The 243,793-nt window shown below is 36.7% G+C and overlaps 5 protein-coding genes, 1 non-coding gene and 1 pseudogene across 16 annotated transcripts; 1 reads left to right on the top strand and 6 right to left on the bottom strand.

The window, feature by feature from the left end:
• Positions 1–8,238: 8,238 nt before the first annotated feature.
• Positions 8,239–107,958, bottom strand: ABHD18 (abhydrolase domain containing 18). 7 transcript variants are annotated; one of them, XM_037830629.1, is made up of 15 exons: positions 107,687–107,956; positions 102,954–103,052; positions 102,712–102,788; positions 85,632–85,740; positions 79,228–79,312; positions 74,255–74,355; positions 50,664–50,742; positions 50,472–50,556; positions 48,883–48,910; positions 41,699–41,837; positions 39,229–39,318; positions 38,468–38,569; positions 32,226–32,604; positions 31,615–31,777; positions 8,239–10,639 (listed from the first exon to the last, which is right to left on the bottom strand). In XM_037830629.1, exons 4-15 carry the CDS (start codon positions 85,721–85,723, stop codon positions 10,588–10,590), a joined length of 1,395 nt encoding a protein of 464 aa, XP_037686557.1. In that variant the 5' UTR covers positions 85,724–85,740; positions 102,712–102,788; positions 102,954–103,052; positions 107,687–107,956; the 3' UTR covers positions 8,239–10,587. The 7 variants fall into 7 exon arrangements, with proteins under 7 accessions (XP_037686557.1, XP_037686561.1, XP_037686559.1 ...); XM_037830633.1 differs by lacking the exons at positions 102,712–102,788; positions 102,954–103,052 and adding an exon at positions 106,876–107,013 and having other exon boundaries at positions 107,687–107,957; XM_037830631.1 differs by lacking the exon at positions 102,712–102,788 and having other exon boundaries at positions 107,687–107,957.
• On the bottom strand, positions 19,980–31,153 carry LOC119529086 (annotated as a pseudogene).
• On the top strand, positions 107,800–186,562 carry MFSD8 (major facilitator superfamily domain containing 8). 2 transcript variants are annotated; one of them, XM_037830625.1, is made up of 12 exons: positions 107,800–108,223; positions 144,213–144,304; positions 146,313–146,356; positions 153,752–153,992; positions 154,845–154,958; positions 157,667–157,811; positions 158,838–158,893; positions 166,804–166,912; positions 169,186–169,320; positions 177,224–177,327; positions 177,416–177,663; positions 184,694–186,562. In XM_037830625.1, exons 1-12 carry the CDS (start codon positions 108,159–108,161, stop codon positions 184,904–184,906), a joined length of 1,566 nt encoding a protein of 521 aa, XP_037686553.1. In that variant the 5' UTR covers positions 107,800–108,158; the 3' UTR covers positions 184,907–186,562. The 2 variants fall into 2 exon arrangements, with proteins under 2 accessions (XP_037686553.1, XP_037686554.1); XM_037830626.1 differs by lacking the exon at positions 177,416–177,663.
• On the bottom strand, positions 133,909–134,187 carry LOC119529846 (small integral membrane protein 15-like). Its single transcript, XM_037830637.1, has one exon. It carries the CDS (start codon positions 134,185–134,187, stop codon positions 133,963–133,965), a length of 225 nt encoding a protein of 74 aa, XP_037686565.1. The 3' UTR covers positions 133,909–133,962.
• Positions 172,356–172,844, bottom strand: LOC119529845 (S-phase kinase-associated protein 1-like). The gene has a single exon (XM_037830635.1). The coding sequence runs from the start codon at positions 172,842–172,844 to the stop codon at positions 172,356–172,358; it is 489 nt and encodes a 162-aa protein (XP_037686563.1).
• Positions 186,563–194,134: 7,572 nt separating the features above from the next.
• PLK4 (polo like kinase 4) lies at positions 194,135–213,858 on the bottom strand. 4 transcript variants are annotated; one of them, XM_037829066.1, is made up of 17 exons: positions 213,636–213,858; positions 212,871–212,966; positions 211,596–211,691; positions 211,399–211,513; positions 205,894–205,947; positions 204,921–205,272; positions 204,083–204,183; positions 201,424–201,794; positions 200,487–200,591; positions 200,053–200,155; positions 198,951–199,100; positions 198,133–198,266; positions 197,946–198,037; positions 197,637–197,781; positions 197,098–197,238; positions 195,871–195,977; positions 194,135–194,652 (listed from the first exon to the last, which is right to left on the bottom strand). In XM_037829066.1, the coding sequence occupies exons 1-17, from the start codon at positions 213,663–213,665 to the stop codon at positions 194,550–194,552; spliced, it is 2,295 nt and encodes a 764-aa protein (XP_037684994.1). In that variant the 5' UTR covers positions 213,666–213,858; the 3' UTR covers positions 194,135–194,549. The 4 variants fall into 4 exon arrangements, with proteins under 4 accessions (XP_037684994.1, XP_037684991.1, XP_037684993.1 ...); XM_037829064.1 differs by having other exon boundaries at positions 194,139–194,193; positions 194,530–194,652; positions 204,921–205,947; XM_037829063.1 differs by having other exon boundaries at positions 204,921–205,947.
• Positions 213,859–234,805: 20,947 nt separating this feature from the next.
• On the bottom strand, positions 234,806–234,969 carry LOC119530724. The gene has a single exon (XR_005216111.1). It is a non-coding gene; the product is annotated as a U1 spliceosomal RNA (small nuclear RNA).
• Positions 234,970–243,793: the final 8,824 nt, after the last annotated feature.

Here is a 243,793-nt window from a genome sequence, read left to right as displayed (position 1 = left end):
GGATTGGTTTGCTGTTCATTTTCTAGCTTCTTCAGTTGATCCATTAGTTCTTTTATTTTGGCTCTTTCTTCCTTTTTAATATATGCGTTTAGTGCTATAAATTTCCCCCTTAGCACTGCTTTTGCTGCATCCCATAGGTTTTGGTATGTTGTGTTCTCATTTTCATTCGTCTCTATATATTTAGCAATTTCTCTTGCTATTTCTTCTTTAACCCACTGATTGTTTAGGAGTGTGTTGTTTAACCTCCAGGTATTTGTGAATTTTCTAAGTCTCTGATGGTTATTGACTTCTAATTGTATTCCATTGTGGTCAGAGAATGTGCTTTGAATAATTTCAATCTTTTTAAATTTATTGAGGCTTGTTTTATGTCCCAGCATATGATCTATTCTGGAGAAAGTTCCATGAGCACTAGAAAAGTATGTGTATCCTGGTGATTTGGGCTGTAATGTCCTGCATATGTCTGTTAAATCTAATTCATTTATCAGATTGTTTAGGTTTTCAATTTCCTTATTGGTCTTCTGTCTGGTTGATCTATCTATAGGAGAGAGTGATGTGTTGAAGTCTCCCACAATTATTGTGGAAACATCAATTGCTTCCTTTACTTTTGCCAGTGTTTCTCTCATGTATTTTGTGGCACCTTGATTGGGTGCATAGACATTTACGATTGTTATTTCTTCTTGATGAATTGCCCCTTTTATTAGTATGTAGTGGCCTTCTTTGTCTCTCAAAACATCCCTGCATTTGAAGTCTATTTTATCTGAGATTAATATTGCTACATCTGCTTTCTTTTGGCTGTAGCTTGCATGAAATATTTTTTTCCATCCTTTCACTTTCAGTTTCTTTGTGTCCCTGTGTCTAAGATGAGTCTCTTGTATGCAACATATTGATGGTTCATTATTTTTTATCCATTCTGTGAATCTATATCTTTTAATTGGGGAGTTTAATCCATTTACATTCAACGTTAAAACCGTGAAGGCATTTCTTGAATCGGCCATCTTATCCTTTGGTTTATGTTTGCCATATTTTTCCCTCTCTCTATTAATATCCTTTATTGTACCCATACCGAATCTCTTTAGTACTGAACCTTTCTCCAAGTCTCTCTGTCCTGTCTTTGTTTCTCTGTCTGTAGGGCTCCCTTTAGTATCTCCAGTAGGGCAGGTCTCTTGTTAGCAAATTCTCTCAGCATTTGTTTGTCTGTGAAAAATTTAAGCTCTCCCTCAAATTTGAAGGAGAGCTTTGCTGGATAAAGTATTCTTGGCTGGAAATTTTTCTCACTCAGAATTTTAAATATATCGTGCCACTGCCTTCTTGCCTCCATGGTGGCTGCTGAGTAGTCACTACTTAGTCTTATGCTGTTTCCTTTGTATGTGGTGAATTGCTTTTCTCTTGCTGCTTTCAGAACTTGCTCCTTCTCTTCTGTGTTTGACAGTGTGATCAGTATATGTCTCGGAGTGGGTTTATTTGGATTTATTCTATTTGGAGTTCGCTGAGCATTTATGATTTGTGTATTTATGTTGTTTAGAAGATTTGGGAAGTTTTCCCCAACAATTTCTTTGAATACTCTTCCTAGACCTTTACCCTTTTCTTCCCCTTCTGGGACACCAATGAGTCTTATATTTGGACGTTTCATATTATCTATCATATCCCTGAGGTCCATTTCGATTTTTTCAATTTTTTCCCCATTCTTTCTTTTCTGCTTTCATTTTCCATTCTGTCATCTTCCAGGTCACTGATTCATTGTTCAACTTCCTCTAGTCTTGTACTATGAGTGTCCAGAGTCTTTTTAATTTGGTCAACAGTTTCTTTAATTTCCATAAGATCATCCATTTTTTTATTTAGTCTTGCAATGTCTTCTTTATGCTTTTCTAGAGTCTTCTTGATTTCCTTCATATCCCGTACTATGGTTTCATTGTTCATCTTTAGTTCTTTGAGTAGCTGCTCTAGGTGCTGTGTGTCTTCTGGTCTTTTGATTTGGGTGCTTGGGCTTGGGTTATCCATATCGTCTGTTTTTTTCATATGCTTCACAATTTTCTGTTGTTTTTGGCCTCGTGGCATTTGCTGAACTTGATAGGGTTCTTTTAGGGTTTGTAGACCTATTGAAGTCCTTATCTCTAATTTATCAGATCTACAGCTTTGTGGAGTACACTTTCTCTAACTAACCAGCAGGTGGCGTCCACGAGCCACCTGTTCTCCACAAGCCAGTTCTCCCCTGTTTAGCCTTTTTGGTGAGTGGGGGAGTGAGCCTTGTGGGGTCCAATTGGTGTACCAAGCTTGCGTGTGTAGTTGTTGTTGCCTGCCCTGTATGTGGGGTGTGTTTCTGGGCAGTCGGGGAGGGGGGGTGGCCCTAACAATCAAATCTCCCTGATGATCCTAGAGTTTTAAAGCTGCTGCAATAGTCTAATCCTTCAGTTCAGTCCTGCCACAGTTTGTCTCTGCCACTGACCCACAAGTCTTTGGTTTTGGCGTATGGCTCCTGAGACTTGCAAGTGGGCCCCTCTTCCAGGCTGTGCACCCCGGGTCCTCTGTTGAGGGATGACTGTGCTATGTCACAGGTGAGTGCCATCCCCCCAGGGCAGTTCTGGGCTGCTGGGCTGTGTAGGGAGGCTCCCAGTCTGCTCAAATGATGGCTGAATGGGGCTTTGTTAATTCACACTGCTCCACCTTCCCAGCTCTGGGACAATCAGCTGAGGTTGCAGGGAAGGCTAATGTCCACGCCCAGTTTTGTGGTGTGTGCCTATTATTTGAAGCACTTCCGTCACACTGGGTTTTCTGGGGCAGCTCTGGGCTATGGGGCTGGCGATGGGCAGGAGTGTTTCCTGTCCACCAGGATGGTGGCTGTGAGCGGACACCCCCCTTTTCTTGGGAAGTTGTGGTGTTTAGTGAATTTTCCCAGCCACTGGATTATTGCCTTTTGTCTCAGAGCTCTCTTAGTTCTGCTCTTGACTTGACGTGCCCAAATTGCAATTCTTTGAAGCTTTCTGTATTGGGCTTCTTAGAGTAATTGTTTTAGAAAAAGAAAAAAGGATTAAAAAAAAAAAAAAAAAAGGGCCCTCCTCAGAGATCTAATGGGTTATTGAAATGCTAATATACAAAGCAACCAGGGCCATTAAGGAAAGGTCCACAGGGCAGAGAGATCAGCTTTTCTTCGGGATTTGCATATGCGCCTCAAGGCCTGAGCTCCGCCCTTCCCCTTTCTGTGTTCACCAGAACTCCAAAAATCCTCTGCTTTTATTTTGGAGTTTTTCGTGTTATTTTTTTTTCTATGCCTGTCTCCTCTCTGCTGGGCTGGCAGCTCTCAGATTCTCTGGTATCTGGTCTCAGTCTATCTATGGTTGGAGTATGGATCAGTAGAATGAGTTTCCGAGAAGGGCTACCACTGCAGTTCTCCCTTCTCCTTCCCGGAGCTGACAGCCCCTCCTCCCACGGGACTGAGCCTGGCAGGGAGGGGCGCGGGTCCCCTGGCCGCAAAAACTTACAGATTTCGCTGATCTCAGCAGTTCGACATTTTCATGAGTGTTGTATGAAGTATGCCCAAAGACAGATTGCTCTGTGGTGTCCAGTCCACGCAGTTCCTGGCTTTTTACCTACTTTCCTGGAGGAGTAACTAAAACTTACAGCTCAACAGTCTGCCATCTTGCCCCGCCTCACCAGTGATTCTTATATTTGTGCACTGCATGTTGTCCATCATATCCCTGAGATCTATTTCAAATTTTCTAATTTTTTCTTCATTTGTTCTTTTGCACTTTCACTCTCCAAAACATTTTTTTCCAGTTCGCTTACTCATTCTTTGAATTCATCTAATCTTCTGCTATGAGTTTCGAGGATCTTTTTAATTTGACCAAGTTTCTTTTATTTCCATAGGCTCATCTGTTGTTTTTATTTACTCTTGTAAATTGTTCTTCATGCTCTTCTAGGGTCTTCTTGATGTCCTTTATATCCTGAGCCATGATCTTGTTGTGATTACTTCTTTGATTAATTGCTCCAAGTTCTGCATCTACTTTGGTTTTTTAATTTGGGTGCTTGGGTTATCCATGTATTCTGGTTTCTTCATGTGCTTTAAAAGTTTCTGTTTTTGGCCTCTTGGCATTTGCTTATCTTGATAGGGTTCTTTTAGGACATGCAGGCTTATTTTAACAATCATCTTTAATTTGAAAAACCTACAGGTTGGTGGAGCACTTTCCCTGACCTACCAGCAGATGGTGCCCCCCGGCTACCTATTATCCTCAAGCCAGTTCTTCCCAACTTTGTGCAGCAACTGATGGTCCAAACCTTTTGGAAGTCCAATTAATGCACCAATTTTCCCTTTACTGTTGATACTGCCAGCCCTGAGGGTAGGGGGTGTGCCATGAGCAGTTAGGCAGGGAAGACAGCTTTAAGACCCAGAACTCCCAGCCATAACTGGGGCTGCAACTGAATAGCCTGGGGTTGTTGCATGAGTCCAACCCTTCAGCTCAGATTCCCCACAATCCCTCTCTGCCATGGGCCAAGTCCCTGGGATTGGTGTAGGGCTCTTCGCACTCTCCTTCAGGACCCCACTTCTAAGCTGTGCACTCCGCAGCCTCTGTGGAGAAAGACTGCACATCACAGGTGAACAGAATCCCCAAGGGGAGGTCTTGGCTGAGGTGCTGCAGAGTGCCTCGCAGCTGGCTGAAAAAATGGCTGTATGGGGTGTGGTAACTTCCCACTTCTGTGGTCCTCTGCCTGCTACAGCGGCCTGTTCCTGGATCCAGGATAATTAGCTGCAAATGTCCGAAAGGCTATCACCCATGTCAGATCCTGAAGCAGGTGCACAGGGCGTGGAAGACACTCCCCACCACGTTCAACTGTGGGACTCCCACTGCTGGATCCAAAGCTGTCCTCAAAGTAACCTGCCTCCAAACACCGACCCCAGGTTTCTCCCCACTGCAGTTGCCAAGTGCCGTTTCCCCAGCAGCTCAAAACACTCAATTTTGAACACAGTCTCTCAGTTTCACCAAGCACACAGTTATTGTGGATGTAGCGGACTGTGCCCAGCCTGTAGAAACCTGGAACTGCTATTCTGGAGCACTTTCTTTCATCTAATGCTTTTCATGTAAGAGTATTTTATTTTACTTCATCTCTCATAATCCGCCATCTTGGGCCCCCCTTCTGTTTTTCAATTACCTCTTTCTAATTTCAGCATTTGCTTGGTTGCTGTAAACCTTTGACTATTTTCCAGAGTCCCAACAGGGTTGATTTGAACAGTGTTTGCCAGATTTCTTTCAACAGTTTTGGAGGAGGGATAGGCCCTCAGAGTCCTCTACTCCACCATCTTCACTGACATCTATTTCTATTTTCAAATTTCCTCTTTTAACCATGAATTTTTAGAAATGTTTTTAAGTATCCAAACATATAGGCATTAATTTATCTTTATAAAAATTGCTTTCTACTTAAAAGTGATTATATACTATATGCTTGTGAGTCTCTGAAATTTGTGGGCATCACTTTACGGCCTAGTACTTGCTCAATTTTTGTAATGGATGTATGAAAAAAAATGTGTTCATTAAATCATAATTATTAATTCTATTGTCTAAAACTATCTTTAAACATGCTTAGTATGTTTTAATTTTTACTATAATTTTAACCAGGTATTGACAGGTGAGGCAAAATATTTCAATGGACATACCAAAAGCTTAGGAGGAATATCTGGGGAGTAAGATACTCTGGTGAATAAGGCTTTTGCAAAGCTCCTGTGTATACCAGGCAATATACAGAGTAATACTGGATTAGGGGCTCATCCTACTCCAGTATGATGTCATCTTAACTAATTCCATATGCAATGACACTGTTTCTAATAAGGTCATATTTTCATTTATTGAGGATTAAGACTTCAATATAACTTTTTTTGGGAGAAGTGACAGACACAGTTCAATCCATAAGAAGCATTTATGAAAAATCCACAGATAACATTATACTCAATGGTGAAAGACTGAAAGCTTCCCCCTAATATTGGTAATAAGACAAGCATGTCCACTTTCACCACTACTATTCACAATTGTCCTGGAAGTTCTAGAAAGATCAACTAAGCATGAAAAATAAATAAAAGGCATCCAGATTGGAGAGTAAGAAGTAAAACTATCTTTATACACAGATGACATGATCCTATATATAAGAAATCTCAAAGAATCCACAAGAAACCTATTAGAGCTAATAAACCAATTGATCAAATATGCAGGGTAAAAGGTTAACATGCAAAAATAAGTTGTTTTATACACCAGCAATGAACAATCTGAAAAAGAAACCGAGAAAACAATTCCATTTACAATAATATCTAAAGGAATAAAATACCTAGGGATAAATTTAAGCAAGAAGGTAGAAGAGCTATACATTAAAAAATAGCAAACATTGGTGAAAGAAATTAATGAGGATCTAATAAGTGGACATTCCACATTCATGGATTAAAATTTGTCATATTAAGATATCAGTACTACCCAAAGTGATTCAGCATAATATCTGTCAGATTCAGCACAACATCTATCAAAATTCCCTGAGGCTTTTTTGCATAAATGGAAAAATCAAACCTCAAATTCATATCATGGGATCCCAAATAGCCAAAACACTCTTGATTAAAAAAGTGGATACCCACATGCAACAGAATAAAATTGTATCCCTATCTCACACCATATACAAAAAGTAACTCAAAATGGATCAAGAACCTAAATGTAAGAGTGAAAACATAAAACACTTTGAATACAATATATAAGAAAACTCTCAGGATCTTGTATTAGGCAACAGATTCTTAGATATTACACCCAAAGCACAAGCAACAAAAAATTTACATAAATGGGATTTCCTCAAAGTTAAAACTTTGTGCAAAGAACATTACAAAGATTCCCCCAAAGAATCTTTGAACAAAGAGCAAAACTGGCAGAGCCATCTTCCTCAAAACAAGAGAAAACAATTAAAGGATTGCAGTAACAGGGCAAGGGTTGAATCAAGAAAACACAGCTTTACAAATGGTAGAAGCTTGTGGTGCCCTTACTGGCTTCCCTGCCCCCTGAGGGAACCAGTCAACACTCCCATTGTGGATCCCTGGTCCTATTCCAGAGAAAGCAGAGTAACCACTACACATATACTTGGCTAACTGTATGTCAGTGCCAATCTATCAGGTTGGAACTGAACTGGGAAACTCTCTAGAGCTCATCCTTCCAGAACTTGTCCTGCAGGCAGAAGCAGTTTGCTGATAGCTAAAGCAATTAGCCAAAGAAACAATTAAATCAGTCACTTGCGGCAATAGATTTCCTGCTTTAAGTCATAAAATACATCACTAGGGAAGGAGAGAAAGTCTGTTTCATAGGGTATGGAGGTGTCATTAGAATTCCTATATATGGGGGAATTCTTAAAGCCACACACAAGCACAAACCCAGGACAAGACTCAGGCTTATAGAAGACAAAGAGGACTAAGCATTTCACATTTGCTGTGAGTTAATCTTGACAGGAGAGCTAAATTCTGGAGAGCACCAGCCAACATAGACAAGACTCAGGCTTATAGAAGACAAAGAGGACTAAGCATTTCACATTTGCTGTGAGTTAATCTTGACAGGAGAGCTAAATTCTGGAGAGCACCAGCCAACATAGAATCAATCTGAAAAAGTCGAAAGGTTTTTTTTTTTTCTTTTTTGCATTGCTTTTGTAAGCTTCTGGCACTCAAATCCCTATCCTATTAGTAGCTAGATACAAATTTAAGGAACAGACAGCAGCTCAAGGACTAAATCTCAGAGTTAACACTTTTAAAGTATTAAAATCTACAGCATGGAACAAAGATTACAAAACAAAGTGACAGGAACTGATGGCCAATACAAAGGAACAAGATAAAAATCCAGAAACCATCAATAAAGAAGACTAGACTTTGGACATACTGGACAAAGACTTTTAAAAAATGATCCTCAATATGTAGAAAAGAAAAAAGGAATAGAGAGATCCAAAGGATATCAGGAAAACAATGAATGACCAATATGACACTCTCAATAAAAAGATAGAAATTTTGAAAAAGAACTGAAAAGAAATATGGAATTGAAGATGAAAATAACTGAAATGAGAAATTCTGTAGAATGTTTCAAGAAAGTGGCTATTAATATCTGAAACCAAAAAGCCAAAGCTGTGAAGTACAAATTGGAGCTGGCAGAAGGAAAAAAAATCAGTGATTTCAAAGACAAGACAATTGAAATGACCCAAGCTGAGGAACATTTATAATTATACACCTTTTAAAAAAGCAAATAATTAACACTTTAAATAACTTTTTTATTTTGTAGTATAAGATTTTTAGAAGTGGATTTTAAAATTTCATTTACATTGTTAAGAATTCAAAACTGTTAGAAAGCACCATACCAAAAAAAATTATTCATAAGAAAAAATGTAAAATGCATATGATAAAATTATTTAATAGTAATTACAATATAAGCAAATCATGAAATTCGGAAACTTCTAACCACCCATCCAAATCAGGGGTCTCAAAATCAAATGTCTTCACAGGCTGGATAGGAAATAAAAAGTAGTGAAATAGTCTGATATAAGAAAAAAAGGGAGTCCATTGAACTGTGCAAACTGTGAATGAATGCCCAGTCTAAAGGCTTTTCAAGTTCAAAAAGTTTTGAACTATTATGCCTACCATATAAAACACAACTGTAGGCCAAACTGGCTTGAGTGGACTATTTGCAACTCTAGTCTAAATGAATTTCTAGCAGTGTATGTACTTTATCCTGAAAATGGCAGGCAAACCAGCACTTATTTAACAAATAAATACATACACATAAGTCATAAAGCTTAACCCAATATTGGGGGTGGATTTTAAAAAAACTTTTAATGTATTTTGTACTTTGAATTTATCAATTTAGGTAGCTATGTGGATAAATTCTTAAAACATCTGGTTAAAAGATGACATTTTAGTTGACACATACCCTTTTCACATTTATTTGAGAAAATGTTATGCCTCAGTTAATTAAAACTAAATGAAATTTTGTTCTTTTGTTAAGAGAAATTCACACACTATAATACCTTTTTGCTTACTAAGAAATGTTTTTGTGAAAAATAAAGTTTTGGTTTTATTAAAACCATTGTTCATTTCACCTCAATATATACATGACATAAGAAAATACTGTAACTTATTTGACAATAAACTTTAATATATTTAAAGAATATTTTGTGGATGAACTTTAGTAGATTTTATACTTTCAGTTAAAACTAAACATTCTGGTATGAATACATAAATTTCCACCAACAGGTCACATAGCTGTACTGTGGTTGGTTTGTTATGCTAAAGAACAGGTATAAAGAAGTTACTACTTTGTATGCCATCAAAGACTTCATATTAATTTTTAGATAGTGTTAAAAATTAAGATGATGGAGTCATTAGAGTGAAAAATAAAATCTCCTTTAAAAGGCTGCAAAAAGGCACATTATAATTCATGTATATGTATCTTCACCACACTAAGACATACGTAAAAGTCATTCATAGGTAACAGATTAAAAAACAAAACAAAACAAACAAACAAAAAAACAAACTTAAAACACATTTACTCCAAATCTTCACATAATACCCAAATATATTTTCTAGTTTCTTTTTTTTAACATTTTAGCCTCAGGCTTAGAATTTTAATATAAAAAGAAAGCACCAAATCTTGTCATCTACTCCCAATTCTCAATAGCTTACATTATTGTATAAAACTTGAAGTCTTTCTTGTGAGACAGTTAGTATGGGACAAATCAATTAAATATGTGGCTATTAATATCTGAAACCAAAAAGCCAAAGCTGTGAAGTACTTGGCCTAAATAAAGTTAGATGTTTAAGCATACCCAGTTGGTACCCAGTAGAGTAGGGATGCAAGAAAATGCTAGACACAGTATCCATCAATTTACACATTAAGTATTTTCTTATTTCCATTTTGTGTGAATTGAAACTTTTCAAGTAGGGGAAATATGTTTAATTTTTTTAGCCTAATATTTGACAGAGTTTTAAAATCTAGCTAAATCTTATGTATCTTCTCTGCACTTCAGTACCCATTTTAATTATTAAAAGCACTTACAAAACAATCAGGTTTTTTTTGGAATTCAGTTAAAACTGATTTTACACATCATAACTACTTCCGTGGCAGAAATTAACTAAAGTTGAAAACAAGATTATAAGTTTACCCTGGCTCCAAAAAAGAAATGCACACATTTCTCAAATCAATTCAATAGAAAACATTTCATAGAACAGGATACAATAAAGACTGAAGAATTACAAAGTTAGTTTAACTTAGCAGTTCCATTAGAAATCAGTAGACTTTCTATAAGTTTATTAAAAATTAATTGTTTACAATAACAATTTTAAATTTGAATAAATAGTAACAAATAGACCAGATACTGTGTGTATGGTACCCCACCAACAATAAGAAAATACTTAAACATTATTTAATCCAAATATTGGTTTAAAATGATTCAAATATATTTCAAGTTTATGGTTGACTGATCTATAATACTGAATTCCACGCTACATTGGTAGCAAATTAGATATACAGTGCTGTCTGCTTGTTCTTCACATCATCATACGATGAAAATTCCTCGTCAAAAACATGCTTGCATGTGATCCAATCAGTTAGCGTATTTATGCAGAAAACGCTCAAACGCATCATAGATAGCTTGTCTAAAATTAAATATGAAAGAAAAACTATAAATAATCAGCATAAAAGAGCACAAACAATGTCTTTACTATAAATTATTTCCAAAATTACCTTCGACTTGCAGACTTACCTCCTCTTCAAACGGCTAGGAAAGGGTCAGATATCTGACAACTTTACCACTTTAATAGAAATCCTCAAATATATTTCCAAGGGATGATAGATCCAGAACTATTATCTTTTTCTATGAAGCACTTTTTTGTGCTTTAGAAATTTAGAAAAACTTCAGTATATAAATGTTAATAAAGGAAAGGAACCAGCTCCTGTTTATGGATTTTTTTAATCACTGTTGAAAATTAAATGGCTGTTACTTTTCAGAATGAGATATTCAATCTATTTCATAGATTGTGATGTAGAAGCTTTTTGTTTACTAAAACACGTTCTTGGCAACAGAACTTGAAACCAAAAGCCTTAAATTCCTACATTAACTTCACTATGTCTTCTGATATTTTAATTGGAAAATTGATCTGACCCATGTCCATAAGACAATTTTTAATAGCTTATTTTGGTTTTTCCTATTTACAGTATATATTCATTGTAGAATATACAAAACATAAAAAAAAAAAAGAAGAAAAATCATATTGCTATCACTGTAAGGCATCTATTGTTAATCTTTTAATATTGTTCCTTCCAGGCTCTTTTTTTAAAATGCATACGTCTGTCGATAGTCTCACCCAGTTTAAATAGTAAGTTTGAGATTCTATTAATTTTGTATGCTACTTGGTTGACTAAGCATTTCCTCACATCCTTAACAAGGTATTAAGATTGTATTTAAGATGGCAGCCTAATAGATTATGATTTCTAAAATGTTGGAAAGATATAGCTTTCTATCACACTGGTATTTCTTTGACTTAAGATTTTGTCCCTTTAAAATTCATCAAACAGTGAGAAAGGAAACAAATTAAACCTGGACATATGCATGTTGGTGTAAACACAGAAAGAGACTTTGTTTTGAAGGCAGGTGTGAAAGCAATATTGGCTGCTGGTGAGAGGAAGGAGGGACCTGAGTTGTTTGCCTACTAGAGAAGATTTTTTTCCATTTGGCCGAGGACACTGGATCCAGTAGAATGAATCTGAGTTTGCTTTTCTTTCTGATGCCTAAAGTTGCAATTTGGGCTCGTGTTCACAGTATGAGGATGGTTAGGAAAGGTTTACATATGCCTTTTTAACCCTTTGGAATAGTTTCATTCACTTGTATTATATAAATCAGCTCTAAAAACACTTAACACAAAATACCAATAAGCATAAAGGAGTGGCCTGTTTTACATCTGTTCAGGGAAACAGGAGAATTCTTTTAAACTCTATTCCAGTATTACTTTGAGAGGGTAAGGAGACAGAAGAAAGGGTGGAATAAAAAACTGGTTTTAGATACGCTAAATTTAGGGGAAATTCCAGGACTTTAAAGAAAAAATGTCCATCAATCAGCTAGAAGCCCACAGATTTTATGAGGTCAGGACTAGAATCTTTATTTCAGAGGTGGTAAAATGTACATTAGGGTGTGGATAAACATTCCTGGGGACAAAGTAATTAACATGGTGAAAACCTGAATAGCATTTCCTCAACAACTTAAATGCAGAATTACTGTATAACTTGGTAATTCCACTCCTAGGTATAAACCCAAGGGGATAGAAAACAGGAACTTGTAGGCCAATGTTCATAGCAGCATTGTTCACAATAGCCAAAAGGTGGAAACAACCCAAGTGTCCATTAAGAAATAATGGATAAGCAAAATATGGTATATACATAATGGAATTTTTTTTTAATTTAATAAATTTTATTTTGAAATAAAACCAATCTTACAGGAACAGTTGCAATAACAGTACAAACCCCATACATAGAACTCCATCATACCCTGACCCCCTTCCCCTGATCCACCACCTTTAACATCCTGTCACACCACCGTTTCTTTCTTTCCCTCCCTCTCTCCCTCCCTCCCTCCCTCCCTCCCTATCTATCATCCATCATCTATTGCTCTGTCCTCTGAACATATGAGAGCAAGCTGCACATATCTTTGAACAAACAATATAATTCACATATATCTTTCCCATGGTCAAGAACATTCTTTTATGCAATCTCATTAAGTGCAGCTAAGAAGTTCAAGAAATTCAACATTGATATAAAGCTTACATTCTATATTTCTTTTTTTTTCCTTGTGTCCCATCTGTGTCCCTTTGAGCCTCCTCTCCTCCATCCTCAGATCCCATCCAGGATAATCCTTGGCATTTAATTGTCATGTATTTAGACTTTTTTATTTTTCAATTGTGGAAACATATATATAGCCTAAATCTTCCCATTCCACCTCCTCCCTAGCATTCCATTAGTGGGAATAATCACATTTAGAATGTTGCAATGCTATCACCTTCCCACCATCCATTTCTAGAAGTTTCCCTTCACCCCAAACAGAAACCCTACACTCATTTCTTAACTCCCCATTGCCCCTTCCCCCACTTCTCAGAACCCTACTCTACTTTTCATCTCTATAGTCATATTCTCTGATACTTTCGTTGTGTTTACCATGGGGCTTAAATTTAACATCTTATATCTATAACAATCTTGTTTTTCTTTGATACCAACTTAACTTCAATAGGACACATAAACTATGTTCCTATACTCTATCATTCCTCCACCTTTATGTAGTTCTTGTCAAAAATTACATATTTTACATTGAGTCCAAAACCACTGATTCATCATTATAGTTTATGTATTTTAGATCCTGTAGGAAGTAAATAGTGGCATTACAACTCAAAAATACAGTAGTATTGGTATTTATATTTACCATGCGATCTTTACTGGAAATCTTTATTTCTTCATATAGTTTCAGTCAATTGTTTAGTGTCTCTTCCTTTCAGCCTGCTCAACTCCCTTTAGCATTTCTTATAGGACTGATTACTGGTGATGAAGTCCCTTAGCTTTTGATTATCTGTGAATGTTTTCATCTCCCCCACATTTTTATCCTCCAGGTGTTTGTGAATTCTCCAAGTCTCTGATGGTTATTGACTTCTATTTGTATTCCATTGTGGTCAGAGAATGTGCTTTCAACAAATTCATTCTTTTTCTTTTTTTTTTTTTTAATTTTATTGAGGCTTGTTTTTATGTGCCAGCATGCGGTCCATTCTGGAGAAAGATCCATGATCAATAGAGAAGAATGTGTGTCCCGGTGACCTGGGATGTAATATTCTATATATGTCTGTTAAAATTCTATCTCTCCCTCCTTTCTTTGTTCTCTGTTGGTAGGGCTCCCTTTAGTATCTGAAGTAGGGCAAGTCTTTTATTAGCAAAATCTCTCAGCATTTGTTTGTCTGTGAAAAATTTAAGCTCTCCCTCAAATCTGAAGGAGAGTTTTGCTAGACAAAGTATTCTTGGTTGGAAATTTTTCTCTCTCAGAATTTTAAATACATCATACCACTGCCTTCTCGCCTCCATGGTGGCCGCTGAGTAGTCACTACTTAGTCTTATGTTGTTTCCTTTGTATGTGGTGAATTGCTTTTCTCTTGCTGCTTTCAGAACTTGCTCCTTCTCTTCAGTATTTGACAGTCTGATCAGAATATGTCTCAGAGTGGGTTTATTTAGATTTATTCTATTTGGAATTCGCTGGGCATTTATGCTTTGTGTATTTACATTGTGTAGAAGGTTTTGGAAGTTTTCCCCAACAATTTCTTTGAATAGTCTTTCTAGACCTTTACCCTTCTCTTCCCCTTCTGGGACACCAGTGAGTCTTATATTTTGACATTTTATTTTATCTATCATATCCCTGAGATGCATTTCGATTTTTTTCTATTTTTTTCCCCATTCTATCTTTTGTTCTTTCATTTTCTGTTCTGTGGTCCTCAAGGAAGCTGAGTTGTTATTCAACTTCCTCTAATCTTGTATTATGAGTATCCAGAGTCTTTTCAATTTGGCCTACAGCTTCTTTAATTTCCATAAGATCTGTCTTTTTATTTACTCTTGCAATTTCTTCTTTATGCTCTTCTAGGGTCTTCTTTATGTCTTTTATATCCTGTAGCATGCTCTTCATGTCGTTTCTATCCTGTGCCATGCTCTCATTGCTTGTCTGTAGTTTTTTGATTAATTGTGCCAAGTACTGTGTGTCTTCTGATCTTTTGATTTGGGTGTTTGGGTTTGGGTTCTCCATATCGTATGGTTTTTTCATATGCTTTAAGATTTTCTGTTGTTTTTGGCCTCTTGGCATTTGCTTTACTTGACCTTTAATTTGTCAGACTTGCAGCTTGGTGGTGTACAGTTTCTCTAACTAACCAGCAGATGGCACCCGTGAGTCATCTATTCCCCTCAAGTCAGTTCTCCCCAACTTTGTCTTTGTGGTGTGTGGGGAACTGATTCTTGTGGAGTCCAATTGGTGCACTTAATTTGTCACTGCTGTCCACCCTGAATGAGGGGCGTGTGTCTGAGTGGTTAGGGAGGAAGGGCAGCTTTAATAATCAAACCTCCCAGGTGTTCCTGGAGATTTAAGGCTGTTCTCTGCTGCTGACCCAAAAGTCCTTGGTATTGGCATAGGTTCCCTGGGATTTCCGAGTGGTTCCCCCTTCCCTACTATGCTCTTCCAGGGACTCTGCTGAGGAAGGGAGGGCCATGCCACGTCACAAGTGCATGCCGGCCCGCCAAGGAAGCCCTAGGACACCGGGCCGTGCGGGGGCATTCCCAGCCCGCTTCAAAGATGGCTGAATGGGACATGTTAACTTCCCCCTTTGTACACAGCTCCGCCTTTGCAGCTCTGGAAAAATCAGCCGTGGGTGTATTAAAGGCCACTGTCCACGGTGGATACTGTGGCGTGTGTGCGGTGCTGCGGGAAAGACTCCCTGTCACACTGGGTTTCTTTGCACGGCTCTGTGCTGTGGATTCAGCCCCGGGCAGGAGTACCCCCACTTGCCAGGGAGATGGCTGCAAGTCGTGTATTTTTTTCTCCTTTTGGCTCCCCTTTGCAACCCTGATACCGAGACAATCAGCAGTGAGTGTGGGAAGGGGTATCCTCCAAGCCAGACACTGAGGCATTACCCCAGCCTGCTCCCGTCATATCTGCAGCTGCTCCTGGGCTTTTTTTTTTTTTTTAAAAAGAACTAGTCCATCTCCAAATGCTAACCCACCGTTTCCCCACACCGAAGTGTGGCCGAGGAACTTTCAGCCAACTCACTCACTCATTTCAGAATGCAGTTCACCAGTTTCACCAAATGCACAGTCCCTGTAGATGTAGCAGACATTGGCTGGCTGGTGCTACACTGGAAGTGGTGTTCTGGGTCACTTTCTGGTTTTTATCTAGTGTTTTTCACGGAGGTGTTTTTTTGCCCTGTCTCACCTAGCTGCCATCTTAGGTTCTCCTCACAATGGACTATTATTTGGCTATAAAAAGGAACAAAGTTTTGATACATAGTACATGTGTGAATCCCGAAAACATTATGCTAAGACGGAGAAGCCAGACACAAAAGGACAAATCTTGTATAAATCCATTTTTATGAAATTAGCTAGAATAGACAAATTGATAAAGGCAGAAAGTAGATTAGAGGTTACTAGGTGCTGCAGAAAGAAGGGAATGGAGTTATTGCTTAATAGGTATAGAGTTTCTGTTTGGGTGATGAAGAAGGTTTTGTAATGGATGGCGGTTATGGATGTACAACATTGTGAATATATTTGATGCCATTATATGGACACTTAAAATTGTTAAAATGGCTAATTTTGTTATATATATATATGTTACCACAATAAAAATTTAAAAACCAAACCCCCTCCAAAAAACTAAATAGAGACTCTCCGTGTTAGAAAAGATCAAAATAAGAGTTATGAAAGTGAGATCTATATAGATAGTCCCCAGAAGAGTGCCAGATATATAGTTGGTACTCAATAAGTATTAGTGAACTAAGAGAATAAACAAAAGAATAAACATAAAAAATGAACCAAAATAGTTTCTTTGAAAAGATCAATAAAATTGACAAAACTTGAGCTAGACTGACAAAGAAAAAAAGAGGTTGCAAATAAAACCAGAAATGAGAGAGGGGACATTACTACTGACCGCACAGGAAATAAATGGTGATAAGAAGCTACTATGAACAAATATATTAGACAAGCTAGATGAAATGGACAATTTCCTGGGAACACACAAATCACCTATACTGACAACTGAAGAAATAGAAGATCTCACAGGCCAATTACAAACAGAGATTAAATCAGTAAAATCCAAGGACCAGATGGTTTCACAAGTAAATTCTACCAAACGTTCCAATAATTAACATTAATCTTGCTCAAACTCATCCAAAAAACTGAGGGAACACTACTTATTCTATGAGGCCAAGGTCATCCTAATACAAAAGCCAGAGAAAGATACTATGAGAAAAGAAAATTACAGACCAATTTCTCTTATGAATATAGATGCAAAAATACTAGCAAACTGAATCAAACAGAAATTAGAAGAATTATATACAATGATAAAGTGGGATTTATCCCAAGTAGGCAAGGGTGGTTCATAAGAAAATCAATTAATGTAATATAGCACATTAACACAAGGAAGGGGAAAAAAAACAAAAAAAAAAACAAAAAACACTTGCTCACCCTAATTGATGCAGAAACGGCATTTGACAAATTCCAGCATCCTTTCTTAATAAAAACACTTAGAAAAACAGGAGTAGAAGGTAACTTCCTCTACACAATAAAGGGCATATATGAAAATGCACAATTAGCATCATACTAAATGGGGAAAGACTGAAAGCTTTCCCTCAGATCTGGAACAAGACAAGGATACCTACCATCACTGCTGTTATTCAACATTGTACTAGAAGTTCTAGCAAGAGCAATTAGGCAAGAAAAAGAAATAAAAGGCATCCAAACTGGAAAGGAAGAAGTAAAACTTTCACTATTTGCAGATGACATGATACTATATATAGAAAGTCCTGAAAAATCTAAAACAAAGCTACTAGAGTCAATAAATGAATTCAGCAAAGTGGCAAGATACAAGATCAACACACAAACTCCAGGAATATTTCTATACTAGTAATGAGCAACCTGAGAAGGAAATCAAGAAAAATATTCCATTTACAATAGTAACTAAAAGAATCAAATATCTAGCAATAAATTTAACCAACTATGTAAAGGACTTTACCAGAAAACTATGAAACTTTGCTAAAAGCAATCAAAAAAGACCTAAATAAATGGAAGGACATTCTATGTTCATGGATCAGAAGACTAAATGTTGGGATGTCAATTCTACCCAAAGCAATTTACAGATTTAATGCAGTCCCAATAAAAATTCTAACAGTTTTCTTTGGAGAAATGGAAAAGCCAATCATCAAATTTATTTGGAAGGGCATGGGGCCCCAAACAGTCAAAACCATCTTGAAAAAGAACAAAGTTGGAGGACTCACACCTCCTGACTTTCAAGCTTATTACAAAGCTATAGCGATCAAAACAGTACAGTACTGACATGATAGATATATAGACTAACGGAATCAATTGAGAGTTCAGAAATAGATCCTCACATCTATGGCCAATTGATGTTTGACAAGACTGCCAAGTCCACTCAATGGGGAAAGAATAGTCTTTACAACAAATGGTGCTGGGAGAACTGGATATCTATATGCAAAAGGATGAAGAGAAACCTCTATCTCATACCATACACAAAAATTAACTCAAAATGGAACAAAGATCTAAATATAAGAACCAGGACTATAAAACCCCTAGAAAAAAACACATGGAAGCATTTTGTATTAGGCACTGAAAAGTCCCCAAAGCACAAGCAACAAAAGAAAAATGAATCAGATAAATGGGACCTCATCAAAATTAAAAAGTTTTGTGTATCAAAGAACTTTATCATGAAAGTAAAAAGACAACCTATACAATGGGAGAAAATATTTGGAAACCACATATCCAATAATGGTTTAATATCCAGAATATATAAAGAAATCCTACATTTCAACAATAAAAAGACAAACAACCTAACTAAAAAATGGGGACAAGAGTTGATAGACATTTCTCCAGAGCGTATACAAATGGCCAAAAGGATATGAAAAGATGCTCAACATCACTGGCTATTAGGGAACTGAAAATCAAAACCACGAGATACCATTTCACACACCCCTAGAATGTCTAGTATTAAATAAATAGAAAATTACAGGTGTTGGAGAAGATGTGGAGGAACAGGAACACTGTATCATTCATTGCTGGTGGGAATGTAAAATGGTGCAGCCACTGTGGAAGACAGTTTGGTAGTTCCTCAGGGAGTTAAGTATAGAATTGCCATTAAGTATAACAATCCCACGTCTATGTATATTCCCAAAACAACTGAAAGCAGGCACGTAATACTTGCACACCAGTGTTCATAGCAGCATTATTCACAAAAAGGTCATTTACTTTTTCCAACCTTATTTACTTAACAGATAAACTACTGTTGGGTACAAAAGACCAAATACTGCAATATTTAACTTATCTTGGTTTCACTGGTTCAAACTAAACACATTACTAACTATCTTAAATACAAACTAATCATTGTAAACTATATTTTAGCATTGTTTGCCTCAAATAGTAATGTATTTTTCTGCATGTACTTGGATATATTTAGAATTACTTTTTTCCTACTGTCTCACAGACAGAAGAGGTATATCCTGATTTGTACAGAAATTTGACAAAGAACTCTGATATAATTTCCGTGACTGCTGCCTTCACATTTCATTTTGAATTCAAACTTCTAATATTGCTGTATATATGAACTGCATTTTCAAAAGGAGATTTAGAAGAAGTAAACTATAAATAATGATTAAAAAATTATTGATGAAAACTCAGGAAGTAAATACTTGGACTGATACACTGTCCATTATGGGGAAAATTTTTCTTCAATTTAAAAATGTCTCTCTTCTCATCTCTAAAAGAAATAATTTTAAAGTGCTAATTTTATATAAAGCAGGCAAAGTCTTCAAGTAATTTGCTACTAAATATGCCAATTTTTGTAGAGTTACAAAAAAAACTAAGAATAAACTAAAGTAAAACAGGAAAATAAAAATAGTGAAAAAACTGACAAATTGTTGCTGGACAAAGCATTGCTATTATACCATCTTAACTTTCTTATTTCAATTAAATGTATAAATGTACAGATCTAGGTTTCTGCTGGTTTAGTCCACTAATTCTCTTAGATTTGCTAACTTCTACGACAAACAGTATACAAAAAGATATAAGGAAAACAAGTGCCACTGAAATAGCAACATGACACTAATTAAAGCAATCTTAAAAATAAAAGGTTGTCTACTACTGTAAATGAATATAAAATGTAACAGATAGTACAAAGTAAGAACTGTGGCCTTGTCCAAAGCTTAATTACTCTTGCCCTTTAGCTGCTTTTTCAAGGAAATATACATTAACCAAATGGCAGAGGAGGTGTTTGCTGTAAATCTTTTTCCTTTCTAAAAGAATGATCACAAAAAATACAAACAAAACCTCCTTCAGCCACTATGACTGCCAAGGATTTTTTGCATTTTTTCTACTAGTTTCCTGTGGAACTGGCCAAGTGCCATTCAATCCAGAATCATCACTACCCTCTGACATGTTGTCACTTAGGTCACTTCCATCGTGACTGCGGATGCCTTCATTTTCAATTTCCTAAGACTCATTCACTGCTGTGGGAACAGAAGGTGATGCCAGAGAGTTTAGGACACTGCTTCAACTTTTTCTATTGGTGGGGGAAGAAGCAGTGGGGAAGTTGGTTCTCCTACTGTTAAGTTTTTATTAGCAAGATTCTCTGTTGTGTTGTTTACCATCTAAAATTTCACACTCTGGCATATTCTTCAAGTTTTGTTTACAGTATGAAATACTAGATTTCTCAGTACTAGCTTCAAGACCAGCTATACTCTCATCTGCCTCTTCTACTTTCTAAAGGGCTTCTTTAATTCCTTCCCCTTCAGAGCGTAATTTTTGGTCTTTTGATTCCTTTTAAGTTTTCCTTTGGCAGTGGTGGTGATGGTGGTAGGAGATCCTTTGCACATGTACTTTCCTTTAGAACCTGTCCAACTTTGTTAAAAGGCACCAAGCCAACTTCAATAAATACTTGCTCCTTCTGCACGATTTCACTCTGCCTGCCAGAACTTTTCATTTTATTATCTTTTGGTTGAGATCTTCTGGGGATCGGCTTCACCTGAGGAGGAAGCTCCACGGGAGCAGACTTCATGGGAGGAGGCTCCACTGGAGCTGGTTCTATCTGAACAGACTACATGTGAAGGGGCTTCATTTGAGCAGGAGCTATCTGAAGCCTGCTGCTTTTTCTACTTGATTTATTCTTCAGAGTTTTCTTCTTATACTCTTTTTCATACAGGTGTTTTGCTTTTGATTCTTCTCCACTTTGCTGTTGCCCTTTGGTACTTCCTGGAAGTTTCTGGATGTGCTTTCTACCTTCCTTTTCTTTTCTATTTTTTTTTATTTTTATTTTTTGTAATTCATTGTTATTGACATATAATCACATACCATGAAGTCATACAAAGTGTACAATCAATTGTTCACAGTACCATCATACAGTTGTGCATCCATCACCAAAATCAATGTTTGAACCTTTTCATTACCACACACAAAAATGTAATAAGAATAAAAATTAAAGTGAAAAAGAACACTGGGTGCCTTTTTTTTTTTTTTGCTCCCATTTTTCTACTCATCCATCCATACCCTGGACAAAGGGGAGTGTGATCCACATGGCTTTCCCAATCACACTGTCACCCCTCATAAGCTACATTGCTATACAATCATCTTCAAGATTCAAGGGTCCTGGGTTGCAATTTGATAGTTTCAGATATTAACTGCTAGCCATTCCAAGTCATTAGAACCTAAAAAGGGTTGTCTAAATTGTGTGTAAGAGTGCCCACCAGAGTGACCTCTTGGCTCCCCTTGGAATTTCTCAGCCACTGAAACTTATTTCATTTCACTTCACATCCCCGTTTTGGTCAAGAAGTTGCGATCCATCCCACGATGCTGGGTCCAGATTCCTCCCCAGGAGTCATATTCCACATTGCCATGGGGATTCATACCCCTGGGTGTCAGAACCTATGTAGCGGGGGGGGGGGGGGAGTGATTTCACCCACCAAATTGGCCTAGCCAGAGAGAGACAGCCACATCTGAGCAACAAAGAGGCACAAAGGTAGAGAAACTTAGGCACAATTATAAGCAGGTATAACCTTTCCTTTGCAGCAACAGTCTTCTCAAAGGCAAGTCCTGTGATTGAGGGCCCAGCCCATCAAACCACCAGTCCTCAATGTCTGTGAGCACATCAGCAACCACTGAGGTGGGGAAGTCCAACACCCCCAACACATTCTCCCCCAGCAATGTTCACATTAGTGGTAGCATTTAATATTTCTCTTTTTGTGCCTGGCTTATTTCATCCAGCATTACATCTACAAGGTTCATCCAAGCTATCATATGTTTCACATCGTTCCTTTTTACAGCCACTTAGTATTCCATCGCTGTGCATATACCACATTTTATTTATCCACTCATCTGTTGAAGGACATTTGGGTTGTTTCCATCTCTTGGCAATTGTGATAATGCTGCTAAGAACATTGGCGTGCAGGTATCTGTTCGTGTCGCTGCTTTCAGATCTTCTGGGTATATACCAAGAAGTGCAATTGCTGGATTGAAGGGTAACTATATCTAGTTTTCTAAGGAACTGCCAGACTGTCTTCCAGAGTGGCTGAAGCATTATACAGTCCAGTCCCACCAACAATGAATAAGAGTTCCAATTTCTCCACATCCTCTCCAGCATTTGTAATTTCCTGTTTGTTTAATGGCAGCCATTCTAATGGGTGTGAGATGGTATCTCATTGTGGTCTTAATTTGCGTCTCTCTAATAGCTAGTGAAGATGAACATTTTTAAATTTATTTCTTGGCCATTTGCATTTCCCCTTCAGAGAACTGTCTCTTCGTATCTTTTGCCCATTTTATAATTGGGCTGTCTGTACTATTGTCATTGAGTTGTAGGATTTCTCTATATATGCAAGATGTAAGTCTTTTGTCAGATACATGTTTTCCAAAATTTTTTTCCCATTGAGTTGGCTGCCTCTTCACTTTTTTGACAAACTCATTTGAGGTACAGAAACTTCTAAGTTTCAGGAGTTCCCATTTATCTATTTTTTCTTTTGTTGCTTGTGCTTTGGGTGTAAGTGGCCTCCTAATACAAGGTCTTGAAGATGTCTCCCTACATTATCTTTTATGAATTTTATGGTACTGTCTTTTATATTCAGGTCTTTGATCCACTTTGAATTAATTTTTGTGTAGGGTGTGAGGCTGGAGTCCTCTTTCATTCTTTTGGATATGGATACCCAACTCTCCCAGCCCCATTTGTTGGAAAGACTGCTAAGTCTCAGTTCAGTGGTTTTGGGGGCTTTATCAAAGATCAGTCGGCCGTAGATCTGGGGGTCTATTTCTGAATTCCTGATTCAATTCCATTGATCAATATATCTATCTTTGTGCCACTACCATGTTGTTTTGACTACTGTGGCTTCATAATAAGCTTCAAAGTGAGGGAGTGTAAGTCCTCCCAGTTCATTTTTCTTTTTTAGAGTGTTTTTAGCAATTCGAGGCATCTTCCCTTTCCAAATAAACTTGGCAACTAGCTTTCCCAAGTCTGCAAAGTGGGTTGTTGGAATTTTGATTGGGATTGCATTGAATCTGTAGATGAGTTTGGGTAGTATTGACATCTTAATGAAGTTTAGCCTTCCTGTAGGAAAACATGGAATATTTTTACATTTTTTAAAGGTTCCTTTCTATTTCTTTTAGTAGAGTTATGTAGTTTTCTTTGTATAGGTCTTGGTTAAGTTTATTCCTAGGTACTTGATTTTTTTTGTTGCTATTGAAAATGGTATCTTTTTCCTCAGTGTCTCTTCACTTCATTAATTTCTAGCATATAGAAACATCACTGACTTATATGCATTAATCTTATATCCTACTACTTTGCTAAATTTATTAGCTCTAGTAGCTGTATCATCGATTTCTTAGGGTCTTCCAGATACAAGATCATATCATCTGCAAATAATGACAGTTTTACTTCTTCCTCTCCAATTTGGATGCCTTTTATTTGTCTTGCTGGATTGCCCTGGCGAGCACTTCTAGCACAATGTTGAATAACACTGGTGACAGCAGGCATCCTTGTCTTGTTCCTGATCTTAGAGGGAAGGCTTTCAGTCTCTCTCATTGAGTACTATGCTGGCTGTAGGTTTTTCATATATGCTCTTTATCATACTGAGGAAGTTTCCTTCAATTCCTACCTTTTGAAGTGTTTTTATCAAAAAGGGATTTTGGGTATGGTGTGCAAATGTATTTCAATAAAACTGAATTTAATTAAAAAAAAAAGGGATGTTGGATTTTGTCAAATGCTTTTTCAGCATCTATTGAGATGATCATTTAATTTTTCCCTTTTGATTTGTTAATGGGTTGTAATACATTGATTGATTTTCTTATGTTGAATCATCCTTCCATGCCTGGAATGAACCCCACTTGGTCATGGGGTATGATTTTTTTAAAGTGTCTTTGGATTCAATTTCCAAGTATTTTTTTGAGAATTTTTACTTCTATATTCATTAGGGAGATTGGCCTGAAGTTTTCCTTTTTTGTGGCATCTTTGCCTGGTTTTGGTATTAGATTGACATTAGCTTCATAAAATGTGTTAAGTAGTGTTCCATTTTCTTCGATGTTTTGAAAGAGTTTAAGCAAGAATGGTGTCAGTTCTTTTTGGAAAGTTTGGTAGAATTCCCCTGTGAAGCCATCTGGCCCTGGACATTTATTTGTGGGAAGTTTTTTGATGACTGATTGGATCTCTTTGCTTGTGATGGGTTGGTTGAGGTCTTCTGTTTCTTCTTAGGTCAGTGTAGGTTGTTCATATGTTTCCAGGATATTGTCCATTTCCTCCTCTACATTATCCAGTTTGTTGGCATACAGTTGTTGATAGTATCCTCTTATAATTTTTTGAATTTCTTTGGGATCCGCAGTAATGTCACCTTTCTCATTCATTATTTTGTTTATATGGGTCTTCTCTCTTTTTGTCAGTCTAGCTAGGGGCTTGTCAATCTTGTTGATCTTCTCAAAGAACCAACTCTTGGTGTTATTTATTCTCTCTATTGCTTTTTTGTTCTCTATGTCATTTATTTCTGCTTTAATCCCTGTTATTTCTTTTCTTCTACTTGGTTTTGGATAGTTTGCTGTTCATTTTCCAGCTTCTTCAGATGCTCCATTAGTTCTTTGATTTTCGCTCTTTCTTCCTTTTCAGTATATGTGTTTAGTGCTATAAATTTCCCCCTCAGTACCACTTTTGCTGCATCCCATAGGTTTTGATATGTTCTTATTTTCATTCGTTTTTATATATTTAGCAATTTCTCTTGCTATTTCTTCTTTAACCCATTGATTGTTCAGAAGTGTGTTGTTTAACCTCCAAGTATTTGTGAATTTTTGAAGTCTCTGATGGTTATTGACTTCTAATTGTATTCCATTGTGGTCAGAGAATGTGCCTTGAATAATTTCAGTGTTTTTAAATTTATTGAGGCTTGTTTTATGTCCCAGCATATGCTCTATTCTGGAGAAAGTTCCTTGAGCACTAGAGAATAATGTGTATCCTGATGATTTGAGATATAATGTTCTATATAAGTCTGTTAAATCCAATTCATTTATCAGATTGTATCAGATCAATTTCCTTATTGATCATCTGTCTGGTTGATCTATCTATAGGGGAGAGTGATGTATTCAAATCTCACACATCAATTGCTATAATAGATTAAACTCCTCAATTAAAAGATACAGATTGGCAGAATGGATCAAAAAATATGCAAAGAAATTGAAATTTAGTTTTGCCAGTGTTTGTCTCATGTATTTTGGAGCAACTTGATTGGGAGCATAAACATTTATGATTGTAATTTCTTCTTGTTGAATTGCCCCTTTTATTAGTATGTAGTGGCCTTCTTTGTCTCTCATAACATCCTTGCATTTAAAGTCTATTTAATCTGAGATTAATATTGCTACTCCTGCTTTCTTTTGACTGTAGCTTGCATGAAATATTTTTTCCCAACCTTTCACTTTCAATTTCTTTGCGTCCCTGTGTGTAAGATGAGTCTCTTGTATGCAACATCCCGATGGTTTGTATTTTTTGATCCATTCTACCAATCTATATCTTTTAATTGAGGAGTTTAATCTATTTACATTCCATGCTATTACTGTGAAGGCATTTCTTGAATCACGCATCCTATCCTTTGGTTTATGTTTGTCAGATATATTTTTCCCTCTCTCTCTTATTGTTCTTTAATGAACCAATACTGAATCTCTTTAGTACCGAACCTTTCTGCATCACTCTCTCTCTCCTTTCTTTGTGTCTCTGTCGGTAGGGCTCCCTTTAGTATCTGAAGTAGGGCAGGTCTCCTGTTAGCAAAATCTCTGAGCATTTGTTTGTCTGTGAAGAATTTAAGCTCTCCCTCAAATTTGAAGGAGAGCTTTGCTAGATAAAGAATTCTTGGTTGGAAATTTTTCTCTCAGAATTTTAAATATGTCATGCCACTGCCTTTTTGCCTCCATGGTGGCTGCTGAGTAGTCACTACTTAGTCTTAAGCTGTTTCCTTTGTATGTGGTGACTCGCTTTTCTCTTGCTGCTTTCAGAACTTGCTCCTTCTCTTCAGTATTTGACAGTCTGATCAGAATATGTCTCCAAGTAGGTTTATTTGGATTAATTCTATTTGGAGTTTGCTGGGCATTTATGCTTTGTGTATTTATGTTGTGTAGAACGTTTGGGAAGTTTTCCCCAACAATTTCTTTGAAAGCTCTTCCTAGACCTTTACCCTTCTCTTCCCCTTCTGGGACACCAATGAGTCTTATATTTGGACATTTTATATTATCTATCCTATCCCTGAGGTCCATTTCAATTTTTTTGATTTTTTCCCCATTCTTTCTTTTGTTCTTTCATTTTCCGTTCTGTGGCCCTTGAGATCGCTGAGTCATTGTTCTGCTTTCTCTAGGCTTGTACTATGAGTATCCAGAATCTTTTTAATTTGGTCAACAGTTTCTTTAATTTCCATAAGATCATCTATTTTTTTTATTTACTCTTGCAATTTATTCTTTATGCTCTTCTAGGGTCTTCTTCATGTCCTTTGTATCCTGTGCCATGCTCTCATTGTCTTTAGTTCTTTGATTAATTGCTCCAAATACTATGTCTCCTCTGAACTTTTGATGTGGGTGTTTGGGTTTGGGTTATCCATATTGTACAGTTTTTCATATGTTTTAAAATTTTCTGTTGTTTTTGGCCTCTTGGCATTTGCTTTACTTGATAGGGTTCTTTTAGGATATGTAGACTAATTCAAAGACTTATCTCTAATTTGTCAGATGTACAGTTTGGCAGAGCACACTTTGTCTAACTAACCCGCATGTGGCGTCCGCGAGCCACCTATTCCCCTCAAGCCAGTTCTCCCCAACTGTGTCTTTGTGGTGTGTGGGGTCTGATTCTTGTGGGAGTCCAATCAGTGCACCAAGTTTGGGTGTGTAGTTGGTGCTGTCGTCCCTGAATGTGGGGTGTGTGTCTGAGCGGTTAGGGAGGGAGGGTGGCTTTAATAATGAAACCTCCCAGGTGTTTCTGGAGATTTAAGGCCATTGCAAGACTCTAAACCTTCAGTTCAGTCTCGCGACAGTTTGTCTCTGCCGCTGACCCACAAGTCCTTGGTATTGGCGTATCGTCCCTGGGACTTTCAAGTGGGTCCCTCTTCCAAGCTCTGCCCTCCTAGGGCCTCTGCCGAGGGAAGGCTGTGCTATGTCACAACCTTCTTTTTTCTTTTTGTCACAGTTTCTTCATCATGCACAGGATCATTAAAGGAATGGGCTTCAGCTTCCATCTTCATTTTGCTTTTCTTGGTTTTACGGAATTTATTTCCTGTATGCACATCCATCTCTTCAGGCTCGGGTGCAGATTTGAGAGTTCTATAGTCACTTGAACTACTGAGGCATTACTACAAGGCTTTTTCTCTTTTGAAACATTTATCTTTTTTTCTCCACATTTACAGGCATCTTTTTTTTTTTTTCCAGCTACATTTCCCTTTATTTTGACTGCTGTTTTCATTTTATCATTGGTAATACTGTTATTAGGCAAGTCGGCCTCCCACTTATTGGTGTTTTTAAGTTTCACTTATGAAACATCCATTGTTTTATTAGGACAGATAGGATCCTGTTCCGGTTTGCTAAAGCTGGTGAAATGCAAAATACCAGAAATGGATTGGCTTTTACAATGGGCGTTTATTAGTTCACAAATTTATAGTTCTAAGGCCATGAAAATGTCCAAATTAAGGCATCAAGAGGTAGATACCTTCTCTGAGGAAAAGGCCAATGGTGTTGGGAACACTTCTGTTGGCTAGGAAGGCATGTGGCTGGTGTCTGCTGGTCCTTTGCTCCCACGTTCCATTGCTTTCAGCTTCTGATTCCTGTGGCTTCCTTCATAAGCATCTGTTCTTTCTCACTTAGTTTCTCCGGGACAAACTCTTAGCTTAGCATCTCCAAATGTCTTTCTGTTTGAATCTCCAAGTGTCTGAATCTGTGTTGGCCCTTGAACTCTCTTAAGGACTCAAGTAAACTTATCAAGACTCATGTTGAAGGCATGGGGTCATACCACCATGGAAATAATCTAATCAAAAGGTCTCACCCACAGTTGGGTGGGTCACATCTCCATGGAAACAACCTAATCAAAAGATCCCTCCCACAGTAAGTCTGCACCCATAAGACTGGATTAAAAGAACATGGCTTTTGTGGGAGACATAATAGATTCAAACCAGCACAGATGCTTAGATTTGAAATGATACTGCAGATTACACTTCTTCAAAGCTGCACAGTCACAAACAGGGCAAGTAAACTGCCATGAGTTAATAGGCAGCTCTATGTGTTTTTTGAAGATACTTCTATCTGTTGGTTTATAGTCACAGTGTGGGCAGTTAAGAAGTTGAGGTCCATTGTGGTCCTGTCTTACATGGTGGGTTACTTCATGTTTATTAGAGGCAACATAACTGCACTGATCAAATTTAAGTGGCTTCTCACCTGAATGAGTATGCATATGTCTAGTTAGATGAGTCTTCTGAGAACTTGAGTAAGGTCCAAGTTCACATTTTATGGGCATCGTCCTGTGTGAGTTCGAATATGCTGAACATAACTGCTTTTTTATGTCTGTAAAATAGTTACATTTCCCAGTTAAACTTCCCCAGGAAAATGGTTTTCTCAAGTGTTTCCGCGAGTAATACTCGCTTACTATGTTGTACATGGCAATTAAAGCACTTGTAGATTCACTCATTATCCCCAGCTCTGCTGTGGGAGATTGGAAAAGATGCACTGTATACTGTTAGGCAAAACTCCCCACCCCCAACACATACACAACACACCCCTAGCAAATATTCCAGAAAGCTCTCCCACAAAGGATGTGACTGTTTATATAAAACCCACTCTTAGCTAACGTAACAGTATGAGCAAGGACAAAAACAAAAATTTTCCATAACATAAAATCTTCGCTGACATCAACTCCTTATGTTACCCTGATGTCAACTCCTTATCTTACCTTGAACACCCCTGATGTCAACTGCTTATCTCACCCTGACATCAACTCCTTATTCTACCCTGAGCAAACCAATCCCGACTCAACTCCTTAGTTCTCTATCTTACCCACCAACAATTTTTCCCCCATCCCCCTCCTAGAAAGCTATAAAACTGTACTCCCACCTTTGTTTGGGGCTGTTGACACTCTTAGGCTTAAGCCTGCCTGCGCATGGCTACAACAAAACTTTCTCCAATTGAGTTTTGTTCTCTTCTCTTCCCGGTCAAAAACCCTAACATACAGTAATCGTATCAGTTGGTATTATAGTCACAGCAGTCACAGTGAATGGGGCATTTGGAGAAATCTCCCTCTTCTGCAGTGGAAGAACCAGATTCCCTTGCTTTTGTTTGCTTCTCTGTACTTTTTTTGACAAAAAACTTCTTGGCACTGTGAACTCTAATATGCACAAATTGTTCTTCAGATTCTGCTTCATACAAGCATGGCTTACAGCAAAAGGGTTTTGTCTTCAAGTTCTTGCATCTGTCCTGTTTCAGGTGTTTCAGTAGGAAGATCTTTATTTGAGTTATAAATTTCTGGGGCAGCAGATACCTCAAATTCAGGTTGTGGTTCTGTTAACACTGAGTTCCAAACTTCCCAGTTGCATGTTTTCCATTCCATTAGGTATACCTTTTACTTTTCAACTTCTTCTCCATCACTTTCTGAAAAGTTATTATCCCCAATAGGTGTTAATCCTGCCCTCTTCTCAGTCATTACCAACTAGGTAATCACAGCAACTGCCATTTAATTCCCCAATCAAGGCCACATTTGCCAACATGGGTTTGGAGAGGTCATGCAAGTCATAGATGTCATTACGTAAGGCCATGCTAATGTTGGCACTGCTGGTGAACAGCCCTCCTCCTCCAGAAGACTGTCCCATTACCTGGGTGGCCAGATCTGTATTCAGCTTTTCTCCCTGAAGAGGGGCCGGCTACCCAGCATTGCTGCTCCTTCCCCTAGACTATTTTTCTTTGTTGCTGGATGTGCCAGTTTGGATATATTATGTCCCCCAGAAATGCAATGTTCTTTAATGCAATCTTGTAGGGGCAGACTTATTTGTTTTTTGATAAGGGTGGAAACATTTGATTGTTTCCATGGAGATGTGACTCATCCAACTGTAGGCAAAACCTTTTGATTAGATTATTACCATGGAGGTGTTACCCCTCCCATTCAGGGTGAGTTCTTGATTAGATCACTGGAATCTTTTAAAAGGAGAAGCTGTGAGAGACATTTTGGAGAGAGAAACTAGGATGCGTGGTCCAGAGTTTGCCCCTGGGAGAAGCTAAGAGCTGACAATACCCTGATCCTTGGAGATGCAGACAGAAAGACATATGAAGATGCCAAGCTAAGACATGAAGCCCAGAGTTTGCCCTGGAAAAGCTAAGAGAGGACTCCCAGATGCTTAGAGAGAAACGCCCCAGGAGAACCAAGCAGAGTGCTGAGAGAAGCTAAGAGAGACAGAAGACCAGAGACATTTTGGAGAAAGCCACTGAAATGCAACCTGGGGGCAAAGGACAAGCAGACACCAGCCACGTGCCTTTCCAGCTGAAGGAGGTGTTCCAGACACCACTGGCCTGTCTTCAGTGAAGGTATCCTCTTGTTGATGCCTTAGCTTGGACACTTTTATGGCCTTAGAACTATAAATCTGTAAACTTATAAATCCTTTTTATAAAAGCCAATCCATTGCTGGTATTTTGCTTAATGGCTCCATTAACAAACTGGAACACTGGAGTTTCAGGGCAGGGAAGGGAAGAGGATTGGAAAAGTGAGGCACTGCAGTCATTGAGGTCCATGAAGGCCCAGGAATTGAACTGCAGAAAATGATCAGGCCACTTGGCCTTGCCCCACTGTCGCTGTTGCCACCAGGGTCTGGGGCCTGGGACCTGGGGCCAAAGCAGTGCTTGCTCTGTTGCTGTGCCATGAGCTCATAGGAGCCACAAATATAAGGTTTTAAACATTAAAAACAGTATTACACTTCTCATTTAAAGTTGCTAATGGAAAAACATGGCTAGATCATTTCACAGATGTTCAAGACATTCTGAGATAAGAACATCAGAGTGGAAGAAAAAACTATTGATGCCTCAAATCATGTTTTTCAAACCCTTATGTTCCTCCTCATGTCCTAAAACACCTGGCTACTAATATCTGAATAATATAAAACCACACAATAAAGCATGCCTATTTATGATGTCACTTTCCCAGTTCTTTAAAAGAAAGAGAAAGTACGTGGATAAGACTCCTGAGGTGAAGAACCATGATGGAGATTTGAAGAGCAGAGAGGAAATAAGTGGACCAAAACTACAATAAAAATACCTAAACTTTTAATATTTGTTGAATAAAAAAAACCAAAACATTCAAAAACAAATACCTGTTTAGGCTTACCTGAAGAGTCCTTGTTTAAAAAGATAAGCACTAATATGACCCCCTTCTAGATATCGGATTTCACAACCAGGCCAGATTTCTTGTAGACTTCGGACTCCAGTTCGTGGAATATAGGCATCTTCTTTGGCTTGAACCACTATAATTAGGCTTGGATCAACTGGAACTAGGTATAGGATTTTTAAAAAATGCAGAATGTATACTTTTTTAAGAGCTCTATGATTTTAATATAAATTAATCATATGAGAAAATAAAATACATTATACAGTGCAGTGAGTGAAACATTTGTCAAACAATCTTTTTTGATGATTAAGTTAAAAATTATAATATACTATAATAGGATGATAATCATCTCTAATATGATGCATGAGATGAATAGTCTAAAGAAGATACAAAAACAATGTCCTTTTTTACATAAACTAGTAAAACAGTCTTAGATTTTCATGAATAAAATAAAATACATTTAAATGAACAAATTACCTTGGAGAACACATTCCAGAGCCTACCATAAAATAAATATACTCTTTAAAATATGAAATTATCTTATGAAGAAATGTATTTCACAAATATTTAAACATCAGCAAATATTCTGAATTTCATATAAAAATTAGTACCTGAGAAATTTGCCACATGAGTACATTCATCCATGACTCCTTTCATAAATATTAAAGATTCTTTCTGAAGATTTTTTCTTCTTTGTTCTTTACTGAGTAGGTGGTATGATTGACTACTGCAACTCCTATAACTACTTTTGTTGGTTGAAAGTGTTTGGTTGAAGCACTCCATCTTAGAGGTATCTTGCAATAGGAGTCCTTCTGATGTGGCGCTAACAGATGTTTTACTAGAATTATGGCACTTAGCAGGTTTTTGGGACACAACTTGGTCCATCATATCTAACTTTAAAGTTCTAGAAGCTAGAGTAAGGTTAATTAGCTTGCCTGAACTGCTAGTAAAATGTTTCACGAACTCTTGTCCCATTTTGAAAGAATCTGTCTGAAAATATGAAAAAAAAAAAAAAGAAAATACCATTTAATATAAAATAGGCTTTTATTTTACAACCAAATAAAAAAAAAGAGAATATGTCAAAATTTAACTGAGGTCTAAGAGAAATGATTTATGCCTTATTGCTAAATATTTCTTAGTAAACAATAAAGGGTATAATTTAGTCTGTATCATGTTTTCATTGCCAAAGTTTTTAAATCCATGTTCTGCCTTAACCTTAGAACTTCCAGAAGTCTTATGAGAGTTTATCCTGGCAGCAGTGTAATTCCAAGCACAAGAGAACATACAGTTCCTCAGGTTGAATTAAGAATTGACAATTATCAAGGAAAAACTATTGCATATTAAAGTCTAAAAAGTATGTTCTAAATTTATGGACTTGTAAAAACAACATAATTTAAACAAAAATGAACTCTGTAAAATACTAAAAGCAAAGCCAAAAGAAAAATGGCTTCCTGGGTAAATATATTTGAAATTCACACAATAAAAGGCTAATCACTTTAATTTATAGAGAGCTAGAAGTGAATAATCTTAAAAAAAAAAACAACAGCAGCACAACAGAAAAACAAGTAAAGGATATGCACATAAGGTTTACAGAAAATGAAATACAGTCACTCTTAAACTTATGAAAAGATGCTCAAGTTCATTAAGTTAAAAAAAAAAAACTAGACCATTTTTCACTATCAGGTTTAAAAAAACTTATAAGCTTGACAACACACTAAATTGGTGAACTTAAGGGGTAAGAGTAATTTATTCCTACTGATAGTGTAAACAAACACAACTAGAATTAGAAAAAGTCTATGCACATTACCAATGAAGGTACCGAGCTAGGTTTGACCCAGCAATAGCATTTCTAGGAATTTACGTTTGTAAAATGAGGTATGTACGAAGTTACTCATTGCAGCAGTGTGTTAATAGTGAAACCCAAGAAACAACGTAAGTGCCTACCAACAGGGTAATGGTTAATAAACTATGGTACATCCCTATATATAATAAACTACTATGCAGCAGGAAAAAGGATAAGGAAACTTTTGTTTTAGTCCGTAACAATTTTAAGAAAAGGGAAGAGAAAAAAAAAGTACACATTTTTACTGGTTTGTTTATGGACCAGAAAAAACCCTGAAATATTAAACAATAATGTAGTGGATTATCTGTTGAGGGGGATAGAAGCTAGGCAAATAAGGAACACGGATAGGAATCTCTTCACTACATATCTTTTTTTTTTTTTAATTGAGATTGTTCACATACCATACAATTATCCAAAGATCCAAAGTGTACAATCAATTGCCCCTGGTACCATCATACAGCTGTGCATCCATCACAGCAATTAATTTTTTTCAATTATTAGATTTTCATTACTCCAGAAAAGAAATAAAGACAAAAAAAGGAAACTCAAATCCTCCCATACCCCTAACCATCACCCCTCCATTATTGACTCATAGTATTGGTATAGTACATTTGTTACTGTTGATGGAAAGAACATTAAAATACTAGCAACTGTAGTATATAGTTTGCAATAGGTATATTTTTTCCCTATATGCCCCTCTATTGTTAACTTCTGGTTATAGTGTTATACATTTGTTCTGGTTCATGAAAGAAATTCCAAATATTTGTACAGTTAATTCGGACACTGTCCACCACAAGATTCACTGTTTTATACATTCCCATCTTTTAACCTCCAACTTTCCTTCTGGTGACATAAGTGACTCTGAGTTTCCCCTTTCCACCACATTCACTCACCTTTCAGCATGCTTAGTTATTCTCACAACGTGCTACCCTCACCTCTATTTATTTCCAAACATATAAGTTCAACCTAGTTGAACATTCTGCTCATAATAAGCAACCACTCTCCATTCTTTAGCTTCACTCTAGATCCTGGTAACTTATATACTGCCAAGAATTCCATACCCGTCGCTTATGCTACCCTCTTATATTCATTTAGCTTTGGTATATTGCCTCTGTTATATTAAAGAAAGCATAATACAGTGTTTCTATTAATTATAGTTCCTAGTTTACATTGATTGTATTTTTCCCCCAATACCTCCCTATTTTTAACACTTTGCAAGGTTGACACTCATTTGTTCTCCCCCATGAAAAACCGTATTTGTACATTTTATCACAATTGTTGAGCATTCTAGGTTTCACTAAGTTATACAGTCCCAGTCTTTATCTTTCCTCTTTCCTTCTGGTGTCCCACATGCTCCTAACCTTCCTCTTTCAACGATATTCACAGTCATCTTTGTTCAGTGTACTTACATTACTGTGCTACCATCACCCAAAGTTGTGTTCCAAACCTCTCACTCCTATCTTTTCCTATCTGTCTGTAGTGCTCCCTCCAGTACTTCCTGTAGAGCAGATATTTTGTTCACAAACTCTGTCATTGTCTATTTGTCAGAAAATATTTTGAACTCTCCCTCATATCTGAAGGATACTTTTGCTGGGCATAGGATTCTTGGTTGGCAGTTTTTCTCTTTCGGTATCTTAAATATTTATCACACCACTTCCTTCTTGTCCCCATGGTTTCTGCTGAGAAATCTGCACATAGTCTTATCAAGCTTTCTTTGTGTGTGATAGATCACTTTTCTCTTGCTGCTTTCAGGATTTTCTTTGTCTTTGACGTTTGATAATCTGATTATTAAATGTCTTGGTGTAGGCCTATTCAGATCTATTCTGTTTGGGGTACGCTGTACTTCTTGGATCTGTAATTTTATGTCTTTCATAAGAGATGGGAAATTTTCATTGATTATTTCCTCTATTATTGCTTCTGCCCCCTTTCCCTTCTCTTCTCCTTCTGGGACACCCATGACACAAAAATTCATGTGTTTCATGTTGCCATTAAATTCCCTGAGACACTGCTCATATTTTTCCATTCTTTTCCCTATCTGTTCTTTTGTGTGTAGGCTTTCAGGTCTCTTGTTCTCCAGTTCATGGATGTTTTCTTCTGCCTCTTGAGATCTGCTGTTGTATATCTCCATCGTATCTTTCATGTCTTGTGTTGTACCTTTCATTTTCATAGATTCTGCCAGTTTTTTTTTTCAAACTTTCGATTTCTACCTTATGTACACCCAGTGTTTTCTTTACAGACTTCATCTCTTTTGCCATATCTTCCCTAAACTTTTTTAATTGATTTAGCATTAGTTGTTTCAATTCCTGTATCTCAATTGTAAGTTTGTTCCTTTGGGTTATAACTTCGTTTTTCTTAGTGTAGGCTGTAGTTTTCTGTTGTCTAGGCATCTGGTTTCCTTGGTTATCCCAATCAGGTTTTCCCAGACCAGAAAAGGCTCAGGTCCCAGAAGGAGGAAATATTCAGTATCCGGTTTCCCTAAGGGGTGCGTCTTAGAAGACTGACAGACCCATTGAGGCCTCAAGCTGCTATGCTCTTCCTAGCCTGCTGTGCAGGCGGCGCCTGTCAGTCTCTAGCTCCTGACAGGTGTAAGAGGTGTGGCCCGCGGTTGTTTTCTCCAGGCTCTGGGATCTGGTTCTGAATGGTAGGTGGGTAGTAGAGCTCGGCACTACCTTTTTGCTCTTATGGAAGACACACCCCCTAGGAAGTTTTCATTTCCATTTAAATAGTTTCTTTGTCTCTCTGACTATGCTATCTCCACCCTTATCTGGGTCAGAGCAGTATGAGCTGAAAATGGCTGAGGCTTTCTCCACTGAACCACTCATGTTGACAGAGAGAAAAAGGGACAGAAATACCCCTTTCAAGGTCAGTTCATGGCCCCCAGTTTCACCCATTGGCCAGAGATAGCACCCAGTTCTCTGGGCTCCCAGTCCCAAGACAGAGAAGTCCTGTCTCTTCAAGGTTAGTCACCACTAAAAACCTCTTGTCTGCTTGTTGGGGATTTGCAGCTTGCATTGAGCAGTCCACATTTGCCAATTAAAACCCCAGCTGGAGCTGGACTGAGGTATGTTCACTTGTTCAGAGAGTGCTGCTACCACAGCAAGTCTTTGCCATTTGGGCTGTCATGGGGGAAGGGGGCTCGCAGCTTGGATCCACAGTTGCTACTCACAGATTCCATGCTGCGATCTCAGGCATTCTTTCCAATCCAGGTTGGTGCACGATGTGTGGACAGTCACAGTTGTCCCCCAGCAGTTATTCTAGATCATTTACTAGTTGTTCCTGGTTGTTTATTAGTGGCTCCAGGGGGACTAACTAACTTCCACTCCCCCTCTATGCCTCCATCTTCTTCCTTCTCCACTACGTATCTTTTTATACTTTTTGACATTTAAACTATATGACCACGGTATCTAAATTAAAATCAAAGAATTAAAAATAGATTGAAGGAAAAATAAAAAGCACAACAGTTTGGTTACCAGAACAAATCACTAGCGCCATCCAGACCACAGAAATATAAAAGAGAAAGTAGTTTAGGAACATTTAGAAATGCAAGATAAATGAATCCTAGAATTACTCAGAGTGGTACACCAACAAATTTAACTTCTTTTTATTGGGATAATACAGTTTCTAAAACAAACAAAAAAAAAAGGGAAACAACCTTGACATTTATTGAATATTCATTACTGTGAAATGGTTCTAATTGAGACAAAAAGATCCTGTACACAACTACCAAGAGTCAGAGGCACAGTATAGGGAGTGCCATGTAAGACTATATCACCATTTCGGATAACCAAAATTTATGAATATCCTTTAAAGTTTTCTCATAAGATTTCAAATATAGGTACCTTCCTGTTTGTATGCATATTGGAAAACACGGGGAAGTCATGACCTTGCAGGTAAAGCTATTTTGTAATAAAGTTCTTAGGCAAATAATTAACAACCCTTTGAGTTTATGCAAGATAGTCTTTTTTTCACAAAAGTGAGGTTCACAGTGATGAAATTACAAAGAAAAAATCCTCACTGATAGAAATATTCCTTTTGTTTCTGAGACTTCTCAAGATTCTCAGTAACTTTCAACACTGAAAGTAAAAAATTTTCAAAGTGACAATTTTATAATGTTATTTTCAAAAGAACTAGTCTTCTTTGGAAAGTAATAGGGAACCAATTCATTATCTTGAAAACTGGTAAATTAAGGGAAAGAATCAAGCATTTAGCCATATATGTTTCTTGTATGAACCGAACCACTAGGTAATGAAATAAATGATGAAGAAAATGCCTGTTTATAAAAGTATTAAAACTAATGAATGAAAAAGAAATGATAGAATTAGATTATCCACAGTTTGCAACCCACAATGAATTAATAGATATAGACATTAAGCATCAATGGAGGCTTAAATCACAAAAAAGAGACAAACAGATACTATATGTTTTCTATAGTCTTGCAAAGAAATCAAAACTGAGTCTAATCAAGCCTCTAGATCCAGTTGGCAATTTGAAGGCAATATGCAGGATGGAGAAACATGCTAAACTATTCCATGAGAATGCAATCAGCAAAACCTAGACTGTGAGAAACTTTACAGGTCAAATATCCTAAATTCTTTAACAGATGAGGAAAAGAAAGGGATGGAAAGGGAACCTGTGGATAATAAAATTATTTTAAAAAACCACAAGGAAGTAATTACTGTAAAAATCAGGATAATGATTACTAATGAAGGTGGAGGAGGAACTTTTGATTAGAACACATGGAAGGGATTTCTGAGCTGGGTGGTCAAGTTCTAATTTTTTGACTTAGGTGGTAATTACAAGTGTTCTTGCCTTTTAATAAATGAATTAAGCCATACATTTGCTTTGCCTGATTTTCTACATCTGCATCTATATTTATTTTATTTGTATCTGTGTTTATTTTAAAATGAAGATCTTTAAAAAAAACAGTGTGAACAGCTGCTCTTTAAAAATCTGAACCTTTAAACACAATAAACTTTCCCCCCATATTATGCAGAAATTAAAAATACTTACTCCACAATATTCAAGCATGTGAATAATTTCTTCTTCATAAACTGTCTGTGTATAATACTGTTTTTCCAGCTCCCTCCAATTAATTGATTTACTCAGTACACCCTGAAATAATTAAGATCAAATCACATCATGAAATATTTTGTCAAATTTTTTTAATCGTGATTACTGTGCAGAAAAAAGTTAATATAGAAGGCATGAGGCTGATTATCCTTAGGAAGGTGTTAGAGACCTTGACAGGTAAATAATTCCTTACACTGATAGAAAATTTTCCTAAATAATTTTGAGTGGCTCACAAAGCCTAAATTATTTGTACAAACAATGTGGTCTCTGACCACCTGCTTTGCATCTGGAAGTCTAGAAGTTTGCCACATATTATGCAAAAGGTGCCTACGTGACCAAACCCTGATAAAAACCCTGCACTCCCAGGCTCAGGTGAGCTTCCCTGGTAGACAGCACTTTGCATGTGCTGTCACAATTTGTTACTGGAAGAATTAAGCACGTCATGTATGACTCAATTGGGAGAGGACTCTTGGAAGCTTGTGCCTGATTTCCTCTGGATTTTGCCTCATATGCCCTTTCCTTTTGTTGATTTTGTTTTGTATCCTTTTGCTGTAATAAATCTTAGCTGTGAGTACAACTATTTGCTGAGTCATGTCATTCCTTCTACCAAATTACCAAACCTGGGAGTGGTTTTGGAGACCCCCAAAACAATTACCTTTAATTATATACAGCTGCCTAAATATTAACTGCAAGTATATTACCGTAGTGAAGACCCCAGATGCCGTGGACCAAGACAGACATGGAATCAATGGCATGGGCTTAGGCCAGTTGGATACTGCTAAGGAAGCCATCTGCAATATAATAACAAAGTCAGTTTAGAGAGCTTCTATTTAAAGTCCATAGTCATTAAAATTGAAAAAAATTTAATACCAGTATTAAGAAATACTGTGTTGGGGCTGGTGCAATAAGACATAAAATGCAAAGTTTCTAAACACACCCGAGACGATCTAGCAGCTTCCCCAAACTCCCAAAATCATAAATTCAGCATGACATATAATTTTCCCCTTAGAAAGCAATAAAGAATGGAAAATATTAAAGTGATCCCTCAGCACCTTTCACTGAGAGCTACTTTCTATTGGGTAAGTACAGAGCAAATGAGCTCAGATATAGATGCTGGGCAGCAGGCTAAACATACTTATTACCTAAGTGACTTGCTTAGGTACAGGAAAACAACAACGATAATACCTTAAACTTCTGAAGTTGACTGGTGGATGCGAAGAATTTGGAGAACTACAGAGAATATTATATAATTGATATAAAAAGTAATGTATTGTGTAACTTTAGAGGAGGAAAGTTAATTTTGGCTGGAGGAATCAGAGAAGGCATCATAAAATGGCTTAGTCTTTTAGGGGGAATGAAAGATGGGAGCTTTGTCTTACATCTAAAGATGATCGTATGATCAAAGGCAAGATGGCAGAAAGCAGAGGGTCAGGTAGAGAAATAGCCAGTATACTTCAGTTTGGTCAACAGGGCATATGTGGTCAATGAAGGCGGGAGAAGATAGGTAGGGCTGGAAAGATTGATTAGGATCAAATTACAGACCCCTTAGTTCTAAAGATAATGGGGAATTAATAAAGAGGTCTTAACAAAGGAGTGGCATGACCAAAAAAGTGATTTACGGAAGTTAAAAAGATAAATGTACAGGATTGATGAAGAGAGGGTGAAATTGGAAGTAAAGAGAGTAGTCCAGGTGGAAATTATAAAGAACTGACATAGGTCATTACAGTGTCATGTTGAATTATGTACCCAGAAAACAACATGTTTTTAATCTTAATCCATTCATGTGGGTGTGAACTCATTGTAAATAGGAACTTCAGATGATGTTATTTTTAGTTAAGGTGTGGCCCAACTGAATAAGGTTGGGTCTAAATCCTATTACTGGAGACTTTATGAAGAGAAAGCCACATGGAGAAACAGAAGCTGGAAGTCAATGGAACCTCAAAGACAAAAGAGAGGACATCATCATGTGACAGGAAAGCCAAGGAACCCAAGGATTCTTGTCCAGCCAGAATGCTACTGACCCCAGCAGGAAGCAAGCCTTCTAGCCTCCAAAACTGTGAGCCAATAAATTGCTAGCTATCTTGATCAATTTAATAGCAAAATAAGGCATTTATATTAGAGACTTAAGAAGTTAAGTTTTACTAAGCTTTTAGAATATTAAATCCAATATGAAGTATAACTATAAATAACAATTTCTCTGTATATCATATAAAACACTAGTATCATTACTTAATAAATGGAAATTTAGAATGTTTCTGCTCCCTACTTTCCTACTTTCACTAATACTAAAAAATAACTCTATACCTGTACTGGTTTGAATCAATTATGTCTCCCACAAAAGACATGTTCTTTAATATGAGCTTGTGGAGGCAGACTTACCAGTCTTTTGATTAGAGTGGGATGTTTGATTAGATTGTTTCCATGGAGATGTGACCTTCCCAACTGTAGGTGAGACCATTTGATTATTATTTCCATGGAGATATGACCCTGCCTATTATGGGTGAGTCTTAATTAGATCACCAGAGCCCTTTAAGAGAGCTTACAGAGAGAAGGAACTCAGAGAAGCTGAGAGAGATATTTTGCAGAGAAGCTAAGATATGTAATCCAAACTTTGACCCTGAAAGAAGGTTAAGGGCCGACACAGACCCAGACTCTCAGAGACACTGGGAGATGCAGACAGAAGGATGTTTGTAAATGCTAAGCTAAGAGATGTAGCCCAGAGTTTGTCCCAGAGAAGCTAAGAAAGGATTCCAAGATGCTTAGAGAGAAATGCCCTAGGAGAACAAGCAGAGAGCTGAGAGAAGCTAAGAGAGACAGAAGCCCAGAGACATTTTGGAGAAAGCCATTTTTAAACACCATCCAGGAGCAAAGGATCAGCAGATGCCAGCCATGTGCCTTCCCAGCTGACAGGTGTTCCGGACACCATTGGCTTTACTTCATTGAAGGTATCCTCTTGTTTATGCCTTAGTTTGGACACTTTTATGGCCTTTGCACTGTAAATTTGTAACCTAATAAATCCCCTTTATAAAAGCCAATCCATTTCTGGTATTTTGCATAACAGCAGCTTTAGGACACTGGAACAATACCTAAGGTGAATTTTACAATAATCAGATTTTCTATATCTTATCAATATAATCACAGTTAAATTTAAGTTTAAATGAAAAGGCTTACGTGTCCTCCCATGGATATTCCTGTCATTCCTAGAGGTCCATAACCTTCCCTTTCTAGCCAATGCAAGAGCGCTGCGGATTCTAAAACAAGTGCTCCTCCCATCACAAAAAGGTCAGACACATTTTTTAAGCTGGACCTTCTAGCCTCAAAAAACAAAATAGAGAACAACTTATTTTACATATTACATTAAAATTTTTTTTTAAATCAAATGCTTTATTTCCACATAGCAAATGCAAAAAACTCTCAAACACTTAGCAATACAATTAACACAGTTATGAAGTCAATTACACACTACTCAAAGCCCCAAAAGGTCAGTCAGCTTAATGTTCCAAACATTTCCAGACAGTTTTTCAAAACTACCTTTGGTTTTTGGACAAATCAGTATGGAAGTCAATATACATTGAACACATTGAACAATATTTGCTTGTATTAAAGGTGTCCAACAATTTTAACATACACTGGCAAGCTGGAGTATGATGATTTGAAGTCATACACTGAAATATATACATAGGTTTTGCCCCGAGCTCCTGCACTGAGGAGCCAGGGCCATGAAAGGGGAAAAAAAGGCCAGTCCAGGTTGTGGCATTTCTTATTTTGTAACAGAGGTATGAGTTTAACATTAATACTGTCAAGTCATTAAGCTTCATGTTCCAAGTAGTCTCTTGCTGAGGCTTGAGATGGGCACAAATGGTGAGTAAGATGAAGTCAAAGAAGAATTCTGAGCAAAAAAGATCCTAAAGACGCTCAAAGAGGGTAGGAAAGAGCAAGCTATAGTTTCCCAGTACATAATACATTTGAATACATGCAATTTTTTTTTTTTTTTAGAATTTTGAGGTAGAGTTTTTAACCTCATAATTATTAGCAAGTACATTGAGAAAAACTTTGATTTCATTGCCTACAACTCATTACAAAATTCTGCATTCAGCACTCCCAGATCACTTCACAATCCTACATTTCAATTTAGTTTTCATTTATAAGTTAGGCAAAACTCTGAAATCATGGTTGAATTCTGTGAAGCATTCTTGTTAGATGTTTTCCCCAGTCTAATATTCCTGAGGTGAACTCCAGCTGAATACATTTTGATTTGATTTTAGGGTAGACATTTCCTCAGTATGGGAAATTAAGCATTGATGAATAAATTGAAAGCTACCAAAGACTTTTCTTCAATCCATATATATACAGAGAATAATGTATAAAATGTGAAACTATATGTATATTCACACATGGCTCTGTAATTTAAGGATTTCACACATTTCTTCATTCAGTAATAATTACTTCAATATAATACATGCAAATTTAAAATAGGCAGCCAGACTTCATGCTTTTCTTCTAAGGACCAGACCACGTAAAATAATGGAACAAACTGATGTAGGGTGATGAGAACATTGTTCTATATATTTAATCACCTAAAATTTTTTTTTTAAATGTGTATCTGTTCAATAACATAATCTTTGTTGAATTTCAACCATTTAAATATCTATTTTGAAGTCGGAAAAAGAAAGAATATCTTATTTATTTGATATCGTATAAAAACTGTTAAAACATTTAAGGGAAAATAATATTTCTATTCTGCTAGCTTTTAGTGAAATTATCACTATTGATAAAAGGAAAAACAAATCTATAGATCTCCTCCTTAGGAATCACTGCAATAGAACTCAAAGCATAAAATTAAAAGAATAAAAGCAATGTAAAATAGTTTATTTAACATAATAGGCTCATGTATTACTGAAATCTTAAAGATGATTGCTTAGTTTCACAAAATAAGCCAATTTACAAATGTAGTAAAATATTTGAAAAATAAGTTTTTATATAAGTACATGTTTTAATTATTTTAAATAAAGGCCAATTCAACTGGAGTTTCTTTTAGAACTAATTTATTTTACATAAAAGTACATTTTCTTGTAAGAAGTAAACATATCTTTTTAGATCCCAGAATTATCCTTATTTAGTGATAAAAAAAATGAGTTTATTACTTAGTGAAAAAATACTGACCAAACTCAAATCTATTTTTCAAAATTTAATTCATTTAAAGACATACAAACATAACCAGCTACCAGATGAAACCCTGTTCAAGTGTTCAACAATGGATTTTATTATCGATTACTAGCTACATATAACAACTATTATGGGTAAAGAACCAGGTGCCATAAGGAATGCCTAGTTGTGAAAAACAGAATCCTGACCCCCAAGAAGCTTATGTCCACTGTCCTGCCAAGTTCTTCTCAGAACTACAAGTCCAGGACGCATGGTTATGGTACTGTTAACCTTGATCAAACAGATCACACTCACACTTGATCAGAAAACTGCCCATTTTTCCTTATCTTTGTTTTCTATCCTCAAGCCAGTTTTCTATTTGTGACTACATATTCCCCTGACTATATATTTGGCCTGGTATGGAAGTCTAGAAATCTCCGATCCATCCCAGTTTGCTCTTCTACAGAGAACATTACTGATGTGAGGCTCTTGGACAGTAGATATTTATGCTAGATCCAGTCTTAAATTGTTTAACCACTTTTGATGAAAAGAAACAAAAAGTGGCTTAAAAAAAAAAGAGAGAGAGAGAGAGAGAAATAGTATATGGTTTAAATTGCAAGCCATTTGTTACTTATGATGAATTATTGGGAAAAAAAGCAAACAAATGCACTGGAACATTATATTTCTTAAGTACATAGTATATAGGATATTTTATAAATGTTATCTATAATTCCCTCAACAATTCTGCACAGAAGAAATTATACAGTATTCCCATTTCAAAAATGAGGTAACTGATACTCAGAGAAGCCAAGGCTATACAATTAATACATGACAAGTTAAAATTCCAAGTATATCTGTATAACTCCGAAGTCAGTCTTTCTATTCAACTCATGTTGCCTCTCACTACAACTCAGCAAACTCTTTTTGGCTTTTAAGTATCTATGGATAGGGTAAAAATTGACACACCTAGTTCTGAATTCAGGGCTGGGTTCCAGAATGAGAATTCTTTTACTCAATGCATGGATTTTAATATGTCACAAGGTTTCACAAAGTTCATTCTCAACTATACAGGTTCATTCTAGACTGTTTTCCATAGCATATAGGTTAGCCTCCACTTCACCCCACTACATTTATACCTCTTTCATGTTATGCCCATGTAGAACATGTGACTTCCAAATTTACATCTTCAGCACTTTCCAGCTCCCCACTGGGACTTCTCCACTTGTAAGTCTAACAAACATCACCAAATTAACATGTCCAAAACTTCTGATTTTCTACCCACAATATACCATTTGTGAACAAGTCTTAACATTTCAATTCCAAAGTATATCCCAAATCTGTTAGAAATTCTCCCCATCTCCACTGGTACCAGACCCTCATTAAAGTCATCATTATCTTATTCCTTTATTATGCAATGGCTTTCTATCTGGTTTCTTCACGGTTATTCTTGCCCAGGGAAGCCAAAACATGCTTTTAAAAATATAAATCAGATCACTCCCTTTCTTAAAATCCTCCAGAGAGGCGGGGCAAGATGGCGGACTGGTGAGCTGTATGTTTTAGTTACTCCTCCAGGAAAGTAGGTAGAAAGCCAGGAACTGTGTGGACTGGACACCACAGAGCAATCTGACTTTGGGCATACTTCATACAACACTCATGAAAACGTGGAACTGCTGAGATCAGCGAAATCTGTAAGTTTTTGCGGCCAGGGGACCCGCGCCCCTCCCTGCCAGGCTCAGTCCCGGGGGAGGAGGGGCTGTCAGCTCCGGGAAGGAGAAGGGAGAACTGCAGTGGCAGCCCTTATCGGAAACTCATTCTACTGATCCAAACTCCAACCATAGATAGACTGAGACCAGACACCAGAGAATCTGAGAGCAGCCAGCCCAGCAGAGAGGAGACAGGCATAGAAAAAAAACAACACGAAAAACTCCAAAATAAAAGCGGAGGATTTTTGGAGTTCTGGTGAACATAGAAAGGGGAAGGGCAGAGCTCAGGCCCTGAGGCGCATATGCAAATCCCGAAGAAAAGCTGATCTCTCTGCCCTGTGGACCTTTCCTTAATGGCCCTGATTGCTTTGTCTCTTAGCATTTCAATAACCCATTAGATCTCTGAGGAAGGCCCTTTTTTTTTTTTTAATCCTTTTTTCTTTTTCTAAAACAATTACTCTAAGAAGCCCAATACAGAAAGCTTCAAAGATTTGCAATTTGGGCAGGTCAAGTCAAGAGCAGAACTAAGAGAGCTCTGAGACAAAACGCAATAATCCAGGGGCTGAGAAAATTCACTAAACACCACAACTTCCCAAGAAAAGGGGGGTGTCCGCTCACAGCCATCATCCTGGTGGACAGGAAACACTCCTGCCCATCGCCAGTCCCATAGCCCAGAGCTGCCCCAGACAACCCAGTGTGACGGAAGTGCTTCAAATAACAGGCACACACCACAAAACTGGGCGTGGACATTAGCCTTCCCTGCAACCTCAGCTGATTGTCCCAGAGTTGGGAAGGTGGAGCAGTGTGAATTAACAAAGCCCCATTCAGTCATCATTTGAGCAGACTGGGAGCCTCCCTACACAGCCCAGCAGCCCAGAACTGCCCTGGGGGGATGGCACTCACCTGTGACATAGCACAGTCATCCCTCAACAGACGACCCGGGGAGCACAGCCTGGAAGAGGGGCCCACTTGCAAGTCTCAGGAGCCATACGCCAATACCAAGGACTTGTGGGTCAGTGGCAGAGACAAACTGTGGCAGGACTGAACTGAAGGATTAGACTATTGCAGCAGCTTTAAAACTCTAGGATCACCAGGGAGATTTGATTGTTAGAGCCACCCCCCTTCCCTGACTGCCCAGAAACACGCCCCATATACAGGGCAGGCAACATCAACTACACACGCAAGCTTGGTACACCAATTGGACCCCACAAGACTCACTCCCCCACTCACCAAAAAGGCTAAACAGGGGAGAACTGGCTTGTGGAGAACAGGTGGCTCGTGGACGCCACCTGCTGGTTAGTTAGAGAAAGTGTACTCCACGAAGCTGTAGATCTGATAAATTAGAGATAAGGACTTCAATTGGTCTACAAATCCTAAAAGAACCCTATCAAGTTCAGCAAATGCCACGAGGCCAAAAACAACAGAAAATTATAAAGCATATGAAAAAAACAGACGATATGGATAACCCAAGCCCAAGCACCCAAATCAAAAGACCAGAAGAGACACAGCACCTAGAGCAGCTACTCAAAGAACTAAAGATGAACAATGAGACCATAGTACGGGATACAAAGGAAATCAAGAAGACCCTAGAAGAGCATAAAGAAGACATTGCAAGACTAAATAAAAAAATGGATGATCTTATGGAAATTAAAGAAACTGTTGACCAAATTAAAAAGATTCTGGGCACTCATAGTACAAGACTAGAGGAAGCTGAACAACGAATCAGTGACCTGGAAGATGACAGAATGGAAAATGAAAGCATAAAAGAAAGAATGGGGAAAAAAATTGAAAAAATCGAAATGGACCTCAGGGATATGATAGATAATATGAAACGTCCAAATATAAGACTCATTGGTGTCCCAGAAGGGGAAGAAAAGGGTAAAGGTCTAGGAAGAGTATTCAAAGAAATTTCTGGGGAAAACTTCCCAAATCTAAACAACATAAATACACAAATCATAAATGCTCAGCGAACTCCAAATAGAATAAATCCAAATAAACCCACTCCGAGACATATACTGATCACACTGTCAAACACAGAAGAGAAGGAGCAAGTTCTGAAAGCAGCAAGAGAAAAACAATTCACCACATACAAAGGAAACAGCATAAGACTAAGTAGTGACTACTCAGCAGCCACCATGGAGGCAAGAAGGCAGTGGCACGATATATTTAAAATTCTGAGTGAGAAAAATTTCCAGCCAAGAATATTTTATCCAGCAAAGCTCTCCTTCAAATTTGAGGGAGAGCTTAAATTTTTCACAGACAAATGCTGAGAGAATTTGCTAACAAGAGACCTGCCCTACTGGAGATACTAAAGGGAGCCCTACAGACAGAGAAACAAAGACAGGACAGAGAGACGTGGAGAAAGGTTCAGTACTAAAGAGATTCGGTCTGGGTACAATACAGGATATTAATAGACAGAGGGGAAAAATATGACAAACATAAACCAAAGGATAAGATGGCTGATTCAAGAAATGCCTTCATGGTTATAACGCTGAATGTAAATGGATTAAACTCCCCAATTAAAAGATATAGATTCGCAGAATGGATCAAAAAAAATGAACCATCAATATGTTGCATACAAGAGACTCATCTTAGACACAGGGACACAAAGAAAATCCTCCAGAGACCTCCCACTGCACCTACAGTAAAATCCAAAGAATGGTGGCCTTTCATAATCTGGTCCTTGGCTGCTGCCTCTCTAACTTCATCTTGTATTACTTTCTCCCCCTGGTGTTTATGTCAGCTTTTCGTTTGCTGTTCCTTCTCTGTGACTGATCTTCATCCAGGTCTTCACCTGCAATGGCTCTTCCTAATCACATCATGTCCTCATGTCTAGTACTGCTGCTGCCCCACATCCACATTACTCTCTATCCCATTTCCTTGCTTTGTTTTCTTCACAGCATTGAGAATTATCTGAAATTATGTTTTATATATATATATATTTTTTACTTTTTATTTTTAAAATTTATATCTATTTCCCATACTACAATATAAGCTCTGTGAGAGAGAAGACCTTGTCTTATTTGTTGCTCTATTCCTAGTGTCTGGAATATTCAAATTTTATTGAATGAACCCAAACTAAACATAACATAGAGCTTGTGGAAATGCAAAAAACCTGCCTTCAAATTTCATAAAGAAAACTATGTGTTCAGATTTTCTATACCATGCATTGCAAGAATAAAAATACTAAAGTATTCAACTTTACAAAGCAAGTAAAATGTACTTTTTAAAAAGAAAAGCTTTTATCATTTCTTGAAGTTTCACAAATGAAGTATATCTAAGTCAGTCCATTAAAATTTATTACTGCGTCTCCTTGTCAGACATTAAAATGCAAAGATATTAAAATAAAAACTTAAGCCAACATTTTTACTAGTTTTATGAGTGTTTTTTTCCCCAACAACACTTAGATATTAAACTTAAAATGCATAACTGAAGGATACCAAAAATTTTACTGTTGCTGAAAATTCAATATAAGGACTACAAAAATGAAGGTGATACTATACTTACACTTGATCTTTGGGTTTCCTGCAGCCATGTAAGAATATGGGTCAAAGAGAAAGTTTTAAAAAATTAAATATATTCTGTGTCTTAAAAAAACGTTCTTTAGCAAAGTAGCTAAATTTGAAGACTCAGTTTAAATACTGAAATAACTACTTTCTAGTTATCTCAACTAGGTTGTTTAGAAATTCTCAGTTTTCTCAACTTATTCTTTTTTACAAGAGTTTTATTGAGATATAATCACATGCCATATAATTTAAAGTGCACAATTAAGTAATGTTTAAAGAGAACAATTAAATGTTTTTAGTATATTCACAGGGTTGTGCAACCTTCAATTTCATTTTTAGATTGAGTTTATTGGTTTGCTTTCATAATTTACATAATAATGTTTATTATAGAAAATCTGGAAAAAACAGAAAAGCAGATAGAAACAAAATCACTTAATCTACAGACAACTATATTAACATTTTGGTGTATTACTTTCAGTATTTTTTCTTAAGCACAGTTTTTATTTAGATCTTTTGTTTTTAGGTTTTGTTTTGTTTTTTTTTTTTTGCATACCAGTTATACCATAATTTTTATCCCATTTTCCACCATAAATACTTTTTATATATTGTTATAAACTTTTAAATAGTAACTAACAGTTAAAACATATTGAATGCTTACCAGTCACTAGTCTAAGCAGTTTTACGTATATAATCCTCTAAGCAACAACTTAACATGCTATTCCCAATTACCAATGAAAAAACTGAGGTGCAGAAAGATTAGGTCACATGTCCAAAAAGATCAGAGAAGTATCAAGTGGTAGGGCAATAAACACAATGCAAGTGATTGCAAAATATTCCAATATTGTGAACTACAGTTTACTTAACCATTTCTTTAACAATAGACAGTTAAGCAATTTCTAAAAAGCTATCTAAATATCCCTAAGTTTTCTTTTTTAGTATTTTATCGTAGAATAAATTTCCCAAAATCAAAATCACTCTGACAAAGGATATGAGACTTTTCCTAGGCTCTTGATGCATGTGGTAAAAATGCTTTTCCAAAGGTTGAACTGATTTTCACAGTCAGTAGTAAGAGTGCCCATTTCACAATAGCTTCATCAATGCTGTTTTATTTTTTTTTAATCTTTGCTGATTGTTACTTTAACTTTACATTTCTGTTATTACCAGCAAAGCTGAACATTTCTTTATCTGTGCATCAGTTTTGTTTCCTCTTCTGTGAATAGTCTGATGTCATCTTGAAAATTAAGTTAAGAACTGTTCTAAACCTCAACTGACACTGTAAAATGAATTTAAAACATGAGGGTTTCCTTAAAAATCAAATATTTGACTGATTAATATCAAAATCCAGCATAACTCTCACCAGAAATAGAAATACAATTTTTTTATGTACAGTACTTAGATTGTTTTTTAAAAAGGCATGAAACAATTTTTACTTCTCTCTGTTCTTGCTTCCTTGTGTATTTTTTTTGAAACTGATCACTAAATTCCTCGGTTTAGAAAACTTGGTTATTATCTATCCTTCCTTTTGATGACTAAATAAATAAATTAATTAATTAACATGAGAAAAGTTTTTTAGGTATCACAAAAGGATATAATAAGGATTTTCTAATAATAAAGAAGCCATTCGGGCTTCTTTAATCATAGGACGGGCCATTAGTGTCCGTCGCCTCCAGTAGTGCTAAAGAAACAAAAGATGACATACTTAAAGAATGTAACAACCACATCTTTTAATGAAACTATGTTAACAAATTATTTAGGGATTAAGGTGTTATAATAAAGTCTTACATGATCTCCTGTTCCAGCAAGATGAATACACACAGGCCTATATTTGCTGTTCCATTCTTTAGGTACAATAAATTGGAACCTATTTAAATAAAACACAGCAGTTAAATTCTCTTTAAACAGCTTTCAACACAATTTTTTAAAGTTTGTAATTAAATTATTTGGGAGAAAAGATCATTCAGAATTTGGACATTCATTTTATAACTGATTAAACTACTGTCTTCCCAGAGGCTACAAACATACTGCAAATTTGTTTTGCGTTAGAATATTAAAACATTCAACACAATATAATCATAGGATTTATTGTAATTACTCTTTACCTAATTCAACACCACAAATTTATAACTGCAAAATGAAATTTTCTTATTTTGTGGAGACATTAATGTATAAGATTACATTTAGGAAAAAAACAACTGTTTAGACTCTTCTTTTTATCTTTGCAGGAAAAATGTGGCTGTACATGACGTGGATGCATGAGTAAAATAGCTTATGCTTTCTTGTGTTTTGTTTTATTTTTAACTTGGGATTAGATGACAGGCTCTAAATTATTAAAATTTTGATACTGGAGGTTATGGTAGGTTGAATTATGTACCCAAGGGGAGGGGGGGAGGATATGTTCTTAATCTTAATCCGCACCTGTGAGTGTGAGCCCATTAGAAATAGGAATTTTTGATGTTGTATTTTTAGTTAAGGTGTGGCCCAACTGAATGAGGTTGGCTCCTAATCCTATTACTGGAGGCCTTTGAAGGAAAATCTACTTGGAGGAGCAGAAGCTGGAAGTCAATGGAACCCTGGAGAGAAAGGAGAAGCTGCTGCCATATACACTGCCGTATGATGGAAAAGCCAAGAACTCAAGAATTGCTAGCAGCCAGCCTCAATACCATGAACCAATAAATTCCCACTGTTTATCCAACCCATTGAATGGCATTTGTTTTAGCAGCTAGAAAAAAAGCCAAGGCCAACCCATGCCAGAAAAAATAAACAAGATAATTTTCTATCTTTTTCTTGTTGTAGTATCTTGGCTCTGTAATGTTTTTTTCTGTATGACACTTCTTTTAAATTTCCTTAGCAGTAGACATTTTAGAATTACTATAGCAGAATAGGGCTAAACAGCATTTTTAGGCAACATAAAACCTAAATTCTGAGCTCACTTTGCTTGGGCAGAGGAGACCATATCACTAGTTATCTTCTCTCAATAAACTGTTGAATAGAACATAGACATGTACATTTAGGATGGTCCTATAACTATTTCTGTTTTGTGCTCATGGGAACTAACTCAATTTACAATCTCTTAATCAGAACTAGCAATGTTAATACCTATTCTACATTTTGGATTCTCAACACTGTCCTCTTTCCTGACATCTTAAAGATTGGGGAGAAATGAAAACATTAAATTTTTTTTTCAATGGAAAGCTCGATATCTCTGCTATTACAGTAGCATTTTATTATGGTACTAACTGATCATTCATCTGTAGCAGTTCATTAATCCATCTGTCTGCCCAAATTATGCTATCTTCTCATAGAGTCTATTTCAATATCTCCAGTTGAATGGGTGGAGGCCATATGAATTCTGGGTCAGCTGATTGGGCCAAGGATAGACCAAAGAAGGGCAATGAGATTTGCTCTTTTTGTAATTTGGATTTGGGACAGACTCTAGTTAGATTCTGCTGAGCTTTTAGACACAGAGGATTTATGGAGGTGTGGTACTCACTTTTTGTCAACTGCATGAGAAACATAGAAAGCTAGTCTACCTACAGAGAAAATGACACAGACATAGGTCAGAAAGCAGTTAAGAGCACACAGGAAAGTGAGGTAGGGGAAGTAATTGCCATGGCTCTTAATGACTTCCCATTTCCAGCTTCCAAAATCTCTTGAAGTTCAGAAAGCACACAAGTTGACTGTTCACTTTTCCTTTTGCATATCTTTGGAGTGGTAAAAAAACAACAGCATTTAAAGGAGAAAAAAATCTAGATCACCTGTAAAAACCTATGTCAATTCCACATGTTTATGATTCTAAACAGTAAGAAATTGGCTGATAATAGTATAAATAGGATAGGAAACAACAAATGGATTTTAACTACATATTTTCAATGTGTTTTGGACAAAAGTGTTCATTTTTAATAACATAAGCAGCTATACATAAATTTACTGAATAAACATAAAATTTACTATGGTGGGTTTAAACACTCCCAGTTCAAGATCCACAGGAGTGTTTTAGCAGCTAGAAACGTCAGATATAGGACAAGGCTGCAGCAGAGGCAGCAGCTATTCCACTTCTTGGCATAGCCACAAGAGACTCCAAACTGAGAGTTTGGAGTGGAAGGTGAGGCAGAAATCAAGCCAACTAAATGAAGGGCTTATTTGCATTTGTCATGGTGTTATCCTCAGGATAAAACCAGAGGACTGTTCTCTAGAGAAAATGAACAAACTGCTTAGGCAAAGCTGGGGTTCCTAGCATGGGCATTTGTGTACTGAAATAAAATTCTCTTTATTCCAGTACTGGGCTAAAGGGGAGGATCCTTCCTGTTTGCTCTTCATCTATACACACTACAAGTGAAATCTGCCAGTTGTCACATGCCTGCTAGGTACTAAAAACCCAGAATCAGCATTGGCATTTGGGGGAAATAAAACTTCACCACATACCAAGGAAAACCAAGTCAACCATCCATATTAAGCAATCAAACTCCCCATTCATAAATATGAATGAGCAGTTAGGCCTTCCACATTTAAAGAAATCAGCAACAAAAAAGGGGAGGTGGTGGAGTTGGCAAGCATTAACAACTGCCTTGGAGGAAACACAGGTAAATCAGGAAAAAAAAAAAGAATTAAAAAAAAAAAAGTACTAAGCAGAAAGGCTAGAAGAAAAAGGTAAAAGAACTCACCCAGAGTGTTCAAAAAAACATCAGAGACAGAAATAGTAAGGAAAAAGGGAAAAGAGAATTAATCCAGAAGTTCCAACATCTAACAGGATCCCAGAATAAAACAACAGAGACAAGAGAAGGGAAGAAATAATCACAGAAATAATAAATGAAAATTTATCTGAACTGAAGACATCAGCCTACAAACTGAAAGCACCTTCTAAGTGCTAAGCACAAAGAATTAAAAAAAAAAAAAGTCAGCAATATTAAGCTGGAAGGATATACAAAAGATCACAGAAGTTTCTAGAGAGAAACAAGAAGTTATCTATAAAGATGCAAGAACCATACTGGCATCAAACATTTCCTCGGTAACAATGGATAATGGAAGAAAATTCACCAAGGCCTTCTAAATTCTGAAAGGATTTTAAATTATGCATCCTATAACTAACGATTAATTCAGTTTGAAAGAAAACAAAGTCATTTTAGACTCGTAAGAACTCTGAAAGTTTACTATCTACAGAACCTCACTGAAGGAATTAATTGTGGAGACTTCCGGGAAGATGACAGAGTAGGCGAGGTGAAAAAAACTAGAGGCTGGAGGACACCCAGGACTGCAGTTAACGGCCACAGAGGGTCCCCCACAGTATGTGGAGGGGACACAGACAAAAATGAAAGAGACAGAGACTGGAGAGACAGGGTTTTTTTTTTTGTTCTTTTTTTTGTTTTGGGCCAGGACTGCCTCTTGGTGATGGCAGCAGTGAGATGACCTCTGGGCAAGGGAGTGAGCAGCGGTTCTCATTTCTGTGCACCTACCTCGGCAGTTAGCTGGGGTGGTAATCCTCCAAAGCCAGATGGCCAGGAGCTCCCGTGAGGGAACCCTGGAGGCAACATTTGCTGTCACCCCACAGAACTTTGAGAGTGTACCCATGAGAGGCGGAGAAAGGAGAAGGTGCCATACCAGCGCCTCAGGAGCCCCTCCTACACTCCAGAAGCATGTAGGTGCATGGCAGGCAGGGAGCTGGGCACGTTTATCTACAGGGTGCCCTTCAGCAGACTCTGTGCCTAACTGCCAAGGGCCCACATGGCAGCCCAGGGCAGGCAGGCCACAGTGCACACGGAGAACCAGTGCACTGATTGGTCCCCAACCCATTTTGGACATCACCCAGCACACAGAAGTTCAGGGAAGACTGGCTTGAGAATGCCACCTGCTGGTAGGATTGGGAAACTGCACTCCAGCAAACTGTAGCTCTTTCAAATTATATATAAATGCTCAAATAATGCTGCATTTTCCAAAATAACCTTATCAAGACAAGCAAATGCCCTGAAGCCAAAAAAATCACAAAGCACTTGAAGAATCCAGAAGATATGAACAAGTGAAATGAACAAATTAAAAAGCTGGAAGAGACACAAAATTTGGGGCAGTTAATTAAAGAAATACAAACAAATCTCCAAAACAACTTCAATGAGATGCGTAAAGACATAAAGGAAATCAGGAAGACTCTAGAAGAGCAAAAAGAAGAATTTGAAAAAGTAAATTAAAAAAAAAATTGCAGATTCATGGAAATAAAGCACACTGTGAATAAAATTTAAAACAAACTAGAGATAAACAACAGCAGATTTGAAAAGGCAGAAGAAAGAATAGGTGAAATAGAAGACAGGCCAATAGAATATGAATGCACAAAAGAACAAATGGTGAAAAAAATCGAAAAATTTGAAACGGAGCTCAGAGAAATGATGGACAACATGAAGTGAACAAATGTAAGAATCACTGGTGTCCCTGAAGAGGAGAAGCGTAAAGAGCCAGGAAGAGTGTTTCAAGACATAGTTGGGGAAAACTTCTCAACCCTTCTAAACAACATAAATATGCAAATCAAAGATGCCCAGTGAACTCCAAATAGAATAAATCCAAATAAACCTACTCCGAGACATATACTGATTATATTCTCAAATACTGATGAGAAGGAGAAACTTCTGAAAGCGGGAAGAGACAGGTGATTTTCCACATACAAGAGAAACAAAATAAGACTAAGGAATGACTATTCAGCAGGCACCCTAGAGGTGATAAGGCAGTGTTTTGACAGGTTTAAGATTTTGAAAGAGAAAAATTGCAAGCCAAGAATTCTGTATCCAACAAAGCTCTCCTTCAAAATTGAGGGAGAGCTTAAAATTTTCACAGACAAACAAACGCTGAGAGAATTTGTTAACAAGAGACCTGCCCTGCAAGAAATACTAAAGAGAGCTCTACCAGCTGAGAAAAAAAGGAGACAGAAGCCCAGAGAAGGGCACAGAACTAAAGAATATTAGTAAGTGCAATTTAAAGGGGAAAAAAAAGGGAGCGAGGGAAAAAATAGATCTAACAACTAAAAAGCAAGGATATAAGATGGCTGGTTCAAGAACTCCCTTCACAGTAATAACTTTGAATGTGAATAGATTAAACTCTCCAATTAAAGATACAGACTGGTAGAATGGATTACAAAGTATTACCCATCAATATGCTGTTTACAAGAGACTCATCTTAGATCATGTGACACAAACAGACTGAAAGTGAAAGGATGGAAAAAATATTCTACACAAGCTGCAACAAAAAGAAAGCTGGTGTAGCAATACTGGTATTGGACAAAATAGACTTTAAATGCAAAGATGTCACAAGAGACAAAGAAGGACACTATATATCAATAAAAGGGACAATTCACCAAGAAGAAATAACAATCATAAATGTTTATACACCCCATCAAAGAGCTCCAAAATACATGAGACAAGCATTGGCTAAACTGAAGGGAGCAATAGGCATGTATACAATAATAGTGGGAGATTTCAATACATCACTCTTTTCTATACATAGAACAACCAGACAGAGGACAATAAGGAAACTGAGAAACTAAACAATATGATAAATGAATTAGACTTAACAGACTTATATAGATTGCTACATCCCAAAGTACCAGGATATACATTCTTCTCTAGTGCCCATGAATGCTCTCCAGGATAGATCATATGCTGGGGCACAAAACAAGTCTTAATAAATTTAAAAGACTGAAATTATTCAAAGCACAAGCTCTGACCATAATGTAATACAACTAGAAATCAATAACCACCAAAGAACCAGATCATTCACAAATATATGGAAGTTAAACAACACACTCCTAAATGACCAGTGGGTCAAAGAAGAAATTGCAAGAGAAATAGTTAACTATCTAGAGACGAATGAAAACAGGAACACAACATACCAAAACCTGTGGGATACAGCGAAGGTGGTGCTGAGAGGGAAATTTATAGCTCTAAATGCATACATCAAAAAGCAAAAATGAGCTAAAACCAAAGACCTAGCTGAACAACTGAAAAGGCTATAGAATGACCAGCAAACTAACCCTAAAGCAAGTAGAAGAAAAGAAGCAACAAAGATTAAAGCAGAAATAAATGAGCTGGAGAACAAAACAACAAAAAAGTAGGATAAATAAGACCAAATTTGGTTCTTTGAGAAAAACAACAAGACAGACCCTTAGCTAGACTGACAAAGTAAAAAAGAGATAAGACTCATATAAACAGAATGAAAAATAAGAAGGGGATAATTACTATGGATCCCAATAATAAAAAAGTCATAAGAGGATACTATGAACAACTGTATGCCAATAAGCTAGACAAATTAGAGGAAATGGACAATCTCCTGGAAACACATGAACAACTGAGACTGACACAAGATGAAAAAAACAAGACCTCAACAAACCAATCACAAGCAGAGATTCAGTCAGTCATCAAAAATCTACCTACAAAAAAAAAAAAAAAAAAAAGCCCAGGGTCAGATGGCTTTCCAGGGGAATTTTCCCAAACTTTCCAAGAAGAATTGACACTATTCCTGCTCAAACTCTTTAAAAAAAACTGGAGAAAAAGGAACACTACATAACTAATTTTATGAAGCTAATATAACTCTGATCCCAAAACCAGACAAAGATACTACAAAAAAAACAAACAAACAAACAAACAAAAAAACCTACGGGCCAATCTCTCTAATGAATATAGATGCAAAAATCCTAAACAACATACTTGCAAATCGAATCCAAAGGCACACTGAAAGAATTATATACCATGACCAAGTGGGGTTCATTTAAGGCATGAAAGGGTGGTTCAACATAAGAAAATCAATTATTGTAATACACCACTTTAACAAATCAAAAAGGAAAAATCAAATGATCATCTCGCTGAAAAAGCATTTGATGAAATTCAACATCCTTTTTTGATAAAAACACTTTAAAAGGTAGGAATTGAGGGAACCTTCATCAATATGATAAAGGGTATATATGAAAAACCCACAGCCAGCATAGTACTCAAGGGTGAGAGGCTGAAAGTCTTCCCCTTAAGACTGGGAACAAGACAATGATAGCCACTGTCACCTCTATTATTCAACATTGTTCCAGAAGTTCTAGCCAGAGTAATTCACCAAGATAAAGAAATAAAAGGTATCCAAATCGGAAAGGAAGAAGTAAAACTGTCATTATTTGCAGATGATATGATCTTATACTTAGAAAATCCCAAGAATTCAGCAACAAAGCTACTTCAGCTAGTAAAAAAATTCAGCAGAGTGGCAGGACGTAAGATCAATGCACATAACTCTGTGATGTTCCTATACACTAGTAATGATGTAAGTGAAGAGGCAATAAAAAAAAAAAATTCCATTCACAATAGCAACTAAAAAAATCAAGTACCTAGGAATAAACTTGATAAAGGATGTAAAAGACCTCTACAAAGAAAATTACATAACTTTACTAAAAGAAATTAAAAAGGACCAATATAGGTGGAAAAATATACCTTGCTCACAGATAGAAGACTAAACATCGTTAAGATGTCAATTTTACCCAAACTGATCTACAGATTCAATGCAATTCCAATCAAAATTCCAACAACCTACTTTGCAGACTTGGAAAACTAGTTATCAAATTTATTTGGAAGGGAAAGATGCCTTGAATTGCTAAAAACATTCTAAAAAAGAAAAATGAAGCGGGAGAAGTTACAGTTCCTGACTTTGAAGCTTACTATAAAGCCACAGTAGTCAAAACAGCATGGTATTGAGACAAAGATGGACATATTGATCAATGGAATTGAATTGAGAATTCGGAAATAGTCCCCCAGATCTACGGGCAACTGATCTTTGATAGGGGCCACAAACTCACTGAACTGGGACAGAACAATCTCTTCAACAAATGGGGCTGGGAGAGCTGGATATCCACATCCAAAAGAATGAAAGAAGACTCCTACTTCACACCCTATACAAAAATTAACTCCAAGTAGATCAAAGACCGCAATATAAGAGACAGAACCATAAAAGTCCTAGAAGATAATGTAGGGAAACATCTTCAAGACCTAGTATTAGGAGGTAACTTCGTACACCTCATACCCAAAGTTTAAGCAATGAAAGAAAAGTATACAAATGGGAACTTCTCAAAATCCAAAGCTTCTGTACCTCAAAGGAATTTGTCAAAAAGGGGAAGAGGGAGCCAACTCAATGGGAGAAAATGTTTGGAAACCATGTATCTGATAGGAGACCAATAATTTCATATATAAAGAAATCCCACAACTCAACGATAATAGTACACACAGCCCAATTATAAAATGGGCAAGAGATATGAAAAGACATTTCTCCAAAGAGGAAATACAAATGGCTGAAAAACACAAGAAAAAATGTTCATTTTCACTAGCTATTAGGGAAATGCAAATCAAGACCACAGTGAGATATCTTACATCAATACGAATGGCTGCCATTAAACAGGAAACTACAAATGTTGGACAGGATGTGGAGAAATTGGAACTCTTATTCATTGCTGGTTTGACTGTATAATGCTACAGCCACTCTGGAAGACAGTTTGGTGGTTCCTCAGAAACCTAGGTATCAAGGTACCCTACGATCTAGCAATTTCACTTCTCAGTATATACCCAGAAGATCTGAAAGCAGTGACATAAACAGATATTTGCACACTGAGGTTCATAGCAGCATTGTTCACAACTGCCAAGAGATGGAAACAATTCAAATGTCCTTCAACAGATGAGTGGATAAACAAAATGTGGTATATACATACGATGGAATATACACAGCAATAAGAAGGAACGAGGTCGCAAATCACATGACCACGTGAATGAACCTTGAAGACAATGCTGAGGGAAATAAAAACCAGATGCAAAAGGAGAGATATTGCATGTTACCAGTAATGTGAACTCTGTGAAAAATGTAAAATAAGTGTCTTATAATGTAGAATATAGGAGACTGGAGATAGATAGAAGCTAGTGAAGAGGGAAGAATAATCTAATATGTACAGCTATGATAATGAGGGTGAACTTAATGGTATGGAAATAGTCAGGTGTGACTATGATTCGTTAATGGGATTTTAAGTATCAATGACATACTGAAGGCGAACATGTTCGTAAATGGTTATTTAAAGGCATGTAATCCACAGTGTAGCAGCTCAAACCTAAGAAAGTGTTAGCATGATATACTTACAAGGTATGACACTGTTGCAGAGGGTTAACATCAGAGTGGTATATGGAAAAACTACCCATTATATATTGAAGACTATATTTAATAGGAATATCTTACCAACACTACCCTAATACTAGGGGTGAATAATTAGCAGCTGATAAGAGTTGTGGGATGTTGTGTTATGCTATGATAATTGTTTAAAGTTGAGAGTGATGATGATTGTACCACTAAGTGAAGATAATGTAAGAAACTGACTGTTTATCTTGGGATAGAATATATATTAAGTGAAATTAGGAACCTACTACTTATCAGGCCCTCAACTCGAGGCTTGCTCTTGTGAAACTTAGGGCTGTAAATGGGAGGCTGAGCCTTCCTATAGGTATATCTAGGAGGCACCTCCAGGGAATGTCTTTTGTTGCTAAGATGTGTCCTTTCTCTCTCTAAGATGAACTTGGTAAATAAATTCATTAATTTCCCCACCTCAAGGGACATGACTCCCAGGGGAATGAATCTCCCTGGCGATGTGGGACATGATTCCCAGGAATGGTCCTGGCCCTGGCAGCTAGGGATTGAAAATGCTACTTCAACAAAAAGGGGAAAAAGAAAGGTAACAAACTGAGGTCACAGTGTCTGAGAGATCCCAAATAGAAACAACAGGTTACCCTGGAGGTTTCTCTTATGCAAGCTCCAGTTAGATATCCCAAATGGCCACAGTATGCCATGCCCTTACCAAAAGTAGTCACCAAAATACCTAGGTCCCTACCTGAGATTCTATAAAAGATTCACACCCTAAGTTTTATCTCTCAGAAACTTATATTCGCCAGTGTCCCTATGCCAGACAAGTCCTAAAATCCACAGGCAATGGCCTGTTTAAGAACAACAATCAGATCCAGCCCCCTTCCCCATACTGTCAACACCCCCTTCAATATCAAAAAGTTAGGATGCTCACTGCCTAGACACCCCTGAAGATGGAGAAAGAGATTAAGTGAGAGGAAGGGGTACCAACAAACAATGTAAGATTGAACAAAGGTCTATGAATACTCAAACTTTATATAAATACATATATTTTTAGATGCTAGGGTGTTTGAATAGCAGGAAGGAGGTAAATGACATGGTGGACCTGTAACCTATAATATTTTTTGAACTTTGCTCTATAGCTACTTGTTGAATTGTGCTTTGAAAGTCTTCACCCCTTTCTGTATATACTCTATATTTCCCAATAAGAAAAGAACTGAAACTGTGGCACTGTGACCCATAACAATTTTTGAAATTACCTATATAACAGCTTGTTGCGCTGTACATCGAAAGTTAACGTCTTTCTTTACATATACTGTATTTTACAATGGAAATTGCTGAAGCTGTGGAACTGTGACCCATGATATTCTTTGAAATTTGCTCTATAACTATGTGTTACATTGTACTTTGAAAGTTATCACTGTTATGTATATATGTTAACGTTCACAACAAAAAAAAATTATTGTAAAAAAATTCTAACAGCCTTCTTTGCAGAAATGGAAAAGCCAACCATCAAATTCATATAGAATGGAAGGGGACCCAAACAGCCAAAACCATCTTGAAACAGAAGAGCACAGCTGGAAGACTCACATTTCCTAATTTTAAAAATTTTTACAACGCTACAGTAATCGAAACAAGATGGTACTGGAACAAGGCCAAACATATAGACCAATGGAATAGAACTGAGTTTCTAAAAATAAACCAATACATCTATGGCAAGTTGAGTTTTGACAAGGATGTCAAGCTCATTCAATGGGGAATAAACAGTCTCTTCAACAAATGGTGCTGGGAAAACTGGATATTCACATGCAGAACAGTGGATCTCTGCCTCATACCATATAGAAAAATTAACTCAAAGTGGATCAAAGACCTAAATAAAAGAACTAAAAATATAAAACTCCTAGGTGAAAAATAGGGAAACTTCTTCAAGACCTTTTATTAGACAATGGTTTCTTAGACTTTATACCAAAAGCACAGGCAACAAAAGAAAAAATATGTAAACTGGACTTCATCAAAATTAAAACTTTTGTGTGTAAAAGGATAATACCAAGAAAGTGGTATATGTAAGAAACACAACCTACAGAATGGGAGGAAATATTTGGAATACATAATCAGATAAGGGTTAATGTCCAGAATATATAAAGAATTCCTACAATGCAACAACATAAGGACAAGCCACCCAAGTAAAAATTGGTAATAAAGTGATCTCTCTGCCCTGTGGACCTTTCCTTAATGGCCCTGGTTGCTTTGTCTCTTAGCATTTCAATAACCCATTAGATCTCTGAGGAAGGCCCTATTTTCTTTTTTTCTTTTTTTTAATCCTTTTTTCTTTTTCTAAAACAATTACTCTAACAAGCCCAATACAGAAAGCTTCAAAGACTTGCAATTTGGACAGGTCAAGTCAAGAGCAGAACTAAGAGAGCTCTGAGACAAAAGGCAATAATCCAGTGGCTGAGAAAATTCACTAAACACCACAACTTCCCAAGAAAAGGGGGGTGTCCGCTCACAGCCATCATCCTGGTGGACAGGAAACACTCTTGCCCATCGCCAGCCACATAGCCCAGAGCTGCCCCAGACAACCCAGTGTGACGGAAGTGCTTCAAATAACAGGCACACACCACAAAACTGGGCGTGGACATTAGCCTTCCCTGCAACCTCAGCTGATTGTCCCAGAGTTGGGAAGGTGGAGCAGTGTGAATTAACAAAGCCCCATTCAGCCATCAGTTCAGCAGACTGGGAGCCTCCCTACACAGCCCAGCAGCCCAGAACTGCCCTGGGGGGACGGCACTCACCTGTGACACAGCACAGTCATCCCTCAACAGAGGACCCGGGGTGCACAGCCTGTAAGAGGGGCCCACTTGCAAGTCTCAGGAGCCATACGCCAATACCAAGGACTTGTGCGTCAGTGGCAGAGACAAACTGTGGCAGGACTGAACTGAAGGATTAGACAAGTGCAGCAGCTTTAAAACTCTAGGATCACCAGGGAGATTTGATTGTTAGGGCCACCCCCCCTCCCTGACTGCCCAGAAACATGCCCCATATACAGGGCAGGCAACACCAACTACACACGCAAGCTTGGTACACCAATTGGACCCCACAAGACTCACTCCCCCACTCACCAAAAAGGCTAAGCAGGGGAGAACTGGCTTGTGGAGAACAGGTGGCTCGTGGACGCCACCTGCTGGTTAGTCAGAGAAACTGTACTCCATGAAGCTGTAGATCTGATAAGTTAGAGATAAGGACTTCAATTGGTCTACAAATCCTAAAAGAACCCTATCAAGTTCAGCAAATGCCACGAGGCCAAAAACAACAGAAAATTATAAAGCATATGAAAAAACCAGACGATATGGATAACCCAAGCCCAAGCACCCAAATCAAAAGATCAGAAGAGACACAGCATCTAGAGCAGCTACTCAAAGAACTAAAGATGAACAATGAGACCACAGTACGGGATACAAAGGAAATCAAGAAGACCCTAGAAAAGCATAAAGAAGACACTGCAAGACTAAATAAAAAAATGGATGATCTTATGGAAATTAAAGAAACTGTTGACCAAATTAAAAAGATTCTGGACACTCACAGTACAAGACTAGAGGAAGCTGAACAACGAATCAGTGACCTGGAAGATGACAGAATGGAAAATGAAAGCAGAAAAGAAAGAATGGGGAAAAAAATTGAAAAAATCGAAATGGACCCCAGGGATATGATAGATAATATGAAACGTCCAAATATAAGACTCATTGGTGTCCCAGAAGGGGAAGAAAAGGGTAAAGGTCTAGGAGGAGTATTCAAAGAAATTGTTGGGGAAAACTTCCCAAATCTTCTAAACACCATAAATACACAATTCATAAATGCTCAGCGAACCCCAAATAGAATAAATCCAAATAAACCCACTCCAAGACATAAACTGATCACACTGTCAAACACAGAAGAGAAGGAGCAAGTTCTGAAAGCAGCAAGAGAAAAGCAATTCACCACATACAAAGGAAACAGCATAAGACTAAGTAGTGACTACTCAGCAGCCACCATGGAGGCAAGAAGGCAGTGGCACGATATATTTAAAATTCTGAGTGAGAAAAATTTCCAGCCAAGAATACTTTATCCAGCAAAGCTCTCCTTCAAATTTGAGGGAGAGCTTAAATTTTTCACAGACAAACAAATGCTGAGAGAATTTGCTAACAAGACACCTGCCCTACTGGAGATACTAAAGGGAGCCCTACAGACAGAGAAACAAAGAAAGGACAGAGAGACTCGGAGAAAGGTTCAGTACTAAAGAGATTCGGTATGGGTACAATAAAGGATATTAATAGAGAGAGGGGAAAAATATGACAAACATAAACCAAAGGACAAGATGGCTGATTCAAGAAATGCCTTCACGGTTATAACGTTGAATGTAAATGGATTAAACTCCCCAATTAAAAGATATACATTCGCAGAATGGATCAAAAAAAATGAACCATCAATATGTTGTATACAAGAGACTCATCAGACACAGGGACACAAAGAAACTGAAAGTGAAAGGATGGAAAAAAATACTTCATGCAAGCTACAGCCAAAAGAAAGCAGGTCTAGCAATATTAATCTCAGATAAAATAGACTTCAAATGCAGGGATGTTTTGAGAGACAAAGAAGGCCACTACATACTAATAAAAGGGGCAATTCAGCAAGAAGAAATAACAATCGCGAATATCTATGCACCCAATCAAGGTGCCACAAAATACATGAGAGAAACACTGGCAAAACTAAAGGAAGCAATTGATGTTTCCACAATAATTGTGGGAGACTTCAACACATCACTCTCTCCTATAGATAGATCAACCAGACAGAAGACCAATAAGGAAATTGAAAACCTAAACAATCTGATAAATGAATTAGATTTAACAGACATATACACAACATTACATCCCAAATCACCAGGATACACATACTTTTCTAGTGCTCACGGAACTTTCTCCAGAATAGATCATATGCTGGGACATAAAACAAGCCTCAATAAATTTAAAAAGATTGAAATTATTCAAAGCACATTCTCTGACCACAATGGAATACAATTAGAAGTCAATAACCATCAGAGACTTAGAAAATTCACAAATACCTGGAGGTTAAACAACACACTCCTAAACAATCAGTGGGTTAAAGAAGAAATAGCAAGAGAAATTGCTAAATATATAGAGACAAATGAAAATGAGAACACAACATACCAAAACCTATGGGATGCAGCAAAAGCAGTGCTAAGGGGGAAATTTATAGCACTTAAACGCATACATTAAAAAGGAAGAAAGAGCCAAAATCAAAGAACTAATGGATCAACTGAAGAAGCTAGAAAATGAACAGCAAACCAATCCTAAACCAAGTAGAAGAAAAGAAATAACAAGGATTAAAGCAGAAATAAATGACATAGAGAACAAAAAAACAATAGAGAGGATAAATATCACCAAAAGTTGGTTCTTTGAGAAGATCAACAAGATTGACAAGCCCCTAGCTAGACTGACAAAATCAAAAAGAGAGAAGACCCATATAAACAAAATAGTGAATGAAAAAGGTGACATAACTGCAGATCCTGAAGAAATTAAAAAAATTATAAGAGGATATTATGAACAACTGTATGGCAACAAACTGGATAATGTAGAAGAAATGGACAATTTCCTGGAAACATATGAACAACCTAGACTGACCAGAGGAGAAATAGAAGACCTCAACCAACCCATCACAAGCAAAGAGATCCAATCAGTCATCAAAAATCTTCCCACAAATAAATGCCCAGGGCCAGATGGCTTCACAGGGGAATTCTACCAAACTTTCCAGAAAGAACTGACACCAATCTTACTCAAACTCTTTCAAAACATTGAAGAAAATGGAACACTACCTAACTCATTTTACGAAGCTAACATCAATCTAATACCAAAACCAGGCAAAGATGCTACAAAAAAGGAAAACTACCAGCCAATCTCCCTAATGAATATAGATGCAAAAATCCTCAACAAAATACTTGCAAATCAAATCCAAAGACACATTAAAAAAATCATACACCATGACCAAGTGGGGTTCATTCCAGGCATGCAAGGATGGTTCAACATAAGAAAATCAATCAATGTATTACAACACATTAACAAGTCAAAAGGGAAAAATCAATTGATCATCTCAATAGATGCTGAAAAAGCATTTGACAAAATCCAACATCCCTTTTTGATAAAAACACTTCAAAAGGTAGGAATTGAAGGAAACTTCCTCAACATGATAAAGAGCATATATGAAAAACCCACAGCCAGCATAGTACTCAATGGTGAGAGACTGAAAGCCTTCCCTCTAAGATCAGGAACAAGACAAGGATGACCGCTGTCACCACTGTTATTCAACATTGTGCTGGAAGTGCTAGCCAGGACAATCAGGCAAGACAAAGAAATAAAAGGCATCCAAATTGGAAAAGAAGAAGTAAAACTGTCATTGTTTGCAGATGATATGATCTTATAACTAGAAAACCCTGAGCAATCGACGATACAGCTACTAGAGCTAATAAACAAATTTAGCAAAGTAGCGGGATACAAGATTAATGCACATAAGTCAGTAATGTTTCTATATGCTAGAAATGAACAAATTGAAGAGACACTCAAGAAAAAGATACCATTTTCAACAGCAACTAAAAAAATCAAGTACCTAGGAATAAACTTAACCAAAGATGTAAAAGACCTATACAAAGAAAACTACATAACTCTACTAAAAGAAATAGAAGGGGACCTTAAAAGATGGAAAAATATTCCATGTTCATGGATAGGAAGGCTAAATGTCATTAAGATGTCAATTCTACCCAAACTCATCTACAGATTCAATGCAATCCCAATCAAAATTCCAACAACCTACTTTGCAGACTTGGAAAAGCTAGTTATCAAACTTATTTGGAAAGGGAAGATGCCTCGAATTGCTAAAGACACTCTAAAAAAGAAAAACCAAGTGGGAGGACTTACACTCCCTGACTTTGAAGCTTATTATAAAGCCACAGTTGCCAAAACAGCATGGTACTGGCACAAAGATAGACATATAGATCAATGGAATCGAACTTAGAATTCAGAGATAGATCCTCAGATCTATGGCCGACTGATCTTTGATAAGGCCCCCGAAGTCACTGAACTGAGTCATAATGGTCTTTTCAACAAATGGGGCTGGAAGAGTTGGATATCCATATCCAAAAGAATGAAAGAGGACCCCTACCTCACACACTACACAAAAATTAACTCAAAATGGACCAAAGATCTCAATATAAAAGAAAGTACCATAAAACTCCTAGAAGATAATGTAGGAAAACATCTTCAAGACCTTGTACTAGGCGGCCACTTCCTAGACTTTACACCCAAAGCACAAGCAACAAAAGAGAAAATAGATAAATGGGAACTCCTCAAGCTTAGAAGTTTCTGCACCTCAAAGGAATTTCTCAAAAAGGTAAAGAGGCAGCCAACTCAATGGGAGAAAATTTTTGGAAACCATGTATCTGACAAAAGACTGATATCTTGTATATATAAAGAAATCCTACAACTCAATGACAATAGTACAGACAGCCCAATTATAAAATGGGCAAAAGATATGAAAAGACAGTTCTCTGAAGAGGAAATACAAATGGCCAAGAAACACATGAAAAAATGTTCAGCTTCACTAGCTATTAGAGAGATGCAAATTAAGACCACAATGAGATACCATCTAACACCGGTTAGAATGGCTGGCATTAAACAAACAGGAAACTACAAATGCTGGAGGGGATGTGGAGAAACTGGGACTCTTATTGATTGTTGGTGGGACTGTATAATGGTTCAGTCACTCTGGAAGTCAGTCTGGCAGTTCCTTAGAAAACTAGATATAGAGTTACCATTCGATCCAGCGATTGCACTTCTCGGTATATACCCGGAAGATCGGAAAGCAGTGACACGAACAGATATCTGCACGCCAATGTTCATAGCAGCATTATTCACAATTGCCAAGAGATGGAAACAACCCAAATGTCCTTCAACAGATGAGTGGATAAATAAAATGTGGTATATACACACGATGGAATACTACGCGGCAGTAAGAAGAAACGATCTCGTGAAACATATGACAACATGGATGAACCTTGAAGACATAATGCTGAGCGAAATAAGCCAGGCACAAAAAGAGAAATATTATATGCTACCACTAATGTGAACTTTGAAAAATGTAAAACAAATGGTTTATAATGTAGAATGTAGGGGAACTAGCAATAGAGAGCAATTAAGGAAGGGGGAACAATAATCCAAGGAGAACAGATAAGCTATTTAACGTTCTGGGGATGCCCAGGAATGACTATGGTCTGTTAATTTCTGATGGATATAGTAGGAACAAGTTCACAGAAATGTTGCTATATTATGTAACTTTCTTGGGGTAAAGTAGGAACATGTTGGAAGTTAAGCAGTTATCTTAGGTTAGTTGTCTTTTTCTTACTCCCTTGTTATGGTCTCTTTGAAATGTTCTTTTATTGTATGTTTGTTTTCTTTTTAACTTTTTTTTCATACAGTTGATTTAAAAAAGAAGGGAAAGTTAAAAAAAAAAAAAAAAAGAAACACAAGGAAAAAAAGATGTAGTGCCCCCTTGAGGAGCCTGTGGAGAATGCAGGGGTATTGGCCTACCCCACCTCGATGGTTGCTAACATGACCACAGACATAGGGGACTGGTGGTTTGACGGGTTGAGCCCTCTACCACAGGTTTTACCCTTGGGAAGATGGTTGCTGCAAAGGAGAGGCTAGGCCTCCCTATGGTTGTGCCTAAGAGCCTCCTCCCGAATGCCTCTTTGTTGTTCAGATGTGGCCCTCTCTCTCTGGCTAAGCCAACTTGAAAGGTGAAATCACTGCCCTCCGCCCTACGTGGGATCAGACACTCAGGGGAGTGAATCTCCCTGGCAACGTGGAATATGACTCCCGGGGAGGAATGTAGACCTGGCATCGTGGGACGGAGAACATCTTCTTGACCAAAAGGGGGATGTGAAAGGAAATGAAATAAGCTTCAATGGTAGAGAGATTCCAAAAGGAGCCGAGAGGTCACTCTGCTGGGCACTCTTATGCACAATTTAGACAACCCTTTTTAGGTTCTAAAGAATTGGGGTAGCTGGTGGTGGATACCTGAAACTACCAAACTACAACCCAGAACCCATGAAGCTCGAAGACAGTTGTATAAAAATGTAGCTTATGAGGGGTGAGAAGGGGATTGGGAAAGCCATAAGGACCACACTCCACTTTGTCTAGTTTATGGATGGATGAGTAGAAAAATAGGGGAAGGAAACAAACAGACAAAGGTACCCAGTGTTCTTTTTTACTTCAATTGCTCTTTTTCACTCTAATTATTATTCTTGTTATTTTTGTGTGTGTGCTAATGAAGGTGTCAGGGATTGATTTAGGTGATGAATGTACAACTATGTAATGGTACTGTAAACAATCGAAAGTACGATTTGTTTTGTATGACTGCGTGGTATGTGAATATATCTCAATAAAATGAAGATAAAAGAAAAAAAAAAAAGATTACATTAGACCTCGATTCTTCAATGCAACCAAAAAATGAAGCTACTTGCTGGGATAAGAAAAACAAGAAGACTTCTGAAAACTATTTATTATAAGGAATGAATTTTCAATATGTAGGAAATTACACTGTGGAAGTATCAGAATTCTCATACTCTTGGTCTATTAAGTTGCAAAATCTTAAGTTAATTTTAAAATCAATAATCATATATAGTAGAATCAAAAATATTCTTTGTTGATGTCTTTTAAAACCTAGGACATGATTTTCTGACTTAAAATTTTTATTATCTAGTTAATTGCAGAAAATAATCTATATTATGTCAAGTCAATCTGAAAATTAGTAGTTATATAGTGGCTGCAAAAAAATTTTCTATATCCATGTTAAATACAACACTTCATTCATCTGAATTCTTTGGAAATACAGCAAGGTGATAAAGGCTTTCGCAAACTCTTTTTCAGGATGACCAACAATTAAATCAGAGAACTGTCGTGCTGTTATTTAAAGTTGGTTTACCACTCTGTACCTTACTCTCATAAGAAAACTTGACTATTTTACCACAAAGATAAAAGCTTAATATTTAAAAAAAAAAAAAAATTGGTAAAGACAATGAATTAAATTTTGAATAGACATTAAAAACTGAATAGGCATTTCTGCAAGGAAGATATACAAATGGATGATAAGCATAAGAAAAGATGCTCAACATGATTAGGCATTAGGGGAACGCAAATGAAAGCCACAATGAGATACTACTTCACAATCACGAGAATGGAACTTCTGTTTAAAAAAAGGAAAATAAAAATTGCTGGCATGGATGTGGAGAAATAGGATCGCTCGTACAGTGTTGGGGGAAATGTGAAATGGTGTGACTACTGTGGAATAGTTTGGCACTTCCTCAGAAAGTTAAGTATAGAATCATCACCAAATCCACTTCTGGATATACAACAAAAAAGAACTGAAACAAGGGACTTGAACAGATATTCACACACCGATGTTCACAATGACATTATTCACAATTCTCAAGAGATGTAAACCCAAGTGTCCATCAATGGATGACTTGCTAAACGAAATGTAATATAAACTTAGGATAGAATATTATTCAGCCACAGAAAGAAATTAAGTTCTGATACATGCTACAAAGTGGATGAACTTTGAAGACATTACGTTGAGTTAGAAGAGCCAGATGGAAAAAGACAAATGTATGATCTCACTCTATGAAATTATTATGATATGTAAATTTAGAGTTAGGAATTAGAATTAAGGTTACAAGGGGTTGGGTTGAGGGTAGGAAAGGGGGAGTCAATGCTTAATTGTTACAGAGTTTCTGTTTGGAATGATGGAAAAGTTTTGGCAATAGATGTTGGTGATGGTTGCTCAACACTGTAAATATAATTAACAGTATATTTATTGGAATTGTATACCTGAAAGTGGTCAAAACGGGTTGTATATATGTTACAAGAATAAAAGCTTTTACAAACCCATAGGACAGTACAAGACAGAGTGAATCCTATGTACAGGTACTATAGTTAATATTACAATAACATTGTTTCATCAATTCTAACAAAGGTAACACACAAATGCAAAATGTTTATAGTAAGGAAAACTGGGTGGGGGAGGGTATAAGGAACTTTGTACTTCATACATGATTTTTCTGTAAGCCTACAACTACTTTAATTTTTTTTTTTTTAAATAAAAGCTTGTTCCAATGGCAAATATTTAAAAGATGCCAATACTCAGTGTTGGCAAGGGAATGGCACTCTCAACCTCGTGAATGTAAATTAAACTAATTTAAACTTCCCTGTAATTTAGCAATAGATCAAAAGTCTTAAAATCCATGCAAATCACATAAACCCAGAAATTCTACTTTCAGCAACTTAAGGCAAAAAAAAAAAAAAAAAAAAAAAAAGTCAGACAAATATTTAAAGAGGTTTATACAGGATATTCATAATAGTGAAAAACAATGCAATTTACATGTCCAACATAAGGAATTAGTAAATTTTGGTGGAGTCACAGTACAGAATACTAAGCAGCCACAGCTGGATGATAGACTGCATATTCACTGATTAATTAGGTCAAAAAGACACAGAAAAGAAGCACATATATATGTGAATGCATTGGAAAAAAGACTAGAATGATGTACATGAAATGGCAGTTATTTCTCTTGGTGGAACTGTCAATAATTTTTTTCTTTTTTCTTATTTGTGATTTCTAATTTTTTAGTGCAATGATGTAAACCAATGCACAAAGATGATAGGGGCAAAGTTTCAATGTGCATGATTTGTGTATTTATAGTATTTCATCAAAATAATTTATGCTGTAAAAATATGCCATTGCAGAGATAAGAAGTCATCCATTTCTCCATTCCTGTCACCAGCTGTAAAGAACTCTTCCTTAATTCCTAGTAGTTGTTGAGGATTGTCTTAGAATGAGGGAAAGTAAATGATTTCCCCTCTTTCTTTATGCTTGTAAACCTGCATGGCTTTCCAGATAAGACGGAGAATGTTCAAGAACGGGACATAGTTCCAGGGACTGAACTGAGGACAACTAGAAATCTGAAATTTCTTTATCTTCTTCTTTATCCTTAAGCCTACAGACTACATCTAACAGAAAAGCCATGTATTTATTTAATGCTTTTTATTATTATTATTCATTTTATTGAGATATATTCACATACCACGCAGTCATACAAAACAAATTGTACATTTGATTGTTCACAGTACCATTACATAGTTGTACATTCATTACCAAAATCAATCCCCGACACCCTCATTACCACACACACAAAAATAACCAGAATAATAATTAAAGTGAAAAGGAGCAAATAAAGTAAAAAAGAACACTGGGCGCCCTTGTCTGTTTGTTTGTTTCCTTCCCCCACCTTTCCACTCATCCATCCACAAACTAGACAAACAGGAGTGTGATCCCTATGGCCCCCCCAATCCCACTGTCCCCCCTCATAAGCCACAATTTAATGCTTTTTATATTCCTTGAACACTATCTTCATTCCTTATTTATTCCTTTTAGTAGCAATACAGGATAAGTAGTATTATTTCTATTTTTTAAAGTATGGTTCAGAGATTAAAAAACTGACCAAAATTCTCTAGGACAATAAATAGTGGGGTAAGGGTTCAATTCCAGATCTGCTTAATTCCCAAGTCTCTGTTCTTTCCACTATAAGATACTGCTTGCCTTTCATTTTGAATTCATTAACAGAAAAAATACAAATTGAATAATACCTTAGGGATAACGAAATAATAGACATTCTTCTGCAATAGTTAAAAATCCGATCTATCAAATTGCTCTTCTGCTAGTTCAAATTTTACAGATTGAATAATTCAGGATTCCAATTCATGCACATAAAATTTTAAGTATGTTTCCATTACAAAATAATGCCTCCTTGAGTGAGGGATTTTTCACATGTACATATAAGCATCATCATCAAGGAAAGCTTTCTTTTAAAGAGCTTTTTAATTTAAAATAATTTCAAGCTTACAGGACAACTGCAAAAATAATACAAAACCCATATAGAAAATTCCAACATACCTCATCCACACCCAGATACCCCGATCCACCAACTTTTAACATTTTGCCACATTTCTTGTATCTATTTTCTAAACATATAAAAGGAGATTATATACATCGTACTCCTTGAACACAATACTTCCACGTTCTTTTCCTAACAACAAGGATAATCACTTATGTAACTACCTTAAGTACAGTTATCAAGTTCAGGAAATTTAACATCAATATAACTCTTATAGTCTATATTCTAATTTTTTCATATTTCTCAATGATGCCCTTTTGGGTATTTTCTCCTTCATTATTAGATCCAGTCTAGAACCATGTATTATGTTTAGTTGCTACTGTCTCTTTAGTCTTTCTCTTTTTTAATTGTGGAAAATGTATATACAACATGAATTTTCCCATTTCAATCACCCATGAGCATACACTTCAGAGGGATGAATCTTATCCACAATGCTATGCTATCCTCACCAACATTTCTTACCAGAACTTTCCCATTCCCACAAACAGAAACCATGCATACATTATGCATTATGCCCCCAATCTCCCTCAATTTCCTTAACCTGTAGTCTACTTTCTGTCTCTGTGATTTACATATTCTAGCTATTTCATATAAGCGGAATCATACAGTTATCTGTCCCTTGTGTCTGACTTATTTCACTCAAGGTTCATCCATATAGTAGCATGTATCAGAATGTCAATCCTTTTTAAGGCTGAATAAATTCCACTGTAAATACATACCACACTTTGTTTATCCATTCATGTGCTAAGGACATCTCCATCAGAGATAATCAGGGTTGGTACATTCATATATATTGCCTGGAAGCTTTTCTCTGTGTTTGTGTATGTGTCATGCTTGTGTTTTTTACAAAAATGGAACAAAACGATCTTTTGTAAAACCTTCTTAAACTTTCATATATTGTGACTATATTTCCATGTCAAATAATAGTATTCAGGTATAGGTATTTAACCAATCCCCTATTGTTAAACATTTAAGCATTGTGCATGTTTTTGCAATTATAAACCAGGCGTCAGTGAACATCCTGTACATATACTAACAGATGTTGTTAGAATTAAAACAGTTTGCAGCTCAACCTTCAATAATTTAGACCTGCCTCATTACTGTTAAGTAATATGAAATATATCACACATATATTATTATAATTTTCAATAAACATATATAACTTACTGCTTTAATCAACTTTCTGAACAAAAATTCTTACCTTGCAATAACAGATTCAACTGGCATGATATCAGGCACATAGTGAGCCATGGGGGAAACAAAGTGTCCATCTAGGATCTTACAGTCTGACTGCTCTTCAATCTAAAAGAAAAGCAAAACCAAGATGTATACAAGTAACCTAAGGTTACTTGGTCTACCACAGATGTTGTTCTAAAGAAGTTCTATTTAATTATAAAAATTTTTTTCATTGCCTACTGTATATCCTACTTTTCCCCATTGTGCTTTTTAAAGACCTGGCTTCCCTCTACACAGCTGATATTCTCATTGGAAAAACAGTAAATAAATCACATTCTTATTCATAAATTGAGATGCAATAACTCAAAATAAAATATTAATTAAAATAATTAAACAACATTCAACAATAGAAGAATAATCACAAGAACAATTTACAAACAAATTACAAGAATAATTTACCATAATCAAGTAAGAGTTGATATCAGGTATGTTAGACTGGCTCAATATCAATCCATTGATGCAATAAATCACAACAGATAAAATAAGAAAAAATAGAATATTTGCATATACAGAGAAGGCATTTGCTAACAACATTCAATATCTAGATTTATTTTCCCCTCAAATAGTTATTTTCTTAACATGAAAAAAATCTGTTTTGGGTAAATAGTTGAAAATTAAATTAGTAATAAAGTACCAGCTATTTTTATTAAAACAATAAACAAACAAAATACCATACCTGTTGATGCTGAATACACCCATTTTTTAGAAATGTGTATTACTAGCCATTTGTGCCAACACCATTGAATAACCTGCATTTTTTGCAACTGACTGAAAATACTGCTGTGCTGGTTTGGATACATTATGTTGCCCCAAAAGCCATATTCTTTCAATCTTGTGGGGGCAGATTTATTAATCTTTCTGATTAGGATACGACCTCTAATTGAATGTTTCCACGGAGATTTGACCCCACCATTCCATGTAGGTTTTCATTAGTTTGCCGGAGTCCTTTAAAAACAGCAAGGTCCAGACGCTTGCTGACACTTAGAGATGCTTGGAGATGCAGACAGAAGGACTTTTGGAGATGCTTAGCTAAGAGATGATAGCCCAGAGTTTGCTCCGAAGAAGTTAAGAGAGACAAGCCCGGAGATATTTTAGAGAATGCCATTTTGGAATACAACCCATGAGCAAAGAACAGCAGACGCCACCCACATGCCTTCTTAGCTGACAGAGGTTTCCAGACGCCATTGGGCATTCTTCAGTGAAGGAATACTTTTGTTGCTGCCTTTGTATGGACACATATATGGCCTTAGAACTGTAAATCTGTAACCAAATAAACCTCCTTTGTAAAAGCCAATCCATTTCTGGTATTTTGCATAATGGCAGCTCTAGCAAACCTGAACAATTACCTTTATCACATACTAAATTTCTGCAAGTTATTTTCAATCCTTTATTTAGTCTTACTAGCCTGTCTTTTATTTCTGCACCAATATCATTGGTGTTAATAACTGCAACTTTATAAAACCCACGGATATGTAGCTGAACTAATCTTTCCTTATCACTCTTCTTTTATAGACTATTCCTTATCGGATTTTACTCACATGAATTTTCCCCAAATAATTTCAGCATCTTTTTATCAAGTTTTAATTTAATATTTCAATTGGGATTACACTGCATTTAAAATATGCTTAAGGAGATTTAACATTGTTTAGTATTCAATTTTTAATCTAAGAAACATTTCCATTTTAGTCACTTTTATGCCTCTTATGTCTCTTAAGAATAGTTTTGATGTCTTCTTGTATATTTTAGAATAATAAATTATTTGATAAAGTAGACAGCACAAATTAATGTGGAAAGGGATAATGATTCAATAAATAATGTTGGGATAGATGACAATTTGTTAAGAAAAACACTTTACAGCCACTTATCATATTATATATAATAGATTTAAACATCAAGATATAATTAAAAAATAAAAAGATGAATAACCCAATTTTAAAACATGCAAAGGATGTGAACAGACATTTCTCCAAAGAATATATACAAATGGCCAATGAATAAACATATGAAAAGATGCTCAACATCATTAGTCATTAAGGAAATGCAAATCAAAACTACAAAGAGGTACCACCTCACATTGACTAGATGTCTAAGACAAAAAAAAGTTTTGGTGAGAATATGGAGAAACTAGAACCCTTACACACTGTTAGTGGGAATGTAAAATGGTGTAGTCCCTTTGCAAAACAGTTTAGCAGTTTGTGAGAAAGTTAAGCACAGTTACCATATACCCAGCAGTTCCACCCCTAGATATTCACCCAAGAGAACTGAAAACATATGTCTGTAAAAAACACTTGTACATAAATGTTCATAGCAGCATTAATCCTAAGTCAAAAGTAGAAACAACCCAAATGTCCATCAGCTGAAGGATAAACAAAATGTGGTATATAATACAATGGAATATTACTCAGTCATAAAACATAATGAAGAACTGATATATGCTATAGCATGTATGAACCTTGAAAACATTATGCTAAGTGAAAGAAGCCAGACACTAAAGGACAAATATTATATGATTCTATTTATATGAAATATCCAGAATAGTCACATTAATAGAGACAGAAAGTAGATTAGTGGTTGAGACAGGGGCTAGAGGGACAGGGAAATCAGGAGTGATAGCTAATGGGTGTAAAGTTTCTTTGGGGGAAGAGATGAAAACATTGTTAAATTAGATGGTAGTAATGGTTGTGCACCTTGGAAATATGCTTTAAAAATAACTGGTTTGTGCACTTTAAAAGGCTGAATTTCATGGTATTTGAATTATATCTCAAATTTAAAAATTGAGGGGAAAGGGGGCTGTAAGACCACATTCCAAAATGTTTACAGTAATTCCCCTAGGGTGGGAATTCAAATTTGCTGGTTTAAAGTGGCACAGATTAAAGAAGACTTTTGATTTTTACTTGGTATGTGTTCCGGTTTGCTAATGCTACCTTTTTGCAAAACACCAGAAATGGACTGGCTTTTATAAAGGGGGTTTATTTGGTTACAAAGTTACAGTCTTAAGGCCATAAAGCGTCCAAGATAAGGTGTCAACAATCGGATACCTTCACTGGAAGATGGTCAATGGTGTCCGGAAAACTTGTTAGCTGGGAAGGCATGTGACTGGTGTCTGCTCCAGAGTTCTGGTTTCAAAACAGCTTTCTTCCAGGATATTCCTCTCTAGGCTGCAGCTCCTCAAAAATGTCACTCTTAGCTGCTCTTGGGGCGTCTGTCCTCAATTAGCTTCTCAGGAGGAAAAGTCTGCTTTCAAAGGCTGTCTCCAAAATTTCTCTGTAAGCTGCAGCTCCTCTCTGAATTCAGGAGCTGCTCTGAATAGCGGCGGGTTCAGAGCTCAAAGTGTCCCTCCTGGCTGTAGCAAGCTGGCTCCTTCTGTCTGAGTTTATATAGTACTCTAGAAAACTAATCAAGGCCCATGCTGAATGGGCGGGACCACACCTCCATGGAAATTATCTAATCAGAGTTATCACCTACAGTTGGGTGGGGCACTTCTCCATGGAAACATTCAAAGAATTACAATCTAGTCAACACTAATAAGTCTGCCCACACAAGACTGCATCAAAGATAATGGCGTTTTGGGGGACATAATACATTCAAACTGGCATAGTATGCTTTTTAAAAAAAACATGTTTGTGTATTTAAATCTATAACTTTTTAATAAACAAAAAGTATATAGAAACTAGAAATACTTTGCAAAATTTAAAGATCAGGGTGAAATAAGCTAAACCTAGAAGACACAGAAGATACACTTATATGGTATAGAGGAGGTTTCCAATTTTTAAAACTTTATTTTAAAAACTTTATAGTAGTGGAATTCTTTTGAAAAATGAAATCTTCTAAAGTTATCCACTATATAAAAGAAATCAAAGTAGGTTATTTTGGTTGACAAGTAGTGAGAGATATGAATGACGCCTACCCACTTGTATATCTTCCCCCTACAATATCTCAAAGTATCTAATTACATAAGCCTAGAAATATTTTACAGAAAAACATGTGGTTGTTTAAAAACAAAACAATTTCAAATATATTCTCTCATCTTTTCTGATTTTATAGCATTTTCTACCTACCATTCTTTTAGCAATTGTCTATATCCCATAACATTTCCTTGGTATTATTTAACAACTGTTTGCTAATAACTCCTCCTAGGTAATGATTCTCCAACCAGAATACTCCTCTTTAATACCTAACAGTTCTTGTGTAATTTAATGTTGAATACTTACTTTACTCTTCCTAAGCCTAAAAGGTACAAAATGAAGCATAGAAAGAACCAGTCCTAAACATTTTCTTGAACTGAGGCATGTATTACCTACATGCTCCCCAATATGAATACTGTTGTTACAAACATTCAATTAGAATACAAATAGCATTTTTAAAATCCAAACTGCACTTATGTTTAGTGTTTATTGTTATTATACTCAAACATTCAATCTATTCTGCCACATATTTATGTTTAACTAAATATCACAGCCAAAGAGATCTTTTGTAGCCAAAGGACTAAAGAAAGCGCCAGACACATTCTGAGACATGAGCTGTTATTGTGGGGGCTTACCTACAGGGTGGGAAAGTCAGCCTCATTGCCCCCCTGAATTCAGGAGCTGCTCTGAATAGAGGCAGGTTCAGAGCTCAATGTGAAGATACTCCGCGCTTTGGGTACGTGGGTGGGGTGCTGAATAAGCTGGTTATAAGGGCTCCACATTCCAATGGGTATGAGAGTTTGCAATGCAGGGAGGGACTGATTGTAATGAACAAGGAGGAGGGGAGGATTATAGTATCTCAGGGAGTGTCAGGGAGGAGGTAGTTATAGATTAGGCCTGATTTTAAAAGGAGAATAGGTCAAACATTAACTATCCTAGGTCAAGCAAACTGCTGTGTGCAGTCTTCAAGACACTTGGGGGCCTGGGGTTCACACACCAAAATTTCCATAATTGCATTTCTTTTTTTGAATACCTTATCAATATATACTGGATAATCACTTGAAACCAGATTCTGGCATCTTTCTCGATTTCCAATCACCTTTCTAAATTCAAACAGCCTGTTACAGGAAAGAGGAAAAAAAATCACCTTTTATACCACTTAAGCAGATTAGCTAATGATGAACAACAATAAAATTTAGCAAATCTAATTCATAAACCATGTAAAATTTAATTTTAATCATTGAAGAGAAACAGTAGACTTGTATTGTTTTTAAACCTAGATACTTTGCCGCAGAAAAATGTTGGAAACAACACTGTTCAGAAAGTAACAGATAAATGACTCAAAATTGAAGGTACCAAATAAAAATTCACCTTTTTTTTAAATTCATTTTATTGAGATATAATCACATACCATGCAGTCATACAAAACAAAGGGTACATTCGATTGCTCATAGTACCATTACATAGTTGTGCATTCATCACCAAAATCAATTCCTGACACCTTCATTAGCACACACACAAAAATAACAAGAATAATAATTAAAGTGAAAAAGAAAAATTAAAGTAAAAAAGAACACTGGGTGCCTTTGTTTGTTTGTTTCCTGCCCCCATTTTTCTACTCATCCATCCATAAACTAGACAAAGTGGAGTGTGGTCCTTATGGCTTTCCCAATCCCATTGTCACCCCTCATAAGCTACATTTTTATACAATTGTCTTGGAGATTCATGGGTTCTGGGTTGTAGTTTGATAGTTTCAGGTATCTACCACCAGCTACCCCAATTCTTTAGAACCTAAAAAGGGTTGTCTAAATTGTGCGTAAGAGTGCCCACCAGAGTGACCTCTCGGCTCCTTTTGGAATCTCTCTGCCACTGAAGCTTATTTCATTTCCTTTCACATCCCCCTTTTGGTCAAGATGTTCTCCATCCCACGATGCCTGGTCTAGATTCCTCCCCAGGAGTCATATTCCACATTGCCAGGGAGATTAACTCCCCTGAGTGTCTGATCCCACATAGGGGGGAGGGCAGTGATTTCACCTCTCAAGTTGGCTTAGCTAGAGAGAGAGGGCCACATCTGAGCAACAAAGAGGCATTCGGGAGGAGGCTCTTAGGCACAGTTATAGGGAGGCCTAGCCTCTACTTTGCAGCAACAGTCTTCCCAAGGGCAAGTCCTGTGGTAGAGGGCTCAGCCCATCAAACCACCAGTCCCCTATGTCTGTGAGCACATTAGCTACCATTGAAGTGGGGAAGCCCAATACCCCTGCATTCTCCACCAGCTCCTCAAGGGGGCGCTGCATATTTTTTCGTTTTTTTAATTAACTTTTTTTTTAAATCAACTATAAAAAAATTTTTTTTAAAGCATACAATTAAAAAAACATTTCAAACAGACCATAACAAGGGAGTAAGAAAAAGACAGTTAACCTAAGATAACTACTTTACTTCCAACATGTTCCTACTCTACCCCAAGAAAGTAACCTAATAGAGCAACATTTCTATAAACTTGTTCCTACTATGCCCATCGGAAATTAACAGACCATAGTCATTCCTAGGCATTCCTAGAACGTTAAATTTACCCATAATAGCTTATCTGTTCTTATTGGATTTTCGTTCTCCCTTCCTTAATTGTTCTCTATCAGTAGTTCTGCTACATTCTACATTATAAATGATTTTTTTTTACATTTTTCAATGTTCACATTAGTTCACATTAGTGGTAGCATATAATATTTCTCTTTTTGTGCCTAGCTTATAATGCCTCCACATTATCCAGTTTGTTGGCATACAGTTGATCATAGTATCCTCTTATAATTTTTTTAATTTCTTCGGTATCTGCACTAATGTCACCTTTCTCGTTCACTATTTTGTTTATATGGGTCTTCTCTCTTTTTGATTTTGTCAGTCTAGCTAGGGGCTTGTCAATCTTGTTGATCTTCTCAAAGAACCAACTTTTGGTGTTATTTATTCTATTTTTTCTTTGTCTATGTCATTTATTTCTGCTTTAATCCTTGTTACTTCTTTTCTTCTACTTGGTTTAGGATTGGTTTGCTGTTCATTTTCTAGCTTCCTCAGTTGATCCATTAGTTCTTTGATTTTGTCTCTTTCTTCCTTTTTAATATATGCGTTCAGTGCTGTAAATTTCCCCCTAAGTATAGCTTTTGCTGCATCCTATAGGTTTTGGTATGTTGTGTTCTCATTTTGATTTGTCTCCATATATTTAGCAATTTCTCTTGCTATTTCTTCTTTAACCCACTGATTATTTAGGAGCGTTTTGTTTAACCTCCAGGTATTTGTGAAATTTCTAAGTCTCTGACGGTTGTTGCCTTCTAATTGTATTCCACTGTGGTCAGAAATGTGCTTTAAATAATTTCAATTTTTTTAAGTTTATTGAGGCTTGTTTTATGTCCCAGAATATGATCTATTCTGGAGAAAGTTCCGTGAGCACTAGAGAAGTATGTGGATCCTGGTTATTTGGGATGTAATGTTCTATGTATGTCTGTTAAAGCCAATTCATTTATCAGATTGTTTAGGTTTTCAATTTCCTTATTGGTCTTCTGTCTGGTTGATCTTACAGGAGAGAGTGATGTGCTGAAGTCTCCCACAATTATTGTGGAACCATGAATTGCTTCCTTTAGTTTTGCCAGTGTTTTTCTCATGTATTTTGTGGCACTGTGACTGGGTACATAAACATTTATGATTGTTACTTCTTGTTGAATTGCCCCTTTTATTAGTATGTAGTGGCCTTGTCTCTCATAACATCCTTGCATTTAAAGTCTATTTCATCTGAGATTAATATTGCTACTCCTGCTTTCTTTTGGCTGTAGCTTGCATGAAGTATTTTTTTCCATCCTTTCACTTTCAATTTCTTTGGGTCCCTGTGTCTAAGATGAGTCTCTTGTATGCAACATATTGATGGTTCATTTTTTTTTGATCCATTCTGCGAATCTATATCTTTTAATTGGGGAGTTTAATCCATTTACATTCAACGTTATTATCGTGAAGACATTTCTTGAATCAGCCATCTTATCCTTTAGTTCATGTTTGTCATATATATTTTTTCCCTGTCTCTATTAATGTCCTTTAACGTACCCATACTGAATCTCTTTAGTACTGAACCTTTCTCCAAGTCTCTCTCTCCTTTCTTTGTTTCTCTGTCAGTAGGGCTCCCTTTAGTATATCAAGTAGGGCTGGTCTTTTGTTAGCAAATTCTCTCGGCATTTGTTTGTCTGTGAAAAATTTAAGCTCTCCCTGAAATTTGAAGGAGAGCTTTGCTGGACAAAGAATTCTTGGTTGGAAATTTTTCTCTCAGAATTTTAAGTACGTCATGCCACTGCCTTCTTGCCTCCATGGCGGCTGCTGAGTAGTCACTACTTAGTCTTATGTCGTTTCCTTTGTATGTGGTGAATAGCTTTTCTCTTGCTGCTTTCAGAACTTGCTCCTTCTCTTCAGTATTTGACAGTCTGATTAGAATATGTCTCGGAGTGGGTTTATTCGGATTTATTCTATTTGGAGTTCGCTGAGCATTTATGATTTGTGTATTTATGGTGTTTAGAAGATTTGGGAAGTTTTCCCCAGCAATTTCTTTGAATACTCTTCCTAGACCTTTAGCCTTTTCTTCCTCTTCTGGAACACCAATGAGTCTTATATTTGGACATTTTATATTATCTATCCTATCCCTGAGGTCCATTTCGATTTTTTTGATTTTTTTCCCCATTCTTCCTTTTATTCTTTCATTTTCCGTTCTGTGGCCCTTGAGATCGCTGAGTCATTGTTCTGCTTTCTCTAGGCTTGTACTATGAGTATCCAGAATCTTTTTAATTTGGTAAATAGTTTATTTAATTTCTTAAGATCATCTATTTTTTCATTTACTCTTGCAATTTCTTCTTTATGCTCTTATAGGGTCTTCTTGATGTCCTGTATATCCTGTGCCATGCTCTTCTTCATGTCCTTTATATCCTGTGCCATGGTCTCATTGTTCACCTTTACTTCTTTGATTAATTGCTCCAAGTAGTGTGTCTCCTCTGATCTTTTGATTCGGGTGCTTGGGCTTGGGTTATCCACATCATCTGGTTTTTTCAAATGCTTTAAAATTTTCTGTTGTTTTTGGCCTCTTGGCATTTGCTTAACTTGATAGGGTTCTTTTAGGATTTGTAGACTGATTAAAACTCTTATCTCTAATTTGTCAGATCTACAGCTTCATGGAGTATACTTTCTTTAACCAGCAAGTGGCGTTCGCAAGCCACCTATTCCCTTCAAGCCAGCTCTCCCCCGCTTTGTCTTTGTGGTGATTGGGGTGTGAGTCTTGTGGGTTCCAATTGGTGTACCAAGCTTGCATGTGTAGTTGGTGTTGCCCACCCTGTATATAGGGCATGTGTCTGGGCGGTCAGGGAAGGGGGGCGGCTCTAACAATCAAATCTCCCTGGTGTTCCTGGAGATTTAAAGCTGCTGCAATAGTCTAATCCTTCAGTTCAGTCCTGCCACAGTTTGTCTCTGCCGCTGACCCACAAGTCCTTGGTATTGGTGTATGGCCTCTGAGACTTGCGAGTTGGTCCCTCTTCCAGGCCATGCACCCCCAGGTCCTCTGTTGAGGGATGACTGTGCTATGTCACAGGTGAGCGCCGTCCCCTCAGGGCAGTTCTGGGCTGCAGGGCTGTATAGGGATGCTCCCAGTCTGCTGAAAGGATGGCTGAATGGGACAACCAGCTGAGGGTGCAGAGAAGGCTAATGTCCATGCCTGATTTTGTGGTGTGTGCGTGTGTTGTTGAAAATACTTCCCGACACACTGGATTGTCTGGGGCAGCTCTGGGCTGTGGGGCCAGCAACTGGTAGGAGTGTTCCCTGCCACTAGGGAGATGGCTGTTAGGGGACGTCCCCCTTTTCTTGGGAAGTTGTGGTGTTTAGTGAATTTTCTCAGCCACTGGACTTATTGCCTTGTGTCTCAGAGCTCTCTTAGTTCTCCTCTTGTCTTGACTTGCACAAATTGCAAGTCTTTGAGGCTTTCTGTGTTGGGCTTCTTAGAGTAATTGTTTTAGAAAAAGAGAAAAAGATTAAAAAAAAAAAAAAATGGGAAAGGCCCTCCTTGCAGATCCAATGGGTTACTGAAATGCTAAGAGACAAGGCAATTAGGGCCATTAAGGAACACTCCAGGGAGCAGAGAAACCAGTTTTTCAGACAAAGAAACTCATCTTCTGGATTTGCATATGCGCCTGACTCTACCTGAGCTCTGCCCTTCCCTGTTCTATGTTCACCAGAACTCCAAAAAGCCTCCGCTTTTATTTTTGTGTTTTTCTTGCTGTTTTTGCTATCCCTATCTCCTCTCCACTGGGCTGGCTGCTCCTGGATTCTCCGGTGTCTGGTCTCAGTCTATCTATGATTGGAGTTTGGATCAGTAAAATGAGTTTCCGATAAGGGCTCCCACTGCAGTTCTCCCTCCTCGTTTCCAGCGCTGATGGCCCCTCCTCCCACGGGACTGAGCCTGGCAGGGAGGGGTGCGGGTCCCCTGGCCAGGAAAACTCACAGGTTTCACTGATCTCAGCTGTTTCACGTGTTCATGGGTGTTGTATGAAGTATGCCCAAAGTCAGATTGCTCTGCAGTTTCCAGTCCACGCAGTTCCTGGCTTTCTACCTACTACCCTGGAAGAATAACTAAAACATGCACCTCACCACTCCACCATCTTGCCCCACCCCCTCCTAAAAATTCATCTTAAGTCCAGATTTACTTATGAGCTACAGTATGTCCCAGTTTTATAACCATTACGAATGCAGTTTACTCAAGAAAACTCAGCCCCTGAAGTACACACAATTCTAATTCGCTTAATAATTTTTTTCATTTTTTTCTTATATAACTGTTTGATTGTTTTTTTGTTAATTAGAGAAGTTGTGGGTTGACAGAACAATCATGCATAAAACGCAGAATTCCCACACCCCATCATGAATACGTGCATTGGTACTGAACATTTGTTATTGTCAATGAATAGAACATTTTTATAATTGTATTATTAAATTACATGATTTAAGTTAGGTTTCACTCATTGTATAGTGTAGTTCCATAGATATTTTTAAAGATTTTAACTGCTCATATATACAATCTAATATTCCCCTTTTAATCATAGTGAGATATGTATTTCAGTACTCAGTTTCAGAGAACACAAAATTGTCTCCCACCACAGCTGCACCATTTTAAATAATTATTGAAGTTAAAAATCTAATTTATGTTTCTGAAAGTTCTTTAATTAAAAACCTTGAATTACTCTTAAAATAGTTAAATTTATGATTATATAGGCTACAACTTAAGAGAAATAATTTAAAAGATAAAAGGAAAAGGAACTAATTTTTTATGTAGTTTAATGTTTAATTTGCAGGATTTTATAACAAATAAAACTTTAAATATTTACTAAAACAACAAATTCAGAACAAATATTCCAAAAAAAAAAAAAAAATGCTTACCTTTTGAGGTCCTCTGGCCTTCCCCATCCTCTGATAAAAAGTTTTGTGAGGAGAAGTCTCCGGTATAGTATATCTAACTTGCTCACACCCATCAGCAGCAATCAAACATCTATGAACCAAAATTTAAAATAACTTTAAAATACTTTATTTTCATCAAAACTTCAATTCAACTTCCTTAGTATTTCTTTAAATATCAGGAAAATTTAAAGATTTAGAACAAACTGTGAACCGTGAATGTATTTCCCTGGGAATAAGGTAAGAGATGTGGAAAAAAATAACTGGGATAAAAATAGAGAAGATGAAGTAGTGCCCTGAACTTCACTAATGCGTGAATTCCTCTAAGGCAGGATCTTCCCATCTTCAGCACAGTGACTACAGGTAGTAAGTACCCAATATTTGTTGGATAACAATAGTAATGGTTAATACTGATATAGTACTGTATTATCTGCCAGGTACTATTTTAAAAATTACACACACATGGGCATGCATGTACATGTGCTGACTTGCAGTCTCTCACTTAAGTTTCCCAACAACTTTATGAGGCAGGATCCATTTTCCCTATTTTACAGATGAGAAAAATGAAGCAAAGAGAATTAAGATTCTATCCCAACACATCACTTAAGGACTCTTAACTAATACACTATACTGCCTTTCTAGTACACTGCAGTGAATGAAGAGTAGAATAATTAATGCAATGACTTGTATACCATTTCTCTATCTTTCCCACAGATCTATTGGTTCAAATAGGGTTTTTTCTGGAACCACCACTTATGTCTTATATTTCTGATCTATGGCTTTTTTAATATTCCAAGCATTTATTCCATCAACTATATTTTTAATGATTTACAATTACATTAATATGAAATAATAAATCATATCATTGATGAACTGAGATTAATGCATTCATTATTCTATGTCAAATATTTCAATTTTTCCATTAAAAAACCATTAAAAGTTTTAAGCACACACACAAAAAAGATAAAGTATGATTAGGTTCCTAAGTGAGTGCTCAAGTAAGAAGTTTGGTTAATTTTCTTCAATTGTAAAGAGTAATTGAATAACTTTATAAATAAGAGTAAACATAACTGCAAATAAAATTTGTCAACTTTATTCATTATTTGCTTGTAATAAGTTCCCGGACATGGAGTTCTTGAGTCAAAAGACAAATCAAGGAACCTTATTCAGGATCTTGATACTTCGTGCCACATTCTCCTTCAGGCTTTAAAAATGTACACATTGCACTCTTACCAGAAATATACTGGAACATCTTTTTTACCCAACTTTTACCTACATTGAGTATTATGTAAGTTTTAATCTTTTGTTAGTCTTATTGTAGTCCCTACTCTTCCTGTACTTGCTTTGAGAAATGTAACCTTGTTCCTTAGTCACCCGAGAAAGTAATGTATTTGAGTAAATGAACATATCATCTTAAAATCATGGGAAAACTGCTATTAATCTGAAGAAAACTGACCAAACTTCTTACTTGAGCACTCACTTAGGAACCTAATCATACTTTATCTTTTTTGTGTGTGTGCTTAAAACTTTTAATGGTTTTTTAAATGCAATTTTATTGAGATATACTCACACATAATATAATCCGTCCAAAGTATACAATGAATGGCTCACAGTATCATTGTCCAACAGTTTCTTTTATTTCCGTAAGATCTTCTATTTTTTTATTTACTCTTGCAATGTCTTCTTTATACTCTTCTAGGGTCTTCTTTATGTCGCTTATATCCTGGGCCATGGTCTTCTTGATGTCCTTTAAGTCCTTTGCCATGTTTTCGTTCCTCGATTGTAGTTCTTTGATTAATTGTGCCAAGTACTGTGTCTCTTCTGATATTTAGATTTGGGTGTTTGGAATTGGATTCTCCATATTGTCTGGTTTTATCATATGCATTAAGATTTTCTGTTGTTTTTGGCCTCTTGGCATTTGCTTTGCTTGATAGGGTTCTTTCAAGTTGTAAAAAAAAAAGATACCAATCTAATTTTTCAGAAACACAGTTTGGTGGCGTACACTTTCTCTAACTAACCAGCAGGTGGCGTCTGTGAGTCACCTATACCCCTCAAGTCAGTTGTCAACCTTGTCCCTGCAGTGTGTGGGGAAATAATTCTTGTGGGGTTCAGTTGGAGAACTCAGTTTGGGTGTGTTGCTGGAGCCGTCCGCCCTGAATGTGGGGTGTGTGTCCGGGTGGCCAGTGAGGAAGGGCAGCTTTAATATTCAAATCCCCCAGGTACCCAGAGGGTCAAGGCCGCCGCAAGAGTCTAAGCCTTCATTTCAGTTCAGCCCCAGACCCTCTCTCTCACTGTCCCACAAACTACCTAACTTGGCGTAGTGTCCCTGGGTTCTCCGATCGGGCCCCCCCTCCCAGCTGCGATCCTCCAGGACCTCTGCCGAGGGAATGCCGTGCTACGTCACCAGTGCGCGCCATCCCTCAAGGGAAGCCCCGGGCCACCAGGCCGTGCAGTGGCGCTCTCAGCCTGATGCAAAGATGGCCGAACGGGGCGTCTCAATCCCCTCTCTTCGCACAGTTCCTCCTTCCCAGCTCCAGGACAACTGGCGGGGCTCTGGGCTGTGGGCACGACCCCGGGCAGAAGTTTGTCCAGCCCTCCGGGGAGCCAGCTGCTAGCCGTGGGGATTCTTTCTGCTTCTGGCTCTCCCCTCTGTTCTCCCGGCCCCAAGGGTATCTGCAGCGGGCTATCCTCCAGGCCAGACACTGAGAGGCCGGCCCAGCCCCCTCTTGTTGTGTTTATTGCGTGGTTCCCACTGTTACAACTGCAGCTGCTCCTGGGGTTTTTCCTTTTTTTTTTTTTTTTTTTTTTTTTAAAACAACCAGTCAGTCTCCAAACGCCAGCCCCTGGCTTCCCCACACTGCCTCACAGCTGTGGGTCTTCCAGCCAGCTTACTCACTCGTTTCAGAATGCAGACTCCCGGTTTCACCAAGTATACGGCCCCTGTGGTACTAGCAGACCTCGTCCAGCTGGCACATTGCTGTAACCAGTATTCTGGGTCACTTTCTGGTTTTTATCTAGTGTTTTTCACGGAGGTGTTTTTTTGCCCTGTCTCACCTAGCCACCTTCTTAGTTTCTCCCTCACAGTATCATTGTATAGTTGTGCATTCGTTGCCTCTGCTCTTTGATTTTTAACAAAATACAAATTTAATTTAATTGCTCTTCTTTGTTTATATTGGTATACAACCTAACCCACTGTCTTTTAAGTTTAATTTTTATGTCTGGACCAGCAAAACCCAGGTCAGTCATATTGCCTTTCACTATTCCTAGGACTAAGAACAAACACTTACTAGATAAGGTACGCATTAGGCAATACCATCTACAGTCATGGAGTACAGCATGGTGTTTGTTAACACCACTCACTTCTCTTCTTCCCTAATTTCCATGTGTTATTCAATTACTCTTGACATGTATTTTGTCTTGGCATAATAATGCCAGAAAAATCCAGCTTTATTATGCTATTTATACCTACCACTATAAGTAAATAAACTGGCATGCTGATTACTAGATTCCAATGAATTATTATTATTTTTCCATAGCTAAATCATCCCTGGATAACCTAATAAAAAATGTTTCTGAACTTTTAAGAATGAGCATTACTTCACTCATTCATTCAACAAATACTTATTGAGTGCGTATCTGTTGGTTTGGAACTGTTATATACCCCAGAAAAGGCCATGTTCTTTTAATCCATTCTTGTGGGGGCCAGACCTATTATGGGTGGGACTTTTTTATTAAGTTGTTTCAATTGAGATGTGACCCAGTCTATTCAAGGGGGGTCTTAATCCCTCACTGAAGTCCTTTGTGAGAGGATAAAAGGCAGAGATATTTGGAGAGAGCTTAAGAGAGAGAGAAATGCCCTGGAGAACTAAGAAAGAACTAAGACAGCTAAGAGAGAACCCACAGACCCTCAGGGAGAAAGCCACTGGAATAAGAAGCTGAAAAAGTGACAAAACCCAGGAACAAAGGACCAGCAGACACTGGCCCTGTGCCTTGCTAACTGACAGAGGAACCCTGGATGCCAGCAGCCTATCTTCAGAGAAGGTATCCTCTTGTTGATGCCTCAATTTAGATATTTTCATGGCCTTAGAATTGCAACTTGTAACTTAATAAATCCCCACTGTTAAAAGCCAACCCATTTCTGGTATATTGCATTTTGGCAGTTTAGCAAACCAAAACAGCTTAAAATACGCAAGCTTTATTTTAGGCCCTGAGTTATAAGAATAAAAGGTATGCTATAGAAATAAACAAGAGTAGATGATGAATAGCACTATGATGGGAGAAAAAAAAGGACAATGTGATGACGACCAGAGGGCTCCTCTAGTGGTCAAAGAAAACCTCATTTACCAAAGAGGAAACATTTAAACCAAGACTTTAATGACAAAAAGTAATAGCCATGTCATTAAATTGTAAACCTCCTTAAAATCACATGCCTTCTGCCCTGCAGTCACCGTTGCTTCAGGCACTGCTGCTCCTCTCAGAGCTCCTGGCTCGCGGATGCGGTCTTGGGCCTCCACGTTACTGCGGGATGAAGAGCTTGAGGAGATCAAGGTTACATTGGCTTCCTAGCTTCTTGTGTAGACCCCTTCTAATCCATTAGAACAAGGGGTCTGCCATTGGTGGCACAACATGAGTGGCATTATAGGCCTTTGAGCAAGACAGAGTAATTTCTCTGCCAAAGTCAGCTAAGTTTAGACTTCATCCTAATGTCTCCATAATAGTCTCTTCATTCATATATTTGGCCTTGGCTGACTATCTCTGACTTGTTGCTTGCTTGTTTGCTTGCTTCCTCAATTGCTTCCTTGTTTTGGAAGGTTATGCAACATGTGCACACAATTTTTTAGGAAAGGAATTACTAAAGAATACCTCTACAAAGGGCTAGGGAAGAGGTAGGGAACAGCAGAGAGCCAGGCTGGACAGCTCAAGTATAAATGAATGATGAATTCTTTATGAAGTATCAGTCTGACTTAGTGATCATGTGATGTAATATAGGAATTACATAAAAGAGAAGAATTGTCTGATACTGATCTGTTAGACAGGTACCTCAGAGGCTCCTTCAATTGCATATTTAAAGTTCCTAAGATTATGGCTTTTTCCCCCTTTTGGCTGTATAGCGAACTGTTTTAATCCATGGCTGTGCCTTATTGTTCCATTAAAATTGTATTCTTTGATCCATCAATAAATACTTAAGGTTAAAACAAACAAACAAAAAAACCATATGCCTTCTAAACTCTACTAATGTACTATGTTCTAATGAAATTTGTTAAACATTACCTAGTCAATGGGCAAAGAACACAAACAGATAATTCATATAAGATGAAAGACAATAGAAAATGATTACTTTCTTTTTTATTAATTAAAATACATTCACTGTAAAATTTTAAAATTCAAACAATGCAGAAGTGTATACAGTAAAGAGGGTAAAGAATCTCCTTTCATTCACCTCTAATTCTACTTTTCAGGGATATCAGTGCTAATAGTTGGATTCTGTTCCTTCTGACCTTTTTCTTATTGACATTATTTATCTACATATGCTTAAAAAATTACACAATATTTACTGACTCCTTATAATAAATGACAGATGTATTTGCTCCCTTTCCCCCCAAATTCTAGTTGATATTTTTCCTTACTGTTTATCTTCATACCTTTAAATATACTTACATCTATAATCCTTGATATATCATCAGCCTTAAATGATACTTTCTGGTTCTCCTGGCTATGAAATTTGAGGAAATTTGTATACTTCACTAATTTCTACCTTCTCTCTTTTTCTTCTGCTTCTAACTCTCTAAAACTACATAAATCCTATGTTGTCAGGGTTTATAGTCATATTCTTAGTTTTAGAGATAGCTATATTGAATGATTACTACCACCCCTTTTGCAGTAATTAATAAAATAGAAAACAAAGAAACTACAAAGAAGATCAACTGGATTCCAAAGAAGTTCTTTAGAAATTCTATGAAATACTTCAGATAATTTTATGGCAAGAATATAAGAATATTTTAGAGTAACTTATTACATTAACCAACTAAGAAAAAAAAAACATGTATCTCAAGGGATGCAAACAAAACAACCCCCTCCCCAGCATTTGATAAAATTCAGCATCATACTCTTAATGTTGAAACTTTAGAAGCATTCCCGTTAAAGTGAGGAATAAGAATATCCACTATTATCACTTCCATTCCAAAATAATAGAATGAAATAATAAAAGGTTTATTGGAAAGGGGGAGAAAAAGCTGCCATTGCACGTAATATAGCAAAACTATGAAACTTTTATAAGAATACACAAGAGACCAAAATCAGAGAAAATATAGACAAATATTCCCAGATCTTAAAGAAATTGATTGTTTCAACAAGCACACATTAAAAACAAGGTCCAAAAGATGACTTCCCTTGAGGTTTTTAAGACTGGTTATGAAGTACCTTTAAATGTGAACAAATTCCATAAGGATTCTGTGCACAGCTTCTGTCACCATTATTGTATCAATATATCATTACCTTTATTAACTATTACTTAAACCTATCAACTTTTTTTCAATTTAACTTTGTAAGAGGAAAAACACTAAGAACTCCTTCATCTTATTGTACCAACCTCTTAAGTGACAATTTTTAGATTTATAATGAAATTACACACTATCTTCAAGTTTTCCTCTATTACACCTTTCTGCATATTTTATAACTATGTGATATATTAAGGCATAATTTGCTTAACAATTTTCAGCTGTTGCCTAGTCAAGCCAAGGTATAAGTACTGCTAAGTATTGTCTGTGAGGTAGAACATCCATAACTGCCAAATGAAGAGTCACAATGAAAAGTACATCATGTATTGTGAGACATGCAACTAAGTGAATGGATTTTGAGAAGAGCATTTTGAGTGAAGTACGCCAGAAACGAAAAGACAAACATTATAATGCCTCACTAATATGGACTAACTATAATGTGTAAACTCGGAGAATTGAATCTTAGAGCAAGCTTATCAGCAGAACGCTTATTGTAATGGTCCCAAGATTGTAAGCTCTTACAGCAGTCACATCTATTCCTGAGTTGTAATGGTTGTTTCTAAATTCTGAGATGCTGAGCTCTTTGTATATAACTTGGTGGTTCTCTGAAACTTTGGGCATCTCTGTGACACCTGAAACTCAGAGGTAGAGCTTGGCAGCCATGTATGTCAGGATTACCTCATACAGCAACTGTTAAAAAAGCTTAAAAAGAGTTCAGGCTTCAATTAGAGATATGAATGAAGCGGATCTGGTTAGGACTAAGGCAAATCAGACCAATGGGTAAAGGATGATATTGATTGTGTTTTCAAACTTCAACTTCTGTGTGAGATCAAGGGAAGAGATGTTTATTTGGGACAGATCTATATTTTCTGTAGCACACTAAATAATTTAATTTGTATGGTCAGCTTATTCAAACAACATAATTACATGGAACTTTGAATAGGACGTGAGATCTGGTAGGTATACATAGGTTAGTGTGAAATCCCAATATATCCCAAAGTAATTTGGGCAGAGAATAAAAAGGTATCTGAGGTTCCCCTTGAGGAACTGGGGAAAAAATGCCAAAATGTTGGACTTTCCCACCTGGGCTATTACTGCTATTCTCACAAACATTGAGGACTACTAATTTAGTAGGCCACACCCTCGATCTGGGGGCTTTCCTTTATGAAGCTTGTTACTGCAAAGTAGGCTAAGCATACTCATAATTGTGCCTAAGAGTCTCCTCCAGAGAACCTCTTTGTTGCTCAGATGTGCCCCATTGCCTCTAAGCCCACTTGGCTGGTAAACTCACTGCCCTCCCCCCTACATGGGACATGACTCCCAGGGGTATAAATCTCCTTGGTAATAGGGGACTATGGGACATGACTCCTGGGGATGAGCCTGGATCCGCATCGTGGGATTGAGAAAATCTTCCTGACCAAAAGAGGGAAGAAAAATGAAACAAAATAAAGTTTCAGTGGCTAAGAGATTTCAAATGGAGTCGAGAGGAGGTTGAATGTCCCAAAGGCATCAAATGAGGACGCTGGCCCATTGGACCACCAAGACAAGGCTCTTTAAGATGTCATCATATGGAAGAAGTCAGCCATTCAAAGTCTGGTCCTCAGCATAACAAGTCCAGAGACTTATCTTTGTCAAAGAATCCACAGTTAAATAGGCTCAAGAGAACTAACTCATGATAACCTAACTCATAGGAAGTTGAAGTACAAATCAAAATACCAATTTATTAATTCATCATAGAGAATATTTCTTTTCACTAGTCAGAAAATTTGTACCTAAAGCTAAGAGGCAGCTTCCTCTGTGCTAGCATACCTAGAATCCTGAATTAGTAACCAGAAGTTAGAACAAAAGATAGCTAGACTGTTTTGAGGATACCTACTGAATTGTTGAAATGGCTAGAGGGAAATACTTGAAGCTGTCAAACTGCAATCCAGGAGCCTTGATTCTTGAAGACGACTGCATAACTATGTAGTTTACATGGTGTGACTGTGTGATTATGAAAACCTTGTGGCTCACATTCTCTTTATCCAGTGTATGGACAGATGAGTAGAAAAATGGGACAAAAATTAAATGAAAAATAGGGAGGGATGGGGGGATGGAATGTTTTAGGTGTTCTCTTTTACATTTTTTTTTTTTTTTTTGGAATAAGGAAAATGTTCAAAAGTTGACTGTGGTGATGAATGCATAACTAAATGATGGTACTGTGAACAACCGATTGTACACTGTGGATGACTGTAGGGTATGTGAATATATCTCAATAAAACTATATTTAAAAAAAGTATATCATGTGAACATTTGGAGAATTTGAAGGAAGGCTGACGGAAGAAAACACTTGGGAAAGTGTCCTTAAGTAAAGATGGAGGAGTGTGCCACAGCTTTTTTATTGTTATTACTGTTTATGTGTAATTATTGAAGTCTAACTTAAAAATGTAAAAATCATAAGTGGTCAATTTGATGAATTTTCAACAAGTGAACACAGCTTTTTATGTGATGTGATGCTTCAATTAAAGGTGCTAGTAAGGAGTTGGAAAGGCCTCAGTGATACATAAAATTTTAATTGAGTGATCAAGGAAGAACAGAAATCAATTAGGCAGATAGAAGACATGCAAAACACAAAGAAGAAGATATGAAAAAATGTGACATGCTGAAATAGTATATAGGAGAAAGGGGACTAGGATGTCAAATTGGCAGGAACATGTCATACTATCATTAACACTTATCCAGTGGAGACTGGTTACTGATTACAGATTCAAAATAATTCTCCATAGTTAGGATTTTTAGCCCTTCTTTACCCATCAGATTTACAGCAAAAAGCTTTTACCATTCTGTTACTTTTTTTAAAAATTTTAAATTCAGTTTTACTGAGACATATTCACATACCATACAGTCATCGATGGTGCACAATCAACTGTTCACAGCACCATCATAAAGCCATGCATTCATCACCTGAATCCATCCTCGAACACGTTCCTTATACCAGAAAGAATCAGAATCAGAATAAAAAATAAAAATAAAAAATAACACCCAAATCTTCCTCCCCATCTCACCCAATTTTTCACCTAGTTTTTGTCCCCATTTTTCTACTCATCCATCTATACAATGGACAAAGGGAGTGCGATCCACAAGGTCCTAACAATCATACCACCACCCCTTGTAATCTACATTGTTATACAGTCGTCTTCAAGAGCCAAGGCTACTGGGTTGGAGTTTGGTAGTTTTAGATATTTATTTCTAGCTATTCCAATACAATAAAACCCAAAAAGTATCATCTGTATACTGTGTAAGAATGTCTACCAGAGTGACCTCTCGACTCCATTTGAAATCTCTCAGCCACTGAAGCTTTATTTCATTTTATTTCACATCCTTTTGGTCAAAAAGATGTTCTCTCAACTTTTTATGTAAGTTTTACATTCATTCTACAAGTTTTCTTAGATGTGTACAGAATCAAAACCAATCCAGTTCATCATATACAACGGAACTCCCCCAACACCCTACAGTTAAATGTGCAACTCAGTTTTTCAAAAATGTCATTTTCTACATACCAGGCTATTATTCAGTAATAAAAACTAAAGTTCTAATTAAATGAATAATAAGGAGGGATGGGGGAAAGGGATGTTTTGGGTGTTCTTTTTTCCTTTAATTTTTTTTTAAATTTTTATTTTGAAATAAATTCAAACTCACAGTAACAGTTGCAAAAATAATGCAAACCCCATACACAGAACTCCAGCATACCCCAACCCCGCTCCACCGATACCCTGATCTACCAACTTTAATATTTGTCACTTTACCATTTCTTCCTTTCCCTCCCTGTCTATCATCCATCATCTATTGCTCCGTCTTCTGAACATATGAGAGCAAGCTGCACACATCCTTCAACAAATAATATAATTTACATATACATTTCCTATGAACAAGAATATTCATTTATGTAATCACATTAAGTATAGTTAAGTAGTTCAAGAAATTTAACATTGATATAAAGCTTATATTCTATATTTCATTTTTTTTTTCTTATGTCCCAATTGTGTCCTTTTGAGCCTTTTCTCCTGTATTTTTAGATCTCATCCAGGATCATCTATGGCATTTAATTGGCATCATCTATTTAGACTGTCTTTTTTTTCAATTGTGGAAACATATATAGCATAAATCTTCCCATTCCAACCCCTTCCAAGCATTCCATTTAGTGGGATTACTCACATTCATAATGTTGCAATGCCATCACCTTCCCACCATCCATTACTAGAAATTTCCTTTCACCCCAAACGGAAACCCTACACTCATTTCTTATTAACTCCCCATTGCCCCTTCCCCCACTTCTCGTAACCCATACTCTGCTTTTCATCTCTATGATCATATTCTCTGATACTTTCTTTGTGTTTACCGTGGGGCTTAAATTTAACATCTTAAGTCTACAACAATCTTGTTTTCTTTGATACCAACTTAACTTCAACAGGACACATAAACTATGCCCCTATACTCCTCTATTCCCCCACCCTTATGTAGTTCTCAAAAATTACATATTTTACTTTGAGTCCAAAACCACTGATTTATCGTTACACTTTATGTATTTTAGATTCTGTAGGAAATAAATAGTGGAGTTACAATAAAAAACACAGTAGTATTGGTATTTATATTTACCATATGATCTTTACTGGAAATCTTTACTACTTCGTGTAGTTTCAGTCAATTGTTTAGTGTCCCTTCCTTTCAGCCTGCACAATTCCCTTTAGCATTTCTTATAGGACTGATCTACTGGTGATGAAGTCCCTCAGCTTTTGATTATCCAGGAATATTTTCATCTCCCCCTCATTTTTAACCTCCAGGTGTTTGTGACTTTTCTAAGTCTCTGATGGTTAGTGACTACTATTTGTATTCCATTGTGGATAGAGAATGTGCTTTGAATAATTTAAATTTTTTTGAATTTATTGAGGCTTGTTTTATGTCTCAGCCTATGGTCTATTCTGGAGAAAGTTCCGTGATCACTAGAGAAGAATGTGTATCCTGGTGATCTGGAATGTAATGTTCTATATATGTCTGTTAAAATTCTCTATATCTCTTTCTCCTTTCTTTGTTTCTCTGTCTGTAGGGCTCCCTTTAGTATCTGAGGTAGGGCAGGTCTTTTATTAGCAAAATCTCTCAGCATTTGTTTGTCTGTGAAAAATTTAAGTTCTCCCTCAAATTTGAAGGAGAGTTTTGCTAGATAAAGTATTCCTGGTTGGAAATTTTTCTCTCTCAGAATTTTAAATATGTCATGCCACTGCCTTCTCACCTCCATGGTAGCCGCTTAGTCACTATTTCATCTTATGCTGTTTCCTTTGTATGTGGTGAATTGCTTTTCTCTTGCTGCTTTCAGAACTTGCTCCTCTTCAGTATTTGAGAGTTTGATCAGAATATGTCTCGGAGTGGGTTTATTTGAATTTATTCTATTTGCAGTTCGCTGGGCATTTATGCTTTGTGTATTTATATTGTGTAGAAGGTTTGGGAAGTTTTCCCCAACAATTTCTTTGGATACTCTTTCTAGACCTTTACCCTTCTCTTCCCCTTCTGGGACACCAATGAGTCTTAGATTTGGATGTTTTATTTTATCTATCATATCCCTGAGATCCATTTCAATTTTTTCGATTTTTTCCCCATTCTTTCTTTTGTTCTTTCATTTTCCATTCTGTGGTTCTTGAGGTCGCTGAGTTATTGTTCAGCTTCCTCTAGTCTTGTACTATGAGTATCCAGAATCTTTTTAATCTGGTCAACAGTTTCTTTTATTTCCATAAGATCATCTATTTTTTTTACTTACTCTTGCAATTTCGTCTTTATGCTCTTCTAGGGTCTTCTTCATGTCCGTTATATCCTGTGCCATGCTCTCATTGTTTGTCTTTAGATCTTTGATTAATTGCTCCAAGTGCTGTGTCTCCTCTGATCTTCTGATTTGGGTGTTTGGGTTTGGGTTATCCATATCATCTGGATTTTTCATATGCTTTAAAATTTTCTGTTGTTTTTGGGCTCTTGGCATTTGCTTTACTTGATAGGGTTCTTTTAGGAGATGAAGGATTATTCAGACACCAATCTCTAATTTGTCAGATCTACAAGTTGGTGGCGTACACTTTCTCTAACCAGTAGATGGCGTCTGCGAGTCACCTATTCCCCTCAAGTCAGTTCTCCCCAACTTTATCTTTGTGGTGTGTGGGGGTCTGGTTCTTGTGGGGTCCAACTGGTGCACCAAGTTTGGTTGTGTTGTTGGTGCTGTTCACCCTGAATGTGGGGCGTGTGTCTGAGCGGTTGGGGAGGCAGGGCAGCTCCCAGGTGTTCCTGGAGATTTAAGGCTATTGTAAGAGTCTAAACCTTCAGTTCAGTCTTGCCACAGACTGTCTCTGCTGCTGACCCACATGTCCTTAGTACTGGCGTAGGGTCCCTGGGATTTCCAGGTGGGTTCCTCTTCCCAGCAGTGCCCTTCTAGGGCCTTTGCTGAGGGGACGCTGTGCTACATCACAAGTGTGCGCCATCCCTCAAGGGAAGCCCTGGGCTGCCGGGCCGTGCAGGGGCCTTCCCAGCCTGCTGTAAAGATGGCTGAATGGGGCGTGTTAATTTCCCCCTTTTCACACAGCTCCGCCTTCCCAGCTCCTGGACAATTAGCTGTGGGTGGGCAAAAAGCTATTGCCCACGCCTGATATTGCGGTGTGTGCTTGGTGTCACCGGAAATACTTCCCATCACACTGGGTCCCTTGGCGCAGCTCTGGGATGTGGCTCTGGCCCAGGGCAGGAGCATTCCCAGCCCGCCGGGAAGATGGCTGCAAGGGGTGTGTTTTTTTCCCCTTTTAGCTCCCCTCTGCCCTCCTCGCTCTGAGACAACTAGCAGTGGGTGCACAAAAGGCGATCTTTCATGCCAGATATTGAGGCATTTGCACAGCCCTTTCCTGCTGCACTTCATTGTGTGGTTCTCACTGCCATATCTGCAGCCGCTTTTGGGTTTTTTCAAAAAAAGAACCAGTCCACCTCCAAAAGTCAACCCCCGGTTTTCCCACACTGCAGCGTGGCTGCCGGACATTCAGCAGGCTCGCTCACTCGTTTCAGAACGCAGACTCCCGGTTTCACCAAGTGCACGGTTCCTGTGGATTTAGCAGACCTTGTCCAGCTGGTGCATTGCTGGAACTGGTGTTCTGGGTCACTTTCTGGCCTCTCTCTAGTATTTTTCATGGAGGTGTTTTTTTTTGCCCTGTCTCTCCTAGCTGCCATCTTACATTCTCCTTTACTTTAATTTTTATTTTTTTTTTTGTAGTAATGAAAATGTTCAAAAATTGATTGTGGTGATAAACACATGAGTATATAATGGCACTGTGAACAACTGATTGCACACTTTGGATGCCTGTATGGTATGTGAATATATCTCAATAAAATTGAATTAAAAAAAATTATGAAGTTCTAATATGTGACAACATGGATAAGCCTTGAAGACATCATGTTGAATGAAATAAGCCAGACACAAAAGGACAAATATTGTATAATTTCACTTGTACCAAATATCCAGAATAAGCAAATTTACAGAAACAGAAAGTAGATTACAGGTTACTAGGGACAATGTGGAGGGTTGGGTGGGTAGTTATTGCTTAACAGGTACAGAGTTTCTGTTTGGAGTGATGAAAAAACACTAGTCATGGATGGTGGTTATGGTAGCATAATATTGTGCATGTAATCAATATCACTGAATTGTACATACAAAAGTAGCTAAAATGGGAAATTTTGTGTTGTACATGTTACAACAAATTTTTTTTAATTTTAGAAAAGTTAAATTCCTTTTTCTCTTTGGAGGTCACTATAAGATAGAATATTTTTCTTCTCTTTACTTATGAATTTTCCAGTAGTATTATTTTCTCTCCACTGTTTTCTAATTCTTATTTTTTTAGTCTAGAAATCTTTTATAAACTTGGATCTAGTGTTAAAACTTATATTTTAAACCCCTTTTCAAATGCCTCTTACAATTTTTTGTTTTGTATTCAAAAGTCTTGTAAGGTAAATTCCTTTCTTAAACATGTTTTTTGGCATTGGTTTGTCATGACTTACAAAATATCTGATTTGCAATTTAACTGATAGTGTGTTAGATCCATAAATTATCTTGGGTAGCACTGTGGTTATTATTTTTTGATATTTCCATCTAGAGATAAGATACACCTATTTATTCATTTATTCAATTTTCTTTATTTCACCCATTAATGTTCTATTCTATCCTTTAACTTATCTTTACTACATGTTATGCTATTAATAAATTACTTAGTATTTGTAATAACTACTATGACTAGGACTCCTTTTATATTTTCTATTTAATTATTACTAATACAAAGAATAGCAATTTATTCTAGACTTTTCTTATATCTTACAACTTTTATATTAGAATTGCACTCCAGGAATGAATGCATCAAGTGTTTGGGAGAGACTTATTCCTCTGTGATGGAGTATGCATCTCTCCACCATGCCATGCCATTTTCCCAATTTCTCCCAAATTAAACCAAATCAGAAACCCAAGATCCCAAGTCATTAAGTATAAAAGTTCCACACACATTACTATCCTTACAGGATTAAGCTTCTTAATCTATATTATCCTAAACATTTTCATAACTCTGCCTTTATAACAGACTTATGATTATATTTAATAATGTTTTCCCAAGACATCGTCAATAATACAACTAATTGGGAAAGAATACTGGTCTGAAAATGAAAATAAAATAATTGTTAAAAAAAAAAGTGCGTACAACACGCATCCAATTACTGGTAGGAGCTACAAAACAGTACCCAGCAGAAATATTTATGGAAAAATGTTAGATTATATAAGCATAAAATTTCAGTTTTTATTATATATGTTTCCAGATCGTGTTTCAAAAGAACAATGTTATACTAGACTAGAAGAGGGATCTCACCAACTTTTTCTGTAAAGGGTCATATAATAAATATTATAGGGTCAAGAGGCAAATCAAGTATGTTATACAGGTACTTAGATAGGAGATAAAATTAATTTCCACAAATTTCCACAGTTATCCCTTTCACATCGTAACTTTCTCCATCACAGTTTCACTATATCATGGGTCAGCATAAGGAATTAAACGGGAATTCGCGGGAAGTTTTGTGGTGGCAGATAACAAGCAAATGCCAGCAGACGATACAGAAAAAGTTTAGAAACTCAGAAATGCATAAAATATATGTATAGTATTGTATAGTATCAACATATTTTATCTTTTATACCATAAACACAATTTCCCTTTTAAAGTGAAAATAGGGAAAAGGTTAAAGTTTGCGAAAAGAACTCAATAGCCAGACTAGAATTGTAGAGATATCTTAACAAGTTTAGTAACTCATAAAATGTGTATTTTTTCCAAATTTTTTTCCAAGGCAAAAAGCACCTTTCCTTCTCTTTGCAAATTGGTCCTCCTTTGGCCAGTGGTCTCCTTCAGAGCTTAGCCCTCCTATCAATCAGAGCAGTCTGTGGCAAATGGGAAGTGCAGGGTCCTCTGTTTTATCTGAGCCTGCATTTAGTCGCAGCCTTGAAGCCTGTTTCTTCTCCTGGGCCCATGCTCTCTAGAGGACCATGGATTCCAGTCTACAGGAATTTGAGTCCAGAGGAGTTTGAGTGAAAGCCTCCTCTACTCCCTTTGGAACAGACTCCTCACCACCACCTACCCACTCCTGTTTTTTTCCTAGTGTCATGATACAGATAGTCCTTTGCCCAGGGTGTTTCAACTTGATTGTTTCTCACACTGTCCCAGCTGTCCCCAAGTGGCTTCTTTTCCCTCAAGGCAAACTCTGGGAGGGCCAAAAAAAATTTACACAGATTTTCCAGATTACCGGGGGTGAGGGGTGGGGGTGGGGGGTGTGGCGGCAGCTAACCCCCACAATGTGGAAAGGATAACTGTAATTCAAAATATAATAATAATAATAACTGAGTGCAATTTTTTTTGTAATTCAGGTTTATGGAGGAAAATTATTTTTCTTGGGATTACATTTTGCTTACATGGGTTCAAAGTGTCCCCTATCAAGTAATGTGCAAGTGTTCATCTGTAAAATCTATTCTAAGCTTGCAAGAGACAAAACAGACAGTTTGGTTCATGCACTGTAGTCTGCTGACTCTAGGGCTAGAAAATCAAATCATCAGTGTATCACAAATATCATAATGTCACAAATGCAAAGCTACAACTGTAAAACACTATACTTAAAAGTTGTAAGCTATCCATAGCCTATAAAATGCACATAAACATAATGTGAATATTGATTTTAAGAGACATCAATATGTCACAGGGTAGACCTGAAATTAGTATCCTACCTAAAATAAATACTTGTTATTTAAATAGCCAGGCTTTTTAAGAATTTAGAATGTGCAGTTAATTTAGATAGCTTCTTTACAAAATTTTGGAGGAAATAAATTGATGCTTTTTTTTCCTTTGAAAACTTTCTCAGTAAGTGGAAGTAGTTCATTATTTTATTGACCTTAGAAAAGAATTCCAGTATTATTCTCTTCAAAACAGGCCAGTGCATAATTTAAATATTGGAAGGCTTCACTAACACCTTTAAATATAAAAATGTGAAGAACAAACCTGTTGAATCTAATTTGTTTTCCCTCATCTTCTTAGTTCTTTTTTTCTTGGTATTTAGGATAGGTTTCCAAGAACTCCTGAAGAGGAAGAGTAGAAGCTGGGTATATTAGTTATCCATTGCTGTGGTGAGAAATTACTAAATACTTAGTGGCTTCAAATAACACACATTTATTATCTCACAATTTCTGTGGGTCTGAAGGCCAGGCACAGTCTAGCTTGGTTTTGGGCTTGCAGGATCTCACCTGGTATTAATCAAGATGTTGGCTGCATTCTCTTCTGGAGCACTGAATAGAGAAGAACCAGCTTCCAAGATCACTGAAGTTGTTAGCAGAATCCATTTCCTTGCAGGAGGAAGAGTGAGAGTTTCAATTTTTGGCTGGCTGTTAGCTAGAAGCCAGCACCAGCTCCTGGAGGTTACCCAGCTCCCTGCCATATGGCTCTCTTTATAGACCACAACATGACAGCTTTACTTCTTCAGGGCCAGCAGGATAGCAAGACAGTTTTATATAACTTAATGTAATCATGGGAATGACATCTAATCACCTTTGCCATATTCTACAGGTTAGAAGGCAAGTCACAGATCCTGCCAACACTCAAGAGGAAAGGACCACACAAAGACATGAATACCAGGAGGTGGGGATCAGGGGGGATACCTGAGAGACTATCCGCCACACTGGGAGAAACCAGTTGTGCTTCTCGGCTCTGAGTGGAATGTCTGGGCTGACCCTCTCAGGGATTTCAATACCAGAAATGACAATTACCTTCTCCCCATTATCCCCTCCAAAAGGGGGAAAAAGTCCATAGACCTGAACAAACATGTTTATAAGCAAATGAGCCCTTAAAATTTGTCTAAATCATGTTTATATATTTCCATTCACTTAAAACTCTTGCCTCTTAGTATTCTCTTCTTTAATCATTGAATAAATGGTAAAAGGCAAACTGGCTTCTGAAATGCTGTCTTCATTATACATATTTTTAACTTTAGTGCAATTATTAAAATAAGGAAGTATTTGTAGAATCTTAAAGGAGCCAACCACAAATATATACATATAGATATATGTTAAAATTTCTTGACTAGTTTTTTTCTTAAAGGGTTTATCCTTTACTCAGTTACCAAAACTCTAAACTAATGATTTATATATTCCAAACACAAGGTTAACTCTGTTAACAGTGTCCTATTCAGGGAGTTCTATAGCATAAGTAGAGATAATTGTGAGTGATGGAGAATGATTTTAACTTTTTACTCACTGGGTCTTTCTGGAATGTTAAAATATATAGCACACATTTTTTGTGTGTATTTATTTAACTGCAGTCGAACAGTGACATGTCATTACAATGCAGGACTTCTTTGTCCTTAGCAAGTATTATAGGTCATTTATTTTCTCTATGGTGGAAGTAAAAAGACCAGGGGCAATGTCTTCTTTTGTAACCTTCATGGCATCAATAGCAATAAGCAGATTCTGTGTTAATTTAAAGAAAAATCCAGACACTCATACTGTACAGAAAGAAGAAAAGTACTAAACTGCTCAGGAGACATTCCATTTTTTTAAAAGGCAATATTCTTCTAGGTAGTAATAGACAGAAACAAAGTAAGACAAAATATACAGAAGTATGAAGTTGCAAGGGCAACAGGAAAGGTCCTGAGAACATGAACTTTTCAAATATTTTGTAAAGTACTATATTATGTGGTTAAATTGTTTAGTCATTCCTAATTTTCAACCATACACTAGAAAAGCTTCCCAAATAACTTTACTTCTATGTATTACAGGTCACAAAAGTCAGTACTCCAAATCTAGAGCCAGAACACTCCTTGCTATATTTATCTGCCAGTAAACCACTGCCTACCGTGAACAATTGATTGTACTCTTTGTATGACTGCACGGTATGTGAATATATTTCAATAAAATTGATTAAAAAAAATAACAACACCGCCTAGTACACAACAGAAAGCAAATCAAATACAACAGAGTTTACTGTAAATTTGGTTCCAACGAACTTCTGTAAGTTTGGGGAAAAATCTTAATTCCCATTTCATTCCCAAGAACAATATAAAAGACCACATTTTCCTGGGACACTCCAAACATATAGGTTTTCTAGGCAAGGCTAGCTGAGTTGGGAGTATCCAATGCCACTAAGGACAGATAATAATCCAAACTCAAGGTAAAGACAAAGTTGGTATGAACAACTCACGTTTCCCATAAGAGAAGAGAATCTGGAGCCATGCCATATGTTTAAAGCCCCCAGATAAGCCTGGACTGACAACAACAAACTTCTGCAGAAATAAGATCCACTTTTGAAGTATGTATCAAGTCAAAAATGACACGATTGCCATCTATGTTTTTAAATAGCTAATGTAAAAGGGAAAAACAAAGTGAAACAAAAATAGAAGTTTCAGTATCTGCCAAGGAATGAGAAGCCTTTCGTAGAAATGAGATCTATTGCTAAAGCGGCCCTTAATATCTATTATGCCATCTCGTACTTTATCTCCTATTATCCCGGTATCTAAGTAAATAATTCAACCCTAATTTTTTTCTGGATGTGCATCCTCAAAGACATAACAAAATAAAAAAATACCACCATGTACAAGAATTTTACTCCATAAAAAAGCAGACTTAATTTTTTATCTTGTAACTTCACTTTTAAATTACCTGTTTTCAATGCAAGTTTAAGTAGCTGAGACAGGGTTTAGATGCCTCAGATACTCATTGTTAAAGCCTACTACCGTAGCTCAATAAATTTAATTCCTTTTAATCTTACACTGGAGAAGAGCAGGCAAACAGGAAGTTAACTTGTTAATTTGTTTTTTGGGGGTGGGTTAAACAACTATTCTGAGCAGTCATCTAAGGAAATCCAACAGGTGGACTGTTGCTTATCCTTACGTGAAACATTCAGCAAAGAATCTCTCCGAACTCAGCTCCTCTTTTCTATGGGATTTGAAATTTTTTTTAAATGTTTATGCTGGGCGCTACGTGTGTGTGCCAAGAAATTTTTTTTTTCATTTTTTTTTAACTGATACAATCCACACAGTTTATTTCAATTTCACCAGTTTATTATTATTATTTCACCAGTTTTTTTGTTTTTTGGTTCTCGAGGATTTAAATAATCCCCTCACCCGCACCCTAGGGGGAGGGAGCTGAGGCCGCAGTAGGGGGCTTACAGGCGACGCAGTGGGGCCCGGGGGAGGGGGCGGCGCCACAGGAAGCTGAAGGTTTGAATCCCAGACCCTGCCTGGACCCCGGTAAATCGCAGGTCAGCATAAACCCAACTCCAACCAGGCACGTGCAGACCCCACTGTGCGGGGTTCAAAGGACAGGGGGAAGGGCGATGGATTCATTCTGTGTGCTTTGTGGTCTGAAGTCATCACTTGGAGGCAGCGATGGAAAATAGCAGTGTCAGAAGACCCAGGTGTCTCCACTAGCTACATGACCTTGAGTAAGCCAATTTAATCTACAAAAGGGGAATAATACCTGGCCTAATACATAACAGCACATTATTTCATTTACATAAAAATGGAAACACCTGTTTTGATATTTTTGAAGAGCTATAGTTAGAGATTCTTCTTGCCATTCTTTTCACGGGAAACACAGGCTATTCTGTCAGGAGTTCTGTGTTTCTAGGATTCTAGCTCCGTTATTTGTTAGCGGTGTGATCCCAGGCAAATTAGTTAACCTTCCAGCACTTCAATTTGCTTATAAACTTGAGACAATCCCCACTTCACGGGATTGTTGTAGGGACGAAATGAAGCACTTCAATAAGCATCAACTCAACATATATTTATCTAGCAACTACTCTGCTGGCTTCCATACTGGTTAAATGCTCCTTTGCCCACTATATATTTGACATTATTCTGTGCTAAACTTCAGGAGTTAAAAGAGATGACACAGTAAAGCTTTGTGCAGTTATGGCAGTAAATTCCTAATTTTCTACCCATGTATTTCCTTGGAACCAATCATAGGAATCTGATATGTTTTTGTGAACCATTAAAAATGAATTTGCAAGACTGAATCCAAGTACAAATGTCAGGTTTGGATTCAGAAGATAATTCTAAGCTAATAGAAAGCAGACTTCAAGTTTAGCTGTTCATCAGTGGAATGTGCCTGATAGGATACACACAAGAAGTCATAGAAGAGACAAAAATCAGACGTGAAAGCATATTGTACCAACCTATGTAACACCAGCACAGGACCTGGCATAGACAAATATTGGTTGAAAAGACTTAAGTCTTGAGTCTAGGTCCCAACTCTGCCACTTCCACATGGAACGAGTCTGGGTAAGTTATTGACTTTTCTGGACCTTAGTTCTCTGTAAAATAGAAATGTGTCTGCTTTACCTATCTCATAGGACAGTTGTGATGAAATGAAATCACATAAGAACGGACTGAATGCTAATAAAACAGCAATTATGAGACACATAATGACAACTGCTACCAACCAGCCAACAAGCCTACTTGTTGTAGGGCAGGATGTTAATATGGAACCACCAGAAAAGAAACCACTGAGATCAACTAAGAAAAACCCATATTTCCTAAAAATGTCATCTTCCTTGACGAAAGGAGCTGCATATCTACCCCCAAGTTACAGCAGCCGGCTCTGCCGAGTGGCATCTTGCAAGGCTGAGGCCCAAGTCGGCACAGTGGGCGGTGGGGTGTGGGTCCGAAGTCCAGCAGGTTAGAGCGGCCGGACTCCACCTTCAGCCTTGGCCTCGACAAGACGGAACGGGTAAGGTGCCTTTGTAGTCTGTCGAGCGAAAGAGCGCACAGCCACCTCCACCTCTGCCGGACTGCCCACTTCAACCCTTACCGACCGGAGCGCGTCCCGCACCCGGCCTCACCTAGCTCCTAGGCCTTACCTCGTGCCCCCAGTCACGTTCCGCGCCCCGGACCTCCGGCCTCTTCCAGCGCCCCCAGCTCCTACCTCCCGGCATGTACGCAGAGCGCCGAATGGCGCGGGGTTCCCGACTTGGTTCGGCTACTTACTCACTGGCTGCCAGGCGGGTGCCTGCAGTCTAGCCGGCCAAGCCTCCCAGCGCCCCGGCTCCCGGGACTCACGGCACTCGCGTTCCCTATAAGCCCCACTCGCAGACGCCGCAGTCACTCCAGTAACCGAGACAGCTGAAGGCCGCAGACAGCAACACGGAGGGAAGAGGATAAGCCCGCGACCAGCGGCCGTTTGGACACGCCTCCTGGCCCTTCTCGGCACTCTCCCGCGCGGTACCGCCAAGCGCTGAAGCGCGGACCCAGGCAGGTCTTGACAGGACGCCCCGCCCCCAGACCCCTCCCCCCCGCGCTCCTCCTGGCCTCCCATGTGACCCCCACCGTGTGCTCCGCCCACGTCTGGCCGCTGGGCACGCACGCTCCGGTACAGACTGTTTTTAACAGCTTCAGGTCGCTCGGGTTTGGACGGGGCAGGAGGTATCGCGAGAGTTGGTCACACGGTGTGATTGTAGCTATGGCTGGCTCCGGAATCGAGGCTGAGAAAGAGCCGCTCTTAGGCGACAGCACACACGGAAGCAGGTGAGCGGACCCTGGGGGCAGGCCCCTCACACCTCCCGGGCTGTTAGGACTGGCCCCCTTCCGGGCGTCAACCGCACCCACCGGAACCCTCAGTGTTCGAGTGGTTCCGGGGCGGTGGGACCAGGCGGCCCGGGAACATGCACTCTCCATCCGGAGAAAGGACGTCGGTTCGCGCGGCGCAGCGAACCTGGGGCTCAGGTGAATAGTGTTAGAAACCCGAGCCGCCTCTGTGACTTTAACTGCAACAGCTTAGCAGCAGCCAAGCCAAGCGTTTTGCATATGACCCTTTACAGCTGATCACTTTCCATATTTCATGAAAGTTCCGAAATGATGGTTTTAAACGATATTTGAGATGCCGGTCTCTTGATAATCGCTTGATACTTTCCTAGCGAATGAACCTGTCGTATGAGCTCATCTTTGTCTAACGTGAAATGTACAAATAAAGACAGGTTTTAAGCATTTAAGGGGTAACATATCAGTACTTTGACCCTTTAAATGTGATTTACTAAATAGAATATACAGAATGAAATTTTATCTTTACTTGATTACTCAAGGTCATTAAAATGAATATCAATATTGAAATATGTTGTAAGACAGTGATGTCCTCAGGACCTATTGATGGGTTTGGGACAATTTGCTTCTCTACTAATTCATTTCCCACTGCTGTAATTTTCAAGTTCTGTGTCTGTGCTTTAGTTTTTTTGCCTAAGTGTTTCTGGCATACTATCCCTTATCATGGTTTTGTTATTTTGTTGTTATTGTCAGCAACCCGTGAACTCCCAACTTCGTCTTAGGGCTTGTAGCCGACTCTGTGCTTGAAAATCATATCTCTGTGCTGTTAATAGAATTGTGTCGTCTCAGAACGGGAGGCTTCTGAGAACTAGAGAGCTCTCCTATGAGTCAAGTGCATGAACTCACCCTAACAGAGTGGTGGACCTTATGATTCACATGGCTGCCAAAGACTAAGAGCCCCCTAGACCACCAGCCCAAGCAGTAGCACAAGAAGAAGAGAGAGGCAGTCAGCTGCTAGGCAATACTTGCCCGAACACAATCCCCAAACACTGAGAATCACCCATCCTCCACAGATTCCATTCCAGATCACCTGAAGAACAGGAGGGGCTTAGAGACCCCTAACTTGTCCTGTACCATCAATAAACTATACTATATACAGCCAAAAACAAAACAAAACTGTTCTCTATCAGCCCAAACAGTATCTCTGTACAGATTAACTCCTCATTCCCTACCACCAACATGGCCCAAGCTAAACTGTATTCTAATTTTTCACCTTATGAATTTGCTTACTCTAATTATTTCATATCACAGAGATCATTCAGTATTTGTCCCTTTATGACTGGTTTATTTCACTCAATGTGCTATCTTCAAGGTTCGTGCATGTCATCACATGTATCAGAACTTCCTTCTTATTTTTTTTATTAAAAACAAACAATAAAAAAACATTTCAAACAAAACCAGAACAGAGGGATGAGAAAAACAAATAACCTAAAATAATTACATTGCTTCCAACTTGTTCCTACTCTAAGTTCCTTCTTACGACTGACATATTCCAATGCTTGTATATACCATATTTGTTTATCCATTCATCTGGTGATGGACACTGCATTGCTTCCATCTTTTGTCAATTGTGAATAATGTCACTATGAACATCAGTGTGCAAATACCTGAGTCCCTGCTTTCAAGTCTCTGGGCCTACACAACAGAGACTGCACCATTCTGCATTACCACCAGCAGTGAATGAGTGTTCCTGTTTCTCCACATGTCTCCAATTCTTGTCATTTTCTTTTTTTTTTAATAGTAGCCATTCTAATGGGTGTGAAATATCTCATCGTGGTTTTGACTTGCATTTCCTGAATAGCTAGTGATTTAGAACATCTTTTCATGTGCTTTTTAACCATTTGTATTTCTGCTTTGGAAAGTGTCTATTCAGGTCTTTTGCCCATTTTTAAATTAGTGTGCTTATCTTTTTGTTGAATTGCAGGCTTTCTTTATATATTCTGGACAGTAATCCCTTATCAGATGAGTGGTTTCCACATATTTTCTCCCATTGAGTAGGCTTCCTTTTTACTTTCTTGACGAAGTCCTTTGATGCACAAAAGAATTCAGTTTTGAGGCTGTCTCATTTATCTATTTCTTCTTTCATTGCTTGTTCTTTGGATGTAAGGTCTAAGAAATCACCTCCTACCACCAGATCTTGAAGTTGCTTCACTGCATTTTCTTCTCTGAGTTTTATGGTCCTAGCTTTTATATTTATGTCTTTTATCCATTTGGAGTTAATTTTTGTATAAGGTATGAGTTAGAGGTCTTTTGGATATGGATATCCTACTCTCCCAGCACCATTTGTTGAAGAGACTGTTCTGTCCCAGTTGAAAGCACTTGGTAGCTCTGTCAAAATCAATTGACCATACATGTGAGGATCTATTTCTGAACTCTCAATTTGATTCCATTAATCAATATGTCTGTCTTTATGCCAGTAACATGCTGCTTTGACCACTATTGCTTTGTGATTTAAGGCAGGAAATGTGAGTCCTCCCACTTTATTTTTCTTTCTCAAGATGTTTTTGGCTGTTGGGGGCCCCTTGCCTTTCCAAATAAAATTTATGACTGGCCTTTCCAGTACTGCAAAGTAGGCTGTTGGAATTTTGATTGGGATTGCATTCAATCTGTAAATCAGTTTGGGTAGAATTGGCATCTTAATCCATCTAATCCATGAATACTGAATGTCCTTCCATTTATTTAGGCCTTCTTTGATTTTTTTAGCAATGTTTTGTAATTTTCTGTGTACAGATCCTGTATATTCTTAATTTGATTTTTCAAAATTTGATTCTTTTGATTGCTGTTGTAAATTGATTTTTTTCCTTGATTTCCTCCTCAGATTGCTCATTACTAATGTATAGAAACATTACTGATTTTTGCATGTTGATCTTGTATCCCTCCACTTTGCTGAACACATTTATTAGCTCTAGTAGATTTCTTTTGTAGCTTTTTCAGGACTTTCTACATGTAGGTTCATGTCATTTGCAACTAGTGAAAGTTTACTTTTTCCTTTCTAATTTGGATGGCTTTTATTTCTTTTTCTTGCCTAATTGTTCTAGCTAGAACTTCAAGAACAATGTAGAGTAACAGAGTTCCAGGTCAGGCCCTTCTCCACCTCCCTTGGCCTGAGTGGCCTCAACTATGGCAGGTAGTGGTGGTGGCTGCGGGGGCAGCCATAGTGGCAAATCTGAATTTGGCGAGGGAGACCATGGTTGTTCTGCTTGAGATTTCAAGAACTTTTAATACTTGGTTAAATATGGAAACTATTTGTGTACAGCTTTGTGAACAAGAAATTAACCCAGAAGCTTTCTCATCGGTTATTAAGGAACTTCACAGGACCACTGAAGCACTAAAGGCTGCTGAAAATATGACAAGTTGACTTTCTGGAGAAATCCTGATGAGATATGTCAAGCTCTCCAAGAGAATTTGAAGATTGCATTGTAGTCAAGAATGTAGAATGAAATTACTTCATGCAGCAATATAGAAACATTTCCCTTTTTAAAAGAATTATAAACTGTAAATCAGTGGAAAATGGCTTAAGAGAGAACTATCAAATGTGTTTTCTTTACATCTTAGTCTTTTTTTTAAAGGCCCTAATGCTTTGGCCTTGCTGTGTTCATATTTATGTATTCCTTATTTATAACTCTGATAGCTTTAATTTTCTAAGCAGTCTGTCTATCTGTCTATCAAATGTGCACATCACTATGCTTGGTTGAAAGTCTTGTGGAACCTATCAGTAGTGATGCAGTAGTTATAACTTGTTAACATTTCCATTGTAAACTTTAATTTTGAATTGTTTCTGCATAATAACTGTGGATTTAAGTTGTGCTGGGCTGAAAGTTGACAGAATTTCAGCCACCATTTGTGAATTTTTATTTAGATTCTTTATGAATATTAGAATTTGTTTTTCGTTAAATAAGGGCATGGAAAGCATTTCTTGTAAGCTCTTTAATGAAGAATATTTAGTTTTATAAAGTTTGGCTAGCAGTTAATGTGAACCTGATCATTTTTAAACTTTTAGAACCTAAGATTTTAAAACTAATGATAGTGCTTAACTTAGTATTACTTGTAGTTTGATTCGTTTAAATCTAATGAGAATGTTTTACCTGTAAGTTTTATACCCTAGAAATGAAAGTCTAAAAAGTAATTTATAAAGTGAAATATAGCTAACATGTAAAATTCCTTTTTGATTTTATTACATGAAAGTAATTGGAGTGCTTAACTAGTAAATCTTGAATAAAAGTTAGGATACTGTTAACTGTCTTCCTGTAACAGAATCTCCATAGATTTTTCACAAGATTAATGTGAACATAATCTGATTTTATTGTTTCTTAACTTTTAGACTTTTTAAATGCAATTTTTTTTAAATCTTCATTTTATTGAGATATGTTCACATACCATTCAGTCATACAAAACAAATCGTACATTCGATTGTTCACAATACCATTACATAGTCATACATTCATCACCTAAATCAATCCCTGACACCTTCATTAGCACACACACAAAAATAACAAGAATAATAATTAAAGTGAAAAAGAGCAATTAAAGTAAGAAAGAACACTGGGTACCTTTGTCTGTTTGTTTGTTTGTTTCCTTCCCCTATTTTTCTACTCATCCATCCATAAACTAGACAAAGAGGAGTGTGGTTCTTATGGCTTTCCCAATCCCATTGTCACCCCTCATAAGCTACATTTTTATACAATTGTCTTGGAGATTCATGGGTTCTGGGTTGTAGTTTGATAGTTTCAGGTATCTACCACCAGCTACCCCAGTTCTTTAGAACCTAAAAAGGGTTGTCTAAATTGTACGTAAGAGTGTCCACCAGAGTGACCTCTCGGCTCCTTTTGGAATCTCTCTGCCACTGAAGCTTATTTCATTTCCTTTCACATCCCCCTTTTGGTGAACAAGATGTTCTCCATCCCACGATGCCGGGTCTATATTCCTCCCCGGCAGTCATATTCCATGTTGCCAGGGAGATTCACTCCCTTGGGTGTCTGATCCCACCCTGTATATTCTTAATTTGATTTCACCTTTCAAGTTGGCTTAGGTAGAGAGAGAGGGCCACATCTGAGCAACAAAGAGGCATTCCAGAGGAGGCTCTTAGACACAATTATAGGGAGGCCTAGCCTCTCCTTTGCAGCAACAGTCTTCCCAAGGGTAAATCCTGTGGTAGAGGGCTCAGCTCATCAAACCCCCAGTCCCCTATGTCTGTGGTCATGTTAGCAGTCGTCGAGGTGGGGTAGGCCAATACCCCTGCATTCTCCACAGGCTCCTCAAGGGGGCCCTACATATTTTTTTCCTTGTTTTTTTTAACTTTTTTTTTTTAAATCAACTGTATGAAAAATAAAAAAATAAAAAAATAATTAAAAAAATACAATAAAAGAACATTTCAAAGAGACCATAACAAAGGAGTAAGAAAAAGACAACTAACCTAAGACAACTACTATAGTTCCAACATGTTCCTACTCTACCCCAAGAAAGTTATCTAATATAGCAGCATTTCTGTGAACTTGTTCCTACTATACCCATCAGAAATTAACAGACCATAGTCATTCCTGGGCATTCCCAGAACGTTAAATTTACCCATGATAGCTTATCTGTTCTTGTTGGATTATTGTTCCTCCTTCCTTAATTGCTCTCTATTGTTAGTTCCCCTACATTCTACATTATAAACCGTTTGTTTTACATATTTCAAAGTTCATATTAGTGGTAGCATATAATATGTCTCTTTTTGTGCCTGGCTCATTTCGCTCAGCATTATGTCTTCAAGTTTCATCCATGTTGTCATATGTTTCACAATATCGTTCTTTCTTACAGCCGTGTAGTAGTCCATCATGTGTATATACCACATTTTATTTATCCACTCATCTGTTGAAGGACATTTGGGTTGTTTCCATTTCTTGTCGATTGTGAATAATGCTGCTATGAACATTGGCATGCAGATATCTGTTCTTGTCACTGCTTTCAGATCTTCCGGGTATATACTGAGAAGTGCAATCACTGGATACAAGGGTAACTCTATATCTAGTTTTCTAAGGAACTGCCAGACTGACTTCTAGAGTGGCTGAACCATTATACAGTCCCACCAACAATGAATAAGAGTTCCAATTTCTCCACATCCTCTCTAGCATTTGTAGTTTTCTGTTTGTTTAATGGCAGTCATTCTAATTGGTGTGAGATGGTATCTCATTGTGGTCTTAATTTGCATCTCTAATAGCTTGTGAAGCTGAACATTTATTCATGTGTTTCTTGCCCAATTGTATTTCCTCTTCAGAGAACTGTTTTCATATCTTCTGCCCATTTTATAATTGGGCTGTCTGTACTATCCTCACTGAGTTGTAGGATTTCTTTTATATATGCAAGATATCAGTCTTTTATCAGATACATGGTTTCCAAAAATTTTTTCCCATTGAGTTGGCTGCCTCTTTACCTTTTTGACAAATTCCTTTGAGGTACAGAAACTTCTAAGCTTGAGGAGTTCCCATTTATCTATTTTTTCTTTTGTTGCTTGTGCTTTGAGTGTCAAGTTTAGGAAGTGGTCACCTAGTACCAGGTCTTGAAGATGTTTCCTGACATTATCTTCTAGGAGTTTTATGGTACTGTCTTTTATATTGAGATCTTTGATCCATTTTGAGTTAATTCTTGTGTAGGGTGTGAGGTAGGGGTCTTCTTTCATTCTTTTGGTTAGGGATATCCAACTCTCCCAGCCCCATTTGTTGAAAAGACCATTATGACCCAGTTCAGTGACTTTGGGGGCCTTAGCAAAGATCAGTCGGTCATAGATCTGGGGGTCTATCTCCGAATTCTCAGTTCAATTCCATTGATCTATATGTCTGTCTTTGTGCCAGTACCATGCTGTTTTGACAACTGTGGCTTTATAATAAGCTTCAGAGTCAGGGAGTGTAAGTCGTCCCACTTCGTTTTTCTTTTTTAGAGTGTCTTTAGCAATTCGAGGCATCTTCCCTTTCCAAATAAATTTGATAACTAGCTTTTCCAAGTCTGCAAAGTAGGTTGTTGGAATTTTGATTGGGATTGCATTGAATCTGTAGATGAGTTTGGGTAGAATTGACATCTTAATGACATTTAGCCTTCCTATCCATGAACATGGAATATTTTTCCATCTTTTAAGGTCCCCTTCTATTTCTTTTAGTAGAGTTATGTAGTTTTCTTTGTGCAGGTCTTTTTTTTTTTTTTTTTTTTTAATCATCATTTTATTGAGATATATTCACATACCACGCAGTCATACAAAACAAATTGTACTTTCGATTGTTTACAGTACCATTACATAGTTGTACATTCATCACCTAAATCAATACCTGACACCTTCATTAGCACACACACAAAAATAACAAGAATAACAATTAGAGTGAAAAAGAGCAACCGAAGCAAAAAAGAACACTAGGTACCTTTGTCTGTTTGTTTGCTTCCCCTACTTTTCTACACATCCATCCATAAACTAGACAAAGTGGAGTTTGGTCCTTATGGCATTCCCAATCCCACTGTCACCCCTCATAAGCTACATTTTTATACAACTGTCTTCGAGATTCATGGGTTCTGGGTTGTAGTTTAATAGTTTCAGGTATCCACCACCAGCTACCCCAATTCTTTAGAACCTAAAAAAGGTTGTCTAAAGTGTGCGTAAGAGTGCCCACCAGAGTGATCTCTCGGCTCGTTTTGGAATCTCTCTGCCACTGAAGCTTATTTCATTTCCTTTCACATCCCCCTTTTGGTCAAGAAGATGTTCTCCATCCCATGATGCCGGGTCTACATTCCTCCCCGGGAGTCATATTCCACGTTGCCAGGGAGATTCACTTCTCTGGGTGTCTGATCCCACGTAGGGCGGAGGGCAGTGATTTCACCTTTCAAGTTGGCTTAGCCAGAGAGAGAGGGCCACATCTGAGCAACAAAGAGGCATTCAGGAGGAGACTCTTAGGCACAAATATAGGGAGGCCTAGCCTCTCCTTTGTGCAGGTCTTTTACATCTTTGTTTAAGTTTATTCCTAGGTACTTGATTTTTTTAGTTGCTATTGAAAATGGTATCTTTTTCTTGAGTGTCTCTTCAGTTTGTTCATTTCTAGCATATAGAAACATTACTGACTTATATGCATTAATCTTTTATCCCACTACTTTGCTAAATTTGTTTATTAGCTCTAGTAGCAGTATCGTGGATTTCTCAGGGTTTTCCAGATATAAGATCATATCATCTGCAAACAATGACAGTTTTACTTCTTCTTTTCCAATTTGGATGCCTTTTATTTCTTTGTCTTGCCAGATTGCCCTGGCTAGCACTTCCAGCACAATGTTGAATAACAGTGGTGATAGCGGGCATCCTTGTCTTGTTCCTGATCTTAGAGGGAAGGCTTTCAGTCTCTCACCATTGAGTACTATGCTGGCTGTGGGTTTTTCATATGTGCTCTTTATCATATTGAGGAAGTTTCCTTCAGTTCCTACCTTTTGAAGTGTTTTTATCAAAAACAGATGTTGGATTTTGTCAAATGCTTTTTCAGCATCTATTGAGATGATCATTTGATTTTTCCCTTTTGAATTGTTAATGTGTTATAATACATTGATTGATTTTCTTATGTTGAACCATCCTTGCATGCCTGGAATGAACCCCACTTGGTCATGGTGTATGATTTTTTTAATGTGTCTTTGGATTCTATTTGCAAGTATTTTGTTGAGGATTTTTGCATCTATATTCATTAGGGAAATTGGCTGGTAGTTTTCCTTTTTTGTAGCATCTTTGCCTGGTTTTGGTATCATATTGATGTTAGCTTCATAAAATGTGTTAGGTAGTGTTCCATTTTCTTCAGTGTTTTGAAAGAGTTTGAGTAAGATTGGTGTCAGTTCTTTCTGGAAAGTTTGGTAGCATTCCCCTGTGAAGCCATCTGGCCCTGGGCATTTATTTGTGGGAAGATTTTTGATGACTGATTGGATCTCTTTGCTTATGATGGGTTGGTTGAGGTCTTCTATTTCTCTCTGGTCAGTCTGGGTTGTTCATATGTTTCCAGGAAATTGTCCATTTCCTCTGCAATATCCAGTTTGTTGCCATACAGTTGTTCATAGTATTTTCTTATAATTTTTTAAATTTCTTCGGGATCTGCAGTTATGTCACCTTTTTCATTCATTATTTTGTTAAATGTGTCTTCTCTCTTTTTTATTTTGTCAGCCTAGCTAGCGGCTTGTCAATCTTGTTGATCTTCTCAAAGAATGAACTTTTGGTGATATTTATCCTCTTTATTGCTTTTTTTTGTTCTGTATGTCATTTATTTCTGCTTTAATCCTTGTTATGTCTTTTCTTCTACTTGGTTTAGGATTGGTTTGTTGTTCACTTTCTAGCTTCTTCAGTTGATCCATTAGTTCTTTGATTTTGGCTCTTTCTTCCTTTTTAATATATGCATTTAGTGCTATGAATTTCCCCCTCAGTACCGCTTTTGCTGCATCCCGTAGGTTTTGGTATGTTGTGTTCTCATTTTCATTCGTCTCTATATATTTAGCAATTTCTCTTGCTATTTCTTCTTTAACCCACTGATTGTTTAGGAGTATGTTGTTTAACCTCCAGGTATTTGTGAATTTTCGAAGTCTCTGATGGTTATTGACTTCTAATTGTGTTCAATTGTGGTCAGAGAATGTGCTTTGAATAATTTCAATCTTTTTAAATTTATTGAGCCTTCTTTTATGTCCCAGCATATGGTCTATTCTGGAGAAAGTTCTGTGAGCACTAGAGAAGTATGTGTATCCTGGTGATTTGGGATGTAATGTTCTATATATGTCTGTTAAAACTGGTTCATTTATCAGATTGTTTGGGTTTTCAGTTTCCTTATTGGTCTTCTGTCTGGTTGATCTATCTATAGGAGAGAGTGATGTGTTGAAGTCTCCCACAGTTATTGTGGAAACATCAATTGCTTCCTGTAGTTTTGCCAGTGTTTCTCTCATGTATTTTGTGGCACCTTGATTGGGTGCATAAACATTTATGATTGTTATTTCTTCTTGTTGAATTGCCCCTTTTATTAGTATGTAGTGGCCTTCTTTGTCTCTCAAAACATCCCTGCATTTAAAGTCTTATTTTATCTGAGATTAATATTACTACTCCTGCTTTCTTTTGGCTGTAGCTTCCATGAAATATTTTTTTCCATCCTTTCACTTTCAATTTCTTTGTGTCCCTGTGTCTAAGATGAGTCTCTTGTATGCAACATATTGATGGTTCATTCTTTTTAATCCATTCTGCGAATGTATATCTTTTAATTGGGGAGTTTAATCCATTTACATTCAACGTTATAACCGTGAAGGCATTTCTTGAATCAGCCATCTTATCCTTTGGTTTATGTTTGTCATATATATTTTTCCCCTCTGTCTATTAATGTCCTTTATTTATTTTTTTTTTTAATCATCATTTTATTGAGATATATTCACATACCACGCAGTCATACAAAACAAATTGTACTTTCGATTGTTTACAGTACCATTACATAGTTGTACATTCATCACCTAAATCAATCCCTGACACCTTCATTAGCACACACACAAAAATAACAAGAATAATAATTAGAGTGAAAAAGAGCAATTGAAGTAAAAAAGAACACTAGGTACCTTTGTCTGTTTGTTTGCTTCCCCTACTTTTCTACACATCGATCCATAAACTAGACAAAGTGGAGTTTGGTCCTTATGGCATTCCCAATCCCACTGTCACCTCTCATAAGCTACATTTTTATACAACTGTCTTCGAGATTCATGGGTTCTGGGTTGTAGTTTAATAGTTTCAGGTATCCACCACCAGCTACCCCAATTCTTTAGAACCTAAAAAAGGTTGTCTAAAGTGTGCATAAGAGTGCCCATCAGAGTGATCTCTCGGCTCGTTTTGGAATCTCTCTGCCACTGAAGCTTATTTCATTTCCTTTCACATCCCCCTTTTGGTCAAGAAGATGTTCTCCATCCCACGATGCCGGGTCTACATTCCTCCCCGGGAGTCATATTCCACGTTGCCAGGGAGATTCACTCCCCTGGGTGTCTGATCCCACGTAGGGGGGAGGGCAGTGATTTCACCTTTCAAGTTGGCTTAGCCAGAGAGAGAGGGCCACATCTGAGCAACAAAGAGGCATTCAGGAGGAGGCTCTTAGACACAATTATAGGGAGGCCTAGCCTCTCCTTTGCAGCAACAGTCTTCCCAAGGGTAAATCCTGTGGTAGAGGGCTCAGCTCATCAAACCCCCAGTCCCCTATGTCTGTGGTCATGTTAGCAGTCGTCGAGGTGGGGTAGGCCAATACCCCTGCATTCTCCACAGGCTCCTCAAGGGGGCACTACATCTTTTTTTTTTTTTTTTCCTTGTTTGTCTTTTTTCTTTTCTTTTTTTTTTTTTAACTTTCCCTTCTTTTTTCAAATCAACTGTATGAAAAAAAAAGTTAAAAAGAAAACAAACATACAATAAAAGAACATTTCAAAGAGACCATAGGAAGGGAGTAAGAAAAAGACAACTAACCTAAGATAACTGCTTAACTTCCAACATGTTCCTACTTTACCCCAAGAAAGTTACATAATATAGCAACATTTCAGTGAACTTGTTCCTACTACATCCATCAGAAATTAACAGACCATAGTCATTTCTGGGCATCCCCAGAACGTTAAATAGCTTATCTGTTCTTCTTGGATTATTGTTCCCCCTTCCTTAATTGCTCTCTACTGCTAGTTCCCCTACATTCTACATTATAAACCATTTGTTTTACATTTTTCAAAGTTCACATTAGTGGTAGCATATAATATTTCTCTTTTTGTGCCTGGCTTATTTCGCTCAGCATTATGTCTTCAAGGTTCATCCATGTTGTCATATGTTTCACGAGATCGTTCCTTCTTACTGCCGCGTAGTATTCCATCGTGTGTATATACCACATTTTATTTATCCACTCATCTGTTGAAGGACATTTGGGTTGTTTCCATCTCTTGGCAATTGTGAATAATGCTGCTATGAACATTGGCGTGCAGATATCTGTTCGTGTCACTGCTTTCCGATCTTCCGGGTATATACCGAGAAGTGCAATCGCTGGATCGAATGGTAGCTCTATATCTAGTTTTCTAAGGAACTGCCAGACTGACTTCCAGAGTGGCTGAACCATTATACAGTCCCACCAACAATGAATAAGAGTTCCAATTTCTCCACATCCCCTCCAGCATTTGTAGTTTCCTGTTTGTTTAATGGCAGCCATTCTAACCGGTGTTAGATGGTATCTCATTGTGGTCTTAATTTGCATCTCTCTAATAGCTAGTGAAGCTGAACATTTTTTCATGTGTTTCTTGGCCATTTGTATTTCCTCTTCAGAGAACTGTCTTTTCATATCTTTTGCCCATTTTATAATTGGGCTGTCTGTACTATTGTCATTGAGTTGTAGGATTTCTTTGTATATGCAAGATATCAGTCTTTTGTCAGATACATGGTTTCCAAAAATTTTTTCCCATTGAGTTGGCTGCCTCTTTACCTTTTTGAGAAATTCCTTTGAGGTGCAGAAACTTCTAAGCTTGAGGAGTTCCCATTTATCTATTTTCTCTTTTGTTGCTTGTGCTTTGGGTGTAAAGTCTAGGAAGTGGCCGCCTAATACAAGGTCTTGAAGATGTTTTCCTACATTATCTTCTAGGAGTTTTATGGTACTTTCTTTTATATTGAGATCTTTGGTCCATTTTGAGTTAATTTTTGTGTAGGGGGTGAGGTAGGGGTCCTCTTTCATTCTTTTGGATATGGATATCCAACTCTCCCAGCCCCATTTGTTGAAAAGACCATTATGGCTCAGTTCGGTGACTTTGGGGGCCTTATCAAAGATCAGTCGGCCATAGATCTGAGGGTCTATCTCTGAATTCTCAATTCGATTCCATTGATCTATATGTCTATCTTTGTGCCAGTACCATGCTGTTTTGGCAACTGTGGCTTTATAATAAGCTTCAAAGTCAGGGAGTGTAAGTCCTCCCACTTCGTTTTTCTTTTTTAGAGTGTCTTTAGCAATTCGAGGCATCTTCCCTTTCCAAATAAATTTGATAACTAGCTTTTCCAAGTCTGCAAAGTAGGTTGTTGGAATTTTGATTGGGATTGCATTGAATCTGTAGATGAGTTTGGGTAGAATTGACATCTTAATGACATTTAGCCTTCCTATCCATGAACATGGAATATTTTTCCATCTTTTAAGGTCCCCTTCTATTTCTTTTAGTAGACTTATGTAGTTTTCTTTGTATAGGTCTTTTACATCTTTGGTTAAGTTTATTCCTAGGTACTTGATTTTTTTAGTTGCTATTGAAAATGTTATCTTTTTCTTGAGTGTCTCTTCAGTTTGTTCATTTCTAGCATATAGAAACATTACTGACTTATGTGCATTAATCTTGTATCCTGCTACTTTGCTAAATTTGTTTATTAGCTCTAGTAGGTGTATCGTCGATTTCTCAGGGTTTTCTAGATATAAGATCATATCATCTGCAAACAATGACAGTTTTACTTCTTCTTTTCCAATTTGGATGCCTTTTATTTCTTTGTCTTGCCGGATTGCCCTGGCTAGCACTTCCAGCACAATGTTGAATAACAGTGGTGACAGCGGGCATCCTTGTCTTGTTCCTGATTTTAGAGGGAAGGCTTTCAGTCTCTCACCATTGAGTACTATGCTGGCTGTGGGTTTTTCATATATGCTCTTTATCATGTTGAGGAAGTTTCCTTCAATTCCTACCTTTTGAAGTGTTTTTATCAAAAAGGGATGTTGGATTTTGTCAAATGCTTTTTCAGCATCTATTGAGATGATCAATTGATTTTTCCCTTTCGAGTTTTTAATGTGTTGTAATACATTGATTGTTTTTCTTATGTTGAACCATCCTTGCATGCCTGGAATGAACCCCACTTGGTCATGGTGTATGATTTTTTTAATGTGTCTTTGGATTCGATTTGCAAGTATTTTGTTGAGGATTTTTGCATCTATATTCATTAGGGAGATTGGCCGGTAGTTTTCCTTTTTTGTGGCATCTTTGCCTGGTTTTGGTATTAGATTGATGTTAGCTTCATAAAATGAGTTAGGTAGTGTTCCATTTTTTTGAATGTTTTGAAAGAGTTTGAGTAAGATTGGTGTCAGTTCTTTCTGGAAAGTTTGGTAGAATTCCCCTGTGAAGCCATCTGGCCCTGGGCATTTATTTGTGGGAAGATTTTTGATGACTGATTGGATCTCTTTGCTTGTGATGGGTTGGTTGAGGTCTTCTATTTCTTCTCTGGTCAGTCTAGGTTGTTCATATGTTTCCAGGAAATTGTCCATTTCTTCTACATTATCCAGTTTGTTGCCATACAGTTGTTCATAATATCCTCTTATAATTTTTTAATTTCTTCAGGATCTGCAGTTATGTCACCTTTTTCATTCATTATTTTGTTTATATGGGTCTTCTCTCTTTTTGATTTTGTCAGTCTAGCTAGGGGCTTGTCAATCTTGTTGATCTTCTCAAAGAACCAACTTTTGGTGATATTTATCCTTTCTATTGTTTTTTTGTTCTCTATGTCATTTATTTCTGCTTTAATCCTTGTTATTTCTTTTCTTGTACTTGGTTTAGGATTGGTTTGCTGTTCATTTTCTAGCTTCTTCAGTTGATCCATTAGTTCTTTGATTTTGGCTCTTTCTTCCTTTTTAATATATGCGTTTAGTGCTATAAATTTCCCCCTTAGCACTGCTTTTGCTGCATCCCATAGGTTTTGGTATGTTGTGTTCTCATTTTCATTCGTCTCTATATATTTAGCAATTTCTCTTGCTATTTCTTCTTTAACCCACTGATTGTTTAGGAGTGTGTTGTTTAACCTCCAGGTATTTGTGAATTTTCTAAGTCTCTGATGGTTATTGACTTCTAATTGTATTCCATTGTGGTCAGAGAATGTGCTTTGAATAATTTCAATCTTTTTAAATTTATTGAGGCTTGTTTTATGTCCCAGCATATGATCTATTCTGGAGAAAGTTCCGTGAGCACTAGAAAAGTATGTGTATCCTGGTGATTTGGGATGTAATGTCCTGTAGATGTCTGTTAAATCTAATTCATTTATCATATTGTTTAGGTTTTCAATTTCCTTATTGGTCTTCTGTCTGGTTGATCTATCTATAGGAGAGAGTGATGTGTTGAAGTCTCCCACAATTATTGTGGAAACATCAATTGCTTCCTTTAGTTTTGCCAATGTTTCTCTCATGTATTTTGTGGCACCTTGATTGGGTGCATAGACATTTACGATTGTTATTTCTTCTTGCTGAATTGCCCCTTTTATTAGTATGTAGTGGCCTTCTTTGTCTCTCAAAACATCCCTGCATTTGAAGTCTATTTTATCTGAGATTAATATTGCTACACCTGCTTTCTTTTGGCTGTAGCTTGCATGAAATATTTTTTTCCATCCTTTCACTTTCAGTTTCTTTGTGTCCCTGTGTCTAAGATGAGTCTCTTGTATGCAGCATATTGATGGTTCATTTTTTTTGATCCATTCTGCGAATCTATATCTTTTAATTGGGGAGTTTAATCCATTTACATTCAACGTTAAAACCGTGAAGGCATTTCTTGAATCGGCCATCTTATCCTTTGGATTATGTTTGCCATATTTTTCCCTCTCTCTATTAATATCCTTTATTGTACCCATACCGAATCTCTTTAGTACTGAACCTTTCTCCAAGTCTCTCTGTCCTTTCTTTGTTTCTCTGTCTGTAGGGCTCCCTTTAGTATCTCCAGTAGGGCAGGTCTTTTGTTAGCAAATTCTCTCAGCATGTGTTAGTCTGTGAAAAATATAAGCTCTCCCTCAAATTTGAAGGAGAGCTTTGCTGGATAAAGTATTCTTGGTTGGAAATTTTTCTCACTCAGAATTTTAAATATATCGTGCCACTGCCTTCTTGCCTCCATGGTGGCTGCTTAGTAGTCACTACTTAGTCTTATTGTGTTTCCTTTGTATGTGGTGAATTGCTTTTCTCTTGCTGCTTTCAGAACTTGCTCCTTCTCTTCCGTGTTTGACAGTGTGATCAGAATATGTCTTGGAGTGGGTTTATTTGGATTTATTCTATTTGGAGTTTGCTGGGCATTTATGATTTGTGTGTTTATGGTGTTTAGAAGATTTGGGGAGTTTTCCCCAACAATTTCTTTGAATACTCTTCCTAGACCTTTACCCTTTTCTTCCCCTTCTGGAACACCAATGAGTCTTATATTTGGACATTTTATATTATCTATCATATCCCTGAGGTCCGTTTCAATTTTTTCGATTTTTTTCCCCATTCTTTCTTTTATGCTTTCATTTTCCATTCTGTCCTCTTCCAGGTCACTGATTTGTTGTTCAGCTTCCTCTAGTCTTGTACTATGAGTATCCAGAAACTTTTTAATTTGGTCAGCAGTTTCTTTAATTTCCATAAGATCGTCAATTTTTTTATTTACTCTTGCAATGTCTTCTTTATGCTCTTCTAGGGTCTTTTTGATATCCTTTGTATCCTGTAGTATGGTCTCATTGTTCATCTTTAGTTCTTTGAGTAGCTGCTCTAGGTGCTGTGTCTCTTCTGGTCTTTTGATTTGGGTGCTTGGGCTTGGGTTATCCATATCGTCTGGTTTTTTCATATGCTTTATAATTTTCTGTTGTTTTTGACCTTTTGGCATTTGATGAACTTGATAGGGTTCTTTTAGGGTTTGTAGAGCAATTGAAGTCCTTGTCTCTATCAGTTCTACAGCTTCATGGAGTACACTTTCTCTAACTACCCAGCAGGTGGCGTCCATGAGCCAACTGTTCTCCACAAGCTAGTTCTCCCCTGCATTGCCTTTGTGGTGAGTGGGGGAGTGAGTCTTGTGGGGTGCAATTGGTGTACCAAGCTTGTGTGTGTAGTTGGTGTTGCCCGCCCTGTATATGGGGCATGTGTCTGGGCGGTCAGGGAGGCGGGGTGGCTCTAACAGTCAAATCTCCCTGGTGTTCCTGGAGTTTTAAAGCTGCTGCAATAGTCTTATCCTTCAGTTCAATCTTGCCACGGTTTGTCTCTGCCACTGACCCACAGATTCTTGGTATTGGTGTATGGCTCCTGAGACTTGTGAGTGGGTCCCTTTTCCAGGCCGTGCACCCCCTGGTGCTCTGTTGAGGGATGACTGTGCTATATCACAGGTGAGTGCTATCCCCCCAGGGTGGTTCTGGGCTGCTAGGCTGTGTAGGGAGGCTGCCAGTCTGCTGAAATGATGGCTGCATGGGGCTTTAATTCACACTGCTCCACCTTCCCAACTCTGGGACAACCAGCTGAGGGTTCAGGGAAGGCTAATGTCCATGCCCAGTTTTGTGGTGTGTGCGTGTTATTTGAAACACTTCCGTCACACTGGGTTGTCTGGGGCAGCTCTGGGCTATGGGGCTGGGGACGGGCAGGAGTGTTTTCTGTCCATCAGGATGATGGCTGTTAGCGGACACCCCCCTTTTCTTGGGAAGTTGTGGTGGTTAGTGAATTTTCTCAGCCACTGGATTATTGCCTTTTGTCTCAGAGCTCTCTTAGTTCTGCTCTTGTCCTTACCTGCTCAAATTGCAAGTCTTTGAGGCTTTCTGTATTGGGCTTCTTAGAGTAATTGTTTTAGAAACAGAAAAAAAAAAAGATAAAAAAAAAAAGAAAAGCCCTCCTCGCAGATCTAATGGGTTATTGAAATGCTAAGAGACAAAGCAATTAGAGCCATTAAGGAAAGTTCCAAGGTGCAGAGAAATCAGTTTTTCTTCAGGATTTGCATATGAGCCTGAGGGCCTGAGCTCTGCCCTTCCCCTTTCTATGTTCACCAGAACTCCAAAAATCCTCCGCTTTTATTTTGGAGTTTTTCTTGCTGTTCTTTTTCTATGCCTGTCTCCTCTCTGCTGGGCTGGCCGCTCTCAGATTCTCTGGTGTCTGGTCTCAGTCTATCTATGATTGGAGTTCTGATCAGTAGAATGAGTTTCCGATAAGAGCCGCCACTGCAGTTCTCCCTCCTCATTCCCAGCACTGACAGCCCCTCCTCCCTCGGGACTGAGCCTGGCAGGGAGGGGCGTGGGTCCCCTGGCTGCAAAAACTTACAGATTTCGCTGATCTCAGCAGTTCGACGTGTTCATGAGTGTTGTATGAAGTATGCCAAAGTCAAATTGCTCTGCGGTGTCCAGTCCATGCAGTTCCTGGCTTTCTACCTACTTTTCTGGAGGAGTAGCTAAAACATACAGCTCACCAATCCACCATCTTCTAAATGCAATTTTATTAAGATATATTCACGTACCATACAGTCATCCAAAGTGTACAATCAGTTGTTCACAGTATCATCATATAGTTGTGCCTTCACCACCACCATCAATTTTTTGAACATTTTCATTGCTCCAAAAAATAAGAATTCAAATAAAAATGAAAGTGAAAATGAACACACAAAACATCTCATACTCCTTTTCCCCTGCTATTCATTTACTTTTTGTCCCCCTTTTTCTACTCATTTATCCATACACTGGATAAAGGGAGTGTGAGCCATAAGGTTTTCACAATCACACAGTCTCACCATATTTGGTTATACAATCATCTTCAAGAATCGAGGATACTGGATTGCAGTTCAACAGCGTCAGGTATTTCCTTTTAGCTATTCTACTACACTAAAAACTAAAAAGGAGTATCTATATATTGCATAAGAATAACCTCCAGAATGACCTCTTAACTCCATTTGAGATCTCTCAGCTACTGAAACTTTATTTTATTTCATTTCTCTTCCCCCTTTTGGTCAGGAAGATTTTCTCAATCCCACAATGCGTGGTCCAGGCTTATCCCAGAGAGTCATGTCCCACATTGCCAGGGAGATTTATACACCTGGGAGTTGTGTCCCATATAGAGGGGAGAGCAGTGAGTTTACCTGCCAAGTGGGCTTAGAGAGAGACAGGCCACATCTGAGCAACAAAAGAGGTTCTTTGGGGGTGATTTAGGCAACATTATACATAGGCTTCGCTTCTCCTTTGCTGTAATAAGCTTCATAAGAGCAAGCCCCAAGATCAAGTACTTGGCCTACTACAGTGGTATTCACCAGTGCTTGCAAAAATATCAGAAATTCCACAGTTGGCAAAGTATAATGTTTCCAGATTTTCCCCAGGCCCTCAAGTGGGCTTAAAAAAAATTAAAAAAATATACTTTTATTCTCTGCCGAAATTACTCTAGGATGTATCAGGGTTTCATGCCAGATATCGCCCCTTCTTCAAGGTTCCATATAATTATGGTGTTTGAATAAACTCACCATACAAGTTAAATTATATAGCATGCTACAGAAAGCATAGATTTTGTACCAAATAAACATCTCTTCCTTTGGTCTCACCCAGAAGTTGAAGTTTTAAAACACAGTCAATATCTTCCTTTTCCCTTTAGTCTGCTATACCTTAGTTCTAATCAAGTCCATTTTGTTCATATCTCTAATTGAAGTCTGATTTCCTTTTCAGCTTTTTAAACATTTGCTGCATGGGTGATGCTGACATTCATAGCTGCTGAACTCTGGCTCTGAGTCTTAGATGTCACACAGATACCTGAAATTACGGGGACTGACCAGGTTATACACAAACAGCTCAGCATCTCAGAATTTAGAGATAACCATTAAAACTCATGAATACATGTGACTGCTCTAAGAGCTTACAGTCTAGGAACCTTTACCATAAGCCTTTCCCTGCCCTGATAACCTGTGCTCTCAGATTCAGTTCTCAGAGTTTGTACATTATTGTTAATCAATATTAGTGAGGCATTATAACGTTTGTCTTTTTGATTTTGGGTCATTTCACTCAACATACTGTCCTCAAGGTCCATTCACCTAAGTGCATACCTCACAACTTTACTTTTTCTTGCCACCACTCAGTATTCCGTCGTATATATACATCACAGTTCACCATTCCATTTATCAGGCGATGTACCCTTAGTCCACCTCCATCCACTGCAGTTGCTGAATATGGCTGTCATAAACACCAGTGTGCAATGTTCAGTCAAGTCCCTGCTTTCAGTTCTTCCAGGTATATACCCAATAACGGGGTTGCAGGACGATATGGCAACCCCATAGTTAGCTTCTTCTGGAACCACCACTCTGACCTCCAGCTGGGCTATGCCATTCTACTTCCCTACCAACAAGGAATAGGTACATCCCTCTCTCCACATTTTCTCCAGTGCTTGAATCCTCTGTTTATTTTTTTTTAACAGTTTTATTCAGACACCATAGAATCCACCCTAAGTAAACAATCAGTGATTCCCAATATAATCACATAGTTATGTATTCACTACAATCAGTTTGAGGACATTTCCATCTCTTCCCCAAAGAAAGAGGAAAAGGAGAAAAAAAATGAAGAATAGGAACATAAAAGATAGAAGAAAAATAAAAATAAAATACAATGAAAAGGTCAGACAACATCACCACCACCAATATCACTCCCTTATATCCCCCTCTTATAGTCATTTAGCTTTGGTATATTGCCTTTGTTATAATGAATGGAAGCACCTTTCAGTGTTACCATTAACTATAGACTCTGGTTTACATTGATTGTATTTTTCCCCTATACTGTCTAATTTTCAACACCTTGCAATGTTGACATTCATTTGCTCTCCCTCATTTAAAAACATTCTCATACTTGTACATTTAATCACCATCACTGATCACTCTAGGGTTTGCTAAGTTATACACTCTCAGTCTTTATCTTCTATCTTTCCTTCTGGTGTCATACATGTCCCTAGCCTTCCTCTTTCAACTGTACTCACACTCATCTTTGTTCAGGGTACTTACAACATTGTGCTGCCATCACGCAGTATTGTACTATCCATTTCTGGATCTATACTATCAATCCTGTTTAACCTTCTGTACCACTTCAGCATCAAATGCCTGAACTCTAACCTCTTTCTATCTCCTGATAACCTATGTTCCCAGCTCTCAACTTTTGCTCATCATTGTGAGTCCAAATTAGTGAGACCATCCAGTATCCATCTTTCTGTTTCTGGGTAATTTCACTCAATGTAATGTCTATGGTCTACCATTTTGTATTTTGTATTTTATATGTCACATCTTAGTTTATTTTTATTTTTTCCCTCTTTCTCTCTCTTTTTACCCTGACTGATAGTCTTCATTTCTACACTCTTCTCCTAACCTCTCTCTCCTGTCTTTTCCTGTCTGTCTGTAGTGCTCCCTTTAGTATTTCTTGTCAAGCAGGTATCCTCTTCACAAACTCTCTGTGTCTGTTTGTCTGAAAATATTTTAAACTCTCCCTCATAATTGGAAGGACAGTTTTGCTGGATATAGAATTCTTGGTTGGCAGTTTTTCTCTTTCAGTATCTTAAATATATCATGTATTGCCTTCTCGCCTCCATGGTTCCTACTGAGAAATCTGCACATAATCTTATCGAGCTTCCCATCTGCTTTTGTATGTCTCCATTGTGTTTTTCATCTCTTCTATTGTGCCTTTCATTCCCATAATTTCTGCCAATTATTTTTTCAGACTTTTGAGTTCTTCCTTCTGTTTGCACAATGACTTCCTTATATCCTTCCTCTCTTTTGCTGTATCTTCCCTCAACTCATTGATTTTATTTTTGAATTGATTTAGGAGATTTGTTTGAGTAATAATTAGTTATTTCAATTCCTGTATCTTAGTTGAAGTGTAAATTTGTTCCTTTGACTGGGCCATATCCTGATTTTGCCTAATGTGATTTGTAATTTTTTTTGTCTAGGCATCTGGTTTCCTTGATTATCCCAATCAGATTTTCCCAGAACAGACAGGCCCGGGTCTCAGGAGGAGGCTGTATTCAATATCAGGTTTCCCTGAGAGTAAGATGCGGAAGATTGTCAGACTTTCCTGTGAGGCCTGTAGATGCTGTGCTTTTCCTATCCTGCCCAACAGGTGGTGCTTGTCAGCCCACAGCTCCCCACTGGCATAAAGAATTGTGGTGCATTTAATTCTCTGTGGGTCCTGTCCCAGCCAGGGACCAAGGGTGTCAGAAGCCAAGCTTAAGCCCCCCCACCCCAGGCCCAGGGATCTGAGTTCTCTGAGGGAGGGCTGCCACATGAGCTTGGCCCCGTCCCTCTCTTTTCTTAGGGAAGATAAGCCCTTTAGGGAGTTGTCTCCTAGACTTGAGTTTTTCCTTTGACTCTCTGACTATCTTAACTCCTCCCTTTCCTTAGTCAATGCTGATAATTGAAAAAGCCTGAGGCTTTCTCTAATGAGCTACTTAGAATGAGAGGAAAAAAAAAAGGAAAAAAGGAAGACGTTTCCTTTCCCGAGTTAGACCCCAGCCCTCCAGTTCACAAGGCAAGAACTGGAATTGGTACCTGGTTCTATGTGCCCCTTTTCTTGGGGCACAGCCCTTGCCCAGTATTCTGATCTCAGTGGACTCCAAAAGCCTCTGTTTTTATTTATTTATGTATTCTTTTTTCCTGTCAGCCCTGCCTCCTCTTTGCCAGGATAAACCTCTGAGTACCTTTCCTGCTTGCTCTGGGTTTATATGTTCTTGTAGCCTGTATTCAGTAGTCCAAATTTGTAAATGAAAACTGCAGTTGGAGCTTTGTTGAGCTACATTCCCTTACTCCCTGCAGGGACTGCTTCTTTTTCACACATCAAAGTTTTGCAACTCAGCCTGCCATGCCAGTTGGGGGAGGGGTGTCAGCTACACAGTTTGAGGTGCTTTACTTACAGTTCTATGCTGCGATCTCAGCCATTCCACCCATTCCTTACTGGTGTACAATGTTGTCTGGTCACGGATGTGCCTCCATCAGTTGTTCCAGACTATTTTCTAGTTGTTCCTGTCTATTTACTAGTTGCTCTAGGGGACTAACTAAATTCCACTCCTCCCTATGCTGCCATATTGCACCACCTGCTACCATTACTTTTTTCAAATTTTAGACTTTTTAAGTTAACATTTAAATGATAGTATAAATTCAGTCTTTAGTAACATTTTTTTTTGTTTAGACATGTTGAAGTGGTTTCAATAAAACTTAGTAATTTTTTTTTTTAATGTTGAATGACAGTGGGCAATGCTGTCTTGTCCCAGATCTTAGAGGAAAAGCTTTTAGTCTTTCACCATTGAATACAACATTATCTCTGGGTTTTTTGTATATAGCCTTCATCAGGTTGAGGAAATTTCCTTATATTCCTATCTTTCTGTGTTTTTATTGAGAAAGGATGCTGGATTTTGTCAAATGCCTTTTTGCATCAATCAAGATGATCATGTAGTTTTTCCCCTTTGATTTGTTAATGTGGTATATTACCTTAATTGATTTTCTTGTTTTGAACCACCCTTGCATACCTGGGATAAAACTGACTTGATCATGATGTCTAATCCTTTTAATGTGCTTATTGGATTTGATTTGCTAATATATTGTTAGGATTTTTACATCATTAGGGAAATTGGTCTGTAATTTTTTTTTCTTGTAGCAGCTTAATCTGGCTTTGGTATTAGGGTGATATTGGCTTCATAGAATGAGGTACTATTCCCTCCCTTCAATTTTTTGTAAGAGTTTGAGCAGAATTGGTACTAATTGTTTCTTGAATGCTGTGCCAGTTTGAATGTATTATGTCCCCCAAAACGCCACTAACTTTGATGTAATTTTGTGTGGGCAGATGTATCAGTGTTGGTTAGATTGTAATTCTTTGAGTATTTCCATTGAGATGTGCCCCATCCAACTGTGGGTGATGACTCTGGATAATTTCTATGGAGGTGTTACCCCACCCATTCAGGGTGGGTCTAAATTAAATCACTGGAGCTATATAAATGAGCTGACAAACGAAAGGAACTTAGTGCAGCTGAGAGTGACATTCTGAAGAGGAGCTACAGCCAAGAGGGACACTTTGAAGAATGCACAGAAGCTGAGAGAGTAGCTGCAGATGAGAGACAGTTTGAAGATGGCCGTTGAAGATAGGCTCTTGCTCTGGAGAAGCTAAGAGAGGACAAATACCCCAAGAACAACTAAGAGTAACATTTTTGAGGAACCGCAGCCTAGAGAGGAATGTCCTGGGAGAAAGCCATTTTGAAACCAGAACTCTGGAGCAGACACCAGCCACTTGCCTTCCTAGCTAACAGAGGTTTTCCGGACACCATTGGCCATCCTCCAGTGAAGGTACCTGATTGCTGATGTGTTACCTTGGACACTTTATGGCCTTAAGACGGTAACTGTGTAACCAAATAAGCCCCCTTTTATAAAAGCCAATCCATCTCTGGTGTTTTGCATTCCGGCAGCATTAGCAAACTAGAACAAATGCTTAGTGGAATTCGCATGTGAAACCATCTGGTCCTGGGCTTTTATTTGTTGGGAGGTTTTTGATTACCATTTCAATATCTTTACTTGTGATTGGTTTTTGAGGTCTTCTACTTCTTCTAGAGCCAGCATAAGTTGTTTCCATGTATGCAGGGAATTGTCTATTTTATCTAAGTTTCTAGCTTGTTGGCATACAGTTGTTCATAGTATCCTCTTTTTTTTTTTATAAAAATATCAAATTTATTTCAATATCTAGTTTCATTTTTAAATTAGAGCTGTTGGACAATTTTCTTTAACTTAAAATTCATATAAAAAGTGAGGAAACATTAATAAGCTATGAAAGACTGACCAGGAAAAAAATTTTAGAACACATATTTACAAAAGCCATGTTTAATAGTAAAAATTCCAGTTATACTACTTACTGAGAAATAGTCTTTAGCTCTTTACTTCCAAATGTAATGTTCTCATTTTGAAGTAATTAATCTATTTTCACCACAATTACTATGCCCAATAAAATTTTTCCAAGCTTTCCTTACCACTTGTGAAGTATGACTCAACTATTCATCTTAAGAGTTCCTTAAAAGAACTCTTTTGTTTGATCAAAAAGTATAGGACATCACTACCACATGCGGTAAACAAAAAAATGGAGTAAAAAACAAAAGTGGTATTTATATAGTAAGCAATTTACCTGATAAGAATGTTAACTATTTCACATTTGTACTTAGCACAAGCAAAAATAAAGAGGTTCCAAGGTACTATAATGTTTGGCATTTGTACTGCAAGCTTTAAATTATAATTTTATTCACGACAAGTCATGTCTAAGAAAATGGCCATGCTCATAAATAAAAAAACTGTTATATCCAGCAGGCAGTATTCTACTAGTCAAGAGAACTCTTTATAAAATTAAGTTAAAAAAATGCAGAATGTCTGATATTTATATTACCAGTATGAAGGCTAAAAATCACACAAACCATACAGAAAATAAAGGATTAAATGATTAATATTTGCTTTGAGGAAACCAGAAATGATTATATTCCAAGAAATAAGCAATAATGACAAAAGATGTGATTAATACACTATCTTTTTTAAGCCCAAACATACTTTTCATCTTAGAGGACAATCCTGACTTTTACTTTCTTTGTCCAGAATAGGACCTTAATTTCAGCTATTATTTGAATAGAGCTCATAATCTAAAATCATTTTTTTCACTATATGATATTCTTATTTTAGTAGATAGGCTACTAAATGATCAGTTATAAAGATTTTGTAGAATAAATGCCAATTTATCCAATAACTGTCACAGATACCAACATATTTCTATATCGAAGCCTAAAAGTTACTTCAGTACTGAGGTCATAACTAACATGATTCTTCGGTATGGTCAGACTTTGTTTACTATATAATACTGTCACAAAATCCAAAGAAGAAACCTTAGTTGAGTCCTTCTCCAAAGCTGCATAATTTTCCAAATAATTTTCCTCTGGTTTCAGAGCCTGTTCTTTTCTTCAATCCTTTTTTAGTCTTTTGGCTTTTGCAATAGTTCCTTGACGTTTTTGTTTCTTCTTCTGTTCCTTTTCCCTGGCCTCAATCATCTTGGCCAGTTTCCAGGATAGTACAGCACTTGCTAGAAACAATGGATTAAGGGCCAAAATCACTGTCGTAAGGAGGCCATATGGGTCCTTTGCAGCCCATTCCACAACATGCTCAGCCCAAGCCTTTATGTCAAACATCTTGAGTTGTGATCTCTAACTTTGTCCTGGGATTATTAGAGAGCCAGTCACAATTTCAGATGACCCTTGGTTGTCTTCTTTAGTTCTACCATACACTTCTGAGAGAAGGTTTAAATTCGTCAGACTGGAAGCAGGAAGCCATAGTATCCTCTTATGACTTTTTTATTTCTTTAGGGTAAGTAGTAATATCCACCCTCCTCTCATTTCTAATTTTATTTATTTGCATCTTCTCTTTTTTCTTTATCAGTCTAGCTAAGGGTTTGTCAAGTTTTGGTTTTGCTGATTTTCTCTTTTGTTTTTTTATTCTCAATTTCATATATTTCTACTCTAATCTTTGTTATTTCCTTCCTTCTGTTGGTTTTGGCGTTAGTTTGCTTGCTCTTTTTCTTGTTCCTCCAAGTGTACAGTTAGGTCTTCAATTTTAGCTCTTTCTTCTTTTTTAATGTAGGCATTTAGGGCTATCAATTTCCCAGCTCCAAATCAAGTTGAAGTCACTCAAAGAGAGAAACAAACAAGTTCATTACATTTTTTTTTTTTTTTTTTTTTTTTTGTACTTTCGATTGTTTACAGTACCATTACATAGTTGTACATTCATCACCTAAATCAATCCCTGACACCTTCATTAGCACACACACAAAAATAACAAGAATAATAATTAGAGTGAAAAAAAGCAATTGAAGTAAAAAAGAACACTGGGTACCTTTGTCTGTTTGTTTGCTTCCCCTACTTTTCTACACATCGATCCATAAACTAGACAAAGTGGAGTTTGGTCCTTATGGCATTCCCAATCCCACTGTCACCCCTCATAAGCTACATTTTTATACAACTGTCTTCGAGATTCATGGGTTCTGGGTTGTAGTTTAATAGTTTCAGGTATCCACCACCAGCTACCCCAATTCTTTAGAACCTAAAAAAGGTTGTCTAAAGTGTGCGTAAGAGTGCCCACCAGAGTGATCTCTCGGCTCGTTTTGGAATCTCTCTGCCACTGAAGCTTATTTCATTTCCTTTCACATCCCCCTTTTGGTCAAGAAGATGTTCTCCATCCCACGATGCCGGGTCTACATTCCTCCCCGGGAGTCATATTCCACGTTGCCAGGGAGATTCACTTCCCTGGGTGTCTGATCCCACGTAGGGGGGAGGGCAGTGATTTCACCTTTCAAGTTGGCTTAGCCAGAGAGAGAGGGCCACATCTGAGCAACAAAGAGGCATTCAGGAGGAGACTCTTAGGCACAAATACAGGGAGGCCTAGCCTCTCCTTTGCAGCAACCGTCTTCCCAAGGGTAAAACTTATGGTAGAGGGCTCAACCCATCAAACCACCAGTCCCCTATGTCTGTGGTCATGTTAGCAACCATGGAGGTGGGGTAGGCGAATACCCCTGCATTCTCCACAGGCTCCTCAAGGGGGCACTACATCTTTTTTTTTTTTTTTTCCTTGTTTGTCTTTTTTCTTTTTCTTTTTTTTTTTTTTTTTTAACTTTCCCTTCTTTTTTCAAATCAACTGTATGAAAAAAAAAGTTAAAAAGAAAACAAACATACAATACAAGAACATTTCAAAGAGACCATAGCAAGGGAGTAAGAAAAAGACAACTAACCTAAGATAACTGCTTAACTTCCAACATGTTCCTACTTTACCCCAAGAAAGTTACATACTATAGCAACATTTCAGTGAACTTGTTCCTACTACATCCATCAGAAATTAACAGACCATAGTCATTTCTGGGCATCCCCAGAACGTTAAATAGCTTATCTGTTCTTCTTGGATTATTGTTCCCCCTTCCTTAATTGCTCTCTACTGCTAGTTCCCCTACATTCTACATTATAAACCATTTGTTTTACATTTTTCAAAGTTCACATTAGTGGTAGCATATAATATTTCTCTTTTTGTGCCTGGCTTATTTCGCTCAGCATTATGTCTTCAAGGTTCATCCATGTTGTCATATGTTTCACCAGATCGTTCCTTCTTACTGCCGCGTAGTATTCCATCGTGTGTATATACCACATTTTATTTATCCACTCATCTGTTGAAGGACATTTGGGTTGTTTCCATCTCTTGGCAATTGTGAATAATGCTGCTATGAACATTGGCGTGCAGATATCTGTTCGTGTCACTGCTTTCCGATCTTCCGGGTATATACCGAGAAGTGCAATCGCTGGATCGAATGGTAGCTCTATCTCTAGTTTTCTAAGGAACTGCCAGACTGACTTCCAGAGTGGCTGAACCATTATACAGTCCCACCAACAATGAATAAGAGTTCCAATTTCTCCACATCCCCTCCAGCATTTGTAGTTTCCTGTTTGTTTAATGGCAGCCATTCTAACCGGTGTTAGATGGTATCTCATTGTGGTCTTAATTTGCATCTCTCTAATAGCTAGTGAAGCTGAACATTTTTTCATGTGTTTCTTGGCCATTTGTATTTCCTCTTCAGAGAACTGTCTTTTCATATCTTTTGCCCATTTTATAATTCGGCTGTCTGTACTATTGTCATTGAGTTGTAGGATTTCTTTGTATATGCAAGATATCAGTCTTTTGTCAGATACATGGTTTCCAAAAATTTTTTCCCATTGAGTTGGCTGCCTCTTTACCTTTTTGAGAAATTCCTTTGAGGTGCAGAAACTTCTAAGCTTTAGGAGTTCCCATTTATCTATTTTCTCTTTTGTTGCTTGTGCTTTGGGTGTAAAGTCTAGGAAGTGGCCTCCTAATACAAGGTCTTGAAGATGTTTTCCTACATTATCTTCTAGGAGTTTAATGGTACTTTCTTTTATATTGAGATCTTTGGTCCATTTTGAGTTAATTTTTGTGTAGGGGGTGAGGTAGGGGTCCTCTTTCATTCTTTTGGATATGGATATCCAACTCTCCCAGCCCCATTTGTTGAAAAGACCATTATGGCTCAGTTCGGTGACTTTGGGGGCCTTATCAAAGATCAGTCGGCCATAGATCTGAGGGTCTATCTCTGAATTCTCAATTCGATTCCATTGATCTATATGTCTATCTTTGTGCCAGTACCATGCTGTTTTGGCAACTGTGGCTTTATAATAAGCTTCAAAGTCAGGGAGTGTAAGTCCTCCCACTTCGTTTTTCTTTTTTAGAGTGTCTTTAGCAATTCGAGGCATCTTCCCTTTCCAAATAAATTTGATAACTAGCTTTTCCAAGTCTGCAAAGTAGGTTGTTGGAATTTTGATTGGGATTGCATTGAATCTGTAGATGAGTTTGGGTAGAATTGACATCTTAATGACATTTAGCCTTCCTATCCATGAACATGGAATATTTTTCCATCTTTTAAGGTCCCCTTCTATTTCTTTTAGTAGAGTTATGTAGTTTTCTTTGTATAGGTCTTTTACATCTTTGGTTAAGTTTATTCCTAGGTACTTGATTTTTTTAGTTGCTATTGAAAATGGTATCTTTTTCTTGAGTGTCTCTTCAGTTTGTTCATTTCTAGCATATAGAAACATTACTGACTTATGTGCATTAATCTTGTATCCCGCTACTTTGCTAAATTTGTTTATTAGCTCTAGTAGGTGTATCGTCGATTTCTCAGGGTTTTCTAGATATAAGATCATATCATCTGCAAACAATGACAGTTTTACTTCTTCTTTTCCAATTTGGATGCCTTTTATTTCTTTGTCTTGCCGGATTGCCCTGGCTAGCACTTCCAGCACAATGTTGAATAACAGTGGTGACAGCGGGCATCCTTGTCTTGTTCCTGATCTTAGAGGGAACGCTTTCAGTCTCTCACCATTGAGTACTATGCTGGCTGTGGGTTTTTCATATATGCTCTTTATCATGTTGAGGAAGTTTCCTTCAATTCCTACCTTTTGAAGTGTTTTTATCAAAAACGGATGTTGGATTTTGTCAAATGCTTTTTCAGCATCTATTGAGATGATCAATTGATTTTTCCCTTTCGAGTTTTTAATGTGTTGTAATACATTGATTGTTTTTCTTATGTTGAACCATCCTTGCATGCCTGGAATGAACCCCACTTGGTCATGGTGTATGATTTTTTTAATGTGTCTTTGGATTCGATTTGCAAGTATTTTGTTGAGGATTTTTGCATCTATATTCATTAGGGAGATTGGCCGGTAGTTTTCCTTTTTTGTAGCATCTTTGCCTGGTTTTGGTATTAGATTGATGTTAGCTTCATAAAATGAGTTAGGTAGTGTTCCATTTTGTTCAATGTTTTGAAAGAGTTTGAGTAAGATTGGTGTCAGTTCTTTCTGGAAAGTTTGGTAGAATTCCCCTGTGAAGCCATCTGGCCCTGGGCATTTATTTGTGGGAAGATTTTTGATGACTGATTGGATCTCTTTGCTTGTGATGGGTTGGTTGAGGTCTTCTAATTCTTCTCTGGTCAGTCTAGGTTGTTCATATGTTTCCAGGAAATTGTCCATTTCTTCTACATTATCCAGTTTGTTGCCATACAGTTGTTCATAATATCCTCTTATAATTTTTTTAATTTCTTCAGGATCTGCAGTTATGTCACCTTTTTCATTCATTATTTTGTTTATATGGGTCTTCTCTCTTTTTGATTTTGTCAGTCTAGCTAGGGGCTTGTCAATCTTGTTGATCTTCTCAAAGAACCAACTTTTGGTGATATTTATCCTTTCTATTGTTTTTTTGTTCTCTATGTCATTTATTTCTGCTTTAATCCTTGTTATTTCTTTTCTTGTACTTGGTTTAGGATTGGTTTGCTGTTCATTTTCTAGCTTCTTCAGTTGATCCATTAGTTCTTTGATTTTGGCTCTTTCTTCCTTTTTAATATATGCGTTTAGTGCTATAAATTTCCCCCTTAGCACTGCTTTTGCTGCATCCCATAGGTTTTGGTATGTTGTGTTCTCATTTTCATTCGTCTCTATATATTTAGCAATTTCTCTTGCTATTTCTTCTTTAACCCACTGATTGTTTAGGAGTGTGTTGTTTAACCTCCAGGTATTTGTGAATTTTCTAAGTCTCTGATGGTTATTGACTTCTAATTGTATTCCATTGTGGTCAGAGAATGTGCTTTGAATAATTTCAATCTTTTTAAATTTATTGAGGCTTGTTTTATGTCCCAGCATATGATCTATTCTGGAGAAAGTTCCGTGAGCACTAGAAAAGTATGTGTATCCTGTTGATTTGGGATGTAATGTCCTGTAGATGTCTGTTAAATCTAATTCATTTATCAGATTGTTTAGGTTTTCAATTTCCTTATTGGTCTTCTGTCTGGTTGATCTATCTATAGGAGAGAGTGATGTGTTGAAGTCTCCCACAATTATTGTGGAAACATCAATTGCTTCCTTTAGTTTTGCCAATGTTTCTCTCATGTATTTTGTGGCACCTTGATTGGGTGCATAGACATTTACGATTGTTATTTCTTCTTGCTGAATTGCCCCTTTTATTAGTATGTAGTGGCCTTCTTTGTCTCTCAAAACATCCCTGCATTTGAAGTCTATTTTATCTGAGATTAATATTGCTACACCTGCTTTCTTTTGGCTGTAGCTTGCATGAAATATTTTTTTCCATCCTTTCACTTTCAGTTTCTTTGTGTCCCTGTGTCTAAGATGAGTCTCTTGTATGCAACATATTGATGGTTCATTTTTTTTGATCCATTCTGCGAATCTATATCTTTTAATTGGGGAGTTTAATCCATTTACATTCAACGTTAAAACCGTGAAGGCATTTCTTGAATCGGCCATCTTATCCTTTGGATTATGTTTGCCATATTTTTCCCTCTCTCTATTAATATCCTTTATTGTACCCATACCGAATCTCTTTAGTACTGAACCTTTCTCCAGGTCTCTCTGTCCTGTCTTTGTTTCTCTGTCTGTAGGGCTCCCTTTAGTATCTCCAGTAGGGCAGGTCTCTTGTTAGCAAATTCTCTCAGCATTTCTTTGTCTGTGAAAAATTTAAGCTCTCCCTCAAATTTGAAGGAGAGCTTTGCTGGATAAAGTATTCTTGGCTGGAAATTCCTCTCACTCAGAATTTTAAATATATCGTGCCACTGCCTTCTCGCCTCCATGGTGGCTGCTGAGTAGTCACTACTTAGTCTTATGCTGTTTCCTTTGTATGTGGTGAATTGCTTTTCTCTTGCTGCTTTCAGAACTTGCTCCTTCTCTTCTATGTTTGACAGTGTGATCAGTATATGTCTCGGAGTGGGTTTATTTGGATTTATTCTATTTGGAGTTCGCTGAGCATTTATGATTTGTGTATTTATGTTGTTTAGAAGATTTGGGAAGTTTTCCCCAACAATTTCTTTGAATACTCTTCCTAGACCTTTACCCTTTTCTTCCCCTTCTGGGACACCAATGAGTCTTATATTCGGACGTTTCATATTATCTATCATATCCCTGAGGTCCATTTCGAGTTTTTCAATTTTTTTCCCCATTCTTTCTTTTATGCTTTCATTTTCCATTCTGTCATCTTCCAGGTCACTGATTCGTTGTTCAACTTCCTCTAGTCTTGTACTATGAGTGTCCAGAATCTTTTTAATTTGGTCAACAGTTTCTTTAATTTCCATAAGATCATCCATTTTTTTATTTAGTCTTGCAATGTCTTCTTTATGCTCTTCTAGGGTCTTCTTGATTTCCTTCATATCCCGTACTAGGGTCTCATTGTTCATCTTTAGTTCTTTGAGTAGCTGCTCTAGGTGTGTCTCTTCTGGTCTTTTGATTTGGGTGCTTGGGCTTGGGTTATCCATATCGTCTGGTTTTTTCATATGCTTTATAATTTTCTGTTGTTTTTGGCCTCGTGGCATTTGCTGACCTTGATAGGGTTCTTTTAGGGTTTGTAGACCAGTTGAAGTCCTTATCTCTAATTTATCAGATCTACAGCTTCGTGGAGTACACTTTCTCTAACTAACCAGCAGGTGGCGTCCACGAGCCACCTGTTCTCCACAAGCCAGATCTCCCCTGCTTAGCCTTTTTGGTGAGTGGGGGAGTGAGTCTTGTGGGGCCCAATTGGTGTCCCAAGCTTGTGTGTGTAGTTGGTGTTGCCTGCCCTGTATGTGGGGCGTGTTTCTGGGCAGTCGGGGAGGGGGGGTGGCCCTAACAATCAAATCTCCCTGATGATCCTAGAGTTTTAAAGCTACTGCAATAGTCTAATCCTTCAGTTCAGTCCTGCCACAGTTTGTCTCTGCCACTGACCCACAAGTCTTTGGTATTGGCGTATGGCTCCTGAGACTTGCAAGTGGGCCCCTCTTCCAGGCTGTGCACCCCAGGTCCTCTGTTGAGGGATGACTGTGCTATGTCACAGGTGAGTGCCGTCCCCCCAGGGCAGTTCTGGGCTGCTGGGCTGTGTTGGGAGGCTCCCAGTCTGCTCAAATGATGGCTGAATGGGGCTCTGTTAATTCACACTGCTCCCCCTTCCCAGCTCTGGGACATTCAGCTGAGGTTGCAGGGAAGGCTAATGTCCACGCCCAGTTTTGTGGTGTGTGCCTGTTATTTGAAGCACTTCCGTCACACTGGGTTGTCTGGGGCAGCTCTGGGCTATGGGGCTGGCGATGGGCAGGAGTGTTTCCTGTCCACCAGGATGGTGGCTGTGAGCGGACACCCCCCTTTTCTTGGGAAGTTGTGTTGTTTAGTGAATTTTCTCAGCCACTGGATTATTGCCTTTTGTCTCAGAGCTCTCTTAGTTCTGCTCTTGACTTGACGTGCCCAAATTTCAATTCTTTGAAGCTTTCTGTATTGAGCTTCTTAGAGTAATTGTTTTAGAAAAAGCAAAAAGGATTTTAAAAAAAAAAAAAAAAAAACAAAAAAAAAAAACGGCCCTCCTCAGAGATCTAATGGGTTATTGAAATGCTAATAGACAAAGCAACCAGGGCCATTAAGGAAAAGTGCCCAGGGCAGAGAGATCAGCCTTGCTTCGGGATTTGCATATGCGCCTCAAGGCCTGATCTCCGCCCTTCCCCTTTCTGTGTTCACCAGAACTCCAAAAATCCTCTGCTTTTATTTTGGAGTTTTTTTGTGTTGTTTTTTTTTCTATGCCTGTCTCCTCTCTGCTGGGCTGGCTGCTCTCAGAGTCTCTGGTGTCTGGCCTCAGTCTGTCTATGGTTGGAGTTTGAATCAGTAGAATGAGTTTCCGATGAGAGCAGCCACTGCAATTCTCCCTTCTCCTTCCCGGAGCTGACAGCCCCTCCTCCCCCGGGACTGAGCCTGGCAGGGAGGGGCGCGGGTCCCCTGGCCGCAAAAACTTACAGATTTCGCTGATCTCAGCAGTTCCACGTTTTCATGAGTGTTGTATGAAGTATGCCCAAAGACAGATTGCTCTGTGGTGTCCAGTCCACGCAGTTCCTGGCTTTTTACCTACTTTCCTGGAGGAGTAACTAAAACATACAGCTCACCAGTCCGCCATCTTGCCCCCTCATTACATTTTTCTTTCAGAATCGAATCATTTACTTCTCTTGGTTCCCTAACTTAGAAGAGATCTGAGCAAAATATTATTTGAAAATTTTCAGGCTCAATTTTTTTGGTTCCCTTTTTGTTTTTAATTTTATTGTGGTAAGATATATAGAACAAAAAAAATTGCCATTTTAACAGTTTTTAAGGTTACAAGTCACTGGCATTAATTAAATTCAAAGTGTTATACACCGTCACCACTATCTAATTCCAAAACTTTTTAATTATGCTGAACAGAAACTCTGTACCCATTAAGCATTAACTCCCCATTCCGTCTCCCTCTCTGCCAGTTCATGGTAACTCTAATCTACTCTCTGTCCCTATGAATTCATCAAGCTGATTTTAATGATAGTTCTTATTAAGTGATTGTAAGTGTAATTTCTGGTCTCCAGAAAATAATAAAGGTTAATTAAAGATGTAATAGTAACTCAGTGCCTTAATGTGATACCAGAATCCTGTGTTGTGGGATTGAATGGTGCATACCTTTTGTTTGTATGTGATTATCTGCATTATGTATTCCATGTTCCTCTGTATTGATTTCAAAATATGGGCATTTGGTATTCTGGATTTTCTAGGTATGTTACATTTTGGCTAAAGGTCTGTTTTTATGGAATACATACACAGTATTAAGAACTTTACATGTGTTATATCAGGAACCATACTTGGGACACAGTAGATCTAAAAAATATTATCTCCCATCTTCCTTCCCTCTCAACCACTCCCAACCACATCAAATTTGAAAAGGAAAGTTTCTTTTATGAAGACTGTTTATGAAGTCAGTTCTAAGGTTTATTTGAGAAAATAATCTTGGATTGTTAGAAGGCATTTTACCTATTTTTATATACTTGTCTTAATTGTTTGAAAACATAATGTTCAAATTTAGGTAAAACTTTTTAACTCCATATGCATATGTGAAAATGTAAAGAGTGCGTACATTCACATATCACCTGGCAGGGGTAAGAGTTCTGGTTGATATACTTGGGCCTATGTAAAAGATCAGTGCAGTCTAGTTGGGCTTGGGACCCTCTTTGGAATGCTAGTAGAACTTGTCTGTTAAACGAGGTAGAAGCAAAGGCAAGTTTTACAGGAGGTCTAGGGCTAGAAATGTCTTGGGTCACATCTGACTTTCCCAATGTCACTTCTATGTTGATTTTGCTAAAAGTATCCAGACAAAATACCTTCCTGCAACAAAGTTAATTGTCATACCAATGACAGTAATTATCTTATAACTGCTTAGGATCTGTCTATCCCACTTTAGAAAGTTCTAATTGTTGTAGCCAGTTTTTTTATTTTGACATACTTTATTTGCCTTAATTGTCAGTTTAACAAATTCAAACATTTTGGATTAATAAATTTGCAGTGTGCCAACAATAGCAAAACAATTGTTTGCGCAACATTTTTCTACCTTTTTAAGCTATCATGTGTCTCCCAAGTTTCTATAAATCTAATTTATTTATAATGATGCATAAATAGAATGCGTAGAAATTCTTTAAAAAATAAAAGGCTTTTTCAGACATGAATTAGTGCAGCAAAACCAAATTAGTGAATTCTACCTGTGTCATATCATTTTCATGACTTTGGAAGAGAGAAGAATAAAATTGTGCCACTTAATCCACAGATAATAAGATAAATTTATATTATTTTTTCTTCTTTACTCCTAGAGAATGGGATATTATAGAAACTGAGGAGCATTACAGGAGCCGATGGAGATCTATTAGGATTCTGTATCTTACCATGTTTATCAGCAGTATTGGTAAGTATTAGAAATTTTATGTAATTTTTAAAATTCGGATAAAATGTCGTATTTTAGACTCATTTATATTTTTTATAGGCACAACATACAAACAGTAAAGTGCAAGAATCTTAATTTGTATAGCTGAATGTATTTTAACTTAACATTGTTTCTGAATATGCTACTAAAAAGTAAAACTTTGTGAGGAAAAAATTCAAAATATTAATGTCTATATATAATTATGTTAAGATGAGCAATAAAAATAAATATGAATTATCAATACTGGGATAGTTTTTTAATTGTGGCAAAATATATATTAAACATAAAATTTGACATTTAAACCATTTTTCAGTATGCAATTCAATGTCAGGAATTACATTTACAATGTTGTGCAACCCATCACCACTATCTATTTTAAAAACTTTTTAATCACCCTAAACAGAAACTATGTACCCATTAAGAAAACCATACCAACCCCTTCCCCCGATTCTCCTGTTCTCCAGTCCTTAGTAAATGCTATCTCTATGAATTTGTCTCTTCTAGATAGTTCTTATAAGTGGAATAATGCAATATTTTTCCTTTTGTGCCTGGCTATTTCACTTAGCATAATGTTTTCAAAGTTCACCATGTTGTAGCACAAATCAGAACTCCATTTTTATGTCTGAATAATATCCCACTATATGTATGTATTAAATATCATTTATCTGTTCATCTGTTGAAGGATACTTGGGTTGTTTCCCCCCTTTGGCTGTTGTGCATATTGCTGCTGTGAACATTGTGCAATAATTTGTGTTTTTTTTAACTTTTTATTTTGAAAGAATTTCAAATTTACAGTACAGAGAACTCCCAATACCCAAATCCACCAACTTTTAACATTTTGCCACTTTTGCCATATCATTCTGTGCATCTGTTTCTCCAGTCTATCTAACTACCATCTATCTACCTACCATCTATCTACCTACCATCTACCATCTATCTACCATCTATCTACCATCTATTTTCTAAATGTTTGAGAGTAGGTTGAATACATCATGCTCTTTGAACATGTAGTACTTCCATGGGTTTTTCGTAATGATATGGAAATTCTCTTTTGCAACTACCTTAAGTACAATATCAAATTCAAGGAATTTAACGTTAATATATTACTTAGTCTGTATTACTGATTTTAATTGGCATGTTAAACATCTTACTGGTATACAAATTTCTTGATTGCAAAATCGTAGCCTTGGTTTCAAATATTAATTGGCTCTTTCAGTATTCTTTTCATGAAAGTCAATGTGCCAATTCAAAATATATTAAAGTGAAACTGATTAAATTATTTTTGAAAATAGCCATCATGAAAGGAGTGAAATACTGATACATATGACAACTTGGATGTTTGCTAAGTGAACAAAGCCAGACATAAGAGACCACAAATTATATGATTCTTTTCATATGAAAGCCAGAATACGAAAAGCTATAGTAAAGCTGTTTAAAAAATAAGATTTACAGAATTTCCGAATGGTGACATCTAAATTTAAAATTGATAAATAGAATTATAGCTTATCATTATAGTTTTCATGTAATAAAGGTTAGCAGAGATAATGAATTTTCTTTTAAGTACCATCTTGAAGTATCACTTCTCTCTTTAGATGACAGTTTTCCTTCTTCCTGGTCTTCTCTTCAGTCAGTATCTCCCTCAAACAACACAGGTTAAAGGCCTGGCACTGCCTGTATAACAAAGTGGCCTTTCCTTCATTCATCTCTGCTATAGAAACCTAGCAGAGCTTTCAGCATTTCCATTTACAGTAAAGGTGTGTGAGTGAGGAGAAAGAGTTCCTCTGCTTTTATTGTATCAATTATGGTCAGGGACTATCACTGTTATTTTCAAGCCTTCAGTATTTCTTTTCCTTCTGATAAACTTGGCATTTGAGTGCATACATTTGTGGGTTCTGAATGATATTTTAACAGCCACACTATGATTCAAAAACTCTGTGTAATAGTGATGAAATTTTTGTAAGTATGAATAATGGATTTTTCTTTTTCACAGCATTTTCTATTGTAATAATGTCAATATGGCCATATCTTCAAAAGGTTTGTACATTTCATTTTTTTATTGTTTAAGTAGTTTTAATAGTGGTAACTCTTGTATGGTTTAGCATTTTCAGGAGAATCTCTTTGGTATTCAACAGTTTAATCTTTCTTAGAATAACTTGAGATAATAATTTCTCTAAAAAGACTTACAAGTAAGGTTTATATGCTTCATTGTGCAAAACAGGACACTTTTGACATGTAAATGTTGCTATACCAGGAAAATTGAGTTATACCAAGACAGTGCTGGGGAAGCAGAGATGTATGGTCACCTATTTGTAAGCTACATTTGCATCCTATCACTACCCCCTCTAAAAAATAGGAAGCTAAACCAGATATAAGTCTGAAATCCCCAAATGTGCAAATATTATTTCTGTGGAATAGTTTCATGCTTTCCTATGAAAATCAGGTAACATTGTGAAAAGAATAAATAATTTACATATTTTGATGCTGTGGTTATTAGATAGGGAGGGGGAGTGACAAATAGAAGCAAGTTTGGTGTGAACCCTGACATTAATTAATCATCAAGTCTGATTGATTCTACCTTAAATCTCTGGAAGCTAACTTACTAAAAATTAGTATGTAAGTGGGTGACATATTCGTCTATAGCAATATTTCAGTTAAAGTTCTTGAAAGAGTCCCTCTGTACTTCCTAACCTCCAATTCATTCCTTAACCTGCTACAATCTGATTAATACCAGTGCGTCCCTGAAACTGCTCTTGTGAGGGTTTCCAATGATGTAATTGCTGACGAGATAGACATGTTTCAGTCCTTATTTAAGGTGACATTTGAGTAACATTTGACAGTGCTGTCCTCTCCCTACTTCTTGAAGCCCCCTCTTAGCTTCCATGACATTTCCTCGCTTTCCTCTTAACTCGAGCTAATTCTTCTCAAATACTTTCCTGCATTCTTCTTTCTCAACTTGTTACTTCATTGTTGATTTTTCCCAGACTTTGACATCTGTGCGTAAATGTGTCTGTGTGTGTATTTAGCCTACATCCTGAGCCTTGGCCCATATTAGATACTAGCCAATAATTTATTAGACATCTCATTTGGATGCACCTAGGCTCCTTATGTCTTTACACATTTCTTCTTTTTTTCTGGAATGGTTTCTCTCCCTCCATCCCTCCTTCTCTCTCTTCTTCCCTTCCTCACTCCTTTCCCATTATCTTTTATTTATCCTTCTAGGCTTAGGTCCAGTGTCACTTCCTCTGGAAAGGCTTCTCTGACTGTGCCTTCCTCCATTTTGGGTTAGAAGGTTCTCCTCTGTGTGCTTCTTTGTCTTTAGCACCTATCATGGAATGCTATAACAGTACATTTGCAGAGAGTTTACTTAACTCCCTGTCTAGATTGTAAGGATGGTCAGATGGTTTCAGCAAAAATACTATGCACAATTAAGGGATCAAAAAGTATAGCTAAGAGGAGGGGGCAAGATGGTGGCAAAGAGAGGCATGGAATTTAGTTAGTCCCCCTGAAGCAACTAATAAATAACCAGGAACAACTAGTAAATAATTTGGAATAACTGCTGGGGAACAACCATGACTGTCCACGCATCGTACACCAACCTGGATTGGGAGGAATACCTGAGATCGCAGAATAAAATCTGTACGTAAAAACTGTGGAACCGTGCGGGGAGTCCACTCCCCCCACAGCAGGCTGAGCTGCAAAACCTCACTGGCATAGAAAGCAGCACTCTCCCAGCAAGTGAATGTAGCTCAACTGAGTCCAACTGGGGTTTTAATTAACAAATGTGGACTGCTGAATACAAGCTACAAACCCGCAACAAGCAGACAGAGGCTTTTAGTGACGACTGACCTCATCTGTCCCATGAGGGGGAGCCCAGAAGACCAGGTGTTCACACAACAACCTGGGAAGTTATCCTCATTTGACAGGTGAAGAATTAAAGCATGCTATTTGATTTCCCAGATACTCAAATACAGTATTGTTCAGAATCAGATAACTGGAACCTGGTTTGCAAACTCCTTGATGGCAGGGACTGTGCTTATTCATCTTTGTACCCCTATTGCCTAGCACAGTTTTTGTCAAGTAAAGGAGTCCATTAGTGTTAACTGAATGAATAAGCAATAATCTGTAAGTAAATAGTTGAGGAGGCTTGGAACACCCATACTGATATCACAGTTTCCATACAAAACAGTAATATTTCTAGTGTGCTGATTTCATCAGTATTAACATGTTTAGAGAAGAATGTTTTGAAATCCACTATCAAGCTCTTTGGAATTTCTTAGCGAGGTGGACAAAACTGAATAAGTTTACATATAATTATATAAAACTTGTAAAAATCGGCCAAATTCATTACCATACAATCATCACACAATATTATAAATGGTAAGGATTTAAAAGTATAGTTTCACGTGTATGTGAGAGAGAAAGACAGAAAGAGCAAGAGACAAATAGACAAACAGACTGACTGGCATGGGGGAGGGGATCTCTTCTAGACTGAAGAGATCCTGTAAGACTTTCCCAAATCACTAACACCTGAACTGAGTTTTAAAGGCCTACAAGATAAAAGTTGGGGCCAGAAAGTAGGAAGTTGAAAAGGCTTTCCTGGAAGAAGAGGCAAAGGGAAAATTGTGCAAAAACCTGGAGGCAAAGAATTTGGCTGAGTTTGGAAACTTCATTCAGTTCTATGTGGCTGAAAGTTAGAAATGGAAGAAGGGGGCAAGCAGGCAGAGAGATGAAGTCAGAGCGGGTCGGGGGCGGGGTGGGCAGTGGTCAGCTTGGAAACTAGGTTTTCATAATAAGCAGCTTAGGTTTAATTCTGAAAACCACATGATAGAGATCATCAGAGGTGACCAGAGGACTGGAAGTAAGATGCTATCATCACTGTAAAAGGGAGTAGGATGCACACAGAGCACAGATAGTTCAATTACTGGAGTAACAACTTCTATTATATGTAGAGCTGATATTTCCCAAACCATTTTACTTTTCTGGTACAGTTCTAGCGGATTCCAGCTCTCCAATCACTATAAAGAACAGAAGAGAATGGAAAAGAATCCAATCTTTTAGAAAGTTTCCATTGGTCTCTAGCAAATATTGTTAATATTGTTAGAGCCATACCCAAGAGTTGGCCTACTACTGTCCATGAAACTGACATTTGATTATGATCGATTGTCAGATTATGAGAATGCTTTCAAGTCACTATGCATTTAACATTCAAATTGGGTTTTGACTGCTGTTTTGAAAATTAATAAAAAATTTATATGACATGAAATTGTGATTTTGTATCTTAACAGAGGAGACAAAAGGAGCTAAAAGTGATACTTTGGGGTAGAAAATGAAAACTAGATTACTTCCTAACTTATTCTATGAGGCCAGCATTACCCTGATTTCAGATCCAGATAAAGATGACACAAGAAAAGAAAATTACAGACCAATATCTCTTAAGAAAATAGATGTAAAAATTCTCAACAATATATGGGCAAACCAAATCCAACAGAATATACACCAGGACCAAGTGGGATTTATCCCAGGAATGCAAGGATGGTTCACCACAAGAATGTCAATCAATGTAGTATACCACATTAATAGAATAAAGGGAAAAACCCACATGATCATCTCAAGTGATACAGAAAAGGCATTTGACAAAATCCAACATTCTTTCATGATAAAAAATTTGCTCAGAAAACTAGTAGTAGAAGGGAATTTTCTCAACATTATAAAGGTCATTTGTGAAAATCCCAAAGCAAGTGATGCAAGACTGAAGGCTTTCCTCCCAGATTCCCTCCTGTTACCACTATTATTCAACATCGTACAGAAGTTCTCACTAGAGCAAGCAGGCAAGAGAATGAAATAAAAGGTATACAAATTGAAACAGAAGAAGTCAAATTATCCCTGTTTACCGATGACACAATCCTAAAAATGTGATATCCTAAAGAATCCACAAGAAAATTATTACAAACTAATAACCAAATTCAGCAAAGTTAGAGGGTAAACATGCAGAAGTCAGTGGGTTTCTATACACCAGTAATGTACAGTCCGAAAAGGAAATCAAGAAAACATTCCACTTACAACAGCATCTAAAAGAATAAAATACCTAGGAGTAAATTTCATCAAAGAGGTAAAAGACCTGTACACAGAAAACTACAAAACATTGCTGAAAGAAATTAAAGACCTATATAGATGGGAAGACATCCTGTGTTCATGGATTGGAAGATTTGATGTTGTTAAGATATCAGTGCTGCCTGAAGCAATCTACAAATTCAACGTAATCCCTATCAAAATTCCAGCAGCCTTTTTTGCAGACATGAAAAAGCTGATCCTCAAACCCATATGGAATCGTAGGGGACCCCAAATAGCCAAAACAATCTTGAAAAAGAACAAAATTGGAGGACTCACACTTTCTGATTTCAAAACCTACTACAAAACTACAGTAATTAAAACAGTGTGGTACAGGCATAAGGATAGACACACAGACCAATGGAAAAGAATTGAGAATCCAGAAATAAATCCACACTTGTATGGCCAGTTTATTTTCAGTGAGGGTGCCAAGCCCATTCAATGGGGAAAGAATATTCTCTTCAACAAGTAGTACTGGGACAAATAGAAATCCACATGAAAAAGTATGAATGTGGACCTCGACCTCTCACCACATACAAAATTAATTAAAAATCCATGAATGGCCTAAATATAAGAGCTAATACTATAAAACTCTTACAAGAAAACATAGGGAAATATCTACAAGACCTTGTAGTAAGTCATGGGTTTTTAGATTTTAAACCAAAAGCACCAGCAAGAAAAGAAAAAATATATATAAAATAGACTTCATGAAAAGTTAAAACTTTTGTGCCTCAAAGTACATTATTAAGAAAGTGAAAAAATCTACAGAATGGGAGAAAATAATCGAAAACCATATATCTGATAAGAGTTTAAGTCCAGAATATATAGAGAACTTCTACTTAAAAGACAAACACTCAATTAAAAATTGGGACAAGGATTTGGATAGACTTTTGTTCTGGTTTGCTAATGCTGTCAGAATGCAAAACACCAAAAAGGGATTGGCCTTTACAAAAGGGGGTTTATTTGGTTACACAGTTACAGTCTTAAGGCCACAGAGTGTCCATCAACAATGGGTACCTTTACTGGAGAAAGACCATTGGCATCCTGAAAACCTCTGTTATCTGGGAAGGTACGTAGCCTGCTTCTGCTTGCTCCCAGGTGGCATTTCAAAATAGCGTTCTCCAAAACGTCTGCATCAGCTTCCAACGGCCATCTTCAAAATATCTGTCTCAGCTCCAGCTAGCTATGAGCTCCTTCTGTCTGAGCTTATATAGTGCTCCAGAAAACTAAACAAGGCCCACACTGAATGGGTGGGGCCACGCCTCCATGGAAATTATCCAATCAGAGTTATCACCTACAGTTGGGTCACATCTCCATGGACACTGAACCAATAGGTTCCAACCCAATCCACACTAATATGTCTGCCCCCACAAGAATGCATTAAAGAATGTGGCTTTTCCTGGGGGACATAAATATACAAACCAGTACAACTTTCTCCAAAGAAGATATATAAATGGCCAATAAGTATGTAAAAAGATGCTAAACATTATTATCCATTAGAGAAATGCAAATTAAAATTACAGTGAGATACCCTTTCACACCCACTAGATGGTTATTATTGAAAAAAGGAAAATAACAAGTGTTGACAAGGTTGTGGAGAAATAGGAACCCTCGACATTGTTGGTGGGAATGTAAAATGATGCAGCCACTGTGGAAAAGAGTTTGGCAATTCCTCAGAAAGTTAAAAATAGAATTACCATATGTCCTGGCAATTCCACTCCTAGATGGATACCAAAAGAATTGAAAGCAGGGACTTGGACAGGTATTTGTATACCAGTGTTCATCATAGCCTCATTCACAATAGCCAGAAATTTTGGAAGCATCCCAAGTGTCCATCAACAGATGAATGGATAAACAAAATGTGGTCTATCCATACAACAGAATATTATTCAGCCCTGAAAAGAAGTGACATGCTGGTACATGCTATAACATGTATGAACCTTGAAGACAATCTGTTGAGTGAAATAAGTCAGACAAGAAGGAAAAATATTATATGATTTTTCTTAGATAAAATACTTAAAATAAGCAAATTCATAGAGATAAAAAGCAGAATAGTGGTTACCAAGGGTAGAGGGGATGAGAGAATGGGGAGTTATTGCTAAATGGATATGGGTTTTGGTTTGGAATGATGAAAATAGTCTGGAAATAGTAGTGAGTTACACAGTATTGTTAATGTACTTAATGTCAAAGAATTATCCACTTAAAATGGCTAAAATTATTTTTGTTATGTTTTATGTTACACACTTAAAAAAAGAAAAAAGACAATGAAAACTAGAATGCCTAAAATGAAAGATATTTTTAAGGCTAGAACTTTTAAATATGATGTATCATTAAACATATTCACTCTCATTTCTCATTCCCCATGAACAAAAATGTGCCTAAATATTTCCATTTTAAACTATTCTAAAAGATATTCAGGAATAAAAATTTATTAAGTTACATTAAGTTGTTGTTACTAAGTTGTTGTTCTGCTTACCTGTACTTGTTTAAATTTATTTCCTAAAATTTAATGGTTCTTAATTTTCCAAAGCACTGTATAGCCTACCATATTTTAAAACAAAAATCTGTTGGTTTATTCCAAAGTCCCTTTTCTAGGCTAAAAGTTTCTATTTTCTGAAAATATTTTATTTTCTGAATTTTAGTCATTTGGTTGTTCCCTCAGTGTTCATCATGGTATGTAAACCCTCTTTAATTGGTAGCATCCTGAATTGTCTATGAGGAAAGGAAGATTTAGTAATTGGTTTAATGGGAAGATTGTCTTTCAGCTTCTGTGTTTTTATTATCTTCTTTAAGCTTTTGACTACTGTGCCTACTTTAAAAAAAATAAATTTACAAATGCTAATGACTGTTTAGCTTATGAAGTAGCATTAGTCTAATTAATTATGTTTACTTTATAAGAGTTAAAGAATGGCTCATAATTTGTTTATGATGCTGTTGAGTATAGTGTGTATGTGTTTGTGAGAGAGAGAGAAAGAGAGGGAGGGAGAGAGAGAGAAAGAGGGAAGGAGGGGAAGAGGGAGGGAGAGACTATCTTTTTAACAAGGTTTTTATAAACCAGAAATTTCCTTAATCATTCTAATCATTTTAAAAGGTTAGGCCTCCTAAGCATTTTTTTCCTTGTGTGCAGTGAAGTATTAGCACGTTTAATAACAATGTCAGAAGTCTGAATCCCTTACAATAAGTAATAGTGCTACAAAAACTGTATGTTAGAATTGTTGTGGTTTTTAAAATAGGAAATGTTATATGGTCAGACATTTGTATTTAAATTTTAAACTTTACTTTTCTTGAATAACAATTAAAGCATTGTACTTTCTTCTGCAGATTGATCAAACAGCCGATGCAAGTTTTTTGGGCTGGGTTATTGCTTCCTTTAGTCTTGGCCAGATGGTAGCTTCACCTATATTTGGCTTATGGTCTAATTATAGACCAAGAAAAGAGCCTCTTATTGTCTCCATCTTCATTTCGGTGGCAGCCAACTGCCTCTATGCGTATGTCCACATTCCAGCTTCTCATAATAAATACTACATGTTGGTTGCTCGTGGATTGGTGGGATTTGGAGCAGGTAACGTATGTGTGTGTATATGTTTGGTTGTATCAAATTCACATTTATCCTGACATTGAAGACCCTCTATCATCTGACCTCCCCCTCCTCCTCATATCCCCATTTCAAAAAGCAGATTTCTCATTGCAATCAAGTATCTTTTCTATCATTTTGCCTTTATTTATGATATTTCCATTACCTAGAGTATCTCTTTTCTCTTCCCATCTTTCTCTCATCCTTCAAGATTCAGTTCAAGTTCCACCTCTTCCATGAAGCCTTCTTAGGCTTTCCTGCCTGTTCACAGATATTTTCCTTCTCTGACATGTCTCTGACATTCTTTTATATACTGTCGTGCACTGTACACTTTCATCCTTTCTCACCAACCAAATAGTACTATTTTTGCAATTAGAGACAATTTATGCCACTTTCTAATACTCTTTGGCCCTTAGGAGTTTCTTGAACATAAGTGCTCCATGACTATTTTGAGTTGAATTGTTAGTGGTGTTTTTTTGTTTCTTATATTATAGTTCTATGCATACAGTTTGTGACACTTTTATAAATAATTGTAGCAGTCAGTAGTGTGCCATTCACTCAGTTCACAGTATTTAATGATGAAAAATAGTTTTTCATTCCTGTAATGCCATTTCTTCATTTCATCCAAAACATGAGCTATGTTATTATTACTAAAGTAGTTTGTGCCACTAATTAATGCATTTGCTCAATAAAAATCTCTTAAGTGCTCTGTATGTTCATAAAGATGAAGCAGTGACTCTACTATTGAACATTTTTTCTCCAATATAAACCCAAATTGAATTGAAATTTATAAACTGAAGAATATTTTCTTTTACTTTGAATTGTTGTATCTTTTCTTAGGAAATGTAGCAGTTGTTAGATCATATATTGCTGGTGCTACTTCCCTTCAGGAAAGAACAAGTTCCATGGCAAACACAAGTGCATGTCAAGCATTAGGTTTTATTCTAGGTCCAGGTAGGTGTTCTTCACTTGTTATTACTTAAATTTGAATTGGGAAAACTTTTGAGATTCAAATATTAAATAAAATCCAATTATAAAATCTGTAGCTGAAGGGAAAGGGAGGGATATTCAAAATTTTTGATACAACAGCAAGGCTAGGCTCTTATATGTCTTAATTCATTTAACCTTGATAACAGCTCTCTAAATTAAGTGGTGTTTATCATAATTTTACAAATGAGGACACCAACACATAGAGAGCTTAAGTAAATTGTCCAAAGTCACCCAGATAGTGAATTGGAAAACTGGGATTCAAACCTAAGCCTGTCTCACTCCAAAGTAAATGTTCTGCCAGTAACCAGCTCTGTGTGGTTACTTTCTTTTTCTGTGTTTATTAGAAACAAAATTCTTTAGACTGTATTTGAGGAAAGATATAGGAGGTTTTTTACCTTTTGCCCTTTGTACCATATCTTTAAGACTTTTATAAAGTTGAAGAAAATGAAAGAGTTAAAAAAAAATCTTCCTCTTCCAAATCTTTCATCCTTTTGCTGGGTATTAAAAATGTTAATGAGACTTAATACTTCCCAAAGACCAATTAATTTTCTGCTAAATGAGTAGGGAAATTAGTAATTTTTTTATGCTTGTAATGAAAAAGCATAATCATTATAATTGGTCTGTGCTTTGACTATTACAGTTGTGAATCCAACTCAGTTTATTTCATCATTAAACCTCCCTGGTTTCCAGTACTTCCTTCTATTCAGCCTAGAAAAGACTCAACAGAAAAGAATCTAATTAATCATTCACCAAATCTAATATTTCAGTTTAGTATTCTGCAACACCCAGCACAAATGTAGACAAATTGATCATTACTACCATTTTGTAAAATACATGAGGGCATGAGCTAAGTCTTTTATTTACCGCTCTACCTGCCAGTACCTAGCATAGTACCTGGTATAGACTTAAGTTCTCAACAAATATTTAAACATTTTATATGAATAAGTGTAGGAATGAAAAGATTAAATTACTTTTCCAATAATTAATAATCATGCCAACAAACACTAACATTTATTGAGTGCTTACTGTGTGCTAGTACTGTTTAAACTACTTTCAGTGCAATATGTTACTTAAGCCTCACCCTAAGCTTATATGCAAATTATTGAAAGAGCCAGATATAGAATCTAAGTCTGGAGAGCAAACCAGTACTTTTCTAATCTGAGTTTTGTTTCAGATCCAAATTAAAAATGATGCTAAATATATATAATTTAGGTAACAAATATACAATATTTAAGAATATTGGCCTAAAATGTGACATTTTTCTTTCTTATAATGAAATTTATTAAAGTTTTCTAATTGATTTATGGAAGACATTCTATAATTTAAATATCCTATTGATTAAAAAAAAAAAGATACCAACAAGTTGCTTTACATGTAATCCTTTGTGAATATCCATAGATCACTGTTTCTCAATGTTTTTTTCCTAAGGATCCTTTTTAGACATTTTTTTCATAATCCCCTACCCCATGAAATTTTTTTTTGCCTGTTTCTTTTTAAAATATTTTATTAAGATATAGTCACAAGCTGTATAATCTACCCAAAGTATACAATCAGTGGCTCACAGTAACATCATACACTTCTGCATTCATCGTCCCAATCAATTTTAGAACATTTTCATTACTCCAAATTAAAGAAAAAAATAAAAATATAAAAGAATTCCCAAAACATCCCATACCCTTTATCCCCTCTTATTATTTATATATTCTTTTGTCTTTATTTTATTACTCATCTGCCCATATGCTGAATTAAGGGAGTGTCAGTCACAAGGTTTTCCCAATCATACAGTCACATGATAAAAGCTATATAGTTATGCAATCATCATCAAGAATCAAGGCTATTGGATTACAGTTCCACAGATTCAGGTATTTCCTTCTAGCTATTCTAACACTGGAAACGGAAAAGAAATATTTATATAATGCATAAGAATAACCTCCAGAGTGAGCTCTTGACTATTTGAAATCTCTCAGCCACTGAATTTTATTTTATTTCTCTTCCCCTTCTGGTCAAGAAGGCTTTCTCAATCTCATGATGCCAGGGCCAGGCTCATCCCTGGGAGTCAAGTCCCACGTTGCCAGGGGAGATTTACACCCCTAGGAGTCATGTCCCTCGTGGTGGGGGAGGGTAGTGAGTTTATTTGCAGAGTTGGCTGAGAGAGGGTCCACATCTGAGCAACAAAAGACATTCTCTGGGGGTGACTCTTAGGAATTATTATAAGTAGGCTTAGCTTCTCCTTTGCAGGAATAAGTTTCATAAGGGCAAACCTCAAGATTGAGGGCTTGACTTATTAAATTGGGAGTCCCTAATGCTTGTGAGAATATCAGGAATTCCCCAGCTAGGGAAGTTTAATATTTTCACATTTTTCCCCAGTTCCTCAAGGGAACTTTGAAAAAACTCTTTTATTTTCTGTCCAAAGTACTCTGTACCCCAGAAATTGTAATACCACAGATATACTATATGTCTTTTATATAATACATGTGTGCTTTATAAATAAATAATGAAATGTTTTTTCATCCTCCCTCCCCAAGAATGAATTGTTTCCCCTTTAGGGCAATATTGCCCCTGTTGAGAATGCATGATGTAGATCGATGATTCCATAAGGTTACTTCCAATTCTGTGGTAAATGTGTCATGTTTTTTAGTCTGTGCCTCACGTGTATATTTTATTTTAATAAGTTTTTCAGACTTGTTTTGCACTTATTGGAGAAACTGGTGTGACATGGGATGCTATTGATCTGCAAATAAACATGTATACAGCACCGGTTTTACTTGGCGCCTTCCTGGGAGTTTTAAATATTATTCTGATCCTTACTATATTAAGGTAATTAGATAGAAATGGTAAAATTACTTTTGTAAATTGTGAAATAAAGTGAGCATTATCATTTTTGAAGGATAATTATCCCCATGAAGTCTTTACTTGGTTTTTGAGAGCTATACTTGTGTTCATATTTTTTTTAATTAGCTAGTGCATGTACTACTCTTAACTAAAATAATAAACAACCTGAGAAATGGGAATATATTATGAAGATCTTTAACACTTCGAGGTTTGGGCTCGATTTAGTAACTCTAAACTCTAGGGGCCTAAGTAGGGACGACATGAAAGCAGCATTTTAAGTAGGTTAATGGATTAGTATCAGTTTTAAATCTTTAAAAAAACTACTTATATTGGGAGTTTCAACCCTATCTTAATGTTTTGTTTCTTTTTTCAAAAAAGGACCTCAAGCAAATACGGCATAATGTTAAGATTTGATAACACTGGTAGAGGGTCCATGCAGAATCTTGTTTGCATGTTTGAATTATTTCCCAATAAAAAATGAGTTTAAAAAAAAGAACTACTTATTATGTACATCTCTTATCTTTAAACAATAGATGGAATTTTCCAAAACTACAAAAATTTGTTACTTTATTTTTCTTCACAGTGTTTTACCCAAGAGTCCAAAATATTTAAAATCACTGGAAAACTTTAGATACCTATCAAAGTTGATCTGTATGCTTTGGATGAGCTGAATATTTTTTCATTTTATATAATAATATAAGGATTATAACTTTTATATCTTTTATTTTATTGGTATATTTCATTGGTAATAATTTCCTTATTCAGAAGCCAGTAAAAGAAACTATATTATCATGGGAAAAAAATAGAATGTTCATAATAAATTTAGACCATTTCTTGTACTAAGCCTTCTATAAATATAATGCTTATATACAAATAGATTTATAAAATTACTTATGTTACTATACATGAACTATAACCTGGAAACACTGGATCACTGAAAATAATAAGTAATGGGAAAGCAGTAGTGTTAATATGAAATATAGTTAAATGTTTCATGTGTTTCTTTTTAAGAGAACATCGCGTGGATGACTCAGGACGACAGTGTAAAAACATTAATTTTGAAAAAGGTACTATTAATATGTTTGACTAAATTATTATAACATTATTAAAGTGTTTCTAATGATTCTGTTTGGTGTTTTGTTAATTAGCACTTGGTTTTGCTTCTGAGTAAAATACAATGGGTAATTGTGGAAGATATTCAAAACTGAATATTACCTAAATCAATTTTGTTTTAACAAAGGCCTACCCATATTAGTTATTTGGTGTGCATGATTGGCAAGGTTAAAAACATTACTAAAAATCACCTTGTCCTATTTTCAAAGAGCCAACATCTTAAAACCGTAAAATCTTCGGAATGATTTCAATAACTTTGCTATCAAATGTGTCTTTCTGTTTCAAGTAGTTCTTTGCTCTCTTATTCATGGGAATAGTTGTGGTTTCTCTTTTGTATTTTTATTATTTTGGTATTCTTTGTAAATGAACACTTTTATCTTTTAGATCTCTGACCCATAAATAAGTACCCAATTTGGTAAATAAATATATTTTACCAAGTAAACCATTATTTTAGTACTAATTACAGCCACTCTTAGGAGAGGATCCCCCCAAATAAAAGAATACAACTCAGTTCTTGCCCTCCAGGAGTTTATAGAGTTGTGGAAAAGACACAGTATAATTTTATCAAGTACTTTCATAGCCATTTCATGAAAAAAAAAAAAAAATAGTGGAAGGTAATGTTAAATGCAGTGGGGTGGAGGGCAGAAAGCTTTTGAACAGAGGAAAGTCATGACAGTGGGCAGATTTAATGCACGACTAATTCATATTTGTAATGGCCTGAACTAGGGCAGCAACTGAGAATGGAGAAGGGATAATTAGGAGTTTTTGAAAGGAAAAATCAAGATTCTTGACAGATTAGATAGGGAATATTACGGATTAGAGTCATCGAAGATGTCTACCAGATTTTGATTTTAGATAACTGGATGAATGGTAGATAACAAGAATTTAGGAAGGGAGGCTGCCTTAAAAGAAAAGATTATTTCCATTTGGGTTAAACTGACTATATAGCTATACAAGGGCAACCAGAAATCCCAGAGGCATTTGTAATTTTGGCAGTAGAGATCAAAACTATAGATACAAATTTGTGAGTCATTCAGTGAAGTTCTCCAGGTCAGAGTACTAAGGACAAAGCATATCGGTTGGGGATGCCTGTAGGTAAGTGGTAGAAGGAAAAATAGAGCTAGAGAAATACACCTGAATAAAATTATTGGATATAGGAAAACCAGAAGATTGCTGGGGTGTCAAAGCTGGGCTCTAGGAATAAGTACATTGGCAGGTTAGATGTTATAGACAGGTCTCAGAAAATGAGGATGTTGAAAGCTAATGGATTTGGTGAAGAGGCCATCAGTGACCTCTAGGAGAACAGTTTTATTTGAATAGTGCACATCAATACCAACTGGATGAGATTTAAATAAGAATGGGTGTTAACGACAAGAGCACATGGAGAAAAGCACTATTTAGTATGACAATGACATCCTTAGTGGCTTATATTCTAAGGCCAAAAAAAGTAGCAAAGGAATTTAAAACATCTTTTTGTAGTCTTATATTTAGTGTGATGTTGCTATTGTTATTTTGGAAATATGGATCAGGGTAAAAGAAGTAATTATATTAATAGGTTGGGAACCAATCCTTTTAGTGTAAGAGAAAAGAGAATCAAATATAAAATGAAAACTTAAGTTTAAACTCTATAATATAAAATTTGAAATGAAAATATAAGTACACATTTATGATGTTAATCTTTAAAAAAAACTAGTTCCTAGCTCTGACCACTGAAAAATTCTAGAAGCATTGAAAACTAGTAACAAGTACCACTAATACCCAGACTGTAGTTATTTCCTACTAAAGGGAACCATAGCACCTTGGAGAAATGACTTATTCTAGCTCTGAGGCAGTAATGTACAAAGGTATTCTTGGTATATGTTATGCCAGAATGCAAGAAAGATATTAAATTAAAATGAAGTTGTATTGAAAGAACACAAGGCAGGTTACAGGGACTTCCACTAGGCAAAGATGGGCAATTTCAATATTAAAAGGACAAACTTCTACAATTGATGGAAACACTTCGAACATAATCTCAGTCAGAAAATACACCCTTAAAATGAGAACAAACAAAAACAAACTAAAAAAAACCTTGTTAGTCACCATTGGACATTGCTAGGGTGCTTAGTATTCTGAGAATCAATTTAAACAGAAGGGAATTATAAGCATTTTTTTCTGCGTTTCCTGTATGAATTATATTTCAGGGTAACCAAACAGTTGTAGTGGGAAAGTTCTTATTTATGGTATTCTAGCTAACAAATGCAAGAGAAATGTTAGAATTAGAAAATCATTTTATAATTTCTAATGAAATAATAGAACTAGTCAACTATCATCAATGGATGTAAAATAATTTAGTGAAAGGTTGTTAGGAAACTTTATAATGGATGGATCAGTTGACAATACCTGAACCCACTGATCAGTGTGAACATGACTTACAGTGGTGTGCCAGACATTATGTGGCTCCTTGATGTGATGCAGTAGGAAGTACACAGGACAGATGGGAAGTAGTCATACCCAAAACACTGACCCTGAACTACTCAAACCTCTAGATCTAATTTTTAGTTTTAAACAAATATGGGGAATAGAGGGAGAAGTTAAATGGCACCATGAAGAACTAGGCTCACTCTACATTACTAGTGATTTGCTTTCATTAAGGACATGAAAAAAAAAAAAAAGAGAAAGAGGGACTGTTAACAATTATAAAAGAGAGATGTACTGAGTGGATATTTAGATATTGATTTGAATAAAACTTGGAAAGGCATTTTTGAGATGGTGGGGAAATCTGAATATGGACAAAGTTTCCGATGATATTAGGGAGTTGTTAATTTTGTTAAGTTTTATAACGTTATTGTGGTTATGTAATAAAATGTCATTATTTAAAGATACATGTTGAAGGATTTAGGTGTGAAATGGTTTATATAAGAAATTTAATTTTAAAATACTACAGCAGCAAAAAGAAAGGAAAGCAGGGACAGATGAATCATTGATAACTTGAATCTGGGAGCTGGGCATATGAAGATATATTTGAAAAGTTTCAAAATAAAAGCATGAGTGGTGAGGAAGTACCAGCAGTGGATATAAACTACTTTTTTAACAGGTGAGAAATAGATGCTTAAAGGAGCAATTGAGTAAAAGGAATGAGCAAGTAAAGAGTGGGAGAGGTTAAGGTGCTGAGAAAGTTTTAAAGTTTTAAAAAGAGAAGAAGTATAAGAAGTATAAGAAGTATAAGAAGTATAAGAAGTATAAGAAGTATAAGAAGTATAAGTTGGAATAGGTTAACAATATAGATATTAAATTTAAATGTGCTTAAAGAATCATCTATGGACCTTGTTAAAATTGCAGCTTCTGATTCAGTAGGTCTGGGATGAGGCCTACTCTGGATCGCCAAATACAGGATGTCTAGTTAAATTTGAGTGATATCTAAGTATTCCCATTCCGGTTTGCTAAAGCTGTCTAAATGCAAATACCAGAAATGGATTGGCTTTTTTAAAGGGGATTTCTTAGGTTACAGATTTAAAGTTCTAAGGCCATAAAAGTGGCCAAACTAAGGCATCAACAAGAGGATACCTTCACTGAAGAACGGCCAATGGCGTCCAGAACACCTCTGTCAGCTGGGAAGGCATGTGGCTGGCGTCTGCTGGTCCTCTGCTCCCGGGTTGCGTTGCTTTCAGCTTCTGATTCCAGTGGCTTTCCCTCTAAGCATCTGGGAGTCTTCTCTTAGATTCTCTAGGGGCAAACTCTGGGCTTCATCTCTTAGTTTAGCATCTCTAAACGTCTTTCTTCTGCATCTCCAAGCAACTGGGTCTGTGTGGTCTCTGAACTCTCTCTCTCCCCAAGCTCTCTTAAGGACTCCTGTAAACTAATTAAGACCCACCTTGAATGGGTGGGGTCACACCTCAATGGAAATAATCTTATCAAAAGATCCCATCCACAGTTGGGTGGGTTACATCTCCATGGCAACAACCTAATCAAAAGATCCCACCCACAATAGGCCTGCCCCCACAAGAGTGGATTAAAAGAACATAGTCTTTTGTGGAGATTCAAACCAGCACAATACCCTACCCAGATAAATTTGAATTTTGATAATCAATGAATAGATTTTTAGTATAAATATGTTCCAAATATTGCCTGGAATATTCTTTTACTTAAGTTTCAAAGTACTGCATGGAACATACTTAAATTGGAAAGTATTCACTGTTTATCTGAAATTCAAATATAACTGGGTATCTTGTATTATCATTTGCTAAACTGGACAACTCTAGTGCTATTCTGAGAATTTACATTTCTAACGAGCTATCATGTGATGCTGATGCCACTGGTGTGTGAACCACACTTGGCGGTGCAAGGATCTAGAGCTGCAGTCCAATACAGTATAGCCACTATCCACATGTGGTTATTTACATTTAAATTAAATTACATTAAAATTATCTATTCAGTCACACTCGCCACATTTCAAGGGTTCAATACCCATATGTGGCTACTGGCTCCTATATTGGACAGCGCAGCTAGAGAACATTTCCATCATTGCAGGATTCCATTGGACAGCACTACTCTAAAGCACAAATGAATTAGTTCAGAGAGGAAAGACCAGTTTTCTTTTAAGAGATTTCTAGACACTTCAAAGTAATTTTTATAAAACAAAAATCATGTTACAATTTCAATAAATGTTTCAATGAATGCAACTGGTAAAAACTCCCATAATTGTTTTAGTTTGAAAGATGTTAAAGTTTAAAGATGTTATCGTAGGATAGAATTACATATTGTTTGAATCACTACATTAATGTAGCCTTTTCTTAAAATTCTTAAAATTGGTATACATGGTCAGTGTGCACAGTCTAGGATGCAGTAGATCTAAGAATCTCCACTCCACATAACAAGCAAACTCCTTTTAGACTTGGGGCAATGTTGATATTTGATTCAAAGAAATAAAGACTGACTCGTAAGTGGTGACTGAGAATTAGAAAGGTCCATCCAAAAAATACAAGGCCTGTAAGGACAAGTGACTAGCCCCAGGAAAGAGTCTGGACAAAGGTGCCCAGATGTGTTTTTGTGATTAGAAAGAGGGGGTCATAACCCTAGGCTGAGTGTCCAAAGTGCTTAATTCCCCCCAGATATAGCAGGCTATTTCCAAATCCTATTTATTAGTGGAGAAGCAGTTGTGAGATGAAAAGACAGGCCCCATTATGAAACTCAGTGTGTCTTAGAAAAGTCATTTCTCACTCAGTTTCAAATTCCCTTTAAACATAGAGGAGATACCCACTTCATCTATTTTCAAACTAGATTTGCATTTTTAGTTCTCCAGCAATAATAAGCTTCATAATGGCTGTATATAAAGAAGGAAAATAATGTATTTTTATTTCTGCATGTTTGTAGACAGAGCTAGGCCCTTACTGCACAAAAAGTACAAAATATGGGAAAAGTAAATTGCTGGAATAAACATATATGTGAGGATAAGCTGGGGGAGGAATGGTCAGTACACACAAAACAAGGACTTTTTAAAAATTGCCTTTCCAATTATTATGAAACATACAGAAAAGTTGAATCAGTTGTACAAGGGACAGCCAAATACTTATTACTTAAATTCAGTAATTGTTAACATTTAGTAACCCATCTGTAACTAGCTGTTTATCTCTGTATTTGTATATCTATCTCTATCTGTCTGTCTCTCTATCCATTTAATTTTTTGTTGGACCATTTAAAAGTAAATTGCAAGCAATTTGCAAGCAATAACTTCACCCCTAAATAACTGTGTGCATTGCCAAAGAATGACATCTCCCCAGTACCATTATCATCTTCAGAACTCCCCCCAATAAACAATAATTCCTTAAAAGTACCCAACATACAGACTAGATTCAAATTTCCATAATTATTTCAAAGTATATTTTATAGCTGGTTGGTTGGTTTTGTTTTTGTTTTTTTTTTTAAACTCACATCTTATTCAGGTTCATCCTTTGCATTTCGTTGTTATATGTCTTTGGTTTCTTTTAATCTGGAAAAGTATTTTTATGACATTAACTGGTTGGTTGTCTTATAGAATATCCCACATTTTCTCTGCTTGTTGCCTCATGGTATTGTTTAACTTATTCCTTTCTTCCCTATATTTTCTTTAACCTGGAAATTAGGTCTCTATATTTTCTCAGAGTCAGGTTAAACGTTATTGGCAAGAATACTTCCTGGGTTTTGCTGTATATATCCTTTGCATGATAGCAGAAGGCTTATGATGTCAGGTTGACACCATTATTGCTGATGCTGAATTAGGTCACCTGGATGAGGTGGTGACATCCAGATCTTCCCATTGTAATGCTTGCGTTCCCCTTTGCAATAAGCATGTAAAGCTGTGGGGAGGTACTTCAAGGTACTTCAGCATCGTGCAAATAGCAAACTTCACTTTATTGTTTTAGCATCTACTGGAAACTCTTCCTGAATCTGTTGTTTTATTGGGTGTTGCAAGTTGTGGTTTTTCTAATTCTATTAGTTTTTCCATATTTATTACCTGGCATTCTTCTGTAAAGAAGAGCTGTCCCCCAGCAACTGAAGATGAACCATAGTTCCTCATAGAAAGGCAGGGTCAATTCTTAAATGATTCCTTTTTATTATTAATTTTCAGAGTAAAGAGTTGATTTAATAGTAACAAAAGCTTTTTTAATGAAGTTCCTCTATCTGTGAGTTTTCTAATGCTAGGAATACACAAACTTGCTTTTGAATACCTTGAAATTGGTAATACTTGTCTTCTAAAATAATTGAAAAAAATCTTCAGCCTCTTTAACTGTACTTCTTTTGCCTCCAGTGAAGTGTCTGTTTAAATTAAGCTGGTTAATTCAGATCGCCAAGTTATACTTTGATGGTTTAACATAAGTAGAAATTTTAATTAAAAAAATTCTTCTTAAATCAATACCAGCATTGTCAAGGGCAGTCTTAATAGAGTACAATTAGGTTATACTGCTTGAAGACAGTGACTGTGGTTTTTTACTTTTTATATTTCTGTCCAGTGGCACAGGTTACAATTTAATATTGCATGTACCTGATAAGAGTTCTTTATTGATTGAAGTTCAAAAGAGCACTAGTTGGTGAATATTTACATTTTTAACCTGTTCCTTCACTCTGTCAACAAACCCTCCCCCCATACCCATTTAAATATAACATAATTGAACACAATCTTGTATTATTACCTAGTTTACTCTGTATAAATGGATAAATTTCGAAATAGCACAATGGATGTATATGAGTGGATGTATGTCTATGACCTCACACTTTTCAGTAGTATCAGGAATAGCTTGTTTGACTGTGTGTAGCTTCACTACATAGTTCAAGATGACAAATTAAAACACTTACTTTCCCTCCTAATTTATAAAACCACCATCAAATCCTGATTTCTTTGCAACAATATAAATGATAACAGGATTTTTACCAATACTAATTTCACATAGCAATTTGAAATTCAAAATATATAGCCATTGAAGTGAATCACAGAACTAGGAACTGATTTAATAAACTATTTGGGGCCTTCATGAAATCCTTCTAAATTTAGGAATTAAGTAAGGTAGAAAAAATCTACAATTGAAATTAAAGCAAATGTCTTTAGTTTGAGATCACTTAATTATAGAATTCTATAAAATATTATTTTGTGGAGAAAGACACTTTTTTTAAAAAAAAAAAGACTTGATATCCTGTAGATAACAGAATTGAAGAAAATTCACTTTACTTTTATAACCGTTTAAAATTTTTACTGTCATAATAATCCTTTGTTATTTTTGAACTACTTGGGAGTCTAAAAATGATTTTAAATGTTTATTCAAAGAATTTGCTGCACACAACTTCTATATTATTATAGTGTCATAAAAATTGGATGTGTGAATAATATAATTTTTGTCCTGTTTATCTGCAGCAAGTACAGATGAAGCTCATGTCCCCCAAGGAAATATTGATCAAGTTGCTGTTGTGGCCACCAATGTTCTGTTTTTTGTGGTTCTTTTTATCTTTGCCCTTTTTGAAACGTGAGTTTTATTCTTTCTTCATCTAAATCAGATTATATATTAACCTGTGTTTCTTAATGCAGTGTTAATCAAGCATGGAGATGTTATTGAAAACCTTATGCAAAGCATATTTTTCTGATTACAGTATATATAAATTTTGTGCTTTGTAAGTTGAACATAGTTAATTCTCTGGCCATGACCTTATACGTCAGTAATCTTACTTCCTTATAGAGGAATCTGTTTCACGACTTTGTTCCCATTTCATCTGAGTTTTGTGATAAATACAATTCTAAAATTTTACTTTGTTTCATGATTTAATTCAGTATAAGTTTTATAAGTTCCTACTTTTGCATACAGTTTTCATCCTGGCAATTTTAACTCTATTTAAGCTCTCATCCTAAAAAGAGACTAGTGAAATATCACAAAATCTCTGCCTTTTGACCTTTATTTATCATATGGCTCATATTTATTTTTATTTATCTTATTTTTTGGTCAGACTCTTTTTTTTTGTTAGAGAACTTATAGGTTTCAAAAAAAATACAGAGTTCCCATATAGCCCCCTCATGCCCAGTTTTCTGTATTATCAACACTTTGCATTAGTGGGGTACCTTTGTTATAACTGATGAAACAATATTATTATACTATTAACCATAGTTCATAGTTTACATTACTGTTCACTGTGTTGTAACAACCTATGGTTTTTTAAAAACTTTTATTCTAGTACCCTATATACAATGGTATATGGCTGATGTGTTCCTTCAAACTTTAGCCCTCATATCAAGAAGATCAGCCCGAGGTGAAAGTGAAGTGCAAGGTCCTCTCTGTCTTTTTTGAAACTGAGTCTTGTCTTGGGCTTGTGCCTGCCTGTGACATTAAGAATTCCTCCATTTATAGGAATTCGATTGCTCCCTCTATACCGTATGAAATAGTCTTTCTCCCCTTACCTGGTGCTCTTTTGTATGACTTAAAGCAGGTAATCCCTGGCTGCAGGCAGCTTGATTTGCTTGTTTCTTACACCACTTGAGCTGTCAACAAGCTGCTTCTGCCAGCAGGGCAAGTCCTGGGAGGGTGAGCTCCAGAGAATTTCCTCATTCAGACTTTCAGGCTGTGACCTGAAAGATTAGCATGACATCCAGGCAGCCCAGTTACTCTTCTCCCTCTGGACCAGGGCCAGGGCCCCACAATGGGCACATGGGCTGGCGCTACAGCATGCAGGGGAGTAGGTGGAGAGGGGTCCAGCAAGGGCTCCAGGAGTTCCAACCGTTTTTATAGCTGCCTTTTCTTGCCCAGTTGCTGCATCCCTTTGCTTTCTAGAGACCTTTTATTTTAAAAATACCTTTGCATTAAATTATAAAAATCATACATTCTTGTAAAATTCCAAACTGTACAATTTAATTTCCATATTCACTCCTTACCCTAGAGATAACCACTGCTAATACTTAATTGTATATTTTTTTTTAACTTTTTTTCTATACAACACTAAGTATGGGCATGTGTTTGTGTGCAAATATATAAACGTTAAACCAACATAGAATAGTTGTATTATCATTTGACAACTTAGCTTATTCACATGGTGACATTTTTTATCAGTATATGTAGATTCACTTGATTTTTTAATTTTTAAAATTATCAAGATATGTGAAAGTTATAGCTCACTTGATTTTTAAGATATGTGAAAGTTATAGCTCATTTGATTTTAAAATTTTAAATGGTGATGCTTTTTAATATTTTAAATATATTTCAATTTGATTCTGTAGCTAGTTAACAGAATGAGATAGAATGTAGGGAAAGAGGTAGGGCAAAATAGGGCAAGGAAGGAGACTGCCACATAAAGACATAGAGACATTCAGGGGTAGGAAGAACAATATATACATTTAAAGGTAATGTGTGAAAGAGATTGAAGAAGAGGAAAAAAAAAAGTTTCTAATGACTTAACAATAGTAACAATATTTCATTGAAAAGAGACCAAAATATAACCGTGGTTATTTAGTTATGTCAGAATGGTAGTAGTTGTGATTGATTTGTGTCCTTTTCCTATTTTTCAAACTTTCTGCAATGTGGCTACATTACTTATATAATTAAAATAATTATAAAAAATAAAACATGATTAGGCAAACTTAATAGCTTATGCATGTAAAAACAAAATGTGCTTAAAATGTGTTCAAACTTTTGCATTTGTAAGTCTAGTGTCATTGCTAAAAGGGATGCAAATTCTTGAAAGTGCAGGTATCATAATTAAAGCTTATATTTCACCTTTTAAGTAACAATGACTATGACTTTTTTGTTTTCCTTAGCATTGTTACTCCATTAACAATGGATATGTATGCCTGGACTAGAGAACAAGCTGTTTTATATAATGGAATAATACTTGCTGCTCTTGGAGTTGAGGCAATTATTATTTTCATGGGGATTAAATTACTTTCCAGAAAGTAAGTTGCATGTTTTGAGTTTTGTTTTAAGTACGTTTTTAAAAAGTGAAACAAGAAACAGAGTTAATGTAAATGAAAGTGCTTGTAAATTAATGAAAAACTTTTCTCTCATTATGTATTAGTTGTAGTCTTTGACAGTTTGCTAATATATTAAAAATTTATTAAGAGATCATAATATTTAAAGATATTCTATGTTGTCTTCTTTGTTAAAGCAAAACTATCTTACAAAGTAAATAATTGTCTCGTAATGTATCTTTTGTATATTATGTTGTATGTAAAGTGTTTCTAAAAGTGTATTTTGCAGAACATTGTTCTGCTGTATGGTAATAGATATTATACATCAAAAATGATTCAATGTTTAATTAAGTCTGGACAATTCTGTTTAAAATTATCAAGTTTCTTGACTTTAGGATTTCTGTGTCTTCAATATATATATCATCATGGCAAATGCAGTAAGTGGCATTTCTCAAAGTTATTTTACTGCACAACAGTTTGTAAAGGACAAATTTTGTAAAAGTACAACTGTAATAAACACATTTCAGGGGAAATGCTTGTATAAAATTAGGTTCAATCTCAGAGGCTGCGATGGGACATTAGTTGATGAATTTAGTCCATCATCTAACAATTTAATTATTCTTCAAATACTCTATTAAAGTTTTGTAAATCAAGCAATAAATATTGGGTCAATACCAAGGTTCAGTGCTAAGGGACTTACTACAAAGATTCTTGTCCTTATGGATCCAAGTAGAAGGGCCAAGAGAGGTGGAAATAGAGATGGAGAGGGAGATGGAGAGCGAGATAGATTCATATTAAATGTTAAATAATAGTAAATGCATTACATCTTGCTACATAAGTAGAGCGGTCCTGCTGATAAACATTCTCACAGAAAGTCCAATTCCATACCTCAGTAAGCTTGTATTCTAGTGAGGGAAAAACCGAATGAACAAATGAACACAAATGTGATGTCAGGTAATGATAACTGCCGTGAAGAACAGAGCAGAGGAAGGAACTAAAGAGAAACAAGAGCAGGGCAGGGGGTGGGAAATGCCATTTACTGATTTGCCATGATAATGATTTATATAGATATTGAAGACATAGAAGTCCTAAAGTCAAGAAACTTGATAATTTTAAACAGAATTGTCCAGACTTAATTAAACATTGAATCATTTTTGATGTATAATATCTATTACCAATATCTATATATCAAATATAACATGATACATGGGTCAACCCTGGTCAAGAAAGGCATTTTTGAGGAAGTTATATTCAAGCAGAAACCTCAGAGAAGTCAGCAAAGTCATGCAGTGGGCTTGCAACTCTTCCCCCAGAAGGGAAGAGTACTGTGGAGGCCCCTGGGCAAGACTTGAGCTTTGTGTGTTCAAGGAACAAGCAGGAAGGTCAGTTTGGCCAGAGCAGAATAAGAGAAATGGTGAATAGTAGATAGATTGGAAAAATGTGGAGCCTTGTAGATATTCCAAGGGTGATGGGAAGCCTTTGGTTTCATTTAGTTTACTTTTTATTATGGAAAATTTCCAATATATGCACAGGTATAGAGTGCATTATAAACCTCTAATGTCCATTATCCAGCATTAACAATTGTAAACTCTTGGACAGTCTTGTTTCATCTGTACCTCCACCTACTCCACACTCCCTCTCCCCTGCACCTGGTTTATTTTAAAGTACATCCCACACATCATTTCATGTCTTCCATAAATATTTCAGTATGTATCTCTAAAAGTTAATGCACACCTAAAAATATCGATGATTTCTTAATATCATCAAATATTCACAACAGTATTCAGATTTTGTACATTGTCTCAAATGCTTTTTTAATTAATTTTTTTTTTTGGCTGCTTGATTTAGGATCTTACATTTCTTAATTCTCTTCTAATCTATAGGTTTCTCCTCCCTGCAACCCCCTCCCTATCAGTCCCTCTCTCTTTTATTTTTTTCTTACAAATTGAAGAAACTAGGATGTTTGCCCTGTAAAATTTCCCACATTTTGGATCTTGCTGATTGCACCCCTGTGGTGTTTCTAAAATATTTTCCTTCTTCACTATATTTCTTGAAAATTGGTACTTAGATCTAAAAGCTTGATGAGATTTGCGTTCAAATTTTAGGTTGTGTCATGTGCTTATATCAGGAGAAACATAATGTTTTGTTTTTCTCTTTTTATGATGTAAGTGGCCATTGATCATTCCCTAAATCCATTGGTTCATGGGAGTGCAAAATGCTGGTATCCTAATTCTTTCACTCCTTTGTTTTCTGGAATACTTTTCATAAGTAGAACCTTTCCCTCACCAACTGTTTGGTTATCCTAAGGTACAGCTTATATAGGAAAGGCAGAATAAATGCTTGATTCTTTCCTGTTATTAACTTTTCAATTTATGATTATAGCATTATGCAGTTATATTTTAATTCAGATAGGGAAAAAGGGAGTTACAAACAAAAAATACATTTACTTGGTCTATGTAGTTATCTTTACTGGTGCTGTTTTGTTTCTTTATGTGAATTCAACTTACTGTCTAATGTCCTTTCATTTCAACCTGAAGGACTCCCTTTAGTGTTTCCTATGGGGAGGATCTACCAGTGACCAGCTCTCTCAGTTTTTGTTCATCTGGGAGTATCTTGATTTCTAACTCATTTTTTTTTTTTCTATTTCAGAAAACTTTTTCCAAATTGTTTTTTTTACAATGCCAACTTTTAAAAGGTAATAAACTGAAGTTAACTGAATAGTAAACTAGGCAGAAATTACTTTACAAAAGAGGGAAAGCCCAAAATGCCACTTTTTATAGAGAACCCACAGTTCAGTTTTATTCAGAGCAAAGAAAAAAGAAATTTTTTGATCATACTAGAAGAAACTTAGCCATAGGTTTGGAATCTGTACTCAAACTATGCATGCAATGAGGACAGTATTCTGCTAATACAATTGATTTGCTGCTGCTGTTTGTCTAATATTAACTATTATAAACAGAGCAGTGCAACTAGTATTTGGAACAATCCTTACACAGTGTTACAGTGTCAGGCACACTGCTTCACTTCTCTTCACACCACTGGTTCTCTTTGTGTACCTGGGCTTCCTTCTCTTCAGTAAAGTCATTTTTGATGTTGAAGATCTTGCGACTCTCCTCAGGAGTCTTCCCCTTGATCATGCTGGCAACAGTCTTGCATGTAATATCAAGCAAACCCTTGATGTCTAAGTAGTTTGCAACCAGAATAAGTTCAAAAAGTGTTTCCTGGTCAACTTTCAGGAATTCTTGGTCCCAAACAGGGATATCATCTGCTCGCTTTTCTTTGTTCTCATCATCCTCAGGAGGAGGAGGGTCATCTTTGTGGTGGGTGTACCACTGAATGACCTTTTTTAATATTGCTGCATTAACATTTGGTGGAGGAACTGGGTCATCTCCTTCATCATCCATTCCCAAATCTTCTAACATGGTCGTTATAGTCACAGATTGTTTGGCAATTTCCACATCAACCTCAAATCTCTCTCCATTGGAACTCTGCAACTTACCTGAAGGCATGGTGTTTGGTCTCCAGGAGACTGTGGGCCGGAGGCTGACAAGAGCCAGGCAGTGTCAGCACTTTGAGAAAGAAAAGGCAGAGAACAAGATCACTCTCACTCATTTTTGAAAGATAGTTTTGCTGAATATATAATTCTTGGCTGACAGTTCTTTTTCTTTCAGCACTTTGAATATGTCATCCCACTACTCTGGCTTCCATGTTTCTGATAAGAAATCAGTTGCTAAACTTATTTAGGCTACTTTGCACGTGATGAGTTACTCTCTCTTCCTGCTTTCAAGATTCTCTTTGCCTTTTGAAAGTTTGATTTTCATATTTAGTTGTGAATCTCTTTGAGTTTATCCTTGGAGTCTGTGTGTAGATTAAAGATTTTCATCAAATCTAGGAAGTTTTCAGCCATTATTTCTTCAGATATTTTCTTCCCCCTTCTCTCTTTCCTCTCCTTTTGGGAGTCCCATTATATGTGTGTTGGTAGGCCGGATGTGTGCCACAAGTCTCTGAGGCTCTGTTCCTTTGACTCCATTCTTTTTTCTTTCTGTTCCACAGACTATAATCTCAATTGACCTACCTTTGAGTATTAACTTGTTTTTAAAATAATGAGTTGGTTCCCTAGCATCCTCTAAAAGTGACCAATGAGAAAGAAACTAAGATGGCGGCTAGGTGAGACGGGGCAAAAAAACACCTCTGTGAAAAACACTAGATAAAAACCAGAAAGTGACCCAGAATACCAGTTACAGCGATGCACCAGCTGGAAGAGGTCTTCTAGTTCCACAGGGGCCTTATACTTGGTGAAACCGGGAGTCTGCATTCTGAAACGAGTGAGTAAGCTGGCTGGAAGACCCGCAGCCTTGCGGTGGTCTGGGGAGGCCAGGGGTTGGCGTTTGGAAACCCACTGGCTCTTTTAAAAAACAGGGGGTGGGGAAAAACCCAGGAGCGGCTGCAGTTGTCGATAGTGGAAACCATGCAGTAAAACACAGCAAGAGGGGGCTGGGCCAGCCTCTGGGTGTCTGGCCTGGAAGATAGCCCAATGCAGATACCCTCAGGGCCGGGGGAATGGAGGGGAGAGCCGGAAGCAGAAAGAATCCCCGCGGCTAGCAGCTGGCTCCCCGGAGGGCTGGATAAACTCCTGCCTGGGGCCATGCCCACAGCCCAGAGCCCTGCCAGTTGTCCTGGAGCTGGGAAGGAGGAACTGTGCGAGGAGAGGGGTGTTGAAACGCCCCGTTCAGCCATCTGTGCATCAGGCTGAGAATGCCCCTGCACGGCCTGGCGGCCCGGGGCTTCCCTTGAGGAACAGCGTGCACTGGTGATGTAGCACGGCATTCCCTCGGCAGAGCTCCTGGAGGATCATGGCTGGGAGGGGGGACCCACTTGGAGAACCCAGGGACACTACGCCAAGTCCAGTGGTTTGTGGGACAGCGAGAGAGAGAGTCTGGGGCTGAAATGAAATGAAGGTTTAGACTCTTGCAGCAGCCTTGAATCTCGGGGAACTTGGGGGATTTGAATATTAAAGCTGCCCTTCCTCCCTGGCCACCCATACACATGCCCCACATTCAGGGCAGACGGCTCCAGCAACACTCCCAAACTGAGTTCTCCAACTGAACCCCACAAGAATCATTTCCCCACACACTGTGGGGACAAGGTGGAGAACTGACTTGAGGGGTATAGGTGACTCACAGACGCCATCTGCTGGTTAGAGAAAGTGTATGCCACCAAACTGTGTTTCTGAAAAATTAGATTGGTATCCTTTTTTTACAACTTGAAAGAACCCTATCAAGCAAAGCAAATGCCAAGAGGCCAAAAACAACAGAAAATCTTAATGCGTATGATGAAACCAGACGATATGGAGAATCCAACTCCAAACACACAAATCAAGATATCAGAAGAGACACAGAACCTCGCACAATTAATCAAAGAACTACAATTGAGGAATGAAAACATGGCAAAGGATTTAAAGGACATCAAGAAGACCATGGTGCAGGATATAAGTGACATAAAGAAGACCCTAGAAGAGCATAAAGAAGACATTGCAAGAGTAAATAAAAAAATAGAAGATCTCATGGAAATAAAAGAAACTGTTGGCCAAATTAAAAAGACTCTGGATATTCACAATACAAGATTAGAGAAAGCTGAACAACATCTCAGTGTCCTAGAAGTCCACAGAACAGAAAATGAAAGAACAAAAGAAAGAATGGAGGAAAAAATTGAAAAAATAAAAATGGATCCCAGGGATACGATAGATAAAATAAAACGTCCAAACTTAAGACTCATTGGTGTCCCAGAAGGGGAAGAGAAGGGTAAAGGTCTAGAAAAAGTATTCAAAGAAATTGTTGGGGAAAACTTCCCAAACCTTCTACACAATATAAATACACAAAGCATAAATGCCCAGTGAACCCCAAATAGAATAAATCCAAATAAACCCACTCTGAGACATATTCTGATCAGACTCTCAAATACTGAAGAGAAGGAGCAAGTTCTGAAAGCAGCAAGAGAAAAGCAATTCACCACATACAAAGGAAACAACATAAGACTAAGTTGTGACTACTCAGCGGCCACCATGGAGGCGAGAAGGCAGTGGCATGACATATTTAAAATTCTGAGAGAGAAAAATTTCCAACCAAGAATACTTTATCCAGCAAAACTCTCCTTCAAATTTGAGGGACAGCTTAAATTTTTCACAGAGAAACAAATGCTGAGAGAGTTTGCCAATAAAAGACCTGCCTTACTTCAGATGCTAAAGGGAGCCCTACCAACAGAGAAACAAAGAAAGGGGAAAGAGATATAGAGAATTTTAACAGACATATATAGAACCTTACATCCCAAATCACCAGGACACTAATTTTGCTCTAGTGGTCATGGATCTTTCTCCAGAAGGGACCATAAGCTGGGACATAAAACAAGCCTCAATAAATTAAAAAAAAAAAAAATTTGAATACACTCAAAGCACATTCTCCAACCCCAATGGAATACAAATAGAAGTCAATAATTTTTGAACTGTAACTCCACTATTTACTTCCTACATGATATAAAATACACAAACTCTAATGACAAATCAGTGGTTTTGAACTCAATGTAAAATATGTAATTTTAGACAACTATATAAAGGTGGGGGAATGGAGGAGTATAGGAACATAGTTTGTGTGTCCTATTGAAGTGAAGGTGGTATCAAAGAAAAACAAGATTGATATGGATTTAAGAGGTTAATTTTAAGACCCACAGTAAACACAAAGAAATTATCAGAGAATATAACCATAGAGATGAAAAGTAGAGTATGGGTTAAGAGAAATGGGGGAAGGGGCAATGGGGAGTTAAGAAATGAGGATGGAGTTGCTGTTTGAGGTGAAGGGAAATTCCTAGTAATGGATGGTGGGAAAGAGCATTACAACATTCTAAATGTGATTAATCCCACTAATGGAATGCTAGGGAGGGGGTGGAATGGGAAGATTTAGGCTGTATATATGTTTCCACAACCGAAAAAAAAAAAAAAAAAAGATAGTCTAAATAGATGACAATTGAATGCCAAGGATGAACTTGGATGGGATTGGAGGATGGAGGAGAGGAGGCTCAAAGGACACAGTTGAGACATAAGGAAAAGGAAATATAGAATGTAAGCTTTGTATCATTGTTGAATCTCTTATACTTCTTATCTGTGCTTAATGGGACTGCATAAAAGAATGTTCTTGTTCATGGGAAGTGTATACATGAATTATAGTGTATGTGCAAGGATGTGTGCAGCTAGCTCTCATATGTTCAGAAGACGGAGCAATAGATGATGGATAATGGATAGGGAGGGTAAGAAATAGCGATGTGATAGCATGTTAAAGTCGGTGGATTGAGCTATCGGGAGGGGGGTCAGGGTATGATGGAATTCTGTGTATGGGGTTAGTTGCAACTGTTCCTATAACTTTGAATTTATTTCAAAATTAAAAAAAAAGTGACCAATGAAAATTTTATTTTACTATAGTATGAATACATAGATAATAACTTTTTTTATGTTTCAACCATTGCAACTATTATTCATTTTGTTGTTTACATTGTCACATTTTTGGGGACAGCTTCTTCAAATTGGTCTTCTTAAAGGCCAATTTAGTAGTTTTGTCCAATTTGTACTTTTGTCATGACCTAGTAGTCACTGATAGCTTCTTTGCTCTCTAGTATGATAAGGTTTCTAGGCTCATCTTTTACATTATCTGTCCTAGACCTGAAATCACCAGTTTTTCAGAGAATTCCTATTTCTTTTTAGTGGGAAATTATATTTAGCATTCATATTAATTTTATATGTCAATAAAATCAGGACTTTCGTAGTTTTTTAAATTACAAAAGTAATGAAATTATGTTTTAATATGTTTCATTTTGAAATTACAAAATTTCTGTTCTTTAACAGGATTGGCGAGCGTGCAATTCTACTGGGAGGACTCATCATTGTGTGGATTGGCTTCTTTATCTTGTTACCTTGGGGAAATCAGTTTCCCAAAATACAATGGGAAGGTATAGCCATATATAATTTTACAATGTTAGTCCATGTCATTCATCTAAAATTAAAAAGTAATGTGCTATACCAATTTCATTTTTATAGATTTACATAATAATTCCATTCCTAATACTACATTTGGGGAAATTTTTATTACTTTTTGGAAGTCTCCAAGAGTAGATGACCCTGAAGGACCAACTGGTTGCCCAGTTGAACAAGCCTGGTGCCTCTACACCCCTATGATTCACCTTGCCCAGTTCATCACATCAAGCGTGCTCATTGGAATAGGGTATCCAGCCTGCAATGTTATGTCCTATACATTATATTCAAAAATTCTAGGACCAAGACCTCAGGTGAGTCAGTTACTCTGACATTACAGTGATGTGACATATGCTTGTAAGAAATTACATTTTTGTTTACCATTCTCTATCTTTAAACAGATTGATTTGGGGATTTTTATCATATTGAGCATTTTAAATACAAAATCCCCCACAAATTTTATACAATATTTACAGGAATTATATGCTGAAATTTAACAAACTCAAAGGTGTATTGAACTCAGAAATTATCAGTTCAAAATGATTTTTACAGGAAAAAATTTTTTTTTCTAAAACTCACTCTTGAGCCAGGTAAAAGTTAGGGAACCAAAGTTGATAGCTGAATTTGGACCTAGGCTTAATTTCCTCTGGCCTTAAGGGCAAATACTAAGGGATGAAAACACAACAGTCTTAGAATTTTTTAGCAACTATGTATATTTTAAAATTATTTTTTATTATAACAATCTCCATATCCATTATATAAAATTAAAAAAATATATACAAGCAAAATGTCACAGAGGTGATTACTGCTAACATTTTGGTGAACTCTTCCTCTACTTCCAGTCTTTTATCTATGTTTATGAATTTGGGTGATGTTTTTAACACAAAAATAGGATTCTATTCTGGATACTGTTTTGAAATCTGTTTTAAAGAAATATTTAAGAATATATTATGAATATTTCCCCATGACATTTAATATTCTTCTAGAAAATTATTTTTAATTGAGATATGTTATTCTGTTTTATGCATATACCATTATTTATTCACTCATTCTCCTAGTACTGCATGTTTAGGTTATTTCCAGGTTTTCTGCTTCTAGCTCTTCTTTTTAGTAGCAGTTATTTAAATTTTCCGCAAAATGAAAATATTACCTTCTTCTTTAAGACAGCTTCACTTTACCTTTTCAGGGCAGGATTTAAGGTTTATTGAATCAAGGCAGAAAATTTTTATTAATGCATGAATTTTCAAACTATAAATAGGTAAAATATTTTGGTAATAATTTCTTGGTTGCTTTTAATCTAAAAGATCATGTTTTGAATTTTTCAAAATTAAGAATAAAAGCAAATTAATTATAAAAGCAATACCTAATAATTGTAACAAAATTCAAATAATTTAGAAGTGTTTATAGCAGACAGTAGAGGCTTCTCTTAGCTTTACCACACCAAAGTCAACTACTGTTAACATCATTTGTACCTTTGAAGACATTTTCTATGCCTATTTAAACAAACATACCCACACTCGTGCTTTTTTTAAAAAGATAAAACAGATTATATCTCATATTTTACCTGTTTATTGTTTTTTTTTTAACTTAATGTCATAGCTTGCTTTCTATGTCTGTGCATAGAGATTTTTTCTTATAAGATCTTATTCCTCTATAGACCTTATTCTTTTAAACAGCTGCTTAGCATTAGTTTGTTAGATATAACTTAATTTATATACTTAGTTCACCATTGGAAGACATTTGTTTTCAGTTTAGTGCTCTTAAAAGTAATGCTGCACTGAATAGATAGATTGTATGGGTAATAGTTTTGGACACATTATTGTCGGAGTTGCATTGTGGCATAGCAGAATGTGGTAGAGTGGAATCAAACATGACTTCAAATCCCTTGGACAAGTTACTTAAACTTTCTGAGCTTCAGCTTCCACATTTGTTAATTGGGGATCACACTTCTTACAAACACTGTGGGGAACATTAGAAATAATGTATGTATATGACTTGATGTCTGGCACATAGCGTACAAAGCAAGTTAGCTTTAAAAGGTATAATAAATTATATCGTTCCCAGGGCTTCAGCAGACATTAGAGTTCTGTGTCTGCATTACTTTTACTTTTCCTAAACTACTATAATAGCATATAAGTTCATTGTTCATTATTTGTTGTACTTATTGAGTAGCATTTTACATTTTATTTGAAAAGATGAATAATTTATTTAGGATTTCTTCTCTTGGTATTTATTTATACAGCCCTCACTTGATCTACACCTTTTGAAAAACTTTAGGTTGACTAGCTGATTATATACCAAACAAAGCTAATGTTTCTTCAACTTCTAAGAATACCATGTCATATTTTTTAATTTTTACTTTATTTTTTATTGTGAACTTTAATATATATACGTAACAGTGATAACTTTCAAAGTGTGGTTTAACAAGTAGTTAGAGAGCAAATTTCAAATGTCATGGGTCACAGTTCCACAATTTCAGCCATTTCCATTGTAAAATATAACATACATACAAAAAGTTGTCAACTCTCAGTGTACACCTCAACAAGCAGTTATATAGGTAATTTCAAAAATTGTTATGGGTTATGGTTCCACAGTCTCAGTCCTTTCCGTGTTGTGCAATACAAGGTATATACAGAAAGGTGGAGACCTTCAAGGCACAATTCAATGACAGCTATAGAGCAAATCCCAAAGGATGCTATAGGCTACAGTTCCACCATGTCATTTACCTCCTTCCAGCCATTCCAACACCCAAGCATCCAGAACAATGTAAATAATTATATAAAGTTTCAGTATTCATAGACCTTTCTTCAGTATTATCTTGTTTGTTACTACCCCTTACTCTCACTTAATCTTTTTCTCCATCTTCTGCAGTGTCTAGGCAGTGAGCACCCTAACTTGTTCATATTAAAGGGGGTGTCGGCAGTATAGGGAAAGGGGCTGCATCTGACTGTTCATCTTTTTTTTTTAATTTAATAAATTTTATTTTGAAATAAATTCAATCTTACAGGAACAGTTGCTGAAACAGTACAAACCCCATACACAGCACTCCATCATACCCCGACCCCCCTCCCCTGATACCCCAATCCATCACTTTTACTATCCTGTCACACCACCGTCTCTTTCTTTCCCTCCCTCCCTCCCTATCTATCATCCATCATCTATTGCTCTGTCCTCTGAACATATGAGAGAACAAGCTGCACATATCTTTGAACAAACAATATAGTTCACATATACCTTTCCCATGGACAAGAACATTCTTTTATGCAATCTCATTAAGCGCAGCTAAGAAGTTCAAGAAATTCAACATTGATATAAAGCTTACATTCTATATTTCCTTTTATATTTTCTTGTGTCCCATCTGTGTCCCTTTGAGCCTCCTCTCCTCCATCCACAGATCCCATCCAGGATCATCCTTGGCATTTAATTGTCATCTATTTAGACTTTTTTTTTTTTCAATTGTGGAAACATATATACAGCTAAATCTTCCCATTCCAACCCTCCCTAGCATATCATTAGTGGGATTAATCACATTTAGAATGTTGCAATGCTATCACCTTCCCACCATCCATTTCTAGAAGTTTCCCTTCACCCCAAACAGAAACTCTACTCTCATTTCTTAACTCCCCATTGCCCCTTCCCCCACTTCTCAGAACCCCTACTCTTCTTTTCATCTCTGTGGTCATATTCTCTGATACTTTCTTTGTGTTTACCGTGGGGCTTAAATTTAACATCTTAAATTTTTAACAATCTTGTTTTTCTTTGATACCGGCTTAACTTCCATGTGACTCATAAAGTATGTTCCTATACTCCATCATTCCCCCACCTTTATGTAGCTCTTGTCAAAAATTACATGTTTTACATTGAGTCCAAAACCACTGATTTATCATTACAGTTCATGTATTTTAGATCCTGTAGGAAGTAAATAGTGGAGTTATAAATCAACAATACAGTAGTATTGGTATTTGTATTTACCATATGATCTTTACTGGAAATCTTTATTTCTTCATGTAGTTTCGGTAAATTGTTTAGTGTCTCTTCCTTTCAGCCTGCTCAACTCCCTTTAGTATTTCTTATAGGACTGATTACTGGTGATGAAGTCCCTCAGCTTTTGATTATCTGGGAATGTTTTCATCTCCCCCTCATTTTTATCCTCCAGGTATTTGTGAATTCTCCAAGTCTCTGATGGTTATTGACTTCTATTTGTATTCCATTGTGGTCAGAGCATGTGCTTTGAACAAATTCATTCATTTTTTTTTTTTTTTTTAATTTTATTGAGGCTTGTTTTTATGTGCCAGCTTGCGGTCCATTCTGGAGAAAGATCCGTGATCACTAGAGAATAATGTGTGTCCCAGTGACCTCAGATGTAATATTCTATATATGTGTGTTAAAATTCTCTCTCTCTCTCTCTTTTGTTTCTCTGTAGGTAGGGCTCCCTTTAGTATCTGAAGTAGGGCAGGTCTTTTATTAGCAAAATCTCTCAGCATTTGTTTGTCTGTGAAAAATGTAAGCTCTCCCTCAAATTTGAAGGAGAGTTTTGCTGGATAAAGTATTCTTGGTTGGAAATTTTTCTCTCTCAGAATTTTAAATATGTCACGCCACTGCCTTGTGGCCTCCATGGTGGCCGCTGACTAGTCACAACTTAGTCTTTTGTTGTTTCCTTTGTATGTGGTGAATTGCTTTTCTCTTGCTGCTTTCAGAACTTGCTCCTTCTCTTCAGTATTTGAGAGTCTGATCAGAATATGTCTCAGAGTGGGTTTATTTGGATTTATTCTATTTGGAGTTTGCTGGGCATTTATGCTTTGTGTATTTATATTGTGTAGAAAGTTTGGGAAGTTTTCCCCAACAATTTCTTTGAATACTTTTTCTAGACCTTTACCCTTCTCTTCCCCTTCTGGGACACCGATGAGTCTTAGATTTGGATGTTTTATATTATCTATCGTATCCCTGAGATCCATTTTGATTTTTTCAATTTTTTTCTCCATTCTTGCTTTTGTTCTTTCATTTTCTGTTCTGTGGTCCTTGAGGAGGCTGAGTTGTTGTTCAACTTCCTCTAATCTTGTATTATGAGTATCCAGAGTCTTTTTAATTTGGCCTACAGTTTCTTTAATTTCCATAAGATCTTCTATTTTTTTTATTTACTCTTGCAATATCTTCTTTATGCTCTTCTAGGGTCTTCTTTATGTCTTTTATATCCTGTGCCGTGCTCTTCTTCATGTCCTTTATATCCCGTGCCATGCTCTCATTGCCTGTCTGTAGTTCTTTGATTAATTGTGCCAAGTACTGTGTGTCTTCTGATCTTTTGATTTCGGTGTTTGGGTTCGGGTTCTCCATATCATCTAGTTTTATCATATGCTTTAAGATTTTCTGTTGTTTTTGGCCTCTTGGCATTTGCTTTACTTGGTCTTTAACTTGTCAGACTTGCAGCTTGGTGGCGTACACTTTCTCTAATTAACCAGCAGATGGTGTCTGTGAGTCACCTATTCCCCTCAAGTCAGTTCTCCCAAATTTTGTGGTGTGTGGGGATCTGATTCTTGTGGGATCCAATTGGTGCACTTAATTTCGGTGTGATGTCGGTGCTGTCTGCCCTGAATTAGGGGCGTGTGTCTGAGCGGTTAGGGAGGAAGGGCAGCTTTAATAATCACACCTCCCAGGTGTTCCTGGAGATTTAAGGCTGTTCTCTGCCACTGACCCAAAAGTCCTTGGTATTGGCATAGGTTCCCTGGATTTCTGAGTGGTTCCCCCTTCTCTGCCGTGCTCTTCCAGGACCTCTGCTGAGGGAGGGCTGTGCCACGTCACAAGTGCATGCTGGCCTCCAGGGAAGCTCTGGGACGCCGGTTCTGTCCAGGGGCGTTCCCAGCCCGCTTCAAAGATGGTTGAATGGGAGGCATTAACTTCCCCCTTTCCGCACAGCTTCCCCCTCCCAGCTCCAGGACAATCAGCCATGGGTTCATTAAAGGCCACTGTCCATGGCCGATATTGTGGCATGTGAGCAGTGCTGCGAGAAAGACTCCCTGTCATGCTGGGTTTCTTGGCGCGGCTCTGTGCTGTGGGTTCGGCCCTGGGCAGGAGTGCCCCCGCCCGCTGGGGAGATGGCTGCAAGTCGTGCATTTTTTTTCTCCTTTTGGCTCCCCTTTGCTCCCCTGGGCCCAAGACAATCAGCAGTGGGTGTAGGAAGGGGTATCCTCCATGCCAGACACCGAGGCCTTAGCCCAGCCCACTCCTGTCGTATCTGCAGCTGCTCCCGGGCTTCTTTTTTTTTTTAAAGAACTAGTCCATCTCCAAACGCCAACCCACCATTTCCCCACACCGCAGCGTGGCCCAGGGACTCTTAGCTGACTCACTCACTCGTTTCAGAATGCAAACTCCTGGTTTCACCAAATGCACATTCCCCGTGGATTTAGCAAACCTTGTCTGGCTGGTGCTACTCTGCAAGTGGTGTTCTGGGTCACTTTCTGGTTTTTATCTAGTATTTTTCACGGAGGTGTTTTTTTGCCCTTTCTCACCTAGCCACCATCTTAGGTTCTCTCTGATTGTTCATCTTAAAGAGGCTGTTGCCTCTGGGTTTTAGGACTTGTCAGGTATAGGAACACTCTGGTGGATTAAGTTTCTGAAAGATAAAACTTAGTGAGTGAATCTTTTATAGAATCTCAGGTAGGGATCTAAGTATCTGGGAACTACTTTTGGTAAAGGCATGACATATTGTGGCCATTTGAGATGTCAAGCTGGAGCTTGCATAAGAGAAACCTCCAGGACAGCCTCTCGACTCTATTTGGGATTTCTTAGCTACTGTGACCTCAGTTTCTTACCTTTTTTTCCCCTTTTTGGTCTAGTAGGCATTTTCAGTCCCTCGCTGCCAGGGCCAGGCTCACTCCTGGGAGTCATGTCCCATGTCGCCAGGGAGATTCATTCCCCAGGGAGTCATGTCCCTCATTGGGGACGTGTCATATTTTATAAAACATTTAACTAGAAATTTGTTCTTAAAATGATGTATACAACAAGATAAAGTTTATTGAACACCAAATTTACAGTGAACATCAGTAGGAAAGAGAAAATCAAATTTCTGAAGGCAAAATCAAATTCTTGCTTTGTCAGGGTTCATGAAAATAAGTAATTTGATCCCTTAAACAAATGCCTACATTAATTTCTAGAGAAATAGAACAGCAAGAAAACAAAACAAAAATAGATAAAATCCAGTTTTTCTAGAGAATTTGCTTCAAAATAGTTTAAGGAACTCTGGCTGAGTAAAAGATGAAGAAAGTGATCCTTGTGAGTTTGCTGAAGATTGGTGACACAGCAGCATCTTTACTAAACCTGACTGTCAGTCTTCTCCCCTCTTCCCCACAGGGTGTGTACATGGGCTGGTTAACAGCGTCTGGAAGTGGAGCGCGCATTCTGGGACCTGTGTTCATCAGCCAAGTGTATACTTACTGGGGACCACGGTGGGCATTCAGCCTTGTGTGTGGAGTAGTGGCACTCACCCTCACACTCCTGGGAGTGGTTTACAAAAGACTCGTTGCTTTTTCTCTAAGACACGGGAGGATTCAAGAGTCAACTTGACTGGACAGTTTAGTAAGACTGTGATTGAAAGTACTTGTTGCATGGGACTTTCTAGACTAAGGCTCTGCTAGAAAGTTGCTATAAACCAATCTCCAAATGCCAGGTTGCAGATATTACATATTTTGAATAACAAGAACATATTTTGAATAACAGAGGGAATTCCGCCTGTAATTGTAATAGGATCACATACAAACATTCTGGATCATGATTTCCTTACTCCCCAATTGAAATATTCTTCTTATAACACGTTTTTGGGATTGCAGGAATTAATGAGTAAATGGACAATGGTCTGTGAATGCGAAGTTCAACTGTTAATGCAAACTGTAGAGGAGTCTTTAAAATAGAGAATGTCTATGTAATGGAACCATAAGGAGAGTTCTGTAAGTTCCATAAGAAATTATGAGCTGGCTATAATAGAATGCATTTATAGAAACTGTTTACTTATTATTATTGAAGGATATCTACTTTTATTTATAAAATGTACATTTCCTATTAGTATCAGGATTCCTTATGGAATAAAAATCATGATCTTTAAAATTTCTGTTTACTATGCTGTCATCCTACCTTCACCTTTCAGTTCTAATTCTAATACTATACCTTTTATCTTATTTTACTTCAGGATCTCACTGAGTAACCCCTAAGTTAATATATGAGTAAGAATAATGCTAATATTGAGCAATGTAAGAGAATTAAGAAATCAAGATGAATGTCTTAGTTTGCCAGGCTGCTATACCAAATACCACACAGTGAGTTGGGTTGAACAATGGGAATTTACTGCCTAATGGTTTTAGAGGCTAGAATGCTTGCTTCCTCCTGGGTTTGGTAGTATTCCAGTGCTGGTTTGTCACAATCCTTGAGGTTCCTTGGCTTTCTTACCACATGGCTATATCCTCCCCTTTCTCTTCCAGGTTCCCACTGACTTCCTCCATCTCCCTGTGGTCTTTTCCTTATAGGTCCTCCAGTAATCCAGATTAAGACCCACCCTGGTTCAGTTCACCTCAGTTTAAGTAAAAATAACATCTTCAAAAGGCCCTATTTACAATTCAGTGTACCAAAATGAATTTCACTGTCTTTAGTAGGTCTATTTTTTTCTTTCAAGTGCTAATAATTCACTTTAGAAATATAAACCAGGAATATTTCATTGTATACATATACTGAATAGCAAATGATTTATTAAAATTGGCATTTTCAACTTCATTAAATTCTGGAGAAAAACTATGATCTTAATTAGTTGCTTTTCTCATTTCTCAACAGTGGCAGGGTAGAACAGCACAGTTTTCAATCTGTTATCTGTATAGCTACTCAAAGCTGCAGAATTTTAGCTGGATTTTACATTTGAATGAGACATGGTAGTCCCAATCTAGTCAAACTAATACGTATTTGAGGCAAATGGCTTTAATCTAAGATTAAATTTACTGAATCTATCTAAAGTCTGACAGTTAACTGAATTTACTTGAAGTGAGCTAAATCACACTATGTATGTACCTTTCTACCTCTCTCTAAGTCAAATGCTGATAAAATGAACTGGTATGGAACTATGTATATGGATAATTAATATTGTAAAAAATGAAAAATATTTCTACTTTTCCAAATGTTTCCTACTCTAAGTTACAAATATTTGCAACTCTGAGAATAAACACTATAACCTGCACTTTATACTGAGTGTCCTGTGTCTTAAACCCAATTTCTTCAGCTCTAATAGAAGCTGACAGAATGATCCTTGATTAAATTTTTGAGATTTTTTTTTTTTTTTCCACTCTTCTCTACCTCCTATAGCAAGACTCTGCTTCAGTTAGATTTATCAGAATCATAACTGGGTTTCTGGCTGTCCAGTAAAGTCCTAGGATCCCTCTTACCAGATGTTCTCCAGCTCCCTCCTCTGTCTTACATTCTTTGGGTCACTGCCAATCCTAAAGACTAAACTCCACCCTTTCTTAGTATAGCGTGCCTGGCAACAATAACAGTAATGGTAATGATGAAAATGATAAAAGCAAACATTTGTAGAGTTCTTTTCATATTTCAGATAATATGTAATGTATCCTTTAATTCTTATAGCAGTCTTATAGGGTGAAGATACTATTGTAATTCCCCTTTACAGATGAAGGAATGGAGGAACTTGTCTAATTAACAATCTGTCTTCAGAGTCCACACTCAATTATATTTTTCATTGTGAGGAAACTAGCCTAGAAAGTTGCAGTAGCAGTTAATTTATTGCAAATTTAAGTTACCTGTGTCAATAGCAGAAATATTTGAGAAACATAATTTTAAGACTACGGATTGTGGTTTTTAATCTTACCATAGTGTTTAGCTTGTTTCCTGGCAAGAATATGACATAGAGCAGTTAACCAACTTCTGAAGATTTATAATATTGAATAAAATTCAGATAAACTATTACCTTGCAAAAATGATTCTACCATCTTCCTTTTTATTGAGAGCCCTTTCTTTGGGGGAAGGAGCACAAACAGAGATTATAAAGGTGCACATCTTGGCAAAAGAGAAGATAAAGAGGGAATTGATGTGGGTTTTGGGAGAGAGCAGAAAGGTAAAGTGTGAGAAAAAAGTCACCCAGGTGAGGGCTTGAGTGGGACAAGTTGACCTGAAATTGAAAAAGATGACAGGAGACCTTCAGGTGTGAAAAACTGCTAAATATACTGATTATTTTTTTGAAAAGAAGCTATGTTTCTAAAAACCTTAACTTAAACTTCAGATGAAAAGGTGCTTTTCATGTTGTGGAGAGATTTATAACTTCATTAAAAGTATCTCCATGCTTCCTTGCAAAGCTTGGCTACATTTAAAATAAACTCTTCAGATTCACATATGCTTTTCTCTTGCATAAAGTGAAATAAATTCATGTGTAATTTTTTGTTTTGAAGGGGAACAACTACTTATCTGCATCTGTTCAAGAATAGATTATTTTGAGAAGAAATTTTGGGTGCTTTTTTTTTTTACTATTGCAGACCTGTTTGTAACTCAGTCTATTTTACATTGTGAATAAACAAGATATTTATGTATATGTATCTTAAGCCTTAAAACTTCATTCATACTTTTAATATATATTTAAGGGGCACCCCCTATTTGCCATTCACCATGTAATTGTAGGGGACAGAGCAGTAAACAAAGTACACAGAATTCCTCTTGGGACTTACTGGCAGGAAAGGCAGACATTAAATGGATGATTACACAGATAATTAATAGTGATTGAGGGAAGTGCTATGAAAGGGAAGTATTGAGAGCTAAGAGGGTAAGAGTGAACCTGACCTGAACAGGAAAGTCAGGGAAAGTTTCTCCAAGGAAGTGATGATTAACTAAGGTCCTGAATGAAGAAAACGATTTGGATTGATGAAGAGTGGGGCAAGAGCATTTCAGGCAGAAGGCAAGGAGGTGGGAAAACCCTGGAACTTTCAAGTAATTGAAAACAGGCCCAAAGTGGCTGGAGTATGGTGAGTGAGAAGAGTGATATTAGATGACACTATAGAGGGACAGTGCAAAGCCTTGTAGACCACAGGTATCAGGACTTCTTCAATGTCAATTAAGAGTTATGTATTCTAGCTTTAGGCCTGGTTGGAACTAGGAGTCCGAATAATGTAACCAGGACTGTTTTTCTTTGTTATACATGCTTCTTCTTGACTTTATTTTTAAGTGCCTTTCATTTTATGGCAAGATGGTCACTGGCAGCCCCAGGCCTGCAACATCTTTATTTTTTATTTATTTTTTTTTAATTGAAAATTTTTTTTTATTGAGATATATTCACATACCACGCAGTCATACAAAACAAATCGTACTTTCGATTGTTTACAGTACCATTACATAGTTGTACATTCATCACCTAAATCAATCCCTGACACCTTCATTAGCACACACACAAAAAAAAAACAAGAATAATAATTAGAGTGAAAAAGAGCAATTGAAGTAAAAAAAGAACACTGGGTACCTTTGTCTGTTTGTTTCCTTCCCCTATTTTTCTACTCATCCATCCATAAACTAGACAAAGTGGAGTGTGGTCCTTATGGCTTTCCCAATCCCATTGACACCCCTCATAAGCTACATTTTTATACAACTGTCTTCGAGATTCATGGGTTCTGGGTTGTAGTTTGATAGTTTCAGGTATCCACCACCAGCTACCCCAATTCTTTAGAACCTAAAAAGGGTCCTGCAACATCTTTATAGCTCACAATCTCAGAGGAAGATGGCTCTAGCAGAAATACCAGGAAAGACTCCAAGTAGCCAGGTTTAGCTTACATACCCATCACTGAACTGACTATATGGCCAGGAGATGGAATCCTCTACTAAACCAGGACTGGATCATGCAACCATTCTGGAAATGTGGTTGGGGGTGGCGGTAGTGTGTGCATGATGTGGAAGGACCCTGTCAGGCTCATCTCAATTACATACACAAAACAGAATTGTAACCAGATGGAGAAGAGGAGGTTCCACAAAAAATAAAAGAATGAACCTGCTTGTTCCCAGCCTCTTCAGCCAACACAGATCCTACCAATCAACCCCAAGGACTGAAGGGATCAATTTCCTATTTACAAATATAACGCACTATGATATACCAATGTTAGGAAGCATGATACTGTACCATGTTAAGTAATTTGGACTTAAATATTTAAGAGGAATGGGAATGCATGAAAGTTAACATGGCCTCTAAAAAAAACTTGTAGGAATGGCTGATTCCAGGTCTTAGGTCAAGATGAGCCTGAGACATCTTATGCCAGAAAGCAAGGACGTTATCAAAGACTACAGAAGTCTTGCTAAGACACAGTAGTTAAATTAAAGGGACTCTCACTGGTCAGATATGGAGGCATGAAAGCATCAAAGAGAATAATATCTATAATTGATTTAGACACATCAAATGTATAAAACCCATGAATTCATAGTGATATTAAAATTTTTAAAACTTACTGGTCACCTTTGGAGATTGCTAGGCTTGCAACTCTTCATTCTGAAAACTAGAAAATAATCTTTTAAAAAAGGATAATAGAATTAGAATGTAGGCAACAATCATCAATGAATGTTAAAACTACTAAGTGAAAGATTAAGGAAATTTCTAAATAACAGATGAAGCTGAAAACACCCAAACTCACTGATGATTCTTAACACCATTAAAAGTGGGATAAGCAGGAAGTACACATCACCACCTACAAAAGTGTTCCTGCCAAAAAATAACAACAAAAGAAAAAAAAACAGAACCCGAATCCAATCAAGCATCTAGATTAAAACTACAGGAAATTCAGGGAGCAAAAAGCTAAATGCCACCCCTAAGAAGTAAAATCCTAATCCAGGAGGCAATATATTCTACAAGGACAAATAATCAGTTTCTTTAGATGAATGACATGGAAAAAAATAAACACAAGAGACATATGAATCAGATTCATTTTATAGATCTTGTTTGAATCCTGTTTCAAATAAAACTTGTAAAAAAAGATAGTTTTGAGGCAATTGGAGAAATTTGAAACTGGACTAGATACTAGATGTTATTAAGGGGCTATTGTTAATTTTGAGATGCATGATAATAGTATTAGATAGACCTTTTATTAGAGGTTCTTATCTGTAAAAGATACATACAGATGAATTTATGATTGAAATTATGTGATATCTGGGATTTGCTACAAAATACTCCAGTGAGGGTGAGGTGTGGGGAAACTAAGTAGATAGATGAAAATGATTGGCAAAATGTTTCTTCAAGTTGGGTGATAGATAAATGGAGGTTCCTTACACTCTTAATACTCTGTACTTTTACGTGCTTTTAAATTTCCACAATTAAAAAAAAACAAGTGGATTAGTAAAATAATCAGATTGTATTTTAGAATGGTCTGGCTCAGTGTGACATATGAATTGGAATCTGCTGTAGAGGACCTTTATCATGTTTGTGGCCACTCTTCATCTCCCAATGACCTTTCTACATTTGGAGAATTTCTCATACCGAGCCTCTCTTATATAAAAATATACATATAAAATAAAACAAAATGACATTATTGAGATCAAACAAATCAGGCATATCAATAATAGGCTAAATTCATCTTTTATAACAGGATTTTCATATTGGCTACCAAAGTGTCTTAGTTTGCCAGGGATGCTGTGACAAATACCAGATAAGGTTGGCTTAACAAGAATTTTTTGTCTTGTGATTTTGCAGGCTAGCAGTCCAAAATCAAGGTTTCTACAGGCCATGCTTCCTCCAAATTTTGTAGTATTCTGGTGATGGCAATCCTCTATAACATGACAATCTCTTTCTCTGGCCTCTCTTACTTTTGGCTTCTACTGACTATGTCTGAATTTCCTTTCCTTATAAGGACTCCAGTCATATGGTTTAAAGGCCCACCTTAATGCTTATGCTGAGTGAAACAAGCCAGATACAAAAGAACAAATATTGTGTGATCTCACTGATATGAACAAATTATACTAATTCATAGAGTTAGAATCTAGAATATAGGTTACCAAAGGATAGACTAGAGTTAGAGAATGGGGAGTGGATGTTTAATTTGTACAAAATTTCTATTCAGGTTGGTTGTAAAGGTATGGAAATGGGTGGTGGTGATAATAGCACATCACTGTAAGTATAATTAACAGTACTGAATTATATAGGTGAATGTTGTTAAAAGGGGAAACTTCAGGTCATGTTATTAAAATAAAATTTAAAAGATAAAACATGACTATAATACAGTGTATCCTATTTTAGGCAACAGAGTATAGTTAATAGTACAAGTGTAAGAATGTTCTTTCATGAATTGCAATAAATGTACAATACCAAGGTGTCAAAAATAGAGTAGTATAGAGGAGAAAAATAAACCTAATATAAACTACAGACTATTGTTAATTGTACTATTTTAATTCTTTCAATTATAACAAGGTAATTATTGTTAAAAAAAATTAGTACAATTATAAAAAAATGCTATCTTCAATTGTAACAAATGTTCCACACCAGTGCAGGGTGTTGGTGATGGGGTCTAGTATGGGTATCCTGTATTTTTTGCATGATTGTTCTGTAAACCCACTTCTCTAATCAAAAAATTAAAAAAACAAAAAACAAAAAAACACAACTGTAATGCTATCACACCTGCCAGACTGGCAAAAATTTTAAAAGACTGCAACAAATGTACTGGTGAAGAAGTAGAGCAATATAAATTGTCATATGCTGCAGGGTGTAAATAATTTAGGCTACTTATTGCTTGATACATTCAATTTCTGTTTTGGGTGATGAACAAGTTTTGAGAATGGATGGTGATAATAGCACAACACTGTAAAAGTAATGCCACTGATTTGTACACTTACAAATAGTTAAAATGGCAAATTTTGTTATAAATATGTTACTACAATTTAAAGGAATATATTTAGGCATTATTTAATAAAGTTTGAAATATGCAAAACAGTACTGAATTATATAGGTGAAACTAGAGAAACTTGTGTGTATGTTTATAGTGGCATGGTTTTAACAGCCCAAATCTAGAAATAACCCAAATGTTCATCAGCAATATAACAGATAAAACAAATTATAGTATATTCATACACTGGAATATGTTACTGCACAGCAACCAGTCCAGACAGAAAAAGGAAAATCAGAGAGTTCGGGAGAGGTATCTTCCAAAGTGAAGGAGAAAGAGAACAACAGTAAGAAAGTACACAGATCACCTGATGTCTTTGAGCAAACAAAATAATTCCAGAAAAACCTACTAGTTCTTCAAGAAATGTAATTCTAGTATACTGTACAGCTTGGCTGTGAATATTTTTAAGTCATAATAATGTAAACACTGAATACTGATAAACTACCACTGCACTCCTCCCAAAGAAAACCAGCAGAGGGAATAAAAGGAATTAAAGGAAACTTTTTCAGTCTGAAAGGTGGCTGGAGAGGAGAAAAAGAAAAGTAAACCAAAAGCATGGTAAATATGGCAGAAAATAAGTTGGTAGAAATAAATCCAATAGAACTATAATGATAAACAGTAAAACAGATCAATAATGAGAATAAATGTAAAAAATCAGAGCACAGAGGCTATTAGATGGAACAACAAAAAAATCAGCTATACGCTATTCGTGAGACATGCTGAACCATAGAAACCAAAAGAGATGATAAAAGATACACTTAAGTTCTGTCAAAGAAAAAATGTATTTGTTTTGAGACTTTAGCCTTCAAAATTTAGCTGGGAATTGGTTTGTTAATTATTTGCATTTTTAAAGAGAAACTCTTATTTCTAATCTTACTTTTTTCCTTAAGGGAAGGACTTACATAGTTTCTTTTTCAGAGTTGGATTACCAATGTGTTAATTCTAATAAGATACTGCCAAATTACTTTCAGTTATTATAATTTACATTATAATCAACAACACGTCATCTTTGTAAGGACTATTATTATTTTAATTTTCACCAACTTCTTTGATTTAGGAAAAGGACTGTCTTGTCTTAATTTTGCATTTCCCCAACTATCAATGAGGTTGAACATACTTCCTTTTTATTGGCCATATCGATTTTCTCTTTCGTAAATTACCTGTTCATATCTTTTGACCATTTTTCTATTCGGTTTTTTGTCTTTATCTTACCAACATTAACTCTGCAATTTATATAGCAAATATATTACTATTTTTCATCTCATTGCCTTAGGTAAAAATCTCCAAAACAATGTTAAATTGTGACTTTGTGGAAATAGCTTCAATATAGTTTTGATTATAAATATCAGCAGGAAACATCAGGTTAACTATCCTTTACCATATTTAAGTTGTTTCATTCTATTCCTATTTTACTTAGTTTTTTTATTAGGAATGCCTGTCCCACTATCAAATATTCTTTTTCTTCATGTTAATTAATTGCATCATGTTCTTAAGTGTTAAAATATTTAAATTATCAACAAAATATACAGATATTTTTAGATAAGTGTAGAAAAACAATACATTTCCCATATGCTGAATTAATTTTTAAAATGTAATTGCTGCTTCTATAGACGCAGGACACAAATTTTAAAAATGAATTCACTAATGGTATACTTTGGATGATTGTATGGTATATGAATATAACTCAATAAAATTGAATTAAAAAGATAAAAAAATGAATTCACTAGCAATTTATTTTAAAATAAACATTTAATTAATAAAAGATAAAAGAACTTATCACTGCATTTATTAGTTTTTATAAAATGCATTTGCAGAAATGTTGCATCAGAAACTGTTGCTACAAAAATAGATATAAAACAAATATACATTTTTACATATGTTACTTGTAACATAAATACACATTATTTACACGTTAAAAAATTGAAAAAGTCCATCAAGTTTTGTCCATGATTCTCAACATATCTGAGAAATAGAGAAAACAATAAAAGCACATGTAAAGCACACACCATTTATATTTTTGCTTTTAAAAGACTGTTCCATACAAATATATGAACACATTAAGTTTGGGGGCATGTTCTAAGAGCAAAGTTAGGTTTCCTATCTGTTTTATACTATAACCTACTACATTTTGTAAGTGAACTGAGTTTCATTCTGCTTTGTTGTCTCATTAGAATATATACAGGATGCACAGATTAAAATTGTCTTTTGGAGAAAGGCTTTCTGAAGTTAAAAAGTTACATTAAATAAAAAAAGTCACTTTATTTGAAAGCCAAAAAAAAAGTTATTTATTAAACTTACATATCTAAAAGGAGTTTTAATCAATGAAAACTAGGAGTTGGATTAGAAAACATCAAAAGGATGGAAGAAAGACACTGTAATTTCTGTTTGATATAATCTGGTAACTTTTCATTTTCTCCATACCTAAGTGAAGCCAAAGAAAAAAAGACAAAAATGTAAACAATGTGGTTCTCAGGAGTAGCAAAAGGCACATGTTTTTTCAGTAATTCTTTAATGACAAGAGATACTCCAAAAAATTATACAAAATTGTTTACTACAGTACACATTTAAGTCAAGTTAGCATATTCAATTTGTTTCCTTTTAAAATAGACCAATTTCTAAATGTATTTAAATAATAAAAAGAAAATTATATGAAGAACTTGAATTGGCTTTACAATTTCTAAAGCAAGCTGAAAATCTGGATTCTAAATTGAAGGCCCTATTTCTAAAGAAAATACTAAGCTAAACACATTTCAAGTTCATTTTTATTTAAATGTTAAAAATTTCCAAATGACGATACCAAATAAAATCTGAACATTTATCCTCTAACCATGGGTTCTACCAATTTTACATGTGCATTCTTCTACTTTTTGAAGATTTTGGAAGAGCTTTTAATAAAACCTCTAACTAGGAGAGTAGCTCTTTAAGTCATGGTGCTGCATATATACACATTTAACAAAAAAGCAATTGAAAGACATCTATGAACTACATTTATCCCAAGTATTTCCTCTACAATATGCACTGTTGTCATGAAGTAGCATGTTTATATTGGCATCATCAGCACTGCACTGCATTTTAGTAATACATGCTTTGGAAGCCAAACTTATTGCTTATTTCTGCTAGCCAGATTCCTCATTTTTAGCATGATGCCTGGTACACATTTTCATACAGAATTTATGTATACATTCAAAAGTCTTTTAAACATTAATCACTTCACATTATATCAGGGACTATATTCCTTCATTTGGGAAAATAATCAGCTTAATCCTTAAAAGAAAAGATTCCTTGCTTATAAGTTCTTTTAAGTAAATCTTTTAAGTATATTATTTTGAACCTAGAAGTTCATTACTTATGAAAAGGGGTCATGTCCCCAACCTAGTTAGGCTATGGAGTAATAACACTGCAGGGAATCTAACCACTTGGAGTGAATTATCCATACTACTTTACCTGCATTAATTCAGAAAAACAATATATATTTTAAAAGAGTACATGAACTGCTAAGAATAATTAACATTTTAAAGAATTCTACATGAATGTTGTCAAAAAGAAAACAGTAACATTATTAAATCATTTATTTCAACATATAGGGAATACAAAATTATAGCAAAGGGCTGAATCTCAACCAGTATTTTAAGAACTTACCTAGTTGTTTGACCATTTGGGGATGTAAAACTGATAGAAGACACTCCTGCTTGCACAACCAGCTGGGATCCATCATTAAACTGAACCCACACAGCTCCACTTGTTAACTGAAAGAGAATAAGCATGCAACAATACTCTACAGAAGAGGGTTTGAGGTTGTTAAAAGCTACTCATGTTTCTGCATAGTTAAAAAAATACAACCCTCCCAAGTGACAACAAATTTGGGGCTGTGATAATAGTAGCACTGAGAATATATAAGAGTTTTTCAGAGGAAATATTTCTTTAGTAGCTAGGGCACTATAATATTAAAAATCTTCTAAATGAAATCTAGTTTCCCATTAATTTCCATTAGGATATCTGGGTAGTCTTTTGATTTTATCACATAGTATTTTTAACCAAGAAGGAATAACAATAGCAATACGTTCTTAAATTAGGACACTCTCTATTCTAAGACCAAAGACTTACTCCCTGCCTGAGAACTTTACATCTTGAAACTTGTCCCTTTAATCTTTGATATTTACAATGTTCCATTCCAAACAAGGAGGCACATGGCACGGTGAAAAATATATGAACACTGGAATCAAACAGACCTGGGTTTACATCCAGACTCTGCCAACTTACAAATAGTGCACGATAGTGCAGGTTAATCAACCATTACAGGCATCATCTTCCTATCTCTGAAAGAAGGAATCATCAACTTTACAGGGTTATTTTGGGGGATAAACTAGACAGTGTATGTGAAAAACATGGTACCATGTAGCAGGTACTCAACAAATGTTGGGTTCCCTTTCCTTTCTTTACTACCGCTGCAAAAGACTAGGCTGTATTTTACTTCACTGGTAAGTAAAAAGTACACGTGCTATGCTCAAAATTCTCCAAGCTTCTCAGATAATACACACATATCAGTTCACACCTACATAAAATTCTGTAAGCTTGAAACTCAATGCCCCTGACATCATTCTCCACTCCTCACAATTAGCCATTATTATGATGTCTACTTTTCAAAAAAATGGCAAGAAGAGGTCTGTTATCTAGAGATCCAATATCTAGAATTTTCCAATTGTATACAAACAAAAAATGTTAAAATATTTAATGAGTCAATGTAAAAATGTTGTAACAATTTTCAGGTAAAGAGAAATCTAAAAAATAATTTATACTTTTTGCTAAGTGTCTAATTAGTGTGAAAAAAATCATACTGAAAAAATTAACTTTCCTAGAAACTCTCACCTGTGTAGCCCAACCAACATTTTTCACAAAAACAGATTTCAAAAGCTGTGCAGATTTAGGAAGACAATCTTTTAGACTGGTAGAAGAGATGTTTGTTCCAGAAGCCGCAGCTGTAAAGCCAAGTCCTTCATTTGTAACCATCTATAAACAATAATATATATTATTCCTCAACATTTTTATAAATCAACTTGAGCAAAAGTAGAAAATGAATGGATTTTCATTAGCTTAAAGCAGTTTAAAAAAAATTTTTAAACCAAAAATGTAAAACATAACGCTGAAAATTAGAAAAATACAGAAAAGATAAAACATCACATAATCACTATTTTCGTAGATTTCTTTTGTCTTTTTTTTCCTGAAGACATATTTTTTTTATAGCTGCAATCATAGTCCATATATATGTGTATGAGGATACACACATACACACACACACACACACAGATATATTTTTTAAAATTCAGTAAGGAGTTTTAATTTCATATCAAGGGCATCGGGCAATTGTTGAAGGGTTTCAAGTACACAAGTGACATATTTTTACTTACAGAAGGATTAGGAATTGGTGCCTTTTTCGGAGATGCAGCACTATTCATGATCATTCTATTCAAAGATGGTGTATCTCTCATTGGGTTTGGATCCCCAGAAGAAGGAGGTGGTAAGGTCTTAGATGAACTAGTACTGCCAGGTTTTCTGAAATAGGACAAAAAAAAAAAAAAAGTCCAAATATGTTCTCTTTTTAAAAACTTTCAATTCACAGAAACCTAAAGAATGTTTTCAATGTAAATACCAAATTGTTTTCTTTTTGACATATCCTATACATTTTAGTCATATTTAAATTTTTTCAAAAAATTTACCTTCCTATAATTATTGGGAAAAAGGGAGCACTTGCACTTTTTTTTTCCTCTTCTGAAATTATAGATTCCAGTGCTAAACAAATACGATGACTCTATTTCAAAAGAAAAGTATTTTCAGTCATTATTTCACTTATATCATTTGTAGAAATTAATTGGTATGAAAAACCTACTACAAGTAGATATGTACCTCATTAGCATGGTCCATATATATTTTTATTTCCTCTTTCAAGCTACTAACTTCACTTTCACCTTTTAAGGTATAAGATTTCCCAGTCTTTTCAATCACCTGAATTAAATCTTGAGTCTTATGTATTTTTGCTCCTAAAAAAATAAGAAAACTACTTTTTTATTGTTTCTTTAAATATTCCCATATCTCTACTTTGCCATTACATTATGGCTTCTTAATCAAGGTATCATTTGCATTCATTTACTGACCATTAATAAAACTGTGACTCTCAAAGTGTTCAGTAAATACAGGCTCTCATACAAACCCATAACTGAAGGATAGCTATAATTATATATATATTATAATTATGTGTATGTATGTGTGCTGTGTGCCCCTTAAAGCAGAGAGCTTTACAGACTAAAGAGTAAATCATCTTTATGGAACAAATTTAGAAATAGAAAATAAGATTTTCTGGTTCAATCTTATCCTTTTGCCACATGCATAATTCTCATAATTTTTTTTTTCTCCAATTGTGTTTCTAATAAGAAATATGATCGTTTATTTCACGTGACTTTTATATCATCAATCTGGATGCTGTTAAACTGGAGCCAAATTCAGAAAGACATATACATATTCTAAGATAAATACATTGTTTATAGGAAGATATATAAAATAAATTTTGGTTAATATGATTTGACATAAAGTACACTATTCTGTGTAATTTAGATGTGCAGTTACAAATATTAAAGACTTGTGTTGAATTAAACCAACAAACACAACTACTAAACTACAAACTAAAGGGAAAAAGTTACTCTTTCTAAAAGTTACCATCTTCTTACCATCATAAAACCAAACCTCAAAATCAGCACCAGGAGAATTCTCCATCAAAATGCATTTAGCATGTCTTGTAAAATAAGTGATTTTGGGAGATTTAGATCTTACAAGCTGTACAAATCTGGAAGCATATTGGTATTTTCTCCAGTACTTTTCTAGAGTGAAAAAAATCAAAAATAGTTACCTAATATTAGACAAGAAATTGTTGACAACATATAAATTTATAAGTTTAATATTTATTTCTACTCTTACTCAAAAATTCAAGTTGATAAAAGTTAGTAATACCATTACCAAAATAGAAATATCTTAGAAACATATATTAATTTCAATGAAAACTAAAGACAGTATAAGAAAATTCCCAAGAAGTATATTATAACAAAATCTAATGACCAGCATCATAATCATTTAAAAAAATCTCTTTCTTTGAGCCACTGACTCCATATTATAAGTAAGGTAATGATTCCAGGAAAGTTTTAATAGATGTTTACTGAAAAGATTTCTGAGACAGCTGAACTAAATGAATTTCAGGAAAAGAAATGTAGCTCTTTTCATGTTAGTAAAACATAGAGAATTATGGTCCTAATATAAGAAATAAATGTTGTAGTTCCCTTTAAGTATGATAATTTATAATACTAATAGTCTTATCTGTTTTGATTTCTAATATAGTTACATTAGATAGGTTTTTTGTTTGTTTTTTAAAAAGTTACCTCAGTGAAATCTTATCTAGAAACTGAATCAGGAATAAATTTGGCTAACCACAATTACAAATGATCAGTAGCAAGCAATAATTTCAAAAGTAAAAACTAGATACTTCAATTGAATTTCATAACATAATTCTAGCCAAAGTAGTAACTAAACAAGTAAGGAGATTATATTTATGTGATACATGGTTAATATTCTAAAGTTAGTTTTTACTTGAATAAGTAGAATAAAATACCATTTATGACACAGAATATGAACAATAAACACTGGATTATTAAGGAACCACATCTCACCAGATATAAAGTATATGAACATGACCTACATATGTATACATCCATATATATATATGTATACACACACACATATAAATCTATTTAAATTTTATTCCCTGGTAAATTTATATACCTGGTAAATTGTCAAAGCTGAACCTACTGATGTTGTCAGTAAGTGAGGGTGGTTTATTAGCAAGAGGAAAACCTCTTCCATCATTTGGATAATAAACAGTGATCTGCCAAAAGAAAATTTAATAATTCTAATTACATGCCTTAAATTAGAACACAATATTTTGATACTAAAAATTATGAAGAGTTCAAATGTAACAATGAATATCATTTTATTGAAAAATCCTAAATATTCTCTAAAGATAATTTTTTAGTGATTTTAAACTCACAAATTTAGACTGCTACTATAATTATTTTTTTAATTCACTAATTTATTTAAGCATGCTTAATATGCTATTTTAATTTTTGAATTTCAGAGACAATCAGGAAATGAACTGGAATGCTAAATGCTTAAGAGATCATTTCAAGTTGCAAGGTAATAAAGAAAATCCACATTACCATATTTCCATCACTAGATATTTGAAGAACTTCCTTCACATATTCTTGAGATGTATACTCCTTTAGAAGCTCCACACACACCTCCTCTGAATCAAGTATACTCACCTAAAAAAAAAAAAACCCTAAAATCAGTAACAATTCTCTTGTTTACTAGAACAGCCCTTACATACATACAACTTGAGAGAAAAGTACTTAACCATGGCAGGAACAAAAATTAAGTCCAAATCAAACAGCTCCTACACTGGAACAGTGTGAACCAGAGGTGTATTTGGGTACAACTGTGAACCATAAGGAGCAAAGGTAATAATGCATATGAAGTTTGAAATGATAACCAATGAGCAGAAGGTAGGGTGGAGAAGGACTTTGAAAAGACAATAGCAAGCCAAACAAAGCAAAACTAGGTGAAATGGGAAACAAGGAACAAACAGGATGAGGATGGAAAATTGAAGGAAAAAAAAAATCATGACATATTTTAAAATTCTAAACTTATTTTATGAATACCCCTTTTCTTTAGATATTTTCAGATGTTTTTAAAAAAAATGTTTCCTAGTTTACATTTTTTATTTAAAACTTGATTAAATGTGGAAATTAAAAACAAAAGCAAAGGGATATTAAATCTTAATTTGGTTACTGGAATTGTGAATAAAATAATATTTAACATAGTATTTAATTGGTATTATTTTTTAAATGTTTGTCATTATCAATAATTTAAAATGCCATATGTATCAGTATCATTACACCATTCCTGAAATAGCCAGAGGTAAACAAGAGCTATTTTCCCATAAATACCCAGACTCGTCTCTTTAAATGAATTTTTTATGTACATACCTTACATAATACAGAGACATTATAAGGAACTAAAAACAACATGTTTGTACCAGAAAGCATATCCCTAAGAAACATGTCATACAATAACTTAGAAAAACAATATACATACCACAGCCTTTTTGGTTTTCTGTCTGATTGGTTTTAACCTGTGAGCAGTCAAGGGAGATAAAATGCTTCGTAATGTACGTTTTTGATAACCCAGCGATGGATCCATACCCCAGGTCTTGCTTTGTTCAGAAACAGGATCTAAGCCAAAAATAGACCCTTGTTGAATTATCTCAGGTTTATTGTGAAGTGAAGCCATATATTTCATGGTATTCAGTTGTTTTACAGAATGTACATCATTGGAAGCATCTGAGTTCTTTTTGGCTTGTATGTCAGGCCAGGCATTTCTTGATGTGTCCTTCTGCAAATCTGGACAGCCCTGGAAATCTTTGTTTGGGTTAATGCTGTCATGCTCAGTAGGTTCTTTTAAAAGAGCTATAATACACATACAATAAAGAAATGTAGTGAATAACTAAAATGCCAAGTCTACACAAAACAATGCCATGCTGGTTTTATAACAGCATTATTGAGGAACAAAAGAAATCTAGTTTAAAAAAAAAACTGATACTTTGTCTAAGAAATAAGCAGTTTAAGATATGACATAATAAAATAGTGACTTTAAAAGGGCATTTTAAACAAATATCTAGTAATATCTTTAGTATTCCTAAGACTAAGGAAAGATATTGATATGAAATTAATTTTCCAATCAAGATAAAAACCAGTGACCCTAGATTACCTATTAATTCTAGAATAAGCAACTGCCAATGCCCCAACAAAAGCAGAATAATTTGCCATATGAAAAGTATGTAAATTTATTATCTTTCAGCTAAGGACTGTCCATCCCACATTTACTTAGAAAACATGTAACTAAAAGCAAAACACTTCAACATATTAAATATTAGTATTAATATTTAATATTACAAATGCATTTGTACCCACTTTTTAAAAAAGTTCTTACTAAACTTTTACCATTTAAATTTTACCAATTTAGTTCACATGGAAACATTACTTTTTCAAAGCCCTTAAATGATTAGATTATATAAAATTATAGGGCAATTTTCAAATGCTAAACTTTCAAAATTTTATTGCAAATTTTTTTCTTTTAATGACATTTTAGTGCTTCTTTTCTTCCTACTCCCATTATGAGAGAAAATATCTTGTATCAAATAGAATACTTAAAACTGTCATAGCACTATTAGGTGCAAGATTAAGTATATAACAGCTTTATAGTTTTAAAAAAATGTAAACTTGAATTACCACCCCCAACAACTGCACATGAGAAGATTAATTTCTTTTGGGGCTCCTGAAAATAACGTATATTTTAAAAAAGGAAAATAAAAAATAGACTCCTTAAATGACTTAACAATTCTCTGCTTAAATTACAGCCATATTATGTTCTCTTTGTCTGTTAGGTAATACTATCTTTAGTAAAAAAAAAATGGTCTCCTCCTTTCCTTATGTTTCTTTTTTATTCTCTTGCCTTTTTTCCTTCATTATTTTGGATGACAGCTGTTTTAAAAATGCTTAGGTTTTAGTAGCTGTGTACTTTAGCATCTGTGAGTTCCCACTTGTACACCATGTTGTCCATATCAGCTTCTACTTAAAAACAAAGTCAACCATCTGTTGATTATTTTACAGGCACTATTAATAGGTGCTTATTATAGAGAGGCTGCAAGAGCTGAGGCATTAAGAGTAAAGCCTCTGAACCAGACTACTGGGTTGGAACCCTGGCTCCCTTACTTAGTGGCTGGTAGCTTGGGGAAATTAAGCTTTTGTACCACAATTTCCTATCTGTAAAAAAAATGGAGAAAACAGTATTATATTTCTCATATGTTTTTTGTGAGAATTTAAAAAGTTAATAATATGTTAAGCATTAAGACCAGTGACTGACATATAGTAAATATTCAAAATGTGTTGACAGTTATTACTATTAAAGTAATATAGCTTTATTGAAAATGCACTATCTTCTTTAAAAAACCCAAACAGAAAACAGCAATGCTTGATAAGTGTCCAAGTCTTTAACTATTGACTAAAATACTCCATTAAAAACTCACCATTTAGACTTTGGTTAATAGTACAATTATAAAAATGTTCTTTCAGGAATTATAACAAATGTACCACACTAATGCAAGGTATTGATAATAGGGTGGTAAATGGGAACTCTGTATTTTATGATTTTTTTCTGTTAACCTATAACTTCTCTAATAAAAAAATTAAAAACAAACAAAAGACCAGATATATCCCCCTTCCCCAAAATGTCAACACCCCTTTTCAATATGAACGAGTTAGGGTGGTCACTGCCCAGATATCCCTGAAGATGGAGACAGTGATCAAATGAGAGCAAGGGATAGCAACTGAAAAATAGGATTTAACAAAGGATTATGAATACTGAATTTTTATATAAATAATTTTTTTTGTAGTTTCTAGGTACTAGAACAACTAGAAGGAAATAATTGACATGGTGGAACTGTAACCCATAACATTCTTTGAAATTTGCTCTATAATAACTTGTTAAACTGTACTTTGAAAGTTATCACCTTTTTGTATATATTATACTTCACAATAAAGAAATAACTGAAATGGTGGAAATGTAACCCAGAACATTCTTTGATATTTGCTAACCACTTGTTAAATCATACTTTGAAAGTTATCACTTTTCTGTCTATATGGTATATTTCACACAAAAAAATGGAAAAAACAAAACAAAACAATAAAACCCTTACCATTGATTTGCAGATTCCCAAACCACTGTTGTACCATTTCAGTATGAGATGTCTGGTCTGAAAATGGAAAAGGAGTTGTTCCTGGACAAAGATGATTGGAGCTAAACAGACAGACAAACAAAATTCTGATAAATGAATCAAAAAGGTAACTCTTAAAAATACAAATATTAGAACAGGGAAAATTTCTTCTGATTGAATACCTGATCATTTTAGAATTACTGTGGAAAACTGCATTTGTATAACTAAATTGTCTCTAAGCAGCTAGAACTTCCATCCTGAAATGATAATGGCACTGTGGCAATGTTTTCATATGGCTACTGCCCTCTTATAATTCAAGCATAAAATTCAAAGACCAAAAAAAAGAAAAAAAAAAAAAATCATTGAAAAATTAGTCTTTAGGTGAGAAGCAGTCAAAATTGATTACTGATCATTCAAGCTTAGCTTCTCTCTCTCTCTCTCTCCAGTTATTATTTGAGTGCTTTAGGGATCAGACATGTTTAATATATATTATGTTGCACTGGACTCTTACTCCATACAAAATACAAAATGAAACTAAAAACTTCCAAGTATTAAACATGCTATAAACACATTTATGAACATATACAGTAATTTTTTTAAAAAAGAAGTTTTCAATCATAATTCAAAATCATCATCTGGATTCTTTCTATTAAGAAATGCAAATAACAGTAGAGAAGTGCCTCAGGAGTATCTGAGAGCATTAGGAACAAACCATTAATGCATTAATGGCCCTGGTAACCCCCCTCAATTAAATGCAGCTTTATATTTGTACCACTACAATGTTTAACAAAAATTAAAATGCTTTTGATAGAATTCTTACAGTGCTTGATTGTTATCAGGCCTTTCAAAAGGTCCAGAATTATTGGATGTCTTTTCTTTACAGTAGTGGAAAATATTGGCATTGCTATTTGTAGGTGAGTATCTCTCTTCATTTTCATCGACTCCTGATCTTTTGGACTTTGAAAGCATTTCTGCTGAATGACATCTTTCCATTGTATATTTTCTTCCTCGGGACTGACTATTAGATGTGCCAGATCTATCAGAAGAATGGGCTCTACGAAGGTATCGAGAATGTGGTCTTTCTTCTGCATCTTGGATTGCTCTTCCTTTTCCACTATTACCGGTTTCTTGTTCTTGATTTCCCCACTGAATATAAAAACTGCTTCCATCTCCTGAAGAAGAAAAGTCACTTGAATTTTTATTCTTTGGAAATACAGTCATTTTATTTGGGAGTGGCTGACCAATCACAAGTTTTCTCCTGTCCAATAAACTACCACTTATACTGGTACTGGAAGAAGCCGTAATTGCAGTAGAAATTGTGGCGTGTCCACTATCAATTGAGTCTTCTACAGTTCCTAAATCTTTAGTTTTTGTTGAAGAATTTCGGGACATAAAAGGATGGTCTAATACTGAAGACAGACTTAAACGATCTGCTGGATTTCTACGAAGTAATTGGTGAATAAGATCTTTGGCTTCTCTTGACAAAAAAGTTGGCATTTCATAATCTGCCAATACTACTTTATTTAATGTGTTCTTGACTGTGTCCGTGTCAAAAGGTGGTCTCCCAATAAGTAATGTATAAAACATACAGCCCAGGGACCAAATATCAGATTCAAGTCCATGGGCACTTCGAGTTGCAATTTCTGGTGAAATGTAATTAGGAGTTCCACATAATGTATAGTGCTTTTCATGTGGCATTTTCAATTGAGTTGCCAGCCCAAAATCAGCAATCTTGATGTTCATGTTACGTGTAAGTAAGAGGTTAGAAAGTGTAAGGTCCCGGTGTAAAATACCATGAGAATGAAGATACAGCATTCCTGTGATGATCTGGTGCATGAAGTGTCGAGCTGTTAGGATACAAAAAACAAAACTTACAGCTTAGAAAATATGGAAGATTTAGCATTTAGAATACTTTATGAAACCAAGGTACACATGTCAGATAGAGCATTATATTAGTTTTACCAACCAGATTACCACCCTGATTAGCTAAATTTCCTTTAATGCCCCTAATCCCTCCCAAAAAGTAATCACCGTTAATAGTTTGTGTGTATTCTTCTATACTTTACTTCTATGTGTTTACATACATTTTAATCTACATAAATACATTGTAACAAATGCTTTTTAAATAGAAAAATGACATAAAAATATAGTCACATTATTTTCTCCAACTTTACAACATTTCTTAGAGATATTTCTATCTCAGTACATATACACATAGATCTTCATTTTATTTAATTGCTGATGATGAACATTTGGGTCATTTCTGATATTTCAAGATTACAAAAAATATAGCAATAAGCATTCTTGTACATCCTTGCTTCCTTGTGCCCCTGCATGGGGTATTTCTCTATGGTAGACCTAAGAAGAAGAACCACTGGGTTGAAGGACATGAACCTTTAGTACTTTCATACCTTGGCAAATTGTCCTCCAAAAGGCTATATTTTAATGCACACCCTTGCTAAAATTAAGTAGTCCCAATCCATTAACTCATTATTTTAGTTGTCATTCCCAAGATTACTATTGAGTTTATTGTCCATTTGTACTTTCTTTTCTGTGAACAGTCTGCTCATATCCCCTTTTCATTTTTCTATTCAGTTATCATTTTATTTTTACATATGCCTTAAACATTTTTAATTTGCCAGTTATCATTTTGCAAATATTTTCTTTGTCTTTGACATTTAACTTTGTTAATGGTATCTTTTCTCATATACAAATTTTAAATTTTAATGAATTCAAACTGATAATTATTTTTTTACAGCTTTTGCAGATTCTACAAATTTTGCAGATTTCTAAGAATGCCTTTCTATCTCAAGTCATAAACACAATCTTCTGTTATCTTTTAATGCTTGTGTTACATAGATTTAAATACTATCTTAGTTGTCTTTTTCTTACTCCCTTGTTATGATTTGTTTGAAATGTTTTCTTATTGTATGTTTTTTCAATTTTTTTTGATATAGTTAATTAAAAAGAAAAATGAAAAAAATATGCAGAGCTCCCCTGAGGAGCTGGTGGAGAATGCAGAGGTATTGCGCTTCCCTACATCAATGGTTGCTGATGTGCTCACAGACATAGGGGACTGGTGGTTTGATGGGCTGAGCCCTCTACCATGGGACTTGCCCTTGGGAAGACTGTTGCTGCAAAGGAGAGGCCAGGCCTGCCTATAAGTGTGCCTAAGAGCCTCCTCCCGAATGCCTCTTTGTTGCTCAGATGTGGCCCTCTCTCTCTAGCTAAGCCAACTTGGCAGGTGAAAGCACTGCCCTCCCCCCTACGTGGGATTTGACACCCAGGGAAGTAAATCCCCCTGGCAACATGGAATATGACTCCTGGGGAGGACTCTAGACTCAGCACCGTGGGAAGGAAAACATCTTCTTGACCAAAAGGGGGATGTGAAAGGAAATAAAATAAGCTTCAGTGGCAGAAAGATTCCAAAAGGAGCCAAGGGGTCATGCTGGTGGGCATTCTTATGCACAATATAGACAACCCTGTTTAGGTTCTAATGAATTGGAATAGCTAGCAATAAATACCTGAAACTATCAAACTACAACCCAGAACCCTTGAATCTTGAAGACAATTGTATAAAATGTAGCTTATGAGGGGTGACAATATGATTGGGAAAGCCATATGGACCACACTCCCCTTTGTCCAGTGTATGGATGAGTAGAAAAATGGGGGCAAAAAAAAAGAAGGGAAAAAAAAAAAAAAAAGGCACCCAGGGTTCTTTAATTGTTCTTTTTCACTTTAATTTTTATTCTTCTTTATTTTTGTGTGTGTGATAATGCAAATGTTCAAAAATTAATTTTGGTGATGAACACACAACTATACAATGGTACTGTGAACAACTGAATGTACGCTTTATATGACTGCATGGTATGTGGATATATCTCAATAAAATTGAATTAAAAAAAAAAAAAGCATAATAACTCACATTTGTATTATACTTTAGAGTATCCCCCCCCAAAAAAGTACACTTCAGACCCTTTGCCAGACTCCCCAGTGGACTTCACAACCTGTTAGAATTCATCTCCTATTGTGTAGGTATAACCCACCTCCTGACCATATTATTATTATTTTTAAATAAATAAATACTATGTTTATGCTGATGACTCCTAAATTAATCTGTAGGCTAGATCTCTCTTCTGAGCTTCATACCCAGAAATTCAAGTGCCTATTTACCAACTTCACTTAGCTGTTTCAAACTGCTAAACTTTTAACATGACCTAAACAGAACTTGTAATTTTTAACTCCACCAAACTTCCTACTCCAGACTTTCCCATTTCAATCAGGGCACTCTCACAGGCTCACCAGAATTTGCCCTTCATGTACAGGTGGTTCAGAGCTCTCCTACAGAGTGCTGTGGCAGGGTATCAAGTCACAGCTGCTTGTGGCAAGGAAATGCTGGCTGCAGTGCTCAGGACCATGAGGAAATACTGTTTCTAGAGAAGAGGGGAACATTCGTATCTGTGTATATGGGGGAATTCCTAGGGCCACATATGGTGCCCAAGACAAGAAGCATGCACACAAAGGACCCTACAATTTTGCCTGAAGCTATTCTCTAAACTCACTGTACGACTAAGCTCTGAAGGAAAGCATTTGCAAGGTGGCCAATTTGGAAAGACTGAGAAAGGTGTTTTCTCTTTTTTCCCCTTCCTTCCTGTCCTGTCCCATGTCATCCACCCCCACCCCCCACCTACCCCCGTTAGCTACTGGCATTCAAGAAAATGTGTCTTAACACTAGCTAGATACAAACTCAAGGAAACAGATGACTGAGAATCAAATTCCAGTGCTAACACATTAAAATACCAAAATGTTCAGGTTTCAACAAAAGATTACGAAACACGAAAAAACAGGAAGTGCTATTCCATTCAAAAGAGAAGACTAAGCATTAAAAACTGTCAACAAGGAAGGCTAGATCTGGGACATACCAGACAAGTAATTTTTAAAAACAATCCTAATTACGCTCAAAGAGCTAACGGAAATATGGACAAAGAACTAAAGGAATTCAGGATATTGATAGAGGAACACAAGAGAATATCAATAAAGTGATATAAATTATAAAAAGGAATAAAACAGAGCTGAAGAACACAATAACAGAAATTAAAAATTCCCTAGAGGAGTTCAACAGCAGATTGGAGCTGGCAGAAGAAAGAATCAATGAACTTGAAGACAACTGAAATAATTCAGTCTGAAGAGTAGAAAGAAAAAAGAATGAAGAAAATTTATCAGAGCCTAAGGAAACTGTGGGACACCATCAAGCATACAAATACATGTATTGTGGGAATCCCAGAAAAAGAAGCAAGAAAAAAGGGGGCAGAGAGAATATTTGAAGAAAAAAAAATAGTTGAAAACTTCCCAATTTTAACATAAGACATGAATGTACATATCCAAAATGCTCATCCAAACAAGATAAACCCAAACAGACCCACACTGAGACATGATAATCAAACTGTTGAATGCTCAAGATAAAGAATTTTGAAAAAGAGAAGAAACGTGTTTTGTACAAGGGAGCTTCAATAATTTTAAGTGCTGAATTCTCATTGGAAACCATAGAGGTGAGAAGGCAAAAGGGAAGAAGGATGACATACTTCATGTACTGAAAACAAAAAATTGCCAACTAAGAAGTCTATGTCCAGCAAAACTATCTTTCATAAATGAAGGTGAGATTGAGACATTCCCAGATGAACAAAAGTTGATGGAGTTTGTCACCACTAAAAGAAACGTTAAAGGGAGTTCTGCAGATTTAAAGGACACTGAACAATAGATCAATGCCACATGAAGAAATCAAGATCTCTGGTAAAGGTAACGATATGGGTAAATATAAATGCCAGTACTACTGTATTTTTTTTTTGTTTTTGTAATTCCACTTTTTACTTCTTACAGGATCTAAAAAGCATAAAATGTAATGATAAATCAATGGTTTTGGACACATAATGTATCGATACGTAATCTGTGACAAGTATTACATGGTGGAGTGGGTGGTTATAGGAACAGTTTATGTATATTCCTGAAATTAAGCTGGTTTTAAACCAACCAAGACTGAAACAAATTTAGGATGTTAAATTTAAGCCTCATGTTAACCACCAAGAAAATATCTGAGAATATGTAAACTCATAAAGACAGAAAGTTAATAGGGCAGGGGGCAGAGGCAATGGGGAGTTAATGCATAATGGGTATAGGGTTTCTGTTTGGGGTGAAGGGAAAGTTTTAGTAATGGATGGTGGTGAGGGCATCGCAACATTGTGAATGTGATTAATACTACTGAATGGCATGCTTGGGAGTGGTTGGAATGGGATGGCTTATGTTATATATATGTTCGCACAATTCAGAAAAAAAGTAACTGAAGAGAAAACAACAATTATATGCAATAAGTAATGCTGGACAGGATCTAATAATGGAAGAGAAAAGGCCCAAAACAGAATTATTGGGACATATTAAAAAATTGGAGTATAGATTATAAGCTTTATATTTATATTAGATTTCTTGAGCTTAATAACTGCACTTAAGGTTACATAAGTGAATAATATTGTTCTTAGGAAATGTACGTGGAAGTATTATGTGTTCAAGGAACATGATGTATGCAACCAGTTCTCAAATGTTCAGAAAATAGACAGATCAACTGATACACAAATGGAGAAAGAACGATATAGCAAATGTGGCAAAAATGCTAAAATTGGTGGATCTGGGTATCTGGGGATGGAAGTATATTGGAGGTCTCTCTATGGAGTTTGAATTACTTTTGTCCTGCAAATTTGAAATTATTTCAAAATAAAATACTCTGGGGTATTAGGGGTGTAAAAGGGTACAAATCAAACAAAATGATCAAGAGTAAATAATTCTGAAAGTTGGCTTATAGGTTCATGGGGGTCATTATAATATCCTCTCTACTTATATGTTTGACATTTCCTATAACAAATACCTTTAATGGTTATTTGTGCTTGATTTAGAAACTATTTTATAGTTAAGGGCATTCTAAAAAGTATCTTTCTAGATTTGAGAGGATACACTAGATTGTTATCAGTGACTTAATTTAAAATGTGATTTTGTGGATAGGAGAAGGATAAAAAATTTCTCCTTTTACTTTACTTCTGCATTGCTTCAATTGTTTATAACAATTAAGTGCTTTTATAATTTGGGGGGAAAAATCCCCTTCTTTTGCCCATAGTAATAACTGAAACAGTTTTTAAAATATTATTCAATAGTACATCCATCAAACTACACCTTAAAGACAAAATTTATATCTATACATAAATAAATAAATAAATAAATAAATAAATAAATAAATAAACAAACAAGAAGCCTACCTTCATTTTCTGAAAAGGGTTTCATTCTGTTCTTTAGATATCTGTTCATTTCTCCATTATGGCACATTTCTAATACCAGGTACACATAATTACTATCTTCAAAATAATTATAAAGCTGAAATGTAAAAGGACATAATAAAACTTTAATACACAAAAATTCAGTCTCTCTGGCAGCTTCTATAAAACACATATCTTACCTCCAAGATAGAAGGGTGTTTCAACTGGCAATGTATTTTCACCTCATTTTGGACTCTCTGTACCATTCCAGCTTTGTACATGGCTTTCTTATCTATCTAAAAATAACAGATAAGAGGTTTAAATGTTGATAAACTTTCAAATATGAAGTTGTCAAAGGTCAACTTTGATGAGAGAAAGTATACTTTAAATTATCAGTCTCAGTTCCTTTTATCACTTCTTTATGCAGTCAAGTTACTCTGTTCTCTGTCTCCCCATACACCTAGCAGAGTGCTTGGCAGAATGGACCCTCGGTAAAAATTTGCCCACAGAATTCTTATACTATTTCCTAATTTAAAGAATTTTAACAGCACAATTATTTTATGATAAGAACAACAACAACAACAACAAAACACACACACACAAATATAGCCAAGCTTTAAAACAAAATTTCCCTCCCCTTTTCTGTCTGGGTTAGACAAACGATTCTCAGTTTGCTTCTGTTACTCCTAGTGGGGCTGATTTTTAACAATCAAGAAGATTAAATACTTATATGCTATATAATTAAATTAAGCAAGGTCAAGACTCTTCTAAAATATCCTTAAGCTCAGTTACTAGAATTGGCATTGTCTTCTGCCTAAGCAACGGGTTCTTTTCTTAAAAAAAATTCAGTTTTACTGAGTTATATTCACATACCATACAATCATCCACAGTGTACAATCAGTTGTTCACAGTACCATCATATAGATGTGCATTCATCACCACAATAAATTTTTTAACATTTCCTTACTCCAAACATAAATAAATACATAAATAAATAAGAATAAAAATAAAAGTTAAAAAGAACACCTAGAGCATTCCATCCCACCCCATCCAACCCTATTTTTAATTTTTGTCCCCATTTTTCTACTCATCTGTCCATACACTGGATAAAGAGAGTGTGAGCCACAAGGTTTTCACAATCATACACTCATACCATATAAGCTATATAGTTAAATATCATCTTCAAGAATCAAGGCTACTGGGTTGCAGTTCAACAGTTTCAGGTATTTCCTTCTAGCTATTCCAATATACTAAAAACTAAAAAGGGATATCTATATAGCACATAAGAATAACCTTCAGAATGACCTCTTGACTACATTTGAAATCTTTTAGCCATTGAAGCTTTGTTTCAAGCAATCGGTTCTTTACACTATGATCAAAGAGAAGGCTGGTAGACAGAGGAGTTTCTGACATCTCAAACAGTACATTTCTCTAGTTATTTGCAAAATACAGGAGAGAAGTTAACATAATCTTACCATTTTGATGGCAACTTCCAAACCAGTGTGAATGGACTCAGCCCTGTAGACACCAGCAAATGATCCCTTACCGAGCAGATTTCCAACTTTAAAATCCTTAAAAGTTAAAATTAAAGATTATTTATGTGCGATGATTCACAGGTGTAGAAAGAAAGAAATGGGGGGTGGGGGTGGGAAAAGAAGATAAAATGGATCGAGAAGGGTAGTTTGACAAAACTCAGGCAGTTATCACACCTCGATAAAGCAGGTGTCTGCGATGGAAGGCATGCTGCAGCCCAACAAGGGCTCCTTAAAGTCTCCAGGATGGGTTCCTGATAGAGCAGCCTAATGATCTGATTCCTCAACCTCAGTGCAGCCTCAGCGCGTCCTTTCACCTCCAGCCAACCCCTGGGAGTTGACCGCCTGGTTCTAATCCCGCCGCAGCTCCCGCCGGAGGAAACCGCCATATCCTTGGAGAAGAGGGAGGCAGCCTCTCCCCGCTCCAACGCGGCAGCTCCGGCGGGACAACTGACACAAAGCCGAGGCGCCTGGGGACCGAAGGGCGGGGTTCACCAGCGTCTCACCTGTCTTGCCCCTTCGCTTCCCTGAAGGGCGGGCCGCTCCGCCCCCAAACAGCTGGGTGCCCCAGCGGTTGAGACCCTCCCAGAGCAACTCGGCGCCTGCCCCCACAGCCGTTAGCTTCGCCCGGTTCCCTTCCCGCAGTGGTCTCGAGTTCCGCCACGCCAGCCTCCAACCGCCCCGCTGCTGCCCGCCAAGTCTTTTCACCTCGATCTTCTCCCCGATGCAGGTCGCCATATTTCCAGTCCAGGCCTCTGCTCCCTGGATTAGTTCCTTGTACGCAGTCCCTTCGTGGCAGCGCTCCAAGCAGCCAGCCGGTCTTGGCGCCCATTAGTCTCGGCTTTCTAGGCCGCCGGTCCCGGCGACGACGGCACAGCTACCAAAATGTCTCCCCCGCACCTTCCGAAGCCTGGGCGGCGCCTCCGCGCTCCCATTTTGAAAAACTCCCGCCGGTTGCCGTCCAAATGAGGTTGTCGGTGACGTAAGGAGCCGGGTCGCTTCTGACGGGGTGAGCCATGGCGCGCATGCGTGCAGGCTCTCCGTGGCCCCCCCGGGGTTTCAAAGCCTCAGAGCCGAGGGCGGGAAGCTCTATGGCCGCCTCAGGGTTCGGCTGAGGACTTCCGCTGTGCACCGCTGTAAAGACCCCGGCCGCAAGACCAGTGAAAGAGCTGCTTTAGAAATAAGACACTTAAAACTAACTGATCGGCTACTTACTTCGTGGTCTAAGAACTGCTTCCAATTCCGGAAACGATTTAAAAAGATAAATTTTCAAATGTTTAAACGTCGCAAAACAGCCAAGAAAAAAAAAACTACTGAACCTAAACGTCGTTTTCATCTCTATGGCGTTTTTCATAACTATAATTAATGCATACGGGGCTTTAAGAAAATGAACTCCGTTCTTTAGTTTGATAAATTTCTATTAAGTGTTATGTCATTTGTATAGTTATTTAGAGTTAAAAGAGCTCTCAGACACATCATGATTAATACAGCTCTCTATAAGGTTGCTATGACATGTCATAGGTGAGAAACTTTTGATGCTCAGAGAGGAAATATAATAAGCCACTGAGAACTAGACCACAAATTTAGGTCTTCTGTTTCTAAATCGAAAGTTCTTTTCTTCTACATTAATGGATATATCAAGTTTACTTAAGTTTACCTGCAAGCTGTGAAAAATCTCTGTTCAGACAAAACTCAACTTCTTTTCTTCACTTCTTGGAATCCTTCCTTAAAGTTTCTCATTGGGATCCCAGAGTTCAGTCTTCCAATTAGAGTTCTTTTTACATTGACTTTTCAGAAAGTTCATATAATTCACTATTATTGTTTTTTTTAATTAATTTGAAATAATTTTAAACTTACAGGAAGGTTACAAAAATACTAGAGAACTCCTGTATTGCTCTTTACTCAGATTCAAGAATTCTTAATATTTTCCCACATTTGTTTTATCATCTGTGTGTAATATGTATGTATGTTATGTAATAACATGTAAATAATACAAACCAATTGTTTATATTTTATAAATCAGTTGAGAATAGGTTGAATATATCATGCTTTTTTACCCCTTAATTGTAAAGTATAAATTTCTTAAGAAAAAGGACCAGAGTGTGATTTCAAATTCTGGATTTTAAGAGTGATACAGTACTTCTCTCTCTTCAGTAGCCCATATTCCTATCATTTCAATTGCTCCAACAACGTCTTTTTTAGCTCTTTCTTCCCTCCAGTACAAGATCATGTATTGCATTTAGTTGTCAAATCTTTTTAGTCTCCTTTAGTCTGGAAGAATTCTCTTTTTGTAAAATTCTGTGCAAATATCCTATTCTCATCAAATCCCTCACCCCTGAGTTAACATCCATTACTGATTTTTGCTAACCCAGTATTTACTATGGTAGTTATAAAATGGTAACTTTCTAACTCCTCCACATTTATTAGTCAAAAGTTTGCTACAAAGAAGAGCTCTACCTTCTGCCCTATTCATTTGTCTGTATATTATCAGCATAGACATATTATCCATTATGATCCTTTATTTAGGTGCTCAAATTGTCCCAGATTTAGCCAACAGGAACCCCCCAGAAAGCTGACTCCTGTATCCTTGTGACAGGACCCATCAGTTTTTGGAGTAGTTCTTTGTTTTACAAGACGTTCTAGTTTCATCTTGGGCCTTCCCTTCCTTTGCATTGCAAAACATGTTTCTGTAAATGTCCTGACTCCTTTTAGTGCAAGATAATATTTAGAAACCAAGATTCTGATTTATGTGTGCTGACTGCTACAGAGGTACCATTGCATCTATGCTTCTTCAGCAGACAGAAGTACATATTAGTAATCATTAAAGTTGATATCACCAATTCTAATCTAACCAATAGGATTGTTCCTACCATCTTTAATTTCTAGTTTATCAATATTATATAATTTTAAAAATTAAATTGCTTTATAACACATATTATTAACAAACATACAAAAATCTCCATTTCTGCTTCCTAGATGCAAATCTCTTCAATTCATTTAACAGCTTCTTTTTATGTTCTCCCTATTTCTAAATAATATGCTTTTCTATTTCTTGATTTTTTTTCCATTTTAGATTTAGATTTGTTGATTTAGATTTGTTTTATTGTAGAAGATGAGGAATTATTTCAGTTGTTTTTCTCTCCATGCCTCTCTGTCCTCACTTCTGATCCCATCCTCCAAATATAGTTACCACATAATTTTTGGTTAGCTTAGTATTCTTTACATTGTTGTTATTATTAGCCACACTATCCTTTTCCTTTTAGGTATAACTTTTGGCTTACCTTAGAGTGAAAAACAAAACAAAACTAATGTTCTGAACAACATAAAGAATAATGGTGTGGAGTTGTGAATGTGATTTCGAGGATTTCGGAATTGACCAAGAAAAAGATTTGACCTTTAGATGGCATTAACACACAGCTGTCTACTGGGAGCAACAGTGACAGGTTGGCAGAGGGGCAGGGGTAGGGGCCAGGACTCTGCAGCTGGAAAGCTTCCGATAACCAGTAGCACCAGGGAAACACCAGAGGGGAAGCAGGGCAAGGAAAAAAAAAAAAAATCCCGAATTCCTGTGGAGAGGAGAAAGGGGCAGGGACATGTTTACATGTCCAGATGATGGCACAGAATCAGTGCAACAGGAGCTTCTGGGCCAGGAAGCGCCAAAGGGCTGAAGCATAGTGGGGCCTTATAAGTGCAGTCTTCTCAATTGAGAGCAGATGTGGGGCTCAGTTTCACGGGTTATGCAAAGCAGTCTAACTCAAAATGGTTTAAACATTACACATTTGGATTGTTTTTGAATTGTAAGAATTCAGTTGAAGTCAACTGAATATGCAAGAATTTGAGTTTGGCACTGGTGGATTTTTCTAATGGACACAGGCTGCTATGATCAGATAAACAAAACATGGAGTCACTTATACAGAGGCCTTTTGAGGAAGGTATGTTAAGAACATCTTATCTCATATCATAACCATTTGGGACAATTAGTTTCTCTCTGAGGTAGCCTAAGTCAAGAGGTAATAGTACTCTATTGGCTATGTAAAGGGATCATGTATGGAAGCGGGGATTACTACCTTCCATAGCCTATAATTCTTGAAATGTTTATTTAAAGCATGATTTTTTTTAAATAAAATCTTTCAGACATACTAAAAAGTACAGAGAGAATACTACAGTGAAATCCAATATTCAACAAGTTTTAAAAAATGTGCTTACTGGGTAAGCTTCCCTTTTTTATGGCTCTTTGAGGGCAGTTTCACATGGTGTCTGGTTGGTGGCTAAAACTGAGGCAGAAACCTGCAGTCTTAGTAGCAGAGGTATCCAGAAGACGGTTTGGTCTGACTACAGCAGCTCAAATGTGTTTATCTTGCTTAGGATTTACTGAGCCTCTTGAATATATAAATTTAAGTCTTTCACAAAATTTGTGAAAGACTTAAATTTTTATTCAGCTATTCTTTCTTCAGAAGTTTGTTCTGCACCATTCTTTCTCTCTTCTCTTCTGAGATTCCAATTACATATATTTATTTTTTTATTTTTTTTATTTTTTATTTTTATTGAGATTGTTCAGATACCATACAATTATCCAAAGATCCAAAGTGTACAATCACTTGCCCCTGGGTACCCTCATACAGCTGTGCATCCATCACACTTAATTTTTGTTCAATTTTTAGAAACTTTTCATTACTCCAGACAAGAAATAAAGTGAAAGATGAAAAAAGAAAAAAAAGAAAAGGAAACTCTAAACCTCCCCCATCCCTAACCAACCCCCCTCAATTGTTGACTCGTAGTATTGATATAGTACATTTGTTTCTGTTTATGAAAAAATGTTGAAATACTACTAACTGTAGTATATAGTTTGTAATAGGTATATAGTTCTTCCCTATATGCCCCTCTATTATTAACTTCTAATTGTATTGTCATACATTTGTTCTGGTTCATGAAGTGATTTCTAGTATTTGTACAGTTGATCATGGATATTGCCCACCATAGGATTCAGTTTTATACATTTCCATCTTTTGACCTCCAACTTTCCTTCTGGTGATATATATGACTCTGAGCTTCCCCTTTCCACCTCATTCACACACCATTCGGTGCTGTTAGTTATTCTCACATCTTGCTACCAACACCCCTGTTCATTTCCAAACATTTAAGTTCATCCTAATTGAACATTCTGCTCATACTAAGCAAGAGCATCTATATTTCTTCCACAAGGCAGGAGGGAGAGTCAAAGAAGGTAGAGAGGCAAAAGAAAGAGGAAACAAAAAAATGACAGCTAGGAAGCAGCAAAAGGAAAAATAACCTTAAATCAAAGTAGAATAAAGAATCAGACAATACCACCAATGTCAAGTGTCTAACATGCCTCCCCTATCCCCCCCTCTTATCTGCATTCACCTTGGTATATCACCTTTGTTACATTAAAGGAAGCATAATACAATGATTCTATTAGTTACAGTCTCTAGTTTATGCTGATTGCATCCCTCCCCCAATGCCTCCCCATTTTTAACACCTTGCAAGGTTGACATTTCCTTGTTCTCCCTCGTAAAAGAACATATTTGTACATTTTATCACAATTGTTGAATATTCTAGATTTCACCAAGTTACACAGTCCCAGTCTTTATCTTTCCTCCTTTCTTGTCGTGTCTCACATGCTCCCATCTTCCTCTCTCAACCGTATTCATAGTTACCTTTGTTCAGTGTACTTACATTGTTGTGCTACCATTTCCCAAAATTGTGTTCCAAACCACACACTCCTGTCTTCTATCACCCTGTAGTGCTGCCTTTAGTATTTCCTGTAGGGCAGGTGTCTTGTTCACAAAGTCTCTCATTGTCTGTTTGTCAGAAAATATTTTGAGCTATCCCTCATATTTGAAGGACAGCTTTGCTGGATACAGGATTCTTGGTTGGTGGTTTTTCTTTTTCAGTATCTTAAATATATCACACCACTTCCTTCTTGCCTCCATGGTTTCTGCTGAGAGATCCGCACATAGTCTTATTAAGCTTCCTTTGTATGTAATGGATTGCTTTTCTCTTGCTGCTTTCAGGATTCTCTCTTTGTCTTTGTCATTTGATAATCTGATTATTAAGTGTCTTGCGTAGGCCTATTCATATCTCTTCTGTTTCGAGTACGCTGCGCTTCTTGGATCTGTAATTTTATGTCTTTCATAAGAGATGGGAAATTTTCATTAATTATTTCCTCTATTATTGCTTCTGCCCCCTTTCCTTTCTCTTCTCCTTCTGGGACACCAATGATACGTACATTATTTTACTTTGTTTCATCCTTGAGTTCCCGGAGATGTTGCTCATATTTTTTCATTCTTTTCTCCATCTGCTCCTTTGCACGTAGGCTTTCAGGTGTTTTGTTCTCCAGTTCCTGAGTGTTTTCTTCTGCCTCTTGAGATCTGCTGTTGTATGTTTCCATTGTGTCTTTCATCTCTTGTGTTGTGCCTTTCATTTCCATAGATTCTACTAGTAGGTTTTTTGAACTTTTGATTTCTGCTGTATACATGTCCAGTGCTTCCTTTACAGCCTCTATCTCTTTTGCAATATCTTCTCTAAACTTTTTGAATTGATTTAGCATTAGTTGTTTAAATTCCTGTATCTCAGTTGAAGTGTACGTTTGTTCCTTTGACTGGGCCATAACTTTGTTTTTCTTAGTGTAGGTTGTAATTTTCTGTTGTCTAGGCATGGTTTCCTTGGTTATCCAAATCAGGTTTTCCCAGACCAGAACAGGATCAGGTCCCAGAGGGAAGAAATATTCAGTATCTGGTTTCTCTGCGGGTGTGTCTTAGAAAATTGCTCCACCCTTTGATGCCTCAGGTCACTGTGCTTTTCTGCCCAGCAGGTGACGCCTGTTAGCCTATAATTCTTGACTGGTGTGAGGAGGTATGGCCATGTTCCCCCAGGCTCTGGGGTCTGGTTCTGAATGGAAGGGGCCCCACCCCTTTCCTCCTAGAGAAGACAGACCCCTCAGGTGGAGGTCATTAGGATTTCAATGGTCTCACTCTCTGCTTGTGCTGTCTCCACCCTTCCCGGAGTCACAGCCCTGGAAACTGAAAATGACTGGGGCTTTCTCCACTGAGTCAAAAAAGAAACAGATAGTCCCCTTCAGACCCAGTCCAAGGCAACCCTCCGGCTCTCCCAGGTCAGTCGTCACCCAAAGCCTCTGTCTGTTTTTTGGGGCTGCGTACCTGTAGTGAGCAGTTCACACTCGCTACTTAAAACCCCAGCTGGAGTTCAGCTGAGCTGTATTTGCTTGCTGGGAGAGAGCTTCTCTGTGGCACCACGAGGCTTTGCAGCTCGGGCTATGGGGGAGGGGGTCTCCTGACCTGGTTCCGCAGGTTTTACTTGCAGGTTTTATGCTATGTTCTCGGGCATTCCTCCCAATTCAGGTTGGTGTATGATGAATGGATAGTCTTGTTTGTCCCCCCGCAGTTATTCTGTATTATTTACTAGTTGTTTCTGGTTTTTTGTAGTTGTTCCAGTGGGACTACTTAGCTTCCACTCCTCTCTATGCCGCCATCTTGCCCGAGTCCCCAATTGCATATATTTTAGACTTTTTGATATTGTTCCACAGGTTACTGAAGCTCTGTTCGTTAGTTTTTCATCTTTATTCTCCTTTAATTTTTAAAATGTTCACTATGGGTTTTAATTAAACTTTTATTTTAAGATAATTGTAGATACACTTGCAGTTGTAAGAAATACTACAGAGACATCTTGTTTACCCTTTACCCAGTTTCCTGCAGTGGTAACATCTTGCAAAACCATAATACAGTATCACAACCAGGATATTGACATCGATACAACCAAGATACTGAACATTTCCATTACCACAAAGATCCCTTTTATTGTCCTTTCATTTAAAGTGACACCTATTTCCCTCCTATTCCATCCCCTGCTTAACCCCTAGCAACTGCTAATCTGTTCTTCATTTCAATAATTTTGTTATTTCAAGAATGTTGTATCAGTGGGACTATACAGTATGTAACTACCTGGGATTGGCTTCTTTCACTCAGCATAATTCTCTGGGGATTCACCCGAGCCCTTCCGTATATCAAGAGTTCGTTCCTTTTGTTGCTGAATAGTATTCCATGGGATGTACGTACCACAGTTTGTTTAGCCATTTACCACTGAAGGACAACTGGGATGTTTCCTGTTTGGGGCTATTATGAATAAAGCTACTCTACACATTTATGTCCAGATTTTTTGTGAACCTCCCTTCATTTCTATGGGATAAATGTCCATGAGTACAATTTCTGCGTCATGTGGTAGTTGCATAGTTAGGTCTTTTTTTTCAATAGACTTTTTTTAGAACAGTTTTTAATTTACAGAAAAATTGTACAGAATATAGTTCCCACATACTCCCCCCACCCTGCAGTTTGTCCTATTATTAACATCTTGCATTAGTGGAGTACATTTGTTACAGTTGATTAGCCAATATTGTTACATTATGACTAACATACATTGTTTACATTAGGGTTCATTGTATTGTACGGTTCTATGAGTTTAGACAAATATATAATGTCAGGTATCTACTAATAGAATATCATACAGAATAGTTTGACTACCTTAAAAATGCCAGGTGCTCCACCTATGCATCCTTCCCTCACCACCATCCTGCAGCCCTGGAAACCACTATCTTACAGTTTTGCCTTTTCCGAAATGTCATATAGTTAGAATCATAGTTTGTAGCTTTTTCAGGCTGGCATCTTTCACTTAATGGTTCATTTAAGGGTTCTCTATGTCTTTTTGTAGCTTGATAACACTCATTTCTTTTTTTGCCAAATAGTACTCCATTGTATGGATATACCATAGTTTGTTTGTCCACCTATTGAAGAATATCTTGATTTCTTCCAACTTTTGGCAATTATGAATAAAGCTGCTATAAACATGCATGTGAAAGTTTTTGTGTAGACATACATTTTCCACTCATTTGGGTAAACAACTAGGAGTGCAAAAAAAATCAGTTGACTATTTACATGTAGAACTATTTCTGGTCTCCTTGTTCTGTCCCATTGATTTGTTTTTCTATTATAATGGTGATATCCCACTGTCTTTCTTATTGTTGCTTTATAATAAATCTTGAAATAAAAATAATAATAGTAACTCAGGGTGCAATTGCTGGATTGTATGGTAAGCCTATGCTTAGCTTTATAAGAAACTGCCAAACTGTCTTCCATAGTAACTGTACCATTTCATATTTGCAGCAGTAATGAAGAGAGTTCCTGTTGCACCACATTTGTGCCAGCATTTGGCATTGTCAGTGTTTTTGCTTTTAGCTATTCTAGTAAGTGTAACTCATTGTTTTAATTTGTAATTCCCTAATAACATATGCTGCTGAGCTATGTTATACTTATTTCCATCTGCAGATCTTTTCTGGTTAAGTGTCTGTTCAGATCTTTTGCCTGCTTTGTAGTTGGGTTATGTGCCGGTTTGGATGTATTATGACCCCCAAAACACCATTATCTTTGAAGCAATCTTGTGGGGGCAGATGCATTAGTGCTGACTAGGTTGGAACCTATTGGTTCAGTGTTTCCATGGAGATGTGACTCAATCAACTGGGGACGATACCTTTCATTGGATTATTTCCATGGATGTTTTGGCCCACCCATTCAGGGTTGGTCTTTATTGGATCACTGGATACTTTAAAAAGAGCCACACAGGTCCAGATGCAGCTACAGCCAAGAGGGACACTTTGAAGAATGCACAGGAGCTGAGAGAAGAGCTGGAATGCAACATAGGATCAGCAGATACCAGCCACATGCCTTCCCAGCTAACATTTTCCAGATGCCATTGGCCTTCCTTTGGTGAAGCTATACTTCTTGATGCCATAGCTTGTACACTTTTATGGCCTTAAGACTGTAACTGTGTAACCAGATAACCCCCGTTTATAAAAGCCAATACATTTCTGGTGTTTTGCAAAATGGCAGCATTAGCAAACTGGAACAGGTCATTTGTTTTCTTAAGTTTTAACAGTTCTTTGCATATTTTGGTTGCAAGTCCTTTATCAGATATTTGTCTGGCAAATATATTCTCCCAACCTGTTACTTATATTTTCGTTATCTTAACAGTGCCTTTGGCAGAGCAGTTTTTAATTTTAATGAAGTCCAATTATTGATTTTTTCTTTCATTGATGATGCTTTTGGTGTTGCATTTAAAAAGTCATCACCAAACCCAAGGTCACCTAGATTTTCTCCTATGTTATCTTCTAGAATTTGTATAATTTTGCATTCTACATTTTGGTCTATGATCAATTTTGAGTTAATTTTTGTGAAAGGTTTGAGATCTTGTCTAAATTCTATTTTTTTGCATGTGGCTTTCCAGCAACATTTTTTTTTTTAAAGGCTATCATTTATTCATTGTCATGTATCAGTTCATTATATCTGTGGGTCTACTCTGGGCTCTCTATTCTGTTCCATTGATGTATTTTCCAATTATTAGGCCAATACCACACTGTCTTGATCATTGTAGCTTTATAGTAAGTTTTTTTTTTTATCTTCATTTTATTGAGATATATTCACATACCACGCAGTCATACAAAACAAATCGTACTTTCGATTGTTCACAGTACCATTACATAGTTGTACATTCATCACCTAAATCAATCCCTGACACCTTCATTAGCACACACACAAAAATAACAAGAATAATAATTAGAGTGAAAAAACAGCAATTGAAGTAAAAAAAGAACACTGGGTACCTTTGTCTGTTTGTTTCCTTCCCCTATTTTTCTACTCATCCATCCATAAACTAGACAAAGTGGAGTGTGGTCCTTATGGCTTTCCCAATCCCATTGTCACTCCTCATAAGCTACATTTTTATACAACTGTCTTCGAGATTCATGGGTTCTGGGTTGTAGTTTGATAGTTTCAGGTATCCACCACCAGCTACCCCAATTCTTTGGAACTTAAAAAGGGTTGTCTAAAGTGTGCGTAAGAGTGCCCACCAGAGTGACCTCTCGGCTCCTTTTGGAATCTCTCTGCCACTGAAGCTTATTTCATTTCCTTTCACATCCCCCTTTTGGTCAAGAAGATGTTCTCCGTCCCACGATGCCGGGTCTACATTCCTCCCCAGGAGTCATATTCCACGTTGCCAGGGAGATTCACTCCCCTGGGTGTCTGATCCAACGTAGAGGGGAGGGCAGTGATTTCACCTTTCAAGTTGGCTTAGCCAGAGAGAGAGGGCCACATCTGAGCAACAAAGAGGCATTCGGGAGGAGGCTCTTAGGCACAACCATAGGGAGGCCTAGCCTCTCCTTTGCAGCAACCGTCTTCCCAAGGGTAAAACTTATGGTAGAGGGCTCAACCCATCAAACCACCAGTCCCCTATGTCTGTGGTCATGTTAGCAACCATGGAGGTGGGGTAGGCCAATACCCCTGCATTCTCCACAGGCTCCTCAAGGGGGCACTACATCTTTTTTTCCCTTGTGTTTCTTTTTTTTTTTTTTTAACTTTCCCTTCTTTTTTAAATCAACTGTATGAAAAAAAAGTTAAAAAGAAAACAAACATACAATAAAAGAACATTTCAAAGAAACCATAACAAGGGAGTAAGAAAAAGACAACTAACCTAAGATAACTGCTTAACTTCCAACATGTTCCTACTTTACCCCAAGAAAGTTACATAATATAGCAACCTTTCTGTGAACTTGTTCCTACTATATCCATCAGAAATTAACAGACCATAGTCATTCCTGGGTATCCTCAGAATGTTAAATAGCTTATCTGTTCTTCTTGGATTATTGTTCCCCCTTCCTTAATTGCTCTCTATTGCTAGTTCCCCTACATTCTACATTATAAACCATTTGTTTTACATTTTTCAAAGTTCACATTAGTGGTAGCATATAATATTTCTCTTTTTGTGCCTGGCTTATTTCGCTCAGCATTATGTCTTCAAGGTTCATCCATGTTGTCATATGTTTCATGAGATCGTTCCTTCTTACTGCCGCGTAGTATTCCATCGTGTGTATATACCACATTTTATTTATCCACTCATCTGTTGAAGGACATTTGGGTTTTTTTCCATCTCTTGGCAATTGTGAATAATGCTGCTATGAACATTGGCGTGCAGATATCTGTTCGTGTCACAGCTTTCTGACCTTCCGGGTATATACCGAGAAGTGCAATCGCTGGATCGAATGGTAACTCTATATCTAGTTTTCTAAGGAAGTGCCAGACTGACTTCCAGAGTGGCTGAACCATTATACAGTCCCACCAACAATGAATAAGAGTTCCAATTTCTCCACATCCCCTCCAGCATTTGTAGTTTCCTGTTTGTTTAATGGCAGCCATTCTAACCGGTGTTAGATGGTATCTCATTGTGGTCTTAATTTGCATCTAATAGCTAGTGAAGCTGAACATTTTTTCATGTGTTTCTTGGACATTTGTATTTCCTCTTCAGAGAACTGTCTTTTCATATCTTTTGCCCATTTTATAATTGGGCTGTCTGTACTATTGTCATTGAGTTGTAGGATTTCTTTATATATGCAAGATACCAGTCTTTTGTCAGATACATGGTTTCCAAAAATTTTTTCCCATTGAGTTGGCTGCCTCTTTACCTTTTTGAGAAATTCCTTTGAGGTGCAGAAACTTCTAAGTTTGAGGAGTTCCCGTTTATCTATTTTCTCTTTTGTTGCTTGTGCTTTGGGTGTAAAGTCTAGGAAATGGCCGCCTAATACAAGGTCTTGAAGATGTTTTCCTGCATTATCTTCTAGGAGTTTTATGGTACTTTCTTTTATATTGAGATCTTTGGTCCATTTTGAGTTAATTTTTGTGTAGGGGGTGAGGTAGGGTCCTCTTTCATTCTTTTGGATATGGATATCCAACTCTCCCAGCCCCATTTTTTGAAAAGACCATTATGGCTCAGTTCAGTGACTTTGGGGGCCTTATCAAAGATCAGTCGGCCATAGATCTGAGGGTCTATCTCTGAATTCTCAATTCGATTCCATTGATCTATATGTCTATCTTTGTGCCAGTACCATGCTGTTTTGGCAACTGTGGCTTTATAATAAGCTTCAAAGTCAGGGAGTGTAAGTCCTCCCACTTCGTTTTTCTTTTTTAGAGTGTCTTTAGCAATTCGAGGCATCTTCCCTTTCCAAATAAATTTGATAACTAGCTTTTCCAAGTCTGCAAAGTAGGTTGTTGGAATTTTGATTGGGATTGCATTGAATCTGTAGATGAGTTTGGGTAGAATGGACATCTTAATGACATTTAGCCTTCCTATCCATGAACATGGAATATTTTTCCATCTTTTAAGGTCCCCTTCTATTTCTTTTAGTAGAGTTATGTAGTTTTCTTTGTATAGGTCTTTTACATCTTTGTTTAAGTTTATTCCTAGGTACTTGATTTTTTTAGTTGCTATTCAAAATGGTATCTTTTTCTTGAGTGTCTCTTCAGTTTGTTCATTTCTAGCATATAGAAACATTACTGACTTATGTGCATTAATCTTGTATCCCGTTACTTTGCTAAATTTGTTTATTAGCTCTAGTAGCTGTATCGTTGATTTCTCACGGTTTTCTAGATATAAGATCATATCATCTGCAAACAATGACAGTTTTACTTCTTCTTTTCCAATTTGGATGCCTTTTATTTCTTTGTCTTGCCGGATTGCCCTGGCTAGCACTTCCAGCACAATGTTGAATAACAGTGTTGACAGCAGGCATCCTTGTCTTGTTCCTGATCTTAGAGGGAAGCTTTCAGTCTCTCACCATTGAGTACTATGCTGGCTGTGGGTTTTTCATATATGCTCTTTATCATGTTGAGGAAGTTTCCTTCAATTCCTACCTTTTGAAGTGTTTTTATCAAAAAGGGATGTTGGATTTTGTCAAATGCTTTTTCAGCATCTATTGAGATGATCAACTGATTTTTCCCTTTTGACTTGTTAATGTGTTGTAATACATTGATTGATTTTCTTATGTTGAACCATCCTTGCATGCCTGGAATGAACCCCACTTGGTCATGGTGTATGATTTTTTTAATGTGTCTTTAGATTCGATTTGCAAGTATTTTGTTGAGGATTTTTGCATCTATATTCATTAGGGAGATTGGCCGGTAGTTTTCCTTTTTTGTAGCATCTTTGCCTGGTTTTGGTATTAGATTGATGTTAGCTTCATAAAATGAGTTAGGTAGTGTTCCATTTTCTTCAATGTTTTCAAAGAGTTGGAGTAAGATTGGTGTCAGTTCTTTCTGGAAAGTTTGGTAGAATTCCCCTGTGAAGCCATCTGGCCCTGGGCATTTATTTGTGGGAAGATTTTTGATGACTGATTGGATCTCTTTGCTTGTGATGGGTTGGTTGAGGTCTTCTATTTCCTCTCTGGTCAGTCTAGGTTGTTCATATGTTTCCAGGAAATTGTCCATTTCCTCTACATTATCCAGTTTGTTGCCATACAGTTGTTCATAATATCCTCTTATAATTTTTTTAATTTCTTCAGGATCTGCAGTTATGTCACCTTTTTCATTCATTATTTTGTTTATATGGGTCTTCTCTCTTTTTGATTTTGTCAGTCTAGCTAGGGGCTTGTCAATCTTGTTGATCTTCTCAAAGAACCAACTTTCGGTGATATTTATCCTCTATTGTTTTTTTGTTCTCTATGTCATTTATTTCTGCTTTAATCCTTGTTATTTCTTTTCTTCTACTTGGTTTAGGATTGGTTTGCTGTTCATTTTCTAGCTTCTTCAGTTGATCCATTAGTTCTTTGATTTTGGCTCTTTCTTCCTTTTTAATGTATGCGTTTAGTGCTATAAATTTCCCCCTTAGCACTGCTTTTGCTGCATCCCATAGGTTTTGGTATGTTGTGTTCTCATTTTCATTCATCTCTATATATTTAGCAATTTCTCTTGCTATTTCTTCTTTAACCCACTGATTGTTTAGGAGTGTGTTGTTTAACCTCCAGGTATTTGTGAATTTTCTAAGTCTCTGATGGTTATTGACTTCTAATTGTATTCCATTGTGGTCAGAGAATGTGCTTTCAATAATTTCAAACTTTTTAAATTTATTGAGGCTTGTTTTATGTCCCAGCATATGATCTATTCTGGAGAAAGTTCCGTGAGCACTAGAAAAGTATGTGTATCCTGGTGATTTGGGATGTAATGTCCTGTATATGTCTGTTAAATCTAATTCATTTATCAGATTGTTTAGGTTTTTCAGTTTCCTTATTGGTCTTCTGTCTGGTTGATCTATCTATAGGAGAGAGTGATGTGTTGAAGTCTCCCACAATTATTGTGGAAACATCAATTGCTTCCTTTAGTTTTGCCAGTGTTTCTCTCATGTATTTTGTGGCACCTTGATTGGGTGCATAGACATTTACGATTGTTATTTCTTCTTGCTGTATTGCCCCTTTTATTAGTACGTAGTGGCCTTCTTTGTCTCTCGAAACATCCCTGCATTTGAAGTCTATTTTATCTGAGATTAATATTGCTAGACCTGCTTTCTTTTGGCTGTAGCTTGCATGAAATATTTTTTTCCATCCTTTCACTTTCAGTTTCTTTGTGTCCCTGTGTCTAAGATGAGTCTCTTGTATGCAACATATTGATGGTTCATTTTTTTTAATCCATTCTGTGAATCTATATCTTTTAATTGGGGAGGTTAATCCATTTACATTCAGCGTTATAACCGTGAAGGCATTTCTTGAATCAGCCATCTTATCCTTTGGTTTATGTTTGTCATATTTCTCCCCTCTGTCTATTAATATCCTGTATTGTACCTATACCGAATCTCTTTAGTACTGAACCTTTCTCCAAGTCTCTCTGTCCTTTCTTTGTTTCTCTGTCTGTAGGGCTCTCTTTAGTATCTCCAGTAGGGCAGGTCTCTTGTTAGCAAATTCTCTCAGCATTTGTTTGTCTGTGAAAAATTTAATCTCTCCCTCAAATTTGAAGGAGAGCTTTGCTGGATAAAGTATTCGTGGCTGGAAATTTTTCTCACTCAGAATTTTAAATATATCGTGCCACTGCCTTCTTGCCTCCATGGTGGCTGCTGAGTAGTCACTACTTAGTCTTATGCTGTTTCCTTTGTATTTGGTGAATTGCTTTTCTCTTGCTGCCTTCAGAACTTGCTCCTTCTCTTCTGTGTTTGACAGTGTGATCAGTATATGTCTTGGAGTGGGTTTATTTGGATTTATTCTATTTGGAGTTCGCTGAGCATTTATGATTTTTGTATTTTTGTTGTTTAGAAGATTTGGGAAGTTTTCCCCAACAATTTCTTTGAATACTCTTCCTAGACCTTTACCCTTTTCTTCCCCTTCTGGGACACCAATGAGTCTTATATTTGGACGTTTCATATTATCTATCATATCCCTGAGGTCCATTTCGATTTTTTCAATTTTTTTCCCCATTCTTTCTTTTATGCTTTCATTTTCCATTCTGTCATCTTCCAGGTCACTGATTCGTTGTTCAGCTTCCTCTAGTCTTGTACTGTGAGTGTCCAGAATCTTTTTAATTTGGTCAACAGTTTCTTCAATTTCCATAAGATTATCCATTTTTTTATTTAGTCTTGCAATGTCTTCTTTATGCTCTTCTAGGGTCTTCTTGATTTCCTTTGTCTCCCGTACTATGGTCTCATTGTTCATCTTTAGTTCTTTGAGTAGCTGCTCTAGGTGCTGTGTCTCTTCTGATCTTTTGATTTGGGTGCTTGGGCTTGGGTTATCCATATCGTCTGTTTTTTTCATATGCTTTATAATTTCTGTTGTTTTTGGCCTCGTGGCATTTGCTGAACTTGATAGGGTTCTTTTAGGATTTGTAGACCAATTGAAGTCCTTATCTCTAATTTATCAGATCTACAGCTTCGTGGAGTACACTTTCTCTGACTAACCAGCAGGTGGCGTCCACGAGCCACCTGTTCTCCAGAAGTCAGTTCTCCCCTGGTTAGCCTTTTTGGTGAGTGGGGGAGTGAGTCTTGTGGGTCCAATTGGTGTACCAAGCTTGCATGTGTAGTTGGTGTTGCCTGCTCTGTATATGGGGCGTGTTTCTGGGCAGTCAGGGAGGGGGTGTGGCCCTAACAATCAAATCTCCCTGGTGATCCTAGAGTTTTAAAGCTGCTGCAATAGTCTAATCCTTCACTTCAGTCCTGCCACAGTTTGTCTCTGCCAGTGACCCACAAGTCCTTGGTATTGGCGTATGGCTCCTGAGACTTGCAAGTGGGCCCCTCTTCCAGGCTGTGCACCCCAGGTCCTCTGTTGGGGGATGACTGTGCTATGTCACAGGTGAGTGCCGTCCCCCCAGGGCGGTTCTGGGCTGCTGGGCTGTGTATTGAGGCTCCCAGTCTGCTGAAATGATGGCTGAATGGGGCTTTGTTAATTCACGCTGCTCCACCTTCCCAACTCTGGGACAATCAGCTGAGGTTGCAGGGAAGGCTAATGTCCACGCCCAGTTTTGTGGTGTGTGCCTGTTATTTGAAGCACTTCCGTCACACTGGGTTGTCTGGGGCAGCTCTGGGCTATGGGGTTGGCGATGGGCAGGAGTGTTTCCTGTCCACCAGGATGATGGCTGTGAGCGGACACCCCCCTTTTCTTGGGAAGTTGTGGTGTTTAGTGAATTTTCTCAGCCACTGGATTATTGCCTTTTGTCTTAGAGCTCTCTTAGTTCTGCTCTTGACTTGACCTGCCCACATTGCAAGTCTTTGAAGCTTTCTGCATTGGGCTTCTTAGAGTAATTGTCTTAGAAAAAGAAAAAAGGATTAAAAAAAAAAAAAAAAAAGGGCCCTCCTCAGAGATCTAATGGGTTATTGAAATGCTAAGAGACAAAGCAACCAGGGCCCTTAAGGAAAGGTCCACAGGGCAGAGAGATCAGCTTTTCTTCGGGATTTGCATATGCGCCTCAGGGCCTGAGCTCTGCCCTTCCCCTTTCTATGTTCACCAGAACTCCAAAAATCCTCCGCTTTTATTTGGAGTTTTTCGTGTTGTTTTTTTCTATGCCTGTCTCCTCTCTGCTGGGCTGGCTGCTCTCAGATTCTCTGGTGTCTGGTCTCAGTCTATCTATGTTTGGAGTTTGGATCAGTAGAATGAGTTTCCGATAAGGGCTGCCACTGCAGTTCTCCCTTCTCCTTCCCGGAGCTGACAGCCCCTCCTCCCATGGGACTGAGCCTGGCAGGGAGGGGCGTGGGTCCTCTGGCCGCAAAAACTTACAGATTTCGCTGATCTCAGCAGTTCCACGTTTTCATGAGTGTTGTATGAAGTATGCCGAAAGTCAGATTGCTCTGTGGTGTCCAGTCCACGCAGTTCCTGGCTTTCTACCTACTTTCCTGGAGGAGTAACTAAAACATACAGCTCACCAGTCCGCCATCTTGCCCCGCCTCCCTATAGTAAGTTTTGAAGTTGACCAGTGTGATTCCTCTGACTTTTTTATTAAGTATTGTGTTGATTATTTCAAGTCTTTTGCCTTTCCATATAAGCTTTAGAATGAATTTGCTAATATCCGCAAAATAACTTGCTGAGATTTTGATTGTGCTTGCATCAAATCTATACATCAAGTTGTTAGAAGTTCACATCTTATATTGTCTTCCTACTTATGTATATAGAATCTCTCTCCATTTATTTAGATCTTTTTTCTTTATCAGAGTTTGTTTAGTTTTCCTTCTATAGATCTTGCACATATTTTGTAAGATTTATACCTATTTCATTTTTTGGTGCTAATGTAAATGGTGTTGTGTTTCTAATTTCAAATTCCAATTTTTCATTGATGGTGTATAAAAAAGCAATTGACATTAGCATATTAACCTTGTATCTTGCAACCTTGCTATAATCACTTTTTATTTTAGGAGTTTTTCTGTTGATCGTTTGGGATTTTCTGCATAATCATATCACCTGCACATAAAGATGTTTAATTCTTCCTTCCCAATCTGTTTACCTTTTATTTCCTTTTCTTGTATTATTAGGTTATTAGTCCTAGCAGTAGATAGGACTTCCAGTATGATGTTGAATCAGTGTGGTAAGAGATTACATCCTTGTTGAGTTGTTTCCTGACATTGGGAAAAGCATCTAGTTACCACTGAGTATGCTTTTTAACATAAATGGATGTTGTATTTTTAATGCAGTTTTATTGAGATAATATTCACACACCATACAGTCCATCCAAAGTATACAATCAGTGGCTCGCAGTATCATCACAGAGTTGTACAATCATCACACCATCGATTTTAGAGCATTTTCATTTGTGACAATCACAGTAGCAACAAAAAAGTCAAATGCAAAGGAATAAATTTAACCAAGGATGTAAAATTCTACACAGAAAATTGTTACTAAATCAAAGGGGACCTAAAGAGGTGGAAAGATATTCTGTGTTCATGGATAGGAAGGCTAAACGTCATTAAGATGTCAATTCCACCCAAACTGATATACAGATTCAATGCAATTCTAATAAAAATTCCATCAACCACTTTGCAGACTTAGAAGAGCTAGTTATCAAGTTTATTTGGAAGGGAAAGGGGCCTCAAATTGCCAAAAACATCCTAAAAAGAAGAGTGAAGTGGGAGGACTTATACTTCCAGACTTTGAAGTCTACTATAAAGCCACAGTGGTCAAAACAGCATGGTACTGGCACAAAGATAGACATATTGATCAATGGAATCAAATAAAGAATTCAGAAATAGACCCCCAGATCTTTGGTAGACTAATTTTTTATAAGGTCCCCAAATCTACTGGACTGGGACAAAACATTCTCTTTAACAACTGGGGCTGGGAGAACTGGATATCCATATCCAAAGAATGAAAGAGGACCCCTAACTCACACCCTATACAAAATTAACTCAAAATGGATCAAAGATCTCTATATAAGAGACAGCACACGAAAACTCTTAGAAGATAATATAGGGAAATATCTTAAAGACCTAGTAATAGGAGGTAGCTTCTTAGACCTTAAACCCAAAGCACAGGCAACAAAAGAAAAAGTAGATAAATGGGAACTCCTCAAAATCAGAAGCTTCTGTGCCTCAAAAGACTGTCAAAAAGGTGAAGAAGCAACCAACTCAATGGGAGAAAATATTTGGAAACCATGTATCTGATAAGAAACTGGTATTCTTATATAAAGAAATCCTATAACTCAACAATAGTACAAACAACCCAATTATAAAATGGGCAAAAAATATGAAAAGGCATTTTTCCAAAGAGGAAATAGCTAAAAAACACATGAAAAAAATGTTCATCTTCACTAGCTATTAGGGAAATGCAAATCAAAACCACAATGAGATACCATCTCACACCAATAGCATGACTACCATTAAACAAACAGGAAACAACAAATGCTGGAGAGGGTGTGGAGAAATTGGAACATATTCAGTGCTGGTGGGAATGTATAATGTATAGCCACTGTGGGAGACAGTTTGGCAGTTTCTCAGAAAACTAGATATTGAATTAGTCTACAATCCAGCAATTCCACTTCTCGATATATATCCAGAAGATCAGATAGCTCATTACTAGTGTATAGAAACCCTACTGATTTTTGCATATTGAGTTTGTATCCCATGACTTTGCTGAACTCACTTATTAGTTCAAGTAGCTTTGTCATAGTTTTTTTCAGGATTTTTTAAATTTAGGATCATGTCATCTGCAAATAGTGCAAGTTTTACTTCTTCTGTTTGATTTGGATGCTTTTATTTCTTTTTTTTCTTTCTTAATTGCTCTAGCTAGACCTAGCACAATGTTCAGTAACAGTGGTGACACTAGGCATCTTTGTCTTGTTCCCGATTTAAGAGGGAAAGTTTTCAGTCTCTCACCATTGAGTACAATGTTAGCTGTGTGTTTTTCATATACACACTTTTTAATGTTTCCTTCAATTTCTGCCTTTTGAAGTGTTTTTGTCAAGAAAGGATGCTGGATTTTTTTCAAATGCCTTTTCTGCACCCATTGAGAAGAGCATGTGGATTTTTCCCTTTTGATATGTTAATGTGGTATATTACACTAATTTTCTTGTGCTGACCCACCCTGGCATTCCTGGAATAAAAGCTGCTTGATCATGGCCTATAATTCTTTCAGTGTGCTATTGGATTTCATTTACTGGTATTGTGTTGAGTATTTTTTCATCTATATTCATTAGAGAGATTGTTCTGTAATTTTCTTATAGTATCTTTAGCAGGCTTTGATATTAGGATGTTGTTTTTTCATAGAATGAGTTAGGTACTGTTCTAGTTTGCTAATGCTGCTGGAATCAAAACACCAGAGATGGATTGGCTTTCATACAAGGGGGTTTATTTGGTTACACAGTTACAGTGTTAAGGCCATAAAGTGTCCAAGGTAACACATCAGCAATAGGGTACCTTTACGGGAGGATGGCCAATGGTGTCCGGAAAACCTCTGTTAAGCTGGGAAGGCACATAGCTGGCATCTGCTCCAAAATTCTGGTTTCAAAATGGCTTTCTCCCAGGACAATCCTCTCTAGGTTGCAGTTCCTCAAAAATGTCACTTTTAGTTGCACTTGCGGTATTTGTCCTCTCTTAGCTTCTCCAGAGCAAGAGTGTGCTTTCAAAGGCCATCTTCAAACTGTCTCTCATCTGCAGCTCCTGTGCTTTCTTCAAAGTGTCCCTCTTGGCTGTAGCAGCTTGCTCCTTCTGTCTGATCTTATATAGTGCTCCAGTAATTTAATTCAGACACACCCAATGGGCGGGCCAACACCTTCATGGAAATTATCCAGAGTCATCACCCACAGTTGGTGGGGCACATCTCCATGGAAACACTCAAAGAATTACAATCTAATTAACACTGATAGTCTGCCCACACAAGATTACATCAAAGATAATGGCATTTGGGTGGACATAATACATTCAAACTGGCACAGGTACTGTTCTCTCTTCTTCAATTTTTGGGAAGAGTTTGAGCAGGAAAATGGTATTAATTCTTGGAATGCTGGGTAAAATTCACCTGTGAAGCCTTCTGGTCTGGGGCTTTTCTTTCTTGGAAGATTTTTTTCCCCCGTGGGGAAGCACGGATGCAGTCCCCCACTACCACGAATTATGCAGTTGAGTTTCCTACATTTGGGGAAATCACAGGGATCAGCATATCCAGAGTGCAATGGATAAGACTCGCCTTGGGAAAACCACCTTTATGATTGTGGTATCTCTCCTACCAGTTAAGTATTTGGAAGATTTTTGATGACTGTTTCAATCTCTTTACCTGTGATTGGTATGTTGCAGTCTTCTATTTCTTCTTGAGTCTGTGTATGTTGTTCATGTGCTTCTAGGAAATTGTCCATTTCTTCTAAATTGTCTAGTTTGTTGGTGTACAGTTGTTCATAGTATGCTCTCATAATCTTTTTTGTTTCTTCAGCATCCATGGTAATGACCTCAATTCATTTCTAATTTTATTTATTTGCATCTTCTCCTTTTTTTTCTTTCTCAGTCTAGCTAATGGTTTACCAATTTTACTGATCATCTCAAAGAAACAACTTTTGGTTTTATTAATTCTATTGTTTTTTGTTATCTATTTCATTTATTTCTTTTCTAATCTTTGTTATTTCTTTCCTTCTGCTTGCTTTGGAATGAGTTTTCTGTTCTTTCTCTAGTTTCTCCAGTTGCTCAGTTAGGTCTTTGGTTTTAGCTCTTTCTTCTTTTTTAATGTAGAGATTTAGGGCTATAAATTTCCCTCTCAGCACTGCCTTTGCTGTATCCCATAAGTTTGGATATGTTGTGTTCTCATTTTCATTTGTTTTGAGATATTTACTGATTTCTCTTGCAATTTCTTCTTTGACCCACTGATAGTTTGAGTATGTTTTATATAAATATATAAATTTATTTATATTTCCCATATATTTGTGAATTTTCTAGGTCTCTTGCTATTATTGATTTCTAGCTTTATTCCATTATGATCAGAGAAAGTACGTTTTATAATTTTAATCTTTTTAAATTTATTGAGACCTGTTTTGTGTGCCAGCATGTGGTGTATTCTGGAGAATGTTATATGAGCACTTGAGAAGAATATATATCCTGCTGTTTTGTGGAGCAATATTCTGTAAATGTCTCTTAGGTCTAGTTCACTTCTCTTTTTATTTAGGTTCTCTATTTCCCTATTGATTCTCTGTTTAGATGTTCTATCAAAGAGAGTGGTGTGTTGAAGTCTCCCACTATTATTGTAGAAATGTCTATTACTCCCTTCAATTTTGCCAGTGTTTGCCTCATGTATTTTGGTGCACCTTCATTAAGTGCATAAATATTTTTTTATTTTAATATTTTTTATTGTCAAATATAACATATGTACATAAAAGTGATAACTCTCCAAGTGCAATTTAACGACTAGTTAAAGACCAAATTTCAAAAAATATTATAAGCCAGGTTTTCTCTCTTGTCCAGGATTTTGTCATTGCTTGGTTTTTTATTTAGGCATTACTCTGGCAGTTGGGTCATCAGTATTTTCCAGCCAAAACAGGGCCAAGTACCTGTAGACCAGCTCCAATGGGCCGTTGGGTGGGGTCTGGAGAGACTCCAAAAAGCCCTTCTTTTTCCCTTGCACTCCCCAGCAGATGGTGCTCTTTGGATACCTATTTCACTACTGGAGCCATTGACACAGTGGAACCTGTCAACATCTGACTGGGAGCGGGTGAAACTGCAGGGATCTCATGTTCTCATTTCACTGGCCAATATCTGGCTCAGTGTTGGGCTGTGTTCCCCTCTGTAATTGGGGCCGAGGACTACCACGGCTGTCCCCAGTCTGCAGTTCCCCACCAGGCAATAATTGTGCCACCCACTGCTCCTCTCAAGGGTGGGGATGACAGAAAGCATAGAGGGAAATACAGCTTCTGCCCATGGTTTCTCAGTCTCTTCATCCCACACTTCCCCGGATGCTAAATTGTCCTCTCCTGTGCCCTGGATACCCAAACAGTTGATTTGGACAATTTCTCTGGCTACTCACTGCTTTTGGAAAAGAAGTAGGTTCTGTCTCTCCCTACCAAATCCTCCATTTTGGAAGCTCCTCCTTGCCCTTTTGTATTCCTCAGTAGCTTGTATTCTGTCCTGGGTCTCTGTAGACTTGGGTCCCTGTGTCTGGATATAACTCACTTCTGGTTTTTTTTGTTTGTTTGTTTGTTTTCTGTTTGTTTGTTTTAGCCTGTGTCCCCAGTGGGAGGTGGGCATGATTCTAGCATTTCCCAAACTGCATGGAACCCAGTGAGGGGGAGGGAAGAGGACCCATCCTGAATCGAAGTTTCCTACCTTAAAGTTTTCCTCCTTTTTCAGTTAAGCCTTTGTGGAATCCTTCTCCAGTCCCTATTTTCCTCCACAGTTCTAAGCAAGGGAGACTTGTCCTTTTTGTCACTAAATCCTGGAAGGGTTTTCCAGGGGATGTCTTATGTCTTATGTCACCATGTTCATGATATCTCCTGGGATGTTGGATTTTGTTGCTTTTTCTGCACCTATTGGTATATCCCATCATTTTTCTTCTTTAGCCTGTTTGCGTGATGGATTACATTAATTGTTCTTTGAATGTTGAACCAGCCTTACATACCTGGAAGAAATCCCACTTGGTGATAGTGTAAAATTTGTTTTATACATTGTTGGATTTGATTTGGTAATATTTTATTGAGGATTTTTTTATTGAGGAGGGATTTTAGTCTGTAGTTTTTTTTTTGTTTTTTTGGCACTGTCTTTCCTGGTTTTGGGATCAGAGTAATAATCTTCATAAAACAAATTGGGAAGTCTTCCCTCTTCCATTTCTGCAAGAGATTGTGTAGAATTGGTGTTAATTCTTCTTTTTTTGTTTTGATCGAATTCTCCAGTGAAGTTGTTGGGTCATGTTTTTTAATCTATTTTGCAAAATTTGTCTTTTAATTGCTGTATTTAGACCATTTAAATTTTATGTGATGATTGATATATTAGACCTTTGTCATTTTATTGTTTTCTGTTCTGTTTTTTCACTTCTTTTCTTTTTCCTGCTGTGCCAGTTTGAATGTATTGTGTCCCCCAAAACGCCATTATCTTTGATGAAATCTTGTGTGGGCAGACGTGTTAGCATTGATTAGATTGTAATTCTTTGAGTGTTTCCATGTAGATGCGACCCACCCAACTGTAGTGATAACTCTGGATGATTTGCATGGAGGTGTGTCCCCACCCATTTAGCATGGGCCTTGATTAGTTTACTAGAGCACCATATAAGCTCAGACAGAAGAAGCAAGCTTGACACAGCCAAGAGGGACACCTTGAAGAGCGCACGGGAGCTGAGAGAAGAGACAGCCTTTGAAAGCAGACTTTTGCTCGGGAGAAACTAAGAGAGGACAAACACCCCAAGAGCAACTAAGAGTGACATTTTTGAGGAGATGAAGCCTAGAGAGGAACATCTTGGGAGAAAGCCATTTTGAAACCAGAACTCTGGAGCAGACGCCAGCCATATGCCTTCCCAGCTAATGGAGGTTTTCTGGACACCATTGGCCGTCCACCAGTGAAGGTATCCAATTGTTGATGTGTTTCCTTGGACACTTTATGGCCTTAAGACTGTAACTGTGTAACCAAATAAACCCCCTTTTATAAAAGCCAACCCATTTCTGATGTTTTGCATTCCAGAAGCATTAGCAAACCAGAACACCTGCCTTCCTGTTGGTTACTTGAACACTTTAGGAACTGCAGTTTGTAGTTTTTCTATACTGTGTTTTTGTGTAACTTGTAAAGGTTGCTCTAGGTATTACATTATATATACATAACTTGTCACAGTCTACTGGTGTTACTTTACCAATCTAATTTCATATAGAAACTATCACCCTTTACATCCTATTCTTCCCCATTTATAATTGCCTTAAACATTATTTCTACATACTTTTAGAATCATATCAGACAGTGTTATAATTTTTCTTTCAGCTGTCAAAAATTAGAAAACTCAAGGAAAAAGAAAGTCTATTGTATTTACCCATTTTTTGTTTTTCATGTTTTTTCTTCCTGATGGTCCCAGGTTCCTTTTATTTTTTGTTAATCTATTTGTTAGAGCATTTGTAGGTTTACAGAAAAATCATGCAGAAAATACAGAGTTCTCATATACCCCCTCAATCCCAAATACACACAGTTTTCCCTATTATTAACACTTTTTAGTGTGGTACATTTGTTATAATTGATGAGCCAATATTATATTATTAACTAAAGTCCATAATTTATACTAGGGTTTACTGTTTTACTGTTCTATAATTTGTTTTCTTTAAATTTTGTCTTTTTTTTTTCTTCATTAGAGAAGTGGGTTTACAGAGTAATCACACATATAATACAGGATTCCCATACACCTACCCCACCACCAACATCTTGCATTTCTGTGGAATATTTTTTACAAATTATAGTGCATTTTACAATAGTGCTATTAATTAAAGTCTATTGTTTAATTTAGGGTTCACTGTGTAGTGTAGTTCCATGGATTTTTTAAAAAGTTTTATTCTGTTATCATATACACAATCTAACATTTCCCCCTTCTAATCTTATTCAGATATATATTTCAGTGCTTTTAATTGCATTCACAGAGTTGTGCTACCCACCCCCCATTCATTATGAAAACATTTCCATCATTCCAAATAGAACTTTTAATGTGGTAACAATTATATAACCTGAAAATTATTATTTAACTACCTCAAATGTACAATTTAGTGGTGTCAATTATATGTGCAGTGTTCTCCTACCATCAACACCTTCCATTCCCAAAACTTTCCCATCACCTCAAACAGAAACTTTGTACCAATAAAGCATTAACTCCCCATTTCCTACCCACAGCCATGGAAACCTGTATTCTAATTTGACTCTATGAATTTGCATATTCTAATTATTTCATAAACAGAGGTCATATATTTGTCCCTTTGTATCTGGCTTATTTCACTCAACATGATGTCTTCAAGGTTTATCCTTATAGCATAAACCTTTTTATGGCTGAATATTATTCCATTGTATGTATATACATTTTGTTTATCCATTTTTCTGTAGAACTTGGATTTCTTTTACCTTTTGGCTGCTATGAACATTGATGTACAAATATGTTTGAGTCCCTGCTTCGAACTCTTTTGGGTTTATGCCTAGAAGTGGGATTGTTGGGTCATATGATAATTCTGTATTTATCTTCCTGAGGAACCATCAGAATTTTCCAAAGTGGCTAAACCATTTTACATCTCCATCAACAATGCATGAGGTTTTCTATTTCTCTGCAGTCTCACCAACACTTATTTTCCATTTAAAAAATGAGAGCCATCCTACTGATTGTGTAATGACATATCATTGTTTTGATTTGCTTTTCCCCAATGGCTAATGATGCTGAGACCTACTTCAGAGATATCTTTTAACTCCTTTGCCTATTTTTAAATTGGGTTATTTATATTTTTGTTAAGTTGTAGGATTTCTTTATATATTCTGAATATGAAATCCTTATCAGATACATGGTTTCCAAATATTTTCTTTCACTCTGTATGTTGTTTTTTCATTTTCTTGACAATGTCCTTTGATGCACAAAAGCTTTTATTTTGATGAAGTCCATTTTATCTATTTCTTCTTTTGTTGCTTGTGTGTTTGGTGTAAAATCTAAAAGACTCATTGCCTACTAAAAGGTCCTGAAGATATTTTCTTTGTTTTTGTGTAAGAGATTTGTATTATTAGCTCTTATATTTAAGTCATTGATCCCCTAGTTACCTTCATTGCTTCCTGTTTAGAGAACCTCCTACAGGTATTCTTTTAGGGTAGGTATGCTGGCAACAAATTTCTTAGTTTACCTTCATCTGAGAATGTCTTGATTTCCCTTTTATTCCTGAAGGATAGTTCCATTATAGTTGGATTTGGGATTGACAGTTTCTTTCAGCGCTCGAGAAATATCAAAAACCCCCATGATTTCTGAAAAGATATCCACTGCCATTTGAATGTTTTTCCCCCTATAGTTAAGGAGTCATTTTCTCTGGCTGCTTTCAAGTTCTCTTCTTTTAGTTTTCAGAAGTTTAATTATGATGTGTCTTGGCATGTATTTCTTGGGTTTAACTGGGGTTCTGTGAGATTCTTGAATCTGTAGATTTATGTCTTGCCAAATTTAAGAAATTATCAGGCATTACTTGAGTACTTTTACAGCCTTCCCTCTTTCTCCTATTCTTGCATTCTCATAACACAAATATTAAGTCTTTAGTTCTAATCCCACAGAATCCTGTTGGTCTGTTCGTTATTTTCTGTTGTTCAAATTGGGTAATAAATATTTTTCAGTACTTCAGTTGGCTGATTCCTCTGCCCTCTCCAGTCAGGTGTTTTTCCCATTCACTAAGCTTTTTATTTCAGTTATTGTATTTTTCATTTCTAAGATTTCCATTTGGTTCTTCTTTATATCTTCTACTTCTTTGCTGAGACTTTCTTTGCTGAAGTTATTTTCTTTTTGTTTTCAATCTCGTTTATAACTGTTGCTTCAAAAATGTTTTAAAAATCATGGCTGCTTTGTCAGATAATTGTAACATCTCTGTCATCTCAATGTTGGCATTTATTGGTTGTCTTTTTTTCAAATTGAGATCTTTCTGGTCCTTGGTATGATGAGTTTTTATTGGATCTGGACATTTGCATATTATTATACTCTAAATCTTGTTTAAACCTTGTTTTAGCTGCCTTTCTTTGACACTGCTCCAGTGGGGAGGGGGGCACTATTCTAACAGGTAAAAATGGAAGCCCAGTTTCTCCACTCATCCTCAGTTGATATCCGAGGTGGTGGTGGGGACTACTTGTTAGTGTTGGGCAGGGATGGAGTTCTGTCTCATCATGTGATCTTCACTGACAATGTGATGGGTGTGGCTTCAGAACCACTGGGCAATGGTGCAATCCTGAATTTGTACTAGGCCTCCTCTTACACCACCTCAGAAGATGGACATTCATTACACTTCATTACTGATACTGAAGTCTAGGATCACTTCACGGTCTCCACTGACATGGAATGGGGGTGGGAACTTGTTACCAGCTAGTAGGAATGAAAGTTATAGCACTTTACTTTCTCTTCCCTGATATCACCCCACTGGGTGTGGTGAGGAGACTTCTTACAGCCCCTTAGTCTTTGCTGCCACTGGTGTAGGTGGAAGCACATTTTCTTCTTTGGTATTTGGCTTTGGTAAAGCAGTTATTATCTGAAAGTTTTCTGTCTTGCTTGGCTGCTCCTTTTCTAGTTCTTTGGTAAGAGAGAGCATTCTTTGTTGGGGCTTTTTAATTTTTGTCTTTCTCTTAGCATTTCCAGATTTGTGTCTTTTTCAAAAATCTCCAAGTCTGGGATATTTAAGGCAAATTGAAAACCCAGGGAACTCACCACTATTCTGTTATTTGGGCCCTGAGGTCCAACCTTCTCTCCACCTTTCACAGTCCCATGTTTATCTATATATAATACCCAGAGTTTTTAGTTGTCCTTAGCAAGTATGTCTCCTATATCTTCCCAAAACCAAAGTTTTCAAACCACCTGATTTTAAGATTTTCTATAAAGCTGCAGTAACCAATTCAGTGTGGTACTGGTGGGGTGATAGACACATAGTTCAATGGTACACAATAGATAACACGGATACAGATCCAAACAACTATGTCCATTGATTTTTTACATCAGTGTAAAAACAATTCAATGGAGGACAGTCTTTTTAACAAATGGTGTTGGCACAACTGGACATCCATAGGCAAAAAATGAACCTCAATCTAAACTTCATACTGTATACAAAAATTAACAAAAAATGTGTCACAGATCTAAATGTAAAACCTTATAAAACTTTTGAAGAAAACAGGAAAAAATTTTTAGTTCTGGGTTGCACAAGGAGTTCTTAGACACAACACCAAAAGCATGATCCATGAAAGTAAAAATTGCTGAATTGGACTTAAGAACTTTTGCTCTGTGAAAGACTTAAAAGAATGAAAAGCCAAGCCAAAGATTGGGGAAAATATTTGAAAATCACATATTTGACAATAGACTTGTATTTAGAATGTATAATGAATCTGCAAACTCTCAAAACTTAAGAAAACAAACAGTTCAATTATGGTAAAGAATTGACCAGATACTTCAACAAAGAGGATGTAAAGATGACATATAAGCATAGGAAAATATCCTGATCATTTGCCATTAGAGAAATGCAAATTGAATTCACAATAAAATACTACTACATATCTATTAAAATGGATTAAATAAAGAAATGCTGACCATACCAAGTGTCCATGAGGATGTGGAACAACTGAATCTCTCAAACATTATTGACGGGAACCCAAACTCATATGGCAGTTATGGAAAACAATTTGAAAGTTTCTTATATAGTTAAACATGACACACAGCATATAATTTAACAACTGAACTCCTGTTTTTCCTAGAGAAATGAAAACTTACATTCACACAAAAACCTGCTACAAATGTTCAGAACAGCTTTATTACTAATAGCCAACATTTGGAAACAACCCAAATATCTTTTAGTGGTTGGACAGATAAATGTGTGGTACATTCATACAATGGAATATATGCAACAGTATAAAGGAATAAAATATTGATACATGCAATAACTTGAATGGATCTGAAAGAAATCATGCTAAATGAAAAAATGCCAATTTAAAAAGATTATATACTATACGATTCCCTTTATATAACATTCTCAAGACAGGCATCTATAATGATGAAAGAATGCTAGTGTTTGCTAGCATTTAGGGATGGGGGAAGATGTGATTATAAAGGAGTACTAAAAAATTTTTTTTAGTGTGATGATGAAACAGGTTTGTATACTGATTATGGTGGTGGTTACACAAATATATACATATGTTAAAACAGTAAACTGTACAACTTCTGAATTTAAAAAAATGTAAAAAAAGTAAATGTATAAATAATTCAATTAAAAGACAGACATTATAAGAAAACAAACAGTAGAGCAGAGATAAATGAAATAGAGAAAAGAAAAACAGAATCAATGAAAACAAAAGGAGGTTCTTGGAAAAGAGCAATAAAATTGACAAACTTTTAGTTAGACTGACAAAGAAAAAAGAGGTGA

This window comes from Choloepus didactylus, chromosome 3, assembly GCF_015220235.1.
Source record: "Choloepus didactylus isolate mChoDid1 chromosome 3, mChoDid1.pri, whole genome shotgun sequence".
NCBI classification, from domain to species: Eukaryota; Metazoa; Chordata; class Mammalia; order Pilosa; family Megalonychidae; genus Choloepus; species Choloepus didactylus.
Note: the sequence above shows the minus strand (reverse complement) of the source record. Positions and strands in the feature narration are given on the sequence as shown.

Excerpts from the sequence above, each read along its gene's own strand:
- PLK4 (XM_037829063.1), bottom strand. The coding sequence starts at position 213,665 with ATGGCGACCTGCATCGGGGAGAAGATCGAG. Across the intron at positions 211,692-212,870 it reads TGGAAGTTGCCATCAAAATG|ATAGATAAGAAAGCCATGTA; the intron begins GTAAGATTATGT and ends TGTTATTTTTAG. Across the intron at positions 194,653-195,870 it reads CCAAATGGTCAAACAACTAG|GTATGGAGAAAATGAAAAGT; the intron begins GTAAGTTCTTAA and ends GGCTTCACTTAG.
- MFSD8 (XM_037830625.1), top strand. The coding sequence starts at position 108,159 with ATGGCTGGCTCCGGAATCGAGGCTGAGAAAGAGCCGCTCTTAGGCGAC. Across the intron at positions 157,812-158,837 it reads CTGATCCTTACTATATTAAG|AGAACATCGCGTGGATGACT; the intron begins GTAATTAGATAG and ends TTTCTTTTTAAG. Across the intron at positions 166,913-169,185 it reads ATCTTTGCCCTTTTTGAAAC|CATTGTTACTCCATTAACAA; the intron begins GTGAGTTTTATT and ends TGTTTTCCTTAG.
- LOC119529846 (XM_037830637.1), bottom strand. The coding sequence starts at position 134,187 with ATGTTTGACATAAAGGCTTGGGCTGAGCATGTTGTGGAATGGGCTGCA.
- ABHD18 (XM_037830628.1), bottom strand. The coding sequence starts at position 103,144 with ATGGCAGGGAGCTGGGTAACCTCCAGGAGCTGGTGCTGGCTTCTAGCT. Across the intron at positions 85,741-102,953 it reads AACATCTTGATTAATACCAG|ATGTTTGATTGCTGCTGATG; the intron begins GTGAGATCCTGC and ends TTTGGTTCATAG. Across the intron at positions 39,319-41,698 it reads GAATATCCATGGGAGGACAC|ATGGCTTCCTTAGCAGTATC; the intron begins GTAAGCCTTTTC and ends ATTATATTGCAG.
- LOC119529845 (XM_037830635.1), bottom strand. The coding sequence starts at position 172,844 with ATGCCTTCAGGTAAGTTGCAGAGTTCCAATGGAGAGAGATTTGAGGTT.